The 288,358-nt window shown below is 38.2% G+C and overlaps 4 protein-coding genes across 7 annotated transcripts in view; 3 read left to right on the top strand and 1 right to left on the bottom strand.

Moving 5' to 3' along the window:
- The window catches only part of LOC146370404 (C-X-C chemokine receptor type 4-like), a 2,155-nt gene extending 1,126 nt beyond the window's left edge, over positions 1 to 1,029 (bottom strand). Inside the window, exons 1-2 of the mRNA XM_084908538.1 lie at positions 924 to 1,029; positions 1 to 548 (exon numbers count right to left, since the gene is read on the bottom strand). The exon at positions 1 to 548 is cut by the window's left edge and continues 1,126 nt beyond it. Of these exons, the coding sequence (XP_084764664.1) occupies positions 1 to 548; positions 924 to 941 (566 nt within the window). The 5' untranslated portion in view covers positions 942 to 1,029. The remainder of the gene's footprint in view (positions 549 to 923) is intronic.
- A 69,691-nt stretch (positions 1,030 to 70,720) lies between these two features.
- thsd7ba (thrombospondin, type I, domain containing 7Ba) lies at positions 70,721 to 256,590 on the top strand. 2 transcript variants are annotated; one of them, XM_084954740.1, is made up of 29 exons: positions 70,724 to 70,990; positions 110,578 to 110,913; positions 114,178 to 114,354; positions 146,763 to 147,621; positions 151,579 to 151,827; positions 152,813 to 152,982; positions 159,737 to 159,895; positions 167,858 to 168,058; positions 180,849 to 181,040; positions 183,327 to 183,558; positions 187,429 to 187,544; positions 189,409 to 189,541; positions 191,360 to 191,463; positions 198,352 to 198,543; positions 211,374 to 211,640; positions 212,388 to 212,566; positions 232,832 to 232,965; positions 233,871 to 234,030; positions 238,486 to 238,630; positions 240,284 to 240,399; positions 241,100 to 241,217; positions 242,786 to 242,931; positions 243,241 to 243,409; positions 247,575 to 247,748; positions 251,318 to 251,413; positions 252,554 to 252,636; positions 253,276 to 253,471; positions 253,769 to 253,856; positions 254,146 to 256,590. In XM_084954740.1, exons 3-29 carry the CDS (start codon positions 114,195 to 114,197, stop codon positions 254,225 to 254,227), a joined length of 4,920 nt encoding a protein of 1,639 aa, XP_084810866.1. In that variant the 5' UTR covers positions 70,724 to 70,990; positions 110,578 to 110,913; positions 114,178 to 114,194; the 3' UTR covers positions 254,228 to 256,590. The 2 variants fall into 2 exon arrangements, with proteins under 2 accessions (XP_084810867.1, XP_084810866.1); XM_084954741.1 differs by lacking the exons at positions 251,318 to 251,413; positions 252,554 to 252,636; positions 253,276 to 253,471; positions 253,769 to 253,856; positions 254,146 to 256,590 and having other exon boundaries at positions 70,721 to 70,990; positions 247,425 to 247,672.
- A 5,199-nt stretch (positions 256,591 to 261,789) lies between these two features.
- On the top strand, positions 261,790 to 270,848 carry LOC146370402 (histamine N-methyltransferase-like). 3 transcript variants are annotated; one of them, XM_084908296.1, is made up of 8 exons: positions 261,832 to 261,888; positions 263,084 to 263,187; positions 264,405 to 264,551; positions 266,539 to 266,591; positions 267,442 to 267,549; positions 268,995 to 269,125; positions 269,292 to 269,385; positions 270,337 to 270,848. In XM_084908296.1, the coding sequence occupies exons 3-8, from the start codon at positions 264,415 to 264,417 to the stop codon at positions 270,696 to 270,698; spliced, it is 885 nt and encodes a 294-aa protein (XP_084764422.1). In that variant the 5' UTR covers positions 261,832 to 261,888; positions 263,084 to 263,187; positions 264,405 to 264,414; the 3' UTR covers positions 270,699 to 270,848. The 3 variants fall into 3 exon arrangements, with proteins under 3 accessions (XP_084764421.1, XP_084764422.1, XP_084764423.1); XM_084908295.1 differs by lacking the exon at positions 263,084 to 263,187 and having other exon boundaries at positions 261,790 to 261,888; XM_084908297.1 differs by lacking the exons at positions 261,832 to 261,888; positions 263,084 to 263,187 and adding an exon at positions 263,925 to 264,243.
- Positions 270,849 to 271,370: 522 nt separating this feature from the next.
- LOC146370401 (histamine N-methyltransferase-like) lies at positions 271,371 to 282,842 on the top strand. The gene is made up of 7 exons (XM_084908294.1): positions 271,371 to 272,490; positions 272,581 to 272,723; positions 274,082 to 274,134; positions 275,449 to 275,556; positions 276,160 to 276,290; positions 276,705 to 276,798; positions 277,325 to 282,842. The coding sequence occupies exons 1-7, from the start codon at positions 272,425 to 272,427 to the stop codon at positions 277,675 to 277,677; spliced, it is 948 nt and encodes a 315-aa protein (XP_084764420.1). The 5' UTR covers positions 271,371 to 272,424; the 3' UTR covers positions 277,678 to 282,842.
- Positions 282,843 to 288,358: the final 5,516 nt, after the last annotated feature.

The raw sequence follows: 288,358 nt of genomic DNA, 5'->3' as shown, positions 1-288,358 counted from the left end.
CTCTGCACTCTTGCAAAGACCATGTCAGGTATGGTTAGAATGGTTGCCGGCAGCCACACACCCACGTAGATCACTCTATTTGCAAGAAGCTTCCTCGTGGCTTGGCTGTTGGTAGCCCGTACAACTGCCAAGTATCTGTCCAGACTGATGAAGGCCAGAATCAGCACGCTACTGTACAGGTTGATGGTGTAGATCATGTGCACAGACACGCAGAGGAAACCTCCAAAGTACCAGTTTTTGGCTACATCCACAGCCCAAAAGGGCAGAGTGAGGACAAACAGGAGGTCAGCGACAGACAGATGGAGCCGGTACTTGTCTGTCATTGTTTTGACCTTTTTCTGGTAACCCATGACTAGTACAACTAATCCATTACCAACTATCCCAAGAATGGATATTATTCCGTACACTGTAGGTAGGAAGATTTTGTTGAAATCATTGCTGAATGTCTGGCCACAGATCTCCGGTAAATTCAGGTCTGCAAAATCAAATCCAGACCCTTCTGATATGTTGTCAGAAGTGTTGCTGGTAAAACTATAATCATAGTTGAACTGGAAAAGAGAAAAAAAGATTCAAAAGTTAGAAAACAGAAGAGATCTAAGAGGATCATTTAATTACTTAAGAGCGGCAGATTACCTAAAAATGTATTATACATCTCCTATAAATACATTATAATATTTTATGATAACTTTTGTCTTAAGTTGGAAGTGAAATGAGAAAGTCCTCTTCTTCAAATTACTTTCTATCTTCAAATTACTTTGTATGGAAGGAGACACTAAGTTTAAGACCAGTGAATTACTCGACTGCAAACACGTGGAAAACATAAACTTTATTCACGCAAAAAAAGAAAGAAAGAAAAAAGTCACACATACAACAAGAAAAACCATCCCACACACAGGTTGGGGGAACAACAGAAAAACACTCACCTCCACGCTTTCATCCATGGTGATAACAATCCAACTCTGGGACTAGTGAGTAAAGGTTGGCGTGAGACGCACGATGATAAGTTGTTTGTTTCAGCGCCTGCCAATAAATACTATTCCGTGCCATTAACTCCTCCCCCGAAAGGGAGGGAGGGGCAGCAGCAGGATGCACGCAAAGTCTCCAAAAAGGTTCGCTATAAATCAAACTTCTGTGCTTGTGGTAAGGGCGTTTGTGAAAGTATGTGTTTGAAAAACGTTTGGTTTTACCTGCTACATGAAAAAAAAACAAAAAAAAAAAACGCGAGGAGCTGAAGTACGCGTCTGGAAACGGTGTATAAAACCAATTTGGCAACTGTGAAAAATGTGTAATTAATGAAATCTCGGATTAGGTTCAAGCATAAACGTTTTTGTTGATGTTTTGTCTCCTTTTCATTAAATCTCGATAGATTTCTGTTTTTTAAATGTAAAAAGTTAAGAGCGCTGCAGTGAAATGTGCTCACTCAATGACGTTTTGGAGAACATATAAATACCATCACACGCGATTACAGACACTAAAAGAGGAAAAAGGGTCCCTACAAAAGTCCCAACAGTTGAGTTATATGGAAATTAGGGCAATTTTAGGATTACACGGGTTTTTTCACGTTACACGTAATCTGGCTCACATTTAGCGCTTCACTCCTCAGGCTGCGTAAAGTGAGGTCTGACATTTAAGCTGGTCATTAAGCTCCCACACCCTCGCTGTCTTATATTTCTCCTAACAAATCACTTAATAACCGTTTCCAATGACAGATTTCATCAGCAGAGGACTGAGTTTCTCCTCACCTTTATACACAACCTGTCACTTTTCAAGCGCTGTTATGTCTGCGCTCTTAAGTGCTAAATGACCCCCGGCGGATCTAAAAAAGAACCACACACCCTATAACTTTTTTTTTCCAAACGGCTTTCAAGCCTCAGTGTGCAAAGCATTCATTCTCCCACGGCTCCACCAAACCACTCTGATTTCAGTTGGGTAATGACAGCGCGACCGGGCCACACAAAACTCCCCGCCCTCCTCTGAGACGGAACTGACGGTAGTTTGAAACTGAATATGCTCCATGTGGCACGCAAATACCACTTCTTGTCTTTGATATATGAGAGCAGTGATAGATTTTGTGAGTCCCATCTTCATCACCGATCTCCTCCTTATGATAAGGGCTGATCTTGGCTTTCTAGACGCATTCGTTTTGAATTATGGGAGACACGTGTTTCCCCCCCTTGTCTATATCAACTCTGAGCACATTTATAAAGCGGTATATCAAAAGTAGGCATCATTATAGTTTAAAAGCTGAAAGCACTCTGTTAGAGACACATACCGTTTAAAAACATTAACAGCCTTGAAAAAGTCTCCACAGTTCACAATTTAATTAAATAAAATCGGCAGTGAGATCTAACAAAGGTTTAAGAGAACATCATGGTGCTCAAAATGAGGAAGTTTTTTTGGAAAATACCATAGTCATGCCTTACTCATAAAATTCCTGCTAATATAAGAAGATGGACCGAAACTGCCATTTATTTGTTTTGTGGCTGTGGCATTATGTTTCCTCTACAATAAAATGTCCAATGTAAAAAACGAATATAGGTGACCTAAGGAGAGTCAGTCCTGCTTGTCACTCAAACTGATGTAACGAATTGATATTAGCCGTTCAGTCAAGGCGTGTGCATCTTTCTGTCCTTGGTGTATTTGTAAAATCCCCGGCAGTGCGTCAGAGACAGAGATGTGCATTTTACGTTTTCACTTTCTGTAGTTGTGGCGTGTGCAGCTTGCTGTACGTGTAAAAGTAAAAATGAAACAACTGTAGTAAATAGCACAGATAGCTCAGAGATATTAATCACACATCACTGGATATGAATTAAACCGATTGAAACGGTTACGCGTTGAAACTCTGCTGTAGATTAATCCTGTTTGTTGTTCTCAGATCCCCATGCAGCTGGACTCCTGAGGGGAGGAAACAAGGGGAACCTGCAGCTCAGAGAAAGGCCACTGTATTGGTATGATGCTGTTATCGATGCCGTTCAGACGGAGACAGTTGTTCTGTTATCAGTCCACGAGCAGAACTGCTGGATTTCATCTCAGTGCTGAATAACACAGAGCATTTAATTTTCTACATTCCATAAATCATTTTGGCCACAGAGGGGAATTCTAATGACTCACTTTTTGAAGATATTTTCAGAACAATTTTTCTTTCTCAAGCTTTTGTAGGTTGAAAACCAAACATTTTGCTTATATTCCCAAGGCCTGTTTTCAATTCCAAGGTTTTGTGTTGTGGATTTAAAGGTTTTTGAAATTACACAGCTGAGAAACATACAGCTGCAGCAGTCTAAACTATGCTTTTTGAGGGACACTTTAAAAAAAAGACTTAGCAGGCTACTGGATAAAGCATCAATCTATTATAATCTATTACGGGCTATTTTCAGTCAGGTCAGTGGAGGGAGCAAGTTGGCAAATCCGATTATTAATGAAACCAGCTGAAAGTTGAGCAAAAATTAAGAAATACTTGTGTTGTAGTAGCTCATACAGCGTCTGATGTAAGTCTTGCCCATGCTGGTTTCAAATGTCACCCCACACTTGAAAGGTCTTTATAAATGGTAATCACTCTTATAGGCTTGGCCTTGTAGTCCAGAAAGTGCCTTATTATGTTCTAATAGGTGATAAGCAGAAAACAACCCAGATCATGTAGGAGACCTAGAGTGGCATTCCTTGTAAACTCTCACCACTAAGTAGTTTTTGGTGCCTAAATATAATCAAATAATGAGTCTTAATCTTCTTTTTTGGTGCTGAAAAATTAAGCCAAAGCAGAAAAAGAAAGAACTGCAGTTCCTCTAATGGCCATGTGAGGTTTTCTCCAACCACCCTAGACGACTATGTTAAAATACCCAATTAGCAGCATTAAAGCCCAAGTTTACAGCCTAGTACCTTTTCAAAAACAACTATACAGTGGGTGGATTTCAAACTTGACATTGAAGTTAAAGACGTAGTTGCTTTGATTGCAAAATGTCCTTACACAAGGAGTGTAGCAGATAGCTTTCTGTTTGCCCTCACTTCTGCTAATTTGACACATTGAACTGTCCGACTTTATCATGTTTGTGGTCTTTGCATTTTTGTAGATTTATCTGACTAGTACAAACCAAATGCGATGGAGGCCAAGATGCTAAGAATGAGGCTTCAAAATGTGGAGCCTAAAAACAATGAGCAACACCACAGTCAAAATCCCTGTGTTTTATATCTGTTGTCTCAAACTGAAGTCTCGCATGTAAGTGTCATTAATTATGGCACACCCACCCCTCCTCCACCCTCATGAAGAGTTTAGTTTTAAGCACCATACTGCTTGAAAGTGGCAATACCCAACCCGTTATTGTTGTGCAGCAAGGCAGAACAACCGCCATCAAATTAGGTGATACCTGCCTATTGAGCCTGCTAGGTGGCTCAATAGGCAGGTACTAATGACATCTACAGGAGTTCTTTCAACTGATAACAACCATTCAATGATGAAACGGGTGATGAGTGCTGACTGGCATAAACCATTGTGGTGTGGTCATGAGGGAAGCCAGGTGACGTAGCTTCTCTCATAACTCTCACGTTTTGCAAATCTTGCTGAAAAAGTGAGGCTTCTGGAAATGCATACATTTGTTTTTCTAATGACCAATGTGGGAAGTGTGACTCCTTGAATTCCAAAAATAAGTCACATTGTTTAGAAGGGAATAGAAAATGTTCCCTTGATCTGTGACCTCATTAAAAGGTTTACGTCTCAGTTTCTATTTTCAAATCCTCTTAGCTCAATTAAACAGTGTGGCCCTGTCAAAATAAAAGATAAGTGTTAAATCAGAACGGGCACAAAGGCATGGCAATGTTTTAAATTAAGTTGCTAATTTAACGGCCCTTTTCTATAGGAATTGGTTGCCTTTTTGCTCATTTTCAGTCGAGTCCTTTTGACTGACCATCTTCAGAGGAATTTTTTTTAGTCTAGCCACCCAACAGTGACCTATAAATCATTCACGCAAAAGAAAAATAACCTAAATCAAGACATGAACCAGTGTTATTTCTACATGTAATAGTCAACTTAACAAGAAGAAAAACAAAAAACCCCAAACATTATTGTATCTTCAGGCACTTCGTTGCTAGCAGCCTGTGACGAAACACATAATCTGTGTGTATTTCTTTTGTATTATCTATGAAAATGCCAAAGATGACTCAGTTTGATGTTAAAAAGTGTTTATGCAGCAGTAGGTGATTCCCGAAAATGTATTAACTTGGCAGTCCTGTACAAATAGAGGAAACTGAAAAAGCACTGTAGAAAATAAATGAAGAAGTCAAAGGCCTAAAAAATATCTCCAGCAGATAAACAGTATGTGGAAGTTGTGTTCTTAAGAAATATAAAGAAAATCCAGCAAGGACCTGACACAGAACCTGAGAGATGCATGAGGTTACCACCTGGTGGCTGTGAAGAAGCCATTTATAAGCAAGGGAAACAGGAAGAAAAGGGTCTCACCAAATGTTAATTTTCAAGCCTGTTAAAATAGTCCAAACTTTGGCTTATATCGAGTATTTGCACCTATTTCCCATTTACCTAGGAAAATATAAAGAAACAAGTGGTGGCTCAAAACATCTGCACAGGTCTGTGGAGCAGGCACCTATTTTCTATTAGCTTCCCAATTAATATGACCAATGTCACAGTTAATAACAGATGCGTCTTCTAGCTAAGCTGAGGAGGTAATGCGAGCTGATGTTGGCTTACCTTCTCGTCCTCATCCATCTTTTATATTCGATGGACGACACAAAACTTTTTGCTTGTCTTCTTTGTTAGTTGGCATTTAGTTGGGTGCTTTAATTTTATTCATATCTCTTTTATGAAATGTAAATAAGAAAATTAAATTCCTAGGCATTAACCATTCAGAGCAATCTATCCTGTTTTAGAGCTCACCCTTCTCATCATTTTTAGAATGTGTGCACACAGTGCTTGCCATTTTTTATTTTTTTTTTAGGATTTAAACAAAACAGATCTCACTACTCAAAATAAATAAGACCCTTTCTGGCTCCAGGAGGATATCTCCAGCCTCCCATGTCAGCATGAGGATTCAGATTGCTATCGGCCCAGAATACAAAAGATCTCTGAGCTACTTAGAATACAAATCACTAGAAGTGTGAACAGCAGCAAAGGGGGCTCTTCAGTAAAGAATGGCTATTGAAATGAGGCAGAAGAATGCCAGTGAGATAAAGAAAAGAATGAGCGGTGCGATTCAGTCAACGCCAGCCCTCCAGTTCCAACTCATCCCGGCCCCCCTCGGCAAGTCGGCATGGGATAATTTTTCATAATGATAGCTCTGCTCAAATATCTCCCGCACGTTTTTTAAAATCACCACATAGAAAATAACATCCACCCTTTGTTATTGAAGCTGACTTTGGGTGTTGCCCGTAAATATACCAAAGGTTTTGGTAACTCAAATACCTTTAATCTCTTGTCTGAGGAATTAAATGTGGTCTCTGTGTAGAGTCTCCCTGTACATGCAAAGAACTGTGTGTGCTTACAAATGAACTAGCAGGGTTTCACTGGCAGTTGAATTTGGTGCTTCAGAAACATCCTTGAGTTATTACAGTGCTTTTGCAGGATCAGATATTTTACCCTGACCTTATTCACACTGTCAGAGCCATATGAATCATGTATAGTAAGTATTACATCTGTTTTGTGGAAAGCATGTCATGGGGGGCTCTGTAATGTACAAGGACTGAAGCTTTGTGTTTTCAAATGACTTAATATCATCTGAATTCATTCCCACATGTTTGCACATATTTCAATGCATTATGTACCCTGGAATGCAAAACGTCTTTATCTGTCTATCAGTCAGTGCTCCGTAAGGGTACGCTTTGTTTTCTTAATCGTGAAGGTTTGTACAAGGGACAAGGTTGCTTGTGGGGGTTGGGTGGTTGGAGGCTCTCGTCCAACGCCAGAGACTCATCCTTCTTTCTCTCTGCGCCTTTGTTTGGGTTTTGTCTTGTGTCGAGACAAGACGCATCGAGCCTCAGTGTGTAAAACATGACAGCGGGGAACTGATACTCTTAAAACTTATCACATGACTTTAATTATAAAAGCGGGTATTTTACAGAAACGACCATAACCCCACTCCTTTTTTTCTCCGTTATTTGAATGGTACGCAGTGGCTGTCATTGTCAGAGGAATATAGTTTGGTTGGCACAAAGACTTATTAATGATTATATTTCCTCAAAAATGTTGTAAAAGTATCCGGCTTGCTTGGTATCTGTGTTTGTATTTGAGGAAAGGGATCGAGTTTCAACAATAGAGCCACTTTAAAGACAAAGCTTGCTCCTTATCTTTGGAAAGCACCCTCTTAAACTTCCTACTTTGCTGTTGGGTTGCATGTGTTGCCGACCCTTTTAAAGAACTCGACTCAGTCAAGGTCACGATAACTTGGTGAAATCAGTGTTAAATGCAAGGCTGTGCAGGGAGTCTTTACACTGCAAATTCATGTCCATGTTGATTAATTGGAAGGAAGCGTGAGTTTGATACGCTGGAGAGAAATTAACTTCTAATCTGCGGTCTTTTGACTTCTGTCTTTTTCATCGCTTTGTGCCCCCTAAATCTTATCTGCACAATGATGTGTTTGAGTGTCTGTGTGCAATTAGAGAAAGAGTTTGCAACATTTAGCCCAGTGGGTTTGAAACGAACCTTTAAGTATCCGGTTCTGTGGGGTTAAAGTGAGTTTAAAATGTGTTAATCATTCTGACTGCAGCGATGAAGTCAATTTGGGGTCACAGTAGGACAGCAACACACACGCGTTATGCCTTCAACACGAGGCCCAAGTGATTTATTTTCGTATTTCCTACATGATACTAACAAGCTTACTCCTCAGCCACTGGTCTGACAACGTTGGTGGGCGACAACTGGAAGCAGGCAATTTTTACTCCAGCACATTTTCACGCTGATTACCCCGAATCCTGCTGCTGCCTGTCCTGACATGGAGTCCCTGCAGAATTAGACACAAGGGCATGAACCAATAAAAAGTGAAATGGTTGACACTGCCCTCAAGCAGTTAGGAGAGAAATTTATCCACACATGGCGCAGATCCAAGGCAAGTTACAGCCGCTTGAGAAATGCAGCCAGTTTTTACATAGGAAGGGTGTTTTCTATGAGTCCATGATAAATGCAACCAGGGTTCCTTTTCCTTTTTCAGCAACGTCTCCACTGTGGTTTTGCCTTGCAACAGTGTTAAAATACTATCAAAACAGCCTCCAGTGCCTAGTGGAGTTTATCAGTCAGGAGTGGAAGTGCGTTATGGAAAAAAACCCCAAAAAACAAGCACACATTTGCTTACGTGGATGATTAAACCGGGTTCATTTGCATGGCAGTTTAGATGTTCATTTGAAAATCTTTTCTGTTCAAGTTTTCTCAAAGAAACAAGGTTATATAACTTCTACTGCCTCTGCACATCAGAGACCTGCCGTAGAAGGAATGTAAATCATTTTCTGAAAGAGTTCCCTGAGTTACTTTTTTTCCCAGACACTGAGGGAGATCCCTCTCCTGCATTTGTATACGACAGAAGATCACAGCGAGTGTTCTTTCAGGGTCCCCGCAGGTGAAGGTCCTCCATCTGGCCCGTGTGGATGTGGAAGGAGGGGGGGGGGGACACGGACTCAAATGTGAACAGAGGCTCAGCTCAGCACTGATCACCTCAGATAGCAGAAACAATAGACCAGATGACAGTAGATAAGCTTTCCAGGGTCGAGTAACCACAGAAGGGAAAGAGGGAATAAACCTGATGCCATGCCAGACTGTCTTTTCAACCGCTGCTCCTAACTTCAAAAGTTTTGCAAGGTTTTTTTTAGCAGCAGTTTTTCTCAGAAAAAACTAACCAGCACACAAATGCATTTTTAAACTGTTGCAATTTATTTTAATTTGCAACTAATTAGGCCACACAACATAACAAATTTTCTAATTTATAGTTTTAAACCAAATTTGTAGCTGTAAAAAACAAACAAATACTTGATGGCATATTTTTCTGGGAATTGCTGGCTTTTAGTCAACATGCTGAAATATTTCAGAAAAAAACTGGAGCACAAAAAGTGCATTTGCAAAATGAAGCGTAAGTGATGTTATTTTATTTTGCCGGTCAGCACCAAACCAAACATAGCGAGGTATAAGCATTACCAAGCGTCAGATTATTCTGCAAAAACATAGCATTTCAAGCTTTCCATAGAGGGAGTGTGCGTGTGTTTGTAAAACCTATTGTATTGCCTTGGGCAGTTTGCTTTTAGTGCTGATTTATAGCTCCACTCAGCACAAGGAGACGGGCTTCATTCATTATTTAAACCCACTGATGGAAAACTGACAAGGTGGATTTGTGCATCGATGGACAGAGGTTCCTGTGATGAGTGACATTACTCTCCGATCCAGAGCGAGTGTCCGGCACCAGACCAGAACAAAGCACCACGGGAGGAATATATATATATCAGCCTCGGCCAGAGAGATGCTTCACCGCCCACGTGGTGCCGCCCTGTCTTAAAAATGACACTGTCTACACTAACTGCCTGAAGCGAACACAAAGCAAATAATTGTTTTATGTTCTTTTTCCTACTGTCTCCAGGAAAGGGCAGCGGGTTGTAAAACAACAAAATTTTTGTTTTTCTGCTATGGTTCTCACTTTATGAGTCACATGAGTTAATCATCGTCTACCGATTACACTGGAGCCTCTTGTGAAGCAATTCCAACCATGTGCCAATTTTAAATTTCACCTGGAATAAACACAGGTGAACTATCTGAGTGTTTTCTTCGCTCTGGCAATGTCAAAGCTTTTTCGTCTGATACTGAAGATATGGAAACAAAGGAAGCACTTATACTGAAATGTGCATTATTTAAGAAAGAAGCATCCTAATGCTACTGGAGGGAGTCACAACACTGTTTCTACTCATGTTTGTATCAGGGCAGACCAGGAGCGCCCCTTGTGAATAAAAAATAGCAGGATTTAGAGCTAAACAAAGTACTCCCTCGGCCTTATGATAGAGTTTCCCCCTCAAACCACCTCTTTGGTTGATTCCTGAAGGTGCTCGCTTGGGAGTCAAGGCCCTTTGTACTCAGCTGCCTTTGGGTTTATTTTCTCAGCACAATTGAATTCTTTTCTTTTCTAAAAACTGCAAAGACCATAGATCCCGCCGCTGATACTGGGCCTTCCCTACCCCCTAGTGCCCCAAATCTGTGAGGATTATTGTGTTTTTGTGTAAACAAAAGTAAGGAGTAAATAATACATGTGGGTTTGCTGTGCCTAGATCAGCATCTGGTCTTCAGATTTTGATTATTTAGCTGGAGCATGCTTCAGACTTGTTTATGACAGGATATAGGATGGGCACTGGTCACTCTATCAGCGTACCAATAGCACAGCATTCCCACAGGAAGGGCATTGATCAGGATACGACAGATGCTGTTTGTTTTAGCGCTTGTTCTCTGTTCTTCTGAAAATTATAATCCGGTATCCCCTCAGCATTCGAGGGTTCATTTGCTCAAAGTACATTCCCTTCTGACAAACCTAGCGGCAGGTCAACAGCGCACATGAGTTTGAAGAGCAGGGTGTGATAAAATGTTGCTTTTCTGGAGACAGACAGAGGTTTTTCAGGCCACAGGTGGAAGCAAGTTCCTCTGAACTCATATTGTTTAGACTGATTATTATCTGTCAAGCAGCGAGACACTTAGATATTTGCTTTGAGCTGTGGTGGCCAGAAAGGACTGCCCCTAGGCAGGTGGCAGAATGTGTCATTATCAGGAGTGTCAACAAAGCTTCTGGGTTATCATCAATAACATCTGTATGACAGTAAGAGCAGGATGTGTGTTTCGGCTGGTATCATGTCTTGCTGTGATTCACTGTTTACTTTGGTCTTGTATCTTAGATAAACCTTGTGTGTTTTGAAGTGTTTATTGGACACTACTGGCAACCTTCACACTCGACCATGTGCTAGTCTATTAGATTAGACTGCTAAAGAAACTGTATGGAAAGTACTGACAATTTTTTTGTTTTGTTTTCTTCTAGCGCTTGTTTTATTTTCTGTTTGTTTTAGACACGTTGCAGCTGCAAATCACATCAGTTCCTGTGTATCACAGGGGTTTTCCTGACGTGTATCACACAGTAAAGGCTTTTACAAGCGGTAGAAACGAGAGTAACAACACAGTGATTTTCAGAAATGAAACGCATACAAACAGCCAGCGGTAAAATGAAAATATGCTCAGCTTCGATAATGTCTCATACATTTCTAAGGAACTACATCATTTCCATTTCCATCATTTCCACTGACGTTTTGCTGTATACGTCTACGTCACTACAAAGAGAGAGGGAATTTTTGTGCTTTGTAGTCACCACATTTCTTTACTTTTAGGATTTTAAATTCTGTTATGCCAACAGAACTGTAGTCAAGGCTGGCAAGCGTATCTGTACCTGTAGTACTCATGAGTTATAGATAATCGTACTGAAACGCCAACATGTATTGTTCCTATAGCATTAAAGCATTAAATTGCTCATTTTACAGTCACATAAACACATAATGCCTGCACAAACTCTGCAAACCTTCCCATATTTACAGCATTTGTTAATTTGGCACACTGTTATAACCAGTGTATTAATATCAAATAATATGTTAAGTGTTTAAGTGAATTATTTGAATTCTTCTTCCAACAGTGTAAACAACACATCTTATCTATTTTATACAAAAAATAAATAAATAAATAAAATAAATAAAAAAGAACAAAAAAACATCTCTCTGTGTGGCGGGTACTTTCTTTTTGCTCCTCAGTGCTGATAAGGACTCCGATTTGGATTTCAAAGCCATGATTCACCACTGTGTGTAGGTGGGGAAGACGTGAGACAAGTAACCTAGCCGGCACCAGAATTATTATTATGTGTAAACAGAAGAATCTCAGGTAAGGCTTGGGCACGTTCATTGCATGCATATTTAATGACTGCCAATTGAAAAAAATCAAATAATTTCTGTGTTTGTCTCCAAGACGTGACAGCTCAGACATGGTGTGGTGAAATAGCTTGCAGCTGGAATTCTCTTATTGTTCCACTCTGTGAATCAACAATTCATTTCCAGCTGATTTGTACAAAAGGTGATTGTTAGCAGCAGGTCCAGCCTGTCCACTTACAGTTTCCTGAGTGAACCCTCTGGACAGCCATTGCTCAATCACGGTTCACCTCTCTGGCAGAGGGCATGGACGTCGGCTTTCACCCTCACTTTAAATCAAATCAATGCGTGATCCATCATGGGCCTCTTTCCTTCAGGGCAGCTTTGGATCTGTAAGAACTACTCTCTGTGGTATCAACAAGCTGCTTATGTCTTAGGCTGATGCATGTGTGTGTGTGTGTGTGTGTGTACACAGCAAAATAGAATTAATGAGGGCCCCTCTCCCTCTAGGGAGCCTTCCATCTGTTTCTATATGTTATCTGACAAAATTAGGTGACTTTGACACATATATTAGCAGATGTTGAGACAGCGTGCTGGAGAAAAGAAGGTGCTTTTGAGTATAGCTGTGAGGTTTCACACTGAGGAGTTACTTCTAAACCAGAGATGAGTATATCATTTATTTGAAATATGCCTCATGTATATGACTCTGGGTTTTCGGCTTAAATTTATTGGGAAAAAAACAAAAAACAAAACTGCAGAAGTGACATTTCAATTTCACCCAAGTCCTCAAGCATTTGATGTGGATAAACAAAAACATCACTTCCCTTTTCTTTAAAAAAAACTTTTCCATGTCCAATTTCGGAAAATGTCACAAGATAAGATTACATGTGACAGTCATTACAAAAAAATATGAAAGACGTTCTATCAAGAACCATAAATTTGGAATTTTAAACCTACCACACAAGACATGGAAATTTTAAAGAAACACATTTTGTTTAAACAATTTATAGGTTTACACATGAGAGTGACACAAAACTCATTTGACAAAGCTTATGATGTACCATCAAATTTTGGGAGGGCAATATCCTTCCATTTCTCACCTTAAAGGATGTTTTATGTTGTCTGGTTAAAGGAGATAGAAAGAAAGGGCACATTTATTTGGGACTTCTCCTTTTGACTAGCAGCACAGCTCACACGACTGACAATCACCCAGTCACAAAGCAGACAGAAATATTTTCTGTCTGCTTTCACATACTCAAGTGGTTAAAATAGATATTGTTTTTTGTGGCAACCATGTGTCAAATGGGTACATATGACAGCGTGACGACAATGGGACTTTTTTAATAATATTTTCTTGCTTTGTGGACCAAACCCTGAAAGCTGAAGTTCATAAATGTGTCTGATTTGGAAGCCAGAATCATGTTTTTCTGAAGTGCTTCCTTCCATGGCGATGGCATAAAAGTGTAATAAAGCTTGGCTTTTAATAAACAAGACAGTGAGTTTTATGTCCTGTGGCTCAAGATAAAAGTATCACATTAAAATGATGCAAAACAAACACACTAACAGAAGTAATTACAGAGTAAAAGACAAATACAAAAGCAGGTGGGGGGACAGGGAGCTGCTCTTTTATACCAAAATGCCAAGAAATGGGGTTAAACCACCGACATGACAGCTTTAAATTTGTTCGCAGAGCAAAAGCAAAATCTTGACAAATCCCTGAAGCGTTAAGTATTGGTGCACGCATTTTAAATATACAGCTGGAAGTAAGAACTGAATGCAAGCCATGTGAAAAGGATTGCTCTTAGTGACCTATAGAGAATAATCACCTCAATCTTCAGCCCCCCTCAGCTAACTGACCTTTATAACGAGCTGCCTGCCCCACAGTTGTTTAACTCTAACGGTGTTTGATGTGTCAGTGATTCAGCTTTAATGGTAGTGGTAGGTTTTTATTTATTCTAATCACTGGACAGAGCCTGGCTAGACTTTTCCCACTGCCTCCAGTAGTCAGGCTAACCTAAGCTAATTGCCCTTTAGGTGCAGCTATGTAATTAACCCAGCAAACATTTTCAGGTTGAATAACCGTCAGCTGCCTGAAAAAGCTGCCTGAAAGATAGTAAGTTGTGCCGACATCGGACATGTGTTAACTGACACCGCTGAGTTATCTGACAACACAATAAAGAGCTCACATCACAGGTTTCATGCAGCAAATGACACAGAGTTTACATTTAGACTGACACGACTTCAAAGTGTTGTTGATATTAAGAAAACCAGACTGATATTACACTGATCTATGAATTCGGAGTGGGTGTTGTGTGGATGTCTATTTACGGCTGTTTGGTAACCAAATGACTTCTTCATTTCTTGCAGTAATCGTATCAGTAGTTCCGTCTTTACTGCTATCATATGTGGAAACAACCTTAACATTCGTCTGTCCGTCCTGTCGTTCTACCATGGCAAGTTTTGACATCACTGTTTCAGACGTTTTACAAAGAAGGCACTGACACAAGAGTGTTAGTGATTCATTTATTAATGTATTAGTTTATATTTTTGCAGAAAGAATATATATTTACCCATGTGTCAACCCAACCATCCATTTAGTTCCTTAATCGCTTATCAAGTTCATGGTGGAAGTAGTGATGGAGCTCGTTCTAGCTGTCATTGTGTGGGTCACCGGCTGTCGCAGGGCCAACCTAGACTGACAGACAGACCATCACAAAATCATATCCACCCCAGTAAACCTAACATGCATGTTTGTGGACAGACCCAGCCTGTCCACAGACATGCACAAGACAAGGGAGGACGCTACAACCCATGCAGGTAAAGGGAGAAGATGCAAACACCACACAGAGGGTTTGAACCCTCTTTTTGTGGAGTTAGCATGTCCCCAATATATAACGCTGATATATTTGCTATTTCACTGTTATTAAGCTGGTGTTTTGGTTACATCTGAGTTGGCTATAAAGATTATTAGCTGGCTTTATTCAGGTCAGCATTGGAATTTAATCCAACGTTATCATGTAACCCAGCGGTCCCCAACCCCCGGGCCTCGGACCGGTACCGGTCCGTGAGTCGTTTGGTACCGGGCCGCGAGAGTTGAGGCTCAGGTGTGAAATGTATGGTTGTCAGGGTTTTTATCGGTTTTCAGCGTCATTTTGTTATCGTTTTTATGATTAACTCGGTTTTCCTGGGTCTTTTCACGTGTGTTATGAATAAATCTTCTTTTTTCCGTACCGGTACTAGTTTTATTTTGTTGTATTTATCCGCGACACCTTAAAGGCCGGTCCATGAAAATACTGTCGGGCATAAACCGGTCCGTGGCGCAAAAAAGGTTGGGGACCGTTGATGTAACCCATTGATCTCTTAAAGGGCCTTATGTTGTGTTATAATCCCTGCCTCTGATGGTGTGAAATGCAAAGGTAAACAGACTTTCTCTTGCACCTGTAAGTTGATCTTACTCACCTTTCCCTTGTTCAGACTTATTATTAGTCTTACTCACCATGTATGAGGCCTCCAACAGCGCTCCAGTAATGGTGACTCATGCAACACCTACTGGTTTTTTTTTGTTTTTTTTTTACCTTTTTTCCCTTCCTGGCATGCCGAGCACACCAACTTTTTCTTATTTCTCATTCCCCATGATTCATAACATTTACTGCGTTTTAAAGCCCGGCGGCAAGCTGCCATCATAATACACTAAGAAAGATCTTTTCTTTTTTTTTTCCATCATCAGGCTTCTAAATCCTCTGCAGGGCTTTTCTATTTCTCCTACATAGATAATGATAGTACATCAGCTTTGTAACACTTCAGGCAACAAGTTGTCATAAATCAAGTTTTTTAAAGAATCTATTTTATGTTTGCTTATGTAATGCATAATTCTCACGGCTCCTCTGATCCATCTTCGACTTGTCTCTCTTCTGTCCTGTGAAATTGTATATCTAACCCAAACTCATCCACAGAGGAAACTTATCGAACTGATGTGTGGTGAGAAAGTCAGTATCGCAGTTTACTCATGTTGCTTTTTCTTCTGCAACAGATTATCTTGAAGCTTCAAGCAAACGTCTGGATAAAATGTTTTTGCCAGCCAGCAGCTTAGCTTGCAAAAGAATTTGAAGCTAGTTTTCTCAGCATCATTTATTATTTGTGGCCAGTGCATGGCCATTTTTCACTGCCTTGATAATTAAATGATAGCTACAGATGCACAGCTTATCTCTTTTGCTGCTTTTTCTTCTTTTTTTTTCAGAGCACCTCGTGCGTAAGTAAACCCTTTAACTTTCAGTGTTCTGTGCAGCGAGTGGGAGGAAGCAAGGCAGGGCTCCATAGGGAGAGAAAGAGAAATAAACAGAAAGAGGACCAAGCGAAACAAAAACAAGTTGCTTATGTGAGACATGCAGAGAAACAGGGTGAACTTTTAGTGAACCTGTTTGTCTTGCTATTGTTTGTCTGCCTGCTGTATCACACGTACACACATAAAACCACTCCACTGTGCCCTCACTTCCTCTCTCTCACACTGACAGTTCTCCTGATAGATGCCACAGATGTCCACAGAGAGATCAATAACCTCCCTGCACCTCCCACCCCTACACCGCCACAGATCATGAGACACTGCAGTAGCCCCAGTCTGCTAGAGTCGCACTTCCCTCATCTCAGATTGCGTGAGAGGTTTGAAAATATGAGTGAATCTTGTTTTCGCCTCTTCGCTCTGCTACTCTGGCGTCAGACTGTGTCAAAACACCAGCTCCGTCTTGTTGACACGGGTGCAGAGCATTGTGCCATGAATTTTTACGCAATAAACGGTTTTATATCTTAGTCAGAGAAAAGTCAAACTTTTGGATGTGTTGCTCAAAAACAACCAAAAAAAACCCCCGCCACAGGTGATTAAGTCATCAGCACTAAAGCAACTGAGCTGCTGCTTTGGAAACAGGCAGAGCAGCCTCCTCAGATGAACTCTGGCTTCTGGTTGTAGAGCCTGTTGGCTGTTTGACAGCAAGAGGCAGTGAATGAATTTTTAACAGCAGAAAAGGCTTGCTCATTAGTGGACTCCACTGATCTGGTCATTGTGTTGCTGCTGCTGGGGGCAGATGGCCGATCCTTCTGCAGTAATGGGGCAGTGTGTGTGTGTTAGTATTTATGTTTCTTTGTGTGCCTGTCTATGAACGTGCCCTTGGGCGTGTCGTGTCTGTGTGTATATGGTGTGTTCACGTTTCTCTGGGTGTATGTTAGTATGTGGAACATGTCTCAATTCATTCTTGCTATTTCTGGGTGGGTAATTGCATTTCACAGCAAAAATGAAACCAGTGTAGAGGGCTCTTTCTACCAGTTCATGTACAAATTAACTTATCTGAGAAAATTAAAAGTAATTTTCTAGATTCTCATGCAGCCTTTTGCTGAATTCTGTCGAGGCTGTTACACCATTTTCTTATAAATTTCTCAAATGAGGGGAAGTGTACGAGAAAAAGCTTTTTTTTTTTTTTTAGAAAAATACATCTTAAATACTGAATATGAGAACAAACGGCACTGTTATATTGCTCAGCGTGGGCAGGCAGGCGCAAGCAGCATAAATGTAAATGGCAGCACATCTCACTCTGAATGTGAATACCCTACGACCATTGAGCCTGGTGTGTGCTTTGTTGCTGCTGACAATACAGACCTGACAGCACATCTGGCAGCAGAGCCATAGTGTTTGTCTCCCCCACCGGGATATGCTCTCCGCACCATTAGATGCTCGCAAGGCAGGAAAAGACCAGCTACATGTGCTCTACTACTGTCACTCATTCACGATGCATTCACTTAACACACTCATCCCATGCTCACACTAGAGCTGTGCCCATCCTTCAGCATTCATGTATCCAGAGTTAGCATTTCATTCTCGCAGCTGATAGTAGTGAAAATGTCAAAACCACAGAAATTCCCACTCTGCCTCCTGAAGCAGCTGCATGTTCCACCTGTTCTTCAAGAGCACTTCTATTTTAGTTCAGTTTTATTTAGACCAAAAACCCTGAGATCAGAGATCAAATTGTGCATGCATACAGAAGCTCGAGCTGAGGCAGTCACGTGAAACAGTTATCGCCTAAACGGAAACTGCAATTAGATAATCACAACCCCAGAGAGCAGAGAAGAGTGATATGCAGCCCAAATTCAACAACAACAACAACAACAAAATGCTTCTTTTACCATCCAGACTGCAACCAACTCTAATGTCTCCCTGCCTCACTTCAGATACTTTCATTAGTGTCCTTCCAGTACACCACATTCGATAATACTGAACAGAGTCACGTTGTCTCGAATCAAACATGCTGCACATTTGGCTAGCTGGTGCATTTGCAAACATTTACTATATGTCGAATAAATTTGAATGCACTTTCAGTAAGATGCATAACCCTCAAACTAAGTTAAAACACCTTTAATGAACAGATTAGTGTTAAAAGCAATACATTTATATAGTTCTGCACAGACACACTGCTATTGATCACATTCTGTAAGCTGGTTTTTGTATTAACTGTTCCACTTTTTTCCAAAACACAGTTGACAATAGAGACTTTCGAAGCTTTAAAAGTAATAGCAATACATTTTGGGGCCTTTGGGTTAATTGAGACCCCTAAATTAGAATTAGGCTGCTGTGTCAAATTTTGTGTTAAGGACCCTTCAAACAAACAAAGAAAACTGACCCCGCGGTGAAAGACGGAAAGGAGAGCTCTTCCCAGTGTTTGTTCAGGGAATTCCAACTAATCAAAGCCCTAACAAGCACAGAGCCACGAAGACCTCAGAGTATGCAGTTAAAGTGACCCGCACCTAATGGCTGAAAGGGGAAAGCCTTTGTAAATGACTTTGTTTGGTGCTGAGTATTTCACACAATAATTGCAACAAAGCTATTTCCAAATTGTTACTTGGCTTAGAGCTAAAGTCTAGATGATTAGGATTCAATCCACAGACTTATTGAGTACACTTATTCCTCTGTAATTTTGAGCTGATGCATAACACCTTGTGGCAGTTGCACTGGGAAAATACAAAGCAATTTGGAAAGGTGATACGAACAACAGCTCCGCAGCTACAGCCCTATTTAAATTATTAAGGCGTCCCGAGGTTGATATCGCACATTATTACTGAAATAGCTGCAAAAATGCAATTATATCAGCTATGAAACATCGGGAAATGTGTTTTTATGGTTGCAACCTCCTAACCTTTGCAGCAGTTTTACTCTCCCAGCGCACAGATTTTATGGCATAAAACGTAACACGGTGCTGCCACTATACTCTCCAAAGCAGCAGAATTTATTGCCCAGTAAATTTTGTTATATGCTTCGCCCCCAGAAGCTTCCTGGTTTCAACGTGTGACATTAGCAACATGAGTGAGTGCTGGTGTGACCCCTGTCAGGCTATTATATCTCTTATTGGTTAACTAAGACAGATCACGGCCACAGACGCCTGTTTGGACCACAAGTGATAAAATTATAGGCCTTTAAAGGTGGCTGCCTCACTTTTCCCTCAAAGGGTCATGCTCAAAGACACACACATAGAGCAGCTGGAGAGAAATGTCACAATTTCAGTGAGTTTTGTTTGTTAATTCATCCATTTTCTTCTCTTTTTCTATAAATAGAGCATAAACAGCTCTAAAGACATAAAGTCGACAGACTGCCCTGGGTGGTAATTTACAGCCAAACATTATGTTGTAAAAGAGAATCCTGCCTCAGCAGTTAGTGACCTCTGTGCACCTACTTTCCCCTGCTGCAACAGAGCCTTATTACAAATAGAAAGTCCACAAGTTGTTAGGTGTTTTCCTCATCACACGCAGAGTGAATTAAGAGCAGCCAGGGCCATCAAAACAAAATCCACCAGATGGTGCTCACTACTTCCTCATTTGACTTTTTCCTCAATTTTCATCTAATCCTTTATGAATTTTAATGCAAACATCAGGCTCACCTTCCAATCCCCATCCGTGCGCACTCACACTCGAGTCGGAGACGACTGTGATTGTCAGTGTTCTTTTTTTATGGGTGTACATGTCTGCTTTAATGACTTATTGATGGACGACTGCCTTTCATCTGAGCGGGGCTTTCTTGCCCACTTGAGTGTCCAGCCGTTCCCATGTCTAAGGTTTCACTTCGGACTTTCTCCTTTTTGATCATCCCCCAGTCTTTTTCAATCTATTTCAAGTCAAATAGGCCCACATACCAGCTCCCTGCTGCAGTGCCTCTTTGAATTCTCCATGAGGATAAATGTGTTGAAAAGAAAGGGGCTAGAGGAGGCCTGACAAGCTTGTGTTACCGCAGAGAGATTTACATGGGGCCATAAAAGCCAGGGTGAAAGGAGAGGAGATACAGCCCATATTAAAGGGTCAGCGTGTGGGGACTGAGAGGTAAACTGACCCAGCAAAGATGAAGGCCGGACAGCCTACACATACCACCTGCAGACACTCCCGTTCCCACCCTGCCCTCTGGTCAGTGACTTTTTGGCTTTGGACAAATTACCCCCACCCAACTATCCTCCTCCTCTCAGTCACTGAGCTGTCTACTGTTTCCTTTAGAAGAGTATTCAGCCTTTATCTTATTTTTTTGTTATGTTTTTCATTGTTTCTGGACCATAAATCACTAAGAGAAATGGTACCAGCTCTACCAGTGCTGCTTAGCTTGTGCCTTGAAGCCATGTCAAGGCTGAGCAGTCCTCTGACACCCAGTATCCCCTTGTGGGCCAGTGTGGAAGAATCTCAGAGTACCATGCTTCCAGAAGAAAGGAAAGAAACCTTGTAATATCGTGAGCAGGAGCTGGGGTGTCATGCGAGGTGGAAAAAAAGGCATTTAGCTCTGAGATGTTTATGAAAGGCCTTGGGAGGGGAATCCATCATTGCAGAGAGAACAGTTTCTATCCAGCACAAGAAAGGGACTGACATCTCCCATCACGCACAGTTCTTCTTAGATTTTGGTGCGTCAAATTCGTTGTCCACTGCACAAGCCAACGTTCATTCGGGCAGAAAACTACAGCAGTTTGTTTTGCTTCACGTTGCTAAGCAAAATGATTTCAATATAGAATTGCGTGTGACACAGTCTGGTGAGCAAACCACTTCCTCAAATGAGGAGAACACACTGTACTCTGCATATCACTTGTTGTTTTCAGTGAGGGAGGCTATTTTTGACTTACTACGTCTTTGTGGTGTTTATGGGGGCACATTTTGAACTTTTTTTCCCCCTCCAAACATTTTACTCGTGCATAATTTTACATAAATTAAATAATTTAAACTGAATAATTAATCAATGCCTTTGAAGGGACAATCCAATGAGTATACAAGTATAAGAACATGACAGTGCACACAAGTCATGAAAAAACACTGCAGAAGAAAAAAATCCAATAAATTAATGTTCACAAAACTAACAATTGGGCTCTAAGTTCTGGGGTTTGTAATTAATTTTCTAATTAATTTTCTAATTGGCCATCAGCCTTTGAGTTCAAATATGAACTCTGTGGAAACATTGCATGTTAGTGGCTGTTGCTTTCCTTCACTGAGGCAAGAATTGAGCAGTAATGAGATCAAGCGCTAATGAACAGGAATCCTAAAGAGGCAGCACAGCTGGGTGCAAGGGCCATCTAGTGGAAACATATATGCCATTACACAGATGGATTGTCCCACAGATTACTGATCACAGTCAAAGTGTTTCAAATTTATATGCACAGATCCACGTGGATAGCATTCAAATGTAGTCATTTATTATGGCACGCCATTTGTAAAGCAGTTATTATGATCATCTGTCACTATCACTGAGGATCGTGATAGAGTCCACTGTTTTCTGTTGAGTTCAATAATTTCCACTCCTTTGTAGGAATGCAACTCCAGAACTAGGAGACAGAAATGATGTCAAACTGTTAGTAATAAAATTTGGGAAACTAGTGCAAGCAAGTAAATGAGGAAATCTGGCTGTTCTTGGATGAATCAGTTTGACTGTAACGCGCAGTTGGACAAGGGATCGCAGTCTAAAGCACGCAATCACAGTGCAGTTAAGGATATGTGCCACTTTTAGGAGCTGTGATTCTTTTTAGAAAGGCTAAAACGTCTAAAGACGGTGACGTGCTGTGCAGGCTGCATGGAGAATTGTATCTGATGGGGAAACTGCCTTTCAATAATACAAAAGTGTTCATTGTTTGGACTGCTTGTGGAGGGAGGTATTTTAAAATGAAATGAATTCACTATAAATGATGCAGTGAAGTTCAGTTTTAAAAAAGATTCAGCAGATGAGTCACTCATCCAAGACACAGTGTATTTTAATTTTCCATCATTTCACTTTGAGAAGCATTTTTCACCTTTATTTCCAGCTCAGGTTCAGAAACTCTATTGCCAATTCCAAGTTTATACAGTTATAGTGAAATACTGTTTCTTCAATGTCGGGCTGTACAAAAACGCAGTAAGCATATTCTAACAGTTTCCTCCAAATTATTCACAAAATAGACTCTACTATGAAAATTGTTGACTGTGTGTTCTGTGAATTCTCCAACCTTACCGGGATGCTGGTTCTGCAAAGAAAAGTAACTGTTGAATTATTCAGGAACACCACAAATTAAATTTCATTTACCTCTATTGCCGTAGGGTAAAAACAAATCTCAGAGAGTAATATCTTAGAACCTGAGCAGAATCATATTCATAGCTGGATAGCAGGAGGGAAAGTTCATATATTTTTTATTTTAATATGGCTGAAATTAGCCTTTAGCATAAAAGATCAGAGTACAAGTGGGTTTTAACAAGAGATGATCTCAGGCTCGATGCTACCTGCATCAAAATATTCTTCTCTGCGAGCTACAGCTCTCTCCTGCGGTCTACAGCTGGTTTATGAGAATGACAATGAGTTCATTTTTGCATTATTAGGAAATCATTTTAACTCATTGCTTTTCTGAAAAATTAATAATGTTTTTATCATGATGTATTGATAGAAATTCATGAAGGACGAACACAGCGCTAAATGAAACTCACTTCTTTAAAAACAGAAGTGATTCATGGAGGAAACCTGTGAGCGCCAATGTCGGAGCGCTAACCCCAAATGCTGAAAAATTCAGCATATAAATCTGAGCTCAGGGAACATATTGCCCTCTTGTGATTACCATTAGCTTAAATTGCCAGTGGTAGATGCTCTACATCTCCTAGCAACACTGGCTGCAAGTTTTTACATAGCAAAGTCATTTTGGAAAGCAGATAACATCACAGATAATAGCTGCTTTATCACCTGGGATGGACTTTGATTTGCATAGCATTTTATCTAGTCTGACTGGCCAGTCAAGTCACTTTACCGCTACAAGCCTTTTTCACACATACTCATACAGCACTTAAGCACTTTATCTAACTTGCATGAACACTGATCCCCATTTTTGAATTATCAATGAAGCTACATCGCATGTCTCTGAGCTGTGCGAGGAAGCCAGAGCCCCCAGTGGAAACCTCTGCAGGCGCATGAAGAACATGCAAAGTCCACGCAGAACGGGTGATTTGAAGCAAGAGCCTTCGAGCTGTTAGCTGTAACCAACTGTCTCAAGTCCACAACGCCCTGCACTGTATTATCAAACTCTTTCTTTTGCCATTGACTGTTGCAAAATAACAGCATATTCTTGAAGTGTGAATTTCTGATTTAGTTCTCGTTTCGTCTTTGAATTGTTTCACTCGGCAGGATTAGTTCATCAAACTGTACAGCGTGTTTAGTGAATGTGCAGTGAATTATGAGAGGACTTAAGCTGTGGCTAAATACGCTGACTAAACAACAGTGATGAGAGATTTTGTCTTTTCATCTTTGTTGCAGAAAAACCCTTAAATCCCAAAATTAACACCGCTTGTTACTCTCTGTTCTCGTCTTTTTTTTGTATTTTCCCCTCAGGCTGATCTTTCGGGTTGTTTTTGGCACCCAGCATCAAAACACTTGGTACTTACCAGGCTCAGTTAACCAGCTTAAACAAGAACTGAACGCTGGGTCTCTTACCATCCCCGCCTACACAGTTTGATTGACAAGCCTGTTTAAAAATGGAAATGCAAAGGAAGAGTTTCTTTGTATTTGAATTTTGGCTGGGAAGATGAAAGCCATGCGAAAGTAATCATGTAAATTAGGCTGAATTAGATTATTGAATAGCTTATGAAACAAAGAGCATTCAAATCAGATGTTTTGGACTATTTTAATTCCTATTTCCTTTTCATCACACTAACGCGCAATTAGGATGATAAACTAAAATATTGAGGTATATTGTTGGCTGGGTTGTATTAATGATGACGGGAAAAGGGTTTTCATTTTATATAATGAGATATCACTTAGCGGGCACATGAAAACAAAATGCAATTGTTGATCTTCATTTTTAGATTACTCGTCCTGCAGATCACATCTGTCACTTGGACAATGAAGGCGGTGAGGGGAAATCCTTCTAAGGTATAAAAGCAGACAAGCTTTACAACACATGATGATGAAGTATTACACAACTCCTCTGGAAACATCAACAAACCCTAAGCGGCTACTGTAAATGGTGCTGATGCTTGCTGTAATCCCAGACAGTTTTCCATTTTGATTCATTTAGGTATTTTTTCCTGTTTCCCCAAATAGCTTCGTGCTTATCAGCTGCAATTGAGATAAAATTCTCTCATTTAACTCAGCGTCTACGGGACTGAAGACGCTAAGAACATAATGACCCCCACATTCATGATTATTTACTTGCTTTATTCACTGAGAGGACAAGAGAACAGCTTGCATTAGCTCATTAATCTTTTGGTACAGGCAGTTTGTCCAAAAAATGGCTTTACACAAATCAAGGTAAATGCAGATAGTTTTTTTTCCCCTAATGTCAGCAAAGCTATTGGGGAAGATGTTGTCTTACCAAACTGGTTTGTCAAAGGTTACACAAGCCTTTAAATTACATTGTCAGCATTTATAACAGCTGTTGGTGGTGAAATAGCACTCATTTCTTCTGCTCTAAATGCTGTCTGGGCACTGCCACTATTTGCTAAACCCCCATAAAGTCTCCTAAAGGAGCGTAAAGCAATGAAGACACGGTGTTGGAGGAGCCCCAGCAGCATTTATTTGAATGAAATGGAAAAGTGACAGGTATGCGACTGTGTAGTAAACCACGCATGAACGTTTGCTGTATAATAAAGTCACTCTCTCGCATCTAATAAATGACTCTTACCTGACATCACTGGTACAAGATATGAGGGTTTTAATTTTTATACGCTAATAATTAAAGCTGGACGTCGGGACAGGACATCGCTTTAATAGCTCCTCTCCTTTCTGCACGGATTGAGATTCTCTTGATCGCGTTGAGGATTGAAGTGGGCAGGTCGGGGAGCACTGTGAGGCAGGATATTGGGAACAAATTGACAAGGCCGTCTATTCTGTCTCACTCTTCATTTAGGCCAGAATGATCCAGACCAGCTGGCTGGCAGCCAATTTATCTCGGAGAAGATGAGAGTGTGAGGGAGGTTCCTGTTGAAACGACTCCAGAGGACATCCTGAGATGTAATGAGAAAACTTTCCCTTTTTTTCATGGCTTTACCTTTACCGTTCACCATCGTTCATTTTGTGACTCAGTATCCTATAAATTACAGTTTAATACACGCAAATAAAATAGCATGCTACATTTTGTTAGACAGGGGATGCTTGATTTTGCCTTTTTTATAGCATTCTTTAATTACAGTATCTGCTTCTGACAACTAAATTATAGTTTTTATGTTGCTTTTTATGCAAGACAAAATATTTGTTGACATTTAGTGGAACACAGCTGCTAGAAATCTGAATACAGGATATGTAGACTTGCAAATTGAAATACAAAAATTACTAGATTGTGATATGTTTTTGCCTCTTAGTGCTGCTGCTGTGTGTCAAATCCAGGAGTGAATGACAAGCACTGAGGGAACAATAGATTGCAGAAGTTATGCTGCTTACTGCAGGAAAGTTTTCCACACTAACAGCGTTGTGTAGATTGATTTAGCTCACAGTGAATCATTCTTGCAATGCTTACACTGCCATTATTGGCAGTGTGTGTTTAGGTAATTTACAGGAGCCATTTGTCTCTGCACTAACAGAGAGAGAGAGCGACAGAGAGAGCTATACTTGCTTGTCTGAATAGAAGGAAGGTAGCTGAAAAGAGCTGCTGTGGGACTTGAAGTTAGAGGATGAACTCACTGTAGGCAGAATGAAGCACTGCAGACTTACTGATGGATGATTCTTAAAAATGACTCTTTTGTTTCTGTTGGTTTTTTTTTTTTTTTTTGCTTTTCTTTTCCAGCACTTATAAATATCTGGCAACCGGGGACTCCTTCTGGTCCATGTAGCTTTTCAGTCACATCTAAAATTTATGTAGAAACTCCAGTGCAGCTAAATGAACTCAAACATAGTGAGCCTCATTACCTTTGCCAAATGTGCACCGCATACACAACACCTTGCTAAGTGAAACAAATGTGATGTGTTTAAACAATTTCCAGAAGAGGTAGGAAGACGCAGGGCTCAGGAAAAAAAAAGTTCCTTCAAGATAAAATATTTCTCTTTATTTGTGTGTTACATGGTGAAAGCATTGCAGAAAATGGAGAGGTAAATCCACGCCTTTAATGTCAGCAGTGTTTTGGCTTAAATGTAATTGATTGGCCTGTTAAGAGTCTGAAAGTGGCACACATATAACATTTTAGCTAGGAACTGAAAAGAAAAAGGAAAAGTCAATGGAGTCTCTGTGATCAAATCTATTAGATGGATGGAGAAATGGACTACAACACAAATTAAGCTGCTGACTGACCAATATCTCCATCCCCGGAAGCCGCTGCTTGAAAAAACAAAAAAGCCAAATAACATTCAGTCAGAGTATCATCTAAGTTAAAAAAGCTGAAAGAGCCACAGGTCCAGTCATACAATGTTTCCTGTCATATTACTGTACAGGCAAAAGCCAGACTCACATAAAGTTTATAGCAATGTTGTTACGATGGGGTACGCCGGTGTGTTTTGTTGATTGGACCCAGAAGCAGAGACTGAAGAGAGGAGTTGCTGGTTGAACAAAAAGCAATCCGTTATTTGGATGATAGCAATAACACTAAGTGCAATACTCTTTCTGGCATTGTTGTATTATACTCATATTGTATATAGCATTTGCATTCTATTTTATTCGATTGTATATAGTATTTTATTTCATTTTTATTTTATTTTATTCTATTGTGTACAGTATCTTATAGATATATTATTCCAGTGTTTTTTTCTTCTAATTTTTCTATGCAACTTTGCACTGCCCACTGCAATTTCCAACACGTGGGACTAATTAAGGTTATCTTATCTTATCTTATCTTATCTCAGAGCTTCCCAAAGTGTGGGGCCTGCCCCCTAGGGGAGGGGGGGGGGGGGGGGTGCAGAGCCATTGCGGGGGGGGGGGGGGGGGGGGGTATGAAAAGGGGGGGGGAAACGCTTGGACACTGCTAGCACGGGGCGCCCACACATACGCAAAGCAGGAGATGAAGCATAGCTGAATATGTTTCCAAACCAACTTCATTCTAAGCCAAAGACTAAAAAATATGGTGAAGCATATCTTCCCTTTGGTTTCACCTGCACAGGTGGTTTTCCCTTCGTGGGGAACATGCGCTGGGTTCTCCAAATCACAGATAAACAGTATCCCACATTCTTGATTTTTAGTTCACAAACACTTGTTGTAATGACTAACTACTCCTGACATTTTGGAGATGTTAGCTCTTTATTCAGTAAAGTTACAGTGGGATACAAATAATATCAGGCTGATCCTGCCACAATTTCTTTCCCCGGTTCAAACCACGGACAAACATTGTCCCACAGTTGTTTTTAAACCCATTTTGCACAGAGAGGCATTTTTTGAAAAATGTATTGATAGCAATGTTGAATATTATTACACAGGAAAAAAACAACTACATGTAAAATAATCACACCATGACGCCTCTGCCTTTCTAAATGGAGGGACAGTAACTGCGTGTGTGTATGTAAGCGTTTAAAATTTGAAGATAGTCAGATTAACAGTAACAGTATTTCGTCTCTATCTGCCATTCTGCAATTCATCTCATGTAAACAATAACGTGGCGCACAGCGTGACGTGAATAAAGGCACATACCTTTGACGTTGCATGACGAACTCTGTATTCCTCGTCCACACGTAAACGCAAAAAAGGAGTTTTAAAAAATCTCCATTTTCGGTGATTCGAAACGCCGTTTACGTGTGGACGAAACAGCTGCGTTTTCAAAAATAACCGTGTAGGTGTGGACGTAGCCTAAAAGAATTAGTAGTTTATTTCATTGCTACATGTAATTTATTGCAGATTACTTGTATTTGCTTAATTGTTTACTAAATGTTTGAGGTGTGAAATAAACCGCAGTGGAGCAAAATATGGGTGTGTGTGGTTGGAGGATGTGTTTGTGTGTGTGCGTGCGCGCGGGGGGGCACGAACATTTTTCTTGTAAAACAAAGGGGGGCCTAGCAAAAAAAGTTTGGGAACCACTGTCTTGTCTTATCTTATCTTATGATGGCACAAGTTTAAACATGAAAGACTAAATAAACTAAGAAACACTGTGAAAACTCTATGGCTATGACAAACCACTAAGCCACACTATGACTGTGACTAAAGTGGAGATAACAGACAACCTGATGATGACATACAGAAAACAGAGGACTTAAATACACACAGGAGTGATCAGGGGAAGTGGGAACACATGGGGAAACAGCTGACTGACATGAACCTAGCAACAGGACAGGGGAAGTGAAACTAAATACAGCAAACAAAGAACACGAGACCCCTTCAAAATAAAACAGGAAACATGGAGAACCAGTACAAATGCTGTAAGAATCCTCTTATTAATAGTTCATTAGGTCACTACATCCAAAGTGCAGTGAACAGAGAAAAACATATTTGACAAGATACTTGGCAGGTTATTCCAAGAATACTGGAAAACTTGTTTTTGGGGATTTTTTCCACGTGACTGTGCCCGTTTGTCATTTTGGAATTTGGGACAGACCCACTGCGTCCATCGGGATATTGCATGATATAAGATCTAAATAGCAAAAAAGGTGAACAAAGCAAAATGGAAACCGACAAACCATGAATTAATCCTTCTACCACGATATGACCTACTTCCACACACTACTACAGTTTTAATATGATCATTCTCTGTTTTGTAGCATCAAACCAGAGCGTTAAATTGATCTTAAATCTGTTGCTAACTGCTCCTACACGGTGATATCATTGGTCCCTGGTGACTCCCATCTCAGTGTTTGTTGGCCCGTCTGAGCACTGAGGCTCTTTATGCAAGAGTTGTTTGTTTTCTGAATGTTAACAATGACCTGCCAGTCATCACTGCTGATCAGAGCACTGAATGAGCTTTTCCTTCCTGTCTGCACCCTCGAGTTTGATTTTCAGGTCCCCAGGCAATTACAGTTCATTTGGTTGCATGCAAGGGAAACAGCATTGCCCTACTTCTCAGGCTCTACAGCTTTGTTAAAGGGTAGGCAGGGTAGGCACACTGTACTTAAAAAGGGTCTATTTATTCCTTTTTATTCCATTCTATTCCATATGACTGTGTCCAAGTCTATTCATGTTTTCTATGCCGAATCAAAACCTGAAAAAAATGTATTTCTTCAGCAAATAATCTCACTGAAGCACAAAAGAGACACCAAAAATATCAGCCTTTATGTCTTTGCACACTGTGTTATGAGTTTGTGCTTCAACACCATGCAGCATTAAAATGCCACATTCAAAGATGAAGGAGTTGATATGCAGAGAAGAGAATTCAGCAGAAGCACAGTGGGCTAGACGCTTGTCATGAAGCCGGTGCTATAAACCACAAAGAGTGAAGCTGTTTCTATTTAATCACAAAAGGTTTATGTGCTGTCTTTGTCCCAGTGGCTGTGGTTTGTTCCAGTATGTCTTTTTCAACACTTTGTTCCCCAGTCTTTCTCCATTGTAAGGTTCTGTATTGTTCATCTAACTGTTTTGGTCCTCTTGATGCATGGGAAATCAATGATGCTGTTCAGAATCTATATGAGTTTATCTCCAGGCCATAGTACATATTAGCAACCTCCTGCTCCTGCACCTTTATTGTAACGATCTGTCATTTTTGGAAACCGCTGCCATTTGTAAAAGCTAAGTCAAAATGATCAATGTTGTTTACAAATTCAGCAGGTAGGCTGCAAAAATTTTCCCTGATAAATCATGCAGTCCGCCTGCTCCCTGCGATCCCCAGACAGATATCTACTCACGATGGCACCCCTGTCAGACGAGGGGGAAAGAGAAGCTGGCTGCCAAACTCAGCTTTCTGTAATCTCAGATGTCTCCTAATTAATCTGGACAGCTTCCAACGACGTGAGAGGCCCGCACTGGTTCATCTTTCACCCTGCGAGAGCGAGAGTGAGTGTTGGCCAAACTGTCACTTTTCAGCACAATTCTCTGTGAAGACAGTCACACAATTTACCCTCATCCATGTCAGCTTGGCACACTGCCACACTCTCAAAGTTAAAGTTTAGCGGCAAACCGCATGCCAGCAGAAAGCAACAAGATGTTCAGCACAAGAGGAAAAATCAGAATCTTTTTTTCTTTTTTCTCTTTAGGAGTGTTTACTGGATAAAACAAGTGGGAATGTTTTGATATATTTTCCTACTCTGGTTTCATTGGCTCTCACCTTCTGTCGAACATAATTTCATATCCCCTTTCCTTCTTCCTATATATCCTGTTAAAGGGAATAAAGGAAAAAATTACATTCCATATGAGAATCCCAGCAAATCCCTCTTAGTCGTGCCGCACTAGCAGAGGCACATCTCGAGCAGGATTCTAATTTTGAAGATTGACTTTGTTGAGGTCAAAAGATAGACATGTCAGTGTATATCTCAGATATGAATTGTCAAAGCCTGAAGGGAAAACTCTATAACCAGAATGCCATAAAGTACCTCAGGTTCATGTTGCTTGGCAACAAAGAGTCTCGGAGAAGATTTGAATGCAGCTCAGACACGACTAAATGAAAAGCTGCTTGAGGTAAATATCTGCCTTAGCTGCGTCTTCTCTGTGATGTTCTCTAATTATAAGGCAGCCGGGCTGCTGAGTTTGGAATATGCAGGCTGCATCAAACCAGAAAACTTGGCTAATCTTTCCACCTCACCTCAGCTGTTCGTGGTGTAGCAACTTTGCTTTATCTCAGAGGCTGGAGTTAAGGTAATTAGCTGTTTATGTAGGGAGCTTAATTAGTATTGTTTAATTACCCTCATCAGATGAAACACTCCACTTTCATTAACAAATTTGGCACACTTGCTTTGCAGTTTATAACATTTACCGGAAACGTTTTTCACTGTGCACAGAAATGAAGAGTAGGTGCAGTCTGTAAAGGATTGATTGCTAAACAAACGTTGCATTTAGGTCAAGCAACAACCTCCTGGCTACTAAAGCAAAGTAGTCCCTGTAGATTTTGATGTTAAAATGGCAAAATCCACAGTGGAAATCTGCATATTTATTTAATATAGACTATGCATATTAATAGACTTAAGTGTTAAGGTTCAATGCAGGGGACTCAAACACGGGACTCCTGAATCAGCTGAACACAAGGATTTATTTACAGAGTTCACCAGGTGTATATACAGAGAGTGCCGGGCAGTGCTATATACAACAATGTGAGGGACGGGGCTCCAGGGAAATCCAAGGGGGGAATCACTCGCTCTCCAACTCTCCACATACACGACGGCAGTTCCTTTCATCACACTTGACACACAGATTCACACGGGAAAGGTTATCCAGAGGGTCTGTAGATGAGGAAACAGGAATGAGTACGATATTCACAAAAGACACTTGACTTATCTTGAGCTGTAGCTTGACTCTCACCGACGCGTGGTAGACAACAATCCAACGAAGACCAGCAGTCACCTCCTGGCTTAAATGCCGTTCACCTTGATGGGCATCAGGTGTGTTCTTTTCCGTGGGCGTGGGCCGAGGGCGTGAACCCACAATGAGTTCAAAAGAAAGAAAAAGGCTGATCAGCGTCTCGCCGATCCCCCGGGCCGTGACATTAAGTGCTTAAATTAATCATGTAAATATGCCAGACTTGGGCATACAGGAGAAAAAAACAAACATGCAAAGTCATCTGAACAAAATACCCATATAGGATCTGAAACAAACAAAAAAACATTAAAAAAAATCTTACACTGGCTCTTTCATATTACTACAGTATATTTGATTAAACAATAAACACTGTTTTATAGAGCTGGAGAAAGAAATGAAAGATGGTATGTTCTTTAATTCTGTGCGTAGAGTACAGTATAGATATAAAAGATGGTAGGTGGCTGTTTTTTTCAGTTTGAGCTGGGCCACTAATTTCCTCATAATAAGAATCTATACCAAAGGATGAACCATAGATTTATTTATAGTGTAAATAGACTAGTTAACTAGCTAATTAACAAATGTTTAACTTTTCTTTTGCCTAAAAACAAATATCTGTTATCACAGTATATCATGTCCTGTTTTACCTAAGACGTCAAGGACAAGCATGATGATTTAAATTTTATTGATAATAATGAAACCGGCAACACTGTGGAACTGTTGGGATTCATTATCCTCATACCACCATCTGTAATTATCGACATGATTTATCACTCAAAAACAAAAGATAAAAAAAAAAATGCTGGTTACAAACCGGTCTGTGCATTCAAAACACCTAAGAAACATTGTGTTTGTGGGGCTTGTTTGTGTATTTCCCACTGAATTGGCAACTTTATACTTTCATGACTGCCAGATGAAAAGGTTCCGCTTTAATATTCGTTAGCTCTCAGTTTAATTTCAGTACACTCAGAATAGATCGATAATAATTATTTTTAGATTTTGCTAGATTGCAGGTTGCAAACCTAATGCAATGTACTTGCATTTATGTAGCACCCAAAGCTTTTTTTGTATAAACTTTAAACACTTTATCTGGCCACTTCAACCTGATATGCATTCCTTTGTACTGCCAGAATATCTGTGAGAAACCCATGCAGGCACTGAAAGACGATGCAAACAACCCAAAAAGGGATTTTAACCAGGAACCTTCTCGCTGTGAGGCAACAGTGCTAACCACTCTGACCTCTGAATGGCCCCTGTTCCTTTTGTGCTCCAGATATGATCACTCCTGTGCTGTTTACTAGGAAACTCTTTGGAGATTCCCTGTATAACCATTCAAAGACCAGCAGGTGTCTGTCTCTGTGGGAAACTGAGTAAATGTGGTGGGAACACAAACAATTCTCATGACAATGTCAAGGTCCCCCTGAACTCTGTCACCGCTGTCTCATAAAAAATACACACAGTCATGCAGTTTCACAGTTTCAAGATTCCCTGGAAGATTTCCCTTCATTTGACCCCCTTTTAAAAAGATACAGTTCAAATGGCCAAGAACAGCCACCAATGTATGTATTAGATTGTACCACATGTACAAAAGCATACAGTTTTTTTTTTTAATATATTCATTGTATTTTTGGTAACTTTAGGGAAAATCATCAAATTTTGCAAACTGAAGAAATGACATTTAGGGTGGCTATTTTTACTACTTAAATGTCAAAACGGGTCAAACTGTCATATGCAAGACATATGCAAGGGTGCTTGCCGAGTTATATTATATTCAGGCTTAAAGATATTCAAGTTAGAGGTGTGGTCGCTTTGATTGACAGGTGGTAGCAGCTGGCTCTCTGCTAGGTTTCACCTTTGCGAAATGAAGTCATAGAACACGACCTTCTGGCTGTGACTGCTGTGTTGGTGCCTTTTGGAGCATTTTAATGCAGTTATCTGACTGAACTGTTGTGCAGTTTGTCATACTAATGGGCCATCAAGGCTTGCAATTGGCTGATAATTAACATTCCAGTCTGTTATCTAAATATGCTCACTTTTTGCTCCAAAAATAAAAACCAATAACATGGCTAAAACCAGTGGAAGATGTCACAGTAGTTATCTTTTATGTACAGCAACCTGAATGACATATTTTTTTAAGGATCAATACAGATTTTACTCTTATACAGACTAAGCAACCACCCAAGAAACTTTCATCCTACAATAAAAATGAAACCGATCCTTTGCTTACAAGCAAAAAAAAAAAAAAAAAATCCTAAGGATAATTCGAGATGATGAAATACAGAGAAAATCATCTTCACATCCAGACACACACAGTGGCTGCTCCACCCACTCACTTACATTCCCGCATTCTCAACCACACTGACAAATCACCTACAGCTTCATGCAGACTGAATCACCCCCCCCCCCCCCCCGCCCCCGCTGAGTTGCCCACAGCTTTATTGCACTCAGGGAATCAGTCTCAGTGATCAACTCTGCCGAGCAGGACGCCGCATGCTTTACCTCCCGCCCTGTAGTCAAAGCCGCCACATGCACTACTCCAATTTCTGCTCACTCATGTAATTAGCACAGAATTAACACGGCATAAGCACGGTGTCCTACAGGACACACGGTGCAAAGTTTGGTCTTTATTTGAGAGCCAAAGTGCCTTGTATTCACGCATTGTAATGGAAAAGAGTTGGCACCGAGAGCCTGCCCCCTCTTTGATTACTCTTCTTTCTCCTGTGAAGCAAAAAGGGATGCGCATGTGAATAGCTTCTGCACTGCCAGGGTTTTTATTTGATTCAACCAAATTGGAAGCCATACAAAGCAAGTGGTGTGCTGACAAACGCTATCTACAATCCTCTGAAATTGGGCCAGAGTAATTTATTATTATGTGACATAATTATCTCTCTTCTTGCTCTGTGGGTGAAGGCTGCTGTTAATGCTTGCTCAGCAAAAGAAAGACCAGCCAGCATGTGTCTAAGATAGCATCTTAAGTCTCCTGGTCTCCATCTGCCTGTCCCTTATTATATCCTACCTCCAATTTGTCTCTATAGGATCTTATCTACATTTCCATTAGCCCCAGGCCAGGGCTTTGCCATGATTGCTAATTGGATGCACTGGGCAGGCTGGGTCCTCTGTCTGTTCCTGTGACCCAGGTCTGTCTGCTATTTCCCATTAATGTCTCATGGGATGAAATCTGCTGCGGATATGTGTATTGAAGAAAGATCAGACAGAAAGTGTGCTCTATTATGGTGCTCGGCAGTCAATATCTCCCGCTGCTTTACTTAGGTTTCTGTGCTTCTGTAACTTAGCAAAGAGCATTCCATTTAGTAAGCGAGGATACGTTTCTCTACAGTGCTGGCATGATATGTAATTTCACTCTATGAACTCTGTGAACTGAACAAATTGCCTTTACAACTGATGTGTAGGAGTTTGATTTCATGTGATATGATTTGATTTCATATATACATATAATTGGTTTGCAGAACAGAAAAAAGACTGAAGTATAGTCTCCTACCCAGCTTTATAAACAGTACCAGTTGGGGGTCAGTTGGCTGTGAAGTGGCTCAAAGTGATGGACTGTTGATACCCAATCAAGTATTTCTTTGTGATGAATAAAGCTATTCCTTGGAGACCAGTCCAGTTCTTTCTTCTTTTTCTTCTTTTAAGCTTAGCAATGACAGACAGGTGCAAGTGAATGCTTAAATTAATTTGATTTAAGCGGGACAATTGCATGTTCTACTTTTTGCTTGTGCAATTATCTTCTGCATCCTCGCATCAGTCAGCTGTATCATTTGTTCATGTTTGGAAAGACATCCTTGCTTTAGAGAAGTACCTGATAAGTAAATGCAAAGCTTGGTTGAGCGCACAGCTACTTGTTTACCTCATTATGGCAACGTGAAAAAAAAAGTGTTGTTCCCCAGCCGCCCACTAGATGGCCCACTATCATATAGTTTCCATTGTGCTGCAATAGCAGAGAGGCTGCTCTCAATTTGGTGACAGGAGCTTATATCCACACGAGACACTGCAATCCAATTTTAAACCTTTTGTGTACAGGTAACTTAGTTCTTCCAATCTTACTTGTGGATGATGAATCATTCTGTCACTGTGTGGACTCTATCATAACTAGATCTCCTTTTTAAAAAGATAAATCTTAGTGGCCTCTATTGCAATGGACAACTGATGAGTCAGTTATTTCATGTCAGTCACAGATTGAGATGCTCTGCTTTTGTGCTCCTTTTCTTGAAGACTTCGAGCATGTAGCAGAAAGGGGAAGAGAGTGTCACAGCTGTTGCTTATGAAGCCATAGAGCACCCTGCAGGAGTAATGCAGGTAAAGTCAGGCATTTCACACAGAAAGCCATTTCTGATACACTCTACCCTCTGTTCAGGGTTGAGTGCACTAACAGAATAACATCTGCAAGAGACTGCCTCTTTATTGCCTTTCCCCCCTGACTTTCAAGCTTTAACAAACGATATTATCCTTGTCCCTTATCACTGCGTCAGACACTCACAAAAGCATTAAACTGATCCCGATGCATGAAGGTGTTGGAAGTTTTTACACTACTTTAAAATGCAACTTGGCCTCTAGTCAAGCTGTGCATTGTTCTGCACATTTCTGGTAGCTATTTCTGTACCAGATGTGTTTAACACTCTCTCAAAGACAATGACGGTAGAGCAGATGGTAGCACTGATGAATGCAGTGCCTTGATCCATTTGGTGGACAATCAGGTTTTGGCTGCGGAACAATGAAAATGACAAAATCTAAAAAATAAAATAAAAAATAAGAGAAAAAAGCAGATGTTTATTCAGACACTGAGCTGACTCGCTGGATGTATTTTTCCAGTTCCCATCTGATGACATTCATCACCACCTTCCCATTCTCTTCCTGTTTAAGTGTCTCATTTACTTGTCTCCAAAGCTGCCTGGCATAATTGCTCTGTTCGGATTGTATGCAGCATTTTAACAGGCTTGGCGCTGGAATCTGGGGAGACACACTCGAGTCTGCAGGTGTTTTCCTGCACCAGCTCAGTAAGCCTCCGCTCTATCTCATGTAATTAGGAGATAATGAACCCCCACCCCCCTCAGCTCTGGAATCATCTGCCTCTGTTGAACTGTCAAATGTGATTCCGATAGATCCTCCGCACCTCTTCCCTCAGCTACGACTTCAAACTTGTCAACATGTCTTCTTCTCAGCATTTGCTTAAAGAAGAAAATGCTTTATTATTTGCTCACCGCTTGCAAAATTAAACCTCAATGAAATCTAAGCAAACAACCATAAAAATGAAATATTGTGCTGTTTCTTATTGCCTTTAATGATAAATGATTAATTAGTTTTGTATTATCTAGGGAGATTTGAAAGAAACAACTGAAAGCAGTGCTTCTTATCGCTTCTGCCATGTTGCACTCTGCTGTTTGGTTTCAGAATTTGGTGCAGGCACAGCTGTGGGTTGAATGTGAGGCTTGAAGGCTCAAGGAAATATTTAAGGCATACAACAAGTACAGCAGCTGTCACAGAATTCATCTGCTCAGTAAAGACAGTGCTGGCCCAATTTAGACACAGTTTGTGTTTAACCCTAACTCTGCTCAGCTTCCAGAATAGCCATCAGGAAACTTTCCACTGAGATGATGACAAGCAATATGGTGATATCGGTATAAAAGGGTATCAGAAGATGGTCCCCAGTAATGGAGCATATGGCAGGAAGTGGCGTTTGGGATATATTTATTTTTCAAAGGAGCTTCATAAACAGAAACAGTCCTTTGAAATAAAACAAACATGCACTTGTCAAGGAAAGTAAAGGGTGGTGCTTAAAGGCATTCTGGGTTTTTAAAAAAAATTCTGCATGAAATTCACCTGTTTCTTTGTACAGCCCGGGGATGATTTAAGCACACTGTGAAGATCTGATTCTTAACATTTGTAGTTTTGCCATTTGTCTGTCTACGAGACGCCTCCTAGACACGGGAACTCCAGTATTTGTTGTGTTGCAAAAGTGGATCCAGATTAAAACCGCATTAAAGAGTGTTTAGATCCTATTTATTTTAACAAGCTGTCAAGGAAACTTAGAAAAAACAGTGGTTGACAAGTGACAAAGGGTATATCTGAATCCTCATTAATGCAGTCACACCTCACAGTACTGATTAACAAGCAGGTTGTTATGCAACGAACACCAGACGTTCACATCTGCCAGTGGATTAAAGGATGTCTTTTCTCTTAGAAATTATATAGCTTAGATTTAGAGTCATAACTATTAATATGCTATTAAACAAAAGCTGTTCTTATTGCCAAATTTGAAAGTCTCATCAATGACTATAAGAAAGACTGCTTAATGAGGTAGTCAAAACTCACAATGTGCACAAATACAGCATGAATTTTGAGCCTTCACTAGTGTTGCTGTGAGTCTAAAAAAGCAATATCGCTACACTTTACTGCAGAAGCCAGAGTTCATGGTGGACTTTTTGATAGACCTCATGCAGTTTAGGGTTTTCATCAGGCACTCACAGAGAGACAGATACAACAACTTTAAAGAGGTGATGGATACTGTGACCTTCCTGGTACGGGATGGCATTGCTAACCAATGGAGAAAGCTGCACACTGATTTCATTGACCAATTATATTATATACAGAGTGCAAAGCTTTGTTTGAACTTATTTGCACACCGTTTGGCAAAATTATTATTCCACAACGACTTTTGACGCTCCTTCTGTAAATTTTCCCCCTTTTTCTAGAGGTCAAAATGCTGCTGTGTGTGCCATATGTGAGTGAAAATCGTAATAGGAAAGCAAAGTAATAAAGTAATGCAAATAATTTGACTTCAAGCTGAATATTTGAAAAGCAGCCAGGATTGTTCTGAATCTACTTAACATTGCTCTATGTGTAGATAGGCTCTGTATTCATCATTAGACTTTGTCAAAACTAGGTATCCCTGCTGTTGGTCTGAGATTGGTCTGAGTAAATCTTGGATTTACTTCAGCTTGCCAACACAAGGTTTGTCAAAACCACATTTTTCAGCATTTCACATAGGAGCAGAATTAGATACAACTGAGGTGTAAAACGTTATCATTTATTTGAAACTTACCTTTTTTTCCTCTTAACATTTAGGAGTTCCCTTGAGTCTGAGGCTGTTAGTGAACAAATGAAGAATGGATATCCATTTGCAAATTTAAAATTTTACATAAAGAGAAATACTGAAGGAACAATAGATTGCCTTTAGCTTTAACAGTTTTGAAATACACTTTTTACTTTGAGCAAATAAAGAATCCAACCACTTCTCCTAGAAGTTCAGTTGAAAACTGAGTTTTTACAGTTTTACAAGCATTAAAGTTAATATTTGATATTACCACCTTTATTCATCAACACACACAGCCTAATCCAGACTAACCATGACCAACAGTGTTCAAATATATGTTTTTCTATTCAGATGTGCTTTTACTGGCAGTGTCTTTGGGATCAGTGAAAATTAAGCCATTGCCAATCAGATGCTTTGCTGATAGTATTACATGGTATATTAAAGTCTGATGGTACTTTTTTGTAATCCCATCAGTTTTGATAATGCAGCCCCAAACCATGACAAAGCCGCGGCTGTGTTTTACAGTTGGCAGAAGACACACACTGTTGTATCTCTCTTATGAGTGAGGACAAATTTTGATGTCAAGAAACGAGTCTAAAAGAAGGGAAGCAGGGAGAAAGGGTTAACGCATACCAAGTTACTCAAAAACTGAATTGAAAATCAGTGGCAACAGGTCTGATGGAGCGATGAATCTAACTTCCACTGAGAACATTTTTGATGGAGGTCAAGATCCGCATTGGTGCTATGGAGGGCCATAGGGGGGCAGGCCTGTGCAATATATTAGTGTGTCCTCTGACAAAAGAAAAGTGAAATACATTTACAGCTATAGAGCTAACACTTCTTTAGCCAATTAAAATCAACTACCATATTCACGTTGTTTGATCATCACCTTGTAGGTAGAAGTGTCAAGTGTGCGGTACTAATGTGGAGATTTTCTTTGCGGTAAGGAAGGGTAGCTCAGATGCTATATGTCAGAAGCTATTTGTACAAAGTGCATCGCTCGGTAAATAAAAATGGATATCAGAAAGCGGTTTGGAGCATCCACATCAGGAATATGTCACAGCAGTGACTGGGTTAATGATTCGCCTGGGTTAATGATTCGCCTAACTATAACCCTGCAATTACAACACCTGACCCAGAGACCCAGCTAAGCTACAGCAATGGAAGTAGCATTAGCATCCAGGATTACACAAGTGCTGCTGGGATTAAGCAGCTAGTGGCCGTTTTTTAAGTTCAGCTTGTGCAGTTAGAGTTTAAACAAGATCTAACACGAAAACTGTGAAATGAGTAGAAGGATGTTATGTTGAGGAGATTTAGCAGCTGTACCCAGCATCTCCATCTCTTCTGATGGTGAGTTCATTAATCCACCTGTTCAAGATACTAACCCCAACTTACTCTCCGATCCATCCATTGGCGTATGAATGCGTGTCCATTCCAAACGCACTAGCGCCAACCCTGGTCCAGATGCATCTCTCAGGTCACGTATCAACTCTTTGCTGGACTTTTTCATGCTTGAATAAATGTCTATTTTATGCCTTTTTATTCTTGAATGATTAATTGTCATTTTTCAGAGTCTGGTGACTCCATGTTAATGTTTTGTGTTCATCAATTTTTTGAATTTTTCTTGTTTTTTGTTATTATTTTTCCAGTGTTTAGGCGTTCTCTGTGCTCCCCTTGTGTTCATGTTATTTTACTTTGACGGTCTCTTGTTTCATGTCTGTGTCTCTAGCCTTGTCTCCCCCTAGTCTCGTCAAGTGTGATCAGTCCCAGCTGTGCTCTCCTCCTGTGTCCGATTCCCTCGTTATCCCTCAGTGTATTTTAGCCCTGTGTTTCTCTCTATCACGTCGTCCCCTCATGCCGGGTTACTCCTGTTGTGCTCCCTGAGATCGCCATCTCTAGTTTCCCATTGTTTTGTTTTTAATTCCCAGTTTCTAGGTTTTTGTTTGGTTTTGTAAGTGTTTTTTTGTGCAGGTTTTGCCACTGCAATAAAGCAGCCTCCTTCAGTTCATCCCCGTGTTTTGAGTTCTACATTTGGGTCCTTTCTCCTGCCTGCCTCAGCTGTTTCATGACATTAATAGATCAGTGTTAACAGCAACAAAAATATGTCAGGTGCAAAAAGTGGACTGTAAATGAGTCGAAAAGCAGTCAAAGAAATTTTTTGAAATACCTTCAGAAAGCCTGGTGATCTATGCCTCAGTCCACTTAGAAAAAAATAGAAAATAAAGTCTGGGTCATCAGGACTCAAATATAAAGAAATGAAGGGTTGGCTGAAGCCTTGCACAGTTCTTTGTATCGAGAAACATGAGCAACATGAATTTCTCTTTTGGGGATCAGCAGAGTTACCCTGGGGACCTACCTTCTGGCATGAGAACCCAGATCTAGGCAACTGAATCCTAATAATCCTAATAAACTGTCAATTTATGATTCATATTCTTCAGCCATGCAACTCCTTTACCTTATATGGGACACAGACCAGACCTGTTAACATGGTGCAACATAAAGAAAAAGGAAAAAAAAAAGGTTTAGCTCTTTTAACAAAAGCATTAACAGTAAACAGAAAGCAGGAGGAGCAATAATTGCATTAGTGGGTCGAAAAAGATTACAGGTCTACAGAGCGATATTCAAAATGTCATACCACGTGAACACAGGTGGGGATAAAAAGATTAGCTTATCGCTCCATCTTTTTTTATCTCAATAAGGGAATGTCCTTGTGTCCCTCACACAAAATGCACCATACAATGTGACAACTGAATAGATTATTTGTATCCTTATCATTTGGGTATTTTAGAAAACAACTGCGTTGGCATTAGGGAATCCACCTTTTAAAGGTTGTGGTAAAGGGCAGCAGCCACAAGGGTGGGCAGAGCCCCAGCTGATATTGGCAGCATCTCTAAGTGATGTCTCCAGATCCTTCATACATTATTCAAACATCGACTGGGGGGGACGACTTTCCCCAACTAGACTTCCCTCAGAGATTTCACACTAGCCTCTGTCTATGTCATCTTTGTTTAGGTTAAAGAGCATACCTGGAAGGAAAATACACTATATTTATCTTTTACATATTTATTGGGTGTTAGCACTCAGAATAAACCATGTATCAGAATCTAGTAATGGGAACAAAGCTGCATATATTCAGTAAAAAAGTAGTCTGCAGTATTCAAAGAAACTATCATAAAGTTTCAAGCACTTGTCTACAGTTGTAACAATATTATAAATGCATGGGTCACCCTTAAGTTAATTAATATAGATAAATGAATAAAGATTCTGCATTTAATAATCACAGACACCTGGTAATTACGTGTAATAGTTTCGAATCGCATTCATTTATTATGCTAATTAAAGGCTTAGAATTTACAGCTGTGCCTTAGAGGCTAATTTTGTTAAAGAAACAACTAGTTTTGAGGCAGTTACAAGCTGGCCTTTTTTCCTTTAGATCAATGTTAGTCTTTCATCAATTGATGATCTTTTAGCTACCACAGAAATGTTCATTTATCTCCACAAGGGTGATGGATACAATTGACCTTCTCCATCTAATGAAATGGCATTTGTACTGCCAAGCTGCGGACAAAACATTGTTGCTCTAAGAACTGTGCTTGTTAGCTGCATTAATTCCCTTCCTTATTTTTTTCCAACTCTGCCATGAAAGGCTGATGAAAAAATGGACACCTTTACAATACAATCAACATCATGCAAAATTTCCAATTGCAATGCTAAAACATCCTCTTCACACTCTGCAGTGTTAAATAGACTATTCAAGATCATTTATCACTTCCTTCACTTACTGTAGAGTTGAACATTTGCAATCAGTAACAACTGTTAATTCTACATATGAGTGCTGCACTAAATAGATCAATATCTAAAGTTTCACATCTGCACATGAAAAGGGAAAAACAGATGGAGGTTAACTGGTGAAATGAGCTCTATTATACTTCAAGGTTATTTTCGTCCCTTTTTCTCTCTTACTTAGATGAATGTCAAGTGAAACAGGTGTGTGCTGATGCAGGAAATGCATTCTCTATGATGCAGTCCTCTTTTCAGGTTAATACATTTAACGTGCTGTGGGAGATGACAGTAGGGAAGTGGTGGGAGCAAAAGAGTGCAAAGTGATGACTCGCTGTTCCTTCAAAGGGCCGAAAATCAGGGCTGCAGTGAAGTGTGCGCTTTGCCATCTGTTGTGAATGCGGTAGTGAATGTAGGTTGCTAATATTCATTATGAATGCACCTCTAATCATTTTCTGTTACAGTAGTTACGATAGTACTTTTGTCGATGAAGGTCACATAATTTTCCCTGATAGCCAGTAGCACAACAACATTTCAAGGAAAGACCAGGTACTTAAAGTTCAGCGAGGAACTACAATTAGATAAATGATACTGTTGCCATGTTCAGATACACTATGTCGCCCACACTGTGTGCTGATCTGTCTTCACATGCATATGAACTTCAGTGATATCCCTTTCTTCATACAGAGGGTTAATGAGGTCGGCACATCATTTGCAGCTATAACAGCTTCAACTCTTCTGGGAAGGCTTTCCACAAGGTTTATGACTGGATTTATGGGAATTTTTGACAATTTTTCCAGAAGCGCATTTGTGAGGTCAGACACTGATGCTGGACAAGAAGGCCTGGCTCACAGTTTCCTGTCTAATTCATTCCAAAGGTGTTCTAATTTGAAGGCTACATAAAGTTTGGAGGTCTTTAGTAACTGACTCTGCAGAAAGTTGGTAACCTCTGCAGATTATCCGTGGCCTATTATAATGCCACTAAAAGTTGACTGTAGAACATTTGGTAGCAAGGAAATTTCTGAACTCGACTTTTTGCACAGGTAGAATCCTATCACGGTACCATGCTGGAATTCAGTGGGCTCCTGAGAGCGAACATTTGTAGAACCAGTCTACATACCAAGGTTCTTGATTTTACACACCTGGGGCCACAGGGTTGATCCAGTGATTTGGATAGCGAATACTTTTGGCAATATAGCGTATTGATATTGGTATTGGTAATATACCAGTGTTTAATATCAGATCCTGTTTAATATCAACTAGATGTCCCTTCGATGCCATCGGAGGGACATCTGGTTGTATACTAACATTTGCTAATGACTGCTAAACATTAAGTATATTTGACACTTCAGGTCCTTCCTGTTTTTCTTGTGGATGTTGTTACACACATTTCTATACATTCCAGTATTTATGATAATGTTCTTTTAAGTGTGGTTTAAAAAAGAGAGCTCACAATTTATTTTGTTTTGATTCAGTTTATTAAATAGAAATTGTTAACTGTTGTTAAATTGTAAATAATTAATATATTAAAATATTAAGATGTGTCACCTGCTTTGGATTAATAGGTAATCATGAAAAACCTGTTATTCATCAGCAGTCTGAAATGCTGTTGTCACACTAGGAAAAGCAGAATGGCACAACCAAAATTATCACGACTGTGTGCAATGAACGTGCAGTTTTGTTGACTTTGAAATGGTCACTTCGAAGATGGGGACCAGGTCTGAGACTAGCAGCAGTCAGCTACCATTTTTAAAGGGACTCTGGTGTTTTAAGACAGCAGTAAAATGGCATTTGAACAGAGTCTGACTCCCATCGGTTTGTACTCCACCACAGTTGGTTACATAGATTCACTCCTGGAATTCTATCTTTATATACTTACATCTGCTTATATCTTGTGGTATTCAGCTGGTTAAACGCACAAAGAAAACTGAATCTCAGAGCAATACTGGAACATACAATAATTTTTTTACATGACTTACTTGTAAGTAATTTCTTTCATCATAGTGTTTTGCTACACCTAATCTTAAGATTCATTCATCCGCCAAATCCCACATTTAACCTATAATGAAATATTTTCTGTTTTGAAGCTGCGTGCAGGGATACATATCAGTATACCAGACACTAATAACTGAAGTGTAAACAGCAAATGACAGTACTGACTGTAATGAGGAAAACTATTTTTCTTGTCTTTTGTTCAAAAAGATTCATTACTTTTTTCAAAGATCTGTGCTTAGAAATACATAAATGTCACCAATAAAAAAAGTGCAATTCGAATGATGTCTACTGTTATCGTGGGGTTTTATTTATTTATTTATTTTCAATTAGTCACATTAAAATAGTTTTTCTGTTTTTTTTTTTCTCCTAGGAATCAAATATAATACCTTTTACACATTTAAATCCAATATCACCTCTCAGAATCTGTGCCAGTCTATTTCTGAACAAGAAATATTTTGGCTGACAGGATATAAAGTCATACAAATCAAGAGCCACATATACTGCAAGCAATATGTTGAAAAAGACTGCATGAATAATCAGTTCATTTGTCCGTTCATTCATCACTTTGCCCTGAACATTTCCCACCTGGAACGTATAAATTTACAGGTGCCATTGAAATCTGTTTCTGTAACAATAGCGTACAGGGCTCTGCTCAGAGAACCGAGGACTTCAGATTAAATCTTTTTCTTGTTCTTTTTTTCTGTTGGTGTGAAATCACAAACAGACAAGTGTGATTAAAATAAGACTGTGCTATGATTTAGCTAAAAAAAAGTGTTTCTTTCCTCTTGATGCATATTTTTCACATGTATTGAGGGCTTTTTTTTCTTGCAAAAGCTTCAGAATAAGTACAGCTCTACACCCAAACTCTCTGAATTTGAAGTCTTACTAGGCTGAGTGAATCCTGTTTCATTGTGATAGTGGACACTGTGTCTTTGTCAAAGTGATGAGGTGCAGAGCTGACATTAAACCAGTCCTTCTCTGTCCTAGGGGAAAGGCTGGTGTTTCTCTGCATCAGATTTTCTCTCTAATCTGTTTCTTCCCTCAATTCTCTGTGGGACCTGCACTTATCTGTGCCGTTGATAGAGGGAAAGAACCTCAGACAGAAAGAATGGAGCCCTCACTGCACTGAAGGTTGAGAACAAAAGGCCTGCCATTGTCACGGTCCCCTTGTATCTTGCCACAACTCTTAAATAGCTCTTCTGGTGGCTATAGGCTGTTATCTTCCGTTCACTCATTTACCCCCTTTAGCAGCTGCATGGGCTATTATCAGATTCAGCTGTTTTCATTTCCCTTTATTGAAAAAACATGAGCAAAGTTAGTGTTGAAATGCTTACTAGGCACAATTGCAAATGTCTCTTAATGCTGGGAGGTGCTGTAAGGTTACTGTGAAAATGAGAATTGACTCATTGTTTCCAAACCATTTGAAAAGCCCAGTAACTGAAGATTGCTTATTTATTGTTGAGAGGTGCTTTTACTTGCCTGTCTGACAGGCAAGTAAAAGCACCTGCCCTCGGTCAGCTAACGTTAACCAAGCAATGTGCTTTGTAAAGAAATGCTCATGAGAAAATGGATGCAGGCATCACATAGCAGCAATCTTTCAGAGACAGGCTAGTTTAAAACGATGTCCACCATAGATAATCTGCACTTTCTTCTTACTCTAATATACACGAGAAAACCTTGAACATGAGTTTTCAGTTTGCAGTCAGGGTCATTGTCTTTAGAAGTTATTCAAAATTCTTCTGCACAGATCTACTCCAGCTTTCCGTATTTTCAAGTGTGGTTGAAATGCCTCATTTCACTCATGTCACCTCATGTCTTTCAACATCTTGCATAGCTCTGTCACAGAAAACATTTAAAATTGCATTTAGCTTCTTGTATCTGGGAGAAAATGTTTGAATCCAGACCGTGGCTTTTATGATGAAACAGTGTGAAATGACAATAGTTTAATGGACTCACTGAATCTACATTAGGCATATGCCAGCTTGCATTTCCTTAGTTTGATGAGCCATTAATACAATGTCTCAGAACTTAAATTGCATCATCTTTAAGCTTCACTAGGCTGTAATTTGTGCAATTGCACTCTTTCCAGTGAGTTATTTATGAATAATGAAAAGCTGGACAAGTTGAGAGCTGCAAGTGCCGGAGAGAATTCATACTTGTGCAGCATGGGTGACCTATGTCAAATGCCCTCTGTCTCTTGTCACAGAGCAGCATGGGTCCTTGTTCCAGAGAACTCATTTGACCAGAAGTCGATGGAGTCGCACCATAGTGAGCACAGCTAGGGTTAGCTTAGCCTTCTCCCTGCACAGTCTTATTTGAAGCCATGTCCAAGATCCAGGACTGATTTATAATTTTACTGGCACCTTAAAAAATTAAATTAAAAATTGTGACAGTACCACAAGAACAAACATGAATAGATCATTCTAGTTTATTTCAACTTCAACTACAAAAAACACATTTATGAAAAATAAATGTGTTTTTTGTAATACTAACTTTGTACTCTCCAGCTGAGCAGTTGTAATTAGTTGTTGCATTTTGAGAATGGTACTGACATACACGCACGCGCGCACACGCACGCACGCACAGAAGTTAAAAAACAGGCCCCAGCACATTGTTGTCAGATACTGTAGGCTTTTCAGAGATAGGACAGGCTCCTCTGGTGTCCATCCTTTTATGCAAAATTGGCTGCTGAGAGATAACGTTCCCCTTTTAATGAGCGACATAGTAAACATTTGGAGGTTAGAACATTTGTGGTGGAGTGATTAAACATTTTTCAGCTAGGAAAATTCAGTTTGTCTTATTTGTTAGCTGTGTGTTTTGGGAGCTTTTTATCATTTTGCTTTTGCTGGCTGATTAGCTCATTTGTACCTGCTTTTTGCTTTTTCTTTTACACACTGGTTTACTTTCGATACCAAAAACTACTTCTCTGGTTTAGGCACTAAACAGTGTTGAGGTTTATAGGAAAATATAATGAGTTGGGTAACTATGTCTGTCATGAACTGGGAGAAGAGGAGCCAAATACAGACTTGGTGGCAGTCAAAAATAAACGCAGATCACAACTTTATTTAGGCTGATTTCAAAATCCAAAATCACAAAGTCCACAGAAATGTTCAGAGAGACATACAGGGAAAGTAACAGATGCTGGAACAAAGGCTGAAGGGAAGATGGCCCTATGTGTCACACACGAGGGTCATTAGAAGGACACAGTTGGGAAATGACACACAGGTGAAGAGAATCAAAGAAATTGATCATTCTAACAGTAACTAAAGACTCCAAACTAATCAAGAAAACATAAAGCTGAGTAAACAAAACTATGAACATCAAACAAAAAATTCAACGTAAAAAGATCAAAACCCCCAGTCAACCCTGGGCTCTTCACAATGCCAAGGGGGTCCTGAAGAAGTCCAAATGTGATGAGTTAGGAAATCTAGATCCATCTCGTTGTTTCCATAAACCAATCCCAAAGAACACATTGTGCTTTTCTGTGAGAATTTGCCAGCAAGAATAAGAATAGACTGCTCATGAACAAACAGCTGATCAGATCACCTTAGTTGCCCCTGATGGAGATCCCTAACGCAGCTGGCAAAGTGGTTATTTTCAGGTAGCATTTTTCTGTGTTTACTTTTAGTGAGACTTAATCAGAAATATTAAAAATGACAGATGGAAAGTCGGATAGTTGTGTACCGTTTTGTGCGAGTGTCCTTCTTTTACTGAATCTTTAGATGACAGTGGGTGAGTGGAAATTGAGAATGATCCACAGTGGTATAATAGCCACATTAAAGGGAAATATGCCAGCTTGAAATAAACTGGATTTATCCTTTAACTGTACCACAGTGTTCATTTAATGGTCTCTTCAGTAATATTTCACCAGACACCAGCACAAAATAACCTCAATAACCCCAAAAGAGCTTTCCAGCTTTGCTGATCAATGCCAGTCATCCCACGTCTCTTTTTCTAGGCTGCTGAGATTTCAGATACTCCAGAAATACTGCAATCTTCCAATCTCCTCTACCCTAAACACCAGAAATATCAAAGGTTTTTTTTTCTAATTTATTGTTATTCATTTTCATTTTGATTTTTAGTTTTCAAAACCTAAAACTTCAATTCCAGTTCAATTTATGTTAGTTTCTAGTTAGTATCTAACTTCTAGTTTTCCTGATTATAGTTTCATGATATAAGAATACATATTACAAAACAAACCCAGTGCTATTTTTCACTTTTTAAGACATCTGACTAACAGCTGTGTAGACATCCCAAGTCTTAATAAAGATTGTAATAAACTTTGACACTGATAAAGAGTAAAACTAAAGACATGTCTTGCATGTTTTGATTTAATTTCAGTTAGGTTGTATGAGCAGCATCATTTTCCATTTCTTGTTTTTCACATCTATGTCCTTTTTTTCAGCATTTCTTTCAAGCGCACAGTTTTACTTTTTAGTATAGAGTAGTTAATTATAGTAACAACTGCGTAACATTTAAAAGCTAAAGGAAATGACTGAGTCAGCCTGGAATGTTTTTCTTATGTATTACTTAACATGAGTTTGTTTATGCTTATGGAATTACAGTAAATTCTTCTATAAAAGGCGAGTTACTTTACACAGAAATGAAGGAAAGACAATTTGAATGTCAGGAAAATAAATAAAGATGAGGAATTTCTTTTAACACTCTCACATTTCTTGTGACACCGGGGCCCCTTCTCTCTATGCCACTTATGAGATCTACCGGGTCATCAAACATCATCTAATCCTGTTTATTTAGTTCTTTAAAGCCGCAAGAGAATTGGATTATCTAAGATGGATTCATCAATCGAGATGATTGTGTGCTCTTGTGATCACTGACTTGGCAAATCCCATAATTACCGGAAACCATGATTAGCAACTCTAATAAGAGGAATGACGAATGGGAGATTTCTTGTTTTACTGTAACAAGAGATTCTATTTGAGGGCTGTGCACTAAAGGTCAAATCACAAAGGCAGTAATAACAAAAAGTGGTAACAAAATAAAAACATGCAATCCTAAGCACACACTTCTAAAACATTTTTCTAATTTCTAATTTTTCTTTGGACTATTAATTAATTAACTATAATTAAAATGGAAAAGCGAATCAAAAACTCTATTTCATCAACTCTCAGATAACATAGCCCAATACTTTATTATAGTTAGTCAAAAAATCAAAGTGAAGGTCAATACACACTGAAGAAGACAAGACAAACAGCGTAGGAGAATAAAATCTCAAAAGCAGAAAGCTAGATAAATGTGTGTCCCTTTTAAGTTAGCTCTAGTACTCTTTGTTTGTCCACTGCAATAATGATCTTATTATTTATACAGTCTTATCATGTATTCTTTAATATTCAAACCGAGTAGCAGCACACCAAGGACATCAGAACAAAAAAGGGAAAATACACAAATAGTTGTCAAATGCAGGTAGGATTTTTCTATTAGACCTATTTAATAGGCTCCAAAGCAATTAATGTTGTCTGCCATTTAAAAGCAAATAGAAAGAGGACAGATTTTGGGGAAAAAACTACTAAAATATTACTTTATATGCAATGAAAATATTAATTAGCTGCTTTTAGAGGGTGTGAAAGAAGAGCGCTCTTGTGGCAGAGGTGACTTCTTGTCGGGTAAAGTTAACTCAGGCAGCATTCCCACCTGTCATATCACAGATCTTGTGGTGTCATTTCTTTATTTTAAGTCTTGGCGCAAGTGTTATAAGGTGTTGTAAGGAGTAAGGAGTCAGATTTTCTTGCATTTTTTAAAATTTGTTACACAAGTTTTTCTACCTGATCACTTTTAGATGAATAGTTTTTGTTTTTTTTAAGCTGTTTAACACGGATTTATCAGCACTGTTGGATGTAATGTGTTCCATCCTAATGTGTTACTATAATCACCTGAGAGATGCATCTGGCCCTTCGGTTGATCCATCTACTGTTCACTGAAGCCTCATTAGAAATGGTCTCAGTGGAAGGGTGGCTGTCAAGAAATCATTCTTAAGGAAGGGGAACAGCAAGAAACATCAAGAAAAGGCTGAGGTAGACCAAGTTACACATGACCTGGACTGAAACTCTGTGGAAACAGGACTTACGGGTGATCCAAATTTGACATATTTGTCATGGACAAGGTCAGGAGAGAGCTACAACAGTGAGTGTCTGCTGCTATCTGTAAAACACATTGAAGACTGTCATGGTATGGTGCTGCATGTTGGTTGTTCCTTGTTATATCTAATGGAAATATTTAATGTAGAAAAGCATGATCTAATTTTAATACACCACAAAATGCCATCTTGAAAACAATCGTAATGGCAATGCCTTCATTTTGCCTTCAGCAATGATTCCAAACACACTATCAATGCAGTAAAACATACTGATAGAAAAACACACACTGGAAAACTACCAGCCATGGATTGGCCTCCCTAGAGCTTTTAAGAAGCCTCAAAAAATATATTCCTGAAGAAAGCTAAAATTGTACAAGGCCTTGTATTTTTGCATATGTTTCAATAAATCACTGCATCTATTTCTCACTTTTCCAGAAAAAATATAAAAATGAGTGCTGGTTTAAGACTTTTAGACAGTACTGTCTATCTAATATCTAAATGATTTACTCCTGATATCTCTATGAAAGTAAGGTTACGATATACTACAGGTCCATGATATTCGTACAGTTTCCTCTCCAATTGAAATGCTGTTATTACATCTCATAAACTCACCAAATGCAACTGGTTGCTCCAACAAGAAACCATCAGCCATGGCTGGACAACACTTAAGTAATGATGTTATCTTATTTACATTAATTAAACCAGCTCCATGGTTCAACTTCATAGCTATGCGCCTTTGAAGAACTGAAATATCCTGGATAGCTGAAGCTTTAATCCATATACGTAGAATGAGCCCATAGTCATATATTCAGTAAAAACCAAATATACTGTACAACAGCAATCTTTGAACTTCTTGTTGTTGTAGAAATATATTTTAGAAAATATTGCTCCTTATAGACTTGTAAGGCCTGGCTTAATGAGGACATCTGCTCAAAGAAAAGTGGAAAAGTACAAAGTAGAAAATAATGGAGGGGACCGCACATTCTTAGTATTTCTTTGATCTTATAAACAGAATTACAGACATCCCTTCAATATTATTCTGCATGGTAGCATTCAAATCAGCCATCTAACCAATAATTGCTATAATTAGTTAATCCTTTTCCTGTTCACTGGTCAATGTTTTAGCTCACGTCTTCAAAAATGTATTTCATTCAATTTGTCCATTTATTATAGCTATTATCAGTTCTTCACACATAGCACATCTGTTCAAGTACCTGGACATGGATATTATTTGGAGTTTGACGACTTTTCTAAAAGCCACTTCATCCACTGGTTTTAAATAGCTCCAAACTTCTCCTCTTGGCTACAGTCTTGGAAAAAAAAATAGTCACTGAGCAGTTCATATAATTAGACGAGCAGCAACACTATCTGATAGATTTCTGTCCAGTTATAGAAAAGGCAATAGCACTGAGACAGCAGTTCTTCCTAATGAAATTCTTCTTCAAGCCAGCAGTGGTCAAACATCAGTTTTTTTTACTCTCTGGTCTTAAAGTTGCTTTAGATTCATTTTACGACTTGATTTCAACTGAATGTCACGGACTTGGTTAGGTATTCTGATATTGTGGCATATCAAGTATCATTTATTTATTTCATTTATCATTTAGGTCGTGTCTCAAAAATTCTCACAGTGTCTCAAACAGGGAAGCTGTGAGGTTCATTTTATTTTCATGTGGTAGTTTTACAAACACACAAATTCTGACAAAAAGTTGTGACACTGTGTAAAATGTAAATAAATAAAGTCTGAAATTAAACTTAGAAGGTCATTACTCATAAGCGCCTTAAGGATACCATTAATACTGGCACTGAAATACATTAAAGGCATGTCTTGGGCTTGTGATTATTGTAAGTTGAAGCCTTGATGTGTGCAAACTTCTTTAATATGACTGCCATATTAAGGCAGATTGTATGAAGGCAGCTGAACTAATAAATATAAAACTAAAGCCTGCTCTGGTTTGGTAAAAACAGTATATACATAATCATATTCACAGGCTCAGTCATAGAATCATATTTGACTGATTGTAATAAATTAGTCAAATGTGATGAAAAGCTTAAACGTTTCATGGTTTTACCTAAAAATAAGGTTTAAGATAATTTTTCATGCAAAATATTGTAATATGCATGAAAAAAGGACAGTTCAGTTTCAGCTCGGCTCAGTGGTTTTGGTTAAATTTTGGCACTGGGATTGGCAACAAGTAACATCGGGTGTCAAGAGAGAGCATAATGCCATCAAAAGCTTCAAGAAACATGAAGAAATCTCTGTGTGTAAAACACAAGGCTCAAAATTAATCTTAGATGCCATGTAATCTTTGGGCCCTCGGCAATGCATTAGAAATATTTATGATTCAAGATTCTGTCATGGAAATCATTCCATAAGGTCAGGAATACTTTAAGAAGTCATTGTCTATTAACAAGCTCTACCATGGAAAGGAGAAGCGATATGTGAACATCCTCCAGATTGTCTGGGCCGAAGCTCAATTAAAATGGACTGAGGTGCAGTGGAAATCTGTTCTGTGGAAATTCTTTTTGATAACTATGAATGCTGTATCCTGTGGACTAAGGAGGAGAGGGAACATCAGCGCTCAGTTTAAAAGCCTGCAGCTTGGATGGCATAGGATTTGACAGCCTGCACATCTGGAAAGGCACCATCAACACTCAAAGGTATTTACTAGTTTTAGAGCAACATATGCGCTCATCCAGATGATTTCTTTTCAGGGAAGATCTCAGCCAAAAGTCCATACTGCATCAATGACAACAGCATTACTTCACAGTAGAAGGGTACAGTCCAGACTGTTCATCAACTGAAAGCATTTGGTACATTTTCTCAGTCTTTGTTGGTTTACAAGGTTTGTAAATGATTGTATTCACTTTTAATTCACACTTCAGACACAGTTCCAACTTTGTCAGAATTGGGTTTGCAGAAAAAAGTTGAAGTTTCTGAATTATTGACTGTCTTTGTCATGTAGGAGTGTATTTCAGACTATAGATAGGATAAAGGGGACCAAGTTTTCAACCCTAAAATGCTGGAATCCCCAGTCTTCTGCAGTTCACCCTTTTTCCCTCTCCAGAGAGAGCAGTTGGAAAAACAGCTGCTGTAGGAAAGATGTTATTCTCAGCTCAGAATACTATTCTTGTGGTCCCTGATCATCTAAAATAATTGTGGCGGTCTCAAGGCAGTTATGGAAAATTCTGCAGAACAGTATTATATTATTAGATATTGATAGAGTTCATGGGTGAGTTGCTCTATTCAGCCAGTGCAGTGTGCATGTAAATCAAATATGTCAGATAAAGAGAAATCCATCTAAATTATGTCAAACTCTATAGCATCCTTCTTGCTCAGCATGGTAAATGTTAAATTAGGAATGTCTTGCATAGGGGTAGTCTGCATGCATCCTTGGGCAAGATACGATATGAACGTGCATGAGTGGTAGTTAGAAAGAACTTCAAAAGATAGAAACAGTGCTTGTGTAAATGGGTGAATGTGGCATGTTGTTTAGAGCGCTTTGGGTACTCCAGGAGAGTAGAGAGCGCTATATAAGAATCAGTCCATTTACCATTTGCATAGCACTCTATGAAAGTACATAAAGATCAGCTACATTAAAATCATAAAATCACAATTATATCAGTATAATGTTCCGCTGGGAAACCTTGGGTGTTCATGTGAATGTCTGGAAATGTACTATCCACGCAAACACTGATGCAGAACAACCACACCCAACAAACTGCAAAAATGGTAAATGGACTGGTTCTTATATAGTGCTTTTCTACTCTACCTGACTACTGAAAGAGCTTTTTACAACATATCTCACTCACCCTTTCACATCGATCCATACAAGCAGTGCTTTCTAAAACTAACTTACAGACATTCACACTCTAATGGATTCGTCGGACAGCATCTTGGATCTTGTAGACAACCTGCTCCACCTTCTGAGCTTCTACAGCCACCGCAACAGAATACACAGAATATCTGTGTCAAAACAATTTTAGTGTGTACATATAGACATGCTTTTCATCTTCTGGGACTGTTATGTTCCTCACTACTTCGTGCTCAACTCTCAACACAACATGTTGAGTCGTTAATATTCAAACACCACCCTTCTCACCAAATAGCATGTCATAGAGAACAAGTCTTGATGATAAAGCCAAATTCTCATTGGGAAGAAGTGAATACACTGTAGTGTGCAGCAAATCAAGATGCCTTAAATGACCTAAATTAGTCAAAAAGCACTTGAAAACTCAAAAAGTCATCAAAGCGTAGCTGCTCCCCTTCCTCAGAAAGCAAGATTTGGTGATGTTCAGATATTGTGAACATTTTTTAATGTGTTATAGTGTTTGATAGAATTACAAGGCATTTTAAAATGATGTACAGACATGTCTTATTTTTCTTAATTTCAGGCTTGATGCCCTTATTTATTTATTTTTTCTGGGGAGGGATTCAGCACTTATACCCCCGGGTGGTCCTCTTGTGGGTAATCCTATCCAAGCCTAGTTTTACAATTCAGGATTTCATGTCCCAATTGTGTGAAGAATCACGCCAATATCTCATGTCTTGTTTAATGGCATGTTGGTGTAACACTGCTGCCTCAGCACATTAACTATATTTACTACCACTCTTTTCCTCAGGAAATTGCCTTGGCAGGGTGAAGAAGCACAAGCAGGGCATTTCCAAAATTTAAGTCTCCGCAATTTATAAATGAGTATTTCCAGAATCACATTTTTCACATCTCTCAGTTCCAGTCTTGTGCTGCCTTGCTTATGCTGTAGCTATTGATGAGACCCATTGTAATCTATAGATGCTAATTGTAAAGGTTACCAAGGGAAAAACAAGAAGTGTGACACAAACAATACTATAAACCATCTGTCATGGAAGGGTTAAAGGGAGATGGGAAGCAAATTTCCATCCTAGCTTAACGTTGCATCATAGGTAGCTGCATGATAATAGTTTTGCAAGGAAGAGAGAATATATTTATGAATGTGCAGGTGTGCACAGTGCACAGCAGCTGGCCCATGGAAATGAACAAGCTATAAAAATATCCAGCTAGCGATTCTTCTGTCCATCTCATGTAACTGTGCAGTGACCTGTCATATCTATTTCCATCAGCTACTTTCCATTTGAATTTAAGCTCTTATATAAGAAATGATGTTATCCCCGAGTGTGTGTTTACAGGATGCTTGCTTCTAGCTAACCTTTTGTCATGTTATCTCATCTCATGACCTGAGATTCTTTTCTCCTTCACTTGTCAATCTCTCACAGCCCACATGAATTCCCAACCTAATGCAGGGTCGTAACAAAGGTGAAATTGTGAATGTTGCTGTGGACCAAACTGACACGGGAAGAGCTATCAGAAATAAAATAATGGGACAAACAGTCACCTAGATACTGTCAAGGGAGATGAGGTTGAGGTGGATGAGCTGATATGACCAAAGTTCTTTTGGGACATTGATTAAACAGTATTTTTTCTCAGAGCGCTTTAAGAGATAAACCTTACACAGAATGGAGAGTCTTGGGGAGTGAGCTGATGGTTATGAAGATGATAGTGGTATGATTTTACTGTGTGCTGCACAGAAGCATAACAGTTTGTACAATAAAATTATGTTTTTTATCTTAAAATAACATTCATTGTGACATGCAAAAATAAATTATATATATATATATATATATATATATTTGTTAAAATATGTATGTAAACGGTAAAACGGTAAAAAGATTAATATGCTACCTTCAGCATATTGCTTTTAATATTGTAAAGAAGCTGGTACTATAAATTCACTACAACAAGATGGCTCTATGTTCAGATTTACTAGCCTTTCGGTGGGGAGTTTCTGCTATGTTTTCTCCAACTACTTCAAGTGTGTCTCAAAAACAATGCAACAACATTCATGTTTAATTTGTAATTCTAAATTGCCTGTGTGTGTGTGTCGTCACCTCAGAATGTACTGGCAACAAGTCCAAAGTCCAGCTTCTTCCAATCCCTAAGAGGACAAAGATAACTGATAGACAACACAATTAATGAGAAATTATGTTCATGTCCCTGAGTTAATTAATTTAAAGTAAATAAAGTAAATATACAAATGTATTACAAGTACAATCGTGTGAAAAAGTGTTTGCTCCTTTCTGATTTTGTATTTTTTGTATGTTTGTCACACTTAAATGTTTCAGACCATCAAACAAATTTAAATATTAGACAAAGATAACACAAGTAAATGCAAAATGCAGTTTCTAAATGACAGTTTTTATTAATTAAGCGGAAAGAAAATCCAAACCTACATGGCCCTATGTGAAAAAGTGATTCCCCCATCCTCCATCACATCTTTGGAAACCTGAGTTCAATTTCTCTAGCCAAACCCAGGTCTGATTACTGCCATACCTGTTCTCAATCAAGAAATCACTTAAACAGGACCTGAGTAAACCAAAAGATCCTCCAAAGTCAGGCATCATGCTGGGATCAAAGGAAGTTTAGGAGCAATAAGAAACAAAGTAATTGAGATCTCTCAGCCTTGAAAAGGTTATAAATTAATTACTAAAGTTGTGGGACTCCAGCAAACCGCAGTGAGAACTGTTATCCACAAATGGCGAAAACATGGAACCATGGCAAACCTTCTGGGGAGTGTCCAGTCGACCAAAATTACCCCAAGAGCGCAGTGATGGCTCATCCAAGATGTCAAAAAAAACCCAGAACAATGTCCAAAGACCTCCAGGCCTCACTCGCCTCAGTTAAGGTCAGTGTTCATGTCTCCACAATAAGAACAAGACTGGGCAAAAACGGCCTGCGTGGCAAAGTTGCAAGATGAAAACCATTGCTGAGCAAAAGGAACATAAAGGGTCGTCTCAGTTTTACCAGAAACATCTTGATGATCCCCAAGAATTTTGATGTAAAAGTAACACAGCATTTTAGGAAAGTAACATCATACCAACAGTAAAACATAATGGTGGTAGTTTGATGGTCTGGGGCTGTTTTGCTTCCTCAGGACCTGAAAAATGTCCTGTGGTAAATGGAACCAGATGTCCTGCCATCTGTTTGTGACCTCAAGCTGAAGGACACTTGGGTTCTGCAGCAGGACGATGATCTGAAACACACCAGCAAGTCCACCTCTGACTGGCTTAAGAGAAACAAAATGAAGAGTTTGGAGTGGCCTAGTCAAAGTCCTGCCCTGACTCCCATTGAGATGCTGTGGCATGAACTTAAAAAGGCGGTTAATGCTCAAACACTCTCCAATGTGGCTGCAATTCTGCAAAGATGAGTAGGCACAAATTCCTCCACAGTCTGTAAAAGACTCATTGCCACTTATCGCTTTTTCACACAGGGCCATGTAAGTTTGGATTTTTTTCACACCTTCATTTAGAAGCTCAATTTTGTATTTACGTGTGTCATCTCTGTATAATATTTAAATTTTATTGATTTGATTGATCTGAAACATTTAAGCGTGACAATATTACACCTTCCATAGCAAATATGGTTATCTTTGTCTCCGTGTTAGCTCTGTGATAGGCTGGTGCCCTATCCAGAATTTCACAACCCTGAATTGTATAAGGCTCTGGTCACATCTAGTCAGTGACTATCTTGAAACCATCAGTTGTTTGGTGGAAGTTACTGGCAGATGCTGTGAAAATTGCTAAACCCTGATCACTTAGAGGCCAGTTATTGAATGTGTATTACATGACCAGCTGGCAAGTTGGTGCTGATTAGTTGCTGGAAGTTCCCATAGTGAAATTAATTGCAAAGCGGTATATAGTTCTACACGGGAAATTTCTTTGCAAATGTTCTGGTCACTAACAGGTTGCCATGGTCACAAGTAATTTGCATGAAAGACACAGACTCGACAGCAAACACTCAAAGTCCTCACCAGGAAGTAGCTTGAAGCAAACTGGAAATGGAGAATGTTGAAGGGTGCTGGTTACAGCAGCAGGGCACAACTTTTACTTTGTGTTTTTCTTCAACCTTTTTCGAGTTTCACTGCAGCTCAGAGAGTAAATTTGCAGACAAGTCTTTCATGCATCTTTCGGGCAACTACATCATTCTTCTAGTGACCATTAATCATAATTATTTTTGCTTAATTATTGTAAGCAATTGTTTTTTTGCAGCACCCTCTTCCGGCTTCCTCCAATCTCAAATTACTTGCCAACCAGTTGGGGGAAAAAATATTTTTCCCTGGTGGAGGCAGGTTGCCAGGTGGGAGCTTGCCAAGTGGTGGCTGAGCGATATTTAGGCCTGTGTGACTGAAGCCCAAGGGGTTAAGAGGATGGATGAATGAATGGACGGATGAAACGTATAAACAGCTTTCATGTTTAAGATTCTGTGGAGTTTACAGTATGTTTCTGTTTTTAAACATGATACCTTTAGACTGAACACATTATTCTTTAAGTCTTTTGTACCTCATTCCTCACTATGACTTCTATGTTTCCAAGAGGAAGAACAATCCTCCACTGAACAAAAGGGGGGAAATTTAGACCCAGAGGCACCCATGCAAGTAAGACAGAGCAGTTATTTAATATAAGTTATTTTCTGGTACATTGGATTAATTGGAATGGCTACAGTACTTCCCCTGTAAACACATTTGTAATTGTTCTCACTCTGGGAATAGATGTCTGTGTTTTACAAATTGTAGCTCACTGGTGCTGCGCTTAAATACCGCATCCAGCTGTTCAGCAAATACTTTTTGTTAGATCTCAATCTTGCAAATGCTGCATCTGTGACAGCATTCACCAAGGACATATATTGCAAAATTTGCAGAAGTTATGTATGCTATGCAGGAGCCTGTATAAGTGTGGGCCATCATAGGAAACGTGAAAAGGAAATTTGAAAGCATCTATTAGAGCTCCCTTTTTATTAAAGGTAATTAGCTTTCCCATCTTTGCTGTATTTATGCTTTTCACATGTCATGTTGTATAACATGGTTGACCCTTTTAGTATATGACTATAAATGTCCATACTGCATGCTACTTGCATTGCTGAAAATATTAAATACTGTTATTGTTACTGTTTATTTGATAAAGATTTGTGTAAGTTAGAGCTGATAAGTAATGGCTGGCACATTTACACTTGTGAGCATTCAGATATTGCTTCCAAATCACAAAAGATAACATGGATTTATAAAGTAGCATAAAGTAATATTCCTCATAGAGGAAAGCTGAAGTCATTGTTCTCTGCCCTTTTAGCTCTGCTTTTGATCCCTTTTGTAACTCTTCATGGCCCTTTAACCATTAAATGCTCATCAGCTAATTACTATGTATGTCTGCTGGTTAATGCTGGACAGGTAGTGTTTAATGATACAGTAGTCTAATAACCCTACTTGATTACTGACAATAAAATAGGCAGTGAAGCTTTGGTAATGCCCAAACAGAAAGCTAAAAGACCATAAAACTCTGCAGAGCTTAGAAAAACTGCAGTGGTTGAATTTTTTTTCACTCTCTTGTAATTGCAAAAAACATTCAGACCAAAGTGTCGCCACGGTGATGTGTACTGGTCATGGAGTTCTCAACATACTGCATGCTGCTGTGGGGGCATAAAGAATCCAGTACCTTTTAGATAAACATATACTGTACTAGTCATTAAATTACAGAAAAAGCATAATTTGGACAACTACTGGACAGAAAATATTTAAATAGATGAAGGAAAATCAGTTCTTCTATGCAATATCAAATATATTGTGGGAGGATTTAGGCCGCCTGGAGAAATGGTGGAAAAGATCAGAGCTTTAACTGCTTGCACTAGAGCATAGACATAAAAAGCCCTGAAGATAATCATGCAATAGAAAAGACTAAGGACAGGGGCAATATGAGTTATAAAAGATACAGGAGAAGGAAGGTGGCACTAATTTTGTAGTACCTTGGAGTCAGGAAAAGTAATTTTTAAGCTTTTGTAAACTTTTGTAAGTATTATTAGCTGCCTACATCTCAGGTTGAAGAGGTTTTTCTTTTTCTTTGAAGTCCCTGTAAAAGCATATCCAGTTTAAGTTTCTTCTATCACAGGGCTGACACAGAGACAGACAACCATTCACACTCACATTCACACCTATGGGCAAATTAGAATCACCAATCAGACTAACCTGTATGTCTTTGGACTGTAGGAGGTGGCTAGAGCACCTGAAGAAAACCCAAAAGATGTGCCTCTTAGGCTAATTGACGATTCTAAATTGGTAAGTTGGGTGTGAATGTGAGAGTGAATGGTTGTCTGTCTCTGTGCTAGCCCTCTGATAAACTGGAAACCTGTCCAGGGAGTAGCCCGTCTTTCGACCTATGACAGCTAGGATAGGCTCTATCCATTTTCTTGCAAAGTGGAAGCAAATAGATGGAATGGCAGAAAACGCATGAAGGACTGAGAACTATGTTGTTTTAAATTGTAGATTTAGGCCACTGAACTGTTTTCATCACTCCCGTGTTCAATTTTTTTTTTGTCCAATCTAAAATAAACTCTCAGTTGAAACATTACTTGGCTAACAATAATATTTTAAGTGAAATTAAGTCTGGCTTTAGCTTGGGTCATGGTACCATAACAACTGCAATGTTGGTATCAAATGGTGTTATTCATGCTTGAGTCCCAGTTGCTTTGTGTGTTTAGAGGATTAACTTTGAGTCATAGCTTCCTTACCCTACTAATTTTACAAAACACTGTATGAGGTACAACCCTCTAATGTAGACTTAAAAGGTGTTGCCAGCAGCTGCTTTTTGTTTTTTAAAAGGTTTTAATGTACCTTTTTTTTGTACATTTTTTTGGTCCATGAACTCAAAAGTCATTTCATACTGCTTTACATGGAATTTGAGCATCATCTTGGAAGTGACTGCTAGTGTAGCTGATCATTTTGACTTTACAAATATAATTGTAAATATAATTATTATCTTCATGTCTTCCCCTCTCTCTTTCCATCATCTTTCCTGTCAGTCTTCACTGCACCTATCCAATAAAGCCAGAAGAAAGGCCAAAAGAAAATACAAGGAAACATGATGTTAATATTCTTACCCTAGGAGGAGACTTTATCAAACATATTGATCCTATACATATTTTGGTATCTGGATGAATGATAGACTTTCTCCTTGAGTACATAGAGCACTTGGTGAAATTTTTATTTTATTATCAAAACAGAGCCAGTATTAATTTATCAGTTAGGGAAATATTTTCATCATAGTTGTTTGTTTTATATAAAAGTCACTGTATGGCACATATCATGATGTCATTTAAATTTGGCTCTTTGGTCTTCATTAGCCTAAGAAAACAACAGCACTGCTATATTTTCTTTATGTAAAAAAAACATATTGGGTAAACTTTCTTGTTATCTGTCTAAAACCTTCAAACAAATGCTGTGATTTGTGCTCTTTTTTTTTGGCTGTTTTTTGTTTTGTACCGAGACTTTTTTCTGGATGTGCTCGAACAGCATTCTCCAATTTTGCACCTTGGCTGTGGAATGACCTTTAGAGTAAACTAAAGTTGAATGCTTTTGTCTGCCTCCGAGAGTTCAGAGCTCTACAGTCTTCTGTCTTCTGGACTTTTTATTTTGTATTAGGTTACTTGTTGACTTGTTGTGTTTTGTTTTATGTGTATTTACGTTGTAGTTTATTTATTTTCTCAGTTGTAGTTTTGTTGACATGACTTTTTGTCCACATCTTACTAGAAAAAGTGACTTGTCCCTTGTCAGAAGGGATCACCACAGTGGACAGGTCCACATGTTTGATTTGGCACAGTTATATACCATTCCTGATACAGCCACAAAAGGGATTTGTGCCTCCATCTGTTAAAAACATATTTTTGTTCTCTTTTAAATAAAGGTTAAATCATAAATAAATACATTTGGAGAAAAGCATTTTATTTAAATATCCTACGTACGATGATTTATAAAACGGTGGTTTGATTCGGTGTGGTAAGAGCAACACTGATGATCACCACTAACACTCACCTGTGCTGTTACACTGTAGTTCACAAGTATAACACTGGGATTCATGGACAATCTGCTATTACTGTTGAGGGGGATTTACCAACTACTGCTTTTACTTGCCTGATTGACAGCCAGTCCTATTATTGGCACTAGTTCCCAACAATGAGTCCCAGTTGCTTTGTGTGTTTAGAGGACTATAACTTGAGTCATACCTTCCTAGGTTAAGCTAATTCTACAAAATGTTGAATTAGGTACAACCCCCTAATGTAGTTTTAAAAGTTGTTGCCAGCATCTACTTATTCTTTAACTATTTTGAAACATAAACTTATATTCTTGATTTTCAAAAGACATTTAATACTGCTTTCCATGGAATTTGATGATCATATTTGAATTGATTGTTAGTGTAACTGGTAATATAATGTAACTGGTAAATACATTTTTTTAAAATAAAAAATAATAAATGTCATGCCACATTTTCCAGTCAGGTGTGTCAGTTGTGATGGAGTTGATGACAGTTGATGATGCTCTTCAGCTGGTAATGAAAAGTCGGAACAAAAACTTTAGACACGCTGGTGAAAAAACACGTTGCTGCATGAATGATTTTAAATTTGACGTTATTGCATCTGCTATGATTATGGATGAGCTTATAAATCGTAGCTGGAAAAATGTAAAACTAGTTATTTATAATGATGGATTGCACTTATCAGCATGGCAGTTTCTGCCAAATGTTTTCTGTGAAAACAATGAGAGCCTGTGGGAAAACCTAAATTATACATTAAACTTGCATCGCTTTTACACACACCACTGCCACCTTGTAGACTGTCCCGGACCTTGGCTTTATCAATCATGTGACTCTGCCCATCAGCAGCAGATTAAAAGACTGTTAACCCTGTCATGAGGGAGAGAGAGCAGGGTTGGCATCAGAGAAAGGCTTGTCTAAATGTAAATAGGAACTGCATTTCTGGGTGAGCTTACCCTCCTCCTGGTACTCTCAGCTATAATGGATAACACTGCCAAGCCTGCAATTACTCACTGTCTCTTGCCAGCACTGTTTCATTACACCTTTTAGAATGAGTCCCATAAAAATAAATTAACTAACCTTAAATAAAATAAAGCTATCTACATTGATGTTCTGATGACATCTCTGAAACTCTGTAGCCGCTGCCTTGGCTCTCACATTGCCTGAGATTGCTATTTGTGCACGCACAATCTTTAATTTATAGATTAAAAACAGACATTTAAAAGAAAAAAACAATGCTAAAAAAGCTAATACTAATTCTAAGGCACATCAAAAAATACAAAAGACAGCATATATAAAATCACACAAATCCAGGCAAAAAGTAACCTTTTCATCTTTTAAGATTAAATATTTAAGCATAATTCTCACTTGTCACATTTAATGGTAACTTTATTATTATTTCATTAAGCCTCAGTAAGTCTCAGTGCCGGCATGAACAATTCTTTTTCTCCACAGCAGACATTGGAGCTTGTAAAGGAAAAGCACACCGATGGAGGTGAAAATGCTATATACCTTGTCATTCTGGGGTGATAGTAGCGGGCATGTTGATTCACTGTCATGGCTTATTGGGACACTTAATGGAAGAGAGCTGTTGCTAATAAAATTTGTACATGTGCGTTTCCTGGTCTGCCATGAAAGAGGTTGATATCAGGATACTGAAATGAAACAGCTAAATTGAATTCTCTTATTTACATGTGTGCTTTCTCCTGTGATATATCTTCCATGAAAAACAGCTGCTGGTCTCAGGTATGTGTGTGTGTAACACACAAACTGCTGGATTGTCCTGGTGTGTAGTCATTATTTTTATGTTTAACCATAGATTTTCTCAAAATCACTAGCAGTTAAACACAGTTCTCCTAGCTTGCGGTGTCTAATTTTCATCTGCTGATTTAAATTATTGGTACACTGCTCATTGGTTCACTGTATTCTTAGTTTTGAAAACATAGTTCAACACAATTGTGATACAGTCTGCTAACTGACAGTATCACCACTGAGTGATAAGAAGACCCTCTGTATTAAAGCCTGATTAACTGAACATCAAATTTAATGATGTAAACTGCAGCTGGGTTTTAGTTTTATACTAATTAACTTCACATTAATCAGCAAGGTGTACAGTCTGTAAGCTAACATTAACCTCAGCTTCACCACATCATTCCTAAATTGGGTGGTACTCCGAGTCTATGTATGCTTACAAGCGGTACTCACAAAATACATAAAGCAATATGCAGGGAATACTTGCTGACATAAAAAAGTAGGGGATTTTGGTTACAGAAATAATTCAGAAATGGCCTACAAACTGAAGACAGTATTTATTACTGCTATCATTGATCTCATGTTTCCTCAGACACAGGGGATCCAGTCAAACTTAATGGTACAAACACTTTAATTTGAAATAATTTGAAATAATTTAAACAATTTAAAAAATTTTTTTAAATTTTAAATTCAGCCAGTTTAAAATATAATAAACAAATATTCTGATACAATAGATTTCTATATACAAACTTAAAGCTTAAAAACCAAAGTCTAAGAGCATCATCTGCAGTATGTTCCCCTACTCCATACAGAGCTTTGAAATCTGTTCATTTACTGAGATCAAATGCAAAAGTCAGTAAATATGTGAAACCGACCCGACTCTGTAATGTGTTTTATAGTTATGTACTGCTGGTTGTAATCTGTGAATGATGTCACGAATGATTGTTAGGTTAGGATTTATCTTTTCACACAGAAGTGGCTGCCCTGTCAGTTGCAAAGCCAACAAACTGTGCACATAACATTTCTTCATGAATCCTTCATAGCAAGAGTTCATAACTGCAGTTTGTCAGAAACAGCAGTTTTGGTGCAGAACTGCTGTTGAACACGTTAAAATGAGAAACTCAGATGTTGGGAATTCTGATGTGAATAATCAGGTGTGTTTTTGATGCTGTGTAGGAATGTTTCTAGGACTATTTTGTGAGGTCCTGTAAAATCTATTGCTTTGAATCCATTTCATTTCTCTTTTGTTTAGTTAACGGTAATTTTCCTTCAGAAACAGTTGGTGATTAGTAGCATAATGAAAAATTGGAATGGATGGACTGGATCATCTCACTGTCACACGATTGAGTGCTGAAAGTGAAAGTCAGTTTCTGATTTGATTGCTTTTTGTGCTGTAAAATGTTCCGAGATGGAATGCTAAAAATCAGAGGGGTGAGGGATTTTTTAAATATGTTTATATCCCAATAGCTATAAAACTAATTTAACACAGGCATGGACGTATAGACCATCCTCCAATCCTCCTTTTTTTCCACAGGTTTCAGTTGTAGTTCAATACTATTTTCTAAGTGTTACAGCATCAGAAGTCCCTTTACAGGATTTGCCTTTTTGATTTCTCACATCAAGCGAGCACAGAATTTCTAACAGCAGCTGCTTCACATCTCTCACAATAGACCACCAGCTGCTTCATATACCCCCATATAAGTTTCTGTTTTGATTTCGCTTTGTCTTTTATAGTTGATATTTGAAAATGGGTGCCATCAAGAGAGTGAGTAGAATCTGCATATATTAGCCGAAAATGCAAAAAATGTATCCGTTGCTTTAAGCAAATATAACGATTTTATTTCTTACACATATTTATGGTGTACTACATTTAAAATAAATAAATTTTCAAATTTGGTGTAATTATTTTTGCCATTAAGCTCCATGCACTCCTGTTCACTGAGGAATATCTCATGAGTGCTCTCTAGGTGAATTGCACCCAATTTCCACACAATGGCATTAATTGTAAGGGAACAGACTCTGCACATTGAAAAGGGCTATGCATTTAGCTCATGCTAAATAATAGCTTGAACTGAACCCCTTAACAATTTGACCACTATCATGACAACGAGAGAGATGTTTATTATGTTTATTTTGAGATATGTTTAAGAGTTTTGTCAAAAGAAACGTCCAGGGTAAAAAAAGGGAAAACTGTGAAAAAAATACAGGATATTCTTTTGTTAAATACAAAAAAAAAAGAAGTGTTTTAATATTTAATGAACCAATTTCAACACAAGTTTGACTTTTGCTGTTTCTTGCTGTAAATACATTTTTCTATGTAATTTCTCGTATTTCTTAAACAGCATTCACATTTAATGTTCTTTTAAAATCTTCCATTTGAGTAAACTGATCACAGCTTTGAATATCTTTTCACTTCCTATCACTTAATAACATAATGGAAACTTAATAATCACTGAAGAAGCATAAAGAGAAATCATAAATCTGAAATAGTTTAATGTATCTCAGTTTTATACTATGTTTAATGACCTAATGTCTTCTTGAACAGTGCACCTTCTAAAATACTTTAAAGTGCGTGAATTACAATCTCTGTTATGAATGCTCTTGATTAGATATGAATTTCTCATTATCTTTTTCTTTTAGCAAACTTTGTTTCCTATTTACAAAATGCTTGGTTTGATCACTCCAGTAATTATGTGATATATTATATTTTAAAAACTGATGATAAGATGGTTTATAATTAAGAAGTTATTTTATTTCTTGAGGACTCTGATAGCAATGAGTTCCAGTAGTACCTAATATGATAAGCGAATTTAACCACAGCCATTTTATGATAGAGATCTAGGAGCTTGCTAGTGGCTGACACTGACATTTCAGGTTAATTCTTCAAAGGCAAACAGACAGGCAACCCGATGGGAAGCCTGATTGGTACTTGGAAAGAACAGCTTTAAATAAAATGCATAATCAGATAGCAAACCGCAGGCAGCCAGCCATAGTACTTCATGTGATTCTATGGATAGGAAAGAGCATCCAGAGGCTGAGATGCAGTGAGTCAGCTATCAGCCCCACAGCACCGGGTGATTTGAATTTACTGTCAGGATTAATGCCATCCCTAGATTTCGATTTGGTATGTGGCTGTTTCGTTTGTTAGCGACTAGACTGAAAGTGTCTGTGTAGCTAGGCAGAATACTGCTGGAGTTTTCTCCATGTATCTTTTTGTGATGGAAGAACCTTAAAAAAGGAATATGTTCAACTTGCACAAAAGCTTCTTACAGCCTTGTCACATGTGAAGCTCAAAGTGAAATTCTTAATGATAACAAATGAAGAGAGGATGACACTGGAAGACATCTCAGATTTTTTTTTAGTCACTGCTTGAGGACGAATGCTTTCTCAGATGTTTCTTTCCACTTCATAAATTAGCAAACGTTTCCCCTTTTGGTCCTCTGAAGCAAAAAGGAATGACTGTCTCTCTTTGCTGTCAAATTAATTAGAATTATCCTGTTTTTAATAATTCTGTTAGATCCTGTTGTGGGTCAGCTGTTAGCTGGCTCTTGTCACATGGAAGTTTCTTGTTTCTGAAGAGCGGGGTTAGTTGTTAGGGAGGGAAGGGAAAAAAATCCCAATTATCTTAGGTTATATTTCTCTTTGGTTACAGGATATGATGGTATAAATGATGTCAGGGCAGAATGACAGGAACTCAAAAGAGGTTATCTGTAGCACAGCCAATTACTCCACAGTGGGCCAGAGACAAAAGTATGGGTCAAACAAAAGGAGTCCATCAAAAATGCAATTATAGAGCAAAACTGCCAACAGATAGGGTTGTGTCCCAACAGGGAGGTAGTCCAACAGTTCCACTAAATACACTAGTTATATTTTAACAGATGTGCTCATTAATTAGAAATGATGAATGAAAACACAATAAACAGAAAAAGCTTTGGGAATAAAAATACACTAAAGACAATTGCAGCATACAAAGTAGTGATATATATGCCATCCATAATTTGACAGCTCCATTGTTAATATTTAATTACAGGGACCTTTTACATTCAGCGGCTGTAAAAAGTTGTACAGTATGTGGAAAAATAGGCTAACTGCTTATGGTGTCACTAATGTCATTAGAGTTTCTGAGCTTGGGTCTAAACATCATAGTAGACAAGGATGATCTTGGTTTGCAAAAAACAAACCAAAAAACCAAAAAATATTCAACATTATTATTTTCACTAACTAGTACAGAACACTAGATCTGCTAGAGACAATGGCAGTGACAAAAAGACAGGAGCCATAGCTGGAGATGTTATGGTTTTCATTGGGACTGGCCAGGTTGGACACGATTAGAAATGAGTGTATCATAGAGACAGCTCAGGTTGAGTGGTTTGGAAATAAAGCTAGAGAGGCAAAGCCGAAATGGGCACGTGCAGAGGATGGGTAGTGGATTTATTGGGCAAAGGATGTTGAAGATGGAGCTGCCAGGCAGGAGAAAAAGAGGAAAATCACACAAAAGGTTCATGGATGTGGTGAAGGATGACATGCAGAGGTCAGCATGAAAGGAGAAGATGCAAATGACAGGGTGAGATGGAGGCATATGATATGCTATGGTGACCCATAAAGGGAGTAGCAGAAGAAGAAAAAAGGCAGCTAGATAACTCCATATTTGGCAAGGTGTTACAGCATTAAAGTCAGTCCTACGCATGCCAGTGAGCGCTAACGAGATAAGCTGATGATTTCACTTTGAGTTTATTTTAGATTAAGCTGTAGAACTGATGGAAAATGAAAAATGGGTGATAATTGTTTGTAAATTTGACACTATTAGCAGAGATCACCCCATTACTGCCCTGGCTGATTATCAGACCAGATATTTGTTGTTTTCAGAATCCATACTTAATCCAATTGCTGCTTAAATAACAAATGTCTCTGTTTTGCTGTAATGGCTCTTTTTGAACAGTTACTGCTTGCAGGCTCATAGACGAATGGAAAGAGTAAATTATTACTGAGATTATTTTGTTTTAAAGATCATCTGCGACATGTCTCAAGATTTGCAGTTGAATGGCTGCGATGTGCACCAGATCTCCTTCACAGTGTTAAAATTGTGATTTTATTTTGGGAAAGAGGGAACACTTGCAATGACAATAAGGGTGAGAAGGACAGTGAATGAAGATGCTGGATGGGAAACACAATGGTGGAGGCTACTTTCGTGAAATTCTCTCCATCAAATTCATGGTGCGCACTTCTATGTTAATGATGAGACTGAAGAAACAACCACCATTCCAAGTTTCAGTGTGGATCACTGGCCAGATTAAAATCTTTCAAAGTTTTGTTTTTTGTAGACTTTTTTTAATTGCAGTGCATTTAATGTTGCACCGTGGATGTTAGGAAGTAAAAATGGCAATAAAAGCACAATCCCAGCATATATTGAGTGTGCAAAATATTGTAATAAACAGTACACTGCTGTTTTCATGTGTTATTTTATTTATCCAGCTGTTAAATAATTGCATATCTGGAAAGTTTTTCTTATGAAAATGCATTAAGTCATATTTTTTTATGCCAGCAAACCTTCCAAAAATTGCTTTGTGAATGTATGATGGTACTCACAGTTAGTCATTTTATTCAGTAACACCACTTGAAAACTCTAATAATGTTATGTATTCATATTAAGAATTTCATATTTTTTTATAACTCCCACACATTTGAGAAAGTGGGATTGCTGTAACAAATTTAAAAAGTTAGAATAAATCAATAAACTTGAAGTAATGTATATAACTCTGTGGTTTTCTGCTCAAGACCTGACCACCTTAATCATGTTTAAAAAAAAAACCCTGCCACAATCTGGATAAATCGATTAAAACAATGAAAAAGCAAAACAAATTTGCATACCAGCATTTGAAACTTCCAAAAGTTAGTAACGCTTATTAAAAGTGAAAGCAGTGAATGAGTTATTTTTTTCTTACAAGCTAAAAGAGCTAAAGAGCCATTCTCTCCATAATGGCCAAAAAAACCAACATAGGTAAAAAGGGTAAGTCTTTACAATATATAGATCACAAAGCGCCACTTATAGTGTCTAAGTTTTTGAAAGCTATTGGAAAAGGCAAAGAGTATCCTGCAAAAAAAAAAGACAGTTGAAAGAGGAAGCAATTTTGAATTGAAAGACAAAAACACTTTCTGCAACAATTGTGATAAATGACAATGCGTGTGTAGCGGGGGACCTCAGAGAATAAAGAAACAGGAAAGTGCCTAGGAGGAGGAAAAATAGGGCAAATGAAGTGGCAAAGACAATCTTTGCAGACTGCACGGAAAAAAAGAATATTGGTCTGTGTCTTTGTGCATGTGTAGGTGTGTATGCGTGTCTATGTGTGTGTTAGAGTGGGTGGGTGTGCATACATCTGCGTATGCATATGCAGTGGGAAAGAAGGAGGGGGTGTGTTCACTTGGAGACAGCAGGGATGGCTTATTAGGAAATCATTCCTTTTAGCCAATGGTTTTTAAGAGAGAGGCAGATGTCATTTGGCTGAGAAGTACCACCTCCTAGAGCCAGCACATCCCCTTCAGTGTAACGCCGCGCTGTGTGAGAGCACCACTATCCCTGCTGTCTCCTCTCTGGCTATTTCTCCCGTTTGGTCCACAGACACTTTCTCGCCTTCTCCCTGATTCCTCCTGCTCCCTCTCTTTCTCTGCGCTCTGCTTGCCCCTCCTCTCTCCTTGCCTTTCCCCCCTTCTCTCTCTCCTTCTTTCTCTGTGATTCTGAACCATAGACACAGATAGGATCTGTTACAGCATCAGCATCAGCAAGAGCTCAGGTAAGACCCTTTTTTCTTTTTGGTTTGTTTTTTCTTCGCTTTGCAATGAGGGTTCATAAAATTTAAAGCATAAAGCCTGATTGCTTGCTTCCCGTAGTGGACAAATTGATTTTTCCACATTTCTAGTTTCTCCTTGCTCTGTTTGCTGTGATGAATTTGAAGTGGAGGTCTGATTATTTTAAGAGAGACAGTCTGAGCAAAGTTGAGGAACTCAAATGTCATTTTGTAAGTGCTTTTATTGCAAATAAGTTGTGACAATAACAACTTCAGGAATTTTACTTCAGGCAGAGGAGTGTACCTGATAGGTAGGACTGAATATACCCTTAGATAAAAAGGAAAACACAGATATTATGCATTAAACAAAGATGAGCAATGAGGCTGAAAGAATGAGAAATAAAGCCTGCAGCATGGGACAAAACAGAGAAGCAAATGGGCTTTCGCTGGTCGAAGCTGGTGGTACAAAGTGAGTTAAGAGTTAGGGAAGCTCAAGTGTTCACAGATCGGCAGGTGCCCAGCGGACGCAGTTTATCAGGACCTGTCATCCTTCCTGAACAAAGATATTTTTCTCTTTGGTATATTTATAGAGTGATCACATGTGACTTTGTGTACAACAAAGAAAAACACGATAGTAAAGCTATTAGTGTTCTATGCAAGAACAGTTTTTCTCATCTTCAGAGTCTGTGAGAACATCTGAGGCTATACAGTATGACTGACTAGATTTTTTTTTTAATGTATTCTTTTAATCTTGGCTTAAGATGGTTACATTGCAAATCTATGCCTACTGAAATGAGCAAGTGAGAGAATCAGTAGGTTTTTCTACAACTGCGTGTTACAAGAGAAGGTTAGGTCATAGTGTTAACTATATAGTAATTGCTGGTCATGGATATAGCATTTGTGAAAACAGTTCCCTTTCAAAGTGTAATCTTTATAAATGCAAATGACTATATAAATTTGCATAAATTACAGAAGCAGACCTTGCTTTTTGCCTCCCTCATTTCGGAGATGTTAAAATGAGTTTAAGACTGCCCCATGAGCAACGCTTAGCCTTTGAAGTTTAAATAAACAATAGGACCATGCAATTGTACTTGTGCAATGCAACAGTGAAGCACATTAGTGTCACTTAAATCATGTCTCATGGTGAGTTTGTCTGCTTTGGAGCACCTTTGCAAGAGAGCCTTTGCTGTAATGATGAATGTTGAAAGGTGGTCTTTGCTGATAAGTAATCTTTCAAGTTCATCTTTAGCTAATATTTTCTCGAGGACCGGTGCCCTATTGGTCGTTTCTGGGGTGTAAGAATATTCATCATACTGATGAATTTAAATGAAATCTGAAAATAGCTCTGAGCAAAGTTGCGTCGGGTCTCATAAGTAATACAGCGGTGTGCTTATATTTCATTCATGACATAGTTTGCAGTGCTCTCTTGGACTGTGGAGAGAAATGAGAGAAATAGCTTTGTGATGTGAAAAGACACTGGTTGTTGAGGTGAGAGAACAACCAGATACACTGCAGTGGAAACACTAACAGCTGGAGCTGAAACTGCATTTTAATTTATGGACACACAAAGAAAACTTGCTCATTTTAACCAGACTTGCCATATTCCACAACAGTTCTGAGGCATTTATGCTGTTTGCTTGGCAATGCAACCCACACTGCACACAGCAACGAGGAAAGGCATGGTATGGGCTTTTTTGACATCTGTTAATGATACAAAATCAGTGACAGAACTACAAACCAAGAGATGTAAACGTCTTTTGTGCAGTATGTGCTGTATGTTGGCCATATAGGTTACCAGATGTGTTAATGTTTTCTAGAGCAAAAAGAAGCTGCCTCAGCTTGCCTGACACAGCCTCTTTCATTAACCCAGCATTCAGCTGGAGACCCAGAAAAATATCCGCGTTTTGAGGAAATGAGAGACAGAGAAATGGGGAAGCTGGTGCCTTTTCAGTCCGCTGAGGGTTCTGTGCTGACAGCTACACTCCGTCTTTTTTTCTGGTTGGTTGTGAGCTGCCCCAGGTGTGACAGGCAGCCGGAGTAATGGGGGACATTTGACAGATGCATATTTCCAGCCTTGAAAGCTTCATATAAAGAAGATAGACGGCATGGATTCAGGCTGAGCGTGGGACAAACTGTTGGGCTGTGAATCACCTCAATGAGTGCGCCGCCTCTCTGCTCGATTGATCCGTCACGTGACTCTCACAAGCCTTCCAAGTTACTAATTGTATCCCCACCTGATTATTGATTGAAATATGAGGGTGGTATATTGGACTCAAGGAGGCAGGCAGCGTGTTGCGCCCACTTAGACTGGTGGAGGTGGCTGAATTACAGACGGAGGGACTCCACAGATTTCACTGGTTTGATTTCAAAAAAGAAATATTTGGAATGAAAAGTCTGACTTCTGTGTAGGTTGAGTGCGCATGTGTCTGCATGTGCATGGGGTTGAGGTATCACTTGTGTGCTGAATCCATTTTTGCAGCATCGCAGGATGCTACTAATAATGGTGGCTTTATGCGATAATTAATCTTTTACAAGGCTATAAGGGCACATAACTAGGAGTCAAGGTAGGAGGATTAGATTACAGTTTGTAAAGTAGATGGAAGTGTTTCTTGGCAATCAGACTTCATCTGGCAGTCAGTCAGCCCAGGGAAACGCTAACTGAGCAATGAATTCTCCAATTTAAGGTATATTTGTCTCCAGTGTGCCCCTATGTCATTTAAAGTCCCTGTATAATTTAAATTTACAGATTGGCCCATTTTTACTTGTTAAAGAACACATGTTAGGTGCTTTGCGCTAATATGCTCACAGGGATACTGACATGTTTGGCTATTAAAGCAGATGTCATGTTTGCCATGTTCACCATCTGGGTTTAACATTATAGCATACTAGCGTTTGTGCTACTCAAGCACAATAAAGCTTCTTCTTATTACTATTCTGAATGTCTGTACAGGGCAATCCATACAATAGTTGCTGTCTGACTGATCACCAGATTGAGATGAGCTGAAGGTACATTTCCACTCATGCGTGGGTCTAGAAGATAGATGCAGCCAACATAAAGTCACCCATTGGTTTTAGACTGCACATTTTCACTCAGCACCTTGTTAAGTTTTCAAAGGCAGATGTTGCTATATTGGGATAAGATTTAGTGATAAGCTATCAGCTTGATTTTAAAGCTGCATGGGTGGACATGAAGGTACAGACATCTAATAAGCACAAAGTAAGAGGTTAAAATACTAGAACTTCACTTAGCAAACCTTTGTGGATGGTCTGTACCACAGCAGGCAGTGATTTTGTCAGATAGGTCCATTAAAAAGCTCCAAAGGCCACCAAAGCGGCAAACATGGTGGAAAGGTCTACCAGTGTCTCCCATTAGTGGACGTTGAGTGCATCAGATACCTGTAGCTACAGCAAACTGATTGGCAGGTTTCCCAAAACAAAGGAGCCATGCCCATAGCCCACAAAAGTACAGTGCAGTTATATTACAGTTATTATGAAGGAAGCTATCCAGAGAGATGCCCAGTTTTGTGGACCATGTAAGTCATATATGAAGCATGTAAAGTTTCTTAACCTTGTAAAGATGTCATTTTAACAAAGGAGTCTATGGCAATGAACTGTATTTAGGAGCCAGACTGAACTAGATTTCAATGGATACTGCACTTATCCATTTTATCAATGTATTTTACATTGGCTTCCTTTTTCAGTCTTGGGAGTTGACCTACAAAATCATGCACAGACCAGCCACAACATTATAACTACTGACCAGTGAAACAAACGGCACCGATTATCTCATTATAATGCAATGTTCTCCATGTGTGCTGGTATTCATGTGGCTGACCACCCACTTAAGGATTGTTCCAGATCAATCACACTCCCACAGCATTGACATTGACCCAGCCTTCAAACTCCCTCGATCCCAATCTGATCAATTATCTGCAAGATGTAAGCCAGATCCACAGAGGCCCCATACTGCAACCAGGAACCGAAGGATATGCAGCCAAAAGCCTGGTGCCACACACACCACAGGATATCGCAGACCCACTGTATCCATGCTCTGATGGGTCAGAGCTGGCATAAGAAAGATGTGAAAAAGATAGCAGGTGGTTTTACCATGGTCGATGATTGACGATTACACACAAACTAGAAAGATCACGTGTAATAAAATACAGCTACAAATATAATTTAAGAAATGTTCTCTAAAGTTTTTGTGTCACAGCCCCACATTCTGATCAGACAGACTGTTTTAAGTAACTCTATAGAGAAAAACAGCAGTCAGTGATTGCAACTTAACTGAGTGCAACTTCTCCACTGTGTAGGTGTATGCTGTATTTGAAAATGCCTATGGTGTTTCAAATAATATAGCTAATCAAAGTGATATTTATGAACAAATTTGCATTAAAATATTTCTTTTGACTAAATCACAGTGATCACAGTTTCTCCGTCTGTATAGCAAGCACATGTGGCCACTTCCATTTTTATTAAATAATAAACACAAGTTCTGTTTTGAAGTCATGAACTGTGAGCAAGTGTTGTGGGCTGCAGGTAAAATGTTACACAACTGTTTTCTTTATGTGAAAGCGTTGGCATTATAAAACGATAAAGGACAGATGGCTTAGTGCATACTTCTTTATCGCTAAGGGCTCTTCATATTACAGTTTATTCTGCCGTAATATGATGCAATGAGAGTGCTGAGCAAGTACAAAGTTATTTGTCAATTACACCTCCCTGTTAATAGGATTAGATGCATCTGAAAAGCTCTCAAAAGGGTTGTTTGCAGTGAATATGCTGTTCACAACTGTGACAGAGAGGCACGGCACATGCTGAGGCTATGAGCAATAAATTGTGACAATGTTTTGGAGGAAAGTTGATTATTGGTTGTAAAGAGTCCATCAGTCTGTATATGTGGGGTTTTTTGTACTATTTTAATTTAAATACTCAGACAAAAATGATGACGTAATTTCACAGTTGGTAAATTAGGAATACTTTCCCAGGATGGATACACTGTTGTGTGCTCAAATTATATATATGCATAATCACTTTAATCAGTCAGTTGATAGTCAAGGCATGCATTTAACTGGATAACCTCTCTGTTATTTTTCATTTTGGTTTATTAAAATTAGTGAACAACAAGACAAACATGTGCACATATGTTCCCAACATAATACTGGATGGTTGTATTGACCATCTCAACAGATTGTTAGAGATTCTATAAAATAGTAGAAATTCCCTCAAAGAAATCTTTTTCTTAGAGAAGGCTGTCATCGGTGAAACCAAATTGGCCTTTTGAAAGTATGTCCATTAGTTTGTTTGTTTGAAGTGAAGAAAGTCCTGTTTTTTTCCTGATTGAAATGCAACTGTGATACATATTTTTAAAAAAAATAGCAGACATGTTTTTGATTTTATTTTCCCCTCTTAATGCATTCACAAACCAAAGCAAAAAAGGCATCCCCTTGAATTTTTTAAAAGCTATTTACTATATATGACAGATCTGCATTAAGAAAATATAACGTATCTCCTTTGATGGTTTAATTTGAATACTTTGTGGAGAGGACTGCCAGGATGTGTTTTGACAATGTCTTCATCTCGAGAAATATCAAATCACGGAAGTTCAAAAGCAGTTTGTAACCAACAGGAACACTTTAGGGGTTTGGTATGCCTGCAAAATGTTTCTGGGCTGTAATATATTTCCCCCTTCACTCACTTTACTGCTTTACACCCTTTTCACATGAAAAGCGACACCCGCTACTATTCAATTCATTTTTAATGAGAAGCATGCGGGCAGTGAGGGACTTGTGTGCACGCACCGTGGAAGCATGGGATTTATCACAATTGTCAGAGATCACATTTTATGTTGAGGTCACGAGAAGGAGGAAAATTTAATTTTGGCCGGGTTGGACTGCCCGGAGCTGTAATGTACATATTTAAATTTACAGGGATATAAACTAAAAGGCACATGTCAGTAAAGGGAGGCTCAGCGAGCTGTTTGTTCTGAGACGAGAAGAATGTACTCTTGTGACCGTGTCCTCTGGTAATGTTTTGTGTAAAGGCAGAGTACTATCAAAGCAGCTCTTATTGTGTCAACAGCTAGCAATATTGTAAATGTGTGTGTCAGTGAAAAATGGTGCAGCAATAAAGTAGAAATGTGATATCCTGATTGTACAAACTAAATATTGCAAACGGTTAGCTTGAGTGTTGATGCTAGCCAAAGTTAGCTATCTTTATCAAATTAGCTGGTGGCAGAATTGAGCATGATGTCTTTTATATATTGTTATGGACTGCTCTAGTAAAGTGAGTGGGGAATACATTGTTGTTGATTGAAAACATCCCTTCATGATGGTTTGATTACTCTGCTGTTCCCATGGTTACTTCATTGCGCACATGTACTGTATCGATACCCCAGATGGTGTGTTTGTTTCTCACATGCGGCAGGGTGTGGACCTCAGATTGGAGACTGCTTCCATCTGAAAGCACCTTTCTCATGACACATGCAGTTATATCATTAAGCTAGCTGCCATTTATTTTAATTTGAGCATGTGTGGGCCATTCATGGAAAAGTAATTCATATTCCACCCTGCTTTGCAGCTTCCCTGTGATGTTTCCAGGATATGTTTTCAATTCCAATTCTGAGTATGGCCTTTAAAGAGTTACATAACTTTAAAAAACTCTTTCCTCCTAGGTATGTACTTACACCCTGCTGTCTTCAGGTGGTTTTAAAGGAATGCTTGTTTGCTGTGTGAGTTTAAATTCTTCTTTTTCTACATTATCACATGGGATTGTATATAAATATCATGCTATTTTAGGCGCATCTGGTGCTTCTTTAAACCTTTTCCTGCCATTTTATGTTGGCATCCGAAATATTTTGGGTTAGGTCATGTTTGGGTTGAGAATTTAATGCCATAACATGGCACATTAAAAGCAAAAACATTGTGATAACACAAGAAATATCTTGCTGTTACAGTTAGGTGCCATTTTAAGGTACAAGTTTGGGGAAAAAACATATTGCATGTCTCTCCTTTATGTTAGAGAGCTGCAATTTTCAGCTTTTTCAAAGCAATTGCTATTTTAGCTCATGATTAGGGTTCAGCATTTTTTTAAATGTCTATGGAGAGAATGGAAACCTATACTTAACAACTGAACCAAGTCGTGGTTCCATATTTCAGCTCCACAAAAAGAATATTCTCACATCTAGTGCAAACATGCTGTATGCACAGAGTATAAATTACAGTTACAGCTACTACATTCATCTGGGGTAACCTGCATTACGGCATAAACTGTTCGGGAAGAGTAATAGAGAAAGAAATGTGTTCATTTACTGCAGTTTATATAGGCAACTATTTGTCTGATTGCTATATTCGTGAGCTCTTGTGATATTAAAATTTAATTTTTTTACACTTCTGGCACAGTGGTTAGTACTGTCTCCTCAGAGGAAGACGATTTGAATTTGCTGCCGAGGACTTTCTGTGTGGAGTTTGTGTGTTCTTCCTGTGCCACCAAAGACATTTATGATGGGTCAATTGGCAGTGAGTGTGAGTGATTGCCTGCTTCTCTGTGTGATGAACTAGTGACGCCTTTTGCGAAATGTCAGTTCAGATGGGACATCGGCATTGGCTTCACAACCCTGCGACCTTAGTTAGATAATCACCTAAGAAAATCCACAGATGGATTTTCATAAATAAGGAGCTTAACAAACTGCTTTGATAGTTATCCCTGAAAAATGGAGATATGAGTTTGGTTTCATTTTAGGGTGAATTCTAGATTACTTAAAAACCTTGCAAGCATTTGGCTATATATATATGCAGGTTATCCTCAAAGATTACTTTTAAAATATGCACTCAGATACCTCAGTTTCAAAACTGTGGCTGCTAGAATCTTGTTTTTTTTTAGAGCCAGACGTGAGCGCATTCTAGCAAAGGTAGAATGCCAAGTTACAACTAATGCTAGAGAGCCTAAAAGGTGCATCCATAGCCTGTATGTTAGACAGAAAACCAGTTTGAACCAGGTTGTAAACATGCTTATTCCTGCTGCAAAGTTAGCCATTTTTACATGGAATTCTGTGGGGACAGACCTGCTTTTAGAGCCAGCGTGATATGGCCACTCGTGACAACTAAAGTTTTTGGCACTTCCACATTGTCTTCATTTCTAACCCCTGAGAGGTTGGTGCTGTGTTTACTTGCTGAGTAACTGGAGCTTCCAGTGAGTCATTTATCTTGCTACATTAGCTGACATACCGTAGATATGTATACAGACTTGCATCATGGTGGAACTTTTATGAGGTACAATACTGTAAAAGGTGACTTTAAAAATGTAATTTCCCCCCCAAATGGTTTATTTTGTTGCTGCTCCTTTAATTTTCTATAAAAATTATGTGGTTGAATTAGGATCCCATTCACAAATAAACTACCAAAGTGTGGCTCTTGGAAACAATTGTTACCTCTTTTGACCTCAACTTAAAAAATGTACCCTTTTTCACCTAAGCTTAAAAACACCTGACTCCATTAAAATAAAGAAATCCTTCTTAGAGGAAACCACTTAGAAAATGTTACCCTTGACATGGTTAGTGGTGATGATTTCATGCTCCTATTCCTCTTCACATCAAACTGATAGAGTGTAGGATGGAAGCTATTATTTGGACAGAAGAATCATAATTCTCTGCAGGGCTGTTGCTACTTCACATTGCTACCCAAAACACAAACACTTTTTTTTTTTCCCAGAGTCTATTGAATTTGCTGACCCCCAACACCCCAACAGTTTTCAATTACATTAGCCCCCACCCTGCAATCCACTTGGAATACAAATGCAGAAGCTTGAACAAGCCTTCTCTTAAAAGTCTTTGTCAAGTAGCCGGCTTATTTGTCTATAGTTCTTTCCATCTGGCCACACAGGACATTCGTTGGCTGTTTTGTAGTTGTCAGGCAGCTGAAGGAGTCTGTCACAAAACCCAGTCAGCTCACTGGCCTTTAGCTTAGATCTCCTGCTTTTCTCACCCCAATTAACTTTGGATCACTGGCTATATTCACTAAATCTTCCTTGCGCGTAATAGAATTAGTGCAGCAATACAATTCGTTCTTAATGGTCAAATGTGTCTTTTTCTTGGCCTTCTGTACAGACATTCTGTCTCAATTGGCGTTTTTTTCTTTGGTTATTCTGCTGCTGTCTTTGAGGTGTCAGCGGTAATTACATTTAATGAGAAAGGAATGGAGTTGTTCACCTGAACAGAACGCACGACCTCTGATGAAAGAATGCCGTTTCTGCTTATGAAAATGTGCAGTCAGTTAGTCAGTTGCGATGCTACTCTGATATTCGGGGTCCGAATCGGTTTTGAACAGTCTTTTGTGAGATGTGGATTCAGAAAGAGGCGATGTCACAACTAATGACTGGCAACTAAAGGGAGCGTGTACTTTAAGACTTAGTAATGTAGACTGAAGAGGTGAGAGTGAGCTGCTTAAGATCAACGTTCTTTTGATTTGCTGAGGCTCTTTTAAATGCTGCTGTTGCATCTTGTCTGATTTAGCATGATAAGAAGCTGTCTTCAAGCTGAAATTACTAATGAGATGGGAATATGTTTTAAAAAGTGTATTAAGAAAAATCCGGTGTTGCTCACTTGGTGTTACCACAGCCAAATATGATTTCCCTTGCAATGCATTTACTCTCTATCTCATCCAGTGACTTAGTATTTGCAGTGATCTGTGGTGTGAGTGGAAACATCATCTGACGTGAAACTGAAAGATAAAGAAATCCTAAGGCAGATATATTTCATCATATTTCTGAATTTTTACATTTTAATTATTTAATGCTTATTATAAATGCTAATTATACTGATGTTACATAGACTACTGTGTACTTTATATCTCACTTAAAAAAAAAGTCAGAATTTCTTGTAATTTTTAAAGTGGTCTTGAGCAATATTTCTTTGGACCTGATAATTTTCACAGAAATGTTTTTCTACTTTGTTAAGCCACTTATCACTCTTTTAACACATCAATCTGCACCTGAGGGATGAATGAGTGTTGTGTCTACACATAATAGACAATCTAGCGAACCACCAATTTTAGATTTAGATTTAGGAGCTCAGCTTGGTGTGCAGTGTGTCTTTAAAAAAAAAATGAGGAAACTAGAGGAGAGGAGGAGAAAAAAATCTATCAAAGACCTGACACAGAAGCATCTGGCCTTTCAGTCAATCCATCCACTTCATTGAATTGTCAAGAAGTCATGCTGAAGGGTAACAGTGAGGCCAAGATATGCCAAATCATAAATAGAAGAAAAGAAAATAAGCAGCAACAGGTCTCATGGACTGATGAATCCAAATGTGAAAATATTTGTTCAAATGAATTTTTAGTTCAAATCACTGTTAGTATGTATGGAAGAGGTTATAAAAGAGGTACAACAGTTATTGTCTACAGCCATCCATTGGTATGGTCTGTTTTTGATTAGTTTTTTTGTTTTTAGTCGGGAGTTATTTTGTCTTACTGCTTCCTGTTTTATTTTGATAGTAGTTTGTCTAGTGTGCCTTGTATTTAGTTTTACTTTCCTGCCTTGTTCTAATTAGTTTCAGCTGTGTCTTGTCATCCTCCCGTGTCCACTTTCCTTGACAACCTCACGTGGGAGTATTTCAGCCAACCTTTCCCTTTCCTAGTTTTCAGAGAGTCTGTTAATCCTCCTTGTGTGTTACTGGTTTGTGTTTTGAATTTGTTTTTTTTATCACTTTTCCCCAGTTCTTATTCTAAACTATGTATAAGGTCCTCAATATGTGTATTTACATGAGCAAGAGTAAATAGTTCATTTGCTGTAGTTTAGAGGGAAACTGTGCATCTATGTATTTGTCATTATTGATAAATAAAGTAGGACAAGCTCTAAATTAACAGTAGAAAGGGAGCGTTTCCTCAGCATACAATAGAGTGGCTCATGGATGTGCGTGCTTTTTCTTAACACTATCATTGTAGCTTTGGCTACACAGGTAGTATGTATTTAGTACTGGAGCTGCAAATTGCCATTCCAAAAAAAAATATTTTGCTTAATGTATAGCTGTACGTTAGTGCTTTATGCAAGCACAGATGTATATGGTTATATTGGTCAAATCCGCATAGTCCATATAATCCTATTTCTTCATTTACTTAATTGCCATCCACATTGCTAGTACGGCGTCATTATGCATAAACAGACAAAAACACCCACACACAGATGTACATTCCATTAAACAACCCTCATTTTTGTCTGTCTTTGAATATTACATTTTATATAACATGAGTATAATGACAACGACATTTGTGCATTTTTCTTGGTCGCTTGAGTTTCTGGTCTTTCCATCTGGTTGTCTACTGATGTAGTGTTGTCCTTATCTTCCTGGACTCCTTCTCTGTGTAGATACACTCTGTCTTCATTCTTTCTACATGTAATTAACGGTAGATAAGCTAACATTTTAAAAACATCTACTGATTCACTTATTGCTGTTTGGGTCTTGTGTAGACATGTGGATGAGATGCTGCGAGGATGCGTTTTTAGCGATCGTATTTCACCCTTTTGCCCTGACACCTGAGGTGCAAGAATCAGTGTTGCATTGTCACGATGCTGCATTGGCCCTTTGCTCTCCACAGCAGCTGCCTGCTTCAAAAGGCCGCCTGTTGATGTACTCTGCTCTCTACAGAAGAAGCTCCTGTGATAGTTCATTATTTTATTACACTTCAACCTGCAGCAACAGGCTGTGAGACATGTTTCTCTCTCCTCATTTGTAGTGCTAGATACAGTTTCTCTGCTCTTTTGCATCTAATTAGGACAAGCTGTGTGCCTCCAAACAATGGGATAATGGCTGGCACTCACTGGCTGTGCTGGTGCTGAGTGCCTTCTGGCCAAGCACCAGAACCTTGGAGTGGAAATCTCTCCTTACACAAATGTGGCACAGTTACGAGTGCCAGGGTATGCTGGTGCTTATTGGTATCCACATCACATCCACCTCATGAACTCTGGAGGGGCTTTAGACTGCCTGGTCTTTTAATTGTTAAATATTTTACTCAGTTTATAGCTCATGAAGATTTGAGAAGAAGAATATTTGTTGTGGCACAGTTATCTCACAGAAACAAGGTCCTGGTTTGCAGCTTTTGGTTGGCTGCAACCTTTTTGTGTGCACTTAGCACGTTTTCCCTGTACCTGGATGAGTTGTTTTCAGATTCCTTCCACAGTCCAAACATAGCTTGTTAGGCTAATTGGTGATTCTAAATAGGCTGTAGGTATAGATCTGAGAATGTATCCCTATCTGCCTGAGTTCACCCTGTGATGACCTTACTTCCTCTCCAGGGTGTACCCCGCCTTTCACCTAAGGGTCAACAGCAGGTGACCCCCCTCCACCCCCTCCTTGACCCTGAACTAAAGAAAGAAAGTAAAGAAAATCAAAACATGATTATTTTGTTGATTTATATTTCCACGTGAAACCAATTTTTTTTTAAATCCCGTTGTTTCTAAAAACCTGATTGACATTTGCCTTTTAGTATCACAAAATAATAAAAAATGTCCTCAATTCATATCATGCTGCTGTATAATTGCCTACAGTAATTTTGTTTAATCAAAGGCAATTTAGATTTTTAAGAGCTGGACTATTCATCAATGGTCCACGTGCGGGACCCTTTGTTGTGTTGATGAATGTTTAGCAATGAATTGCCTTCATCAAAGAGACGTAACATTTAAAATTTTAAAAAAAGAGCTATGCCATTCTGTCATCTATCTGCAATACGTCATCCTCGGCCTCAGTAAATAATACAACGGCGCAAGGATTAGACCACTTAACGTTTCAATGTGCCGCCCTGTGGATTTTCTTCTCAAATAGCTTTTACTTTCCTGGAGCAAACCCTTTCTCGTGCTCATAAATTGTTATTTTTTCATAGTTTTTCATTTGCCTATTGATGTTATTCTGAAATGGATTGAAAAAGACATTTAAAAATGAGAGATTAAATATGTCTGGATCATTCTTATTTATTATCTTAAATAAGGTATATGAGGCCATATATTATAAATTGTATAATTTGCAACCCAGCGTTTTCGGGTTCTTTTCTTGTTCATAAATTATATCTTTTGTAATTTATAAACAAGCTATATGCCTTGGACCCCTTAAATGAAGAAGCAGGTTGTAATAGCATGTTAGGGTGCAGAAACTGTAATGTTTGATGGTGTGGCAACATGTGAATTGCTTAGTGCCACTGAAAAGAGTTTTAGCTGAGAAAGGTGTTCTAGAGGACTGGAGGCTTCTACACTGGTGTTTTGTTCTCCCCTGCTTAACATAGTTTTCCCAATGGCAGGTCTCCATACATTGCCTTGTCATGCACAAGTGTCTTCATTAGAGCAGCATCGGTGCAGTTGTCTCTGTTGTGACAGCTCTAGTATCACAACAAACTGAAGAAAATACTGTCTTGGACTCTTAACCCTGTAAGACCCAACCCATCAAAAAAATTCTGATTTATTTGGAATTGAGATGTTTTTTAACCCTTATAACAAAATACACTTCTTTTTTTTTTTTTTTTTTGCTATATCTTGTTGCGTACGATATATTTTTATTATACATTTATTATATTTTTTGTTACATGTTTTTGGCAACTTTTCTGTTAACAACAACAATGTTAATTTTAGACAAAAAAAGAGTTTTTTCCATAACATTTTGAAATTATAGCAAGTATTGATCATGCCGATGAGATAGAGGTCTCAGAAACTCATGTTTCAAATATCAACTCATGTAAACTCATGTATCATCTATCAAGGGCATTATAGGCTTAAATTCTCAGGGAAGAAGACCATTAGTTTAGCAACATAACGTAGTAACAACCATGTAAAGAGTCAGAGTAAAAAAGAAATCAGTAGTGATGCACTTGGCCAGTTGCTGACAACTCATCCTAGTCTTTACCTGATTTCGGAGAGATAATCAGATGCATTTTGACCCCTGAGCATTGCTATTCTAATGTTAATACTCTCATAAATGCTCTGATCCATGAATGGCTAAACAACTAACTTCTCCTGTATTATAACTTAATCTTAATCTTGAATCTGTTTTTCTTAAAATGCTTTAATGCCAAGTAAAATCCTGCTTCGAGCAAAACTTGTGACTCAGCTGTAGGACTGTCTACCCATAAGGCACCACTTGCATCATGAGGCCAATCTGGAAAACGAAACCTAATTTTAATCTTTCAATTATTACATTTCTCTGCATTATTTAGATAGAAATATTACTAAAAACTGGTATTTTTTTTAGTCATTGTTGAATTAATTAATCAATTGGGCTTTTAACGATCTAATGTATGCATATAAAGGTTACAATGTTAAATTGCTTGTTTTTAAAGGGAGGCTGTACATTAACTTTATACTTTAACTTTTTAATTTTTGGTTTCGCAGAGAAAAGCTGCAATTAGGTTTGCAAATCCTAGCTTAATGGACAGATACAGAAAGAGCTATAGATGAAAGCGTACACTGCTGAACACATTGGAATGTATTTTGCAACAGCAAAATTAGTTTTACAAATGCTAAGAACATGCACTCTGTATTCTTATCAAACCCAGGAGGGCTCTTCAATATAAGGCTGGTAACCTTGATGAGTAATGCCTCCTCCAAGTCATGGTCACACTGCATGTTCTATAAGATATAACTGCTCTTTGCTCTCGTTAACAATAACCACATCTGCCATTTTTAGCAATGACACTGGAAAAGATCAAAAATATATACGTGATATATGTTGTGTGTGTTAACAAACCCAGTAATTCACAATCAAATATGAAGTAGATATCCTTGTAGGTACATATGCATGAAAATTCTGGTTTCTTGGATACAAACACTGAGCGTGAACTTATTAAGAAACCACATGTTTGTTCTTTCTTGGAAACATCATCTGCATCAACTTTAGTCATGGCAATTAAAACGTGTCATTGTAATAGCTCTCACAAAGATATACATAGTTTACTAACATTATGTAAAATATAATACAAGTTTGTCTATTCTGTCGTGTCAAGAAAAATATGTAAAGGGTTATCAGCACATTGCTGGTGCTACAGTTGAATAATTATTTAGAGTAAATAATAACAGCTGAATAAGATTCCAGTGGGCACAACCTAAATAGAAGGAAAAATGCTTTATTGCTGCTGTTGACAACACTTGCAGCTTTTTGGTCAATGGCTCACACCGGACTTCAAGGTGTTGTTTCTAACGCAAACCATATATTGACAGATGATGTCATCACAGTCATGGCCTATTGGGAAATCTAAAAAAAAAAAAAAATTTAAATCTAAAAAAACCCGTAACAGTCCCTTTGGAGACTGTCCAAAGTTCCAAATGATGCTGATGGAAAACCAAAGGTACACTGATTGGCATACAAGTGCCACATGGCAGTTCTAGTTGATTTATTCATGATTCTATAAAAATAAGATATGTTCACATTAGCATACTACTTGACAGAGTCACGGCTTAATCCACAGTGCCAGTTCCAAGTTTTCAACTCCAAAAACAAGATGCAGCAACCCCTGCAGCCAGCTTACAGTCTGCCTTTTCTTACCATCTATTTGACATTTTACATATAAAACTGTGCATTATTAAGTCAAAAAAAAAAAAAAATTTAAATGTGAATTTATAATCCATCAGCTTTCTTATCTTATCATTTCTTTCAACTATGGGAAGAAGCTGGAGTACTCAGAGGAAACCTACGCAGGCACAAGGAGAACTTGCAAACTCAACACAGAAAGGCCCATGAGGTTTGAATCAGGATCAGTCTTGCTGTGAAGTGAGAGTACTAACGATTGTGTCACACCTCTTATCACATGTTATTTGACATGGAATTCATTTCATTTTTTTGTATTTCAAAGACCTTCACTCTGTGTGGAAATGAAAGCTTGGCTCACCATTGATAAAACAAGTTACACAAGATAAGTCAGTTCCTTACATTTTATTACACAGAGAGAATTATTGTGTTTAAGCTCTTCCAAGTCCTCTTTTTGAAATTGCAGCATTAGAAAGGAAGGGGCATAGCAAGAAATCATTAGAGTTCTTTGTGACACTGTCTGAGAGTATAAGCTGATTTAATCACTGTGCTAGGAATGTTGGGGAAAATTCAGGTGGTCATGTTGAAGCCACAGATGGTATGTGAATCTACATTAGTGTGCTCATTGACTTTACGTCGTGTTTTCTTTAACTGGCAGATGGAGCATCAGCATTTAATCTCACGAATAAACTCTGCCATCACGGTCATTTATTACTTGTAATTAGTTGTATCATTTACAACCTCGGCATAAAAGCGGAATGTATCCGCTCTTCTGCGTTGCTACATCTTAGAAATGACTAGAAAAGCAAGAAGATTGTAATAATTACTGGCTTTAAATTCCAATCACTCACCACAAATTGACAGTCAGAAAGCATGGTGTGATTGATAAACTGATTAAATAATGAGATTATATTGTTATGATTACGCATTAACTCCCCTGTTAAAAATAATCATTAGGGTATTAATTGTTAAGAGATTAACTTCACTGCACACTGATTAAAATAAGTCACCTGCAGTGTTATATTTTTTTTCTCTTTTTTTTTTTTTTTTTTACAAATGAAGACTTTTGGTCAATTACTTGACCTGTTATTGTAGTTTTTAAAAGAGTGCAGTTACACATGCATGCACATGCACAACTGTACTTTATTCAGTCCATTTCCTTTCACAATACAGTGAAATATGAACTGCAAAAAATCATGCAGCATATGAAAAAGATAATCTTCTTACCATAATGGTTGCAAAACAGCTTCTGAATATAACTTTTTTCCCCTTTGGTGGACTAATGGAATTGTTCAAATTCTTACAACTAATTAATAAAGAGAATAATATTGGAAAAGTTCGAGAAATATTTAGTTTTATCTCCTGCCTTGCCTTGTAATTTTTCACCAGCATTGTTTGGCTTCTGCATCTGTGAATATCTTCCACCTGGAGCTTATCTCCAAAACTGAAGGTGGGCAAAAACCAGCCACTGACAGATTGGGCCTGTCAGCCCTCGAAACATTTGATTGGATTTGGTGGCCACTGTGAGGTCTCTGCTTTCACAAAGTGAACCTGCGCAGGGTTTTCCACAGAGACAGAATGTTCAATAAAGTCCTACTTTCAGCCTTCCCTTGCTCCCTCCTCCCTTATCTGGGAAGCACAACCAGATAAGTGCCTCACCCAACAAAGGCGATAGAGCACTCACACTGTGAATCCATATGTCATGCTGTGTCTTCCACCCCAGAGTTGATAGAGCATCAATTAGACTTCTAGTGTGGGGGGGTTAAATTTTCCTGTAATTGTTATCAATGTGTAATATAGTCCTGAGGGGTTCCTATCAAAGTACCATATTTAATTATGCTGCAATTACAGTGTCGCTGTATCGTCTTTGTTTCATCCCAACTACAATATTACAAACTATAGGTGCCATTTTTTGCACAGCATGTCATTGATAAACTTTTCTAAGCATTAACTGCATATAGCTGCAAATGTATTCTATATATGCATGTATAAGAGGTGTAGTATTTAGTAAACTCAATGCAAACTGAAAGGTTAACTTACTATTTAGATTGGGTCAGTGAATGGGACAGCAGGCATCTGCTTAGATCAGTCAAGGAAAACTTCAAACAGTTTAGGCCTTATTAAATAAATAATTTTGTTCCCTTTTAGTATTTCCTTCCCAAAAAAGCATCTCAAAGACGTCACTCACAAAGTGGTAAACAACTAATCCAGGCTAATCCAGGCGTATATCACAGAGTTATTCTCAGAGAGGCTCATGCTTAATGAATGTCAGCTGCTCTCGGTTTAATTGCATGTTTATTCAGCACTGTCATTTCCATAACATCACGCACCGATTTTGTTGCTTTGCTTGGTGCACAAAAGCTGCACATTTTTTTAGTCAGTACTATATTCCCGTGCAATGCAGAATATAAAATGTTAATGAAATGAAACTCTAACTAAGAGCATCAAGAAAAATCTTCTAATTTGTTTTGTAAAAAAATATGGAGGAAAACAAAAGTGTTTACATGGTACCAGGCGATGGAATCTGGGCCACAATAATGAACCAATATATTAATTCAGACAGGCCACTTTTTTAAAGTCTGCTCTAAAACGATTAATTATGATGGAACAGTGGGGGAAAATTCAACTTTTGCACCTCTGAATTTATCGTTTGCCACTTTGACAAAACTTGTTTGTAGCCATTTCAGATTAAATGCAGCCACGGTTAAGAATGCATTGTTTTGTCTTGGTTTCTGGTTGCAGCATGAGGTCTGCTGATCTCGTATTGTCATCGGTGCTATGCTGGAGACAGAAGGTAAGTTTTTATATAGCATCCTGCTGGAGATAAGAAAAACTGTAAATTGTATTGTTCTTATCATAGACTTGGTGGATAAAATTAATAGCTATTTTGCTTTCATTTCATTTTATTTCATACTTCTATTTTATACGTCTTTATCTACTCTGATAGTCTAATGTCTAGTGATTAGCTGCATTTAAATGCATGCGTGTAACAGTTAATATTCTAAACTAGTACATGGCGTTATGACTTTGTGCCTCTGACAGGCATGGCCAAAGACATTGTTTTGGGGCTGTCAGTCCATACAACAGGTTTCCTTACATAAAACATTTATTGAAAAAACCCAATGCAACATTAACATCAAAAGGTTCGATGCCAGAATGGAAGAAAGAGCCTAAATAGTTCATCTGGGTCCGTTTTTGTAGCCTTGAAGACCAAGGAGAGCTGCATCAGCTGACCCTCCCTTGTAAGGCAATTATTGAAAACTTCCTTGGAGACAGTGGGAGTGGCCTGAGAGACTGAAAGATGAACTCATTAGATGATTTTGATGATTAAAATGCAAAAACACAACTAAAGAAATGTGGTGCATGCCAATTAAATCGCAATCTTCACTATGGTTATATATCCTGTGAGTCTGGAGAGCCCGTGCAGTCTATAACTTCACTGGTTGTCAGAGGCATACAACTGCAAGGCCCTAATTATGGTTGTTGTTTGTAAACAATTTACAGTGTGTGTATTTCAGAAATGTTCCTGGGATATTGAGAGGAATGTTACTTGTCAAAATTTCAATTACCATCTAACTCACAGCAGGCACTGCCCTCCTCTACTCTCTCTCATATGTCTCTATGGCACATTGTTGTTATGAGGAATGCATTATTCAGTGCAGCAGTTGGTTACTGAGTGTTGATCCAAGACTCCATTTCCTGTTCTAGATTTGTTTATTCAAATGTGACAGTTGTGAAAAAGCTGTCTTAACGCTCTGCAACTGAAGGTCTGAGTAGATTACAAGATTAGACGATATAGAGATGTTCCTGTCTCTGTACTGTCAGCTCCTATAAGACAGATTAGTCACATACTGTTATGTTGTGAAAGCTTCATAGACCACAGTGACCTTTCCTTATTTCTTTAGCAATTACACAAACCACAGATATGTAACAACTACTTTTATTTTAAATGAATATAGGCCTCGATCTTTAATACCATATGTGTACACATATTAGTGAATGAGGCCAAAGAAATGAGCAGAAAATGAGAATACATTCAAATTTACAATTAGACAATTTGTCTAGCCTTGCTGGAATATATTGCATGTGTTAAATACATGGTTTTTTTTTAAATCTAACATTTTAAAACATGTTCAAGGCCTAATTTTGTTCTTAGCATATGTTAGTGATTCATAATAATTACAATTCAATACAGAATCCTTCTTTGGAAGAAAAAAAACAGCAGGCTGTTTGCAGACAGCAGGAATAGGCTATGTGCACATTTCTCTAAATAGAAAAATATGGTTGTCTTGAGGTGTATGGAGTAAGCAGTAAAGTTGGAGAAAACCATGACTGAGGTGGATGCTGCAAGGCACACTTCTCTAAAGTGCTGCAATAATTGATGCGCTGAATGTAAGTCATCAGTCATCATTATTTGTCTTCTGAGACTGAACTGGGGCTTAGGTAAAAAAAAAAGAATTTGGATTGAAATAAAACAAACAACAACAAAAAACCAAAACAGAGAAACAGGATAATGGACCAGAAGATAAAAACATTTATATGTAGGAGAGTGGCCTGACATGTGGTGGAAAGGAATCAGTTCCAGCAAGGACTTTCAACAACATGTAATTTCTTAAACACAGTCCAATCGGTGTAACGTTTATATTTTGTTGAAGAAGAACAAAAGGCGATGCAAACAAACTTTTTCCCAGCTATTTTAAACTGTAGGCCAGTGTGATGCTGGGATGGAGTGGCCACTAGCCATATATTCCACTGTCCAAGACATGCAAGAATGTGATCGACATGCCCACTTATTGACTTGCTAGGTTGTCTACAACCAGCTGCAGTGAAGCATTTATATATATGTATATATATATATATATATATATAGTATAGGATTTTATCAAAAATGTCATTTTAACATTAGGCATTCAGCTGACTATCAGTTCAGTTCAAAGACACTGAACTAAGTCTCGATGAGCCTGAATTGCTGCCCCACCAGTTCCATCATTGGTTGTGTGTCATGTAGATCAGTGGTCCCCAACCTAATATTTTCACGGACCGGCCTTTAAGGTGTCGTGGATAAATACAACAAAATAAAACTAGTACCGGTACCGAAAAAAAGAAGATTTATTCATAACACACGTGAAAAGACCCAGGAAGACCGAGTTAAAGATAAAAACGATAACAAAATAACGCTGAAAACCGATAAAACCCCTGAAAACCATACATTTCACACCTGAGCCTCTACTCTCGCGGCCCGGTACCAAACGACTCACGGACCGGTACCGGTCCGAGGCCCGGGGGTTGGGGACCGCTGATGTAGCTGGCAGACAAGTTGCTGCTCTGTTCCAGATGGTAAAGGAATGTCATGTGCTATTGCAATGTTGTGAAGGACACAGCATGCCAGAATGATCATGCACACCTTTTCAGGGCTGTAAAGTAACCCCAGCTGCGTCCAAACACCTCCAATGACCCTTGAGCTGCCTAAAGTGTGCTGCGTTATGGTGCAAGGAAGTGTTTGTAGCAGAATCTCTCGAGTAGTTATAGGTTTAGCAAATCAGGTCAGGCCAGGTTTATCAGATAAAAATATGGCAAAGAGAATCCAGTGTTTAGAATTAGTAAATTACATACTGCAAAAGACCTTCTGTGTTTGGTTTCCACCTTCTCAAAACCATTGTAGGTTCTCTCTGTGTGCTGTGGCCTGTCCATCAGTCCAAAGACATGATTGTTGGATTCATCTGTGATTCTAAATTGGCCGTAGGTAAAGATGTGAGCGTTTGCTTGTCAGTCTGTTTGTGTTAGCCCCATGATAGACGGGGTTGACCTGTGCAGGCTGTACACTGTTTTATGACAGCTTGGCTCCAGGCCAGATCACCCATGAACCTAAGGTGAATAAGTGCTTTAGAAAATGTATTCATATATTTTATCAAGTAGGCAGATGGAGCACAAACACATGGGTGCAGTACATTTCTCCAATAATTTTTGGCACTCGAGCAATGTCATGGAATTCCCCCTTAATGTTGCTCATCACAAGGAAATTAAATATGCTTGGACAATGTCCTGATGATGATTTTAAAACCTTTGGAATTGAATAGTTCAGGGAATACTACAAGATCTGCGCTTTCCCTCTGGAAAAAAGCTATTGGGTTAGCGTGGACTGTCTGAAGACTTGAATGTTGTTCCAAGGAGTTGTGTAGCTGCTGCAAAACTTCTCTTGGCAGTCAGGGATTTCTGACAAGCCATTTGTTACACTTCAAAATTTGTTATGTTGGTCTCTGAAGATAGCCTCTCTCCTGAAGGCGTGGGCTGCAATATATTCCAGCAAGGCTAGATCTGCCTTCATAACACCTGCTTAGAGAGTTGGAATCATTTATACACCCTCTCTGCCTAGACTATAAAGTAACCAGTTGGTTACCAACTGCATATATTTAATTTTATGACACTACAAATTAGCAAGAGTTCCTAAGAGTAGACTGGAACGCTCCTATATTAACATTAAATATTTTAATAGGAAGAAAACTGCAAATATATATTGGATATTTAATAGGATGCACTTGGGCAATTAATCCAAATAATTTTGTAAATTACGAGCTATTCTATGTATTCATTATTTGCTTTTCTTTTGTTACAGCTAGTATGTGACTAATTTATATGCATTAAAACTATAATAGATTACTTAGATATGGTTGGGTAAAATTGGATCCCGTGGCAGACGTCAGTCTAGGAAAATGAAAGGAATTTAACTCAATAAAGGAATTTAGAGATTTTCGCAGTTGCCATTTTGTGTTTAAAATGTATATTCAGAAACAAAAATGTTTTTCTTAGTTGACCAGACAGCTGTGAGCAACACAGACAAGATTTGCAAACCTAAAGTTTGATATCTGCATCTGTCTGTCCACTGAACAAGTTCTGCTGACTCTGCATCCAAAAGAAGTTGCTCATTAAGAGTCCCACCCCTCGTGAAAGATACTGGCTCTATGCTACACTACATCCTCAGCAATAGTAAAACTGCCAGCACAGAGTGGAGAGTTATTTCCAGAGCTAATGGGATCCAGACACTTTTATCTAGAGGTTTTATCAGTTGATTAACTAATGCATTGTTCTTCGTCAAGATGTAGCGAGTTGGTTCAGTCACCCTGGGATGAAGAGGTCAAGCCAAGGTGAGATCCAATCAGGCCAACAGCACTGTCCCAGGCTGGAGGGTCCTGGTGTAATTACACTCTCCAAGACGCCTGGTGAAGTTACAGATAAGGTGTGGACATTGTTAGGGGACGTTGGGAAGCCTTGTCTACACAAACACATTGTTTCACATTTTTCATGTTAATTGCATTGTCAGGATTTGGTGTTGCTTTGCATCATAAGCTTAAAGTTTCAAGGTGACTTTTTGTGCTTTAAGATTGTGGTGTGGAAAGCCTAGGTTGATAAATCCAAGCCTCTTGTGATCATTGTTAAGGCGCTTGTACGTGTATTTTAACTTTCTGAGGTCTAAGACATCACCATTGATGACCAACAACCCAAGCCATGAACTCTAACCCTGAATTTTGGATAACCGCAAAAAGAAATTTTGATTTAAAAAAAGCAAGCAAACTTTTTTTGTTTGAAAAAGGGTAAATAGTTTATTTTCTTTCTTTGTATCCTGAATGCCAATAGAGAGCATTTACAAAAATGAACTTAGAGTTAAGAAATATTTATCTTTAACAGGAACTTTTTTTCTTTTTTTCTTTTTCTTTTCAATTTCTTTGGTTGTCAAGTTGTTTTTATAGCTGTTATTGTTTTGGAAAACGTTTTATGCATTTTGTCCTATGTTTGATTTCTCTGTTAAGTGTTCATGTTACGCTTTGATTTTGGTATTATACAAAAAGAAGTTACGAAACAAAGTTCCTCTCTGAAAAATCGATGTTTGAGTGTGCATATATATTTAACACAAGATAGAAATATGAAGTATGATATAGCTTGGGATGCTTACAAGAACGCTTTCCACCATTTGTGTTTTCACTGCACGCCTGCAGATTGCTTCATTGTCTTGTACTAGTTCTAGAGCCTTGTATGGAATAGACAACAGCAAGGTTTCTGTTTGTCCTGCGTCTCGTTGCAAATAAAACATCCATTAAAAAGAAGACAATAATTGCACAAAAATAATTTCTGTTGGTCCGTTATGAAACAAGAGTGGTTTTTGATCAATTATTTAAAAAAGTAAACACGTATTATTGAATGGTACCTCCTATTATTCTATCAACATGCTGTCTCTGTCCTTTATTTCCATTAAGTTGTATTGTGTGCGTCTGAGCCATTGGATGTTGAATTAAAACATTTCTGAATTTTGGTAACCCTTTTTTTGTGTGACTAAAAGTAGAGACAGGAGCAGTCAGCCCATTAAAAAGACAAAACCATAACCGTCCATTAAAACTATTATAAAAAATATAATTGAAAAGAATCTCTGCGGTCAACATGAACTTTGAATATCCATTAACCGAAAGCATATCACTAATCAAATTTCTGATGCATGTGAAATTGAATTACACATATGCCGAAGATCAGCATTATTTCCGACGAGTGAGAGGCTCATAGTGTCCAGGTCATCCTTCTCACTCCCCCCATCTCAAGGCCCAATACAGCAGAGTAAATTTGTATCCTCTTGTGCATTGGCGTGTCTGATTGGTAGATCAAGTTTTATGTCCCCCTGTCTGTGACTCTCATTGAATTACCGCCATGTGGGCTGAGCAGCTGTTCCTGCTGGTCGCAGCAGGCTGCTGTCGTTAATTGAAGCGTAATGGGCTCAACAGCAGGGAAGGTCAGACAGAGCGCTCTGCTGATGCACAGCCCCTGTCTGATCATATATACAGTATACCAAGAAACTTTTTAACTCCCCTCCCGTGTTACACCTCCGTCAACCAGACATGTGAGTCAGCTGTTATCTTGATGCATAAGTAATACTAAAATTGCATTTTTTTCTTTGCAAAGCAGGTTTACCTTAAGCATGTTAACTTAATAATACTCAATGAAAAGAAAATAGTGGACAGGATTTTCTTTTTGCTGTGATAACCTTTTGTTCAGCAAGCAGATTTGATTTAAATGCGGAACAATTTGGTCTGCAATTTAACATTTCTTTGTTTTCTCTCCTCTTAGTCTGGTTTTCTTGCAGTTCGTGTAGAACTCTTTAACACAATACTACCTCAAGATACGTTCACACTGCAGGTCTTAATGCTCAATCCCGATTTTTTGATCAAATCCGATTTTTTTGTCTGCTTGTTCACACTACAAATAAAATGCGACAGCAAACGCGCTCTAGTGTGAACGCTCAAAGCGGCCCGCATGCGCAAAAGAAGACGTCACACACAACGCGTTCTGTTTAGACCCAGACCAAACAATATTGTTTGACTGATGGCCCTTAATATAAAGACTTCGGACTTTACGCTTCCCAATTTTTGCTTTAAGTTATTTGTAAATAACCTAATAATTATCCTTATTTTCTGTTTTAGAGAGGAGCGGTGCTTCAAAGGATAGTTGTAGATTTCTGTCAGAATCTGCAGATTATACAGTACAAATAAAATGTTCACGTTGTTTTCCCAACAGTTTCACTAACATCTACACTGGATGGCCAGGAAGCGTTCACAATGTCTTCTCAGGCCCTTCTCCGGCGCCGATAATTGGCGTCTGTCTTGTGTCAGTGACGTAAAAGACGGATTTAATGCGACATGACCGTTCAAACAGCAGTCGCTTTCTAAAACATCGGATATGTATCGGATTCAGTACCACATACGAAAGTGACCCAGCTCGGATTTGAAAATATCGGATTTGTGCCGTTCACACTGTCATAGCATGATCGGATATGGGTCGCATGGGGTCAAAAAAATCGGATTTGATGTGCTTTCGCCTGCAGTGTGAACGTAGCCACATTAGTCACATTATATTTTTAGTCACCTGTTAATAACTGTTATATATTTATATAAATCTTTGCGTATACTAACCTTGATTTGCTTGATCTTTATGTTGGGTGTCCAATCTCAGAAGACAGTTTGCTCCAGCAATAGCATAGCAATTCATCTCAGTGCTCACACCTCAGAGCTCCATGAATTATCCTCCGAGCTCTATTTATGTTTGAGGATTCAAAAAAGATTTCATGGATCACTGGCAGGAGATCAGAGAGGCAGTTTTATGAATCACAGAACCACAATCCTATTGAACACAGTGCAGTTATTGCAGGCATTGTTTGGCTACTTGAAACTGATTCTGTATTGTGCCGCTGACATTCTGAGCTTCTCCTTACAACAATACTTGCTTTGATGAAAGATCCTACGAAATCTTGATTGTATTGCAAACCAGGATTTGTGACGTTGTGGGGCATCCTGGTTTAAGTTGAACTGGAGATGTAGATTTGGTGTGTTTATGGGTATGGATGAGTCCCATATCCCACTGTGCTGCTGGAAGTCGAGGTTGTCATTTTCAAGTCTGACGTGGGAATATTTTAATCCTTTTTTTTTTCTTTCAGCCTGCTTCCTTAGTGAGATTCTTAGATGCTTGATGATGACCTAGTTTAAAAGTGTATGTCAACTGAAGAAAACTATAAGCTGTGTTTCTGATTGACCTTATGTCTCTAGCTCAAGTTGAATCTTCCTGACTGAGACCAAGAAATGTTACATTTCGTCAGGTAAAAATCTTTCTGTTTCTCCTCTTTCTGATTTGAGGTTATGTTGAAAACATTTCTCTGTTGCCAAAAGTTATAAGGCTATAGGGTAGAAAGGTCTACTTTTCCCTAAAGTAATCAGATAGTGGATGTGGTCAAGAGATATGTAACTGCACATTGTTTAATGCTTAAAATAATAATGACACATCTGAAAGATTTTGACTAAACCTGATTAACTTTTTAAATTATTTTTGGCACATTCTATCATATTAAACAAATCCACAAGGCTGTAATAACAAGGAGGGGGGGAAAAAAAAGCTCAGCTAAATGATCTTCCCTTTGTGTTTTAAACTCTCCGTTCCTGTTCAATTTGTACATCTGCTTTTACATTTTGTCAACAATATCTATCCATTTCATAGCTGGATAGTGTAGGGATATTCACAGTAATTACACGTACATGCAATTTCACGGCAGAAGCCAACTACAAATCAGTTTGAACTCCTCTGGGTTGTTCAGTAAAGTGGTGCAACATGCTTGGCCTTTTGTAGAGGAATGTATTTCCATTATTTGGCAAGAAATTCGGCAAATTTAAAGATGATGCGACTTAGCAATTCATAATATCTTTTACAAAGGTTACGCTCTTATTAACGCATTTTGACTTATTAAATTCTTTCATCAGATAATGAATGCAAGCACAAATCGATACAAGCTTCCATCCTTCTTCCATCTTAACATCTTGTTAAACCATTGCAGACGTATTCATTAAATGAAATGAAAAAGTAAAGGTCATTTTGAAGTTGCGTTGCCAATCATAATACAATGATCTTTATAAAACAACTTGGGTATTTTCATTCTTCTGGTATAGTATCAAAGCAATGCTGTACTGATGTGTCATTTTCGCTTGTTGTTACACTGAAAATGCTTTATTTTGCTTAGTATTCTGTTTCTGTCCCTTATGCTCTCAAAATTGAGGGAAAAAACAACTTGCCTTTCATAGAGTAGAATTGGTGTACCACTTCCTAAATCCTAATCCCGATCAGGTTGAGTGGAGTTTCTTTTGATTTCTTTTGATTGTGTGTGTGTGTGTGTGTGTGTATATATATATATATATATATATATATATATACTGGTTGCAGCTGCTTCCACATAACCAAAACATAAAACCATGCATTGAAGGTAGTAATAAAGTATTGTACAGCTTTCAGCTATGTGGTTATGTTGTATACTTTCAACATTTGACATTTTTTCTAGTTAAAAAATAATCAAATTTAATATGCATCTTTAAAATAATGTTTTATACCAACACTTTCAAGACTGTGATTGCACAGATCTTACTTTGCAATACCACAATACCCTGAGTTCAGCATGGCACCATTTATGAAGATGTCACTTGTTCTTTTCTGCCCTTAAAATGCACACTAGTGCTGATGTAAGGCCTCCTTATTGTTTGCTTGGCTCAACAAGCTGCTAGGTTTAGCAGTTTTATTCACTGTCATTTTCCCTAAGCTAGACCTAAGCCATCATTTCTCTGTGTCAAAGCACTTTTGAATTGAATTACAGAAATTCTTTATCCCTTACCCAGTTTTACACACAGAATAAAAGGCTGACAGCTGCCTGTCAAACCAAGTGCTTTGCACATTGTGACTAGTACAAGATCGAAGAGGTCTGGAATACAGAAAGCCACTTTTGAACTCTATCCATGTTTTTTTTGTTAGGTTTTTTTTTTTTTGTCATGAATCTTTCTGAAAAGATAAGACGCAACACTGCACTTCTAGCTCTGGTCTGTACATTGACTTATTTCAATATATTTTTCGAAGATAGAGAGAGGCAAAACTGTTCATATTAAAATAGCTGGATGTTGCATTATATAGGCCGCTACCTCTGCAAAATCAAGGCAGTCCATTTCTTCTCACTCTGCGCTCAAACCTTTCCCCTCTCTACCTCTGCAAGAAAGCTTGGTCATATTTGCTCACAAGTTCTTCTCATCATTGCCAAGTCTGAAACTTTAGTACTAGGTTTAGTAACTTTACAGACCCCCAGTGGCTTCCTGGATCAACCTTAACCATGCTTTCTGTAAAAGATTGCACAACCCCACGAAACTCCAGCTGCTGGCACTCTTCTCTGCTCCTACTCTGCTTTTTGACCGGTAGCAGCACATTCAGCTGAACTGTGAATAACCTTTCTCTTTAGGCATCATTGTATATTCAAATATACTCAAAATCACAACACAACATCTTTAATTATTTGCGAACTGATTTTGTCAAACAATATCAGGTTAGGAAAAAAAACAGTGACCACCTGGTAGGAAATTGACTGGATCTGATGGGCGAGAAATATATTAGACTGGAAACATCATCTGTTTTCCAAAAATAGACACCTCAATAAGGAAAAATGAGAACAGCTTTACGGGACTTCTTGGAAAATATATGTACATGAGCACAGAGAGTAAAAGAGGCGAACACAAGGCTGACACCAGCTGACACTAGGCAAAATGCAAGTATGATGCAATAGCGTCATGGACATGCTAATTAGTGCCTGATGCCATTCAAGCATGCTTTTGCAGTTTTTTATTTAACTTCTAAAACATGGAGTGAGGGTGTGCATTTTTAAATAGGGAGGGAACTAGATGATAATGTCCCGCTTGGTTGTGATTTGAGTCATTTGGAATACATGCGCCTCACATGCCAAATAAGCCCAAGCTGAACTCAATTTAAGAAAGAAACAAAAAAAAACTTTATAACTGTTAATTTGTGAAAATTTAAAGAGCCTCAGCTGTGGGAAAGTACAAATGAGAACTGCACGAGGCCATTTGGAGATTACATCTTCTGTCACTTCTTGCAGTGTTTCTTCATCAGATCATGGAGTAAACATAACAGAAAAATCAGTCAGACTTTATCATGGTAGCTGTGTGTCAGACTTAATTAGATCACTGTGTTTTAAGCCTTAAAGCTATTTTGCTAATGACAATATCAAAAAACAGTGTCATGGTAACAGTCGATGAGGTCAGTTACAGAGCAGATGTAGTTTGTGGGTACACCGTGTTCTGTCAGGACAAGCTAAGAGTTATTAATATACATAAATTTAAATCATATTACAGAAAGAGTGTTGTCTTCTGTGCAATATTATTTTGAGTGTTTCTAGAAATGTCATTATTCCTGAAAGACTGTATTTTTCTACATTACAGCTCACATTTGGCAAATTGTAAAAATAAACTGTTAGACTGGAACAAAAGGCTGGAGTCGCTCTGCAGCTGCAGCGGCAAAGAAACTGCAGGAGGCCACAGCTCTATGTTGGTCATAAACTGAATACTGCCTTCAAAGTTGCGCAACTCCTTCATACACCAAAAAAAGCATGTGCACATTTGCCTTTGGGCACTTTCTTTAGCTCAGCATGCATATCTAAGACGTTTGCTAACCAAGCCAGATGACTTCCTGTAGCCTCTGCGCACACTTGAGAATGATAAGACTGAAGAAACATATGGTTCCTTTAGAAAGCTTGTGTATCCATAGTTTAAACTGTTTTTCTCTATGAGTAGTTAACTGTGGGATGTTTTTTGGAAAAGTGTGACAAAAAGGAAATTGTATTAGTTTGTACTAGAATTAATAGCGGTATAAATGCTTTATTAAAGCTTTTTTGTATGCACCATTGACTTAAAAAAATGAATAATTGTGTTCAGTTTGATAAGTGTGTTTGTGGCTGCAGACATGAAAGTTTTGTTTATGCGACTTCAATTCATCTGGCTTTAATTACTATTTATTTCCGTGGTTTAAGTGAGGGTATGATAAGTGTGGTCATCTTATTTGTTGTCTAGTTAATCAGCTACAATCGTGAAGAAGAACGTTTTCATGGATGATGCATGGACTGTATTTTCTACTGCTGCAAAATACTTAACTATATAAAACATGATTTATAGCTGAGTTAGACTTAAAAGCTTGATGCAGTTCATCCAGGATGATGTAATGATGTTGCATTAAAAGATAAACTGATATTTCAACACAGTAGAAGTAATATTATGTTATATTTTACTTTTATCTTTTATATAATTAAATTTTTACAAAGGTAATTTACTTTTGCTTGACTGCAATTTTCCAGCACATTTTGTGGACCAATTAGTCAGTTACATTTTGTGGTTGTTTGTATCAGTTGTATTAGAATTCCACAAGTCCTAATGCCAGTTCTAATTCTAAAATTGATTTAATCACCTTTTAAAGTAGTTTTTTTCAATTACATTGATTTATTTAATCATGATCTTTTATTTCTACATGCCCAGTGTTAACAAAGACACAAAATCTTGTGTTTTCACAGACTGAATGATAAAAAACTGTTAAAAGTATGAGCAGTATCTAGCTACCTTATATGAAATCGCCTAAAAAAACAGTTGAAACAGCAAATGCAAATGTTATTTTTGCAACAGGTCATAGAGTGTGCATGCATTCACAGTCACAGATATGCACAATCTGTGTTGTATGCATTGTTTTGTGCTTTCAAGTGCTGGAACAAAGTTTGGCCTGGTTTTCTGTTTCACTTTCACGTTGACGTTATCTCTGAAATTGTACACGGCGCTGTTCAAAATAGTCATAATAAAATTATTTATAAACATAATCCAGAACGAGAATAGATGCATGAGATAACTGACACTAATCACAAACATAAACAATTTAAACATTTGTGTGTGAAAGTATATTTTAAAATGTGTAAATTGTAACGTCTATTGATTTTGAAGAATGCTTAAAGTCTTGAAGCAACAACTGCAAAAAACATGATCACAATCACAATCCACTTACTCTTGCAAATGAGATTCGGCTATAGCGAACGCTAAAGTGTGCTTAGGGAGCACAGTAGCCAATCATGTACGAGGGAGAGTTGAATTATTCAATGTACACTTTGCAGCCATTACAATCATCCCTGATTATTGTGCATCCTTTGAAAGTCTACAGCGGGTGAATACAACTCTATCGAACAGCCTCCCACTCGGCAAAGAGCTTCATTGTTATTGCCAAAACAAAGTAGGCACTTATTTCGTTTCATGCTATACCCAACATAAACACCCAAGGAGTGAGTGACAAATTGCCTCTCGAGTCTATGCTGATCAGCCTTGTGTGGCACTAACACTTGCGAGCGACATCAGTTATCCTAATGGTGAGCTGATAGCACTGGCTTTTTTCCAGTGGACATGGCTGCCTGTCAGATCTGAGTCAAACATGTGAAAATAATAGCTTTCTTTTGTTCAGCTACCTGACATTGTGCATGTGGCACCACATTTTACACATCTATTCCTTTCTAGGATTTCTCTTTATTACTTTGAATCTTTTCTTTGTTGGCCTGTAGATAAAAATCAGATGTGTAGGTGCTTAAGCTGAATTTTATGTAGCAATTAAAATTAAGAAATCAGTGAGGGGAAATACAGCAGCTGTCTCATGACCAGAGTTCTTCCCTTATATCCAGACTCACAAAGAAAACTGGATCAATATAAGGTTAAGGTTTAATCCCTGGAACACCCGCCAATCAATACAGGAAGTCAGCCATTTGAGTGCCTTTCTTCTGTGTGGAACCATAATTCCCAGTAAGAGACACTGGGCCAGCCTCCCCATCTTCTGCCCTCCTCTTTTCCATCCATGGCTGCGCTTTGATAATCCATACAGCTACAGGCTCAGCATGCTGTCTCTCAAGCAGTCTTTATCTATTGTCCTGAGCCCTTATCTCTTGGCACAGTACTGGTGCCACCTTAAAGCACAAAATGTCAACTTGTTCCCCCTCACATCCCTAAATGTGAACTTTGAGTTCTGACGCAGTGGAGCTTATAGAGGACACTTCAAAAACTGTGAGTGTTTGAGTGGTTGTGTCTGCGTGCGTGGAACTGCGCTCTCCTAACGACTTTCTGTTGTTGAAGATTTACTTTACTTGTGTTTGATGGCAGGGAAATTTGAATATGTTGTGCTCTTGGGCAGGTGCTTTAATGTTTTTTAAAAAACATGAGAAATTAGCTCTGAACGTTTCTAAATGGCAAACCCCATATAATGTGTGTTTTTATTAAGTGTGAAATCATCGTCTTTGTTTCAGTCCCACCTGCAGTTTTGGAGTGATGCACATGACGGCATTAATAAACACAATAATTCATTGCATAAAAATGATCACATTGTTTCAAATATGTAAATGGCACAGTGTGAGGAAAAAAAACATAGTGGTGTGTGACTGGGTTATTAGCGCTGTCGTCAGTGTTGATGGGTTTGGAAAGGTCAGTGAACAAAGTGAACATAATGTTCTGACATTTAGATCTGAGAGGGGGGGAGATAATAATAATGTTTTTGATGACTCAAAATACAAAAATTATCCCTTTATACAGGAGCTAAATCCTTGTCTTAGGCTCTGTTTAGGTACTGATACTAATTCCTATTTTTTGTAGTCTTACAGATCTTATTTTGAGCATTTGTAACCTATTTGTCCTTGTTCCCAATGACTTATTATGACATTATAAAAATCTTTGCAACATCTTGACTCTGAAAATATTAAATTCAAAGATGAATTTAAAAGCAAAGTTCACCTGCAGTGGAGCAGCTTTCTTCTTTAGCTGATATTGGCCAATTGCAGGATGTACTGAGCATATGACAGAGTATTGTTTGATATATTTATGGACACTAAAACCAACTGTTAACTGTTAACACTGATTTAATTTTTGCAAAGAAAATCAAGTCCCGTGTCAAACTAGAATGCTACATTTTCGGTTTCCTCTTTCACACAGCGTGCAACCTCTTCTTTCCTCAACACGCTGGAACATTTTGACATTTTTTTACACCACCCCAGATTACCACTTACAAAAAAGAACAGACTTCCCATCGTCACCACTTATCACAAGAAGCAGGCTTTTAATTTCACCCATGGTTCCCCTCTTCTCCACGTTTTTCCCCTCTGTATAATTGACTTTTTACAGGTTTCAACCATCTCTGGACATCTTCTGCAGGCTAGGCAGGTATCAGCTCCTCCTCTACCTTTACTACATACATACACTTGGACACACACAAACACACACTTGGACACACGCAGATAAATGCACACAGCTCTCAGTACATTAACAGTTATTTTCCAGGGTAACATTCGTGGCTTCAGGGTCCAGGTGTCTCTGCAGCTGCTGACCCACGTTATCAGCCAACCTCAGCAACCAGGCCTCCTCGAAATTAATCCTGACGCCGTCACGCTACTTCTCTTGCTCACACTGATGGCTCCCTTTCTGTGCGACAATCCCCTCCGGATCCTAAGCAGTCGGGACTCAGACACGCTCACCTGCATACCCTAGTCCCACGAGATGTGTCTATCAATTGAAAAGGGGAGATGGAGTGACCAGGATTACAGCCACGGCTGAGATAATTATAAGCTTTTTTAATGAAGGGGCGGTGGAGGCTGGGAGGCCAGGTGGAACAGCTGCACAAAACAAATCCGATTATCCAGGAACCGTTTTTTTCCTCTTTCAGCTTCAGCATCTATCGCTGCCTTTTGTAGAATATTTTCCTGATCTGCTTCAAACATTTCACACATTGGCTTTTAGAGTTTCTGTTTCTGCACCAAATCCTTATTTATTTGTGCATTTTTTTGCTCTGTTTTGCACATACTGTCAGCACCTTTAATTTGATTGAGAATGACCTACCTGTAACATGAACCAAATCATAGTTACCATGCATGAGCGATACCCTCTCAGTAAAGTGTAAATGAACCTTGACAAAAAATCTCATGCAGCCTTATTCACTTAAAAAAAAGAAGCAAGTGTTACTTGTGTTATTCAAGTGCGTCAGAAATCCACAGAGGAAGAATAACAAAAACGAGCCTTCTTCCAAAAATAAACGCATAAAGACAGACACGTATTTTATTTCTCTCCTTTCTAAAACAAGTGACACTGCTCATCTGAAAATGTAATTTACACAAGTGGAGGTATCAGTAGTCAGTATGAAAGTTATGTGTGACACTTTTTATGGCAATATCATTTGTAGGAGAGGTGCGAAATGCAGAAAACGGGTTTAATTTATTTAGACATAAAAGTGCACAAAACCTGATGTAGTTTCACATGTAATGGTTTAAAACCACTTCAGGAGTCCACATGGCCTCCTGAAGTGGGAAAGTACAGTGACCAAGCTTGTAATTTAAAACATGTGTTGGTAGGAGTCTCTTCCAAGTGTCATTTGAATGAATGAGTCTTTAGGTTAGTCCTAGCAAAAAGCACTAAAATCCCAAACAAGAGGCAAACTACTTGAGGCAGCTTCTTGAAAACATCCATTAATATATCTCTTATAGAAAGACCCTTGATCAAGGTGAAAATGATTTGGAGAGATGAGCAAAGCTTCATCAGTGACGGGCTGCACCTGCAACAGACCCCAGGCGTCCTCACTCTCAGAAGCCTGCTTCATAGCAAATAAATGCAATTATTAGACAACTGTTCATAGTAACATGTGAAGAAACGACAGCTTGAGAAATCTGTTTTTTCACATGTTTATTTGTTACCCAATTAAATTAAATTTATATAGCACCAATTCACTGCAACAGTCACCTCAGTCCATCCACCAGGGTGGTATCACCGTTGTATATGAATGAAGTCAGCTGTAATTTGGTGCTTCCTCTTTTTTCTTCTCCCCTGCGGTGTCCCCCTCACGGAAACCCTGAAGTAAAACCCTGAAGTGCTTCACAAAGATACTAAAATAAAAAACAAACCTTCATACTGTACATACATACTTCACACCTGTACAATTAGTATTAACTTCTAGCTCTTGGTAAAACTTGCAAATTCCAAACAAATTTCACTGCAACTCTGTTCGCTCTTTTAAAATGCAACTATAAAAACTTATCAGTGTTGTAGATGTTATGAAGATCATCACAACGTAGTACAGGGAGGCCTTGCAGTACAATGGCGCACTTGTCTGTGAAATCTGGCTTGCAGAACTAAACAATGAACAAATGGATTACAACATCATGAAACATTCAATAGCACAAAAAACTTCCAAAAACAGTAAAAGCACCATCTTGTTTGAGCTAACAACTACTGCCTGGAGAAAGGAAAACTCATAGGTTTATTGTAATCAGCAGTAACAAACAAAACCGCTCATAAAATAATGTAAATTTTCAACAATTTAAAATAGCAATTTAAGTTTTACATGAGTTTATACTCACAATCTGCAGGATTTAGGCTCTTAACTTAAATGTTGTTATTGGGCCATTTCATCCACATCCTAATTTACTTACAATATATAATAACACAGAAATAGTTTCAGCCATGCAAGTTCAATATAATAATGGGAGAACAATCTATGGAGTGAAGTCACGCTCTTATAGAAACAGTCATGTTCTATACAAATTATACTTAAAATAATTGTCAGATATGATCCTAATCTCTTGACTCGTCTGTGGAGAATTTACATTACAATGCACTACGAATGCGCTTTAGGTGGCGAACTTCAAACAGGCCATTGGGTTTCTAGCTCTCCACATCTGTCCACAATACACAATTTAGATTTGAAGTTAATGAAGCAATCCCAAATTTGCTGCTCTTCTTCTTCTTCTCCATCTATTTGGCAGATTCAGCACAGTTTAATGCAGTTTCCTTTCTCCCCATGAAGCAATGTCATTGTTTCCTTTGATTTTCACTCAATTTGTTTAACATTGCTCCACAACAATGAGTAAACTGCAACTCAATACAAGCTAGTATATTCTTCATTTCCAAAAAAAGGTAAGCAATGTATGTAAGCCACGGAAGCTACTGGAATTAACAGTGTACAGTGAGGCAACTTAAGCTCTTTACAGTGTTTTTGAGGGAGACTTATCTTATTCTTATCAAAAATGTTCGCATCAGTAAAAGGGAAAAAGCTCATTATTTTGCAGCTTTGTTCTGGTTGTGCTAATTTGACATTCTCGAGGTCCTTTTTCATGTCTGCGATGAAATATTTATGGTGTGAAGAAAATATTCTGTGAGAATTATCTGGCTATCAACACAATGCTCTGTGGCTTTGTGTTAGGCATTACATCAATTGGAATAAATCTTTTTCTAAAGGCCATTGATTCACTTTGAACAAGGAAATCTGTGAACAATTAAAAGGTGCATGAATATCTACCAGTGAAATTTAACAGCTTTTACATGCCTAAAACCACTTTGATGCCCAAAGGTGTCCTTTTACCTTCAGCAGTAGAATACATCAGACAGTCTTCCAAATTAATTTCTGTCAATTTTTTTGGATGAACATTAGAGGCACAGTAATTATTATTTTCTGTCAGAGGTTTGATTTTGATCAGTATAGCAGAGGAGCTTGTATGTTCAGACAGCTGTGGGCTACAGCTTTGCCTAGTTTAATTGTTCCTTTCAGCAGATACAGAAATATGGAAACATTGATGAACTAAAATCTTCACATTAAGGCATAATTTAAAAATAGACTTCACCAAACACCAAAAATCCCCCTAAAATACTTCCCCAAACAAAACAAGACTGGCAAAAAGATTTCCTCTCTGCATGAGAGTATGTCTGATGTCCTATTACATGTGACATAACTCATTTGATTAAGAGATTCTCTGCAGCTTGTGCATATTTAAATATCATATGGAGCATTTTTTGTCTGATCACATTTACTTTGTCATTTATCTTCCAGGCATTCACTGAATTTCCAGCCCAGCTCAAAGTTATTTTTTTAAATAACCATACAGAAACTGAGAAAAACAATCAACACATTGTGATAAAAAAGACCCGAAAAATCAACGAATAGATCAGAATTAAGATGGGTGGTATTGTTTAGCTCATCTTTATTTGGTGACACTTATGGGCGTGGCTTATTTATATATGTATTTTTTCTCCTGTTATCAGTACTGTGACCCCCGTTGGCTGGCTTAACTGGCCATACCACTGCATCTATAGCTCACGGAGGCAGGGAAAAAGAGCCATAGTAAGTTTGGTGCCACAATGATAAACATGCAGCTGATTGAGTTCACAACCCTGGCTTCAGGAGCAGCTGCTTGGGCTGCCAGACTGTTTGAGGTGCTGGCAGAATTGAGATACCTCTCTCTTTCAGATACTGCCACATACAACATCTTAACAGTCTGGGACTGAATTCATGTACGCATTGCATAATATACTGTCTGTTTTAGTGAGGTGATTAGTGACTTTGCAGTGCAGCTGTCTCTGATGTTTGTCTGCCAAGGTACCGAGCTGGGAACTGGTTTATGATATGGTGAAAAGCTTGGGTCTGTGGATGCTGCCAAGCCTGTTCATTAAATGCGGAGCTTCTTTTGAGATGCAGAATTTAATTTATTCAATGTTTGGATTAAAGTCTTAACTCTAAAATGTAACAGCAACTAGAAATCATTTAGCAGATGGCAATACACAAGGAATGGCCAAGTTCAGTGTATCAGCTGATGTTTTTGGAGCACACATTAGACATTTATTTTGTTTTATATATATCTGTCCTAAGTTTATATTGGCAAAATATCAAGGTCTTGACTTCCAGCAGTGAGGCAGGTAGCTGAGGATGGATTAGCAAATTCCACTTTTACAGTTTTTATAGTAATAGTACATGTATAGCATTAATAGTACTTATTAGCAGTTTTTGGAAAAGCTATGAAAGACTGTAGAAATCATTCCTTTTTTTTTCTATTCTCTTTTTTATTGAGTTTTTGTGAACCTCTGCAAACGACAAAACCACCAGAATACTGTACAAGGGATGGACAACCTTAATGTCATTTACAGACCTCAATAATTTCAAGAAACACACTTGCACACATTGCAGAGCAAACACTCTGCCTTGTCAAGAGAGCTTTTAGCTGTGGGACTGGAGTATAGTGCCAAGCCAGGCGAGGTAAGCTCCTGAAGGGAGGTGAAAAGCATAAGGCAGGTTTAAGGTTGGAGGCAATTGTTGTCAGGAGAGAGGATGGCAAACACTTCTGCCTTTGAGCTTAACTTAAAGGCAGAAGATGTTAAGCAGAGAAAGCTGAAGAGACTGCACTGACCCAGTGTCAAATAGATGTGGTGGCTTAGGGTAATACATAACCTAGAATTTGAACTACTACACTTATTTAAGCTAAAGCAGATACTAATTTATTTTAATCACCCAGTTTAATTACTCTTTGTAATTGCTAAATGTGAAATGAGGTAATCAGAATTCATTCATGTGTGATGTAAATGTGTATATTAAATTAGATGCCATTCTGTCAAAATGTTGATGAGACATTTCAATGAAACACTAAATTTTCACCCCACTGTGGTGCTAGATAAGAAGTCGGCAAGATTAATCACCTGAGGACTCTACATCAAGTTTGTGGGATGTGTTTGAGCAGACTAATTGTTATTTTTCAGTCTGGAATCACTGGTTAACAGACTGGCAGTGACATCCCTTAAGCTGCATTGGCAAAAACAAAAGTGGTCGATTTAAAGCTCCCAGGATTGTACGAAGTGCCGTATTGTCCATCTTAAGGTTACTGTTGTGATTTAAAGCACACAAAAATACTTATTTCATTATTAACTAAAGTCAGACAAGCGGTAAGAAAATGATACGTCGCACATGCACCTTGACTCTAATAAACAACAGACTGAATAAAAAATGAATGAACTGTGTGTACATACTTGAAATTGAAATGTTTGCAATTGATTTTTCTCCGTCTACCAGGAGTACCTTTCTTCCACCCTATTTGTTGGCTTTTATTAACTTAGTTGCCCGCTGGAGGAGGAGGAGTGCAGCTGCAGAGACAAGCTCATTTGAGCCACAATGGAATGGCAGGGCAAAGCACTTAAAGGCCTTGGGAAATCAGGTCATTATGAGCCGTGGTTTTCAGGAGTATGACCAGAAAGGTCAATAAGAGAGCATGGAAGCACTGAGACAAAGTCAGAAGGCGTCAATAGGACTCAATTTCCATCTGGGTGAGCTCTCAGAAAGATCTTGGCTAGAGGGTTGACAGGTTGTCATTGAATATTATGGGAAGCAACTTCAACTCCTCAATTGTCATTGTCTTACATGCCCCCTGGAGACTGAGGGATAGACAAATAATCACTGCAAACCTTGCAGATTTATGCAAAATCTGTCAACAGCAAACTCACCTGCTGCTATGATGCACAACTTGCCCTTCGCCTTTTTAACAGCAGTACGTCTGAAAACTGGAAACATGATAATCCTTTTTTCTTATGCACAGAAACTTTCTCGGGGATCTTTGCACTGAGATGAAGAGTAGAGCGAATAAGAGAGAAGAGATGAGTGGATTATAAATCACAGCAAAGTCCTACCTCTGGACCAGTATTTGCTGATCGTGTGTAAAAAAGGACATTGCATTCATGTCATGCATCTCTGTAGAGCTTCCCTGCATTTTCACACTGTTATTCATTACTCCTTGCCTTTTGCAGCTCACTAGCTATCAACTGTGTATCATGTGAAACATAAATAATAAAATGTCATTGCATGAGGCGTCAGATTTTTGCACTGTAGTTGAAAGATGTGAACATCATTGCCTCTTTTTTTCCTTGTCTGTTTTTGTCTTCCTCAGATTCCTTACAGTAGCTCGGGCTGCCTTGTGCCAACCAGAGTAGGAACATCAGTGGGTGGGTGCTTGACAGAGCCAGCACCGGGGAGTTAATACCAGTCACTGCTGGAGGTGTGACACAGTCCCAGCCCACAACACATTGATTCACACAGGATTAAGCCACTGCATGATGCTTCAGGTTGAAGGCCTGGTGCAGGTGATTTACTCTCCCCGTCAAACTTAACATTTTTGGACCCTCCTCTGCCCTGTTCCTGCTTTCGGTGGGACTACTAAAAAAAAGCATCTGCTACTGTAACAACCAGATCACCGAAAGGGATGACTGGCAGTCATCTTGCTCAGGTACATTTTACATCATGTGCATGGTGTCCAATTAAGAGTGCAGCTGTTTATGAATTTAGTTATCCAAATGTGCGTTGTCTTTATTTTAAGGGTGGAAAAAATATTTTTTTCAGAATTTATGATCAGATTGAGACTAATGCTCAACTGTCAAGATGCTGACTCCCAAGATTCCATCAAAATTGAACTGAATTCCACTCATTTTGAGCTATATATCTGTGCTCTTTTGTTTTACAGCTGCAATGAAAATTCAAAAGAAGCTAAACATTCTGGAAATGACAAACACGTTTTATATAATGAGCTGTCACCATCCATTCGGGCAACATAATAGTGGCACTGTCTTTGTTACAGTTCTGAATAGAATAAAACTCCTGGTGTCAAAGGAATTAAAGAATCAAATGTAGTGCAATACTCTTTAAATGCCAATCTATACAGAAACAGAAGAAACCGACTGCTAAAATAAGCCTCGGATCAAAGGAATACAAAAAAATGTGTTGTGCATTTGTGATTCTTTCAATGCTGTCATGGTCATTCCTGCCAAGGAAAACATCTGCAAAAATCAGCTCCTTTGGATGTAGATGGATTTCTGTTTTCATATTGCCAAACCCAATCAAAAACAATTACATGCGCTACAACGTGGAAAAAATACTTGCAGCTGTGTTAACCTGAATCCACTTGATGCAACACACAAAGAATGGCGCAGCGATATAGATGGGAGTTTAAGCTTCGAATCTGAAGCGGGAATGAGCTGGTTGGCTACATAATTATGTGGAAATCCAGAGAAGAGGGTGGCATCTCTGGTAAACAGACTGGGATCAAATGCCTTTGTTTTCACTCCAGACAGAACAGGGTGTTTGGCTTATTTAAAGAGAGGCTGGAGGATCGCATGGTGATTGTTCAGAGCCTTGGCATACCAAATTAGCTTTTGCCATTCATTTGGAAACATCTAATCAAACATTAATTATTGTGACCACCTGTGAAAGGGAGGGGTGTAGAGTGTTGCTCATCTGCTCCCTTATGCTAGCTGCAGGGTTTTTCTCGCTGAATTCAATGAGTGAGCCCCAAACAAGGACCACAGGAGACAGAGGAGCAGATTGCATTCCATCAGATCGTGGAGTATCTAATAAGACTCACACCAGCATCTATGCTGCTGTTTGCCAGGTTTTCTACGGCCACTGAGAGCCTAGCATGATTCCTTTGACCCAGATATTTAGCAGCTTAAGAGCTTTTCTTTTTTAAGATTTTCAGGATAGCCTGTATTACTCCCCCATTCTGAGATGCGCTGGCTGGATGAGCACATTTGCTGCTGAATCTCGCAAAGATATCTTACAGTAGAGTAATCTCGATTGTCTACCTTTTTGTACTTTGAAAAACAAAACTGGCATGCCTTGGGGTCATGCTTGTTTCCATTGCTTGTTTGTGTTCAAGACCATGTTTTCCAATCAGTTGTGACATGGTCTGTCAGCCCAAGAAGAGTGCTGCTTGTCCTGTGCATAGTCAAATTAGAGTGGCTGGAGGGTGGGTGTAATATAGGTGCAGTCAGGTATGGCTTCCAGAGCAGTGCAGCCCAAGAGAATGGCTTGTAATCAGCAACCAGAGGTATCTAATTGGCATATGGCTGTGTGAGTGCCAGACTGGTCTGCTCACTCATCCAAGTAGAATACATCTTCTAGCCATCAAAAAATGTGAGACAAAGGCAGTTCTAATAAAAATTGTGAATACATTATCTTCAGAGTGGATGAGTTATTTAGAGGAGAAAGTGGAAGAGATGGAGAGGGAGACAGAGCAGGAGCGAAAAAGAGCACTCGCTGTTCTTTGCCTGACAGAACCCCATGAGGCAAATTGGTATTGAGAATAGATACAAACAATAGTTATGTGTTGAATTGCCAAACCCTTGGGCCTGAAGCCCTCCAACACACACAAAAACGAGCAAACCATTTTGACTATAGAATAACACATCAAAGCCAGAGGAGAATTGGACAGTCCATCAAAAACTGTGCATCTGGCAGCCCACTTCTGGGCACCAAGCCCTCTCCATCCAAGCATTTCTTTCTCATTAAACAAATTTTACCCCCACCAAAACATAGCTAAAGCAGCAAAGTCAAAATCTAATTTCCCTGAATGAAATCAAGCAAAAATAATTCAGCTGCCAGCGCTTTCACAGGCACGCCATGTGTAAATAATCTTAAATCTCAAATGGCTGCTGCCTCTCAGAAGTTAATCTACCATTAGATACTCTCTATGATACTTACTATCGTATATTATCGGGACAAAATGTAGAAAAGCCTCTCTGTTGTATTGATGTGGAATGTCAAAAGAAAAATTAAAAACTTGTCCTGTACAGAATCAGTAGATTAGAAAATGCTTACCACAGTCGCACAGATTACATCTAATTCATGACAGATGTGACTTTGAAATAAAATAAACTCTCAGTAATGTTAGTATTGGATGTGTGGATCACCAGCTTAATACCTCGGCTTGCATAAACATAAAATGTTTTGCTATTCTTTATGTGCTGCAAATTCCCACGGTGCCTAAATCAGCTGTATTTGATATTAAGACCAATTTTTTGCTAAACCTATGCAGCAGAAATTGCTTTTGTCTCATGTTTTATGATTACAGAATGTCAAAAAACTGCAGGGGAGCTCAGTGGGACAACAAGTCAATAATAACAAATCTCTCAATACCCAAGTGCTACAGTGTAGCAAAAATTGTTTTTGGAAAATGAATCACTGCAGTCATGAACACCAGTCTTTCAAAGCATCAGGTGTTACAGATTTAATTTCATATTCATTAATTTTGCTGTTGGTGCAACACAATTAGAGGCCTAGTGAATCCAGGACTAATCCTTAACACTCCTAGGACACGAATCACAGTACCAGGAGATAGGAATAAATGAGCTGCAATAAAAAGGTACTAATACCCTGTATTACTCCAAGCTTAGAGTCTCGCCTTCCATCAGTGCTTGTTTCCACACCTCCTTTGGGACGCTGAGATACTCTTGCCACTCTGTCTAATTATTTTTGATCTATGTAGGTGGAGAAGAAGCCATAGTATCCCACAACTATCAACTACAACAGCAAAGCTGTTTTACAAGTCAAATCTTATCCATCCAGCACTATGATCCATGTGTGAAAAAGTCTGATGGACTTGGAAAGTGACACCTAATATTACATTTCTGGGCTGGAGGATTCAGTGGGAAGGTGGCCAAGGTTTCTGATCATATTTATGAATGAGCTGATGATGAATTTCATTTTCCTCCCACAGGAGTAAGAGAGGAAGCAATGGGCTGGACTATGACTCTAAAAGATGACTTTGGGGTCATTGCCTGGACACGGCAAGCTGGGAGCTACCTCAGCCTCTTCCTCCTCTTGTCTCTCTTTTCCATATCTGTCCGTTTAGACAACGTGTATCCTAGAGACCACCATTTTTCATGGAAAGCAGGTAAAATATTTATTCTACCTTATTACAAGTGCATTAATAAAGGTCCTGTTTTGACTTATATTTAAATTAAGATATGCAATCCACCTGCTTGCATGTAAAATAACATAATTTTGTTCTTAATGGTAATTTAAAAAGTCAAATCTCTTTGAACCTGTTGAGGATCATGGAGATAAGATACGCAGCACGTGGAAGCACACATTTGCACACATGCATTTTCAGTGAAACCAGTTTTGTGGGGAAAATATTCCTTCTTTTTTTGACACACATTGGACTGCAATTGGACATCATCAAGCCTTCAGGCTCAAGTGCCTGGGGTGAAGAGAATAATAATGCTTTTTTTTTTTTTTTCTTGTAGAGTATTCACTCACAGCCCCAAAATGACAAGGACAGCTACAGTTGTTACAGTAGAGTGGCATGGTTATTAAGATATTGAGGCATATGAAATAGTCTTCCTGGCATGCTTAGTGAATGTATGGCCCCAGTTATATATAGTACACATTGTTGTAATGGAAAACATGCTGCGTATTGAGCTGTACAAATCCCTTATTCACACACATTCACACGCACTCACACCTAAAATGTGTTTTACATCTCCTGTGTGTTATTTATGCATCCATTTGGTCATTTCCATGCAAATTATTAACATTTTTGTAAATTAATCACCTTTTGGAAACCTGTACTGTAAGCTGATGTCATTCTATTTTAACAAGAATTTTGAGGCAAACTCAGAATTCATCCTTTGTTCGCTTCACCAATTCAATTGAAAATGCATTTGCAAAGCAGCTTGAGGAGGAAAATTTGGCCTTCCCACACAAAAGCCCCACTTGCTGTGCGATTAGCACTTTCATTTCTCACTCTGTGGTTGGGTAATGACACTGCCCAAGTGATAAAGAGATTGATTAATTTCACTTGAAAGAGCTTATGTTCAAAACGGATGTAACCGGAACACCAAGTGTGAGGATTTGACATCCTTTCAGAGCTAAGATGGCTTATAAGTTGTTTCTTAAATGGAAATGAAAATCAATTTACAAAGAAGAAAGGGAATCTCAAACTTAACATACCTCACCTCTGAATAAATCCTCCTAATGTCTGTTTGACTGCAGGAAAGCTGTTCGTCTCAAACTGCTGTTATCACAATGCTTTGATTTGAACTGCGGAACGACACAAACTCGAGTCGCACAAACACAGATTGAACACTTACTGTATTCGCATTGTATTGTGCTGATGAATGTCATTGATGTGAGCCACATATTTGTCTTAATGTCGGCAGCGGCTCCAAGCTTAATGTCTTAACTCAGGCTATTAGGTTCATGTTGGCAAATATTGACAGGAACAATTTGAATACTTAATTTAGCTGACAGGCAAATCTTTTTCTTTAGGAATTGTCATTGTAGCAAAGATCTGTTCTTAATTAGCACAGCCACCCTTTTGTATGTCTGGCGTGTCTATCTAGGCCAGCAGCATTGTGGGGTAAGTCTTTTGTGTGAGCCAGTTCCCAGAGCTGTGGCTAAGCTGCGAGTCTCAGGCTGAAACAGGGAGCTGGAGCTATTTAAGCTTGACCTTCATCAGTGTCTTGAAGAACAAAATAGAACAGTGAGACACTGCTGCTAATGGCATTATTATTTCACCCTTAAAATAAATTGCTAAAAGAAATTCCCTTTAACATCTATAGATAACTTTCCTGGCAGTCAGTGCCACATTTCCAGGGTCATAGTCCTGTTTGCATCAGAATGCAGATATCGTGAGTGGAGCATTTTAAGTAGGATTTATTTAAGCATCTGCTTTTAAACATGCCACTGTGCTCATCCGGTGTCAGCTTTAGTCTACTGAAGTAAGTAACGGCTTCTTTTCCAAGTTTTCAGTTGTCATCACTGAGATTAACGTAACTGTTCCAAAGAGGGTCTAAGGTGTTGGGATTTAGCTCTCAAAATGTATTTGTCTTTTTTTATAGTAAAGAAACAAGAAAACTGTCTTCCTGGGTACGTGTTAGCGTTCATCCCAAATGATTTCTATTATACATCAAAGCTTGTTTATTTTCTTTCTAAAAAACAAAAATAAAACGACACCCTCATTTAAGTTTTCGTTTTCCTTCTTTGACTTGAGGACCAAGCTAGTTCAGGAAATTGATATATCTTTAAATCCCAGAAGAAGAAGACAACATTGGTATTCCAACGTATTTTAACAGTACACTGGAGACTGCACTTTCTATTTTTTAACTAATATTATTTCCCTATTTAGACCTCTTAGTTCTTCCTCCTTTTTTTATTATACAAAATATTATTTTATTGTATTGTTGGCTGGAGTCTGCTGAAAAACTCCAGGATGTAATCTACTCTTCATCTAAATTATGTGGGAACCTTCAGCAGGAAGATTCAGCTGAAGGGCAATGATTTTCAAAAGATTGAGAAATCAATAAAGGTTTTCCTTAATGAGAGATATCTCAGCCGCTCCTGGATTATTTAAAGGACTTACGGGGCTGAAGCCCCAGGATCCAGTCTGTAAATCATCTTAAATTGGTTCAGCTTAAAAGTGTAAGAGTCCCTGCTGCTTTAAAAATGTGACTTAATTGAACTTGGGTAGAATAATTTTTTTAAAAAACAATGTGAGCTAATGGAACTTGGAGAATCAAGTTAAAGAAACCTAAGAGATTCAGTTGGCATTGTTTTCAAATGTCTGTTTTCTTCAAGCTCCCAAAAAACAAAGGATGATGGGGAGACTTTCAGGTGCACATTGTTTTAAAGTCAAAAGACTTTAAAAGAAGAAAAGTTCTAAAGTTGTGTAAGAATAACAAAACCAAACTCCTCCAAAAACAGCACAGATGTATTTAAAATTCAACTTGAAATCAACAGTACATAATCACCTTAGTTGATCCCACTTAATTCCCGTATAAATATAGGGACCCAATGGATTTGCTGACGAGCTATGGTTAAAACAATCATTACAGCGCTGCATATGTGAGATGTTTGACTGTAAGAAAAAATAAACTCATATGTGCTTTGATACAGTCAGGCAACATTTACATTTCATTTCAGGGTCTGAGTGTATTTATTTGCAATTTCACCACACTGTTGCACCATCAAAGCTGAAATCAAACATCACTGCTGCACAGAGCTTCTGTTGTTTCTCAAAAATAAGCTCAAAGGAGGCAGTGTGCAAGGATCAAATCTTTGGGGATTCACTTTTAACCAAATGGCACTGAATAATTTACAGAGGTCTTTTTTTTGATTTACCGTGGCAAAGAAAAAAAAAACACACACACATTAGGCAAATGTATTTTGAAGCAGTTAACATCAGTTGATAAGATGTTGCAATTCAACAGTATCAGGTTACACTCGGTTGCAGTAGTTTTCTTTTGCAGACACAAACAAATCAACCTGTTAGTTATTACTTCTATAGTCAGTCCTATGGCGTGTAGGTAGTTAAATTGTTTTCCTTTTTTTTACTGGGCATCAAAAGTTGGCCTGACAAGGGGGACATTCAGGAGTGCATCATAAATATGCACAGTAATTATTATGCACAGTACTAGCTAGAGATGTGCTCATTTGAAGTTTTGTAAGTAGCAACAGGGAATAACACAAACAGTAGATACTCTGGTGTGACCAGTAGCACTGATTCAAAAGGGCCTTCACAAAGAAGATAAGTTGAAAATGACAAATTACGTGCTCAAAAGGAAAAAAGAAAAGCTTTTTGGAAATCAGAGAATCTATTTGCAAGCACCCACTGTAACCTGATTACTCACAGAAGATGAATCCAAATAGTCCACAACCCATTTGGAGTGCATGAATTCAGCCATTCCACCTTGAACACACAGTTATTTATACTTCAAAATATCTAGATACATCTATGAAAGACGTTATTGTATTTCATCTAGGTATGCTGCTAGGCTCCAGTATTCTGTGACTGTTTTGGGGTTGTAGCCTCGCTAAGTAGCTCAAAAAGATGTTTTTCAAAAATGGGATCAAAACTGGAAATGTCACTCTCACATTAAACATTAATAAACACACAATAGCACAGACTAACCATCCTAAGAAAAGGCAGGATGCTTCTTTTAGCATAAGGCAATGTAACCCCCTTCAAATGAATATTAGAGAGACTGATAACAACATGAAAAAAAAACTCACTTCTAAGTAATATTGATCTTTTTCTACCACACTAATTTGTTTTAGGGTGGAAAAAGCATTATAGGATGCTGCTGAACTGAAAGCTCCAACAGGAGGTCGAGTGTAGTAGCCAACACCAGGCAATCTTATATGTTTGCAAACAACAAAGCAAAACCACTCACCCATTAGCGCATTATCCATGCTACATAAATATCATGTTGCGCTTATTACTCACAAATGATCAGCTTCACTACCAGAGCTGATAGGGATGTAATTAGATTTTATGTATTTCTAATCAGCATTAGAAATAATAATGGTCATTTGTTCCCTAAAACCTAAAATCGTGGCGCAACTGGAGGAGGTCAAGTCTCTTTTCCAAACACAGCTTCCTAATCCAATAAAACAGATCGTTTCCCCGCGAGTCAAGTGATAACATGAGTTAGTAATGCTGTTAAATTACACTTGTTTTTTCAGCTAAACAATAAGAGTTGAAGGACTGCTCTCAAACAAAATTACATGAAGTTGAAAATATACAATGCATACTTTTACCAACACCATGTTATACAAACTTTTATTTTACGTTGGCTCATTTGTTGTTTAATACTGTTGTTAATTATGTCACAAATGACCAGCAGCCAATCCACAGTACACTGAACTCCTGTGGGTGGATGGCAGACCCATTAGCACTTTTAGGTTATGCCTGACTGGGTCCAATGTGTTAAAGCTACCAGACCTGGATCTAGAGTGACAACCTGGTAACCCTGTCCCAGGCCCATGCCACTTGATCGCTTGATCTACATGTCGGCATAGAGGTTTTCTCAATCAATCTTATTCTGTTTCCTCACCCAAGACCACTTAACCCCACCAGTGGCAAACATAAACATACAACCCACCCCATCATGACAAGTTGTCAATTTCTGGAGAAGAGTTAAGTTGGTTTGGGCATCTGAAGAGTATGCCTCCGTGATGCCTCCTAGGTAAGGTGTTTCAGGCGTGTGGTACTGGGAGAAGGCCCTGGGGCAGACCCAGGACACACTCTGGAGATTATATTTCTTGGCTGGCTTGGAAATGCCTCATTGACCTCCCAGATGAACAGGGGGGGGTAGAGGGAGTGATTTTCTGCTAAGAGAATTCTCTGCTGCCTCGATGACCCAAATCTGGATAAGTGTCAGAACATGGATGGATGGATGGATGAGGTCACCCAGCACTCCCAGTACTGGCACCAAGCCTGGATTAATGGCCTGTGGCAAACCCTTGGAAAATAAGGGAGCAGTCTCACTTGCAGAAAACTGCTCGTCAATTAACTGACTTGAACAAAACAATCAAAAATGAACAAGTGGCAGAATTTACAATAAAAAAAATATTGTCAACAACACTGTAAGTGACAGCTCAATTATTTATGAATTATGAATTCAAACCATGAAGAAGGTGATTTTTGTAGTGCTGTAGAGCTCAAAAACAGCTCCCTGTAGAGACAGACCCTTATCAATACACAATTAGAAACAGATTGGTGTTTGAAGAGTGTTAACTCCTAAATTCATGTGCCGATCACGTTTCTTAATAAATAGACTAAATGACTGAAGTAAACTCTGAGCATAATTTTAAATCAAGAGATTTCATGTCAGAAGTCGTGTTTATGCACTTCCAAACTGAAAACCCAAAATGACAGTTATTGCAAGTTATATATTTTTATTATGTTGATGACAAACAGTTAAATTTGCTCCACTATATTTCAATACAAAGTCTCAAAGTGTACACGCAGATCTTTCTCCTTAATCCAGCCGACATCATTCCCATAAAAGCCAAATCAGTAAAATGGGGAAGAGGTAACTTTTAATTCAGTGAGTGAATTCAGAGACAATCCTGGTAGTCTAGTCTCTTTATGATAAACTGAATGGATTCACTTCATTATATTTATTTATTATTTTATTAACCTTTATTTAACCAGGAAGATCCCACTGAGATTAAAAACCTCGTTTTCACGGGCAGCAAGTGTCTCACAGTTACAGAAATTACTCAATTAAACAAAGGCAGCAACAACACACATGCAAAAATTAATTAAAAAATAAAAAAATAAAATAAAATTCAGTAAAATTCAATAAAGTTCAAATAAAAAAAAAAAAAATCAGTCTGATAGCATCAAACTGAGGAAAAACCATTTTCATCATTTTTCACCATGAATTTTAACAGGATTTAACAAAGCTACTTGTCCACACTCTGTTATTTAATGGCTTCCTCCTCGCTCGATGTATAATGCACTAGTTTGTGTCATAGCAGTAAATATGTGTGAATCAATGGTTTCTTTTGACTCATTAAGTTGTTTAAAAATAATTATTATGTGTTTTCATTTTAAGTAATACGGTATCTGTAGAGTGTTGTGATATAGAGACTAAGCACAGTCCTTTTACAAATCCCACAGTTATTTCTCAGATCCAGCAGGGATAGGATTTTGTGCTTTTGTTTATGGATTACATACAGATATTCATTATTTACTCTCATTTTGTTTGTTCTAAACAATCTAAAGGGAAGATACAAATGTGTCGGAGATGGCAGGTTTCCTAAAAGTTTAATATGTTTTTAGAAAATATGCTCACAGAACTCATTTATTTTAATGCAATCATAACAAACACCACTGCCAGGTGATTTGTCCTGCGGGCTCTGGCGTTGTCAGCAGTTTGACAACAGCTGTGGATCCTTGTCACAGTGGGATTTCTTCTGCCGCAAATGAAGAGCTTTAAAAGTAAATAAGCTGTGATTCACACAGGGAAGAAAGCGGCTGGTGTGCAGCTCTGTGACAATGCAGTGATTTAACAAACTATTTTATTTAAGTTTTAGATTACTCTTCTTTAGCGGCAAGCCACAGCGGTTATTTTTTGTTTTGTTTTACTGCACAACAAGATCACCCTGTTATTAAATGGGTCCCTCTCGAACTTAAAATTCCATCCATACAATTTTGCAGAAGAATAAAAATAGGGCGTTTGTGTTTGAATATTGTGTTGTCAGAAGTGTCTGTTATGCGCAAGATGTCCTTTGGTGGTGGTGCGTGATGTGCCTAGTTATAGCATTAGTTAGATGCAGCTGTCACTACCAACTTGTCATTTTCCCCCACAAAGTAACATTGGTATGAAAAGATCTTTTTCTTTATCTTAACCAAACAGCAATTAAATTGCCTAATTTAGTAAACGCCTTTACCTTCCAAAGCCTAGCCAACAACCTTTTAGAGCCTAAACCTAACAAAGCAGATTTTAGGAGAACTTCAAAAAAAACTAGACAGAGATGTGGGGTGGGGGGCAAAAACAAATGCAACACAGAAACAGGCCTGAACTATGGGTTGTGGTAAATCAATTTCCTCTTATAAAACTATTTCAGTGAGAAAATGCAGGAAATAAGCTAAATCTTCTCGACCCTGATGAGAGGCAAAGTCATGCAGCACAGTCCTAGATAAAGACAATGTTAGCACCCCCAGAGATACTGACGGAGGTGGAGCAGAGTGAGCAAAACCAGGAGAAGTGAAAGAGGAATGCTCATTAGACGTACTAAAAGGTAGTGTGGCAGACAATAATGAATACAAAAAACATGGACTGTGGTCTGATGGCCTTGGAGAACAGAGACAAACCCATCATTAGCCAAGACACTGAAACTGACAATGAGGAGATATTTACAGCATGGGGAAAATGGAAGTGACAACAAAATAGACCAGCACGAATAGCTCTTATGACATTGAGGAATGGAGGGAAAATATAAGAGAACATGCAGACCTTCCTTGCTAAATTTATGCATGAACTTAATTTCCTGTGGAAGGTACTTAATCTGAGTGTTTTCTCTGTTTGCCTTTGATAAAAACTCTCAAACTTTTAAAGTATTTCTCGTATTTTATTTGTGTGCTATTAATTATGCAGGTTGCCAGAACAATTCAGCAAATTGCTACAAGTATGTGCAGATGTTATTCCATTAAAAATTGAATTTTTTTTTTCTGCTTTCACACATATCCCTTGGGTTGTGTAAGCCTAGTACACAAAGTCAGCCTGATTAGGACGAAGGTGAATAAAATGTAGCATTGACTATTGATCTGAACACACCTATTTTTTTCTTCTTCTTGTTTTTTTTGTTAAACCACTCATTGCATTTTTAAACATTGCCTTGGGTGTGTCTTTGACAGAAAACGCCAAGAACAAAGTTAATAGGAAACAAATTATTTCCTTGAAGTATTTCAATTAGATCACCATAAAAAATGATATTTATTAATGGCAAGCTGTATTATTTAAGCTATCAAACAACCTTGACAAAATCAGTTTTGTATGTTGATTGTTGACGTGAGATCTCGTTTGAACTTGCGTCCTTCCTTTTGACTGGAATGGAACAGACTGGGGTTATCATAAAAGCCGGTGGCTAGTCTCATGAGAGCTACAAGGCAGTACAATCCAAGCACAGTCAGATCCTTAATCCTATGAGAATATTCTCACAGAACAGTTAGCTTTCAGAGCAGCTCTCCTCTCTGAAGTCTCTTTCAAACGAAGCGAAGGCCTTCCACATCACTCTTATACAAAATGTTCCAATTCTGAACAAATCTTCCCCAGTTTAAATTTTCCATAAGAGGATTGAAGGAGGAATTGGCAGTGACACACAGCCATAACTAGTTTGTAACAGGAGACAGAAGAAATTATAAAGAGCTCCTGTGGCTACTGGATATATCCAGCCTGGAGTGTCACTGTAGAAAAGATGGGAATCAAATTTGGAAGGTCATTACTGAATAGCTCTTGCGGCTTCAATTAATACTGATATTGAAATACATAAAAGGCATGCCTTGGTCTTCTGATTTTTGTCAGATGAAGCCCCATGTGTGCAAACTTCCTTAAGACATGACTCCCATATAAATGAAGGCAGTGTGAGGGCTGTTGAAACTTTGCTTCATTTTGGTCTCTATATAACTCTATATAATCATTGAATCATTCATAGAATATAATCATATATTCAAATTTGACTGATTGTAATCAGTTAGCCAGATTCCATTTAAACCATTATAACAGGCATGCACAAAATACAGTTCAATTTCCAGAGAGCTGAAATGAGTGTCTGTGAGATCATATGCCATGCAAATGAATGCTTTAGAAATAGTATGATGACCAATAAAATGAACTAAGAAGTAATAGATTACATAAGATACATTTCTACTACAGTAATGCAACAATGCAGAGCACCGCTTTCACGATTTGCAGCTGTGCTCTTGCATCTCTGGAACATCACATATGGATTACACAACATATTTTCCAGCTCAGTCATTCATTGGTTCTTTGGTAGCAGGGTGTTATACAAATTTCACATAAATCCTCGTACATCATACAAACACAAGTAGAAAAAGCTGGGATGCTGTGTAGAATGCAGATACAATCAGAATGCAATTAGCTTGTTAGAAACACAGTAATCAGTTTATTTGATGGGACCAACAAGTCTCAAAATAGTGGGGTCCTCATGCACTAGCTCACGCTCCTTCCCAACCAGAGAGGTGACATTCCAAGACCCAGTTGCTAGTTTAAAGAGCCAGGAATCGGTCCACTAGGATCTCTGACCCTGGCCACCGCCCAGCGGCCGCTATGGTAACTCCTGCAGATGGTTGGCCTACAGTAGGGTGGGCCCATGTCCCTTCTTTGGGCTGTGCCCGGACGGGCCCCATGTACTAGGGCCTAGCCTTAGTCCATGGGGCCCTTTCCCCGGCAGTGTTCCCTAAATCTTTTACTCATGGCTTAATAGTAGAATAGTCCAAGTGCTGAACTGACCTGCCTGCAGTCCATTAATTGTGTAATGCCACTTGATAGCTTGATGAAATGTACTTTCTGAAATGAATTTTTAAGACATTTTTAGTACAGCATCCACTTTCCAAAGCATGTATACAGCCCTTCATCATATACACTTTAAGGACTTTGTCGCCTTTTGAATTACCAGTTAATCTAACACGAATGTCTTTAAACAGCAGGGGAAAGCCATTGTATCCAGAAAAAAACATGCAGAAACAGGGAGAACATGCACACAGAAAGACCAGACGAGTCAACCTCACTAAACTTTCTTGCTGTTAGGAGAAATTACTAACCACTGCACTTCTGTGCCGCCCAAGGAGTTATTTTTGCTGATACTTGTGACTGAAATAAAAGCAGAGCTAAATTAGTCATTTAGAATGAAATTTGAGAATGCAGCTATACCCCAGAAGCATTAAGTCACAATAGTGAAATTTGGTTAGTCAACATCTTCAGATTCTTGAATGCAAATGAAGTAAACCTGCTGACAGGATGTTCTCCTGTTCTGCTGCTGCAAACTGGCTCAAGTGCAAAGATTTCAGTAAATCAGCAGTGAGGGGAGTCAGGCAGGAGCAAGCCCTTCTCTTTGATGTCTTACTGGAAGTTGGAAGTATTGAGTTTTGCGGCTGATGTTAGTGACCTTGTACTTTGTGTTTTATGCATGTCTGTGTAAAGGTTAGGCACAAAAAGAGACCATAAAAGTAATTTGTCACTGCATGGAATGATGGGACAAAGCATCTGATATCCTTGGTTGCACACTGCAAAATGAATTAAGCCTCGGTGTCACAGAGTATTATTACTCTATCATTCTGTCCCTCATTTTTTGTTGGGTTTCTTAATATGCTCTATAAATGCTCTCTAGTGAGGAAGCTTCATTGTAATTCCAGATTAAAAAAAAATAGAAGGCCATTTGCTGCTTTAACAAAACATGACATGCCTGTTGTAATTACACTAGCTTTAATGAGATTAACTCTTTGCTCTGCAAAAAAATAGCCTGAAAGTCTCAACCAGACTGAGGCAGGATGAATACAGAGAGAAGCAGAATATAGCAGGGGAGCAAAAACCTAAACGCTGTAAAAAAAAACAACCCTTTTGTGTTCGTCTTCCTCATAGTGCATTTTCCTTGACAAGCTGCTCTCCATACTAGAGTGCTGTATCTTTGTCAGCACAATTGTTTATACCCCCTACTGCAGACAGAGCTAGAAGTAAATAGGTTACCAACTGATAAGATTTCCCATTTCCCTGGCAAGTTACACTTATTTCTATCACTGTATCCCCAACTGTTTGATAATTAATGATGCGGTATTTGTTTCCTGAGCTGGTGGTTTCACTCCACAAAAATGATCCTTTCTGTATTATAAAGGAGGGGAACTCCTTTGTAATGCATTACGCATAGCAAGAAGAAAAAAAAAAGAAACTGCTAAAAATGTTCTTTGTGTTTAAAAAGCAGCCTCTACTGAGACCTGTTAAAATAGCCCCGTCTGTTTACTGTGTATTTGACCCGGTGGGGAACGCACTAGAGAGACAGCGAGGTAAAACCAAATGGATTTCATTCTTACCTGAGAAACACTCCCATATGAGTCATTTTCTGATTGCAGGTGCTGTCTATCAGGGCCGCTTGTTTTATTTTACCCTTTGATCAACTGCTGTGCTGAAAAAGACAAGTAAAAACAGAAGGTAAACAAGAGGGGAGTGGAAAAGTGTGAAGACAGGCTGAGAGCCAGGGGTTTGTAGACTGGCTATACTGCCAGCAATAGTAGCCAATGAAAATGACACAGTTTTAATTATGGAACATGTCACGTTAAACAGAAAATGGAAAATCATGCTTACAGCTATAAGATGTGGATTCAGCTTCTAAAAACTTTGCTCGCAGTATCTATATAGAGCACATCGTGTAGATTGTACACACAAGCATGTATATCATAAAATAATGTAATTATATTATTATTAATAATAATACAAAAACAGAAAATAGCAAAAAGAAGAAAGTCTGAGACACTACAAACCATTGTTATACTCTTAAATGCAAGGCTTTTTTTTTCTTTTATCTGTATCTTGTTTTTAATAATTGTGCTTTATGCAGTTGTTTAAAAATTATTTTTCTTTTCATACTTTCCATACTGAGGTGAGTTACTCTTGAGTGATTGAGAGTCCCACCTGTGACTTTCTACACCCACTGTTTCTGTTTCTACTTCTGTTTACATTTCCGTTTCTCTTTTTCACAGCAATAATGTAAAAGAATTTCCCTGAAGATTCCGACAATTAAACGCATCCAAAATCTTCTGAAGAACGATTCACGAGATAAATAAAACTACTGTGATGATAATGTGTGTTTGGGAAGGAATACAACTTCCAATCTTCCTGTAAAATGTAAAACGAAATGGTAGAAGTGAATGAACTAGGACCAAAATCCTTCCTTAATTCACTTTAGTTAATTTCAGTCATAATGTCTCTGCTAATTTCTTTAAAAATCAATGATCTCACAAGTTTCAGACTCTTAAGTGTCAACAGTCAAGAAACTAATATTAGGGTTTTCTAGAAATATATGGAACATTATATAAGCCACAACTTTTAAACGATTTTCCACTTACTTTTCTGCTGCATGTAATTTGTTTTCATTCAGCGTTATCATTTTGTTCATTCTCAATTGTCCTGTCCTGGGAAGAGCAGCTGAATAATTCTTTGTTGTTGAGAGCAGTGGGAGAGCTGAATCAACCTATTGGACTCAATAGTCACAACAACCCAATTTAATTAATTCTGTTAATTCTTGGCTTTCATTCTCTGCCGGATTTTTCTTTTTTGTACGAGTGACTTCTTAATCACATTGTAGACAGTTTTCAATTTTGTGTTGTACTTATGAGGTGAAAGAGGGCTTTTTCATAAATGAGAAAAAATTAAATCCAGGAGACATCACTGGTCTCACATTCTAAACATATATTAATTTTCAGGAAATTCGGGGCAGCGGTATGATTGCTGTGTTTTTATGATCTTTCTAAACTATACACTGCATTGATGTACATATGTGGTTAATGTGACCAGCTCTGGCTGCTGAATCATATTAACTTTGTCCTGCATTCATGATAGGTGCTAGAAATCTGTATTGGGTAGGTGGAACCTGGCAAGCAGGAAACTAAGAGAATACAGCTGTTTAGTATGTGTGTAATGATGAAAATTGATGTATTTTTCCAAAACACTGGGTTAGTTAGGCAAAAGTAAAAGTAGTGTAGTGCCTGTGTGTAATATGACCCTGTATTTCAGGTATACACTAGACAAACTAACATCATTCATGGTTTCATGCTCTCGACAGTGATTATGTTACATAAATCACAAACCAATTTATCAATCAATTTATGCTAATATTTAAAAGCTAATTTTCTAGCTGCCTCTTTGTGTTTTCTGGGCTCTGATTAGTTTCACATGTATTCAGGAGCTGGACAATTAAAGGCCTAGAACATAACTGTCTGGGCTCAAATCTAGTTATATTTGCTTAAAAAAATAAGTTGAAGTACATAAAATGTTCATTTTTAAAAGCAATAAGACAATCAGTTCAGTAGGGTTGGTGCTTGTAATCCTTTCATTGCTGACACTTCACCCAACCCACTGAAGTAATGGGAGGGACAGAAGAAATGCATCAGAAAAGGCTGATATGGTAAATGGCCTGTATTTGTATAGAGCTTTACTAGTCCCTAAGGACCCCAAAGCGCTTTACACATCCAGTCATCCACCCATTCACACACTGGTGATGGCAAGCTACATTGTAGCCACAGCCACCCTGGGGCTGTGTTACATATTTACAGTGTTTTTGGTCACTAAATTATGTAAGAAAGAATTCAACTGCACTGACAGAGGCGAGGCTGCCGGACACTGGCGCCACCGGGCCCTCTGACCACCACCAGTAGGCAACGGGTGAAGTGTCTTGCCCAAGGACACAACGATCGAGACTGTCGGAGCTGGGGCTCGAACCGGCAACCTTCCGATTACAAGGCGAACTCCCAACTCTTGAGCCACGATCACCCCACGTTATGGGTTATATTGAAAGAGCAGGGTGATGTGTGTGTGTCATATATATATACATATATATATATATATATACATATATATATATATACATATATATATATACATATATATACATATATATACATATATATACATATACATACATATACATATATATATATATATATATATATATATATATATATATATATATATATATATATATATATATATACATATATACATATTTACAGTGGTTTTGGTCACTAAATTATGCAAGAAAGAATTCAGCTGCCTGGGCAAAACTGGCCTATATTTAGTGAGCAACGATCAGGGCTATATGAGGGCAAGATCAAAGATATGTTATATTCTATCTACTTCTCAGAGGGGAGCATGAATGTTTTAACCATATTTCACAGTAGTGATATTTAAGAGAAACTGAAAGTAAATTAAAAAAAGAGATCAGTGCTAAATTAAAAACGAGGTAACTGACAGGGTCATCAGTCCACTCCAGCTGAAGATGAAAGTATTTCTAACTGGTTTTGAGATGTTTTAATATGAGACCAAATAGTCATACAGCCCATGAACTGCACAGATCTTATGCCTCAAAACGAGCCACTGTGACAGTGTTATTGGTAATCGATTACCTTTGAATGTACCTACTATATATTTGAGTGTTTGTAAAAGAAAATTTAACCAATAATTTGTAACATTTACCATGTTGTTGATCTTTGAAGTCTCAAAATCTCTCTACGGTAGTATGTACAACTCGTTTTATAATTATTCATCTCAACAAAGTTGATCCACCTCAGGATTACATCTCCTCAGCCTCCACCTCAGAGTTGTGTTAAAAAATATTATTGAATTTCATAAACCTGAAGTTGTAATGTTGAACTTGTGTAGAAGTCAAGTGGGAGCACAGTTCACAGAGATTTAAATGAGGCCCTTACAAAGTTGCATTTCAATAAGATGTAACTAGGGGAGAGAACACTAGTGTAATGATAAACAGACAGTGGTGGGAAAAGGGTGCTGGTGGGTTTTGCTGTAGGGATGCTTGGGGGGCTTCCCTTGATCAGGGATCATGCTCTCTCTCAAACTGGCTTTTTGGCAGCATGAGGCCCGAGCCACTGAATGGCAGAAGCAGCTCAATGACAAAGTTAGATTATTCAAAGATGTTCCTCATCACAAATGAACTTCTAGTTTGAGCGGAAACTGTAAAGTTGGTAAAGTTATATATATAGATATATATATATATATATATATATATATATATATATATATATATATATGATGATCCCTGGCAAATTTAACAATAGAAGATCAGTCCAATTACATTTTGGATCAGAGCATGAGCATAATTGCATTTACTTCAGGTTATTCTCTTATTAAGAGAGACAAAAAGAACTGCACAGTGTTCATGATTAGAACAAGACCATTAGGCTTATATCTGGCGGCAATAAAATCATCCTCGTCATTAGTGGACCACAGGTGCTACAGGAAGTGCCACTCTCACAAGCTGAACTCATTATAGACATGAAAACAGACTATAGCCTGCACACACTATTGAATTTCAGCTAAGTTTTGTTTTAAACATCAGATGAACTAAAGCAGCAGACACAGACGAGACTCAATAAAGTCAAGAGTGAATACACTGCTTTATTTGTCGTGAACTAGAACACAAGTAATGCTTCAGTTTATCAAGGTTGGAAATGTTCTCCTCTATAGCTGTGAAAGTACAAACAGTAACACTATATTGATATTAGCTCTGGAGAAATGGCTCCAGAAGCCACTGTTGTGATCTTTAAGCAAAAATGAGCACATCTTCTTTGGCAGATTTTATAAAGTCATGTGTGGGGTTTTGTTTTTAATGGAAAGTGCCAAAAAGGACACTTAAGTTAAGGTTTTGCAGGAGAAACTTATTGCACATAATTAATATATATTAATAAGTTTGACATGCTATGCATCATTTTCTACCCCAGACGCCCAGCACTTAATCATGAGGAAAGAAGCCAGTTGAACTCTTAATTAGTATTTGTGGAGTGATGTTTGATCTGTTATTACCTTCACTATGAAAGCAACAGGACTCTGTCTTTGTGCGTATTAGATAATAGCTGCAAATCTTATCCCAGTTAACAGTTGATAGTTAACCAAAAATGTCTTTTCTAATGTATTAATGATCCACTTTTAATATGAGTGTAGACAACAAGGATGAAGAAACCAGTAACACTCTAACAGTGATTTGGTCATTTTTAGTTGTGCACTTATTCGTGTTTTTTGTTTTTTAGTGTGTCGCCCACAAAAAACATCTTGACTGTGTTTTTTGCAATAGTAACTACTCATCTTTCCGGTTGTGTAATGGATGAGCTTAGTAATTATATTAGGGAAAAATTGAAAATGGTTATGACCGGGCATGTTCCTTCCAGGGTAACCCATCATCAAAGAAGCTGTTACCTTCAAAACGGAAACGTATATATTTTAATTATTGAGCTGTCTTTGAATCTGTGTGACTTATTATGATTATGATGACTGCAGGTGGAGGACAGGTGGGATCTGCGGAAGGTTTCAATGGATAAGCCTTTAAAAAACTAATCTGCATGAGAAAATTGGTCAGGGGATTATTTCTTAATAGAAGTAGAAATATCCTTGATTAATGTTCAGTGAGCTGTAAAATGCCAGTAAGAAAGAATCTCTTTCTGACTGTTTAAATGAGTTTTAGCTTTGCAGCTGGAAGGTGTTTGTTTCTATGATCCGAAGAACTGGCACCACACTGACTCAAAGGTTTGCATCCTGGAACTGTTTACACCCTCCACTAAGAATAAGGCTGGATGTTAAGTTGAAAATTTTGATTGGTAATGGTACCATACATTCTAAGTGCAAGAACCGAAACAGTGCATTTCTTGTGCTAAATAACATATGTATGTTTATACATGACACCGACATGGGTTATATGGAAAGGCTTTTAGATTATTTCTATTTTAAAACACGGCACTGCTTAGTATTCATGATTAAAACACGACCATCAGGCAAAGAAATCTGGTGGCAGTCAGATCATCCTTATGCTACAACGAGGGACTGTGTGCTGATATAATGAGCTGAACTCATTATTGAAACAGAAATGAACTACAGTCTTAACATTAGCGTAACAAGGTCTCTCTCTCACTATATATATACACACACACACATATATGTATATTTGTGTGTATTTGTGTGGATGTAAATTTAACTGTGAATACAGGCAATTCAACTTTTTTAGAAGAGAAAAGGGTTATAATAATAAAAGGAATGTCTAGCAGGAAAATGAATGTTAAAGGGAAACCCAAGCAGTGGCCATTATGAGAATCCTTTTAGCCTAGAACCTGTTGATAATTTGACTACACACTTACAAAAATTCATTTCTTCTTTTATTGAACCAAAGCACATTTTGTTTTCATCTGGAGACTGTTTACCACTAAATACTTAGCAGATGATCCGAAATTGTCCAAAATTAGGAGATGATCACAGTACTTATCAGTTTATACTGTTTAGTCTAAGAAGCTGTATTTCATTCTTGCCTGTAATGAAGTATGAAGTACACTTTAGCATTAATTTTATTCATAGCATTGTTTTGATCTTGATTTTATATTTTTGATCAAATCAACATTGTATTGATAGAATATTGGCAGAATATTTTGAAAATTAACTTGTGTTGTTTATAATTTGGAAATCAGATTTATTTATTTTGGTAGAAAAAGCCATTTTGCACGGTGGTGAATACTCAGTTCACACCAAGAGCTCTGAATGCCAATGGCTGTGGAAGTTTTAATTGTTGCTTTAAATGAGAGTTGGGTGTAGTTATGGGCCACAAAATCCATGCCACACACTCATACCAGTTGAGTTGCACCAGGTTTTATGATATTTAAAATCTATGCATTACACCCACATTTCCCTCCCTGATGTTTGCTTACATAACTGCCCTTCTTATTTTATATGCATTCAAAAATGGAGATGGCAATGACACAAGTGTTGAATATATCGTTTACACAGTCAGCGCACACTTAACAGTTTTTTTTTTTTTGGTTTTGTTTCCACACAGTGTGGGGGGAGAAAAAGAAAAAAAGAAGCAGCCCTGTTTCCAGTGAGAGCTACAGCAATGAGTGAAGGACTCAAAATATAGTGTTGCATTACAGTACTGCGGATGAAAGAATGTGTTTGATAGCTAAGCCAAGCCTTTTTAACATTTTGACTTTTTTTTCTGAGCTGCTGACTGACTGCTCTTTTGTGATTCCGTCATCAATTTTGTCAGGATCACTTGAAGCTACGGTTGCTCTGTGGAGCAAGTGGACTTGCCAGAATAAGCACTGCTATAAGTCCAAGGATTTCCATTTTCATTTTTCAGCTCTCCTTCTTATGTGGATTTCACACAGCACACAGGCATCTTGTTTTTAACCTTTACAATCATCTACATAATCTTTGTAACAGCATGCATTTTACCTACCACAATTGCTCTTTTTGCTGTGTTCTGTGTCTGAAATAACAATATTTGTTAGGTTCTGCTTCCAGTCTATAGTGTTTGAATGTATCATATATACATGCGGACGAAGGATGTGGACTTCTGCTGCTAGTAATATATTGTTTTCACCACAGCTTAGGTGTGCTTAGTTTTTGACAATGTCAGGAGACTCAAGTCTAAGCATCATCGGAAGTTGCCCTTTTAAACTACAGGACAAAATCTAAACTGTCACTACAGGAAATCCACTGTTAGGTTTAGATGAGGAAGCTGCCTGGGTAGAGCATGCAGTAGGCAGGACGCAGGATGCTCAGTGCCTTGGTGTTGATATTTTAGACTATTACTTGTGCTTTTCTTATATAGTAATCAGACATCACTGCTGGAAGGCTGAAAGCTGTTAAAGGTCCAATCTCAGTGCAGTGGATATTCACATTCTCACATCCATTGGTGATGTATTGAAAAGTTCAGGACTGTGTGAAAATATGTATAGAATAAGCTGAGGTCAAAAGCTGTTTAGTCCCTTTTGGTTGCAGTAATGTAAAAGCTGGCCTCTTGGATATGTCCGTGCTGAATGTTTTCCCAGTGCAGCTCTGACAAAATACCACAAGTTCAAAAGGCATTTGGTGAAGAAAAAAAAAATATTCCTATCCAATAATACCTCTATAGCAAAAATCACTAAAGCTCTTACAGCTAAGTGTTTGTCCAATATTTCACAGCAATCCATACAGCAGACTCAACCAAAACACTTCAGCCTACTTGTGGTATTCACTGAAAAAAACAGAGGATAACAAAGCAAAATGAGAATCAATGGAAACAATTACCGTCTGCACAAAATTCTATGACAGTTAATCCAATTACGTGTGGACATATTTCAGTCGAGACCAAATTGATAGGTATCACAGAGTAACAGACTTACTTTACCATCCCAACAGTGCTTCGCCTCTACCAGTTTTTGCCTTGTTTGCAAGATGCAGTCACAGTGTTGTTCTTGTTATCAGAGAAAGATTAAGGCACTAGCAGCCATCAGAACTCTCAAACTATCCATTAGTCTTTCACCCATTCCTGTGAGCGGGTCCAGGAAAGAAATATGAAGTGTCTGCATATCTCTAATAGACACGCTGATAACAACCACCTTGCACAGTGGTTGATGGTTTTGTTGGGAAGTCCAATAAAGAAAGCCCAGAAACTCTTAGGTTTTGTGTTTTGGGTAAAGTGACTGTGTGGGTCCAACAGCAAATGTGAGCTTTGTGAGAGTATAGTGAAAGCATACTGTATTTTTAACTTTATTTTACTTTCACTATTAGGTGTGATTTAAAAAAATAATCCAGTCATACTGAAATTGGTAAGGTTTAGATGAGCAGTGTTAGGGAGGTTGGCAAATTATAATTTTCTCCAGTAATTATTTATTTAGCCTCCCACAGATAGTCATAAAACAAGGGAGCATCTGATTAATAACTGAGGGACAAAGGGGATGCAAATGAAAGATGGAGAATAGGTGAAGTGTTTAGCCTCCACAGGTTACACTCTGCAGGCTACCTGACTCGGGTAATCTGCACTTCTGTCTGTGGAAATTTTGGGTCCTTACAGAATTGGTCCATTCACTATTTTTCCTCTATTAAAGGAACAAACAAAGTACTCCAAAATAATTTTGTAAAGTAAAATGACTCTAGAACACTGTCGAGAAGGAAGCTCTCAAAAACAACAGCAAATTCACGAGTTCCTATTACGTTTAGTGCCAGTCAGTATTTTTAGAAAGGGATGGAAGGGGTGGTGGTGGTGTGGAGGATTCTTGTCTTTCTGAATTAAATGTTGCAGACATTTTTTCCTTTTATAGCAGTCACTTTTCTTTAGTTCAAGTGCAAAAATAAAATAAAGAGAAGCTAATAATAATGTGAGTCAGAAACATTTGCTCCCTTTTATCTATTCAAGGCTCATATTTTGAGACACAAAGAAAAGCAATGGCAATTACTGCGAATATAGGTTCCTGAACTGGCCTGCTTTGACTTAAAAAACAGATACACTTATATAATTCCATATATTTTTGAATGCACTTAATGGTATTGAAAAGTTTGCAGTTGTGATCAGCTAGACCTAGTATATGTAATTTTTTAAACCTTTTCTGTACTGTCAGTCCACTTTAATTAAGAAATTTAGAAATACAGTCATGTTATGCTATGCTGGTCTTTGCATAGAGGTTTTCTAGATTTATTGATGACTCTGACCACTTTTGCACATGGATCACATGGATATGTTGCTCAAGAACACTTTGACATGCTCACTGAAGGAACTGGGGATCTAATTGAATAGTGGACAACTCAATCTATCTTGTGAGTCACAGCCTGCCCAAGGTGGTATACTTGACAGTTCAAGGAAAATGTTCTTTTTCAAGCATATATATTTTTTAAATGAAATATTCTTATGTGTAAAAGCATGTCCTTGCTGTCAGCAGCTGGTATTGTCACTTGTAGTAGAAATAACTTGTTACAGGACTTTTGCATAACTGGCCACCAGTTTCCAACATTGGCTTACTGAAAATTTTGACCATTCTGCCATGCAAAATCTCTTCAGTTGCAATATGTTTCAGGAGTTTCTTGAATATACTACCTATTGCAAACAGGTTCATTTTAAATCCCACCTCACTGGGATTTGATATAGGATTCAGGTCTTGGCTTAGACATGGCCATATTGCTTTATTTCTTAGTTTTGTTCCTCTTTTGGTAGATTTGCCAGTGTGCATAGGATCATTATCCTGCTGAAACTTTAACTTCAACCCTTTGAGAGACAGCCTTACATAGCTTTAAAACACTAATTGATATGATATAGAATAAATAGTCTTGTCAGTGACCACTAAGTACCGAGTCTTAGGGATGCCAGCAAACAAAACAAAACCAAAAACAAAACCCCAAATGGTTGCTTTTTCATCGGAAAAAGTGTTTTGTATAGCTAAAGGGTTTTTATTGGCACCCATTCCATGGAGATTTGATTTTTCACGCCAAGAGTGACCTTCAGATTCTTGAATGAACTTTTAGAGCTCTTGTGTTCAACTCTTGGGAGATATTTGCTGGGGCTATGAGATCCGATCTATATCATGTGCCGCAAGATTGATAAAACATAGTCATAAGCAAATAGTGTTATTTTGCAGGTGCCGATATTCACTGCCACTCATACTTGTTTGCGAATTCGAAAAGACCTTTCATATACAACTAAAATAGAATAGAATAGAATAGCCCTTTATTGTCATTGTGCATGTACAACAAAGTGTACAAATTAGCTACTATGCATGTGACAGTGTCTGCTCTACAATTACTGCACGACTCAGCTCTAACCTCAAAGCTGAATTCAGCCTGTGCAAAACAGTCTGACGTGACAGTTTTCAAAATATTTGAACATAAAGTTTGCAAATCTTGTCTTTTTGCCCCGGACACATGTTAAATACACCTACTTGCCTTAGAATTCTTTGGTTATTCAATCTTTTCTGTCATCAAAGTAAATCGGTGAGAGTTGTCAGAACATCCAAAGATACACGGTTTAATGTGTGCAAGTAAAATTCAGCCTACCAGTCACACACTCATGTCCATGGTGGCTGCTTTGTTCACTTGGCTGCTTATTTCTACTTGAGTGTGTTATTGAATTTGCAAGTGATGACTTCATATTTTGCAACTGGTAGTGAACTTAAAATAATATGTTTTAATAATGGCTAAATTCCACTTGACTAAGGTCCTGCACTAACATTGGTTTACTCCTAAAGCTTATAGGAATACTTAAGGGAACCGAGCGCTAGTAGTTTCACCTATGCTTGCCCTGCTACAAAGCAAATCTTTCATCAAAAAGGTCTGTTACTATATAAAACTGTTATGGTGAATGTGTTCACAAGAGTTCCCTATTTGTACATCTAGCCACATGAAGGAATATTAGTGTTGATTTGAAGTAACTGTGGCAACCCGTAAGTCCACAGCTCACTCTGCTCTTACCTCTGTTTTGCTTTCCATCAACTCTTGTAACTTTGTCTGATTGCTATTTGGTACATGGCAGGTAGTGTGCAGTGGGCATCAAAGCTTTTCCCTGAAAAGGAAGCTGTCTGCTGCAAATGGAAAATGGTTGAGTTGATAAGATTGGTTGATAAAAGTGGTGAGACTGAAGCAAACAGTAAAGCTGCAACTATAAAAAGAATAAAGCCAGAGGTTAAAAACGCTGTATAGCTAACGAAAGCTACTACATGTTACAAGAATCGGTTGAAAATATTCTAGTATGAATAATGTTTTACCAAATTAATTAGCTTTTATTTTGTTGACAATTACCTGGTAATTTAGTCGTCTAAACCTCAACTTAAACCAATGATTTGGAGTGCATTCTCCTCAGACAAAATCGCAGAGAAGCACTTCAGGAATTGCTGCTTGCTTCTCAGTCTAAGAGCACCTCAAGGAAAGCCACTCGGGTACATCATTAATCAGCTCTCAAATTAAGTTACAGCAGATGTTTTTAGCCATGAAGGCAACCTTGTCATGGCCCCCTTCAACCAATTAAGATTAGTATTTATTCATAGTCTTAAATCCAGTTTATCCCCAGTTTCCCCTGCTGGTATTCCAGTTTTATCAAATGGATTTTCTTTTGATGTTGGGCAGAGAATTAAATCTTGTACGATATACACAAATTCCCCCAGGGACTGCATCATAACAGTTGCCATGGGTGCAATTTTAAATTTGTCAGCGATACAATTGTCACTTTATCTCTGTTCTTTCATGTCCTGGTCACCTGCATTATCTAAACACCAGGGTCTTTCCTCAGGTTGCTGTCTGTAGATACGGCCATTAGTTCTGCTCCTGTGCTTAAGAGAGAAATCCCAGGTCAGCGGAAGGCAGTGAGACAGAGGAGTGAATGACATCCTATCCAATTACTTGTCACCTCTACATAGGCTGGCACAGGGACTTGAGAAGACCACATGAGACAAGCAATTACACGGAAAAAGATTCTGATCACTGCAGAGGCATAGCACACCTCACATCCCCCACTGTTGTTTTCACATTTTAAAGTGATACTGACTAAAGTACTGTGGCATTTATAAGTGTAAACACATTGATTTCAGCAGGAGCACCCCTCTGGGGATCTCACAAACAATCAAAGTGGGATCTATGTATATAAATGAGATCTTAGAGGAAATACAATATCCGCTTGGTAGATGAACTACCATGTCTCTCAAGGCTAGTTAATAGAATGACCAAGCATTGATTCTGTGGGGAGAAGAAGTTCTTTCTGAGTCTAAACATTGGCATATTTTTAGTATGACAGCATGACATGCCAACGCTGCTAAAAGGAAATGTCACTGGATTAATCGCTCAAACTGAGGAAAGAAAAATGAGTTCCCTGTTGTGTTGTTTTGACATCATATGACACATGACCGAATACCCTCTGGTCACCTGAACAGTTTTCTTTTTTTTTTTTTTTTCATTTTTGGACCTTTTGGTTTTCAAAAAAATTTTAAGGAAGAAAACTTACAGGAATCTGTCTTCTTTCTCTGACTTTTAAATCCTTTAACGGCCCTAGTTCCACAGTATTTTATGCTACTTATTTAAGTATAAAAGCCATGTCTCACAGTGTCATCATATATGCAAAGATATCAGCAATTATATTTGAAAGTTAATTGTTATCATCCCAAGGAGGAATGGGCCTATCTACAAAATGATCGTATCTATAGAAATACACTAAGACTCAAATATAAAGAAACTATCTTCATACAACTCAGTCAGTAGGCAACCTGTAATAAGTCAGTCCAGGATCTCTATTAGGAAGCTATAGAAAGCCAGGAAAAAAAGGTTTCTGTGTGTGCTATTTCAAATATGTCTGCCACCCACAGCTTGTTTGCTTTCTTGACTTAACAAACAGAAAACTGTGTTTTCAGCAGCAACCATTTAAAATTCTCTGAGAGCTCTCACCCGTGGGCAGGTTAAATATACAGACAAGCAACTCAACAATTGGCAAGGAAAAATGACTGTTAGAAGGGAAAATAAGGTGATCACAACTGAAAAATAATATTTGATTTCATCACACAGATACATCTATATAAGGGAAAAACAACAGAAAGAATAATGCATAACTATTTAAATCACCGGCCACTTTTTTAGGTACGCCTATTCAACTCTTTGTTACCACAAATATTGAATCACCCAATGACAGGACAGGAAATTACTGCATTTAGACATGTAGACATTATGAAGACGACGACCTGGTAAAGATCATACTGAGCATCAGACAGGGGAACAAAGGTTATTTAGTGACTTAACCTCCTAAGACCCGAACTCTTTCATGGCATGCATTTTTAATTTCTCTTTGATATTTGGGCTGATTGGGACCCGATGAATGTAAAAACAAAGAATCAATAGAAAAGGGATAGTATAATGTCCTCGTAAGTGGACATCAGGCCCCTTTGAGCAAAATTCAGTATTTTGCTCTAAATAACCCAAAATGTGATGTCCACATATGTGGACGCCAGGTCCTAGGAGGGTAAATGCATCATGGTTGTTGGTACCACATGGGCTGGTTTGCTTGGGTTTTCCCACACAAGCATGTCTAGGGTTTACAGAGAATGGTCTAAAAAAGATGGTGACAGGAAGTAAATCAATTGACCGCTTGTTACAACCAAGATATGTGCAACTCTGAATGCACATCATGCTAAAGACCACAACATTTGCCCCTTCTGCCAGGTTCACCAAAATTGCATAAGAGACTACTGGAAAAATGTTTTCTGGTCTTATGAGTTTGATGCAAATTTGGTTAAAAAAACATGGATCCATCTAACCTTGTATCAATGGCTGGAGTTGCAGATAGTGTAATGGTGTGGGGACATTGTCTTGGCATGGTTTAGGGTTCTTATTACCAATTGACCTTCATTTTAACACCACAGCTTACCTGATCATTATTGCTGACTACAGTGTGCACATCACCAGATCTTAATCCAATAGAGTTCCTTTGGGATGTAAACAGGTGTAACAGGAGAGAATCTTGGGGTTTGTGTCTGACCGAAAGATATTTGGGAGGCAGACTGGAGCAGCCAGGAATCGAACCACTAACCTTCCAATATTGATAGATAGATAAATAGTCAGAAAACAAAAGTTTGTACGTGCTTCTAAACAGAAAAAAGAAAGAAAATTAAAAAATGATTTGAACATAAGCTGGTCATACTGTAGATTCCTGTTATTTATTTTTGTAGCCTTATACCTATAACTGATGTGCAGTTATTTTCCGTAGTGCACAAAGTACTATTATTTCTGGAGCCTGAAACACCACTAAGTAGTTTATTTTGCTTTAGTTAAAAAATGAAAATATCTGGGAAATAGAAATAAAATATATCAGAAGGAGCATAGCTTTGTTATGATGGTTATTATTTCTCAGGGGTGAACCATACTTTGCTGTTTGCCTGCCATGCATTTTGGAAAATCTCCTCACTCCACTGTGTGATAACTCTGAAGAAGTCATGATTGATCATCCACTTAGAAATCTTCATCATCAAGATTTATCGGAGCTTGGATTTAAAAAAACATAAATCAGAACAGAGGACAGTGGTTTTCCTACTTTAGGGTTTTTATTGTATCTTTTTTCAGTGTCATGCAGGGATGTTTGTTTTTCCTCTTTGCTAAACATTATATTTTATTTTAAAAGCATATTCTTTGGTCAAAAACTGGATAGTCTTACAGTGTTTATTTATTTATTTACTTTTATGGATTGGCCCAAGTGGGCATTACATCACTCAGTGGGCACAACATGTGTTAGTGTTGTCTAGTGTTTATACTGTTGGCCATTTAAAAAGTGATTAGCTATTCAAGTATAGGTCTGGCATGGATGCTGTGGGCCTGAATACTAAATTATAACAAAAGCTTAGTGGGGCAGTGTGTATAGTACTGCAGCCCCAAGGAACATAATTCATTAGTTTGGGATGTTAAAGCTGCATTTGATGCTTTTTCCCTGCAGATAATCCAAGCACATTAAGTATCTCATTGTCAATCCAAAACAAAAGTGCTATAATACATTCACTTATTGAGCATTTATGGAAATATATGATTTATATTCAAGCGCGAAGGTCAAACATCTCTCAGAAGTGGCTCATTTTTTATCATAACATAAAGTTTTTATTTTTAGCTCAGGGTCATCAGTGTTATTGTCACTTAATTTGCCTGATGATGATATTTTGCACATATTTTTCTCCGGATGTCCTTCTAACCTGCTACATAAACACTGCGCATTCGTGTTTGTGTAGCATGTAAGGAGAAATGAGCTGATTCAGGCCTTCGGGAGATGGATCGAGTGGCTGATGATAATTTGATGAATTTCTGCATATATTAATGTTGTAAGTGAATATGAACCACAGTGCTCATAAATTACAACTGATGGAAGTGTGTCACTGGGGATAGCTTTGCGCATAATTAGGCTCGGTGGCATAGGTATTTAATTAAAAGTGTTGTGACAAAGGACGCATGTGTACAAACAGTGAAGCTTAACTGAGGGAGATAAGTTGAAGATGGATGGCAAGTAAATTCACTACATCCTTGTGAGGAAATGTACGAAAAGCTGCAGCATGATAAGAGAATGACCGATAATCAAATATTACCAACAGTGAAATAGTTTAATTAAGAAGCTTGCCTAAAACTGGCATTATTGCTAAGTTTTATATACTATTATTTACACAAATGTTTGAAAAAGTACAGAAGATAGACTATATAATCAGTCATAGGCCAACAAAAATACTCTTAGACTTTAAAGGCAGTATAGGAAGGAAAACATACCACCCTGTCTTTACAGAATAGTGTTTGGTTGTCTAAAATAATATAAATAATAAAAATATATGCATTTGGGGTGCCAGTTTAGCTCAGTTGGCTGAGCAGGCGACCATAGCAGGTGGCCGCCCCGGGTTCAAGTCTGACCCCCAGCCTTTTGCTGCATGTCTCCCCCTCTCTTTCCCTCTGCTTTCCTGTCAGTCTACACTGCATCTATCTAATCAAGCTGAAAAAAGCCAATAATATTTCTAAATAATGTATATATATATGTGTATAGGTAGATAGATTGATAGATAGATCAATATACATATATGCATTTCTGTAGGTTATACATTAACAAACCTAAAATAGCAGAAATAAGTTCGTACAGCAAGTACACCAGCCTGTGATCCTACAGGGTTTTTTTTTTCACTGACCTGAATCAGTGATGCTTTTACCAAATGTAATTAAATGGATAAGAGAGCCAAGCATTTCAACAGTAGCGAGTGCGGTTGCTGTTTAGGAGACAGTTTATTGCTCTTTTCTTTGCTGCTTCTTTCCCTCATCTGTCTGGTTTCGGGGCAGAGTGGAAATTGCTTTTGTTGTGTTACTTGCTATTATCGTACAGCTTTAGCATCATTTGTCTAACTTAAGGGTTGAACTGAACGCTGCTGAGGAAGATAATACGTGTTCAGTCACACTACACTGGCTAAGTTTAATTTCTGCATTTTCCCATAATGTAGTGATGTCTGCTCATCTGCTTTTGCTTCACTCAATTTCAGTTTTCAAACTGAATGGTAAATATAGCAGGAGCTCAATGGGTGCCAGAGCCCCCAGAGGTGCGAGCAAGGCGACTAAGTGCGACGGGAATGAAGGAGCTGTGGGCAACTGGTTCCTCCTGAGGGGCTGACAGATGCTGATGCTGACAGATCGAGAGAGTGATTATTCAGAGCTTAGAAGATGAACTAGTGCTTGTGTTAGCTGGCTCCCCTTGCAGCAGAATCACTCCCAATCACACCTCCATAAATCAGGCACTCACACCCTGGCACAGTTTGAAAACAGCACTACTGAGCAAAGGTGGTCATGCCGATGAAAGGGTGTTTATCATGAAAGAGTGCCACTAGTGACCACAAAGGCTGTATGCTTACTTGGAAGAAACATGGGTGCTTGTGACCCTGAACATCTGTAAACTTAATTTTGACTAACTATTCAAATTTTATTTCTGTAACTTCTGGACTCTTGGCAGCTTTGACTGAAGTGTAAAGGTCCCAAAGTGTAAGTAGTGAGTAAAGTAAGTAGTGCTGTAACAGAAACAACCACAGCCCCTCTCCAATAAACCTCTGCTTAATCCCAAATCATTCTGGTATCTCCAATGAGACTGGTATAAAAAGGCAAATAAACAAGCCAAACTGCATGTCTAAAGAAGCACAGACGGTGCAAACTTTTTTCACTTTGAAATATGCAGAAAACATTCACATTACATTTAACAACCTCTATGTGTTTACTGAACCAGACACAAACGGTAAGGTAATTGCACATCTTTACATGGAAATGTATATACAACTCCATATGTTTATTTCCATCTAAAATGCTGCAATTAGCTCTTTTTTTTTTTTGAGTTTTTAGCCAAATCAGGAATTCATTTATTCATCCTTGCAGTGTCAAAATCTCACTGTAAATTAAAGTTGCATAATATGTTAAGTTTAAATGCTCTGTGTGACTTGCAGTGGCCGATACGTGATGTGGTTCTGGGAGTGGGTCTGTTGGAAGATTAAAACACTCGGTCATTCTTTTTTTTAATCAAATTCTGAAGCAATTACTGGGTCTGTCTTTGTTTCTCAATATGCCCCCATGCGTTTTTTCACCGTTTAACGGCAAAGAGAAAGAAACTTTATTTTGAAGAGTTCCGTGAAAACATAAGTGAGCAAATAGCCAAAGAGAGCCTATAGGACACTCAAGTCCAACATACCAATGAAATAAAACATCTCATTTGTTTTCATGTTTATTTTTGTGTTTATGTTTTGATTTTTTGGAAACAAGTGAAAAGAAATGCCCTTGTGTTTGATTTTTTATCTTAACAAAAAGAACAAAAATAAAGTGTTAGAAGAAACAAGCAAACAACAAAAAGAAACATGGTATCACAGTCAACTGTATTTCTACCTTTAGAGCTTCAGCAGCAGCAGCAGCAGCATTTTCAGTTTGATACATTGTACTTTTGATGCAAATATGATCTATGCTCTTTGATCATAATAATATATTAGTGACAGTCTCATTAGCATCACAGTGCCAGGACAAATAAACTCAACATTGTGCTTCAATGAACTGTGAATAAAAATGTGTACTTTAGACTATTCCTCCTTTAAGCAAACAAACAAAGGAGCCTTAAAATGCTAGCTATAGGCCAGGAAGCAAAGTGTTAACAACAGATTTCTCTGGCATGAAAAGACATAAAACAGTTTGAACAGGTTGTCATTCGAAAGCAATTTGGGAAGCAGTAGGATCACATTATTACATCAATTTAATTCCAATTAGAAGAAATGAATCAAATTATCTTTTTCATAGCATGTGGCAAAATAACTAAGAACGTGACTGACGAAGATAATCACATCATATCAGGAAATTGATTTATGTCTACTTCTTTTAATGATGAGGACAAAAAGGTTAAAAATGTATTTAAGATTTGTTGGGCTTGGTATTCAAAACTTAACATTTTATAAAAACTGACAATCAACTACTGTTTTTGTTGACACATAATCTATATATTTGTCACATTTAAATACAAATATCACTGCATTGTTTGTAACTAAAACCCCAGATGAAGAAAATAACCCCAGCATCTGATACAATTCTTTTTGGTAATATTCATCAATATATTTGTCACATATTTAACTACAAATATGATTGGCTCATTAATTAAAAAAAAAAAAAAAGTCCTATTTGAATAAAATGATGAGGGTCTGATGCGGCTCTAGCAAAATTAATAGCCTTAATATCCAAAAGGAAATCTCCATGTATGATTGCGTGAAATATGTTCCTCTGAAACAGTGCAGTAGTCTATAAATGAATAGATGCCTTTGAAGCTAACCAACATCAAGATCACTTAAAATATCATGCTTTCATATATAAATAAATAAATAAATAAGTTAATAACTAAAATGTTACAGAGTTCATGTCACTTTCATAACTGCCATCTGTCCTGTATAATCTGTTCTTTTTTTTTTTGTTCCAACACATAAACCTGGCCTTAGATGAAGGTTTGTACTTCTCATCAAAACAGAAGTAGTCTGACGTCAATTGAGAGGAGAATTTAAGCTACAATTTGAAGCTGAGTGATTTTTTAACAATGGAAAAAGGTATCTACAATTTTGCTCCCTCTCTGACCTCAAAGTGTTTTCCACCATTTATTGAAAAGGGAAATGACTTAGTGACGTAGTGACTGTCGATTGCAGTTTCGCTTTAGGTCCCAGAAGTGAACCACATCACTACAAATAGGATGAATGTCTATAAATAAAGTTTCTATTCTATGTCCTAATTTAATTTACAGGAATGAGCATTTTTATGCGTATTAATTTACGGTTCTTCTCAGTTACCTTAGCCTCCAAACACATGACTAAGCAAAACATTCAAATCATTTTTGCTCACGATGTATATTTCAAAGTTTGCAATGTAAATTGAATTAAAGAGCACTGTTATACTTGAGTGAATGTGAGTGCAAAGGTCTCTGTGTTGGTCCTGTGACAGACCCGCCACCTGACCAGGGTGTACCCTGCCTCTCTCCCTGTGGTAGCTGGGATGGACTCCAGCACCCCTGCAACCCTGAATTGGATAAGGGAAAGAAAATGGATGGGTTAGATTGCAGAATACCAAACAGTTTTATAATATATAAGCTGTGACAAAAAAAAAAGAACCCCCCCCCCAAAAAAATTCACCTCTTGTTTGAAGTTTTTGGAAACACATCTTTGAGGCCAATTTCATCAACAGACAGAAATTTTTGAAATGACCGTAATGTAACAGAGCATGCAAAAGGTTAAAATGATGTAGAAATGCATTTTAAAAAAAAGAAAAATTCAAATCAAGAGCCAATTTTGGATATTATTTTGATGAGCCATTATGTTTTAAGGTGAATACGTGGCAATAAAGACTTCATAGGTGAATTGTGAAGTGGAGTTGTAGAGGGTTCAGTCAAATACGGCACTGTCCCCAAGGAGAGAGTCGGTTAACTCTCTTTTGGCATTTCTAAAATGATTGGGGATTTAAGATACACTTATTCCTTAGCTAATTAACGAGAAACTGAAAAAGTCCCGACACAGGTTAGACACCCTAGTCCTCTGGATTAAAGTCTTAGCTTTGAGCCACTCCCCTAACACACCCATCTCTTTCTAACTTTTTGGGTTATAGTTACCTGATGTGAACCAAAGAATTTCTGTGTTCACAACAACAAGGGTCTTCAAAGACTTTTCTTTGATATTATTTATATTTATTTGTGTGCCTCTGAATTTACACCCATTATTTGCCACCATCCCTTAATGTGAGTAAAGAGGTCATTGCCATTTCACATAGTTCTTTGAAAGTAGGTGACTCAGAACTTCTGAGACAAAAATATCTGACTGGGTGTTTGTGAGCTGACCCTTTTGAGTGATCAATATTACATTTCCTTAATTATTAAGCAGAAATTTCTTTCCTAAATGTTGCTAGCACTGGTTAATTGATTGACATATTAAGACAATTCAACCTTATGGTTTGTTAAACAAGTTCAAAAGCATCTAATTTATCATTTTTGTTTGAAAGATCTCTTAAAATCACCATTGTACACCATTTCACCTTTGCAGACATTACATTTAAGCATTTGCATGCTTTTACTGTTAAAGGAGAAGCTTTGTTGTAATGAAGTAATAATACAAATTATAATAATGATAATAACGGCCCACAGAATTCAAGTTAATAGCATATTTTATCATAATACCCAAGTGAACTCCTAACCATACTATACATGACCAAAAATATTGATCAGTTTGAGCTCAAGAACCTAAAAATTAATTTAATCCCTTGTGACCAAGAAACTGATCTTGTATTTTCTTTATATTGATGTCCGCCACTGGTTTGATTACTTTGTGTTCCTTTGTTCCTTTTTTCCTCAGTTCATGAATAAAGCAATCATGGAGGTTAAGTGAATGGCCTTGAATTTTGCTTGATTGCAAGCTGCCAGATTGCTGCAATTTAAATCATTTTTCCCCTAAAGCTTCAGTTTTTAATGAAAATGCCCTCTCTGTGTGTTTTTTCTTTGCTGCAGGCCAGTGGGGTCAGTGTACCGGTGAGGAGTGTGGCTCTGGTGGGGTTCAGACAAGGACAATATGGTGCATCCACATGGAGGGCTGGACCACCCATCACTCCCACTGCCATCACATGGAGAAACCAGAAAGCCAGAGACAGTGTTTTAAAGTCTGCGACTGGCACCAGGATCTCTTCGAGTGGGAGGCGTCAGAGTGGGGGAGCTGTGTTCTTGTTCCTTTCTTTTCCAATGAGCTCAAGTTGAGGGCAACTGACTGCATTACAGCACAGCATGGGATCCAGAGGCGCAAAGTCTACTGCGTACGCACCTCAAATCGAACCACAGTCAGTTCGAGGATATGTGAATTATTTTCCCAAAAACCACCTGTGGAGCAGGCATGCCTTGTCCCCTGCCCCCAGGACTGTGTGGTTTCAGACTTCAACTCTTGGTCAAGTTGCAGCAAAACCTGCGGTGCTGGCCTGCAGCATCGGACTCGACATGTTCTGGCCACATCAATGTATGGAGGGGCAAACTGCCCCAACTTAACTGAGACCAGGACTTGTTCCAGCCATGTTGACTGCCCGGCTGGGGAGGACGAGTACCAGTACAGCCTTAAAGTAGGGGCCTGGAGTGAGTGCCGAATGCCCCATCACAAGGATGCGCTATTAAGTGGAAGGACCACAGTGGACTTCAGTACTATGTCCAACGAGAACAACACAGCCACGCTGCACACACTAGCTTCTCACCAGCATTTTCATCACACCCACCACCACCTTGCTCATGCGCACATTAAGTACCCCGCGTCGTGGGAACTAGAGGTGGGATACCAGACACGACATGTTCGCTGCACAAGAAGTGATGGCAAAAATGCTATGCTGAGGTAAGCAACATGCTTCAAACCATAAAGAATAGGAAAATCATCTTAATATGGTAATGTGGATTGAAGTTGAGACATATAGATGCATTTTTCACAAAAATTAGGAATACTTGTGCCTTTTTATGTCATTATGCCCCCAAAGTGGCCACCCTACCACTTCGCAACTCTTCAATGCAAAATTCCATCAGTTGCATGATCATTTAAACTTTTCTTGGTAGATTTCTTACTGTACTTTAAATCTTCAGGTCCCCGGCACTGTGCTGCATTAGAATCTATAACATTTTCTTTGCCATCCTTCACAGTTGGTTGAAAAATGCTCTTTTTGAAAGCTGTCTTTGGTCTGCGCCAAACACATCTACTTTAACCACCGTCAAAAAGTTGTATGCTGGATTTGTCTTTCCAGAGTACATTATTTAACCCCCCACTGCAAAAAAAACCTTCTCTCCCCCTATGGTTCATTGGCAAAATAAACCTAAAATGTCTAACACACAGCAAAATACTTTCTCCTGACACATCCCCCATGATTTTCAAATTTCTGAAATATCTATCTGATAGGTCTGTGAAGGTTCTCAGTCATCCAGGTCATCGTAGTCAAAGGAGCTTGCAAAGAAAAGCGTCTGGACTTCTTTAAGTTTACTTTTTTTTAGTACCCAGCCACTGGTACAGATATGTGGACGACACCTGGGTCAAAATCAAGACACAAGAAGTGGAATCCTTCACTGCGCACATTAACGCTGTGGATAAAAACATCAAGTTCACCAGGGAAGACACAAAGGACAACTGTTTGCCTTTCCTGGACTGCGCTGTGCACATTGAAGAGAACGGCAAACTCAACATCGAAGTTTACCGGAAGCCCACACACACGGACCAGTACCTCCTCTTTGACTCCCATCACCCTTTGGAACACAAACTTGGAGTAATTAGGACCCTACACCACCGGGCAGAACATGTTCCCTCTAAGCCTGAAGGAAAAAAGAAGGAACACACACATGTAAAGGAAGCACTCAAAACGTGCGGCTATCCTAAATGGGCGTTCTTAAAGTCAGCAAAGAGGCACAGAAAAGAAGACCAGACACCAACGAGGGAGGATAAGAAGGACAGACGCAACAACATTGTCATCCCCTATGTAGCCGGTGTATCAGAAAAACTTGGGAGAGTTTTCTCCAAGCATGACATCCCGGTGCATTTCAGACCCAGCAACACGCTCAGACAAAAACTGGTTCACCCGAAAGACAAAACTCCAAAACAGAGACTTAACAATGTGGTGTATGCTGTACAGTGCAGCGAGGAATGCCCAGACCTCTACATTGGAGAGACCAAACAGCCACTTCACAAGCGCATGGCACAACACAGAAGAGCCACCTCCACAGGACAAGACTCAGCAGTCCATCTGCATCTTAAGGATAAAGGACACTCTTTCGAGGATGCCAATGTTCACATTTTGGACAGAGAGGACAGATGGTTTGAAAGAGGAGTGAAAGAAGCCATCTATGTCCACTGTGAGCGACCATCTTTGAACAGAGGCGGGGGTTTACGACACCAACTCTCTGCCATCTATAATCCAGTTTTGAGATCCCTTCCCAGACGCCTTAACGCCCACTCACATCCTGGGCCATCTGACCTCAGGAATTCGCATGATAAGGTGGGGCCAGGTTTCACAATGAACACACCCGAAACTCTGGCTGATTGGGACCCACACCCAGTTTCACACCTTGGCTCAGGCGATTAGAAGATCATCAGGGGGTCCTTTTGTCCCTCTGTGGGGGGATACTCCCACTAGGTTTATATCTGGGACTCTCCACCATTTGACCTTAGAACTGAAGAAGCTTCTCGGATGAGAGGTGAAACGTCTTCAAGTAAACTTAAAGAAGTCCAGACGCTTTTCTTTGCAAGCTCCTTTGACTATCTATCTGATAGTATACACTTACAGTTTGACAAAGACAGTTTGTTCATCCTAGAATAAAATGCAGGCTTTACAAGAAACTGTTTTTCAGATGCACTGCTCTAAGGCTGACATTGCTGGGGCAATCAATCCTGGAAAAATTGGCAGTTCTTTGAAATCAACCATACATGTAAAAAATTTTGCTTTTCGTTTCTTTTTCCCACTGGGATCCACAAACCCATTTTTCCCTCTGTCAGACCACATACCTCAATGGTATAGAAAGACTGATTCCACCTGTTACCCCCTAAGGACATTCTAATAATTGGCGCCAAATAGAACCCTGGATTCTAATTTTCTGGATTTCAAGGTGTGATAAATATTGTGGTGCACCTGATTTGTTCTCATATGAAAACAGCAGTGCTGTATAATCTTTCTTTCTTCTTGTGTTTTTTTTTTTTTTTGTACTGTATCCAAGCGGAAATGTTTGCAGGTTTAATAATGAAAGGAAATATCTGTAGTTTGTTTCTCTTTCATCAGTTTACTTTTCCTCTGATGAAGCGTGTGGAGAGTTTTTAAAATTATAGGAGCTGAATGTTGTTGTCTGTCAGGCAAAATAATCCTAATGGACACTATTGTTGATTTTTTTTAATAAAAGAGAGGCATAATTAATGCTCACCACCTCTCATGAGATGTATTCAGTGAAATAAAATGGTTTTTATTGATGGTGGTTACTTATTCAATTATTACTAGATTATATGAGGGCTGATGTTTGACCAGCATTTCAGCAAGGAAGGGAGGCATTATTGTGTTAAATGTCAAGTGTTGCCCCCCTTCCACTCTCTGCTGTTAGAGCTAACCTTGGTATTTGGATTTGATAAGAATGGATTTTTCTGCACGTACTCGCACACAAAGCAAAAAGCAGAGCACACACAAATGCACACCTACACATGCTGTGTCTCTCACACACACAAACACAAATACACAGTAACAAACAACATCCTGTCTTGTGTTTTTTTTGCTTTGTTTTGTTTTTCTCATACAGAAAGAAAATCATTGCATGTATATTACATTGATTAAATGCCACTATACCATTTTCTTGGTGTAAAGTGTTACTATTAGCTGGCTGTTACAATCCATTTCTGACTACCATCATTGTTTCAGAGACCACATTTCAATCATGTTGTTTCAATTGAGGCTTTTTATTGCTCCATATTGCTTTTTTATTTATAATAAGGCATACTGCATTGAAGTTGTACAGCATTTAATTGTCATATCAATTTTCTTGTGATTGCTCTTGCTTGTTGCCATTTTGGACAGAGTATTTTAAAAGTCGTTTATCTTGCCACAGATCTCTTTTCACTGATGTTTATTTGTCCTGTGGTTTGAAAAAAGGATCTTATTTTGCATTGCTCGATTAGCACTTATTTTATCTAAGGAGGTGTGGCGCTTTTGAAATAGATTTCCCACGTGTATTGTGCTTCATTTTACTCTGCTTACAGCCTCATTACAAGGAGAAAGTCTAAAAATTATCTTGTATCTCAATAACCTGACTAATTAAACTTCCAAGATTAGCCAACAAAAACTGTAATTGGATGAGAAAACACATGCTTTTGGTTTGGGATTAGCCTATTAAATGGCCATAGTCTGGTTATCGTGGCTAATGATATGGCTAATTTAGGCTTACCACCACCACCTAGATGGTTGACTGGGTTATGATTAAAATCATGACTAATGACTTGTGCTTGTGCTTGGTTAACATCTCTGAGTGAGCATATCAGCTCTTTGTGGCACTTGTGTAAAAGATTGACTTTGTCTTGAGATCTGTGTTAACAGGATGTACTTTAAATTCTTGAGTGGAAGAAGTAAAGGTCATTTATTCAACAACAAATCAACATAACCACTTGCTCATAGGGTCTCATACCTCTCCATCGGCAAATCCAATTAAATCCCAACGACATCTATTTATAGCTTGCTTTGTGTACAACTGCACTCTCAAACTTTAAAGGGGTCACAAAGATATCATGTTATGAAATACAATTTCCTTGACATGACAGTAATTTACTCTCCTCAATCTGCAGCCTCTGTACGAAGGACAAATCCCCACTGACCTTCCAAACATGCGTGATCCCCAAAGACTGTCAGACATCCGATTGGTCATCGTGGAGTCCCTGCTCTAAGACCTGCCGGTCCACCGACCTATCCCCTGGCTACCGCCTCCGGTCACGGATCATGACTCAGATCCCAGTTGGCGGGGGGAAGCGATGTCCTGCCCTTGAGGAAAAAGAAGCTTGCAATATCATAGGCGATTTACTTCCAAACTGCCCCAGGTAATTTTTTATTTTTTTTAACAGAGATCATCTTTATTGCTTCTTAAGGCCACAATCTTCAAATGAACGTTCTTTTCATTTGCAGTTTCCCCAACGCACGACAAACTCGAGGACCAAATAAGGGTTTTTAATCTGGCTTCTTTGAACAAATTCACCTTAATAATTATGAGAGAAAGCCTAGAGGTTAAAATATTTATGACTTTACTATTGAATTGATTTGTGCACACTGCTTTTTTTTTTTTAGCATCGTTTTAATTATCTTGTGGCAGCCACAATAATCTTGTGTACTGTAGGGAGTTCCTGACCCAAAAGACATGACATGATAAAAAGAGGCCTTGACAGAATGCCATTGTATTGGGGCATTTGGGTTACGATAGGATTTAGCTAATATAACATGCACACAACAAAGTAGTCAATGGAGAATTACTTTCTCTGCTGGTAGATTTTGTTTTATTTGCTGAATCTACACTGAGTGCCTGAGAGCAGAGGATTTACATGATTAGGGAAAACTCATTACGGAAATTAAGCATTTGATAGATTACTACAGGCTGTTGTTCTGGTAAACTCCTCAAATATTATTGCTTTCTGCATCACTGCATTTTTCATAGATGAAACCAAACATTTGTTTAGAAGTTTTGAAATCAAAATAATCACCCCACACACACCCCACACCCCCTTCTTCTGACATACTGTGAGAGATGCTTTTGCCAGAGACTGCTCTCACTAATTTGTCTTTTGCTTTGTGTGACTCTTTGAAAGCAACTGGCACGGCTTTGTGTATACTGAGGCTTTATCCTTCTTAAGTACGATCATTTATCAATTTATTTCTTAATGGATTACAACTTTGTTTTTGAAAATACACAAACAAGTGTTGACTTTTTGTAATACATATCAAACAGTGGCTCCATCACTGATTCAATTTAACAGCTTTTAACTCATTAACATTGCAAATATAACTAATTAGCATCCTTGCATGCTCTGTTAGGTATGTGTGGAGGACCACTGACTGGGGCGAATGTCGGATTCTACCCTTACTGAGCCAGCAGAACCGGAGACTGGCAAACATCAGCCTTTTATGTGGAGGGGGCATCCAGACCAGGAAGACCTACTGTGTTCAAGTCCCTGATGCCTCAGCACCACATCACAGAAAGGAGGGTAAGGGGAAAAATACCTTTATTTCAGTTGACCTTGGGCTTGCTGGAAAAACACAGTGACTCAAGAGATGCACCATAAATAATTTTCCATGGTTTGTTTGTGGTTTACATTATTAAGGTGAATGCTATGAGCAGAAAAATACAAACCTAATTCCCACAATATTTGGATGCTGTTTTAAATGTAAATTAAAAAATGTAAATAAAACCTTTAAACAATATTCTGTAAATATCTGGGAGCCAAGAAAACCTGTTGCTGGACTTTAAGAAGAGGAGTGTTGCCCTTTTCTTGCCTGATAAAAGATTCTAGGTGCTCAACAGTCCTGGGTGTTTGCTGACATATTTTGCACTCCATCATACATCAAGTGTTTTCAGTTGGGGAAAGGTGTGTACTGCAGGCACCAGGAGTCTTCTGCTACAAAGCTATGCTTTTCCAGTAGCTACAAAACATGGTTTAGCATCGTCTTGCTGAAATATGCAAGGGTCATCCTTGAAAAAAGGAGCGTATGTAGCTGTAAAACCAGCGTATGCCTTTAAGCATTGATGTGAAAGGTAGGGGGGGTCGTCTGAATGTACGAAGGTGCACTGATGGACCCCCATACTATCAAAGATGCAGGCTTTTTCAGTGAGCACTGATAACAAGCTCGTCGCTGCCTCTCCTCTTTAGTTCAGAGGGCACGACATCCATATTTTACAGAAAGTACTTCAAATTTCAATTCTGACCACAGAAGAGTTTTCCACTTCCCCTCAGTCCATTTTAAATGAGCTTTGGCCCAGACAGCATGGTGGCATTTATGAATCACGTTCACATATGGCTTCTTCTTTGCATGATAGAGCTTTAGCCTGCATTTGTGGATGGCACGCTGAACTGCACTCACAGACAATGATTTCTGAAGTGTTCTTGAGCCCATGCAGTGATTTCCATGACGCAATTATGACTGCTTTTAGTACAGCGAGGCCTGAGAGCCATAGGATCATGGGCAACCAGTGTGGATCTACAGCCTTCTCTCTTGATTTCTCCAGATTCTCTGAATGTTTTGATGATATTATGTACTGTAAATGATGGGATATCCACAATTTGATGTGTCTTAAATTGTTCCAAAATTTACACAAACAGTTTTTTTGCACATTGTTGAAGCTCTAGTCATCTCTACCTCTGAAAAGCTTTGCCTCTCTAACATGTTCTTTTTATATTCAGTCATGGTACTGACCGGTTGCTAATTAAACTAACTAGTTGCAAAATGTTCCTCCAGCTGTTTCTTTTTAGTACCACTTACTTTTCCAGCCTTTTAAGAGACATGTTGTTGCCATCAAATCCAAAATAGTTTTAGGTACGAAACAAAAAATGATAAACATTCTTCATTGCTGTAACTGATATGTGTTCTAAGTACAACTGGACAGCATCTTACTAAAAGAGTCTTTTACCAAGGCACAATATAATATAAGATCTGGACCAACAGTGGGGCACTGTTCTGCATGTGAAATTGTTATTTGTCTAAAGAGCTTAGAAAGAAAAGTGTCTGGACCTCTTTACCTCTTTAAATTGCTTGAAGACGTTTCACTTCTCATCCGAGAAGCTTCTTTAGTTATTCAGACACCAACTAGGGAGGATCAGAAAGACAAACGCAACAACATTGTCATCCCCCATGTTGCCAGTTTATCAGAAAAACTCAGGAGAGTCTTCTTCAAGCATGACATCCCAGTGTACTTCAGACCCAGCCACACACTCAGACAAAACTGGTTCATCCCAAACTCCTAAACACAAACTTAGCAACGTAGTGTATGCTGTACAGTGTAGCGAGGAATGCTCAAACCTCTACATTGGAGAGACAAAACAGCCACTTCGTAAACGTATTACACGACATAGAAGAGCCACCTCGATGGGACAAGACTCAGCTGTTCATCTGCATCTAAAGGACAAAGGTCACTGTTTTGAGGATGCCAATGTTCACATTTTGGACAGAGAAGACAGATGGTTTAAAAGAGGAGTGAAAGAAGCCATCTATGTCCACTGTGAGCGACCATCTTTGAACAGAGGCGGTGGCTTACGACACCAACTGTCTGCCATCTATAACCCAGTTTTGAGATCCCTTCCCAGACGCCTCAATGCCCACTCACATCCTGGGCCTGTTGACCTCAGGAAATCACATCATAGGGTGGGGCCAGGTTTCACAGCGGGTTCCCCCGAAACTTTTGATTGTGACCTACACCCATTTTCACACCTTGGCTCATGTGATTAGGTAGAGGATCAACAGGACCCCTGTGACCCCCTTGGGGGACACTCCCCTAGGACTTAAATCTGGGACTCTCCACCATTTGACGTTAGAACTGAAGGAGCTTCTCAGATGAGAGGTGGAACGTCTTCAAGCAACTTAAAGAAGTCCAGACACTTTTCTTTCCAAGCTCTTTAGACTACCATGACCTGGATGACTGAGAACCTTCACAGAGAAATTGCTAATTGTACCTCTGAAAGTGTGAAAATGCAATTTTTTAAATGAACCTACAAGCATTGGGCCTCTTTGGTCAGAAAATAATGCAGATTCATTATCAAACTAAGAGACAGCAAATATAAAATGGCACTTAAACCAGGAAAGCTACTAAAGATGCTAATCTCACATCTCACAAATGTTGCTTTTGTTCAGTAAAAAGGTTTTTGAATTTCTGCTTTAAAAAATAAATAAATAAATAATTAAATGAGACTGTTCAAATGAAAAAAAAGTGCTTGCAGAACAGTTTTTGACTGATATTCCTTACTCACAAGCCACTGTATAAGACTGCGGGAAATATTCCTCTTCAGTAAGCACGTCAGTGTGTCTATGGTCATGCCCCATTGTACTGTGGAAATTTACAAGACTAAAAATCTACTTTTAGTCAGGCTATGTCCAGCTAAGGTAAAAAAAAACAAAAATAAACCACCTCTAACGATGCTAAATGAACTGAGCTCTTTTTTCCGCTACAATCCTTATTTTACCCTGTACAGTACATTGGATTGTATATTACAGAGATGATACTGTCTATTATAGAAAACTGTAACTGGGCAAGTCACTTTAGAAGAATAAGATTGTGATTCAGTTTTATTGAGCTTTATCTATTCTTTTAAGTTAAGTTTAAGTTAAACAAACAAGGTCAAAAATATTATATTTATACTGAAATCACACCAAAGCCTTACAATAAAAAGGAATCTTTAGCAGTGAGAGAAGAAACTGGTGAGGCAAGCCAGATTTTCTCAGGCACATCATCCCTAAACGGGCGAGGCCTCACAGCTAACACTCACTGAGGTGAGAACAGTTAACAGGTTCTTGCCTGAGGATCTGAGGCTGCGAACCGGTTGGTACAGGAACAGCAATTTCAGCATGTATTCTGAATGCAGGCCGTGAAGACCTTTAGAAGTGATAAGTAAAATCTTAAAATCGATCCTTAAAGTGATGGGCAGCCAGTGTAGAGTCTTTAAGATTAGTGTAATATAATTTTTTCTTGGTTGTTGTAAGAAGTCTAGTTGCTACATTTTGCACAGTCTGAATTTTTTTATGCTTTCTGATTGATACTAGTTTAAAAGACCGTTACAAAAATCTAACCAAGAGGAAGTAAAACCATGAATGACACTGAGCGTCACTAAAGCCCATGAACAGATAAAGGACTGAGGGAGGACTTCATGGTTGGATGCAGATTGTCTGTACCAGTGATAAGAATTCCTCTTTTATTTGAATTTTATTTAAAAAAAAATGTAACCAGCAATTTCTAATATAAGAATGTCTGCGTGTTATCAACATAGCAGTGGAATGAAATATTCTTTCTCTGTATAATAATCTGTATAATGTGGTCAGGAGGTAGCATGCATACATACCAGCTATTACCAAGCAAACTTTTTCTTTAAGAGAAATAGTTCCTTTTCAGAAAACAAGTAAAACAATTTGAGACCTAAAAGTGTGAGAGACACGAGGAAAGTGTGTTTTCATGGTTTTTTCAAATATGGCATACAAGCTGAAGTAAATGTGAAATATTACTTTAATTCAAACGCTGAGTAGAACTTATCATCCCTCCCACTGTGAACTGTGGCTGCAATATCAGGAAATGTATAACTATTAAAGCCCTGTAATAAAATGTAGACAGACTGCATAAATATCTGAGGTTAGTCAAGGTACAGACTTGAAGAAAATAAGGAACTGCTGTTAGTCAAATAATAAGAACTACTTTTTTATATATAGTTTGTGCGTTTAATGTATCTTGTTTATTGCCGGCGCTATATTGAAGTTCAGTTGAAGGTAGAGACTGAAAATAATGTAAAGTATAGCTTTAAAATATGACCCAAAAACGGATAATCTAGTCAGATTCATTATTTTGGTTCAGGCAGTTGGGGCAACAATTGCATCTGTTTAAAGACTTCTTTGTTGTTTTTTCACACATCCTTAAAAAAAAATGTCTTTACGTGTTGTAGTAATTTTGCAAAGAGATATACTGCCAAATAATACTAGACAACATTGATGATTATTTATTTGTTGGTTAAACCTATTTCAATTTGGTCCCCAATGCAATGGCCCTGGGGGTTCTCCCCTGAACTTAATCAGCTTAGCTGGCTGGGATTCCTTTATTATTGCAGAACATGTTTATTTGCAGCTCACAACAACGGGGAAGGGAATTGCCTCTGTGTTTTCATTGTTCTACATTTGGCATATTGCCCATGTTTAAGTTGATGCAAAAAAAAAGATAAGCAAAGGAACAAAAATCTCTATCAACACTTCAGAAACCCAGTCTAACCCTCCTAAGTCTGTTCAGAACATGTGGCACACACAATATGGCAAGTTGTGGCAGCAGGAAGACATAGACCGTTACTGAATATTTATGAACAGAAAGGCGATACTTTCTAATTAACAAAATTAAAGTTAGGCTTATAAATCACTTTAAGAATAGACTAACACGCATACTAAGTATTTAATTTATCTTTTTAATTAAACACAGTGGGTAGTTTGTAATGGCTGCCAACTGTAAGATTCTCTTTTTGCAAATCGCATCTTTGCCTCCCCTTAAAACACAACAGTTTATTAAATAATAACAAGTTAACTTTGCCTCCATCCATATTTTCATATAGTCCTGACCCAAGTCCTGAGCTGTGTGATGGAGGTGTTGCCTTTGGAAGGAAGTGTTCAGAGAAATGCTTGAAGATCAGAAGTATGTTTGTGAATGTGCTAAGTATAGAGTACGAATGAAAGCAACTCTTTGAACCACTGGATGTGAGAGACAACATCAATACTTCAAGTTCAGTGTTTACCTTGATGTGACTCGTACAGTTTTACATGATAAACAGATGTGGCTGCAAGGCATGTGGATAATATAAAGAGCTCAATCAGGTTTTATTAGATGCCTACAACTGTAACAAAATTGGCAAACATGAAAACACAATTTAGGGAGCAAAGCAGAAAGATCTATACTGCACTTTATCAACGTGTTTAGGCAAGCATCTCATTTTACAAAGGAGATCAAATACCATGTAAATTACTTTTGGTAAAAAGACAAAATGCACAGTGGACATTTAGTGAATATCTCTATGGGCTCTCATTTAAATGGAAATTTGCCTCTCAGTAATGTGCTGAGGTGCATCAAAATGGAATATTAGATTGAATAAATCCCCATGTTGTGGACAGGCAAAAAATAGCCTCTTACTCTACGAGAGAGACTAATGTCAGAGCCCATTACAGGTGGCTGAGCCGACTGTGATCTTCAAATAATGTCAGCCGTGCTTAGCAGTGAATTGGTCGTACCGTGTCTTGACTTAATATCTCCCTGTTGAGCTGCTGTTTATTCCCTTAGCTGGTCGTTGCCCTCTCAGCTGAGTCTCATGGCAAAATGTTTTAAAGCTATATTGTTCCACAACACAAAACATCACAGTTTTTAGAAAAAAAGGCATTAAAATTCTGCCTTTCATAACTTTTTTTTTTTTTGTTTCTTTGGGGGGGTTTTTTAGTCTGTTTTATTTTGTTTTTCATTTTGATAGTTTAGTTGGTTTGTCACGGGAACTACTCTCATTAGACTGAGGTATGATTCTGTGTGTAACAATAACTTTTCTGCTGTTTGTTTTTAGACTTTTTGTCCTTGTTATGGGGCCAATTAGTTTTTCATATATTACTGTCAGACATAGTTTCATATTGTAGTTTTAATTTTGTTTTAGACTAACTATAATTCTAATTTCACTAAAATTATTCTATTAGAGTTACAACATTACCACGTTTTGGACCTTTTCACACCCTTCACCATATATTTTCCTGTTATGCAAGGTTACTGGTTCCTGCCTCTACAATTGGTCACTCTAAAACTCTAGGTATCTCCTGATTTTACAATCTTTATTGCAAAGTACATTTATGCAGTAGACCAACCCAGCTGTTACAGATTTTCCTGTGAGACTGAACTGGCCTTCCACTTTACCTCTTAAGTTAGAAATAAGCATTTTTCTCGACTCGTAACCTATTTCTCACCAGCTGTAGTGAGAAAGTTTAAGTTGTAGACTTTACTTTAAGTAATACATATCTTGCCAATCAAAACTACCTGCTCTGATAACACATATGCTCATTCAATCACTTTCATATCAACTAGCACGTACAGTTTGTTTGTTTCTCTTTCATTCCTAAACATATTACTTGCACGCATGCACACACACACACACACACACACACACACACACACACACACACACACTCTACAACTGCCTGTATGTGTTTTGACTTGTGGTCGGTTTATCCTTCCCTGTGCTTCTTTTGTTTGTTCAGTGTCCAGGCCTGTAAATGCTAGGCTGTGTGATGGTGAAGAGCCTCCTTTGGCAGTCCAGCACTGCTCCATTCCCTGCCAGCATTACTGCTTGCTCACCGAGTGGTCACCCTGGGGTGCATGTCTATATGACAGCTGCGAAGAACCACATGGGAAGAAAGGTATGCTGAAAAATTTATATAAAAATGAACAAGCTTTCGCTTTTGAAATATTTGGATCATTGCATTTTCCATGTATACATGTGTGTACCTGTCACAAGCGTTATATCGCAGCTCAAACTGGATGGAGTGAGGCAACATACAAACAGATATTCTTGGTTTCTGTGAAGATATTTATTGTCAAACAAAAAAAAGAAAGAATGAGAACAAGAAGATGAAATAAATTGCAGAAATGAGACAAACTGCATGAGCTTGTGAGTGATGCCAAATCAAAGAAAGGAACAAAACCAAGCGTAGGCTAACATCGTTTACCGAATAACTTACTACAAAAGAAGATAGAAATCAAATGTAACTAACTCTTTGTCCAAAACAAACTACAGAGCAGCAACATCCTTGCAGCAAATGTGGCTAAAGTGAAAAACAAGTAAGGCATGTGCACTGTTAGTTGAGCGTGTGTGGATATGTGTCTAAACCGGACCCAGCCGCAGGCAGTAACGGTTACTTCAAACACAGAGTTAAGTCTGCCTAGTACCTGTGTTCAACCTTACAGGCTGTATCTGCAAAATATGTCCTCTAAGTGTCTGCTCGTAGTGTTCACAGGCTAAATAAGGGTCTCAAACAAAAGGTACAGAACATGGAGACATCAACATCCGTGCTGAGCTCAAATAAGACATCAACTAATTGGTAAGCTTGATTGTAAGAAGTTCTCCTTACGACCCGGCAGCAAAGGCAGGTGGAAAGCAGTGTGACTGGAATTGTCACAGGACCATTCACAATAGAATCTACGTTAGACCAAATACACTGTCGAGTTAAGCACATGGAGGCGACAGGGCTCATGACCATGACACAAAGCTTGCTTTAAAAAAAAATAACGGGATGCTATTACTAAAAAAGAAGAAGAAAAAGATTACTGTCTAATGTTTATAATTGCTGCAATTAAGTAATTTTACTTCAAAGTCTAAGATGTACAGGATATGCTTGCTGGCCAAAAATATCATGACTATGTGACTCAAGTAGATGGGAGACACATCTTAACACGATGTCTCAAAATGCATCTTCCACCCAGAAAAACACTCTAATCACTCATGACCGACATAAAAAGAAAGGTAAAAGCAGAACAAGGTAACATTTATCTTTGATGACACATGTGCGCTTCAAAGCACAGAGAGCAGGAGTTGTATTTCTTGTGATGCATCACCGAAAATTTTTATGTTTGCAATAATAGCTGTGCAGTATTTCAAAATATAATTTAGTAATGCACTCAGCAATTATATTTCAACAATGAGAAGGTTTGACAATGACTTGTCTTCAATCAAAACCGCAGACCACTCCTAGCCCTAGTGATCACAACAGCCCATGAAACATAATGTAAAGACCACAATAACAGACAAAGTGCATTAGAGAGTCCTTTTAAAATGTAGAAACATTGTTTCAAGGTGCTTTATTCTTCCAGCTGCCTTCAAAAGTAAAGCACTGTTTTCTCAGAATTACTCTGACCGATAATAAAAGGATGGTCACCAAACAGTATAAAAGATATTACGTATATTTAAGTCTATTATATTTAAAATTAATCAACTAACTTTGATGTGGAAGTTTAAATCATAACTATTAAATAAAAGAAAATAAACAGTGTTAACTCTATTACAGGGATGTTCCACATGTAGAGTTAGTTGTGTACTTGTATATAGACATGACTTCTAATTAACCTGAAAGCTGTTACATACATATGCATTTGCTTTTTTTAGCAGTGTGACATGCCTTGTGCTTTGATTGACTCAAGACTGCTTACGCAGTGCTTCAGCAATCCTGAGGAGAAAGAAGTATTGTTCCTGACAGAGGTTAAGTGAGAAAGTGTCAGTGAAAAAGACCAATGTTGTCAGAGCAGTATAGAGAGCAGTATACGTTTGGATCTTAAATTGTTTGTTGATAAGCAGTTGTCTGGGAAGAAATGGGCTTTGGAAGAAGGTGCCACATGCTTAAACCACGGCAGACGAGAGACAGAAGCACCTAGATTTCAGCTCTCAGGCCCCAGGAGGCTGAAAGGAGTATCAGCAGATAAGATGCTTCCTGTCTGCGTGTGTGTTTGCTCATGTGAAGTGTGTGTGACAGTGTGTCTGTGTGCGAGAAAACAGATGTACTAAAGTATTCAACACACTCTTGCTGCCGATGTTCTTGTCTTTTTGCACAGGTGAAAGTGTGTCATATCTGACTGCTTTAGAAAGGCTGTGCGTCGTGAATGTGTGTGTGTGCGCAGTGTCAGTGTTTCAGTCAGTGTGCCAGTAGTGTCGGGGCTGTTAGTGTGTTAGTACTTTGCTAAAAGGGCAGCATGACCTCGTCCCTGCCGTGAGTAAATGCGCATGAAAGCGCCCCAGGGAGTGAGTGAAGTGTGCATTGTTCAGGTCAGTGCCCACACTCTCCAACACTGGATCTCAACGGGATGAGCCGATTCCTCTCACAGACAGTGTCATTAATATATTTCAAGGAGTGGAAAACACAGCATCTGCTGTTTTGCACAGGGTCTCTTGTGGCACACTGTCTTTTGATGGTATTCATAAAGACTACGAGTGCACAGCAAAAAGCGTACGAACCAATACACAACCACTTGCTGAAGCAGTGTTGGCAATGATGCAATAAACACTTATTGAGTAGTAGAGTATTGTTATTATCGGAGTCTTTGACTGTAAGGTTGGGGGGCGGGTTCATTCCACTGCAGGGCAACCTGCCACTGCATGTGCATTTGAACTTGAACTTGAACTTGCACCCTCTGAGCTGCAAAGAATTGGTAGCACACTCTGCCTTTGTGTTTCACAATATTAGAACAACTTGTGATCCAAACTGAAAGGCTTGTGAGATCCCAAATTTCAGGTGGAGGAGCCAAGCTGGTGCTTCCACTGCTTTGCTTTCCAGAAAATTACGAATTTAAATGATCTAAAAGCACTTTATGTGCTTTTCACATTTTTTACGTTATTGTGGTCTGTCACATTTTGCAGCCTTATGGAAAAATGAATTGAACATGGGAGATTATTGGACAGAGTTCTGGTAATGTCTCTGCAAGAAATCACAGAGCTGTGGGGAGGTGTATTTCTGAACAACTATGTGCTAAAAATCACCGGTTGGCCCTTGTTTCCTTGAAATAAACCTGGTATGACCAAGAAACCTTTCAATTATTAATATCCGTGGGGGCATGCCCAGCCAAATTGTTTTTTGTGGTTTAGATGTGAGTAACAGTAAGTGCTCCGGGCAATACTGCAATCGATCCACAGTCTCTTTGCTCTTCGAGAGCACACTTGGGCAGCATCGCTCGGATCTGGCCGCTGAACTGGTGCCTCACACCAATAGATGGTCGGGGATGTAATTTGCAGAGTGGGCATCCAGGGGTTTGACAGGTCCACCTGTGGAGGGAAAGAATGTGAGACCTTTCAGCCATGTGTAAATTGAGTATTGCTCAAAAAGAAAAGCTGCCCCTGCTCACGTTTCGTCTACATTTACTGGAGAAAGTGCCGCAGCTAAAAAATATTATTTTTATCCTTCAACTTTTTATCCACAAATGCATCATCAGGGAACTGGAAGAGCTCGGTAGTCAATAGAAACCATGGATTATAAATGTGGATCACAATGTGTTCGATAGGTAAAGACCTGATTATAAAGAAATGTATATTTTAAGAATAACCCATCTGTGACATAATCAACATTTTAGAACCAAATCAGCCCTAATAGGCAACAAGAATGTAATTTGATGGGTGATTGGGTAACTGGCTGAATAATAATGAGTGTGTCAAAATGTTGATCATTCTGCAATTTGCTAATTACTGTGTAAACCATCTTTAGAGCAGTGTTGTTCATGTCACATGAATCAAGCTGCACCCTCTTTAATGTATCTCTAGTCACTGCCTTTTCACTGCTGTTGTGTCACTTTCGCACCTAGCTCTCGCTTAGATGTTATTTCAATCGATATACATTTTTTTTCTGATAGACAGTGATCGTGCTGTTTTTGATTTCATATCATCTATTTGTTTATGTTCCTTACTGAAAAACAGGGAAAGGATGGCAACCAAAAATACGACATCTTTCCCGATCTTGCTAAAATAAAAGTTCTTCAGAAATATTATTATAGGGGAAAGTATTAATTAGCAGTTAAAGTATATATAAGAGAATTACTAACTAACTAAAAGAAACTTTAGGAACTGTGAGTTGTGTGAATTGCATAAAAATTACTTGTAAATATACAAAGGATGGATCCTTCTATGTAGCTAGCTAGCTATTGGACTATCTATCTATCTAATTTATCTATTGTTCTTTCTTTTACGTTTTGATTTTGTCAGGACAACTTAGTTTTTGGATTATAATTTAAAGAAGCATATGACCAGTTGTTTGCATGGGTTCTTTCCGGGTTCTCCGGCTTCCTACAACAGTCCAAAGACATGCAGTTAGTAGGGTTAGGTTAATTGGTAACTCGAAATTGTGTGAATATGAGTCTAAATGGTTGTCTGTCTCTATGTGTAAGCCCTGCGACAGACTGGTGACCTCTCCAGGATGTACCCTGCCTCTCGCCCTAAGACAGCTATCCCAGCGACTCTGATAAGGATAAGTGGAAGAGAATGCATGGATGGAAATTCTAAACCATGAGTCAAATGTTTGGACTGGATTCTTATGGCGCCAAACATTATAGATGTTTTTCATCAAGCTTGTCCTAAATTATCTTAACGTAGCACGTGCTGTACATCGAAGTTCAGATATTAAAATAAAATCTCACTTCTAATATGTTGAAGGATTGTATTGAATCAAACAAAACAGGTAAATCAATGAAGAAATATCTACTGGGAGTGTTTCTTTATGAAAAGGTCTCTATGTTAGAGTAAATGAGAAGAGGGGCAGAAGCAGAATGTCAGTGTGTCTATATCTGTGGCACAGAGACAGGTGGGGCCAAGCAAGGGAAATACCAAAGATCATCGTGTATTTTAGTTTGGACTTCTTTGTTCTGAAGTGAGGTGTGATCCAGCCTTTAAAATAACATTAAATATTTTCCTTTGAAAAAATATGTTTTTTCTTTGCTTTATTCAGTCTCTCTTGATCCAAAGGTTCAACATATGGTCACAAGTCTATGTGGTTAAATTGCTAACCTTGCCACAGCATGGTGTTATTCTGGGTTTTGAAAGGTTTAGTTGTTTGTTGGACAGCCTCAGTGCTGGTGGGTTTGAAATTAGGTGAGAGGGTGTTGTTACATTGTGTTGTCTTTGAGGGTGTGAGGTAATACATGTTGAACAATATTTATTATTCTTTTTTAGTTTTATGTTGAAAATATAGAAGGTACTTGAGTTCAAATGCTGATATCATGGCAGGGATACAGCTTTCACTTTCTGTTGTGCTTCGATTTACTTGTGATAAGGGGTACCATGATATTCCATCATCCAGCTCTCTGATGTCATCGAATGAAAGCCTTGTTGGTTTGGAAAGTGTTATCCTTTTCAACGGCATGAAGAACATTTTACAATCTTTGTGTATATTTGAATTTTTTCTGGGCTCTGCCAGTCATTTCCTATAACTTTATATTCACCACAAAACTCCTTAGTCAGGATTTTACTATTAAAAGCTCTGCAAACCTAGAGATCCTAACAACTAGGCCAGGGGTCGGCAACCTTTAACACCCAAAGAGCCATTTGGACCCGGGTTCCACGCAAAAGAAAACACTGGGAGCCGCAAATACTTTTTGACATCTAAAATGAAGATAACACTGTATATATTGTTTTTTACGTTTATGCTTTGTGTGAACAACTAAGGTGTGTTGCTTATAAAATCCATGAAGTGCTACAGAGAAAATTACATTTTATTTATGTAATTAACACATTTTGAACTCTTAAAGAAATATAACAAAAGGAAAGACACCCAGCTGAACTAAAATGATCCATGTAGCAAACAAAAACTGTTGTGAGCTGCCACCCTTATATCGCCTTTGGGATTTTGGAGCCTTGGCCTGTCTTTTAGAAAAATAACTGGAAAAAAGCATTATGCTGCTAAAAGATGAAAAATAGATATTTGCAAAAGTCTGCCTAAATATGTATTTTACCTGGTTAATGTGTGTGGTGGGGTGTGGTCTGCAGCGGATGCACCTGAGCGGGACCCGCAATCACACCTCGTCACCTTTACGTCTGTGCTATCTATGCTGTTGTGTTGGTATGTGTCGGGCTGTGAGCTGCAAAGCTACAGCCGGCTGTATGCGTACAGCAACCGTGTGTGAAAAGTGGTCAATAAAGACATGCTGAAAAGCGTGTTCATACAAACATCGTCGGGTCTGCCGTGATATGTTTACAATGGGACTTCTGCTCCTGAACCTCTGCGCACAGCGTCTGCAGATCGGGGCTGTACAAAGTCACTGTCATCTTTACGCAGGACTGTAAGATGTCATCTGCGAGGCGTGAGCAGTGTTTGTTTTTAACATAGTTCACGGTGGAGAATAGCTGCTGACATAATGTGGATCCAAAGATCCATAATTGGCCTACCTGGGGTTGAAAGTCTCGATAAATGCACGGCGTTTCGGCGGGTACACCGGCTTCCGCGAGTGTGACGCTTATTTTGAGCGATGAAAAAAAATAATAGAACATAATTTTATTTTTATATTTCAATATCACAATAATCTTCCTATTTAGAACTACAAGTTAAAAAAGAACTAACATAAATAAAATACACGTCAGCTAAATACTTCTAATTTATTTTCCCAAACCACGCGGAGCCGCATTATAAGGACTAAAGAGCCGCACTAAGTTTGCCGACCCCTGAACTAGGCAATCTAATAATCTAACCAATCAGTAAGTAGTCTAATAATACTAGCTTGGAAACATTATGTCATCATGTGACATCATAGTATCTTGCTCCATTTGGCTTCAGCACCACTGTGGAGTCAGTACAGGTCAAAAAGAAGACTTCAATTTAATGAAGCAAGAGCAATAAAGAGTAGATTACAAAGGTGCTTAAAAGACAATATCCCTCTATACTCAGAGATAAAAAGAAAAAAAGAGATCATAACTATTTACAGGCTCAGATTGGATTTGCAGCCAAAAAAGCCAGGCTCAAAAATTATAGCAAACAAATTCGATCATACTTTGTGATTGCTGTTTACCAGGTCAGAGTGAAACAGAGAATTGATCTAGTGATGTAAAACACTCATTCAAACATGGAATTTTCACTTGTAGAAACTCAGCTTTTCAATTCCAAATTTAAATGTGTTTAATGACATTCTCAAAATAAAAATAATCCTGAGATGGCGATAGGGCAGTAAGATTTGCTTGTCTAGAATCAACAGTAAAACTGGCACATTTTCTCCTTCTTATTTATTATTTACATTTAATTTGTATTATTTTCTTAAGACAATTATAGCTTTTTTTTGTTCTTTTCATGAATTTTATGTGGTATCTATTGTTGGTATATTATCTACTGTAAACGAATGCCTGCAGCCCCCAACCAAGTTTGTTGCAGCAAACACGAGTAACAGCACAAAAACAAAGTAGTGTACTGCTGTGAATGGGGTCAGCAGCAAAACATAGTTTGGCCACTGAAAAGAATGCCCACCTAAAATTAAAACAAAGAAAGAAATCAATATTTGTTTTAGTGTACATCATCTTTGTGAAATTTGCCCCCTTTACTCTGCTGTCAGACAGTCCTTTCCAGTGGGGAATGAAAGCCATAATGGTAATAATAGTACTCTCTTCAAATCTACCAGACTGACAAAAATGCTTATTTTACCTTGCAGAACAATGGTGTTTCTGGTACTCTGTTGCCATGACTGAGCAATTTGCTTGTTCTTGTGATTAGTTCAGCTTTCCATCAGCAAGAAACATCTGATAAGAAGAATAGCAATGTAAATATATAGACATATATTTATACTTTAAGTCTATGAATACTATAGTAACTATATTATCAGGGTTTCTCGGATAACTTCTTCTGTACTTTCTCACCACCTGTTTCCATCAGGTTTCAGACAGAGGAGGAGAGAAGTGCTGTGGGAGTCTAGTGGCACTCTGGGGACATGCCCTCATTTGACGGAGTTCATTCCTTGTGACGATCCTGCCTGCTACCTGTGGCAGGTCCAGCAAGAGGGAAGATGTATTCCCACCAAAAACTCCTGCGGTCCTGGAACTGCGATCCAGAATGTGACCTGTGTCAACGCTAAAGGTAATGTTTCACATATTCTTCATAGATAAACCGTTCCTGTCACATTTTAAATGCATTTCATTGTGACTGAAAATCGGTCATTTAATTCAGTTTGGCCTTCTTCCAAGTAGAAAACCTTACTAAAATGAATACTTTACTTTTTGAATAATCCCCTTCTGCTGTCTTTACATTTTGTTTTAACTCAACTATCTTCTAGAGCATCCCATGCCTGAGGCATTTTAAAAGGCAAGGACATTAGTGACTAGAGTCTTGAATTGCTGAATCCTCAACAAAGACTTCATTCTTGTCCAAGATAACTCTGAAAAGAGGCAAAATAACAAAGGAGTGCCTAAAGGGAGATCAATGACAGCTCAGCTAGGCATTTACCTGTTCTATCTAGAGAAAGGCAGCTCAAAAGTTAAACAAGGATCCAGCCAGCAACACTCACGAAAGCAGTGGCTAGAAAAATGTAACAGAAGTTGAAAGCTGTTTGAACTCTCAGTCACATCCTGGGTGAGCCCCCAAATTATTGCATATCTGAGGAGGGGTGGGGGATGTGGGGAGTAGCAATAAAATGTCCAGGTGAAAGTCAAAAAAGGAAACTGAAATAAAATTAATCTATATTTTATGAAAAGGTTCAGCTTTGAAATGATTTTTAGATGAGAAGACTATGCTGCTTTATCAGTCAAGCATTACCAAATCATTCATTAGCCAGTAAAGAAAAGGCAAATAGTCTAAAGAAAAACGCACTTCTGTTAACAGAAGGCACTGACTACTTTCTAGTAACTCAGCACTATCAAAGCACAATGCATGCATACCACTGACGCTCACCACACTAGCTGGCCCACACTGAGAGAGTAGCTCTTCCCCAGCTTTTATAGCGCAGGGTGGTTAATTGCTGAGTGAAATCAGCTGTGCACTCACTCCACAGGAGAAAGGGGCATCACCAAATTGAGGTTAGAAAGCAACACTACGAACACAGTAGGCCTGCTATAGCCTTGACTGTATCAATACAAGGTGGGGGAGATCCTGGTTTTGAGCAAAACTAGTTAGTGGCTTGAGCTTTACTTCATATTTACTTCCTGTTGCTGGCAAGAAAAAGAATTTGCATATTTATGGCAAAATGCGGATTTAACAGTTTCTGACCATAATAAATTAATTCCTTTTATGGTTTTTATTATTATTGATTGCTATTTAGCTATAGTATGGATTCATTTATTTTTTAGCTTTAACTATAAATCCACTTATATAAATGTAATATTGCTTATATATAGCTATCACTAGAAATTCATCCAAATTCACGGTAAAGCCATTAGTGCTATGGTCTTGACATGCAATCTTATCAGTTATGCAGAAACTATCAAGTATAATGTGATCCGTTGTGATCAGCCATATCCTCATGTTGGGTGATGGGGACATCAGCATTAACGGAGCATGCATTATTCATTAGGGACCATCATCGTTTGTGGGCTCAGAAAACATTGGCCTGATTAAAAGTCAGAATCGTAGCTTCCTACCAAGCATTAATTGATCATCTCCATAGATTATAAATCTAATTGCACCCTTTTTTGCCTGTGTTTTATTATTCTGTCAAAATGGATCATGTGTGTGTTTATCAGGAAGGCAGTGGAAGGTCCAGATAAATTAGCCAACGGGAGAGTCTAATGAGTTTTGACAGGACAGCTAAGAGTGGGAGCTTTGCCAGGTTTTAGGAAAAAGGCTCATGAAATTATCTGTGGTGGATTTCTATGGAAATTATAAAAAGTTGGTGGCTGTTGCTTCCTTAATTGGCTTATCGGACTTAAGATTCTAGCATTTTGAGTTATGTTCACACATAGTGACAGCCTTGTCACTGCTCAGTTCTTAAGTGAGCCCCTTTGTTTAAAAAACTCTCACAGTTGCAACTGCATAGAAGAAAACCAGTTAATATCATAAGAATATTACACTTTGTTTCTCGCAGTTAAATCCAAAAAAAGGTCCTGATACTAACTAAATTGGCTTTTCATATTAGAATAAAACAAATGCATAATAGAAAATAAGTGTTAGAGGAATCAAGTATAAAGGATTTGTAATGAATAGACATGAATGAAAAGTACAATATAATGAAAAATATTTTTGATAGAAAGAAGTATGTGACACTGAAAGGAATCTATATTTACATTATTCAAATCTGCTTTCATGTGTTTATGAGACCACATAATAATCACACCAAGTAATGTTGGTACATTGTTTTTATTATTTGAATGAGTGATGTAAAACAGATGATTATAGATGGAACACGTTTTGTTGCTTTGATTATTTTTATTTCATTATTTATTTTGTGCAAGCATCTTCCCCCTTTCCACAATCACATCCTGGTTTGTCTCCAGAGAGAAAATGTTCTTTGTTTCTGTACTGGTAAAATTTAGCAGACCTTGAAGAAAGTAACTGCTAATTGCCAGTCTGGCTGCACATTCAGATTCATCACATTCAAGCTCTGCGTCTAAGCTATTACACAAGTAATAATGATGGACATTTTGTCTGCTGGAAAGAAAAGGCATAAAGGCAGCTTCTCTCCTTGAAAAATGAAGTGCTAAATAAAGATTCCTATAGTCTCAAAGACTGTCGACTAACTGTCTTTATTAGTTAATAATGTCAGACTAAATTTAAATCTTCCTCTAGTCAACGCTTGGCCAACTCCAGGCCTCGAGGGCTGTTGTCCTGCAGGTTTTAGATCTCACCCTGGGTCAGCACACCTGAATCAAATGATTAGTAGGGTTGGGTTTTGATTATCGATTTATTGATTAAAATCGATTCTCGCTTGGATAACGTGATAGCGATTCATTAAAATCCTGAATTGATTTTTTAATATAAATTTATTTTGCCCAAAATGCCAGAATCTCAGGTTAAACCTCACAAAATTTCAACAACCACCAAACAGCTAAAACAGTAAATGAGAGCAGGTACACATTCTGCACAAAGACGTAAACACAAAGAGTAGACCCGCCGACGAATCAGGATCAGTGAGATGTCGCCTTTCTCACCCAACGGCACGGACACGAGCTGAAAGCCGACAGCTCGCTGATTCTGATGTTTCGGCGCGTCCGCGCTTTGTGTTTGCGCCATTTTTGCCCTGATTCTGAAGCTGCAGGTTTTATCTCTCTCCAAACAATATTGACTGAACCAGCAGCAAAAGAAGCAGCAAACTACGCTTCACATAAACATCGTCATGAATTCCCCTACATGCACAGCTCTCACTCTCTCTCTCTGGACTTCAAGATCAGTTTCCCATCTAACAATCTTTTTTCTGCATTATTCGCTTGCTTGTTACGCACAAGTCTACCGTTGTTTACAGCGCTGTCGGACACTGTTTTTTTTCCCTTTTCTTTCCGAAAAGAAAGCCTCATTTCTGCCGTTCAATACTGAACAAATTTAAACTTTTTAAAATTATGCAAAATTGCAAAACGCTCAGCTGTGTCTCTAATAAAACCTCTGTAACTTTGCTCTGCTTCACGTCAGCAGCATCAGGTAATGTTCATATGTTCATTAATGGTTTTGTTTCGTTTTTGATGTACTGCAGAATATTTTTATAAAATCCCAGGCCAGGAAAATCACCTTCATGTTTTTGTGTTTTATCCTCAGCTACTTTGACACAAAGGCATCTGCTGTGACGCTCACACCTTTGATTATGTCTCCCAAGTGTCAGATTTCTTTTTATAGATATAAAAATATAGAAATGTACTGATGCATGATCTGAATTATAATATGTCTGACTGTCTGAGGCAAAATTTCCCCGATTCAAATTGAATCGAATTGATTCAAATTGAATCGAATCAAATCGAATTGAATCGAATTGTGGATCGAATCGATTCGGGACCTTGTGAATCGGAATCGAATCGATTCTAGAAATGAGTGACGATACCCAGCCCTAATGATTAGTTCATTACCAGGCTTCTGGAGAACTTCAAGACATATCGAGGAGGTGATTTAGCCATTTGAATGAGCTGGATCAAGGACACATCTAAAACCTGCAGGCCCTCGATGTCTGGGTTTGGATACCACTGATCTAGGTGAACATAAAAAAACAAACAAAAAAACTACTCAAGAATATTAGAAATCATAATAGTGGTTATCAGCTTTAATCAGGCCTTCTGCTTCAGGTTTTGTTCTCATTTGACTCATATTCCTTTCACAGTGTATGTGACAAGAGGGCAGACCATACCACAGGTTCACTTAAATCAGCCTTGGCCAACTCCAGGCCTCGAGGGCTGGTGTCCTGCAGGTTTTAGATATCACTCTGGGTGAACACACCTGAATCAAATGATTAGTTCATTAGCAGGCCTCTGGAGAACTTCAGGACATGTTGAGGAGGTGATTTAGTCATTTAAATCAGCTGTGTTGCATCAAGGACACATCTAAAACCTGCAGGACACCGGACCCTGAGGCCTGGGTTTGGACACCACTGCTGTAGTCGAAGCTTCTGCTGTTATCGCCAACAAATTTATTATATGAAACAAAAAATAAACCTTACACAGCTGTGGTCAGAAGTTTACACACACTCGTCTTGTCATGGTAGTTTTGGACTACACACGTGTCGTCTTTTTAGCAGGGTCTTCTTTCTTGACTGGTACCCTCCCAGTTCATGGCTATGTAAAACTCACTTCACTGTGGACAGTGAGGCTGCTGTACAGTTGTTTGAACTGATGATGTTGGAGTCTACAATTGTTAAGAAACGGCTCCAAGAGACCTTCCTAAATTAAATCTATAGTTTTTTAGAGTTTCTCATCAAGTCTCTGGACTTTCCAATTGTTCTAAGTATTGGTCAGTCCAATGAGTGCTATCAAACAAATACTTTTTATGCTGGCACTCTGTAGGCAGTGTTTTCAGGCGGAGAAACTACCAGTTGTAGTCAATCACGCCAGCTAATGAGAAATTAATAGGCCTTGGCCTTGTCAAGATAAACAACAGTGTAGCACTACTTATTACAAATGTCAGCTGTGTATATGCATATGTTTGACACTGTGCTGATTATAGAATAGCCAAAATAAATTAAAGCTTGTGCACCCAATTCTTGTTTTTTTTTAAAAAAAACATTGAAGAAACCATTAAAAAATTATGAAAATCTTGTAATTATCATGACTTTTATGATGTAAATTTCTGATTGCAACTGTATATAAAAGCAGTTAAAGCTCTTTACCAACTCCTCTTGCATCGATAGTCTCTTAGACTAAATGGTAAAACAATGAAAGAGAAAAAACAAAGAGCATAAATAAAACTCATTCAATTTTTAATGGTTATAGATCAAGCAGTATATTTACATATATTTTCAATCAAAGCACACCAATCAAAGCACATGAAATCCAGCAATGGAGGTGGGTTGTTAATGACATTACCTGCGGCATCTCCGGGTTCCTGTGGTGCGTTATAAAGAAACTTTGCAGTAGAATTTTCCAGTTCTTCTGCAGTCCTGTGGAGAGAGCAATGGGGATCTGGAGTTGAGGAAGTAGGAAGGTTTAGACCGACTGTGGAGAATACCTGCATACGTATTCACTGCTGCCTGGGTTTCAATCATTTTTGTTCTGACAGGCTGAGATAGGCAGTGAAGATGGAGAGGCAGTAGTAACATATCAGCAGAGCTTAAAGGATCGTTTGCTATAATCTGATATGCTGTCAGAAACAGTAACCAGCTGTGATATCTTTAGATGCACATACATTTTTTTTAAATAGTAGCAGCTTATCTTGTAATCACTAAATCATAAATACATTAGCTGACGTAGCTGTCTTTGTCTACAAAGGTGGTGGAGATTTTAAGGAACTCTTCTTTCATCTCTATGTTGGAGCTGGATCTAAGAGTTATTTATGGATAACAAGTGAAAGCTTTCTGGTTTAAAAAAAAAGAGCAAGCCAGAGGAAAAAACAACAGACCGTGTCTACTCTCCATCTTATCTTGACTCACCATATGATTTTAAGTGGAAGGTTGGAGGGAATTCACAAGTCAGTCAGTCAGTGCCCATTACTATGGTCTCAGTGTCCCCATTGTAAGCTGAAGCGTTTCTTTCATTAAATTGATATATACATCATCAGGACATTATATACCACTAAACCTCCTACCTTCTTGCTATGTTTATAGCCATCATTTCTTTTTTGCAATCTCTGCACATCTCAATCAATTACAGGAAAAAATATATAATATAACCTCCGAACACTGTCCTGCTCTTCATTATTTTTTATTCATTTACAGGGTTTTGGTCTGTGTGACCTTTGTCAGCTACAAAGAAACCTTGTTCATGCACATTTGCACATATTGAGTAAGATTCAGCCAATTAGGCATTCCTGGCTATTAGACGTCACATGTGCATGCAATCAATCAGTTAATGAGTCCACTCGAATCCTCAATGACATCATCCAAAACCCAAATAACATTTAAAATCACCACCTGATATTCCAAAATTATCACTTAAATTAAGAAAATTACGACAATTATAAAATAAAAGTTTACAAAAATATTCATACTTTGGACAAATCAGTGTTGTATAACATTTTACCATATACAGTATACAAATCCCAAATCAAAACAAATACACTCATTAAACTGAGTTCATCATTCAGTCCTTTGGGTGACAATATCTGCAAAGTGAATATCCAAAATGCCTCTCTTCTCTTCAATAATAAATCAATATGAGTATGAAACCATACAAAAAAGCACTTCAATTTTTTATCATCAGATTGTGTTTGCCCTGTTTTTAAAAAATCTACAAATAAACTGCTGTCAACTCAAGTAACATTACATGGAGCAATTAAAAAGTTTCAAATGAAGTCTTTCTTACATTTGACCCGAGTTTCACTTTGAAGAAGAGGATAAATCTTGTGAATAGGGTGGCTGGGTTTATTTCTGTTCAGCTAAATAATAAATTGAAGATTATGAAATTCAGTGATGTGCCAGATACCCCTGAGATTTGTAAAAAGAAAATAAAAAAAAATTCTCCCTGATTGAGTGAGCTTTTTGTTCCCGTTTCCCAGCATAAAGCAAATCTGCATTCCAAGTCTGAGGATGCATGAAATTGTGTGAGGAAAGTCTAAGCCTATAGAGAGCATACAAACTGCATTTTTCTGACAAAGTTAATCTGATGGAGATTAAAATGATTATCTAGGCTTGCTCAAGCAATCAAAAGAAAAAAAAAATCCTATATCACCTAAATCGTGTCTTTGCCATGGAATATATTCTATTATGGCAATAATTTTAGGGCAGCAGAAATCATTTTGGTATGACTGAAGTGGAATTAAGTGATACAAGGGTGGTCAAGGACACTTTTGGGACTCAACCAGACAGATGCCCAGAGGGATAACCGTGTGGAAAATAATAAAGCGCTGTTGTTTACTGATGAATCATTTTGGTGCATCACATACTAAGATCATGTATCTAGATATGTTTTATCAATGCGCTTTATCGGATATCTTGTATTTCCCAATTCACTTGAGGTTAAGCAGATAAGAAACAGAGCTGAAAAACCCCCACAGAAAATGTTAGTGGCTGTATAAGTGTTAAGTGCTATTTGAAGTAGCCATGTAATACTGTTATTTTCACAATCAGTATCATATGTAGAAAGTATGTTTTGGTGCTAAATTATACACCACATGCTAACTGTATGCCTTAATATTTCTGTGGCAGGTAGGCAGACAGACAGATATTCCCAGTGTAGGCTGAAAAATTATGCAAACTCCTAGGTTAATTATATTAACAAAAGCTAATTGGAACCAGGGGAATCCAATCAGTGACGCTAGATTAGAAGTGTAGGTTAGGGATACTTTGACTTCTAAAAATACTCAAGAGTTTGACTTTAGTGTTCATGAGATTTTGCTAATAACCCATGCATATAAAATGATTCTGTGTAAGCAAGGATCACTGTTTTTAAATAAAGCTAAAAAAAAAAAAAATGAGAGTCTGAGACTAACTGTATTTATTTGTGGGACCAGCTGCTAAAAGTGTTGAAATGCTATGTTTGTTTGCACATAGCTTATTCCCATTGTGTTTGTTTATGCTTATTTGTGACCTGTCAGTGGAAGCAACCAGTCACACTGGTTTAACACTATTTAATCAAAAATTGTTAATTCTTCATTTTTTCTTTTAAATAGTGCCAAATCTACATGTGAGTGTGTTCATTTATTGTGTTCTACATTTACTATTTCGTGTTTGGCTACAGTTACTACTGTATTTATGTGTTATTTACTGCAAACTACTTCAGCAAAGAGATGTGATAACTTCACCCTCTAGCTTTTTGGCACAGTAAACTTGTTCTGACAGCTCCCACTAATTGCACGGTGACCAGAGTAGTCGGTCCAATTTCTCGATGTAACCATAGACCACAGTGTAATGCAGTGCACCTGTGACTGGCAGTTGACATGACCCACATACAGCAGATCTTTGCTGCGTATACTTAAACCTACAGATGATCTGACATTTCTGACCTAATAACTGAGCAGAGTGGTCAGCGTCATTCTGACTCTGCTTGTTCAAGTGGTCAGCAATATTCAGGAGCTATGTTTAGGAGAAGTGCTGAAAGTGACTAACTTTTGCTGAAATGCTGAAGCTACACGTTTAACAGGCAGGTAAAGCACAGAAAATAATTAGTGACCCAGGGTAGTTTGTTGGATGCTCACAGCTATTTTATCCAATGCACCTTGTTTTTTTCGCCTCTCCCCAGCTCTACTTTAAAAGCTTCCTCCACAGATTGGATATGATTATTAACTTTTAAGCAAAGGCGAGGACTTTTTTTCAGTATCTACTAGAATAATAACAATGAAGAAATTAATTGGTGGGTGGGCGAGCTGAATAGAAATCATGTGGAAATTGCATGCAGGAGCCAGTGATATTATATCTGAGTAAGAGCCCCAACTACAGATTCCTGTATTAATAATGCAAAAGGACCCCTAGGGCAACCATCTATTTGCAGAGCACCCCCACACACACAAGTAGTCTCATACATACACACTCACACATAGATGCAAATACATAAGTTGTGACTTTGGATTCATGTTATCATGTCATTTCTCTTTAGGCAGTATTTTCAGGCAAGGTTTTGTGAGTCTTTTGTTACTTTGTTTGCTAATACATGCATTAAACCCTTTCCAAGCAGAAAGATTGTTGAATTACTGATTTTCCATTGTTTATAAAACCACAGTAAGTAATTCCACCTTTGGCAATAATGCATCTGTTTTAATCAGTTTTTAATAAGCCAGGAGCCAGTGTCATGCTTTCATATTCTTTTTGTTGCATTAGTTTGATTTAAAACCTAAAGTTGGGAATGTAAATGTGTCAAAGCACCCTTGTCAGTGGCCTTTCTGCAAAGTTTTGCCCTTGTAAAAATTAGTAGACTTAAGTGAATGCTGGACCTCTTGGTATTCCAAACACCTTGATTGCACAGACTTGTCTGGTTTTAATCATGCTGCTGTCTGCTATCTACTGACAGATTCATACTCTTGTCCATACTGTTTAACAGAAATTCAACTTCCAAACTATATAAGACTTTGTCCATGCTTACAATAGGCAGATATGATCCTTCTCTACTTGTACGATAAAGCAGTGTAAATTGCATGTAAATTATGTCACTGCCCATAAAGGTAATAGTGGGTGGAAAAACAAACTGTTGTTCTTCTGCTCTTTCTCTAAAAGTAGCAAAAGCAAAAGAACAAACAAAAAATATTTATTTACTTTACTTTAAGCTAAAACTTTTTGCTTTGCATTTTCCATTTAAAGCTTTTTTTTAAGTACCGCTTTATCTCATTGCCCATTTTTGCATTTCTAGTGTGTATTGCTCTAAATGTGGGTCAGTGAGGTTGATTCACTGAAATCTATAGTGCATGCCCTGCTCTATTTTATGCTGTCTTTGCATTTAGCAGGCATACCTGAAATAATTACCTGGGTAGGAGTCACTGCGAACCAAAACAGTGACAATGGATTCCCACACAGCTTACTGTCAGTTCAAAACAATCGCGTTAAAGATCATTGTAATTTGTGCTGCAGCCTCCAAAGCTTCTCTGAGTTGTTTACATATATATACCATTGTGAAACCTATGTTCTCGTTACTTAAAATTTTAATTTTAGTTGAAAATATAATTTTAGTGAACATTACAGTAATAACCATCCACCATCTTTCCACTTGTCAGGTATTATAAATATACGTCTTGCTCTGCAAATGTTTATGCACATTTTTTTCTCTTTTACATTACCATCAGTTGGAAAAATTTGCATCTTATGCCCACTTTGATCTGTGCTAATGAAAGTCGTAATGTATCCCACACTGTAGCCTTTGGGTCATCGTTACATTCAGCTGATTTTTCGTTAACTCCTGCTGTATGCACATCAGCTGCTTTGATGGTTGGAGATCTCTTATGCTTTGACTTTATGGCCACAAAGTTTCCAAACTCCCCGAGGGTGGGTCTTTTACATTTTTCTTATGAGGCAACATCTAAGTTTGCATTCTCTATGTTTACTGCCCTTCTCTGAATAAAGGTTGTTTGCTTGATTCAGATGAAAAAAAGAGACAAATTGATGGCAGATCTGCCCTGGGGTTGTTATTGTTAAACTATATTCCGTGATCTAGTGGCAGGGTTCAACCAAGTTAATGATTCTTCTCTCTGTGAGTGTATATCAGAAAACAATGCTTCAGCAGCTGCTGGCATTGTTTTGACAACAGGATGACATTCCTGTTTCTGAAATTGATCTGTCTCTCTAGGACAGAGACCTTGGAGAAATCTATAGCAAACTCTTTTAAAGCTCCAAAAGGAAATACAACCATATGTCTGGTTATCTATATAGTAATAGCTTATGTGCATAGTGTTTAACAAGAAAGCTATTGTTGTATTATGTTTAATCTACAGGTACCTTTCAAGGTGCTTAAGCACGCTTTAAAAGATGCAGTAAAAGTTCTTCTCGATGGCTATTGTGCAATTTTCATTTGATAAATGACATTCTCAAAACTACTTGTTCAGTCTCCATGTTATCTGGTGACATCTGCATGTCATGCTGTCTCTCTGTCATTGATATTGTCATGCAGACGATGTTGAAGCCACTTGTCATGATGGCTCAAGCAGGTTTTCTTGTTTTTATTTTTCAATCTTTGATCTTATTGAAAACGAGTGAGAACTGATAGACATATGTAAGGTCATGTCTTTTTCACTTTTATTCCCAACTCACCTTTTATGTTTCTTTTTCTTTCTTTGTTTGCTTACTTTTTTTGTGACTGTATCTTTGATACCATTCCCATAACCATGACGTTGCAATACAGGAAAGACTGCACATGCAACAGTGTGTGGCGAATAACAATGCAATCAACAGTCTTTTCTCTATATTTCTCTCCATATAAGTCTATATAAGAATCCTATATTTATTTATTTTTTTTTATTATTAGTCCTTTATTTATCCAGGTAAATAACTCTCGTTGAGATTAAAAATCTCATTTCCAAGAGAGACCTGGCAGATATTTGGTAGATATCTTGAACTGAGGCATTGTATATGAGTCAAAAAAGTGGAGCCTTTTGCATTTTGTCTGCCAAACCTTGCAAGAGTATGCAAGAGTATACATAGGCAGAGTACACCATTATACTGACAACATGCCAGTCTAGTGACCAGTATTTTGACCATCTTGTTTGCAAAGAATGACTCAAGCCAATGACAGTTTCAGAGAGTTGAATATTTGCTTTTGCAGGTAATTATTTTTGTGGCTTAATAAAATTGCACTTACTGTACTGTAATGATGGTTCAAGACGTATTAAAGCAACCCAGATAAACTGTAAAAAAATGGAGTAAAGATATAACAAAGTAAAAAGAAATTGCTCTTTGTTTCCTGTGGTTGTTTCATTCGTAAAAGAAGAGTTAACTAGCAGCTGCGATACATATTTCATAACACGAAGATGAAGGCTGAAGGCTGAAGGATAGCTTTTAAAACTAGCTCAGAATACCAATGGAGTGACCTTACAATTTCTTTTGATGAAATGAAATTTGTGTTTGACAGAACACTTAGGAGGGATGCCCGCTTACTTGCTTTTACCATCTGTAACATGCTCTTGGCAAACTTTATCAATAGCACAAAAAAAGAATTTTAGGGATTAATTTTGAAGAATGAAAACAGTCTAAGTGCTCCAAATTGCAATAAACACATCATCCTCCCCTATACGTGCATTACCATGTGTTCACATTCAGAGCTGATGTAGACATGACTTGAATTTGTCACAGGGTGAATGTAATGGTATCAACATGTGTCAATTGTGTCAGCTAGATCCAGCAGGATCCACTTATTATCTTGTCCAGTGTCACAAGTGCACGTCTGTGTGTTCTTCAGAGATAATTCAGGCCTAACAAAAATGGTAAAACTGAGACGAGCACAGAATATAAAGTAGCTGACCAAATATCACACTATGTGTTGTATTCCTGTGTTGTACTTCATGTGAATTGCATTTACACTTTCATTCAGCATGATGAAAGATCTGGTATCCTCTGGAGGGGGCTGATGTATTAGGAGCGCAGTATGTTGTGGGTTCATTTACCTCTGCATTTAATGTGAGCAAGACCAGGCTTTAAGGTTTTAATCTGATCAACCCAGAGTCATAGGGCCTTGGGTTATACCACTTTCTGCTTCCAATATACATTTGTTATTTGATGTATACTTCAGCTGGGATTTCATTCTAGCGCCAGTGTGTTTTGGTTTAGTTTGCACAAGGTTATTTCCCTATCTGATAGCTGTTAGATCAAGATGAGATACTAAGTGTAGCGAGTGTCAACTGGATTATTTGAGCCTTTAGGCTGATTTCAGTTATCTTATCTTGCCTTTTTCAGGAGAAGATGTGCCCGATGCCTACTGTGTGGAAGGCCCTCCACTTGCAGAAGAAGCCTGCGAGGTGCCCTGTTCTGCAGACTGTGTGGTTGGCCCCTGGTCCTCCTGGTCCACCTGCTCACACAGCTGTGCCAGTAAGACGGCAGAGGGTAGACAGAGCCGCACTCGCACTGTTTTAGCCATCCCACAAAAAGGTAATCCAAAATTCCCTTTGATCTCTTTGACTCTTTCTCATCTGATACTAATAAAGAACTTCTTTGCTTTGTTTACTGGAGTTATTTTTAACTTGGTTTTACTTTTAATGAAGCTAGATTTTTAAAGTTGATATTAATATATGGCAAATAGGTAGAAAAAGTTTGGATTATAACTGTCGTTAACACGTCATCTCATTGGAAATACTGCAGAAAAAAGGGCAGAAGTAACAAGAAGATGTATTATTACTGTAGTTGTTGAAAATAATGTATACCTTTTGGTATCTATGAGGTTCAGTACTACACTGACTGGATGACAGAAAGCGTGAAAACACTGATCTTTGGAGATTTTAAGAAGTAGCTTGTAAATACAGATATAAAAGAAAAAATCCAGTAACATTTTCATTAGCAGGGAGCTCAGTGTCTTTGGGATATATTACTATTGTTAGAGGGACTCAAACTGAGGAATGCCACGGCTAACACAAAACTAGACTCGGCAAATAAGAAGAGTAAAGATTGATTGAGCTCGAATCTTTATCTGGGTTTTTTTTGTGTGCGAGTCTCATTTAGTTGTTTTTCATCTCACAAACATTTGAAGTTTGAGTTGACCATTCATTATCAGAGACTCTTTTCTTCCCAACAGTGCTTTTCTTACTTTGTGTTGTGTTTTCAAGTCAGTCAGCAAAGCCTTGGCAGCCAGCTAGCAGCCATTAATCCCTGTAACTAAACGCATATCTGCAACAACAGCTGATGAAAGAATCTCACAGCTTAAGCCAGGTTCCAAACTATGTTGCTTATTACATTGTTACTGGCTATCAGCTTGCTGACGGAGCTGATGTGTGTGTGGGTATGTGTACGTGGGTATTAATGCTGCATTTGTGTTTATAAGGATACATTTTTGTAACAGCGTCTGACAGAATACTGTAGAAGCCCTCAGAAATACAAATTGGACTGGAAGGTATAAGTATATACAATATTTGGTTGTGGTTCAGCTCATCCTTACTTTTCTATAAGTCACAGCACACTACAGTTCCCTCTCCAGATATCACATCTATCATACTTAATCAACTGAGCTGTCCATTTTTTCCCTCCATTTCGACCAGAGAGTCCCTGCCCTGACTACTGTAGGCCCTAAACAAAAGTAAATTACCACTGTGAACACCACTGTAAACAATCCTTTAGCCAGAAAGCAATGATACATACATAGAACTCAGGTATTTTACATAAACTGTAAATGAAGAAATGATTACTTTGGAGGTTTTATTAGATTAGATTAGATGAAACTTTATTAATCCCTCGGGTGGGTTCCTCCGGGAAATTCAGTTTCCAGTAGCAAAGCACTGAAAGAAGTTGCATGTTACAGATACATTAAGGGGAATGAGAGTAAGGATATAAGCATAAATACACCATATATACACATATACACATATATAGATACAGAATATACAATATGGATAAATAGGATTGCTCATTTGAGTGAGTATATTGCACAGTGGTTATTGCACAGTCAAATATAAGAAAAAAGACAAAACAAAAAACAAATATTGCAAATATTGCAAATATTGCACAGTGTAGAAAAGCACCTACAACTCAGTTGTTCCCGCCCTCCCTTGTCCCCCTGTTTCTCCTCCCTCTCCCCTCCAGTGAGGAGTTAAACAGTCTGATGGTGTGTGGGACAAAGGAGTTTTTAAGTCTGTTGGTTTTTGACTTGGGGAGAAGCAGCCTGTCGCTGAATAGGCTCCTCTGATTGTTTACGACCGTGTGCAGAGGATGCCCGGCATTGTTCATAATGTCCATCAGTTTCTTTAAGGTCCTCTTCTCTGCCACTGTCACCAGACAGTGGCATATATGTATATATACATATATATATGTATATATACACATACACTAACCAGGACACGGAGCATAAACATTGTTGTGCTTTGGCAGTCAATGAATTACCAAAGGAAGACTTTCACATTGGCCTTGCTGTGACTGAGTTTGTAATTCGAACTTCTAGAAGTTGAAACTTGAAAAGTGCTTGCTCAGCTAACCCAAAAAACAAATATTTGCTACAGTATGTCAATAAGCAGCTCATGGTAGAGTGATAATATTGGCACTTTTTTTACTTCCATCGATCAAATACATCTTGTACTTTAAGAGAATCCATTAGATTTGTTTTGGTCAAATCACATGTACTCTGCATAATAATGAAACTGTGTTGGAGTGATTTAGTGCAGCTTTTTCTGAATGCCATGTTGTACATTCTGTGTATTTCACAGTTTTCTACTCTTATGTGTTGATATACAGATGGAAAAGCTTGTCCAGCGGGTCCAGCTCTGGAGCAATGGAGAGTCTGCAATGACCATCCTTGTGTGGTATTTCACTGGGAAGCTTCAGCATGGGGTCCATGTATTGAGGATACCTCTATGGCTCTCAATGGAACCAGCCTCCAGAATGGGACCATAACCTGTGCTGTCGGGGTTCAGATCCGCAAAGTCATCTGTGTGAAGATGAATGCTGGTCCAGTCGTAAATAAAAGGTGGAGTCTATGCAAATGATTTGATATATGGACTTTTTTGAATTTTATGTACTCTGATTCAGTATTTTTCTTTGTAATGTCAGTTTATTTTTTATATAGAATTATATATCCAGTCATTTGAAAAAGTAAGTACAGTGATGTGAAGATGCAAAAAAAAAAAAAAAAAGGAAATCAGGAAGGGGGCAAACACTTTTCCACGCCATTGCACATCAAATAGACGATTTTGACCCTTTTTTTAAAATTTTGTTTAATTTTAATTAGCAAACACTTAACTCACTTATACATAGTGACTATATATTCTCCATAAACAGATATCTTTATATAGATTTTCATAGGACAGCTACAAAATTTGGTTTCTCTTGTAGTCTGAGTTCCATTGGCCCATCACATTTGAGCACTTGAGTTATATGTACTTAATATGCAATCTTGAAACTAGCAGAAATTGCCTGTTTATTATGTCTGCATTTATGAATATTGAAAACAGGAAGTCCACTCTTTAATGAAAAAAAATATTTAAAAATATATATAATAATTTTTATATTATTATATTTTTTTATATATTTTTTATATTATTATATATTTATATTATATTATATTTTATATATATTTTTTTATATTATATAATGTCAATGCCTTTCGTTGTCTTCCTTCCATGTTGTATCAAATCCTAACACAGCATTTCAATCGGATTTAAATCTGGACATTGACTGGGCTTTTTTATCCTTTGTGTATTTGTTATTATGCTTAGGATCATAATCCTTTTGAAAGATGTACTTCTAAGTTCAGCTTAAGCTTGTAGTGCGGTGACCTCAGATTATCCTTAAGCACTCGTATAAGGTGCAGAATGCATAGTTGAATCAATGGCTGCAAAATACAAAGTCTCTGAGGCCGTGAAGCCAACTTAAACTGTAACATTTCTGTCCCTATGTTTCACATTGGGTATAAGGTTCTCCTCCTGAGAAGCTGTTTTTTGGTCTTTGCCAAATAATAGGGTGCTGATGAGTAATTAACTGTGTCATCAGCATATTGATGGATATTCACGAGATTTGTTATGAGTCACAATTTGACCTCCGTGCATTTGCTCTTGAACAAATGAGGTGAATATGTGGTCTCAGCCCCCCACCTGATGTTTATGGTAATTAAAATTAAAACTTGAAGGGCACTCGTTAAGGCCACTACCCATGCTACCCCTCTCCACTAAGTTACATGAGATATTTTTCAACTTATACAACGTATATTCTTCAGTTCTGGGAGATGACTTATTTTGTCAGTATGAAAATTGCACTTCTGTATCAGAGTATCTTTTTACTGTGCTGCTCTGCTTATTTTTAGAAGCTGAAAATAGGCCCTGAGAGAAATGAATGCTAAATTATAGGTGAGGAGAAAAGGAGCTTTGTAAAATCAAGGGGAAGATGGGATGTTTCTCTTACAAAAAAAAAATCACTTAAGAACACAGTCTCCATTTTCCAAAACCACCTTACTTGTAGATATCTAGCGTATGCTTTTAGTTACTAACAGATGACCCAGAGGACTTGCTTCACTGTGAAATAATATCCCAGAGTTTTGTGTATTGAGGTCTGGTTTTATCCTTTTTCCTTCTGTGTGTTTAGTGTTTCTTTTCATTTGTTTTTGTGAACCAGAGATTCATTTTGCTTCTGCTCCACCATTATCTACTCCTCTTTCAGCAATACAATATCAAACTCTGCTAAGGGCTTTTGTGCTGTCACTATAATGATGTTATAGTGATCTTCACAGCAGGAAGACAGATTTATAAATAATTCACAAAGATTGCTCTTCTTTAGCTTGATATGCTATTGACAGGGCTGTAGAATAGATTATGAAGAGGCTTTTTTTCTAATGCTTGTCCTATCTGCCGCCACAGAGGCTTTAATGAAAGCTGTCATTTCTGCTCCACCAGGAGCTCTCGCCTGTACAGTATCCTGTGAACCATGTCTTTGATATTCATATACCACCAGAGTGTTGAATGGAACAGCACCTAGTGAATAGATATGCATGTTGTTCTTCATCATAGATGATTTTGATTGTCAGTAAGAGTCAGTTTTTTAATGTATTTGTGCACCAAAGTCGGGTCTTTCTGCCATCTTTCCAAATTATGCTGTGACTGTCTGACTCTATCGAAAAACGCAGATTTGACATAAATTATATTTATACCCAAGAAACATCCTATACGTTCTAACAGATTATGTTCTGGATTTAAAAAAGCAAGAAAAACTGAGTAGGTAGGCGAGCTGCAATTCTGCGTTAACCCCTGTTTATCTCAAACTGTGATTTCTGAATTGTTAAGCTTTGAGTTGGAAAATGTTTCAGAATACAGCTGTTGCTGTTCTGTTTGAAGGGTCACTTCAGTCAGCAAACATCTTAGCATTTCATGCTGAGCAGTAATCTCCGCAGTGAGCAGTGGCTCAACAAAAATATTAGTTGTTTTTTTTTTTGTTGGTATCAATACAGAGCCCCCAGAAAAACAGATTGATTTTCAGTGTGTAAATAATAAAATTGACAGTGATGAAACTTCATACAGTACACACACATACTATTAATATTATTAATAATGATGAATAATGAATAATGATGCTGAACACTGTGGCCTTGACAGTGGATCTAACTCCCTCATTTTGGGAAAATCACACAATATACCCCAGCTGCTCTGTTGCGTTGTCATGCCCTCTGGCATACATCACTGCAAAGGGAGAGAGAGAGAAGAGTAGGGATAAAGCTGGGGAATGATGGGTTTTATGTATCTTTCCTCCTTATGCTTTGGCATACTTTGATCTCATTGCTGTGCGTGCTGGCTTTTTGCAGTCAGTAGGATGTGGCGCCATGCTGGGTCTCTAGTGAGACCTGGATCTGGTTGTTGGGCAAAGGAAGTCACTGGCTCTGAAACGAAATGTGAAATTTCATGTGTGTTTGTGCATTGAGGACAGGAGTTGGCTGCTGGTTGATGAAGACATCAAAGCTTATGAATTACTTGATTTTACATAGCTGCATTAATCCGCACCAATTCAAGGTTGCATGACACACAAAACACAACACAGCCAGAGGGCTGTTACAGATATGTTACACAAGAGATGTGCCAGCATGAATTAAGACAAGGAAATTGTTAAAAGTCAGTCAGATGCTCATTAAAACCTGGTAATGATGTGTTTGGTGTAGCAGGAATGATCTATTGGTAAACAGTTTGCATATCCTTGTTTCTCAGGTTAATTAGCAGCCGTGTTTGATTGGTTTTTTTCCGCTGGAGCACTCTTTCGCTTGTCTTGTTGGTAACAAAAAATGGCCCTGGCTGCTCTGTATATGTAAAATAAATCCACTCACTGGGACATTTAAATTGATCATAAATTTGTTTCCACTATTTATAGATACATTGCCATTGCTGATATTTTGTTTAGGTAACAGAAAACGGAGATTTTTAGTTACAAAAATATCACCTACATACAGCCACTAGTTGATGCCACTGTGGGCTACAAATCTAGCATAAAGAAATATTGATTAGTCTAGTTTTAGTGAAACTGGGATTTAAAAGTGAAAATGCACTGTGAAGCATGCAGGCACTTTGTAGGCTTGAATAATTAATAATTGGGAGAGGATTTGATTTTTTTTTTTTTTATGAGTAATATTTGTAGACTGAATGTGTGAGAACACTGTAAATTTCTATATTTGTGTAGCGTTTGCTTGAGCATGCAGGCAGAGGCACATGTAATCAATCATGTTTTCTGTGGGGAGATGTGTGATGTCAAGGACAGGGCAGTTGTTTTACTGTGCTATCCTCTTACTAGTGAGACCCAGGATGTTTATCATTCATAACCTGGGGGCTGAAGAGAATTTAAGACCACTGTTTGTTTGTATGTTTAGATGTTCAGATTCTTCCCGTCCGGAAACCGTCCGTCCTTGTTTGCTACCCTGCAAGAGAGACTGCATTGTGACGCCTTTCAGTGAATGGACAACTTGCCCATCAACCTGCCTTCCAGGTAGCTCACTGACAGGATTTTCTAGAAATTTATTTTACAATTGCCTCTCTAATAGCTTAACAGTCTTTTTAAAATTAATCAGTATCCAGAGTAAAATCTTTTAAAATTGGTAAATTATCAATATATTGGGGTTGAATATATAAATTCCTTGTTTCAGGAGCACAAATAACCTATTCAAATAAACACACATTTCATACTTTCACAATAGATAGATAGATTATAGATTAGATTATAAGTAATCAGTTGATTACTTATAATCTATCTAGAAACTGATTTTAATTTGACATCAATGTAATCCCAAAAGGTTGATTCTGTTCATCTGGACGTAGCGTTTTCTGTGGGAGAAACGTTTCGTTATTCATCAAAGTGACTTCTTCAGTCTCAGCTGACTGCAGGTTTCCCCAACCTTTTACACAATAACTGAACCTAGCCCACTGAATGAGCAATGGGCTGTGAGGTCAGCTCCTTGATCATTAATATGCAAATTGTCATGACCATTGATCACCAACTACTGATCAAAGACTATTGATCAATGACCATGAGTACCATTCACAGAGAGTTGGGGAATGGCTGCAATCACCGCATTGTAAAATGGCGAAAGATGTACCCTTAGGCCCCCTCCTCGATTCAGAGATGGTCTTTCCCTTTTCACGTAAATAGCCTCCTTGAATCCCCGCTGAAACCAGCGTTCCTCCCTGTCCAGGATGTGTACATCCTCATCACTGAAATAGTGACCACTGGCCTGTAGGTGTAAATAGACTGCGGAGCCTGACGACGTTGCTCTTCTGCAGTTGTTCTGGATTAAAAACAACCGCAGAAGGTTGTTTGGTTTGGTTTGGTCTGAAAACGCTACGTCCAGATGAACAGAATCATTCTTTTGGGATTTACTTACCTGGATGATTGAGCATGCATCAAGACACATCAGTAGATTGTATAAGGTAAACTTCAAGAAGGTATACATCACTGTATATGTTATCCCTTTAAGCCTGACCTATAAAATAATTGCCAGAAAATTCAAAATTAAATATACATTTTCATACATGGGTTTTACTTTGTATCAAAGTTGCTACATACAGATTTTTTTTTTTCCTTTTTGCAATGAATTGCTTGAAAATGTAATGTACGATATATTCAGATTTTTCATTGAAAAAAATGATGGTGCAAAAATCTCAAGAATTCAAATATGATGCACTTGGCTTCACATGCTTACAATGATGGCAAGAGGCTTCTTAGAAAAATGGACAGTGCAATACACGCAAAGTGTTGTCAAGAATTACATTTAATTGTAAACAACAGTTTTAACTGTCCATTACATTAACCTAGCACATAGAGAGAAAAGAATGGATATTTAATGGGTTTCAATATGTGTACTGTAATGTCTCGGAAATCAAAAAGTATGTAATTGTTTTTAGAAGAATTGAGCAGGCATCTCATCTGTGTAAATATGCTGTAGTCCATTGGGTCTGTTGATGATGTAATCTCTTTCTTAATTGCACCATTTTCAATGTTTAGTAATTAGTGCTGTGTAATGAGCCTTGGAGCCTGAGCCAAATGAAGCCATTACAGTGCGGTGTGTCCGAAAACAGACTGCAGTGAAGTGGAGGACATCGCTGCTACAAGGGCATGCTAATCAGCATCGGAACAATTTTGAGACCACTTGTTTTTTTCCCCTCTTTGAGATATTAGAGCACAGTGGTGATATTGATGCATCATTTATTTTGCGTCCAAGACATTTGTCAGGCACTTGTCTCGGTATCATTTTACGTCCTATTCCTCCTTGGAAATGTTCACTTAAATTCAGCTGTGCAAATAATCTGTCATTGAACGCAGCCTTTTTGTGAAGATTATCTTTCATGTTTAACAGAAAATGCAACCGCCGCCACACAGTCTCGATACAGGACCATCATTCAGAGGGCTGCTAATGGAGGTCAAGAGTGTCCCGACACACTTTACGAAGAGAGAGAGTGTGAATCACTTCGTGTATGTCCAGTGTATAGGTAAAAGCACTATTTATAATGAACTGCTTTCTTTTTTAATCCAAGGACAAGTTAACTCAGCTTATCTGCCATATAAGTGCACACGGTAAGAAGTGAGTGAGCTATTTTTGAAATCATGACTAGGGTGCATTATTAGAGTTAAATGATGAGGTTTAAATGGCACAAGATGGAAGAATAAACAGGTAAGTAAATACAAATTCTGGTTTATATTCAGATGTTACGATACATGGTTAAAAACACATACAAATATAAAATTGCAATTTTGAATGATAATATAATACTAACACAGGTTGATAAAAAAAATTTCAGCTGCATGGGATAGTTTTGGTAAATTTTATGTTTTTTACGGTGATGAATGCAAAAATGATCTCCATTTCCCTTCATCATGTACAGTTATTTGCAAAATATGTGGAGTTTAAATTTAAAAAAGCAATGAAATGCATAATTTTTCTGAGATTCTTTACCTTTCGCTATGAACAAAATAAACCTGTTGGCACACGATCATCTGAGCTCCTCACACCGCCAAACCACCATAACCCCCACCCACCAACCCACCCTCAATTCCTCACATTTTCTGTTTGTATTTCTCTTCAGTCTCGCTCTTAGAAATATTAAATTAACATAAGAAATCATTACTGGTTATGGTTTTTTTGACTCAATTATAGGATCACAGATTTCAGTTTAAAAAGGGAAATTGTACATTTAATTACACTAAAAACATAAGTTTTGCAAGAAAACAGGATGGAATTTTTAAAATAAGTAAAAATCTACAAGAAACAGTCAAAAAAACCCTATGCAGCTTTTCGGTTGCAGACCTGTGTAATTACCTGGGAATGAGCTTCAGCTATGTAACATAGCCACAAGCTTTAACATCAGAAACTTGATATTTGACATTCACTAGAGGAGTATGACTGGTAAAATATGTGTTCATCTTCATTTGCTCTGCTTGATATGCTATATTCCTTAAAAAATCTAACTATTCATCTGTGTTTTGAATACAAGGTCAACCTGTTTTCGTCATAAATTCTCAAACTACTACCATGTCCCAAGGTTAGAAAAAATAAATAAATAAATAAATAAAAATACTGTTTATAGAATCGCAGGACAAATACCTTAAAAAACAAATGACATTACAAATGTAAAACAGCTTTAGAGAAACATTTACAGCTGCTGGCTTCATGGTCTTACTTTTAAGTAATAGTCTCATTTGGAGATACTTCCCAACAATGGCTGGATGTCTCAGCTCAGTGTGATGCTTTCAGATTTGTTGCCAGTTTGGTTTCCTCCAAAATCTGCTCAGATTTAAACTCCTTCAAACACCTATATCTTCATGTCTTCAGCATACTGCTCCGTCTCAAACACCACTAGCAATAGATATGCTGGAAAGTTGTTGGCAGTTGGCCTGGTCAGGTACATGCACTTCACACTAACCATTCATGTGCAAGAATGAGCGTTTAACCATAAGACACAGTTAAGCGTTTAACTGAGTTTAACCCCCCCCCCCCCAAAAAAAAAAAAAACCCAACAACAACAAAAAACACCAAGAATTCAAGCAGAAGTGTTTTCAATAAAATACCAATAGAGCAATGTGACCTTCACAAACTGGGCAAATTCAATGCCATATTTTTATTTTCATTGTAAAATCAAGAATGGCCCTCACTTCCATTTTTCCACATTCAGTGCTTCCTGTGGTCCAGTTCACGGCTACAAACTCGCACTTCTGAGAAGAATATAATGACACCTTTAGCGTTTCTGTACTTAAAACTGTAACAAGCCGCTGCCAGCCTAAAGTTCTTCTTCCTTCGCGTTTCGGTCTAGGTGGAGGACGCACAAATGGAGCAGCTGTTCTCTAGTTCCTGAATCTGTGAGACGTGGACTGTCGGGACCAGGAGAAACCTGTGGAAAAGGTTTAGAAACAAGAGGCAAGTTGTAGCCCTAAATCAGTGCATTCTCTTCACTTTATATTTCCCAGCTGCTACCATTTCACCTATTTTCAGCGTTGCTCTTCCATCTATATACCGTCTTTACTTAATGAGACCTAATAGTCCTTTCTGAACTGCTCCTCTAACAAGCAAATGGCAGAAACGTTAAGGAAGACAGCAATTTGTTCAGTGAATATCATTAGATGAACCTTTCTGTGCTTTCTTGACAATTTCATCATGTCACTAGTCTCTTATTAATGTATGTAGCAAGTCCAGCCATCACGGGCTACTTAGTATTTGCTTTAATAGAAATGAAAAGCCAGAGCTAGCACCATGCAGACCCTACATGCACTCATATGTTCTGACTCACAACTTCAAAGTAGACTCACAACTGAGTGCATTTTATGTTGGATGAGATTTTGAAGGTTTCATAGCTTCCTCTGCTTTTCTAAAGTCAGAACCTATATTGATGCAGTGCATCAGGTTTTTTCTTCACCTTTTTGCTCACCTTTAAACTAAAAAAGATGGACATTAAAACGAGGAAATTATTGTGTAGTTTATTTTTCCTTGTCATTATGTCACCCTCTAGCTTACACTGATTTTGCTGAATGCATTCCTATTCTGTTTGCTGTTTTTCTTTTATTTGCAGCCAATCAAATCTTTTAGAACATTATATTTTGTAATATCTGCAAAATATCGCATGCAAGGTAGAAAATCTCAAAGTCACAGACTAATAATAATAACTCATAATTATTTTTTTAAATATGTCCTTCGTTGTTTCTATACTCGAGCTATGGCTCTATTGCCAATTACTTTGCTCCAGTTATGCCACAATTTGACATTCATGTGCCCTCTCATTGACTTGGTTAAGCCTAAGCTGAGTGAACGTAGCCTCTGAAATCTTTGTTGTTTAAATCCTACATTTAAATTCAGTGTTTTTACCAATTGCAAATTTCACTCTCACACTACAGTTTTTGAAATGTCACAGGTATTTAACTTGGCTATCAACTAATCATATTCAAATAGGAAGCTCTAAAGGTCAATGAGGCTTGCTCTTAACCTAGGAACACTACAAACACTTTTCCCATCTTCATCGAAAAGTCATAGAAACTCACTTGAGAAATGTCAGTTGTAATTATACTGCTACGTAGAAATCAGCGATACCGAGAGCAGAAATGCTATAAAGTTCTCAAGGCAGTAAAATAATGCACTGAAAACTTCTCTTGAGCCATATAAGTAAATTAGAACAGCTGGTTTCGGGAATGCATCAGGAAGCTGCTTGCCTTTAAATGAGTGCAAAATGATCCAATTAACACCTATGGCTTTTTAATAATTTGAGCCTGTAGCAGTCATTTCCACAGATCCTCTGAGAAGGAGGATGTTCATCAAGGATATGACACAGGAATCTACACAGTCCAAAAATCACACAACAAGCTAAGAAGTGAGTTTTTCAGCCCTCGGGCTGTATTTAGTAAGATTTGTGGCAGGCAGTTTTCCTATGGAGAGCAGAATTACTTCTACAACATTATTAACATTATACAGACTCAGATTTTGGTTGCAATAAAATGAAGAATATGGGAAATATTAGTTTTTAATTACAGCATTTTTGGGGTGTAAAAATATATGTTTTTATTAACTTATTTATTAAGTAGAGGTTTAAAACCTTTGAAGGTCCATTAAACTTGAATTGTTCATATACATTTTTTCAACATAATCCATGACTGGAGCTAGAACAGGGGTGGGCAATTCCAGGCCTCGAGGGCCGGTGTCCTGCAGGTTTTAGATCTCACCTTGGGTCAACACACCTGAATCACATGATTAGTTCATTACCAGGCCTCTGGAGAACTTCAGGACATGTTGAGGAGCTAATTTAGCCATTTAAATCAACTGTGTTGGTTCAAGGACACATATAAAACCTGCAGGGACACCGGCCCTCGAGGCCTGGAGTTGCCCACCCCTGAGCTAGAAGGTTGAGATGAATTGGTAAGGCATGACCCTAATACAGTATTCAACTTTGAATTATTTCCCCCAGACATGCTATTAATTATAGTTGCTCACATCCTGTTGTAAGGGTGTGAGAGATGAGATGATAGCTACTTCAAACGCTTCTCTTCATTGAAAAATTGAATATGAAAAGTTGCAACATTAGTATGTCAGACCTTGATCCTCCTTCAGTGCAAAATCTAGGCTGGCTTTTAGCTGCTTGTCTTTGACTTTCTTCAGCAGCTTGAAGTGAATCACGTTTCCGAATACACTGTATGGACAAAGGTATCAAAGTCATCTTTGAATTGAGCTGTTTTCAGATGCAGTGCCACACGTGCTTAAGATCAGCTGCCTAGCCACTCAGTCTGCTTTTACAAGCATTTTTAAAGGAATGGATTGTACTAAAGATCTCACTGAGCTCATTTGAACATGGAATTGTAATAGGATGGAACCAGAAGTCAGTTTGTGAAATTCCTTCACTCCTAGATATTCCATGATCAACTTTAAGTGGTATGATCACAATGCGGAAGCATTTAGGAACCATAGCAACTCACTATGCTTCTCAGTACTGAGTGCTGAGATGCGTAGCGCATATGTGCACTGCATGCTAAGGTGAATGGTGCATATCAGGCTGCATTTTTGCATGATGGTAGTTAAGCAGATTACATTTAAGAGTAACTGTCGTTTTTTTAACCTGTTTACCAGGTTGGTCAACAACTATGAATGTAATCCTTTCTTCTTGACAACATATGTACTGTTTAAATGATCAGCATAAAATATTAACATTGCATTGTGGTTCTACCAACTAGCAATGCACTATGAAATTTGTCCTCTGTTCTCTGGTCACGAACAGTCCATAGTGTTTTTTTCTAATCTGACACGTCAGCTTTCATATTTCTTGTGATAGTGAGCAGCAGATCACAGCACAGTAAGGCATAGATTTTTTTAAATCACCAGAATTCAACTCTGCTTCTATTGTGTTACCCATTAACATGTTTCCTTTTAACTTTATATCTGTACATCAATGAAATATATTTGCTTTAAGGTAGATGTAAGTGTATTAAACAGTCAATTATGCACTTAACCTTGGGTTTATCTCATATTTCTTTGACTTAATTTCTAACACTGAAAAGTAAAAACAGACACGCAATCTGTCAGTGCGCCCCAGGGCAGCTGTGGCTACAATGTAGCTTGCTATCGCCAGTGTGTGAATGTGTGTGTGAATGGGTGAATGACTGAATGTAGTGTAAAGCGCTTTGGGGTCCTTAATGACTAGAAAAGCGCTATACAAATGCAGGCCATTTACCATTTACCATCTATGTAGAAACCACTATTACTTTCCTTGAGGTAAGCAGCATTTTAGTTGCAGTTGCCTCTACTGGGAGAAAGAAATGTTTTAATACAAATACTGTGCAGCCTCTGGAAACTGACTAGTGATGATAAATGTCACTATGAATAGTTTAAAGATAGTAGAAGAACAACTTAAAGAGCAACCAGGGCTTTTCTGCCTAGTCAAAACCAGTCAAAATGTTGTGAACCTCAGGCTCAGAGCTTTACTATGAGATTAAAATAATAGTCAGAATTTGCAACATATTGGCTCTGTAAACCTCAAATCCAATCACAAATATTTCCTTGCCTTGGGTAAATACTTCCATGTCCGTGTGAATCTGGCCTCATGCCAGATTCAAGGCATGTTGCATGAATGCTAATGTCTAATAATGTGCAGAACGAGGAGAGGTTTGTGTTATTCAACTAACACGCTGAGGTGCTCGCAGATAAGAGGCATTACTAAATGAAAGATCTGACAAGATGAATTAGAACCTTTCCAAATAAAATAAAAACACTAAACTGAAGAGAACACTTGACTGCAGATTACCTGTGTGAATTTGTAGCTGATAACCACTAGAGTGATCAGTTCGTCAGTGCATATTGCACTACATACTGAGTCTAAATTCAGCCAAATTTCGTATCATAACCAGCTGGATATGTTATATTCCTCCCTGAGTAGAACTGGAACCGTTGTGAGTAATTATTCAGTAGAAAGTGAGTCATGCTGATGATCTTTTGCTCCAGGAAAGATGTGACTTAATGGCTATGATGAATCCAGTCCACATTACTCTTCACAATGCATTATACTGAAGAACATTATACAAGCAGTATGACTGAATTAAAATGAAGATGATGTTTGATGGCGGATGTGTGGGCTGGATATATAATGCATTAAAAACTTTGTATTAAGTAAAGATGTAAAATATAAAATCTTCTGGATTGGACTGAATAAAAGAGAAAGAAATTTGATGTTTTTAAAGAATCTCTTTTACCTTCAAGCTCTTTGGGATTTTAAAAAGGCAGAATATGACAAGCCTCTTGAAAGCATACCCTCTATAAATGGCACTCCAAGATACCTTTCTAAGTATCTATATAATCAGAGATGATCCTTGTCATTTGCTGGGATGCCTTGACAAAAAGTAACCATTTGTAAGAGGAGATGATGAGATGATGTAGGCAACCAGAGCCTGAAAGAAACATGGATAGACTAGATGGCCCCCAGTCAAAACAAGATGACAACGAGATAGTATTCTTAATAAGAAGCTTCTGGGGATCACATAGTTAGGTTTTCAGTGAGACTAGCTAAAAGACAAGACATAAAAAAAAATTATTTTTCAATATATTCTCACGTCTTAAGTGTTTGATGGCTTACAGAATTAACCTATAGACAAACATGCAGACTTTTGTATAGCTATGCATTTGACCATTACATAAATGCACTTTGACAACAGCTGCCATCCTCCTTGTGCTGCCTGTGCAGAAGCCTCGTATGTAAATGACCATCCCACGCCTTTTCAGCAGACATGTAGAAACCAAACAGTTTTTGTCAGAGGGCAAAATTTAAAAGTCAAATACAAATCAATACAATGGATTAAACGCATGTTTGTAGATCAGTGAATCCTCAAAGACTCGGAGGTCTTGCGGGAGGAGAAGTTCCCCTCACTGGCAACAATAATTTATTTAAATCCCAGAGTGACAGTGCAAAGTATTTGAACATTATAATGCCCTGTGCAGTTTGTTTGTTTATCTACAAGGATTCCTTTTTCAAGGCGTCAAAGTCCATTCAACAGTTAACAGAACCTGGCGAAGCTAAAAATGTTCCTCTGCCTTCCATCAGCCAGCAAACTCGAGCCAATATGTCCACAGGCATTGTTTTGTTTTTTTAACTTCATTTTTTTTATTATTTAAAACTCTACACATAGTACTATTTTTATGCAGCTACTTTGTGTGCAGTGTCTGAAAATGTGTTTCATGAATCTGGGAGGGACAAATCATTCCTTTTATCAGCCAGCAGATGTGTTGATTATTGTAATTCAGATGTTTTATTTACTTTGTTTTATTGTTTTGTTTTGTTTTTAAATCTGGGTAGTGTTTAAATTATTATGCTATTTGATTTGCAAAAGCACTTATCACACAATCTATTTCTTTTACTTTATTTAAATGTCATGCATGCATTTCTAACAAATGGATGTGCTTTCTTCCATAATATGTTCCCTTTGTAGATTAGATAATTAGGTGTATAACTAACTGTCTATAAAATATCAATATTCCTGCAACATTTGTCTAAACATATTTATTGATACACCATTTAACTCAAACTTCATTACCATCATTGCTTGTGCTTAATGTGTGGTTTGCCATGCTAGGATATTAAGTTACACAAATGCTAATTATCAATGATTGAGGGTGCTAAAAGCCATCCTGTCAAGTAAGCTCCAATTTTACTGTCTCAGACTCCAGTCTTATTTTGTCATAATTGTAATTACGATCTTTCCCTGTCTGTCAGCAAATCATAAACAGTTCTTCAAAGGAGTTTTTGAAAGCATCTTTAACCCATTTTATTTCAGCAAAGTGTGATATTGTTAGGTTTCTGTTTATTTTTTCTTTGGGCATGATAACATGCTAACTTGGCCTTTACCCAAAGGAATGGAAACTATTATTTTTGGTGAGCCATTAACCTGCCTGCGGGTTAGGATTGGGCATTTTCAGTGAAAAGTACTTGATTTATTACTATGTAATACTGATATGCTAAAGCATTGCTAATATTAAACCTGTTAAGCATCAAAATATTAACCTTACTGTTAATTGAGCATGTTGAAACATGTTTGTTTAAAGTAAAATACAGTCTCACAGTACAGCTTTTAAAAACTCATTCTGATCTATCCCTTATATTGATTGTTCCTTTTGCTCTTGACCTTTGATGATGCCAGCTGTTGCATTTTCTGAAAAAGACACCTCTTACATCTTCCATTTATTTGCATTCGTTTATTTATGTCTAAAGGAAAGTAACAGGCTAGACTGTGAAATGTTTCTTCTATTCAACTGAGCGCTAGACCCACTATCAGTAAAAGAAAAAAAACACGTCTGCTTTTGTTATGCAGCTAATGTAATAATTCATGGCACACCCTGGCACATATTGTTGCTTCATTGCTGAATTGTAATGTCTCTATCCCTGTTTGATCAGGCTCCAATAATTTCATTTTAAAACATGTAGATCATTCTGTCAAAGCTATTAACCTTTCATGTTAAGCTTTTATTATGAATGTCCTGTTTTTATACAATAAATTATAGTTATCTAAAGAAGTCTGATAATGGTGTTGAGCTTGAAGGTTGAATTACCATTTCACTTGATGCTAACATGAAAGCTGCACCAGAATATTCTAACTATGGCTGCACTGTGGAGGCATTTTCTTTCTTCAGTCCAAGCAACCTCACATAAAACTGTGAACCTTTTCTGAGGCATAGTAGGAATTTTCGAAGACTATTTTACAGTAGCGACGACTGAATTTCGACTTGATGAAGAATGGCTTGTCATTTGTGCAATGTATAACTGAAATGGCATTCTTGTAATTGCAGGAGTCAGTTGTGTTGGGCAGAGTGGAGAGTCTGCCAATATGACAGAGTGCCTACAATGGGCTGGTCCCTTGCCCCCTCAGATCAGAGAGTGTCGGGTGGCTTGCAAGGATGACTGCACTCTAACTGCATGGTCCAAGTTCTCTGAATGTGCTGGATGTGGCAGCTCTCGAATACGAAAGCGCTCACTTGCAGGTAAAGACTCGTTATTCACGGATTGTGAGACACGCAATTTCAAGGCAACTGTTTCATCTTTGCTGGTAGAACAATTGGATTGTGTTCTCAGGTCAAGCATTCTCACATTGTTGTTTTATATTTTTATTGATATGGCTGGTAGTCAATTTGGAAGTAAATAAAAGCAGAGAGGATAAAAGCTTTTGTAATGTCTGAGCGTGTGGCAGTTTTCTTAAGTCAGAATATACCAGTTCAGACCTAATGCATATTAGTGAAAGATAAAAAAAACTTATATTGTTTCACTTTTACATTAAATTACAATATTAATGAACATTTTTCATGTCCTTCTGCATTTACTTCAAACTAATGAGTCTTGTTTATTTATTCATATTCTATTACTGTAAATTCTTTTGTAAAATTTGAGTAGAACACTGCCAACTTTTGACCAACTTCTACAGCTTTTTATTGTTTTGTTTTTACTTTAACTAATTGTTAATTACAAAATTATAGTTTAAAAGAGTAGAACAACTTTGAAATCTGAAAAAAAAAATGAAAACAAATGAACTGTGGCAAGATCTCAGCTTGTGTGGCAAATTTTCTGCCTTTAATATAAGTATGAATGATGTCCTGAAGTCTTTATTTGCTACAGGTGTGTTGTTTGTGCTTAAAATCTCATTACAACATTGACAGCAATCAAAATATATGTAGCTTGCCAGTGTACACCTACACGCACACTATACTGCCAAAAACATTCCAAAAAACTCATCCATTCAAATTCAGATGTCCCAATCACTTCCATGGCCACAGGTGTATAACATCCAAGCATCTAGGCACACAGACTGTTTCTACAAACATTTGCAACAGCTGACATTTGCTCTCAGGAGCTCAGTAAATTCCAGCATGGTACCATGACAGGATGCCACCTGTGGAACTGGAAAGTCCGGTTGTGCAATTTTCTCACTACTAATTATTCCACCATCCATTATTACTGTTATTATAACAAAGTGGAAGTGAATGGGAATGACAGCAACTCAGTTATGAAGTGATACACCAAGTAAAATCACAGAGTGGGGTTAAGAGACACTGATGTGCAGAGATGTCGCAAACTTTCTGCACAATGAGTCACTACAGACCTCCAAACTTCATGTGGCCATCATATTACCTCAAGAAACAGTGTGTAAAAAGCTTCATGTAATGACTTTCCACGGCAGAGCAGCTGCATCCAAGACTTACATCACCAAACACAATGCAAAGTGTCAGATAGTGTAAAGCACGCCGACACTGGAATATAGAGCAGTAGACATGTGTTCTCTGGAGTGACAAATGCTTCTCCATCTGCCAATCCGATGGATGAGTCTGAGCTTGGTGGTTGCCAGGAGAATGGTACTTGTCTGACTTTATTGTGCCAGTTGCAAAGTTTGGTGGACGGGGTTGTTGGGCTGACCTTTTAGCTCCAGTTAAAGGAACTATTAATGCTTCAGCATATCAAGACATTTTGGACAATTTTATGCTCCCAACTTTATGTGAACAGTTTGGGGATGGCCTCTTCCTGTTCCAACATTGCTGTGCGCCAGTGCACAAAGCAAGGACCGTAAAGACATGGATGAATGAGTTTGGTGTAGAAGAATCTGACTGGCCTGCACAGAATCCTGACTTCAGCACCTTTGAGATGTGTTAAAGGCCCTAAGAGACTGTCACCCAGGTTTTCTCATCCAACATCAGGGCTCACAAATGCACTTCTGGGTGAATGGTCAAAAATTCCCATAAACACACTCCTAAACCTTGTGGAAAGCCTTCCGAGAAGAGTTGAAGCTGTTATAGCTGCAAAGGGTGGGCCAACATCAAATTAAACCCTATGGATTAATTTGATGTCAATTGTGTTAAGGCTGACTAGTGAGTACTTTGGGCAGTACAGTGTATTACTCAGTGACACTAAAATTTACTAAACAAATATAGCATTTTAAATGTATTTATGAAGAAATGTACAATACTGTAAAAACTCAAATGTGTTTTTCCAGCACTTTGTTACAGCGTGACTTCACACAGTTCCTGTAGTTTAATGTCACGTCTAAATTTGATCCCTCACAGCTTGTAGTCTCTTATTTTAGTACAGATGGCAAAATCTGAATTACATGCTGTGGTTTCAGACCAGGCAGGATACTATTTGTCTACATTAATATTTTATCTGTTGCTGGAGGGGTTGCAGTAAACATGTCCTGTCTCCTTCTATATTGCTCTTATAATCCACCACATGAAATCAAGCTTAGCTCATGGGGAAGTGTGTTAGCATATTTGTCTGTTCATAGCAGTCAGAACATGTGAATATTTCAATTCATTTGTGTCTTTATCACTTTTTATCACCAAATTTATCTGGACATTTGATTGGAAATGATCCTACTTTCTTTACCAAGTGTAAGGATAAGGAAGTTTGTAAACTACAGCATACAGTCATTGCAGCCGGTGTTATCCTTTTTAACGTTGGTATTAGATTGGTCAGTCATCCAATAGCAAAGGTGTCTGTGTGCCTATAGGTACCAGGGCAGAAGAATTTGGATGGTTTTCAGTTGTTGAGTCTGTCTGTTTGTGTGTCTCATCATGGCAAAATCTGATCTTTGAGACAGCTACTCTAGTGGGAACTATTAGAAAGGCAGCTTTGAGAGCACTGGAAGAATTTTATATGTCTGCTTGTCTGGATGACAGTGAAATAATTTTCTCAGAATGATTGCAGCATTTGAAGATATTTGACAGGATACAGGTGGATAAAGGACATTAAAATCAAGGTCGAATTTGGAAATGAGTACTAAGCAACCAGTGCTTTCAGTGTTCTCAGTGTTCTCTGTTCCCATCTAGTCAACTTTTTAAATTTTTAATGTATTTTTACTATTGTATTTTGAATTACCTTTATCTGGTGAAGCATATACCAGCCTCATATACCAGTGGCAAGCATTATACTTGTCTGTAAACTGAACAGAGGGATCGCACATGTAGAGCTCTGCACAAAGACTCAGTGAGTGGCAGGAGACAGGGAGGAACTTTAAAATGTATTTTTTCAAGTTTAAAAATGAAACGCCAGCACTATCCCAATTCTCACCTATCTGGGGCAATAGGGCCTTTAAACCCGGTTGGAAAGATTTGGGCTTTAAAATGTGGGCCGACAGAGGCCTGTGCAAAGTTGCAGACCTATTTGACAAGGACACCTTACTATACTTCAATGGCTTGACACAGAAATTTGGCATCCCAACAAAACATTTTTTCAAATTTCTTCAAATCAGAAGCTTCATTTCAAAAACCCAAAAATCCCTAACATTGCCCACTCTAAACTCATTAGAGGACATAGCAATAAACCATCAGCTAAAGAAGGGTTTAATATCTCGCTTCTACAGTAACCTCAGAGATGGCTCTCAAACATCCTCAGAAAAAGAAAGACTTGCATGGTGTCAAGACTTAGAGTGTAGAATAACTACAGAGGAATGGCAAAAAGCTTGCTTGAAAGCCCAAACACAATCTATAAACACCCAATTTAAACTAATCCAGTACAAATGGTTAATGAGAACATATATCACCCCAACATTATTAAACAAATTTGACCCCAAAACTCCGGACATGTGTGTTAAATGTGGGGAAAAAGGCACACTGATGCACTGCCTGTGGGAATGCTCAGAAATCCAAAAGTTTTGGAAAGAAGTTTTAGAAGTAATTGCACATATTACAAGTGTCAAATTGAATCTATGTCCTAAACTATGCATCATAGGAATCTTCCCCGCTGAAATCCAGCTGAGCAAAGTTAACCAAAAAACCACAATCTTCTGCCTGTTACAGGCAAAATACAGCATAGCCAAATCATGGAGATCCACTAGTAGACCACACTCGAGAACTTGGTTATCGACATTGTCAAAATCCCTTGCTTTGGAGAAACTTACGTCTGTGATAAAGGGTAAACATGCTTCCTTTAAAAAAATGTGGGGAAATTTTTTGTTATTTTTGGAAAGTGAGGAAATGATTGATAGTGAACAGAAATGATTCTATCCATTTAACCTGTATGGGAGAAGTAGTGTTGCAGCTTAAAGAGAACCTGGGGAGCCTGCGAGTGCTGGACTGCTAAATAGAAGGACAGGAGAAGGGATGTGAAATTAAATGGACTGGAACTGAAGAGGACGCAGCTTATCATTGCAACCACTAATTTGGATGCCTCTCTAACTAACTTGACACCCCTGGACTAAACTTCAGCCCGAAGCCCTGGAACAATGCACTTAAACCTAATGTCTCACTATGTTATACCTGTTTGTTTTTTTCTCTGGAGCACTATCTGTTAACCTTTGTTTTTGTTTGTTGTTGTTGTTGTTGTTGTTTGTTTTGTTTTTTTTTTGTTTTTCCTCTCTTTGTTTTTTTCTTTTGTTTTGTTTGGGGGGGTTATTTTGGTTTGTTTTGTTTTATTTATATATATATGTATATATATGTGTATATATATATATATATATATGTGTATATATATATGTGTGCGTATGTGTATGTGTATATGTGTATGTATGCGTATGTATGTGTGTATGTATATGTATGTATGCATGTATTTATGTGTATATATGGGTATACATGCATACATTTTCTTCTGTAATAATATCTGAATGATTTACATGGGAGAGTATATATAACTATATCTATATGTTCTCCTAACATTATTCATTTACGATGTACATGCATTACTATTATACACTTAAATTTTTTTTGTTGATGGAAAGGCAATAAATAAATCTTTATAAAAAAAAAAAAAAAGTATTTTATGTACTTTACGCCATGAAGCACCAAACGGTTAACCACATATTGGTATCTATGATCTAGATCACCGTAAACTATATTTAGTGGACTTAAGTGGACAAATATCATCAGAGAACTAAAATTCGTATCTTTATCCCTACATTTCTTTCTAGGTTTGCTTTTACAAGGTTTTAATATTGCATATTATTAAAAGTAAACTAATAAAATGCATTAGCTACCTTAACAACTGCAACATTTATATTTAAACACACAAAGAAACACAGACAATCATGTTTGGGCGGCTTCAACTTAGGCCTGCCAGGACACTAGGCTTGTAATACACTGATGGAGATCCAAGTGACAAAAGGCAATGTAAAAACTAACCTCTAATCATTACAGATTAAACAGGGTGGAAAACTTGCAAAAGCAAATATACATTCAATGGCCACTTTATTGATTTCTAATGTAAATATGCATTTAGGCACATTGACATTGTCAAAACGACCTGCTGAAGTTTAAACATCACATTGGGGAATAAAGGTCATTGAAGTGACTTTGAATGGCGCATAGTTGTTGTTGCCACACGGGGAATTCTGACTATTATCCAGTGAGTGGCAGTTCCTTTGCTATTGCAGAGATCAGAGGAGAATGGCCAGACTGCTTTGGACTGACAGAAAGACAACAGTAAGCAGAAAATCATCTTTTAATGCACAACCTTCAAGCCTTGAAGGTGATGCACTACAGAAACAGAAGACGACACCAGGTCCCTTTCCTGTCAGCTGCAATAGTAAAATAAGACTACAATCTCATGTTATACTGTAGCTGACAAGTTTGCACAGTAGAAGATTGGACGCATGTTGCCTGGTCTAATGAGTTCTGCTGCAACATTTTTATAGGTAGCATCAGAATTTGGCATAAGCAACATGAAAGCATGGGTCCATTCTGGCTTGTATAAACAGTTCAGGCTGGTGGTGTAATGGTGTAAAGGTCTGGGGTATATTTTCCCAACATCCTTTGGGCCTCAGGTAACAACTGAGCATCATTTAAAAGCCACAGCCTACCTTGGTATTGTTGCTGACCATGTCCATCCCTTTAAGACCGATGCCTCCTCTATAAGGATAACACTCCATTTCACAAAGCTCAAATCATCTCAAAGTGAATTCTTGAACATGGCAGTAAGTTTCCTGTACTCCACTGGCCTCCACATTCTCCAGATATCGATCTGATAGAGCATGTTTGGGATGTAATGGAATGGGAGATTCCCATCAGGGATGTGCAGCTGACAAATCTAAAGCAACTGTGTGACACTGTCATTATGGACCAAAATCTCTGAGTAACATCTCCAGCATCTTGTTGAATCTGTGCCACATAGAACTAAGGTAGGTGTGAAGTCACAATGGGAGATCAAACCAGTAGTAGCAAGATCTATCTATGAATGAAGTGGCTGGTGGGTATAATTCTCTATTTAGAATAAAAGCTGTTTGTAAAGCTCTGTATACATTATTTTTCATATTTTAGTTCGTACCATTCCACTTATGTTCACAAACAGGCTGTGCTTGAAAGGAGAAAGACATAAAACGAACCGTAAACAGCCATACCCACTGTTTACAGTTCTGTCAGCTTCTGAACACTTACCCTGCCCTCTGTCTTATATACTAAAGGACACAAACATGTTGTTTTAAGTAGCAGATTTAATTTATTACACCTCTGACTTTATATATCACATGCTTCAAAAATAGCAATCCATTTCAGTTAGATGGGAGTGTATATGACACTCCACATTAAGGCAGCATCGGCTCAGTTGTTAGAACTGTTACTTTAAACACCCTGAAACTGTCCATAGGGAGGCTGATGCCTCTCTGTGAGGAATTTGCATGTTCACCCAGTATAGGTTTCTTGCAGGTGCTGTAATTCCCAAACGTCTAAACACATGCTGATTAGGCGCACTATAGATATTTACATTTCATAGATATTTACAATTCATAGGTGTGAATGTCTGTTTCTATCACTATGATGGTATACGATCCACCAGTATACTGCATACTGAACACCACCATCATCTTTTGCTGAGTGTTTTTGGGACATCTCACATTATCATTTTACTCATTTCCATTTGGCTGCCTGGTTGTGAATAGATGTGCATCAGATTTGTTTAGTGTTTATCGTTAGCAGCATTGGATTACCGCGTGTTGTTGAAAACATTCTGAACATATCATCTTTAACTCATGTGTCTATGAATAAATAACACCTTAATAGTAAATGCTGAAGGTCTGTTTCATACATCAGTAAAATACTGAAAAATTGGACCCGTTATAAAAAATAACTCTAGGGAATGATAATATTCTAGTTTTATAAATACACCAATGTCTTAATAATATAAATGTTAATAAATAATAAATAATTATTGTTATGCCGCTGTAAACTGAATCAGTATCTTGTCAGAATTTAACTTGGGTGAAAATTTTTTTTTAGAAAATCATCATTTTTTTCAGCACTTTCCTTTTAAGTGCTCAGTAGTAGCTGGTGCTATATTTTCCAGGAGAATGTTGAGTGTTGAATGAGTATTCAAACATTACCTTCTGTGAATTATTTCCCCCACTTATCCGAGAGCAGTGTTTGTGCGAGTATCCTGAAGACCTTAACTGCATTTCAATGATTTAGCCGGCATTGTTAGTGTGCATTTCACAACCGCTCTGACTCTGAGCCTTCTAAGTAGCTCCTGTGTGTCATTTTAGACAGGCGCTTATTGAAATATGCTCGCTCTGATGGTCAATGGCTATCTAGAAGCTGATTTCATTTCATAATTTTTCTTTTGTATTTTTTCTTCTTTGTGAGTTTTTATGATTTTAATGTTCAAGATCTTTTGTTTTTACTCATTCTGAAGTAGTTTCTTTGCAAAGCTGACCTGACTTTTTATGTTTAATGGGTAAAATTTTTGCTAAGAAGTGTGTTGGTAAAATGTTTTAATGAAGTGGGCTGGAATTCAAAAGGACAAAATTTGTAGGATTTATTACACACTCTGGGATAACATAACAAAAGTTTTAATATTATGCTGCTAGAGAGCCAGACAACAAACTGAACAGTCAGACTTTTTCATTCATGACAACTGTTACTCAGCCACTGTAGGACTGATGACATGAATAATTCACTTTAAGTGTTGCAACTTGAGGAAGTTAATATTATATGTAAGAATATAAAGTCTATCAGTCAAGCTATATAGCAGCTTTAACACATATTGAATTTTTTTATTACAAAAACATTGTAATGCACTCTTATTGTATTGTACAAACACTTTATTTCTTAGGTTTGCTTTGAAAAAATATCAAGAATAAAGAGTCAGAGCATTTTAGTCAAAATCAGTGTGAAAAAATATAATATATTCCCAGTGTTTATGGTGACATTTAAAAAACAAACATACGTAAGCCATGAATCAATTCAACCTTTTCAAATATGCATAAACCAATCAGTAAATATTAAGGAAATACTTTATCTCACAAGCCAAATTCATGTATTTTTTAAAGACAGGTGCAAATGAAATAGGGGGGCATGGCTCAGCATCAACAATGGAACAGCCATCATTATTTAACAGTTGGGTGTCAGAACATACAAAGGTGTGCTTTCACATCCAAATGCTTGGCAGTGTTGTTCGATAATGCTGCATAATATTATGGCTTTAAAGAAGCATCAGGTTATGACACATTATATATGGAAGATTTAGAGGAAAAATCTCTATACAAAATGCATAATATTAAAATAAGCTAGATATCACACTCTTTGTGTTGCCTGCAGATCTTTAACTAGTAATTTGCCTGCAAAGTCAAGTTGCCAGTGAAGTGATATTGCACTGGCACTTTTCAATCAACCACCAGCAGTGGTATAGATCAGAACAGATTGTTGGTGAATTGCACTGTGACGGCAGTGGGTTCACACTCGATAAGGAATGTTTGCAATCAAATCATGTTACGAAACAGATGGACTGCTCACTGACTGGGCACACGGGGAGCTAAAGACACCCAGGATCCACAAAATAAACAGAGGTGCACAAGCATAGCAGGATTAGTACAACCACAGTGCAACTCTTGTACCAGGTTGTGAGTGTTTGTGAGCTCTCCATTTGGCTCGGGTCAAGGAGTTCTGTTATAGTGCTTTCATCAGTGCACGAGGTGTTTACTTTAATTGTAACAATAACATAGCAATTTGCTTATTCTTGGGGGAATGCAATTCATTAAAGTGTTGAATGGTTCTATTCATGTGGGACTAACAGGATTTATTTTAACCAAACAACAAGAAAATAACCACCTCAAAAGCAGTACTGCATAAACCTACAAATAATATAATGCCATCTGTTCTTTGTACAGCAGGTTACATTGAATTTTCTTCCTTTTAAAGCAAGACTTTTAAATTAGGTTTCTTTTTTCCATGACTCTGAATTGAATGAGTGAAGGAAAATTGATGTATAAATGTATAAAGAAAAAAACCTCATCATGTTAATCACTAAAAAGTCTCCTGATAGTTTTTGAGGAATCCTTTTTTGCTTGGAGGTGCTGTTACAGTACATTTCTGTGTGTAACAGACAACAGCACATAAGGTAAATATGTCATACTACACCAGGAAACTGAAGTAATCTCAGTACACTTTGTAGGTTATTAGACTTAAGTGGCTATTAGAAAAAAGTACAGAGGGTCTCTGCTTTCTGAATCCACACTTAGAGGCAGCTCTTTGGGGCAGGCTCTAATTTTAAAAACTAGCAGTCTCAAGTAAATTTGCACTTTGACAGAGATTTATTCTCTTCAGATAGTCTTTAAGGTACAGTGGAGCCTGTTCATCTTTATATATATAACCAGAATTATTTTGGGTCAGTCTCTTCAAGTCTATTTACTGTAAAGCATTAAAATCACCTAGAAAGGAAAGCAGTGATAGACATTACACACCTTAGCAACATGTCTTCAGATATCATCATACTGTCACAGCACACACATTGTTTTGCTAAATACACTGTCAATGTTGCTATAGTAATGTATCTGTCTCTACATAATACAAACACTCAGTGGCTTGCGTAGCAGCCAATTTGTTCTTTTATTAGTTTGTTCCTTTATTCTGTATTTCTGTGGAGCACTTTATAATGCTAATTTCGTGCTATAAATGGTAAAAGGTCTGTATTTGTATAGCGCTTTACTTGGTCCTAAGGACCCCAAAGCGCTTCACACTATACACAATCATCCACCCATTCACACACTGGTGATGGCAAGCTACAGTGTAGCCACAGCCGCCCTGGGGAACACTGACAGAGGCGAGGCTGTCGGACACTGGCGCCACCGGGCCCTCTGACCACCACCAGTAGGCAATGGGTGAAGTGTCTTGCCCAAGGACACAACGACCGAGACTGTCGGAGCCGGGGCTCGAACTGGCAACCTTCCGATTACAAGACGAACTCCCAACTCTTGAGCCACGATCGCCCCTTATACAGAAATCATTGTTATTATTGTCATTATTACTTTAACATGGAGGTAAACATGATTGCAATATAGTGTTTTTTCCATTTCAGCATAGTCAATTTAACAGTGCATTTAAGCTGGCAGAAGGGATTCACATTTGCAGATCTGATGTATTATTAAACAGAGTTTGGAGATTCTCTGGTAAAAACAGCAACCCCTAAACACATTAATTTTACACACAGTATACCCCAAACCTAAGGGACACACAAAATGATATTAATATTAATGTAATAAGCAACACACAAAACAATGTCAGGGACTCATTATGACCTAAATTGCATTTTTATTTTCATTTTGAATGGCAAGAAGATGAAATATAAAGATATGTAACCGTTTTGTCTTCCATTTGCTTGAATTGTCCCTTTATAGTCTTTGAGCTGTGTGGGTGGGGGGCAGTGGGCTTGTCAAATTAAATTTTTCTCTAGTACTGACGAGTACATGAAGAGGTGATAACAGATGGGACTGTTTAATCTTTTTCTCTATTTTAACTGATGCATCACTGAAAGCAGGATATTTATAGGTGTTATGTTATCATATGACACAGCAGACAATCTATCATAAGGTAGACTTCTGAGGGTTGGATCTGTTCAGCCTGTCCAGATATTGAAAGTGGCATTTCCAGCCACTGTATTACTACTGTTGTTATAAATAACATTAAATAACTGTGAAAATACTCGTGCTCAATCCACTGTATATCGCTTAACCCATGTACTAATACCCAGTGATAAAGACAGATGATAGTGTAAAATGTTTTCAGTTAAATCCTCTTTCATTTCTTAGACTCATTTTGGTGCCACAGTCTCTATTAAAAGAAGCCGTACCAGAACTTGGCAACCCATAAGATGCGCTGTGTTCTGTGGATTGTAAGGAAGCATGCTGTAAAAAAGGAAAAAATAAATAAATAAATTGTTGGAGTACAATTAAAAAAGCTTGCCAAAAGGCAAATTTATAAAAATGATTATGTGATATAAAACAAGAAGAGACAGGCTGAAGGAAGGTAGGCATTCCAAACACAATTACAGCACTTAATTGCAATGTAACAGCTGAGCAGAACATTACAGATTAATGATATAACAATGTGTCTGTGCAGCTTTGTCCACCCATTTCTCCACTATTGTCAACCCTTTGAATCAAAGACTCTGCTCTTTTGATCATTATTAATAATAAACAGCAACCACTAAGTGCTGGTGAGAAATCATGGTTGTAAAAGAATTACCAGAACACATTCAAGAGATTTTTAAATGACAGATCTTTCTGTGTTCCCTGCTCGGTGGGAGAACACTGCAATGCTGCAGCACTTTTTATCCTTCCTGCTCCTCACGGTAGCACACAGTGCACGAATGTGCTATATTCAACTATGGTGCATTTACATACAAATGAGCTGCAACAGGTTATAAATATAGAAATTATGTTTTAGCTGAATGGAACACTAATCTTATTTGTATTGTCCATTTTAATATTGTCTAAGTAGTATGGTAAAGCAATTCTAGTCAAGTCTAACCTTCGCTGTAGCTGTAGTGTCATAACACAGACACTAAGCATGCACCATTTCCCCAAGGGGGTTTAAAATAAATGGAGAAATTAAGCAATAATACATTTGCGAACAGCACCAATTATACAATGAGGTTTTTTGGGCGTCACACGACAAAAGGAACAAATAAGTGTTTTTCGTTGGTTATGATTTTATTTGTTTTTTGTTTTTTTACTGCCTCTGGGTTTTTTTTTACTGCCTCGGCTGTGTTTCTTCTAAAGGAACACAACAAACTTAGACCAGAATCGCAAAAGATGACCTACTGAGTAAATTGGTTTACATCCAGCCTTGCAGCAGTTTGTGGTATATAATGGGAAAAGCCTGCCATTTGACTGCAGTGTTTTGTGGTGGAATCACTCGTAAGAGGAAAGAAATGTAGTATTATACAAATATATTTAAATAAATACTACATAATAGCGTTTGATAACTATACAATAAAACACAGCTACTGTCACTCCATGTTAACGCCTTATGCTCTATTATTGTATGATGGCAGATTTAACAGTTGGTTACATTGTCTTAGTTCATCTTTAGAGAATATACTGTATTTCTGCACATAACTATGATTTGGGCTTAAATGTGAGTGAGAATAATGAAACTTTAAGCCAGCTTCTAAAGCAATTCACTGCCTTGTGGAGTCAGCAGTGAAAGGGAGGCAATGATTCCCACAAGAACTGAAACAGTGATCTTACTAGCTAAGGCTCAAATACAAGTCTGTTAAGAGTAGAGATGGTGGATTTAAGAGAGCAAGCGGACTTGCAATGTGCCTGTAAGTAGCCTCACAGTTATAATGGTGCAAATTAATTCACGCTCAGCGAATAGCTACACTGGTTATTTAGTTTTCTCACCTGCTGACTTTGTAAATTTATTAACATAAATACATTCTGTTACATTTAATGAACACTTTTTAATTACTGTAACTGCTGTTTATGTTAAACAATACACCTTATTATACATTCATCTCTCAAGACTCTTATCTAATGTGGAAAAAAGCTGTCCTCGTGTCCTATTACAAAACATGTTCTGCCCATCCAGTTCAGTAATTTTGCATTGTTTGTCCATCTTCTGCTTAGGTCGTAGCAAAAAAAAGGAAACCTGCTTGAATAAGGAGTTGCACCCGCTGGAGGAGACAGAGACATGTCCTTGTGATGAGTTTTTGTCCCAGCCCTGTGGGAACTGGTCTGCTTGCATACTCCCTGATCCTTCGGTCTTGGGATCATCACAGGGCTGGATGAGCCATCGAGAGGTGAAGGAGTGTGGCCAAGGTCTGCGCTACAGGGCTGTTGCCTGCATTAACCAGCAGGAGAACCTGGTTAGCCCTGCACTCTGTACAGAGTCAGGTAGGACTAATTGAGATATGCCTACAAATTACACATTTTAGCTAAAAATAATGAGGATCCTTCATAAACATACTACATTATATTAGATACATGCAACAAAGATTATATCTCTAATTTATTTCACTGTATATAGTAAATTGATGATGAAATTTGATGAGAGTATGAGCAATTTAACTTTTAATGTGAAAGAAAAGTGTCAGTGACTAAAACACAACTGTAAGTCTTTGTCCTATATCAGGGGTAGGCAACTCCAGGCCTCGAGTGCTGGTGTCCTGCAGGTTTTAGATGTGTCCTTGATCCAACACAGCTGATTCAAATGGCTAAATTACCTCCTCAACATGTCTTGAAGTTCTCCAGGGGGCTGGTAATGAACTAATCATTTGATTCAGGTGTGTTGACCCAGGGTGAGATCTAAAACCTGCAGGACACCGGCACTCGAGGCCTGGAGTTGCCTACCCCTGTCCTATATGGTCGTTTCCTTGTGAAGCCTTGCTGTGTAAGTCTAGCTAAAAACCAAACGCAGAGAACAACATTTTTTTAACACACTGTAAAAAGCTTATACAGCATAGGAATAAAATGCTCATTAGTCAGTTTATTAGCCCTCGGTCTCACGGTGGGTAAGTCCAGGGTCTGGGGTAACACTTGCCAGTAGCGTGACTGTCTGACACAATTAATGTGATCTGCACTGCAGCTGCAGACCAAGTCTGAATCATCCCTGCCCATTCTGTCTGCCAATTTAAATTCCAGGCTACATTGTGGAGGTTTGCCACATCCCTTGCCCCATAGACTGCAAGCTCAGTGACTGGTCAGCTTGGTCCCCCTGCAGTGCATCCTGTGGCAGCGGGTTAAAGATCAGGTCTAAGTGGCTGAGAGAGAAAGCTTTCAATGGAGGACGACCATGTCCCAAACTGGATTTAAAGAACCAGGTAAGGCTAGCACCAATGTAGTGTATAGAATCCAATACAAGAGGAAAAAGCAAATATTGAAAGGTAACTGTTTGTTATGAATCTGTCCTCAAAGTGGAATTCGTATTCACTTGTTGCTTGATCTTTATTAATATTTATTAATAACAATTATGGACGTTCAACTATTACAATAAAATTTACACAAGGAGACACAGTAAAACCACACAGAAATGAGCTCATCAGCTCTTTTGCTGCTTATTTAAGTTCCTTTTTCTCAGACTTGGTCATTTTCAGGGATAATACAGTTTTCAATTCTGTTTTATTTATGTAGGTCCAAATCATAACAACAGTCATCTCAGGCACTTTATAAGGTAAAAACACTACAATAATAGAAAAAAAACACCAACAATTAAACAACCCCCTTTGAGCAAGCATGTGGCAACAGTGGGAAGGAAAACCTCTTTTTTAACAGGAAGAAACTTCCGACACAACTAGGCTCAGGGAGGAGCAGCCATCTACTTGACTGGTTGGAGGCGATGGGAAGAAGACAGAAGAAAAGACAGACCGTGAAAGAGAGCCAGAGATTAATAATAACAAATAATGGAAGTCACGTGTACTTCTGCAGTACATGCAACACAGAATTATGCTAAATGTGGAAACAAATACTTTCTTAGTGCTAATAGTGTTCTCCTTGCTGTACGCAGGCACACACTATCTTATACAGGAAACATTTGTACGGTGCATGCTGCAGTTTCCATGTGAGTGTTTGACACATCTCATTTAGGCTTTTAGGATACCTTTGATGAATTCTGCTCACATTTCAATGACAAGGTTTATTACCCTTTAGGCAGAGGGACTCTGGGGTGATCAGTTCATTGTCTGGTGTTTTGAGTCGCCAAATCAATGGCCTTGCAAGACATGCCCTTTCCTTGACGTAAAAATGGAAGAAAATTAAGTAACAAAAAAAAGAGAGAATAGAGAGGAGGGAAGTGGACAGATGGGAGCTTTTGATATTCCATAGTCAGGTTTTTTTGCACAGCCCTGAATATTTTGTGACAGCACATCTCTCGTGGGGTCACGGTTTAAAGAGGGGAAGTGTTTTATGAATGCTGCCTCTATGCTTGAATGGGCTTGAAAGGACACTTTAGTTTGTAGAGGTCAGTATGGAGATGAGGCATGGCTGTGTGAAAAATATTCTAATGTGTTCTAGTGGAGATTTGTGTACAGATGGTTAAGTGCCCACTAACAAGGTCTATATGGCCCCTGTTGTAATGCCCTGTAATAACCCTCAACACTTAAATTGGAGCTCACTGTTGCCCATGTTCTCATGGATTTATCCAGACTGTGGAGTGGGGCTCATTGTTAACATTGCTAAATTGGCCATTTAAAGTGAAGTACATCTGTCCAAAGTGTGGGTGGAGAGATACTCTAACCTTTGTGCTAGTTCTGTAGGCATAGAGCTGTGAGGGTGCTTCCTCCTGTTATGTCAAATGAGGAAACTTCTAAATGGTCTCAACAAGATGTCAAAGAAAGATTTATCCTCTGGTTTATCCTTGCTTTGTCCTAAAGTAACTATCGTCCATTGCTCTCTATTTTTACATTTGTAAAAATTTAGTTAATGTCTGTTAGGAGTATTTCACGACAACAAAAATTCTCAATCCTAATTGGTCTCTCTTCTTTCACAAACACTTGCTCTCCTGTCGCTGACTCTGAACTGTGAATCGCTGTAGCCAAAGTCTAGCCTCACACCTACCAGCAGATGTTTCCCCTTGAGCCCCAGCCAGAAGTGATTGGCTCGACAGTTATAAAATTTACAGCATGCCACAAATCATCTTCTTGTCACACGGCTGAGTGAGAGCAAAAGATAGGGGGAGAGATAGAGATAGGAAGAGTCAGAGCAAGAAGGAAAACGAAAGCGAGAGAGAGAGAGAGAGCCATGATGGAAATAATGAGCAATAATGGCTACAATGTCAAAAAGGCTGTGCAGAAGCTGCTCTGTAAAGTAAACTCAAAAGTGTGCTGTTAATGAGAAAGTCCATATGTATGTATATATTTTCTTTTTTTTTTTTTGTACTGATAAATGAATGACCATGAACAAGTTAATCATGATGAATAATGCATGCATCACCCTCACTGAAAAAAGTCCCCAAGCTGTGGTGTACAAGTGGGAAATGAGTAAGTAAAGAATTAACTTCATGTTGAAGAATACTAAAAACTCGGTACTCTTGTTTGCACTTTGATAAACGCCACCCCTAAACAGCAGTTGTTCAGTCACAACTAGCCAATGTTTTTGATTTTATCCATGTATGGATCCAGCTGTAACACTGACTGTATATAAATCATAGCAAAACTATGTTTAGATTAATTAGAGATAGACCAAAATGTGAACATGCATGGGCGCATATCTATCTTTCTATCATTAGTATGTACCTAACATCCAAGGTCAAGCTGAGTATAATTTCAGTTACAGGTTACCAAAAAAAGCGAGTACATCTGTATGAAACTCATTAACTGAAATAATGCAAGTTAGTCCTCATCCAGCACAATGGGACACATTCCATCTCCCAAATCGACCCACCTATTCCAAAGTGAGTTGTGGTGGGTCATTTGCTCGGACAGTCCCAGTGGATAAGACCTAGGCCACTCCTGTCAGCTACCAGCTATCAACAGGATATTGAGTCTACAATTCACCACTGATAAGAAGATCTTCTAAAAGAAAACTGGAAAGATCTTGTCTGGTCTAATGAGTCTTAATTTTTGCTGCAGCATTTGGACGGTAAAACAGGGATCCACCTCAGACTGCTGGTGGTGGTGTAATGATGTGGGGGATATTTTCTTGACAAACCATAGGCTATGGATCATGTCTTTGTGTTCACTGTATTCAATTGACCTCCAGAGTCACCAGATGTCAATCCAATAGAGCGCCTCTGGGATGTGGTGGAATATTCAAATTCAAATTCAAATTTTATTTGTCACATACACAGTCATACACAGTATGATATGCAGTGAAATGCTTACACAACTGCTCGTGACCTACAGAAACAGAAAAAAAAGGATAAGATAGGAAATAAATATGAAAATTAAAAAGGGTCAATTTAACTAGGAAGGAATAAAATAAAATATAAAAATTAAAGTTAAAAATGAAATAACTGTACAACAACAAATTAGAATGAAGGGTAAATTTAACTGGGAAAGAATAAGATAAAATATATAAATTAAAGTTGAAAATAAAATAACTGTACAACAAAATACACAATACACAAATACACAGTATAGAAATATATAAGAATGTATGAAGAAATATAAATATAAATATATATTTATAGCTCCTCCTCAGTCTCTCTGTGTTGGTCTTCAGGGAGCGGAATCGCTTTCCTGACCTCAACAGAGAGAACAGTCCATTGTTGGGATGGCTGAGGTCCTTCACGATCTTCCTGGCCTTGGTCCAGCACCGCCTGCTGTAGATTGAGTGCAAGTCAGGGAGCTCGGAGCGGATGGTGCGCTCAGCTGATCGCACAACCCTCTGTAGAGCTCGTCTGTCCTGCATGGTGCTGTTCCCGAACCAGGTTGAGATGTTTCCCGTCAGGATGCTCTCTATGGTGCACGAGTAAAAGTTCCTGAGCACCTTGGAGGGCAGTCGGAAGTCTCTCAAGCGTCTGAGGTGGTAGAGACGCTGTTGGGCCTTTTTCACCACGGTGTTGATGTGACAGGACCATGACAGGTCCTGCGTGATGTGAACTCCGAGGTATTTGAAGCTGTCCACTCTCTCCACTGGGCACTCGTTGATGACGGGGGTCCGGTAGTTCCTCTCCTGCTTAGTGCTGAAGTCCACTATCAACTCCTTTGTCTTACTGACGTTTAGAAGGAGGTTGTTCCTCTGGCACCAGTTCTCGAGATTCCTAATCTCCTTCAGGTAGGCCGTCTCGTTGTTGTCAGAGATCAGGCCCACCACGACGGTGTCATCAGCAAACTTAATGATGATGGTGGAGCTGGTAGTGGCCACACTAGGAGAATAGGAGAATAGGAGAATCACATCATAAATGTGCAACCAGCAAATCTGTAGCAACTGCAAGATGCTGTCAATATCTGCCAAAATTTAACTACCTTGCCAAATCTATGCCAAAAGGCCTCCAACCAAATATCATGTTTACTGTCATGAAGTACATATCTAAAATCTTTTGTTGACGTTATTGTTTTAAACCATAGCCAACCTTAATTTTTGATAACAGTTATCATGAACCGGTGTTTTAGAAATGACCACAAACACGAAAAAATTTGTTTTTACATTGTCAACATAGCTTGTGTAACTTTTAGCCATGAAAAATATGGTATTTTATATATATATATATAATGTCTCCTTGAAATACACTATGTGTTTGTCACTTCCCTCAGAGAACGTGGAGTTATAAATACAAAACTGACAGTATTTTTTTTTAAACATTGCATCAGGAAACACGTGACTTCTGTCAAGGGTGCCTGGCCATAGACTGAAGTGAAGACACCACTGGCAATACATGGCTGTCTCTCTCATTTTCTTGAAATAAGTTCCATCTTGAAGCCTCGACATATTGTCAGCTATGAAAATAGGAGAAACAAGAGGGAGAGCTTTAAATTAGGAGAGATTTTAAAGTTGCATACATATGATGTTTATTGGTTCATTTTCATTACAGTTAGTATGGGTTCCCCAGCATGATAAGTGTCTCATATATATACACTTATTTTTAATTGTGGAGTACAGGTATATACAGTGGTGTGAAAAAGTGTTTGCCCCCTTCCTGATTTCTTATTTCTTTGTATGTTTGTCAGAATTAAATCTTTCAGATCATCAAACAAATTTAAATATTAGACAAAGATAAAACAGGTAAACACAAAATGCAGATTCTAAATGGTGTTTATTAAGGGGAAAGAAAATCCTGACCTACATGGCCCTATGTGAAAATGTGATCACCCGCACGTTGTTAAATCATGAATTAACGGTGATTGACCACATTTTTATAAACCTGACATCAGTTTCATTGCCACACCAAGGACTGATTACTTACTGCCACACCTGCTGAATGAAGAAGTCAGTTAAATAGAAGTTATCTGAAAAACTGATGCAGGTTAAAAAATCTCAAAAAGCAACACTACATGCCACAATCCAAAGAAACAGCTGAGAAACAAAGTCATTGACATCTATCAGTCTGGAAAGGGTTAAAAAAAGCCGTTCCTAGGGGATTGGGACTCCAATGAACAATGGTGAGAGCCATTATCCACACATGGAGAAACCAGGAAAAGTGATGAACTTTCCCAGGAGTGGCCAACTAAAATTACTCCAAAAGTGCATCAATGACTTATTTAGAAGGTCACAGAAGAACAGAACAACATCTAAAGAACTGCAGACGTCACTTGTCTCAGTTAGGGTCAGTGTTCATGACTCCAACATAAGAAAGAGACTGGGCAAAAAATGACCTGCATGGCAGAGTTTCAAGACCAAAACCACTGCTGAGCAAAAGGAACATAAAGAAAACATCTTGATGATCCCCAAGACTTTTGAGAAAATACTCTGTGGACTGATGAAACAAAAGCTGAATAAGCGTGCCCCATTACATCTGGTGTTATGAGTAACACAGCATTTCAGAAAAGGAACATCATACAAACACTAAAATATGGTGGTGGTAGTGTGATGGTCCGGGGCTGTTTTGCTGCCTCAGAATCTGGAAGACTTGCTGTGGTAAATGGAAACATGAATTCTGCTTTCTACCCAAACATCCTGAAGGAGAATGTCCGCCCATTAATATGCAAACTGTCATGACCATTGATCAACAACCACTGATCAAAGCTCATTGATCAGTTACAATTGATCAATGGCCATGAGTACCATTCCAAACAGTTGGGGAATGGCTGCAATCACAGCATTGTAAGATGGCAAAAGATGAAAGAGTGGGCACTGGCCTCTAGGTGTAAATAGACTGGGGGCTTAGCAATTCGAAACAACAACATTGCAGATGTGGAAGCAGAGCAGCTGCAGATGAAAGTTTCAGCCTGTCTCAGCAATGCAGTTTCTGTGGCTGTGATCAGTTCTACTAGCGGGATTTTTCTCTGTGTCACAGCAACCCTTTTGCAAGGATGTTTTTCTTTGCTTGGATGAGTTGTCTGTCAGACAAATTTTTTACCCACTTGTCCACATCCTCGGTGCGGCATCCTTCTCTCGTCTGGACGCTTAGAATTTCCGTATTTTGCTGGTGCTTCCAACACACAACAAGCGGGTCAAACTTCCTTTGTTGCCTGGTCTTAGACTTTCATTCTGTGCTAGACGAGCCTTCTTAGTGAAGTCAAACACCTTTTGAAGAGTATTCTCATCTGGAAACATTGTAAGTCTCTGTCAGATCCGCGCCTCTTTTGATTTTAGCACATCGATGGTAAAAAAAAAAATGTTGTCTCACCCGTTCATTGAGCAGCTGACTCTGTGCCTTCTGCAGGAAGGCACCACTGAAGATCTTGTCAGTGATGCTGGTTTCAGTCATTATACAAAAGAATTGTTTATAAGGTTGGGGAAACCTGCATTCAACTGAGACTGGAGAAGTCACTTGGATGAGTGATGAAATGTTTCTCTCACTGAAAACTGAAAACCAGATGAACAGAATCAACTTTTGGGGATCTTTTTCTAATATTTGAATTAGTTTGGTGATCTGAAACATTTAAGTGTGACAATCATACAGAAAAAGTAAGAAATCGTGAAGGGGGCAAACACTTTTTCACACCACTGTATATCCCACATTTTTAAACATAATTATAAATTCACCCAAAAACCTTTCTAATGAAATGATGAACCCCTTCTCATTGATGTAGGAGTACCACTATTTGTAGCATACTGCTAAACACAAGATGCCCTGAGAGATAGCCACTGAGAGCTCACAGATGTCAAAGCTGAGCCCAAGGCAAACACAAATTGGATCTATAATTACTAGAGATATCTGAATTTCATCAAAACTCCAACTGTTTACCACCAAATGCTGAGACATCAAGTACTATATTCACTTTCCATATAACACATGTCTTAATTCTGTTAAGGCCTTGGGGTCTACACTGTATGCACTATGTGTGCTAAGCAGTTTGTCTGTGGATGCTGTTTTAAGAATTTTTTGGTGAACAACAAGCAAGATGCAAAATTAATAAAATTGCCTTCCCTGCTGCGCACCTTGTGGACTTTGAAACAAAACAACAAAAATCCTCATACTGTGAAATATGTTACATTAAATTAGAAAGTTGAACAGTTTCACTGACTTGATTGTTGACTTCTGCATTTTTTTCCATTTCTCAAAGGATGATGCTTCATCTATCCCATCTATAAGAATGAATAATTATATTTAATTTATACGTTTTTACAAACAGTGTTGTTTTTGTAGTGAATTGGAAACAGTTCAATAGTGGTCAGCGGTTCAGTCTTGGGCTTATTCTGTCACCAGACTGCACCGATGCATCAATCCATGTGGGTGACTGTGTCTATTAGAGAGAAAGCCTTGTATGTATGCAGTAGGTGCTGTATGAATGTCAGTGTGAAGGATAGGGGAATAGGGCTTGTTGCATGCATCAAACATCAGTTGTTTAAAAGTCCCAAAAGAAATTCCTTAATTATTTAAAAAAAGGATGCCACTTTTTTAAAAGGTAAGACAGAATTTTAATTATAAGTATATGTATATGTAAATGATACGTAGATGTAAATGATTAAGATTTTACCCAGTCAACAGTTATTTCCCAGACTCTCTGTTTTGTTTTGACAGAGTCAAAAGAAGGTATGTTGTGCTTTCTTGGTCATTGCTTGATCTCTTGGCTCCGTTCACATGGGTGTTTATGTATTTGTCAGTAAGCTACGGGGCTGCTGATCCTACTGGGTAACAGTGTCTTGCTTTAGAGAAAAGAAAATGAAAATGGTGACACACGGTTTTAAATAGGCCTTAATTTACTGACAATTTGTTTTTTATCTCAACCACACATTTACTGATGAGAAATGTCATGGTGTCTGCTGGTATTGCTGCCAAGCTAAGCTCTAATGGTGCTGCTGTTTATGATACCCAAGCTCACTCTGTTTTTTCAGTAACACATGTAAATGTTTGATGCTGTTGGTTAAAACAGGATTAAATTTCTACTAGTCTTGTCAGCACTTGTTTTTGATATTTATCTAGTCTTTCCTCATGGCTTAGCTCTTGTTGATAAATCTTTAATACATTTGGTGTAATTGGCTTCAAGTGTTTTAGTTTATCAGATTTTCTCTACAGATTTTAAATCTTATTTTGAAAGGATAATTAACGCCGTTCACTTAGTAAATGATTAAAAGATGTGTCTGTTGTTCATGCATTATACAATTCGACCTAAACCAAGGTCCCGTTAAAGTTGTGAGGTATTAGCTAATCACACTTCATGAACATGTGACCGTTATTAATGTCTCTATGCCAAAACTGAAGTTATAAACAAGTTTAAAAAATAATTGAGTCTGCATATGTTTGCTGGGAAATTGGAGTTCTGGGAGTTTTACCTACCTTAGAGCCTGTGTTGTGTGCTGTTCTTCTACCAGCCAGACTAAATAAAATACTGTTCAACCTACACATTGAATCTAACATTCTTACCAACACACATTGTCTGCTGAAGCTAGCTAAATATGTTGATAAGGTGTCCTGTTTCTTTGCTTTTAGAAACTGTTGGGTTGTTTGGCTGTGTTTTGTTTTTTTGAGTCGTTACCCATTTACATTGTAAAGAACCTTCAATTCACTGAATCTGAATGAATGGCCTTGTACACATAAGAATTCATCCTGCTACTTCTTTATGCAGTCACATTATCAAGAATACTACTGGTCCAGTTCCACTAGCAGACACACATGCTCATACTATAACACTGTCTCCACTATGTTTGCCAGATGATGGAATATATTTCAGCTCATAAGGTGTTCCTTCTCTTCTGCAAACATTCTCATTCCCATCATTCTGGTACAAGTTTATCTTGGTTTGATCTGTCCAAAGAGTTTTCAAAGATTGTTTTTGTTTTTCCAGGACTTTTCAATGTTTTCTGGGGTTTCAGAAAATTTCTGAAAAAGCCTTGCTTCCTATTCTTTAGTGTAACCAGTGGTCTGCATTTTGCCATCTCTACATTGTAGACTAATATACCTACTTCCTCTGGAGTGTTCTTAAGTTATAAACAAGACTTGGAAACGATACATTTTAGAATTCCATGTTTCTGGAGTCCTTTTGATGTTGTTAAGCTAGCCAGTGCATTCCCTGTTTTTAAGAATGCACCAGATTATCGATTTACCCCACACCTAAACCTGGTCATTTCAGTTCATTGTCAAGATACTTTTGAGCCTTTGAAAATGAGGGCCTATGTATAAAAGTGGCTGTAATTCCTACAACTTAACTGCGGTGGTGTACTGAGGCAAAATATGAAAAAAATTATATTTCTTAGCACAGATTTTATGGACCTAATTGTAGGATTCTGCCCAAGGAATAAAACCAACACGTGGTCTTTAGCTATAGATATATACACATATAGTTGAATACAATTAATATGAATTCCATCTATCCATCCATCGTTTATTTTTTTAATAAATTATGTTTTAAAATTAATAATAATATATTACTGTTATTTATCTTACAGTTATGGAGTAACCAATAGAAAAATGCAAGCTTTTTAACGTGAGGCAGTTGTTGCATACTGATGTGTGAAGGGAGCAGAACCCACGGGGGTTACTACACTGACAGACAGTTGCTTTCATATATCCCAGAGATGAGAGAGCCACATCATGTTCATATGACGTTGGGAATGCACAACTCTGTGAGCAGTGTTGGATATACATCTTCCACAAGCAGCCAAAACTTGCCCATAATGCCTTTAGCCATTTTAGCTGGGTTTGTCAGGTCAGATTCAGTCATCTCAGAATGTCATTTTTTTTTCCTGAAAAATTCTCAAGCCAGAAAGCCTTTCATGTTACTGTGACAGCCAGCAGCTATGAGTCATCATGTCCTTTGCTTCAGGATAACCGCATAACGAAAAATGTTTTTAATATGACGAATAGGAAATGTTATATAACTTATAGTCTAACATATTTTTGTTTTATTTTATAAAACAAGTCTGTCTTCATTTGCGCATCAAATAAGGTTGCACAACAAATATAATGAGCAAAACAGTTTACACAGCATGTAAGATGTAGTGGTGCAATGTACTGAGCAGAAGGCAAATTGAAGCCATAAGCAAATATTTAATTATTTTTGTGCAGACTGTGTGCATATGCTCATCCGGTGCATGGAACTTTGAAAACAAAGGTTATACCTGCTTTTGGCAGTAATATGTCACCACTTTGTACTGTTGTGAAAAGTACCATGAATCAACATTGATATGATAAATCTTGAAGGAACCTTGGCTTGTACTCAAGACACACAACTGGGCCGTGGCACTGCCCCAGAGTAAATAGGGGTGCAGTGGTGAAAGACACTGTATCAGCCATTATGTGCAATATTTTCTACGTACTGTGTCGACCTATAAGTGCTTTTGAGAGCTCTTTGTATGCCAGATCGTATGACCTACCGTAACAGAGGCACCCCTGTCTTGTTGTTTCGAAAATCTTCAATAATGACTGTTCACAGTGCAGCAAAAATAAAGCCCAAAGTACACAATTATTGTGACATTATTCAGTAATATAAGCTGCTTTGCTTACCTTATTCAAGTGCAAATTTGAGATTTGGCAAGTACAGCATCGGCTATGCTTACCGTAAAAGCACTTGATTGTTCGTACTTTCAGGCATTTCACTTCTCGGCTCTGTGAATAAATTGATAGCTGCTGCTTTGATGTTACTAGCTGTTCTGCTTTGTTGTAAATGTTCTTAGGGACTCTCTTCATCGCCGTGACAGGTGTTATGTCATAGTTATGAGTGTGTCATGTTGGTAATTTCCATACCTCTTTAAATAATTTGTTGAAAGTGTTTATATTATTGTGGCATATACTGTGTGCATCTATCCTTGCCAGTATGGTGGTGTTAACTCACTTTCATCTTATCACTGCATGAAGTTTATTTAGAATATTATTATATTATAACATTCACACACAGCGATTCTCTTGCACCAAAGATTTAATATAGACTATGAAATGAAAATAGAACATGCTTGATTTCAGCATTTACAGAAAGCTATTGTCTTTTTTTTTTTAATTCTATGTATGATGAACTGAGGCACACTGCATGATGACATTGTAGTGACCCATCAGTCGCAAATTATTCTGGCCTAAAGCATACCCTGCTGTATTATCCTTTTGATTACAGTTGACAAAATGAATGTCCTGTATTGAATAAAATTTCAAACTAGTGGTTGAGATCATAAGCAAATCAAGAATGTTTGTAAAAGGTTAAAGAGAACCAAAGTTTCACAGTGTGACTCTAAAACCTGTAAAACCTACATTCATTTTTATATGCAGTGTATGGGTACACCCCGTTCTGTTGGGATCATTAGTGTATACAGTTAATTTTCCTCAGTCAAGTCTCGTTCATCCTTCTGTTGAAAATCAAACACAGCCCATAGCAACTCAAGGGAATGGATGGATCCCAAATTGCAGGATTAATGTTAGACGTCTTGCGCTTACCTGGCTGCAGCCAGATGGTGAACTCATCATTGGCTTCATTAGAAAGACAGACTTTTGTAGTCATATTCTGATGGAGCTTCTGATGACCATTGAGGTGTAATTAACTAAGGGCATTGCTTGGGTAAATTATATTCTCCCCCTGTAAGCCAGACCCTGCGTATTTGTTAAGAAAGTTTGAAGTGCTGCCATTATTCTCAAACAGGCTACATTTTAAAGCCCTTCGAAAGTCTCTAGCCAACCAGATGATCAAAAGCAAATAGAAACCCAGTTCCAGAAAAGTTGGGACACTGTGTGAAATGTAAATTGAAATAAAAATACAATGACTTGCAAATCTCATAAACCCCTATATCAATTCTTTAGCTGATACAATTCATGAAAAATCTGAAGAAAAAAAATAATTTTTAATTTGATTGCAGCAACACATCTCTAAAAAGTTGGGACGGGCAACAAAAGGCTGGGAAAGTAAGTGGAACTAAAGAGGAAGTAGTTAGTAGTAAGTAGTTAGGTTCATTTGCAACAGGTCAATAAAAGTTCACTGTGCCACAAATGCAGGTGAAAGTGCTATCATACAAAGGAGCATTATGTGAGCATGATGGAGAAATGTTGCTGTCTTCCATGGCCTAAGCGCCTTAAAAATGGACTGAGGAAAAGTTAAATGTTGTTGTCACACAAATTGAAATTTTAAATTATTTTTGTAAAACATGGATGGACACTATGTCCTTCGGACTACCCTCCTGAGACCCAGCCTATTCATTCTGTAATGGACATTTCTTTTTGGTCTATATCTTTTGAATTATTTGAGTTTCCCCACTAAGTCCTGATGTGCTAAATAGTCCCCTATTTAACACATCACGACTGTGGCCTTTCCAATGATATTTCATGTGTTTGGGTGACCTTGTTTGGCTAAAAAAAAGAAATCACAAAAAAATTAATCTGAAGCCAGTTTGGGGTGATGGTTTGGGGTGCACAAGTGCCTGAGGAGCTCATACCCAGAACATCCGAACAAGCACCATCAATGCTGTACACATCTTTTTTTAGAAGACCTTGCGAGACAATGCCAGACAACATACTGGATCTTTTTTTTCCCAAGTGGTACATTTTGTTTGAACTCTTGATATGGGTGGCTGTAGCTCAGGAGGTAGAGCAGGTCACCTACTGATCGGAAGGTCGGTGGTTTGATCCCTGGCTCCTCCAGTCTGCATGTCAAGTATCCTTGGGCAAGATACTAACCCCAACTTGCTCTCCGATGCATCCATCGGAGTATGAATGTTGTTAGAAAGCACTAAGTGTAGATAAAGTGCTTGTGAGAATGTGGTGTGATTGGGTGAATGAGGCATGTTGTATAGAGCGCTTTGAGTACTCCGTGAGAGTAGAAAAGCGCTATATAAGAATCATTTACCATATGTTAAAATGTTCTACTGTGGATAAAATATGGATCTATAAGATATGTAGACCATTGCATTCTGTTTTTGTTTTGTTTTGTAATTTTACACAATATTTACACACCTTTTCAGAAATGGGGTTATAAAAAAGGTTAGCTGTACCAATTAAATAACCTAACAACTGTTAGTATCCAGAGACAACCAGGCAAAGGCTGTGAAGTGACAGTGCTAAGCACTGCACTACTGTGCTACCCATTTAGCAGTAGCTTGATAATATGTGATTTTCACTTCTCATCTTTTATATTGAAGTGTTCTAAGAGATAGTCTATTTTCCATTTAGATTCAAAACAGTTGGCAAAATAGCTAAATTAATTAATTACAAATGAGATAAACAGGTGTGTTTGCTGATAAATCAGAAACGCGTGTCGATGGCCAATGTAAAAAGATGTTTCTGTCAACAAATAGAATTGTTCCAGAAGTTAAATGTTGTGGGTAAAATGATGGCACCTCTTTAATTAAATATGTCTTGGATGACACCAAATTCTTGACACTTTCAAATAATGAACACTGAATTTATATTCAAAAGTCAGCTTGCAGGTGTTTCTTTCACTCTAGCTTCACAGGGTGTTGCTGTCACATTGTCACACCTCCAGTGTGTTTCTTTGAGCTTCCTAAAGCCATTTTGCACTAATAAACATTTCAAAACTATGAGGAATATGCCCAGTAGTAAGATAAATTATTTTCTTGCACTGTTATTTGATGTAGTATTTTTGTGACTAATGGGTGAAAGTGGAAGAAGAAAAGTTCACATAGAAGGAAATAACAATATTTATGGGAAATACTGCAGAAAGGTCATGTTTTTCAGAAGCCAGCCACTACCTTGACACATCCTGGAATCATCCACGGCATTTCAGCTGCGGGGATGGGTCTTTGTTCTGACATCAGCTGGCCAGACCACAAGTCCTGAAAAAAATGGCCATTGCTCCCACATCTGTGGGATCTCTGAGGCTGGTGCTTATGCACATCTGTTTTTGTTACTGTCTGCAAATTATTTGTCAAATTTTCCATATACATACACATATTCTCATATCACGTGAATTTTTAGACATATTCCCAGTTTTGTAAATATGCAGAAGTTATAGATAAGGTTAAACACCACAGTCAGTGTGGACTTGTCCTTTTTAGCTCACTGTATGGCTTCAGAAGTGTTTACAGTTGGACTCTTTTATTTGAAACAGAATTTCTTCACATACACTAGTGATATAAATTGCAAAAGACAAGGGCGGATGCTGAGGCTCTTGTATGTGGAAAAAGATATTTGACCACATCTATTATTATGGTGCAAGGTTAAATACTTGCAAAATGTTTCAGCTAATGTATTCCTGTCTTGGTGAGCTAGGTTCTTGTAATAGATTACAAAATAAATGAGAAAAGGAGATTATTTCAAAGCATGATTGCCAATCAATTTGTGTAATTACAGAAAGTCACGGCGTTGCCCTGCAGTAGAGCCAACACAGCAGTGGGTCCAAAGGGGATGTTAGACAGACTGTAAATCTTGTAAGGGCTTTGGTTCATGAAAGTGTTTGATAGTAAGAAAACTAATTGGAAGACAGTTATAAGAGAGAGAGGGTGAGGATGATAAGAACCAACTCAATGGTCAATGACCAACTGTTAAAATTAAGTGCAGCTACGGTCAGGTCTCTGTTGGCCATGTGCTTTTGTGATGCTCGCAACATAAAACAACTACAGTGGTTTAAACAATGCTTAAACAATGCTCTTCTATTGTGACTACTATACATGGCTATACAGTATAGCGTGTTGAAAGAGTACATTCACAGAATGGCTGTGACTCAGTATAAATTTGGAATTCAGTTTATTAATCTATCTATTAATTTATTAAAGTGTTATAAGTCTGTCTAGTGTAAAAACAGTATAAACAGCATAGTGTCAATGTTGGGGGATCAACATCAGCCACCATAGCTTGTGAAAGTACTGACATCTTGTTGAATTCAGTTGTGTAAATCCACGAAGAGCAGCAGGTCTGCAGATCACATAAGAAGACCTACTGAAGCTCACTTGCTGAACCCCCCGGTATCTCCTGACTCATTTTACTGTTTAGGTGTTGAGGTAATGTAGACAACAGAAACTAGTTATTTATTTAAATAGCACAAGGTTCAGTTGCCTTTGCACAAAAATAGTTAGTAGAATCATACTTCATAGAGTAACTTTTTACTTTCTTTGAGTACATTTAACAGCCCGTACTTTTCTCCTTTAACTTGAGTAAAAAACTTGCTTCAGCACTTCAACTATTACTGGAGTATTTTTAACCAGGTATCTGTACTTCTACTTAAGTACAGGAAGTCTGCACTTTTGCCACCTCTGGTTCTGTTCTTTTCCTATCCCAGCTTCATCTTCTGTCATCTTAAATCAGTTTGTTTGTATTTTCATTCAGCAGTGTTGTGTTTTTCTTCTGAAAAATCCCAAATTGACATCTTCAAAAGCAAGGCTCTATTATACTGTATTTTGACACATTTTAAGTTATCATCTCATGAGTGTATTTTAGAGGTCATCATCACCCCAGAATAGATCCTACTGTGTTTCTCAGTGGTGCCATTGTTTTTTAGCTCATCCATGGGCCTACTGACAATAATTGCAGAGTCTATTTGAAGTTGGAGGCACACAGTGACACTATGAAAGAGATTTATAGAATAGATTGCTCAGCATCAAGGCTTCATGTTCCATTTTCTCTCTGTTTACAATAAAATGCCATCCCTGCAGAAGGGCCTGCTGGTGCTTCAAGTCCTTTTGTGTTGGTCTTTTATCTATCTGATTGTGTATAGGTGTGTTGTCTTTTTATAGGCACTTGCGCATCACTGGGTAAACTTCTAGAGTACAGTAGGTATGTGTGTATTTGTTTTTTGGGCAGGAGCCATGTACAAATTAGCATCTAGCGAAGCCATGGAGTTTTATTTCCATGTCTTGCAAGTAGATTGTTTTTTCCTCTGTAAATATGGGACTTTATATTCACTGCTAAATATTTTTACTTATTCTGATGCAATTCAAGTGGGAAAAAGGCATAAATGAAAGAATGATTCAAAATGACAAGGAAAAACTTGCTGCATTGGCATTAATGCGAATTTATCAGCACAAGAATATACAGTCAAAAGAAATTAAACCTTTTTCAATTCCAAGGTTTTACGTATGATGATATGATAATCGGGGGGGAAAAGAGCCCTTCTGAGCCTTAAGAGTTTCTAAAACACCTCAGGTATAAAATAACACACAACAGTTTCCATCTTTTCTTTACTTATTTACCAAAAGAAAAACAAACTAAGTGCACCCTATGATGCAGTAGCTTTTAGAAGAACCTTTAGCAGCAATAGCATGTAGTCATTTTCTGTGATTTTGTCAATTTCTCACATTTTGGCCCATTCTTCTTTATACCTTTCTTTCAGTTCAATGAGGCTTGTGGGCTTTCATTTTTGCAAATCTCAAGGTTCCACAACAGCATTTCTATGAAGTTGAGGTCTGGACTTTGACTGAGCTACTGCAAGACCTCGATTAATTTGTTTTTCAGTCATTCTGTTGTGGATTTGGTGGTATGCTTGGGATCATTGTCCTGTTACATAACCCAGCCAAGACTTAGCTGTCATACAGATAAGCTCTCATTTGACTGTAGAATAGAATACTTTGGTATAAGAGGAGATCATGGTTGGGTAAATGAATGCAACGTGCTCAGGTTCTGCAAAACATGACCAAATGTCATGCCTTCACCACTGTGCTTGACGGCTAGTATGGGGTGTTTTATGTTGCGATGCTGTGTGCATAATGGCTAAAGACATTATTCCAGAAGTCTTGTGGTTTGTTCTGATGCAACTTTGCAAAGCTAAGCCTTGTTCTTTTTAGAGAAAAGAGGATTTCTCATGACAGCACTCACAAACAAGCCCTACTTTTTCAGTCTTTTTATAATTGTACTGTCATGGACATTTAATGCTGACCGAGGCCTCTACAGTCTGAGATGTAGCGCTTTGGTTTTTTGCGGTTCCTCTCAACATTTCACAGTCTGACCTTTCGGTGAATTTGAGATTCCTGGAAAGATTGTGGCATTGTGTTATGTTGCCCCAGGGCAGCAAATTGCCACAATTTCTGCTTTTATGGCACATAGCCTGACTTGAAGTGGACTTGGTAGGACATCCACTCCTAGGAAGTCTGGCAGCTGTCTTGAATGTTTTCTACTTGTGAGGTGTCTTTGCCACTGTGGGAGGATGGACAAATTGTTTAAATGTCCTCACAACAGTTCTCAAATTGATGGGCAGCAGCAAATGCTTCTTTAAGATTATTGCTGATGTCTTTCCTCCTTAGCACGGTGTTAACACACACCTGAATACTTCAGACCAGCAAAGTGCAAAATGTCCGCTTATATAGACGTGTTTGCGTGGGCTGATGGTCAAGTAATCAAGTGCATTTGATTAACAACATCTGACTACTTCTTACCTTCTTCCAATGGAAGCAGTAAGGGTGTACATCGTTTTTCAAACATTGCATTTTAGTTTTTGTTTAATAAGTAATGACACTGCGTAATATGACATGTGTTGCTCTTCATTTGAGGTTGCTTTTACCAAATTTTAAGACCTTGTCTGATCAACCAACTTCTGTTATTTTTTTTAATATGTAAAGCCATATAACTGAAAGAAGGTACAATATATAATCTTTGTACCATGACTGTGCAGTGGTACATTTGCCATCTCAAGAATCATTTGGCTTAAAAAAGCATTACAAGTCTAGTAAATATTCATTTTGAATGAATATACGATATGTTTAAATCTAAAGCTGTGTATTTTATTCGAATGTTTTAATTAAACTCATTCAGAATTACCCAAACAGAAACTTGTCAGTGAGATAACACTTTATATTCAGTAACCTTGTTTAGATACAGAGCACACAGCCTCTCTGAGCATATGCTTATTCATGCGGACTTCCCGCTCACCATCTCCAGACAAATTAATTCCTTGGAGTTGCCTTCAGCTGCAGGTCTGGCCAGAGCACAGCTGTTACAACCAACTGCAGCATTTTAAAAACTCTCACAGCATTTTTAGTCATTCAATTTGGCAAACTATCCGCGACGCCTAGATTCACTGTAGATGATAAAGTACCTAATCATCCTTTACCCTCATTAATGAAACACAGAGGAGAATGCAGTTTTTCAAATTTACGCAGAACTATACATTTCTGTCACTGCAGGCAAAATCTATACTAATGATCATATCATTGTTCTTCTCTCCCCTGCCCCAACTTCTGGCTTGTCATGCACTGCTAATATGGACATCCACGCAGGCTCAGGTCAGTGCTATTCATTCTGTACGTATACTCTGCTTTAGCTAATGAAGACAGAATGCATGCCGGATCTGTCCAAGTCACATATACTTCTGACCTTTCTAGCCCTTCGGCCGAGAGAAAGAACAATAGTTTGATTGGTGCGAGTGCAAAACGAACTGAAGTAATTTATCCGAAGTGCATTTAGAGGATACATCATCTGCTTTTTAACTGGAGAAATTCACACTGCCAAGATGTCAGGGCTTCATTATATCGTGAACAGTTTTTTAAAGTGTTCTAAAAAGAAATTGAGTCAGATGATATTAATGTATTGTTAATCTTTAAAAAACTGATTTTAGGAGTCTTTTAAAAGGAATAAAAGAGCTGCCTGTTTGTCTTTCGTCTGTAATGAAGTGTGTGTGACAAAAGTTGTACTCGAAAGGTGAGTGGTTTGCATTGGAGCCTCATATCAAGAGTGATTGGTTTGAATCCCACGGTCATCTGGGGCCTGTGTGTGTGGAGTTTACATGTTCTTTCTGTTCCTCTGTGGGTTTCCTATTGGTACTATAGCATCTTCCCACAGTCTAAAGACATACATGTAAAGTTATTGACTGACTCTAAATTAGCCATTGGTGTGAAATCATGTGGGGGGGGGGGGAGTAAAGAACAGAGTGCTGTATGAATGTATATGAATGAGCGATACGCTCTAAAAAGGCGAGGCTGTTCCTATTCTTTGTTGCGCTACACCTGCTTTAAACTGCAATTTACTCCCTGTGTGAACCTGAACTGAGACGCTCCAGCCCGGGTTGAAAAGTTTGGGATCAGTGATGAATAAATAGTGTAGCAATTGAGGAAAATGGCTTAAAAATCACTCTTCGGGTGATAAAAATTAGCCCTTCAGCTGGTGCTGTGTTTCTGCAGTAGTAGTGGAGCATGTGTGAGAAGAACAGTTGCCAGTTTACCAAGCTAGGGGCATCTGCAGGGACAGATGGGAGATGATGACGTGTGTAATAGGCATCTGTGTGGCCCGCAGGGGAGGGAATACTCGAGACTCATTCCCTGTCTCTATCTCAGCACACACACCCTCGCGAGCGCACACACCACGGTGACACCCATTACAGCTTGTCATAGCTTTCTCCACAAATTGTTCTCAAGAGTGCACCTTTAACTGTGGCAGACAGTTACATAGATTGAGAGTAAACATGTGTTTACAGGAGCATTGTGCTGGCTGCTCCCTTGGTTCAACAGACATGCCAGATTCAGTGGCTGAGTAGAGAAAAGTGAATAGCCTCAAAAGCGAGCCAATTACATCATCAGCTGAAGGGCCCGTTGCCATGCTCATTGTCGTTTTACGCACCCCATGCTGTTCTCTCCATTTCACGCACAGGTTTATTTTAGTGTGGAAAAAAGACTTTTCATCTATAGCTGTATATAAATCTTTCAGCACCTCTCTGTAGTACAGCCTTCATTTTCTCTAGCTTCTCTGACTGTCCTCACAATTTGTATTATTTTGTCAACTTTTAATTATGTTTAAGCCTCATTTATGCTCTAAAATATAAAGAACATCGACTGGCATAAAACTCAGGCACAGACTTCAAAACATCTCAAGAATACACAAGTGCTTGATGGTAAAAATAAACAAAACATGAAGGGAAATGCTACCACATGTAAGAAATTAAGCCTGAAAGCTCAAAGCGGTGTGTTTTTCTATCTTTACCAAAGGAAAACCCAGGTGAGATACTGTTTCTGGTACAGAGACACCTCATTAGGTGTGAAAACTAAAAGTATTCCTACATTTGCTGTAATTGTAACAACCAACTCTTCCTTTTGTAGCATGCTTGTGTGTGGAGGGCAGGTGGGGTCACTGTGTGTATGAGTTAATTTGTATGCATGTCTAGTTTTTCAGGTCACATGCTTAGGTGCTTTCCTTCTATTGTTTATTATACGTGTCCTTTTCCTCCTGTGTATGTGTGTGTATGTACATACAGGTGTATGAGGCTCTGCCATGCTACAGTGAATGCAGCCAATACGAGTGGAGGGCCGAGCCCTGGTCCATTTGTACCATCAACACTGTGGACGACCTGCCTGCCTGTGGGGAGGGAGTCCAAAGCCGCAAGATCAGGTCAGTGAGTAGGTTAGGTTTAGAAGACTGCTTGCCTAGCGTTGCAACAATGGAAAGAGCAGACTGGCAACGGTCCTAAATCTGGCAGTCTCACTGGTCCCAGCACTTGCAATGCCAAGGGAAAATAAACAGTCAAAAACAATCCACAGCTTCCTAATGAGTGTCGATAGATTTTTGTGCACTGCCTTTTAGTGCTACTTAAAAAAGCCACAGAGGAAAAGAGTGAAGTATTGACATTGCTGTTGGATTAAGCATCGTCGGAGAGAATAGACACTGATTTGGGCAATTGTGTTATTGTGTCCAAAGAAACTGATCTGGACTTGTTCAGTGTGAGTAACAGAAACTAATTTGCGCTAATCAACCACTCGAAAAGAAGAGTTTTTACAATACCTTATGTACATTCTCTTCTTCTGAGAATAGTCAGCAAAATTTTGTTTGTACTTTATATGTAAGTGTTCTAAATTCCCTTACCTATAATTAGAGTAAAACTAGGTAACAGTCACTCGTTCATCAGTTATCATGAATTCACCCACTTCTGAGAGATACAAATAATGACCTCACACTAGTAAAGACTTGTTTAAGCAGGACATCCGACTGAAGCCAACCATCCAGCTGGGAATCTTTTCTCTCTGCTGCAGGACAACAATTCCATACCATCTCCACAAACAATATGTTACTCTTCCTGAAATGTAATTAATCTGAAGCCGTTTTAGCGAGGAAAAATCTGTAGTTATATTTTGAGTGAAAACAAACTACCTTGAGAATTTTACCTGACCCAAAAAACATATAAACATGTAATCTAGTGTGAGTCATAAACTCAGAAATGGGTTTTAAAACTCAAAAAAAAAGTTGTGCTGCTGGGGCCCTAGAGACTTGTTACACAGCTGCATCTGCTGCGCTCATAGGTGTGTAAAGAAAGGAACAACGGGGAATGGGGACGACAGCACTGTGGAGGATAGTCTGTGTGATCAAGAGGAAATGCCACCCAGAGCCCAGGTCTGCTATCTGGCATGCCCCAATGACTGTGTCATGGCGCCCTGGGGACCTTGGAGCAACTGCCCTGTGGTAAGAAACAGAATTTAGTGGCCGTTTCTGCTGTTATTTGACAAATTGTCAGGGAGTAAGCTGCTTGATTCGTCGTTTTCATTTCAACTGTATCCATAATAACAAACATATATATATATATATATATATATATATATATATATATATATATATATAAGCATTTACAATATAAGCTGCAGGTAAAAATGGACAAATACTCAGCTAATCAAACAACGTATTTCATTATTGCCTTTTATAACTTCTAAAAAGTAAGGGCAAAAAACATGTATGTGCATTAAGTTCTGCATTTAACTATCAACTACCTGCTGTTAACAGGCTCACAAATGCTTAGATGAGCTTTATGGCCTTTCTATAAAATTATTTGTCATTAGAAACCAGGTGTTTTTGTAACATGTCACATTACATGTGTTTATCTAACTTCAGTATAGCTTAATATATATATAAATATATATTCATATTCGCAGTGAAGCACTGTTCTGTACTTGTTCTGTAATATTTTCTGCATAGTTTAAGGTAAAGTGGATAAATTGAATTTTATTAATACGCCTCTGTTCTATAATGAAGGTTAGCCCTCAGGCTGCAACTACGTAACATATGTCCCCGAGTGTTTGTAGCCACAGGCTATTGGTCATATGGCCTCTTAGCTGTGTTATAGGTTTCCTGTCAAACGCAACAGCTCATTGGACTGGAACATTAGAGTCAGAAGAGGTGAAACGAACTAATTAGTCTGAGTCTACTCTACACATTGATTCATTCAGTGTTTCAGTCTACAGTATTTAGTAGCACTTTAGCATTAAAGGGCTGCAGTAATGCTGTAGGTGAAATAATAATGCAAAACACATCAAACTGAGAGCTAATTAAACAGTCCTGTTTTTACAGCTAGGAAAGCTCTGCACATGATGTAGGTGTTTGTTTTTGCATCTGTTGTTTAATCAAATACGGACTCAACTGAAATTTAGCCACTTGAAAGAATATTTCTGGTACGTATCCTATTTTTTCTCTGCATCAGTATATTTATGTATTACTGATGCAGAGAAAAAATAGGATAAAATAAAAATGTTAACATACAGTAAGCTTAACATTTTATCTACACAATTGATCTAAATCATTTTAAATCAAATATGTGAGCCTTACATTATCCTGTCCTACATAAAAGTAGTAATAAAGTAAAGAATTGATGAAGCAAGTCTACTCATACACACCGGGGTATGCAGCTGATTTACAGTCTCTGCTGTCAACCTTAAAATGCCACTGCGCTGCAGTTTGGTCAAATATTTTTGTGCTTCTTGAAGTTAATCTCTAAAATTCAACAACTTGAGATGATGATGAAAATAACGCTTGACACTGATTCTGCATCCTCATGCTGTGAAAGGAAAACCTCCTCTGTAAGTGATAATGTTAGATCAAACAGAGATATTTTATGTAAAGTATGCCCATCCACTGTAATTAGCAGAAGCTTTGTACCCTTAGGTTATTCCTGCTCTCTCAGCTGGAATGAAGGTATTGTGCTGCATGTATGTGACGAGATGTGTGGGGTACAAAGGTAGCATAGTGATAAACGATAGCATACTAGGTAATAACAGTTTGATGCTTCCCTTTTCTCAGCCTTGTTTTATTTTAAGTTAGATTAAACGAATACTTTTATGGAACTGTAGCTCAACGTTTATTTTAAAAAGACATAAATTGCAGAGCAGTGGAAATAAGCCCAGATTGGTTTTACTATTATGACCAAGTTGCTACATCATTTTCACTGCATGGTTTTGAGTAGATTTTGATTACATTTCTTTGAAAGTCTTCAAGGCTCTTTTGAAACTAGGGTTTTATTTCAGCATTACTGGCCAAAGTGGAAATTTTGCTTCTCCAAGGCAATGTTTTGTGCGTCATAAATTACTGGGGGTAAAAATACAGAAAATTGTGTGTACTAGTACTGTTAATCAGAATGCCTTCCAGATACAAAGTTAACGTTATTGTTACTGTTGTTAATGTAATGTTGCACATTACTGTATTATGTCATGCTATAATACATATAGTGCAGTATTTGTAATACACTACAGTTTTCATTTTCAGGTAAATCAGACTCAAGTATTATTTTGCTGTTTAATATGGTCAAAAGTACTGGACCACCTACACGGTACACCAACAGGAGCTGCTCAGCAGGGAAACACCTGCCATGAAGCTCCTGGCACACAGTTTCTGTGCTGATGTTAATGCCAGAGCAGGTGTGCTGGTGACTTGTAAGCACTATATGCCTCATTATTGAACCCTACTCTCACATAGATGTGATCATGAAATATCTACTGTAGAAGGGAAGAAATTTCACAGACTATCGAGTGGTTGTTGGTCCTAGACGGGCTGTGCTTTAGCTTATTTCACTTATTTTCCCACACTGTCATCTGTACGGTTCAAAAAGAATGGTCCAAAAGAAGAGAAAATTACTCGTGAGCAGCAGTTCACAGGGCCAAAATAATTCATAACAGTTTTAAAGAAGAGCATCTCTGAACATACAGCATGTTGAAACTTGACGTACAGTGGCTACAGCAACAGAAGACCACATTGAGTGGCCAGTAAAATGAGTCTAAAATTTGCACAGGCTCATCACATTTAGATAGTAACGTCTGATCTGATGATTCTTGATTTCTGCTGCTATGGTCAGAATTTGGCTTAAACGACATAAAAGCGGGGCCCCAACCTGCTTCCTGTTTAGTTTAGGCTCAGTTTAGGCTCACAGTGGTGGTGTAATGGCATGGGGGATATTTTCTGGGCAAACTGACAGATTTACATCAACATTATGATGCAATCAAGTCAATATAGATCAGACTGTCTGAGGAATGTTTCCAGGATCTTGTTGTGCCATTAAGACTTAAGGCAAAAAGAGGTTCAACCTGGTACTAGTAAGGTGCACCTAATGAAGTGGACAGTCAGTGTATTTTATAGTAAATGAGATGCTGTAGTAAGAAGGAAAAATCGTAATCTCTGAGTCTCTGTATGAAGCATACAAATGTAAGTATGTGGCTTTGTGATTGTGAGCCTGAACACATTAAAGCTACAATGACTGCAGCTGATTCATGAGATTCACACACCACCACCTTCTCATTAGGAGGTTGCAGTGACTGACGTGTGTGTTGTGGTGCATCAGGTGCAGAGATACAAATGCATCTCAATGCAAAGACCTTTATTAGAAGAATATTTGAACCAAAGACCAAGCTGACAGTTCACATTTAATCCTCTGTTAATGGATTTAGCTTCCTCTGTATTGTGACGCCAATGATTTGCCAACACTCCTTGTTGGTAGAAATTTAGTAAATGTTGTACTTTTGCAGTTCAACTAACAGTTTTTTCAATAATTGTCTTCATTTGCCTTTAACTGTGTGGTGTAGAGGTTGATTATTTAACAGTGTGGTATAAAAGTCGATAAGTTCTCCTAGCTTACTGACTTTGCAGGATTATTTAGATGCCCAGTCTGTATATGTATTATTTATAACAGGGTGAAGGGAGCAGCTGCCATATAGCAAATGTGTTTCATGTGTCAATTACTGCTGACGAGTGTTGCTGTTCAGTCTAGTTGGATGTTGGGTAAGAAAAACATTTATATTTATACTGATAAAAAAACACACAGAGAAAACAGAGAATGATACAGAAATCAGGATTTGATATCAAAAATTTTACCTGTATTAGCATCTGCATCAGCTTTTTAGAGGTTTTCATTATCTGTAAACCACAACACAAATGAATGGTTATTTATGAAGTAAATTTCCAGGTATTTTGTTTGTTTGTTTTTTTCCATTTGCAAAATAGTTTCTATTATTTATAAGACTGATGTTTTCACAGCAATTAACCATAATCATGTCAATAGAAATGATCTATTGAAGAGGAACAATTGCAGCTTTCATTCTCATAAACCTTTTATTAGGTAGCTTATGCCCAAGGTTAACACATTGTGCTGAAAATCAGGCCGCTAAACGCTCTGTGCTGTGTAATTTGATAACACTCATGTCAAGAGAAAACGAGGGTTTCACCTTGAGCTGGCTCATTCAGGTTGCTTTTCTTTCATTAAATGTGTTTATCATAGCATGTTATGAACAAAAATATGTTCTTTTTATGAGAATAAATTATTGGATTATTTGCTACTGATTATAATTAAAAAAAAAAACAAGTTTGTCCTTGAGAATAACTACAAAAAGTACGCACTTTGGATTCATTAGGGAGATGTACAGCTGTCGGCTGATATCGAATGGTATTATGTTAAACTTTGAAATCTACTGGAAATCTACATAAAATTAGTGCCGTAAAGGTCACTTCTAATAACAATGTATTTCATAACTTCTAGCTATTAGTATGTTTAACTTGGTAGATCATAACACTAAAGACAGCGGATGCTGTAGGATGCTTTGTTTCTGCCTGATCATCCCATCACTCTTTTTTCTTTTTGTTGCTTTTGTTGTTGTTATTCTGCAGCAATGTGACCAAGATACATCAAGAAACAGAAGCAGACATATCCTGCGCCCCGCAGCTTCAGATAACTCACCCTGTCCAGAGATGGTCCAGTCAGAGTCCTGTGTTCTTAATAGTACATGTTTCACCTACCAGTACAAAGTCTCAGGTAGGACAATCTGCACATCATTTCTGATCTAATTCACGTTACATGATTGCAACCTGTTGTTGAAGAATGCATCCATTATCGTGGTATACTGCAAGGGACAAGATTAAGTCATTTTTAGTTATTTTGTAACACAGTGATACACAACAAAGTCCCTTTATCCAACAACTATAAAGCCTATATTACAGCTAAATAATATATTAATAAAAAATGTTATTATTTATTATAAAACTGCTTTAAAAATAAAGCTTTTATAATAATGAAAAAACCCATTTATAAAGGTGTTTTATTAAGGAGATCGCAAGATGCTTCATCAGGGATGAAAAAAGAGCAATAAAACACATTTCTCAACATTTGCATAAAGACAGAAGACAGATATATTGTAATTTAGTGTTAGTCATTCTCACATAAGGAGCAGGTAAACACCTGTGCATTCAGCCTAAAGGTAAGGCTACGCACTGGTTGGAGTAAAGTAGGCTAGCTATTTTTACATACTTTCTGCAAGTGTGGTAGCATGCTCATTTTTAAGCCGTAGAACGATCTACTTTTTCACAGAGACTGTGGATTACTGTCAGATGATAACCAGCCAGATCTAGAATCTACCCACATAACATAAAGTCGTGAAACCTCCCTAACTCTTCTTTATTCAGTGCACCGAGCGAGTCTAAAGACAGTTTCCATACTAGAAAGCTAGATTTAGACCTTTTGACACAGATTTCTCCTGTATTGAAGTAGCAGTAATGCATTGCAATAGCAATATAGAATATTTATCAAACTTTACAAAAGTATTATCAGAAAAATAGCTGTGATTCCTTTTGGAACAGCTGTTTTCTCCTTTTTTCATTTTTAGTGATTTTTTTTTTACATTTTTTCCAATATGGATGGTGCATAACACACTCAAATGTTTTAGTTAACTGAAATATAATAAACAAAAAGACAGTTGCAGATTCATTTTATGTTGGTTTTGAGCTTTATAGGCACACACATGCCTGTATGCAAGAAGTTATCAGTAAGACTCGCCAGAATGGAATCCAGGATTGAAATAAAGTGAATTAATTATTAATTATTTCATTTAATTATTCATTAATAGTGAATAATTAATACAACTATTAATTATTAATTATTCCCAGTATAGCCAGAATCTTTTGCCTTTGGTACCTAAATTGCCAGAGCTGGCTTTGCAGTGGGTATGCTGTCTACCAGCAAATCCTTTGGTTTCAATACACCAGACTGCCATCATACCCCATCCTCATCATCGCTGAATATGGTTACACTGGTTCCCAGTTCTGTGCACCTCATTACCACTACTTCTGAAATAAACGTTAGCTCAGCTTTGAGTTAGAGACGCTCATCCCCATGAGAGACTACTGAGTACAATATTTGTTACTGCTTCATTTGGTCTGGTTGTTTGGGTGATTGGGATAGTTGTTCTGAGTGAATCATTTTCATTATTGTGGTCTTGTGGTTGTGCAATGGTCTCAAGTCTCTCTTGACAAAGAAATCTTGATTTCATGGAGTTTCCTAAACAAAGAAACAGCCGAGTGTGAGCTTGTTGGGATTTGTGCAGAATGTTGCTGTTGTTGTAGACCAGTAGCGTTGACATAAAAGACGGTTTGACAGTGAGACTAATGAAGATATGTTGCTGTGTGCGTCTAGACTGGAGTACATGCCAGCTGAGTGAAAATGCCATCTGCGGTCAGGGATCACGTTTTCGTCTCCTGGACTGTATTCGCAGCGATGGCAAGGTTATGGAGGTGCAGAAGTGTGAGCAGGTAATCACTGTGTAGACAATTAAAGATGTTTAATGTAAAAATGAAAAGTTTCATCACATATATATACATATTTTGGGTGCAAGTCAAATTCCAAAGCCATACAAGTTTTAAAAAATGCACAAAATTAACTTATAGTTTGCAAAATCTGAAATATTGACAGCTATTGCAGTGCAGCAGCTTTGCTTCTGTTCTCATTACCTATTTATTATTGAAAGCTCAGTTGCCCAATTTGATTAAGTGAAAATGTTGTATCTGATTTCATACCAACTTTGCCACTAAGCCAAACAGAACTTAATGTTATTGACTTTATTTGTGCAAAGACAAATGGCGCTCTTATGTTACTGTAATCGAATAACAGTAGACGTAAAAAGATTTCTCATTTTTGTGAAGCAAACCAAACATTTTCAAAATGTATGGTAACCTCTGGCACATCCAGAATCATATTGCACTATCCACTTAATGCAATTTTAATGGGATGAATGTAGCAATCATGTTGCCTCTGTGTTAAATATAATGTACATTAACAGCTCAATAGCATCTGAAGGTTTTTTGTTAGGGTTTTATTTTCAGCTGCTGCTTTTCCACTGTCTGAAATGAACTGTAGCATATTTAAAATATGGAAATGTGTGCGCTCCCCCTTTTCTTGTTAGTGGAAATAATTAGCTAGCCCTCCTCTCAGATCTGTTCTTGTTTTCTACAGTTTGGCTTGATCAACAAGTGGATTCTAACGGAGAGCTGTGTAGTCAACTGTCCTGTCAGCTGTGTGCTCTCTGAGTGGTCGCCGTGGGCAGAATGCTCGCACAGCTGTGGGAGTCGAGGTAAAAACATCATGAGCTAAAAACCTTAACTTAAATTCATGGGAACAACAACCTGATAAACAGACACACGGTGGACTACATGTGCAGCGCCTCATTATTCCATCTGCTCAGGCATGCACCAAGATGTTGAATAGTGCATGAATACATTTAAATGCATTAAAATATTTACGCGTATGTGTAATCCAATGCCTTATTATGCAGGGAAACTCTGTGCACAGGTTGTGTTTTTTTTTTTCAATAATGTATACATTACTATTTCCTCTTTGTTTTATATTATGCACCAAGTGTATTTATTTATTTATTTATTTTTTAATTAAGACTGGAAACTTCCTTTGTGACATTATGTTTTAACAATAGATGCGTCCATAAGTGTGAGCTAGCTCACACTTATGGATGCCATAAATGATTCAGTGTTCCTAAATAAAATATATAGCTATACCGCTCCGTGAGTGCAAACATGCAGCTGATAATCCCCAACCAGTGACACGCTTAGTATCACTTTGTGCAAGTCATGTTATAACCTCATGCAATATACAAAAGTTAATGATTTAACCTGAATGCATACGTTGTTGCTTGAGCTTCCCAAAGTCAATCTCCCAAAGAGAACGCGTGTTATTCTGCTAATTAGAGAGTCGGCACTGTCTTCTTCTTATGTTTATTAATTTTAATTTGTCACTCGCTGACTTTCTACTTGCAGTTAACCCCTTATCCCAATGAGCTCACACTAGCCCAGGCTTTCATCTGGGGATTTAAACTCAAAACCCTTTCTTTCACAGCTCAGTCACTATTGCTGTGACTCTTTCTGCTACTATCACTTCATTCTCACACATTGTGAAACGCATTTCTCTGCCTCGATGAGGGATTTGTGTCGTATTTGTGTCGTATCTGTGTCAGACGACGCAAGGATCTTGTTTTGTCAGGATGCCATGGGAGCGTTAATGTTTTTGGTTTGATTTTTGAGATGGCAGAGCCGGATGTCCTTTTTGCTGCGTCTTCCTGCGGCTCTCGGAGCTCGGCATCTCTCCTGGCATTACATACACACGCGCGCGCACGCACAACTTCTGCCAACTGGATGGCTCATGGAGGCTTACAGGACCCAGGCACAAGCTGCTTTTTTTCCTGCTGGCATTTAGCAAACTTTTCCTTTCACACATTATTAATGGCTCACTTGAATGAAGCACTTTTGTTGGAAACTGCAAAATCTGAGCATAAAGTGGCACAGTGACACAGATGTATAGTGCTGTTACACTAATTCCTCTTTGTCGTGAGGAAAATATTTTGTGAGCTAAAGATCAGGCACAGCCTATTTTCACTACTAAATGAATCATCATCTCTCATTTCAGCCACTCATTGTATTAACAGTTGTTTTATGGAGCCTTATGTTTGTGTAGTGATCCATTTTTGTCTCTCTCAAAGCAATTGAGAGTGAACTAAGAGGATCAATCCCACTATGTTGTTACTGTGTTTTAGCAATTAATGGAAAAAAGGAAATAAAAGGCAGGCATCCAATGCAAATGCACTCTGCTCGATTTATTGTCACATTTGCATGTTTGCCTTGTGTTGTGTAGGTCAGTCTGTGCGCAGTCGGAGAATCCTTCAGGATGCTCAAGAGGAGGGCCGCCCCTGTCCCAACCAGCTCATCCAGACCAAACCATGCCCCATAAGGCCTTGCTACATGTGGGTGCTGAGTGACTGGTCCCCATGCACAGTAGCGGTATGACAGGTTTTTCTGCCTATATGTTGATGTTCTTTACACTGTACTGCCTAACAGCTTTTTGTGTTTCCTGTGGTCTGCAGACTTTCAGCATCACATTTATCTAATATGTGTAGTTCAAGAATATGCTGCAGTAGCTGTTGCTTCTGTCATAGTTTTAAAGGAGTATCTCACATTCAGCTTTCCAATTTGGACGTGTCGCCAGCCTGCTGCAGTGCTTCAACAGAAAACGATATACAAATAGGTTAAAATAAAATTAAGAAAACCTTTGCAAAAGTTTATTAATGTTGATTTATTGTGTCTCTGCAGGGCGCCGCATGTGGTGAGGGGCTTCGGAGAAGAAACCTATCATGCATTGTCCACTGGGGAAACTGGCATGAGTCTCCTCGTCAGCCAGTGAAGGAGGAACTTTGTGGAGACGTACTTAGGCAACGTATCCAACAAGAGATGGAGCAGCCCTGTTTCGTCCCCTGCCCTGGTAAAGCTGCATTTAAACATAGTGGATATACTGGATTTGATAGTTTTACACAAATATGTCAAAATTACATGACTGAGTGATTTTTTTTAATTACTGTAGTCCTTTTATATTCACCGAACAATTACATAATCATTGAATCCGTCTAACAACATCCGTTATGGAGGTGCAGAAGTGTGAGCAGGTAATCACTGTGTAGACAATTAAAGATGTTTAATGTAAAAATGAAAAGTTTCATCACATATATATACATATTTTGGGTGCAAGTCAAATTCCAAAGCCATACAAGTTTTAAAAAATGCACAAAATTAACTTATAGTTTGCAAAATCTGAAATATTGACAGCTATTTCAGTGCAGCAGCTTTGCTTCTGTTCTCATTACTTATTTATTATTGAAAGCTCAGTTGCCCAATTTGATTAAGTGAAAATGTTGTATCTGATTTCATACCAACTTTGCCACTAAGCCAAACAGAACTTAATGTTATTGACTTTATTTGCGCAAAGACAAATGGCGCTCTTACGTTACTGTAAGAGTCAAAATGACATGACTCAATTACTGTAGTCCTTTTATATTCACCGAACAATTACATAATCATTGAATCCGTCTAACAACACAGTCAATAATCTTGTTTTTAACAGAAATTCATTTGCTAGGATCTGCCAATAAATTGTCCCTTTTTCCAATTGGCTGACATTTTCAGCCACTAAATAATTGCAGAATCAATAAAAGTCATAGCTTTACTAATGACCCTTGTAGCTCTACATTATCTAGTTTCGTCCTGTACAGTAGCAGTATAGGGCCTGAGCTCAGTAACTATGAAAGAGACATATTTTATAATCAATAACCTGAGAACACTTTATTTCTTTGCACTGCATTATGTAACAATACATGACTCCGTAAGGCATGAAAAACCATCATCTGCTAATTGAAGCATTTAGCAGATCACATAGCTGAGAACAATCCCAGAGCTTATCACAGCAGTTTAATGCCTATGGGAATTCTGCGCACAGAAAGCTTGTTCAAATGTGAATGCAATAATTTTCCAATAAAAAAACAATTATTAGGAGAATGAAAGTGCATTTTCAATACATTTAGTGTTTACTGCAAACACAGTGTATGTAAAATATAAGGGAAAAAGTTGTTTTATCCTATTTCCATAACAGTTTGTACACTGAGTCGCTTTGAGTTTAACACAAGCTTCAAATGATGTTGACACATGGGCGACAAAAACCTGAAGAAGTTGTGTGGTTCTAAAAAAAATAACCCATCTAATTTAATCATTTAAGACTATTTTTCCAATGTAAATGGATTTAGGGGGATTTTATTACTTAGCACATCTAAAATCAAGAAAAAGAAAAAACATCTGTATGTACAAGGATTATAAAAAATAATATTTTATGGTACTAGTACTGAATAAAAAAAATCTGTACCAGTTGTAATTCTATAGCATGTAATTCAACAGGTTTGAAATACATACTATAGTGCACATATGCATGGGTCATTTGCACACCTTTGAAGGCCCCTTTGCTCAGGGGCGTAATTTCCAGGGGGCTTAGGGGGGTTATGACCCCCCCCCCCCCCAATAATCAGATCCAGCCAATAGAACCCCCCCCCCAATAAAATTATGAATTACCTTGCATAAATAGCCTGTTGATTTTCTTTACTCATTTCAGTTAACAGCAAAATAGTTAACATAGTTATACAAAATAGCATGTATAATCACCCCCCCCCCCCCCCCCCCCCCCCCCAATGTTCAGCACAAAGTTACGCCCATGTTATTGCTGAATGGTATATACCGATTTCTGAACAACATCTAGCCAACATAATTTTAAGAAAAGCATTGCTTATTTTAGAAAGACTATGCCAAACCCCATTCTACCTCTATAATAGTACCTTAGTATGGCTCTGTAAACCTGTTGTTTATTGAAAAAACAGCATTGTCTCTGACAAAGAAGTCTGCAAACTGTTGAGAACCTGAAATTTATCATTCATCAAGTAAGTATGAGGGGAAAAAAACCTTCTGAAAAGTACAGTAACTGGTCTCCCCCGTTGCTGGCATCAATTCATCATGAGCATATATTTTTCATCTTTTTTCAAATATAACTGCTTTGTGTCTTTATATCATTTCTGACATTATTGTGATGAAATAATTCTGTATCTTGGACTAATGCTAGCCATAGCTTGTGAACCTGTTCAACTGTATCGAGTTATTTTTTTTAAAGTTATGATTTCTGTCCAATCAAAGAGAAGTTTGTCAGCTGACATTTCAGTCTTAGACAAATCCCATTACTGGACTGCATTACTTTAAAAATGAATAGACCTCTGCTTATACCTTGTGTATCTACACTAAAGTGTGAGGTGATGTTTTGGAGACTCCAGACTGCATTGTTCAGTACAGTAAATGTCACTGTGTCAGTGTGCTGTTTGCAGTGCACATCACACCACATGTTGGTCACTTCTGTGATGGATAACGATAGCAGAGCACCAGTGTTGGTAGAGTAACTGTCTGTAGCTGTAATGTAGCAAAAAGAAAAACATAAAAATAAGAAGCGATGGTGAATCTTGGCACTGCTGTGTGCTCTACCTCAGCAGCCTAAAATGCAAAAACTTGTTTTAAACAAAATCAATTTATGCAAATTTTCTGGCAGACTTTTTCGAAATTAAGGCATGCTGCAGCTTTTCAACCTTGTTGTCTGTAGTAAATTAACACTGCATGTATTAATTCAAAAGGAAAATGTAAACAACAATATAGTAGACTTCTTGCACGACATGTTGTTAGTTTGTTATTTTGGTGAGGATATTGGGAACCCCTACAATGAACCTTTGCCATGATTTTTTATTGGGTCTGTGCATAGAAAATGATTAAGCTCATTGTTATAAAAATCACTATAGCAACAGACAGACAGTATGTCATTGTTAACTGACATTCAACTCGTGTTTTTTTTTAATTTTTTTATTTAGGCCACAGTGTGAATGTAGAATTTGCCTTAACCAAGAGAGTTACTGGCCAGCTGACAGTTTTGACCTGCTTCACTTGTCACTGTCTGCTTTTCCACCCTGCGAGTCTATAATGAAGCATTACTGTCTTTAGGCATATGCTAGCTGAACAAACACTATAGAATATATTTGATTTTCTCTCTGTTTTTTCTTTTTAAAGAGAGTCATTATGGTAAAATCACCACCCCTCAAAAAATGACCTCCTTACGCATGGCTACTTCCATGTATGGCTTTTGTTAATTTGTGCTTTGTAGAGAGCGAGCAGTGCTTGCTTTTGTTCATATGCCTCTCACTCTCCTCTGATCCTCTCCTTGATTCATCACTCAAACCGCCTTTGCTCTAGTCTTGGCTCGGGATCAGGAGTGTTTGATGGCAAGAGCAGATGTGTGTGTATGTGTTCATGTAAGTGTTGATGTGATGGTGGCAGACGCAGAGTAGGGGCCAGAGGAGGAGTTGTTGACATGCTTGTGATGGATGTGTGTGTGTGTGTGTGTGTGTGTGTGTGTTTGCTGTATACTGTAGCTATACAGCATGTTTCCAGGGTTCTAGCAGCATGAGTGAAGAGCTGATAGACTGTATCCATATAAAGATGAAAGATAATGAGATGCTCCAATCCACAGACAGTTACTAATGGGTGTTCAGGGCAAAGAATCAGAGGGTTGTTCTGGCTGAGTAGCTGAGGCTGTGGGTGATATTATCACTACAATGTGACCCTATCAAGAAATACAAAAGATATTTGTGTTTGACATTCAAAAACCAAACAGCCTTTATCCTTTAAAAAAATTTTTCCAAACTAAGCCAAATGAATTTTCCATCTCCTTTGAGACACGTTTCAGTATTGGGTTTTACCTTTACAGTCCAGCTTGGAGTTATAGCTTGTATTGTGTAATTTATAACTCTGGTTGGTCTATTACTTCTGAATACCCACTGGGCTGTCTGAGTAATTTGTTTGTGCATTTGTTACATTATCAGCCGCAGATGTGTGCTGAAGTTGTTTTCGATCTCTTTTTAATGTTCCAGGAGCTAGCAGGGGAGCCAATAAAACGATCCCTGAAATAGTGTTGGCAAGCTGAATATAAACCACCCGCAAGTATCTGAAAGGAGAGTCTGACAGTGTTATTGACCAAGTTGTACTATCACTGATGTTTTACTGTCTTTTTTTCCCCTCAGGAGACTGCCATTTGACTGAGTGGTCGTCTTGGAGCTCGTGCCAGTTGACCTGCCTGGAGGGGCGGAGCTTTGAAACCACCGGTCGCCAAGCGCGCTCCAGAGCCGTGATTATTCAAGACATGGAAAATCAGGACAGCTGCCCTCATCAAGTCTTTCAGACCCAGCCCTGTAAAGGTACTCGGGAAGCCATGCATTTTCCATGCAAAGTCATACCAGCATCAGGTCGCCGGTGTCAGGCAAAAGATGACTTTCTTCTTTCTTCCTGACAGTGACTGTTGACCAAAATGCACAATAATTGTTCAGTTAAATGCACCAAATACTAGCAGTTTGGTAACAACTACTTTGTAAAGGATTGAGCTAAGAACATTCAGAACAGCTGCCATATATCACCAATGCTTCCCTCTCCACAGCAGCTCATGTGTGCATAATGGGTCATTTAAATGGACCTTGTTACTACTGCCTCAGAACAACCGAGTCTCTCAAACAGCTGATGAATTTACACTGGTCAGCGAAAATTAATTAATTAATACTGCAGAAATATTTTCTTTCCACTACAACTACTGTTAAAAAATAATATTATGCTATAGTGTCGTATAAAACTCCAACTCCACATTTTGAAGTTTGCTCTCAAATCCTTTTTTCCTTCTTTTCTCAGGGGTGACCTAAATATTTGTGGCTAAATTCTCAGGTTTGTGCAGCAGTTCAGCTGATTGCCTGGTGTTGGTTTGATGTGTTGGAAAAGTGTTGTGCCCTTTAGGACTCCAGCCTCCTCCGTTTAAAGAGCATGTTGCAATCTCTCTTGTCAGGACTAAACAGACAAAGTCAGCATTTGCTCTAGCAATTACAGAGCTCATGATCGCCACACCTAAAAATAGAGTAAATATTCTCAATTAGCATTAGCAAGGTAATAAAGACTGTCCGCCCTGAGAAAATAAGTCATTTGTGCCAGCTTCTGTTACATCCTATTGTTTTATTGTTTTAAAAGTTAGACCTCTAGCAGCTGTGCAAATAAGTGGATGTTTACATTAATATCATAACTTTTAGACCTGGGAAGTCAGATTTTGTAGGGAGTGACACAACTCTCGAGCTAAGGGCGTTCCCCTGGTAAAGTCGGAAAAGCAAACAACAACGGGATTTGTTTTGCTTTAGCAAGGTGGAGCCAGTCATGCAACACTAGCAACACAGTGCAGGGCTTTTAAAAAAAAAAAAAAAAAAATTTAACACCATTGAGATTCTATTCTATCTTCATAGATAGAATCTGATCAATTCTCTGCATATGGCTTATTTAGTAAGTAACAAAGTATCAAACAGTCGCAGCTCAGATTAAAATGTTTTACGGTTTTACTGATCTTTGTGCTCATAGCAGCAATCCTGGATCTTTGAGTCTGGGTTGCCGGGGCTCCTCTGACTTTCCAAGTTGAAAATCTCACCTGAAATGGCTTTCCTGTTTAAAATCTTAACTGGTAACTCAGTTAAACTGATAACTCAGATTCAAATGGAAGGCACTAATAGAATAGTGCCATCTACGCCCAGACCTCTGGATGTGAACACAGGAGCCCCACCCACCTTCTGTCTGTGAGCGGCAGCCAATCACAAGAAGGTTGGCTTCCCGCTTTTGAACCATAAACTCTACAAAGTTACTCTAGAATACTGCAAGGAAATAAATATGGAGCTGGAAATGAGCATATACTGTAGGCTCCTTTTAATTAATGGTCTCCTAGTCAAAAAGTTGTGTGTGTTTGTGCTTCCACCACCACCCTACCTCCCAGCATGTTGCACTATGTCTGTGTTGCTTTAACAGCTGGTGTCTATGGTCCTTAAATAGGCATTAAAAATCAGTTATTGCAGGTTTTAAACTGTAACCGAGAAGCTGAAAAACATGCCCCCGAACCTTTGAACCACTCAAGCTGTTTCTCTTTCACTGGCTTTCAAGTTGACCTTTATTGTCTTCATAAATCTACGGATAAATAAATAAATGTAAGAGAAGATTAACATCATGGCGACATGGAAGGTCATCATTTACTCTGAGAAAAACTGCTTTTTTTCCTTCTGCACACAGTGAATCTGTTACAATTTTCAACACTCGGTATTAAAAACAAAAGCTTCTTATCCCTGAAATGGATCAGTGACATGAATATTGCCTTCTGTTAAACATTCAGTAAACTTTATGTCTTCTCATAAAAGACAGACAGATTTTTATATGATTCTGTATGTGTGACAGAACTCTTATAGGCCTTTCTGTTCAAGGTAAAAGGCTAAAAGGTGATACTACAAATGGTTTCTAAATGGGTATCTGTGCTGTAGATGGCAGTCTGGTGATTGTAATTGCAAAGTTCTCATTGAGACTGTGTCACGGGAGGTTAGCACTTCAAAATTACAAATTGCAACAAAACGGCTGTGATTAAACAGTCAGCATTTGAACCATAGAAGGGTCAGAACTGTTATTCCACTTATCCAATATTTGATGAAACATGGAGGTCAATGCATTTGACTGATTATTGATTCACAAATTGGAGATATGTGTGTTTCACAAGAGACCTTTGTGACTTAGCTCTGAGTTTGAGTTAATGTATATTTATATATACATATATGTGTACATATATATAAAAAATCTGGACAAAGCTGGACTGAAAGATAGCACAGAGGCACTAATCATGGCAGCACACGAACAAGCCCAAAGCACAAGATCCATAAAAGCCAGGCACACCAGGTGCAGGCTGTGTGAAGATGCCTGTGAGATAATCCTGCTCATAGCAGCAGGGTGCAATAGAATAGAATAGAATGTCCCTTTATTGTCATTGTACATGTAAAATGAATTTGTGGGTGCTCCACACCAGCTGTCCCAAAATAAAATATAATTAGCAGACAGCAGGAATTAAATAGCAAACAGGAGAAATATAAACGATCAAGGCGCATATAGACAAAAGAAGAGAAATATATACAAAAACAACAGAAAGGCACACATTAGAGAACAAGATGCTAACAGGCAGAGCATACATGGAATGCTATAACCAAGTGTCTGGCATAGTATTAAGGAACATCTGTGCCAAGTATGACCTGGAAGTCCTGAGGTGAAAACGGGATACGCCCCCTAGGGTGGTTGAGAATGAACAAGCTAGGATCAAGTTTCCAGGCCTGGAATATATAGGATATATATATATATATATATATATATATATATATATATATATATATATATATATATATATATATATATATTGTCCACAAATTATTTTGCCTCTTGATTGTTTTTCTATTAATTAGCTGTTTTTGAAACCATAACAGGGTAACTGTGGGCTACAGCAAATATATAAATTGTTCTAACCTTGTTCTTTATTTCCTTTCCTTTAGTGTTTTTAATTGTTTGTCCCATATTTTAGCACTGCACATTTTCTTTAATACATGAAGCTCAAGTGCCTTTCACTGCTTCTCTCTTTAAATCAATTTTCCCCTGTAGCTTCCTCTGGGAAAATATGAGCTTTCCTGCAAAAAAAACAAAAAAATGGCATTTTTCAGACATTTCCAACCAATTTTGAGATCATTTTCACCACCTTTGTTTCACAGCACACTGCATCAGTTACAAAGGTGCATTTTCTTCCCATACTAAAACCGTAATATGTCTTACCATAATGAAGTTGCAGAAAGGAGTGGTAGTTAACGTCAATCTTGGCCTGACGACAGGTCTGCTTGGCCAACACAAACTGCTAATGAGCGTCGTCTCTGCCTCTCTGCTGTTGCAACAGGAGGAAAATGCCACAGTTACCAGTGGAGGACAGGAGGATGGAGCAACAACGAGAGAACAGTATGGTGTCAGCGCTCAGACGGCGTCAATGTTACAGGTGAACAGTCGTTGGGTCTTCTGGCCACCTTAGATGGGTCAAACAGAATCGCTCCTGGGAAAACGCAGACATGTTCTTGTATAAATATAAATCATATTAATGCAGGCTGCAGCTAAAAGTGCCCCAGTTCTGTTTTTGTTCCCCCATGCTGAACTGAATCATTTTTCAATTCAGTCTGGATCACACGGATATGTGCTACAATATCAGATAATTTGATCGCTCAAAAAGAAATTTGTAAGCGTTGCCATGACAGTAAGTGAATCTGCTTTCATTCATCTAGGAAAGCTATTACACTGGTAATATTAGCAGAGGTGGCTTTAGCAGGTGGTTCAGAAATAAATTTAGATCACGATTTTCTTGTTGGTTCACGAGATAATTGGAAAGGAGACGTTGGAAAAGATCTGAGAAGGCTCGATACAAAATCGGATACGATGTCTTTTTGCCTTTGTTAATCATTTGAGTTTATAATAATAATATACTGTCCATGGGTTACATCCTGTAACAATTATGATTAGTTATTTTACCCCCTCTCAAAAACATTTGATAGTACTTCACAGTCTTCCACTGGAACACATGTTTCTTTCACATGCGTATAAATACACACTCAGAGAAAAAGCATGGCTTTAGTATAGAGTTCTAGTTGAATTTAACACCTTATTTGATCTACCTAGTCTCAGTGGAGCCTCCATTGATTTCTGCCTCTTAACATAAGTAATCAATAAGCCAGACTCTGAGCTGCAAGGCTTTCAATCCATATAAATATAAACGTGCATTTGTGTTTGTGGGAAGTAAAGCAGGCGTAGAGAACGAGAACAAAGGTAATGGTATTGGGGGAATGAAAGCTTTAGGCGAGCTTGATGTGCTGTAAATAGTGGTTGAATGTGATCTTATCACTGCTAGGAAGTGTTTTTGGCAAATATGAGCCCAGAAGGAATAACCTCCCTCTGCAAAGAAGGCAACAACCTAAGGCATTACTCTTTGATATTTTGACATGCAATTTTCCATGTTGGAATTAAAATGTTCACAGACTGATGGGGGGCTCTGATAGGCAACTGAGCCCATTAATCTGGTGTGACAGTACATTAATTTAGCAATCAATAGGTGAAGGAACAGAAATAAGAACACACTGTCTTTCTCCAGGGGGATGTTTCCCACAAAAAAGGCCCACCACGCTAAGACACTGTCATCCTCCGTGCACAAAACCGTTCTCACACTGCACGCCGGTAAGACCATTGCACTTTGATCAGGCAGCTGTGATCTCTGTAATTCTCACTGTGTTTTTTTTTTTTGTTGTTTTATTTTTTATTTTTTGCTGCCCCCACGTTTTCGGTGGGGAGTTAAATGGATTTTGACAGATGACATTTTTAATTTGGCAGAACAGGCCATTAAAGAATAATCAGATTAATACCAATGAACGTGGGCTCCATGTCAGTTAGAGACTACACCTATGAGGTGGGGGGGACTGCACACAAGCAGCATGAAAATGACAAATAATAGATTTAGCTTGAAGTTTTACTGCCCCTTAGAGTAGCCCCGTGTTACTGCACCCACAAATGCAACGCTGTGAAATCACGTGTTGCATTTGTTTCAGGGTGCCTGTTTTTAGCCTGACGGGGCGCATTCTTATCCGTTTCCAGATCCGGGAAGCGGTGTAATCTACCCCCCGACGAGAGCAATTTAGTGCTGGAAAAAGTAAACCTGTGTTTAGAGTGAGAAATATTTTGTTGAGTAAAACAGAACGGTCCAAATGTGTGGCAGCCCATTTGTCAGCAGTGCTTTGCAGGAATTGGAAAGCAACAACTGCAGTCATCGTCAGCTCGCTGTAAATGATGTTCTTCTGGGCTTCTTTCCCCCTCATGCAGAGTGGAGTGTGTGGGTGTGAGAAGGGTTACACTGAGGTGATGACCACTCACGGTTTCTTGGACTACTGCACCAGAACTCCGGGGGTGGACAACAATAAGAAAGCAGATGTGAAAACTAACTCTGGCAGATTAAAACCTGGGCCGTCTAAGGCCAAAGACCTCTACAACGAGTGGACCCTACGACCTGTTGGCCCAGGTACTGAAATGGAAATCATGTGTGCAGACCAACCAGTACTGCTACGACCTTTGAACCTAACTTTGTTGCTCACCGGGACGGGGGAGGAATTTAGGTCCATGTTTTTACACGAATTCATTATATATTACAAGAAAGACAATGTTCAATAGACTTTAAATGCCTAAAACTGTAGTCAGGACTAACCCTACTTATTTATTCTGAGCAGTGAGGAAAAAGTTCTAAAAGATATTCATAAAATAGATGTAGACTTACATATATTTAAAACTTTCTATTAAAAACTGCTTTCTGATTGCACAGATGGAAGAGTAAAGCTGTGGGTTTACGCCGTGACTGCTGTTGGATTCATCTTAATACTCTTCATTATAGCGTTATCGTTCCTGGTCTGGTATGTACCGTTTTCTACTCGGTGTTCAGTCTCAGAAACAAAAGATTCATTGTGGTTTGTGCTCATTCTGTATGAGAATGGAGAACATCAAGAAGGAAAGCAAGTGCCTTTCCTTGGACAGAACCCTGCCAAGTATGAGTTATAGTCTACTCTATACTTTGTCTGCTGTGTTGCTGTTATCAGATAATGGAATTCTTTGTAAGGACTGAAATCAAGTTGGGCTGCCTTGTGCTACTAAGCCACATGAACTCTTAGCTTTTCTTTCTTGTCTGTCCTTTTTTTTTTTCAGTAAGCCATCCAAAACCACTAAGACGTCTCCCCCACCGCAGAAGCCCTTGACCCTGGCCTATGATGGTGACATGGATATGTAACCAGGCTGCTATACCTCACAAGGACACGCTCGGCATCAGACAGCCTGCTGCCTGTGTTCAGATTGTTAGGAAGCACATCCGTCACTTACTGTTTGCTCGGTTTTTGCAATGTCTCAAATAGATCAGCGAATAGCAACGATCACACATGATTTGCTGCTGAAGGGTAACAAATCTCGCTAGAGCCACTCACTTCCTCAAAGAAGAGGAACCAAAGCTGATCAAAGTGAAAAAATGAGACATGGACCTCTAGTTTCTTTTCTTTTTTTAATGCTTGCAACATGAACACACAGTTGAAGCACTATTTAAAACCTGCGAAAGAAGATGAATGCACAGCTGTTGCTCTTGGAGGGTTTTCTTGTTTTCTTTTTTGTGCGTGTCAAGAATCCGAGGGACATCCTGGTTGACTCGGCAGCAGTCACTCGTGATATTCAAAGACCCACAGAGGTGGGAGTATTTGACTTTGTCTCATCAGTGGTGGATCTTTGTGAAAGGAAACGTCTCAAGCCTTTTGAGTAAACTAAACAGCCTTTTTTTTAATTTTCGACAATAAACACGATGGTCTATGCACTACGTTAGTGCTGATTCCGTTTTCCTTTCCGATGACTTTTCTAGTGTTTTAATTGTAATGCAAGTTTTTGCTGTCAGATTGTGTTTTGTTGATGATGCCATATGTTGTGTATATGTGAAAACCAAATGCAGGCTTGCCTTGAGTTTAACGATACAACGATGCAGTAATTTCTCCTCCCTAATTCTCCCTGGATTCTCGACCACTGAGGACAAAATTGAGTAAGTGAGTCAGAGCGGAGTAATTTGTACAAAACCAAAAAACGTCTGAGTATTTTGGTGACGAGTGCAGTATCGCACATAATGCAAATTACAGTATGTAATACCAGTATGATAAAGACCATACCTCATATGCAGTGCTTAAAGGTTATTAGACCACCTGCCATTAAAAGAATAATAAGAATAAATAAGTATTTATTAGGCAAATAAAAACAGAATTCATGTTTTTAGATTTAAACAATCAGAAATTAATGAAGCATAATATTCAACCACTAAAACTAATTTCTCTGTTCAGGAACACAAGGAAATAACTGTAATTTGACATTTTTATCAAAAAAATAACAAGCAGTTTGGGGTCTTTTTTATTGTTTTTTTAAACTAAATGTGAAAATTTGTGGATATCAATGATAATTATTTGTCAGCATATAACAAGTTTGCGCTTACAGGTCGATTGAACTGTTACAGAAACATAAAATATTATTCTGGTAATTACCGTTACTGTTTAATTAAGCCAGTTGTGGTATGCACCTTTCTATGGGTTGTGGTCTAATAAATGTGTTAAGCACTGTACACTTTTTCACTAAATGCAAAGCAAGAAAGGACTAATCATCAAAACATACCGGAGCATAGAGAGGACGAATTATCCACTGGATTACACACAGTGCTTTAACAGAGCAGATGCGCTTTATTTATTTAAAAATTGTCATATTTTAGTGCTTTATTTTACATCCAAATACAAGGTCTTTTTTTGTTGTTGTTGTTTTTGTACCATGAGTACAGGGCTGAAGACATAAAAGATAGCAAATACCAAATATTTATGAGCAGATAATTTAATAATCCGGCAGCTTCTTATCTTATTTTCTTATTCTAGTCTTATTTTCTAGCCCTGTCTTTTTTAAAAAAAATCTATATTTCCACTCATAGCATCTTGGTAGATTCGAGACATTTCACCTTCCTTTTGTGCAATATTCACACAGCCCAGTGGAGAATGAAGTTCCTGGTATTGGCTAATTTTGGCTCTGATCAGAGTTTATGCTGTTTCTCATTCTGCCAAGACTAACTGGAGATTTGGTCTTGTGTTGTCCGACCTCCTCCTGAATGTATTTTGTCGGGAACTCTTTAATTTTAACGGTTGTGCAAATACGGTTGTTACGTGACTGTATTCCAACAGCTGATTGTATGTAGGCATGCTAGATCCATTTTGGCAGAACGTTCTCCAAGTGGCCTTTGCAAAGATACTGTTTTACAATTTACCGAACATTTCAGAATCGTTTAATTTAGATAGTGTTTCTAATATTTGGCCGATAAAGTGACACAAAGGAACGTGTGGAAAATGATGACAAGGATAACGAATAAAAGTAAAGTGAAACCCCTTTCTGAAAACACGACATACTAATTATTTACTATATTTAAAAGAAAAAAACAGCCTGATTTGATGAGACATCTCTCTGGTTATGTCCCAAAAAACTAAAAGTATGTTCACCCATTGTTTACAGCATCATGCTGCTTGTGTTTTTATTGTGTGTACATGGAGAGCTGGACAAAAATACAAATAAATTGTGAAACCATGTGAAATCAAAGCACTGCTTTCTTTCCTCTTTGGTGCACCTTTTTAAATATTTTTTTGAGGGATGCTTTTGTTCTCCTGTGATCTCCATCGGCTCCTTGACTTTCAAGTCCTGATAAATTCTAATTACTGATACAGGCTCAGAGGCAAAGCCTAGAATAGATAAGCTGCTGATAAGATTCATCTTGCCCTCCAGTCAGATTCCCAGTCTGATAGTCCCGCAGGATGCACGCAGGTTGCGAAGGAAACAGTGTTTAAATCTTTTGTCTCATCTAATTCATTTATTTAAGACTGTCACTTTTGTTTAGGAGAAGGTTGAATTCAAATGCTTGTGTCACGGCCATCTGATCTGTAGCAAAGATGTGGGCCGATCTTGTCATGTTCTATTCATCTCATTTTAGTAGCTTTCAAGACATATTTGCAGATTTCAGTGGATGCTTGTGAGCGGAATGAAAATGGCTAGTTTAATTAATTTTATTTGTCTATCATATGAAAGCTGGCTGATTCTAATAAAATGCTGTATCCCGCAGTTTGTCAGGGCAGAGCAGAGCTTAATGAATGTTTAGCATCATCAGTGCTTAATGCTTTAAAATAATAAACATGATAATGCTTATTATCATTTATTACTAATGTATTATGTGAGAATCTGCAGCCCAGAGGAGTGAAGCAGTTCTTAGAGATATCTAGTTTCTGATATGTTCAGCCTCTCTAAAATAAGTCTGTTAATGTTTTTTCCAGGGGAAAAAAAGTCTTTTTAGGATTTTATGAATGTATTAGGAATTGTCGGCCAGCAGACATTGAAACAAGAAGCCAGTTGCATTTAGATCGTGTTCATTACAGGTCTCTTGACCACCAGTATTCTCCATGCCTTTAGGATAATCCCATCAAGGTTTATATCAGGATCAGGATTTAATTGCATGAGACTCCTCTACAGTCAGTTTTAATCACCAGTGCTGCTGAAGCTGATAAATTATGACATTTCTTGAAGACTTAATACAAGGGCAGCTATCTTTGACTTCACTAAGTTATTCAGTTTGTAAGTTTAGGGGTTGGGGATGTTGGAGCTAGTCCAAAACTACTACTGCCTGATTCAGCTGTTTCACTGAAACTAACAATTAGTCTCTTACATTGTATAGATTTGTCTCGAGTGTGTTTTCAACCATGCTTTAATGTAGTGGCAGCAGAAAGTTAATGTTTTCACTTAACCCATGAAGATGTACCACTCCGTGTCCATCTACCTGCTACACTATGCTTTAGAACAAGAGTTATCAACATCACCTATGAACATTATCTGGATGCTCATTGTAAAGTTGCAACTGTGTAATAAACCAACTGTTTATTAATTAGTAAACATCCAGCCATCTATCTGTTTTCTTCCACATATCCAACTCAGGGTGAGTGTTAGGCTGGATCTCAGCTGTTGTGCCTCCCAAATAATTATTAACTGAAGGTAAATTGACAATTGATTAACCATTTATTAACGATGGCTATATTAAAGTTTACCCCTATGTTGTAGTGTGGTGTTTAATGTCAAAGCAAATGATTCAATGAACAACCAAGTAAAAAGTTTCTCTACATTCCCCTAACTCAAAAGTGCATTTTATCCAGTACTTTGACTTATATCTAAGTGAATGGCGAACTAAAGATTTCTTCTTTTTAGAGCCAATATATAAATCCTTGCACGGTAACACATTCAAGTGAAATGGTGAACACAAAAATGTCAGTGTTGTCATTGCGAACATGTTATTGCTGACATTGCTATTTAGCTCAAAGGACTATTAAAAGCTAGATTGAAGAGATGAGCGGCTGAAGCTCTTTTTAACTATGACCTGGCATCGCATGCTTCCGATGGTGTGGTGGTTAACACGTTCACTTGGCGAGTGAAAGGTTGAGTCCTGCCAGAGAAACAAATTCCCTTTGGGGTTGGAAGGGCATCCAGCTTTCAGCGTAAAACCCTGCCAGATCAAAAATGTGGAGCTACCTGCTGTGGTAACCCCCTTGTTGCAAGGGAGCAGCTGAAGGAAGCTTTTATCACAGATCACAAAATGCACAATAGTGTGTCTGTGTGTATTGCTGGGGCTTCTAGGGATAGAAAGGCAGAGAAAGTGAGACAGACTAATAAATATATGGTGCTGAATTTGACAGTTAGGCAGGCTGGATATCTAATTAATCAAGAAGGAGAAGAGAACAACTTCATGCCAGTCCACCCACTAATTTTCTGACTTTCATTTTTGGTGATTACATGAGCCAGCACACTGAGATCTTAGAGTGCAGAGTTGGAACACGGAGAACTGTGAGGTCAAAAAGATGAGCTGGTGCAAGCTTATGTAATTAATAAAAATCCTGGTTTCCACATGGAGTCTATGAAATAAGGACAAATTGTTGTTATAAGGTCAGTGCTTTTCATTTTCGTCTAACAGCATTATTTAGTTCAAGATGAAATTTTAATCTTCCACAATGTTTTAAAAAATAAAAACAGCATGCAAGACTTTCTTTTATGCTGCACTGGAAAAATTATGAAGTACTGATTTAAATTCACCTCAGTCAGTGTTTAGATGTAAATGATGTCAAGTAAACCCAGTGAAATGCAATGATTTCTTGGGACATTTGCAAACTGAGACACACAAACCAACAAAGTGATTAGGCTATGTGTGTCTGTAGGTGACAGCACGATGCTCGCTGAGGAGCCAAGGTTGTAAAATATCACTGCTAAAATTAAACAATTACGTCATAAATGTCGCACTTTCTATCCTAGATCTCATTCATCTCACTACTGCAGCAGCACAAGAAGAAAAATCAACAAACTGACAATAAACACGCTTCTAATCTCACAGTTATTATACTTGTGCTGAAGATGTGCCATTTATCCAACCTGAATTCATAAACAAGCCTTTTAAACTTCCACTAATTGATCCCAACTAATACAAGACGATAAAAGAACCGAGGATATTAGCTGTGTTAGCGAGTGCACTTACACAACGCTTGCTTACACAACGCCTATCCTTGTGTTGTGTAAGTGACACAATGACGTAAGTGACTCAACTGACACAATAAAGAAGGGCTTCTTTATTATTTTCTAATAAAAGGATTTCTTTTATTAGAAATCAAGTCAGTGCTTCAATCTTTCTTGACAAGGTGTTGATCTTAGCCTTGTTAAACTCATTTGTCTTGTTTTCCTATTTAAACACTCTTCATTTGAAGCCAGAGATGAAAAGGCATTTTTGTTGTCTTGTGACAGAGCTACAGTTTACAGGTGCTTTTTAAGGCCTAAAATAAAGATTTTTCCAAAGACTATGTGGCAGGTGAAGTGCTGCTTTCATCATCCATTTAATAATGACAGTAATAATATGGTCTGCAAATGTTGGGATGGGTTGGGAGGATCCTAGCAACAGAACCTGCTGGGAAAGACTGTTCCACCATTTTTTTAATTTTTATTTTATTTTTTTACATTTTACAAAAACTTTAATAAGAAATAATCAGACTGATTGAATCATCCAACAGAGTCAAATTACTCTGATAAATTGTAGATTTTCTGCAACACAATGTGCAATAAACTACACCACAAAAACATGTTCTTCTTTGTCATATCAATCTGTACTTGAGCATATTCCCAATCAGCTTCATCAATATCTGCATAACTATAAATCTGTCCAAGGCCAAATATTTTTCATCAGTTTCATTTCAAAGTATATTCTTTCCCAGCTATAGCGTGAGTCTCATGACCAGGAGTTCAAGTGAGATTTTGCATGTGGGGAAAATGATATATGGCTGATTCCAAACCCCAGCTTGTACAAAAGGTAGAATTCAGTGAGTGAATCTAATGAGCACCATCACCTTAAAGATAAATTGATGTAACCTAGTAACAGTACTCTAGATGTAACCAGAAAACCACAAGGCATCACTGTAAACTTTTAACTAATCAGTATAACCCACACTAAACAACCTGATGTTTTCATCCAACCTGTTCATGTAACACAAAACCAGCCCATTCATCCAGTCTCTTCTGCTTATCCCTATCCCAGCCACCATAGGGTGATAGGCAGAGTACATAGCAGAAAGTAGAAAGAAACTTCAATTTGTGTTGCAAGACAAACACATAATTTAGCATAATTCAGCATATAGCTCCAATATCTAATTTTCTTATTCCTGAGCTGTTATCTCCATGGCATCACTGGAAGCAACGACAGGCTGCAGCACACAAAAAATTAAGTCATTCAACAGTGATATGCACTAGCCTGCCTATCAGATTTAATTACTCTTTAACTGGAAGTGCCAGAAAACTGTTCTGATTGTTCCGAACCGCTTTAACCCCTGCTAATCACTACACCTTCTCAGACCAAAGACCAAACCAAAGAATGATCTTGTTCAGCTCAATTTAGCTCAGTCAGTTATGCAGTTGTTATTAATTGCCTAGATGGTGCCATTCCAGACATTTCTTTTTCATTTTGAACCCATGTAATACATCAGCCTCTTTGAGGCCTCACAGCATTGCACTTAAGGATACACTTGTGCATAAATTACCATTATTATTAGAATATTATATTTTATAGGACAAATACGTGGTTATACAATACATGCTTTAAACACCTTTCTGACTAATAACATGCTGATCTCCCCCCCCCCAAAAAAAAAAAAAAACACAAAAAAACAAATGTGAGTCCTTGCAATGAAATGAATATTGTTCTAGCTGTATGTCTGACCACCGGACCTATATTTATTAGCTATAGACCACTAAGACCAGCAGCACTCCCCTCCTCCCCTGTACGCCCTTTTAAAGCACATTAAAAGGGATCTGTGGCATAACAACAGTCTAATTTGAGTTCTAGTCCTGATTCCGGTGTCTGGCAATTCTTAATCACAAACAAGACTTGACATTTACTTAATTCCCTTTCCTTCAAATTAAATGATATATCCTCATTTTCATGCTAAACGGAACCCCCTTCTGGTTTACATCATGTCCTACATAACAACTCAGACAAAACTTACTAAAGTATTTGTTTAAAAAAAACACAATTATTGACACGGAAGTGCATGGTTATACAACTGTCATGAAATTAGAATAAATGTAAAAATTTCTCTTGTGGTTTAAAAAAAAAAAGCATTTTAGTGTCCAGGTTTCATACCAAACACATTAAACACTATTTTTTCTTGAATGTAAAATAACGACACTGTATTTCTTTTATAACGTAATCTGACAAACAGCACTGTCGCCCTGTGTCCTTTGCACCTCGCTCTGCATAAAGCCAAGCGGAGACACTGGTGGGAGGGTTTATTCCAGCCGGGCAGACATCCGGACAGCAGGTCTGCACATGTAAGTGAAAACTGCCGTGTTTTAGCTCAATCTTCCTGCTGTTTAACAAATCATAAACAAATATGGCAAAGCTGGCTCTGCGACACATGTTCAGCGAGCAACAGCTGGCTTTCAATTGTTTTAGCAGCTGCCTACGCGTCGATGGACGCAGCAGACTCCCGTGTTTGTGTGGCGTTGTTGTGTTTCCGCCGCAAAGACGCCGAGAGCCAAAAGCCGCCGATGATGTACCCGTCCTCACTTCTCTTGCACTTTCTTATGGTCTGCACTTTGTCTATTTCCACGACACAGTTATTCACTTCCCCGCCTGATACTCGGTGGCCACTCTTGGCTGCTGATCAGACTGTCCTTCTAACATCACCCGTTTACGTGGTTTAATTTGAAACCGATGGCCAAGCCTTATATTGTGAACGTTGTTTTAATTCACCCATGAAAAGGAAGGTTTCCTGGTTATTCCTGGAACTTAGTTATATGCTTTGAAAACTTGTCATTGGCAACAGGTGCACGTTTGAACATGCCTCAGGTGACGCAGAGGTAATCCCAGCCCACATTTATCTGGATTTGCGGATCAGTCATTGAATATTTGGTCCTTTAGAAGCGCAAGAAGACACTGAAGAAATACTGACTTTTCATCTGAAACGTGGCTGTGGTCGAGAGTCAAATCTGAATGTTAATTTAATGTTGGATCAGCATTAAGATATCAGTGAAGCCAAACAGTGTGTCGACACTGGAATAAGACTGATTCATAGGGTTTTTTTTGTAGTTGACCAGTGAGGCTGAAAAGTCAACAATTTATAGTTGGTCAAGAAATTAAAGATGGTTTCACCTCTGCCACATTATTATGTTGAAAAGTCAGTGATTAATGTTGCTGATCCTGTGGTAGACAACATTTGAGAACCCCAGAGATGTCTTCTGTAAATGCATCAGGTAAGCATTCAGTTATTTGTCTAATATTTGTGTAAAATGTATTTTTTACCAGTTATGTGTTATGTTCATTGTTACTGTGACAAAGATTTGTGACCGTCACAGTGATCAGATACTGAAGTCAGCCTGTTACTGTACCTGGTAGAATAATGCTAGCTAGGGTGAATTAGGAGAAAGTTAAGCCCAAATCAGAACAAAGTGTGTTCCTTTCATATTTTTATCATATTTTTATTCATTTTTTATAAATATTTTGCTTTGGTGTTTTCTTTTCCAGATGGTCTAACTCATCAGTTGGTCAATGTGGCAGTGTGAAGTCTGCTTTACCCAGGCAGTTCACAGCTACGGTCAAGACGGTGTGAAGGGAGTCTGGATGAAAATGTAGGAGTAAATTGACAAACCAAATTTTAAACCAACCCTGATGATAATAAAGTAAATAAACTGCTTTAACTGATGTGAAGTTGTCTGTTATTTACATGTTAGATAGAGCCTAATGTTAAATTGTACGGTTTAATATATTTATCCTTTATCTACAGCCAGGATAAATGTTATAATTGTGCTAATATTTTGAAGTATTCCTTGTAGTGTGCTGTATTAAATATTAGCTGAAATACCACTAAGGTCCTGTGGACCTTTGGTAGTGATGTTACTGCTGCTCTAATATTGATCAGTGGTGCAAAAGGGAGTAGGACTCAACAGCAGTGTTCAACATTGATTCAGTTACATGTAAGTTGACAACAGACTGTTGTTAAAACATGATTTCGGCTATTGTTGGCTGTCTGTTTCAATACTTGTGTTGTTTCAGGGTTGATTAAAGACCCTTGACCAGTTATTGATCAAACAGTGTAGGTAGACTGGATTAACTATTGCTATGTTAGCTGAGCTCAGTGTAAATGTCAGCATCTGCTGCATTTAAGAAAGTAGATAAATGGACATATGAAAGTGATTCATGATTTCAAATGTTATTGTTAAACCTAAGTACTAGAAACATATCATGGTCTGGTATTTTTAGGACGGTCTCTCAAAAAATGAATAAATTAGAAAATTCACATTTATAGTAGGTGGCATGTCATATATTTAGGTTTTTCTTTTCTTTGTCTTAGTTCCTGGATTGGTCATTGGTTTCAGATTTACATAAGTGTCTGATCACAAGCCAATAGTGGGCACCCAACATCAAGCAGCTCTTGCTGCTGGAAAGTGGGATGTGTTGGGAAAATAAAAGAAACATATCCGTTGGAGAGCAGTGGCTCAGAATCTGTGTTCTCACTTTTAAGCCATTTCTCTAAATACACAGGCTGCTCTGTAATGACTGCTAAGATCTGGTAGTCATGGATGCATGCTCAGCTTTAGTATTCCTATAGATAAGTACAATGGGAGCTGAAGTGAAGAATAAATACAGGAAAGCTTTTGGAGATGTTGACTTAGGTGAAGTTCAATGTAAGAAAACTTATTTTTCAGGAATAAAAAGCAAAAATGGTCCAGATGTGTCATTGTTAACAGTGTTTGAGTAACACGTCATGGCAGGTCATTGCTTGTATATGACAGCAAGCATGTTAATGCTCACTTGAAATAATACTTTTTTTTTTCTTTTTTGGCAGATTGTGAGCCATGGCATCTTCCCTCAAGAGTTTGGTTAATGATGATGACCGATACCAGAAATCCTTCCAGCTTTTTTTGGAGCGCTCGTCTGAACACCAGTGTATGCGGGACTTCATCCGCAATAAACTGCCAGATATACTGGCCAGGTAATCTACCACACACAGCTTTGAGCAACTCTGCACGACCATACCATTCAACATGGAATGCATTATACTACAGCTGAATCTGAGAATCAAAGCAGTATTTAAAGCTAAGCAATCCTTTACTGTCAAAACTCTGAAACTTTGGTGCAAGCCTTAAAAACCTGATACAGTAAGGTTTAACTGTATTAAACATATGATTTAAAAATGAAGCTGATAAACTAGAGTACCATAAGTCAGGAGGCGTTAATAACCTTTAACCTCAGCTCCTTTTAATATGGTAATTTGAGATGTAGATTAGGGCAGATTGGGTAAAATAATTGAATAAAAAGTTAACTCATGTCTGGTGTTGTGGTGGTTAGCATCATCTCCTGACAGCAAGAAAGTCCTGGGTTCAAATCCACCAGCCGGTTGTGTAGATTGTGTATATTCTCCCTGTATCCTCATGGGTGCTCTCTGGGTGATCTGGATTTAGCCCAAAACTGCAATCCCAAATTGGATAAGTAAAAGGAAATGGACCGATGGATGGAAAACCCTTAAGAACAGCTAATTAACTTTAACACTTGATATGTCTGTGTAGGTTCTCAGTCATCTAGGTCATGGTAGACTTCATCTAAGCCACGGTAGTCTGGACTTCTTTAAGTTTCTTTTGAAGAAAATTGCTTTCTTTCCAAGCTCCTTAGACTAGATGCATGGTAGTGTCAACATTAGTCAGGGTTAAAAGTAAGTGGGAATTGGGTGGCAACCATTTATTGTAATCTTATTAGACGTGAGTCAATTGAAAAAAATACAATCAGGCATTATAAAGTTTATATTTTGTGTGTCGTTTCTTATTTTACTTAATTATGCAAAGTCTATGAAGTCATTTTGAAACCTTTCAAATATCATTAAGAATGAGCCACAACACTAAAACCATCGAACTACAATATTGTGTAGTAACCCGTGTGTCAAAGACACATTTCTACACACATCTCTGTGCATGGATCTCTATGATTGCCCTATGAGCAATTGCGCTCAATTACAATTAATTAGCAATTACAGCTAATCTGTGGAGCCTTCTTGGACTGGATTCTTCTGTTGCACCTTATGGATTATGCAAATAGGGAGTTTGAAGGCTGGGCAACCACTTTAGGGTCTCTGTTATGTTCTGTATGGCATTCCTGACCAGTTGAGCAATGTTTAGATCGGTGATATAGGTTTAAAAAACATACACATAAATGCCTGGACCCTAGATAATTACAGTTTAACGAGATGATCAATATTATTCATTTCACCCGTGGTTAGTTTAAATGTTGGGCCTCTTGTATAAACATCAGCCACTCATACCATCAGACCGATTTGGAATATGTCGAGAGGTGACAAAATACAGTGTGAAAAGGAAGATCTGAAGCACAGAGACCATTTAGCGACTAAGCTGTGTCAATCAGTCAACATGTGCTCTGCTTAATACTGCTGAAAGCAGTCAGAATTGCTGAGTGATTAGGACTACACTACAGCCCAAAGCGGAATATGTAAGTACCGTTTCACTCACAGAATCAAATAACTGCCTACACAAGTGTACATGCTAGATTAATCAGCCAAACAATATGTGCATGATTGTAAAAGACAATAACTGATTACTGTGGAAATTCCATCTCTTCCTGTGTTATTTTCTGTTGATATAAGCTGTAGGAGGCAATTGACATGCAGCAGAAAAACAGACCCTCTCCTCTTCTGTGCAGGTCTAAAAAACAGATCAGAGAGGAATCTGGAAAGATGTGACTCATGAGTAAATTAAAAAGGTGTTATTAAAAATCATACAGTGAGTGACAGAACATGCCACAGCAATAATCAAAGCCTGGGTATCTGTAGATTCTTCAGTCGCTACTTCAGAACATCTCACATGCCCAAGTGTCAGGGAGAACTGACAGTTACAAGCCCAAAAATGTGACCCACATGTCACAGGTTGGAGGATGTGAACCTTTCTGAAGTGTTTTATCTGCTCTCTCCTCAGCATTGGAGATGGAAAGTCACATCTGAATGTCATTGGAGTTGGAAGTGGAGCTGGTAAGAAAATTCTTTTACCACTGGTCTAAATGCGACGCGTTAAAAAGCAGCACGACCTGCGCAGCATCGAAAGTGACAAGACATTGCGTAAGCCGTCTGTTACTGCTGTTGCTGCAGTTTTTTCATTTATGGTTGCAACAGGAAAAAAACAACAAAACTTTGCCCTTATTATCACTGCCAGCAGTTTGTAGACATCTGTCCAGTTTGTGAGATTAATCTTCAACCCAGGCCAGATAGCATGACCTCGCTGTTCTGTAGCTTTACTGCACATTGTTTTCAGTGCCCGTGATACCGCAAGGTTAATATTTTTCCTGAGCAAACCCAGTACATGCCCCCAGAGAGCTGTTACCCTTTGGTTATGTCTCCGCCAATCCTTTTAATTTACTGAGCTGTCATGTCAGAATCATATTGGAGCATTACGGATTCTCTTTTCGGCTGCAAAATACATTAGAATGACTGGAAACTCCCCTGAAAGATATAATTCAATCTAAAAGATTTAACACGTGTCCAGATGAGCTCCTTTGTACATGGCAACCTGTCACCTTCAGTTAGAATTAGAGCCAAATCCCTGGTTACGTGATACTGAAAAGGTATCGCTGTGATAACTATCTCTCATGGTATTGAATTACATTTTTTTTTCACTTCTGTAATTACTGCAACAGAAAATGTATGATTTTCTGCAAAACTGAAACATGCTGTTAGCTGCTTCCTGCACCATTTCAACTGATGTTGATCTGTTTGGCTAAAAGTGGAAATTTTATTTTCAGTTATTTTTAGCAGTTTGGGAACTGGGGTCAAATTTGTGTTTGCAACTTTGTCTTCCAAATAAAAAGTGTGCCTGTGCCTTTAGGTGAGATTGACCTAGAGATGCTCTCTGAGCTCCATAAGAAGCACCCAGGGGTGACGGTGGATAACGAGGTGGTGGAGCCTAGCCGCCAGCAGCTATATAACTACAAAGGTACAGTCTTTGCAGGCACACACTTCTCTCACACAACACAAAATGAATCATTGTATTCTCAGCTGTCCAAAATGGGGTTCAGTATTTATTTACAAGCAAAAAAGGATATTATTATATTTTTATTGGTGAAAAACAGCATCTTAAGCATCTTCACCGGTTCATATATTAGCAGGAAATAGTCCTTTAACCACCAGTGGCACTGTAGAGTTTAGCCTTAATGTCTGTAAGAATGAACCCGACTAAAGCATCTTTGAGTAAAACACTGAATCGTTACGAGTTTCAAGTCTGCTGCTGTCTGGCCAGGATCCTTGCATACATTAAAGCTACAACCAGTTACTCACACAAAACTCCTATAGACACGATATCTGATTAAAAATAATGCATAAAGCAGGGACTCGCTGGTTCCTCATTGTTGATTTTTGTTGCTGGTTCTTTCCATTGTTCAACTTACTATCTAATGAGAGACACCTTTGCTGTTTAAAAAAATGTTTTAAAGCATGTTGAAATCTTTTGTTATTTGTGGAACTGATCATAATTGTCACCTTAGAGCTGCAGTTCAAAGGAAAAAAGGTGTTTAAGTATCCCCAAGATAGCAGACACATGCTGCGTTTTTACAAATGATACGACATGAAGTGTAAGCCTCTACAGGAAGGGATGGGCGATCTTATCATGTTATAGGCTGGATGGTCTAATTTGCCGAATGATCTGCTTTGCAGAGGATTTCCAGACTTTCTTATTGACTATGAATTTGGTGGAATGTGATTGGTAATTGGTTTTGAAACAATTAGGACTATTCTCCTGGAGGTGTACTTCATGGCCTTTACCCCTCAGATGACTGGGTGTGTAAGAAATAGCAATATGATATGTAAGAAAAAAAAAAACTCTTTGAATGATTGAAAGGTTAATTTCAAGGGGATTGCAATGTCGACGTAGAGAAATAAAATAAAATGTATGACATTTAAACTTTGCTCAGAGACATATTGATAGAGTAAATGAACCTCCTATTTTCTGTTGGAGAAGCAGCATTCCACCCACAAAAGACCTACCAGCCTACAACTGCAGATGCAATTAGCTCATGTAAATGAATCCATGAACTTACTATAAGTTGAATACCTGTTATGCTGGAAGTCAGTGGTGGATGCACGAACAGCAAAGAGTTTCAAACACACTGTAACATTTTAATTTCAATGCGTTGTGATCATTCTCAAAGGTCTTTGTGTGGTTGTGCCAAGTGGTCTCCATTGTTTTTAATGAAGTGTGATGCAAAACAAGTGCGTTGTTTTTAGAGGGGGGGTGCAAATTACCCAAATGTTCTTATCATTGTGACAAGTGTCAGCTCCGTTGTGGCCTGAAAAAAAATCAGCCACTCTAAGCTGTAAAATTTCATGCCAGCTTTATTTCGGTGTTAACTTGTAATAAATAACTAAGTAATTATCTGTCTGCAGTTTTAGTGTCACAGAAACCAGATTTAGATTACATCAAGTTCAACTGGAACACGATGACTGCCTCTGAGTTTGAGGAACACTGGAAAGCCGAAAAGGCCACCAAGAAGGTGGACTTCATTCACATGATACAGGTCGGTGTTGATGAGCATACCCTGTGTTTTTTTACACAGCTGGGTTACATTCATTTCTGGCAAATGGCAGCAATAAATCCAATTAGAACAACTGGCTGGCACAGCGTTATAATTAGGCATTCTGTGAATGCAGTTAGTAGCTCATTATCTGTGGTGAAATCGACAGATGCTATACTACGTGAAGGATCCCGAAGCAACTGTCAGATTCTTCCAGAGTCTTCTTGGTAAAAATGGGAAGCTTCTCATAATTCTAGTGTCTGGTAAGTGGATATTTTCTTTCTCTCATGTGGGCGATTTAATTATGGTGCAAATAGCTAACGAACATACTGCTTATACATGCAATACATTTGGAGATGAAAGGTTTAAAACAGCATCTTACAGAAACAACCAAACCTTTTCCAGCATTCAGTTGATATATAGTACACGCACATCACTTCAGAATATAGAGCAGTAGTTATACTGCTGTTTTAACTTATTTATTTTCACTTAATTCAGTAAAAATGTTCAAATTTATTGCTGCGAAAACCAAGAGTGGCCAAAACTCAATTTACTAAGACACCTGCTCTCAGACATCTCATGCTGCCATGCTGCCCAAAACCAGTCTCAACCCAAATGAGATTCTTCACAGCCAGTCCTTCATTTAAAAAAAAAATATGCCTTGATATTAGTCTGACCTTTTTCCCCATGTCAGCACTAATGAGTCCATAAATATTACAGACAACAAAAGAGACAGTTTGCTAGCACACACCGATCTCCCCGAAATCTCCTCGACATCTTCAGTGTATGCTGAGGTTCGTGTCATCTGCTTTGCTCCTGGTATGTGAATCCGTGAATGTGTAGATGCATAAAAATGCAGCTTTTAACTTCAAGACAAAAACCTTAAACAGGGAAAGTAAACAAGGCTCTGAGTGTAATCCTGAAGGAGCTAAAGCTTTTTCTTCTTCCCTCTGAATTTATTAAATAGCTGAGCTGCGATATAGCAACGTGATCCATGTAAGCATCTCCATGGTGAAAAAATTGCTCTGATGCATATGAGGATGAATTCTCCCCGCATTGTACCACCAGCAAGTCATTATTCATTTATACTTATTCAGTCAAGTATGATTCAGTTTCTGGCCAATTCTAGACAGAAATTAGGATGGTGACCGTGCTAAACACCTGCTTGTCAAATTGTCATTGTTGTAATATAGCCTCTTTTTCATCTGTTCCAGGCAAGAGTGGTTGGGGGAAGCTATGGCGGACCTACAGAGCACAGCTGTGTCAACCCGACATAAGTCAGTGTGTGACCACTGGAGACATCAAAAGCTTCCTGGACTCCAACGGAGTGCGTTACCAGAGCTATGAGCTGCCATCTCAGATGGATATCACCGAGTGTTTCACTGAAGGGGATGAGAAGGGAGAGCTGCTTCTTGATTTTCTCACTGAGGTGCTGGATTTCAGTAACACAGCTTCACCTGAGCTCAGAGCTGGTGTCCTGGAGATGCTTCGGCACCCAGACTGTAGTGTAGAGTCCAACGGTAAAGTTATCTTCAACAACAACCTTGAAGCAATAGTACTAGACCAGCTATCCTAAACATGTACTGTCAGTATAGTAAATGTAGGTGGATCACATTGTTTGATTTATTTTGCACTTGATGTATATAATAAGCTGGGTAGAGGATATCTACACACCTGCTTCCATGTATATATTTTGTCTACTTACTAATAAAATAATGACTCCATAGACTGCTGTTGTTAGAGCATTTCTTAACAGTTCTATAAAATCAAAGTTTATGCTTGTGTATATATAACTGAATTGTTTATAACTACTGTTTGTTATGAGTCTCACAAATAAGTCGTAAACTGCTTCGGACATTAGCTTTAGATTTCACCCTCGTATCATTTTTAATGAGCTGTATTTGGCAGGCTTCGGTGCTCCACTGCCAACCCCATTATGTTGTTTTCATTGGAACATGTATTAATCAAAATCTAAAAGTAAACAGAACATTAAGCAGTTCAGTTTTCCATAAAGGCTGATCTATTTTAGATAAGCTGAAAGGTTGTAAGCTGTTTGTTATACAGAAAAACTTGAAGATGATATTTATTTTAATGTGAGAAGTGGATGAATTAAAGACGCCTCTTATACTGGACGTGTATAAAGCTGAAGTAAGTTACTTATACAACTGATTCTAAGATGAAGCTGTCACAATAGCATTTTGAAATTAAGATGGTTTATACATTAAAAATAAATTGTTTTCCTAGATGAGTGGCTGTAGCTCAGGTGGCAGAGCAGGTCAGCCACTAATCAGAAGGTCGGTGGTTCGATCCCAGGCTGCCTCCTGGCTGCATGCCAAATATCCTTGGGCAAGATACTAACCCCATGTTTGCCTACTGGTGGTGGTCAGAGGGCCCGGTGGCGCCCGTGTCCGGCAGCCTCGCCTCTGTCAGTGCGCCCCAGGGCAGCTGTGGCTACAATGTAGCTTGCTATCGCCAGTGTGTGAATGTGTGTGTGAATGGGTGAATGACTGAATGTAGTGTAAAGCGCTTTGGGGTCCTATGGACTAGAAAAGCGCTATACAAATGCAGGCCATTTACCATGAGTAGATTCATCGTAATCATGGCGTTGTAACTGATTTGGGGATTGTTTACAATAACTGTTACAACCTTTTGCAGCTTAAATATATTTATGCTCCAGAATGTCTTTTCAGCTCAACAGCTTGTGCTGTTAATATTTATAAAATGGTAAAGATGATGTATGCTGTGGCAGCAGATGTTCTGCAGACACTACGATATAGCTGAACTTTTGGCACCATCTTGAGGACAACTTTACTTACTGATCTGCAAACACAACCATGTAACCATGACATGTAATGTATGAAATCATCTAAAGCAGTGTCTGTGAAGGTTCTCAGTCATCCAGGTCATCGTAGTCTAAAGAGCTTAGAAAGAAAAGCATCTGGACTTCTTTAAGTTGCTTCAAGATGCTGCAACCCTCATTCAAGAAGCTTCTTCAGTTCTAAATCTAGGACCAGAATCTTAGACCATCTAAAGCGGTGCATACTTTGCATATGTTTGGTTAGTGTTAAGGGCAGGTGAGGCCAATTGAACAGGTTGAGGAAAGCCCACTATTTCTGTTCTACAGAGAAAATGTTGAAGCCCAGCCCATTTATGGGAGAGAAGAGAAACACCACAACTTAAAAGAAGGGGGAGAGCAGTTGGGTCTCTGCTCTCATTCACCACAACCAGTCCAACAGTTCGGGACGCCCACTATTTGTGCTTTAGAGAGACTTCTTTGAAGCCAGCCCACTTTGTGCGAGGGAATGTCAAGTGTGCAACTCAAAAGAAGGGGAAGAACTCGATTTCCACAGAGGCTACAGCTATTTAAGGTATTTTTTTATTCTTATGATGTAACTATATAATTAAAGTGTGGTGAGCAACTTGATTATGTTGTTGTTTTTGATTTCTGTGCATTGCAGGAATCAGTCATGGCTGCAGAAGCACAGCACACTTGTTATGAGGGTGACAATGTCCACATTTTCCAGTTCTATCTGGAACACTCAGGAGAGCACAAGGCCATTGTGCAGTGTGTTAACAATCTCCTAGCAAGAGAATTTAAAAGGTACAGCAGGAAATGAAATGCTTGAAGTAATAACCCATAGTCCAAGCTAAGAGTAGGGGACAGACTGCTCATGCAGCACTACAGTAATGACTGTACTCAAGGGTTGGAATGTGAAAACTTTGACGTAAGTTGCATCTGAGTCCTCCACTTGTCGACAGTAGATGCTTTATACTGTCTGAAGTTCCACCACAGTATGGTCTCTGCTAGTTTATGGAAAGTCGTTTGAGCATTTATCCATTTAGTTAGCCAGGCTTAAATTGTTGCCTTCCTTATGTTACGTGCTGTTTTAGGGAATGGGGTAATTTAGCCCACCAGGGTCTGTGCAGATAACTTCAAAATGTCTTTTTAAAGGCAGAAGAAATTGCCTACAATTTCATGCGAGCTGCAGTGCACGCACACAATCTGAATTTTCATTCAAAAACTCAATTTCTTTCAGATTGTCCCTACTATGTCAAAACAACCCATTTGGTGCTAAATTGGATCAGCCTGATGGATGATGCTATGCTGTGATTGGTTATTACATTTTTATCCGTATTTGTCACACAGCTATTTAAAACAGACGGGAAGACTAGAAGAAGGGTTTCTTGTCTCTTTCACTGCCGCACAGCCCTTTTATAAAAAGTTTCTTTTCACCATGATCTCCTGAATATCCACAATTTGTCTGTTGAAATAATGTTAACTTGTGCTCAGCAAGACTGGTCATTTTTTAATAAACCCCCTGAAAGAATTCAACAGTACACTTGCAGTTTATCCTTTACACTTGTCTTTATTCACTTGATAGCACAAACATCTACTGTTTACTTAACTAAATGTACCTCACCAACTTATTTATTAAATGAAAAATGCTTTGAGATATTCTGTAGTCTGATAGTTTGCAATAGATTAAATTCCATATTGTAAGTAGAGGTGAAATGCTTAATAACAAAAAATGTATGGCTTTCAGCTTTTACATTTTCATATTTTCCTTTTAGATTTTGTGTTCGTTTAGAGGTTTGGGCTGATCGTTTTGAAAAGCAGCTGTCATAATGCTCTTGCTTTGAGCTCTGTAATTAGTTTTCACAAAAGAAAGCATCCATGCTTTCAAACAGTCACTTCCTAGATGCTCTTTTTAGACCACCATTCAGGAGTGAAGCTGTTTTAAAAATTAAGCAAGCAGCTGAGCCGTGTATGACCCACTGAACTGCCAACCCATCTATTCAATGATCCAGTCTAGCACCAGCCATAATAAATTAGACAGCTATAACACAGAGGCTCCATAGTGCAATTTTGTAAGACCGTAATTTTCCAGCATACATCTTGTGACATACATACTGTACACTTTCTTTAACGGTTTATTAACGTTCTTATTTTCGATGCAGGATTGGAGAGGGTAAAAGCAGCCTGGGCGTTCTTGGTGTTGGAAGTGGTGGAGGTATGTGATCAAATATAACAATAAGTGTAATATTAATTGTAGTAGCATTACTGACCATTGTATATGTGTGCTGTGGTAGTTCTGGCTTATTTTGTCATATGGCAGTGTGAAGTGGGCAGGAAAACTGCCCAAAATGCAGACTCTCAAACAGGACTGAACTCAAAACTCTTTAAGCTTTATTACTGGAAATACAGAGGATATGAAACCAAACTGGGGAAAACTAGGAAACTAACAAACAGGCAGAGTATGAGGGAGATGCAGACATAAATGCACACAAGGGGAAATGAGGGAACAGAACACAGGTGGGAACACAGCTGAATGTAATCTAACTAATGAGACAAGGAAGCAAAACTGAACATAACGCACACAGCACAGGAGGCTATCTAAGTAACAAAGGAATTATGAGAAACACACACTGAGACACAGACTGACTAAATACAGGCAACAGGGGGAGCGAGAGAACTTAACATGCATAACCAGACATGATGGACTACACAAGGAGGCACAAATAACTTACACAGGAGACGTTGGAGAAGACACAGAAGCAAGACCGAGAGACTGGACATGAGAGGGATCTAAATGATTAAACAAGGGCTAGGAACTAGAACTTAACAAAACTCAGAGGCACTCTAAACTGAATATCAGCATCTTAATATTCTGCAAAAACAAAATAACAAACTCAAAAATGGGTCAAAGACTCAAGACCATCACATATTTACTTGTTTTAAACCAGTGGTTCTCTGTGGCAGTCCCCACAGATTAAAGTGGAGCAGCTGAACGAACAGGGTTTTTTGAAGAAAAGAGTTTTCTGATGTTGTCATGCTGACCTTTATTTCACTAAAATGTAATCCTGGATACTTTTTTTTTTTGGGTTTCTGAAGTGGGGCATGCCAGAAAAAGTTTGAGAATCGCTGTTATAAAGCTCCAATTAAACTGATTACCATGCCCTTCAAAGGCGTGCAACAAAGAGAATTCATAATAACAGTGTCTGTGGGGGCATTAATACATTAAAGTAAGTCACTGTCAAAGCTATTGCAGATTGCACTTGGCTCCACATATGATCAATAAAGGTCATAGATCACTGCGGTTATTGCACAATGACATCAAACAACAAACTGTTAATGATTCTGTTAATCAGAATGATAAGAAGTATTACACACATCTGCGTTATATATATTTGACTTTTCTAAATAAATTTCAGGGTTTTTTTTATGTGTTCTATACAATATGTTTTGGAGCATTTTCATTTTAAAGCGTTATGTGGAGCCACAGGTGTTCAAAATCTTCTTACTTCCTGATTTTTTTTTTTCCCAGGTGAGGTGGATGCTCAGATCCTCACACTGCTGCAGTCTGTATTCCCTGCTGTTCCTATTACTGCTGACATTGTGGAGGGCAGCTCTGAACTCTCAGACAACTTCAAAGGTATTTACCATTCACATTCACACCACATGTTGAAATATTTTTACTCTATTTTCAGATGGGTTTCCTCTTCAGGCTCTTCTTTACCTTTCTGAAAAACCGATGTATTAGTGCCAGTAGTGAAAGTACTAACATTATCAGCTGACATTTAGAGCTTTCTCAAAATGCCAAAAGAAGTCAGTAGTTACTTTGTGTGTTGTTAAAATTCATCATGCACTCATTTGTGTTGCAGTACCTGAAAATTGTGTAAAACGTGCATACATCGTCATCTGAAATCATTTGTATCACTTGTATTGTCTGTTGTTATGCATAGGAACAAACCCCAAACTACTGATACGTCTGCTGATGTTACTTTCATGTGAATGCATCAGATGTTTTTTGGTTCTTTGTTTTGTGGTCTTCTCATGTACACCAACGAAGAAGACTACAATCGCATCTCCCAATATTTATTTTTACTTTTCTTTATATGTTCTTAAAGTAGTTCATTCTCTTAAATGATGTCTGCCAGCGTTTTATCTCAGTGTAATCAGTGTTTTGATGTATCGCATATACATAAGCATAGATCTCAATGTTATTGATGGCTATTTGGTTTTGTTCATCTTAAAGCTTTGGTAGCAAACACTGCCAGTCTTCAGAAGATCCCATTTGGCTGGAACATCATGAGCAGCGAGGACTATGTAAAGCAAGTGAAAACGAAGGGCGGGATGAAGAAATTTGATTTCATACACATGATTCAGGTATTACGAGTTTTCCTTCTGCAGATTCATGGCAAAAGAATAGCGGGAACACATTGCTGAATTCTAGAATTTGCTTTGTCACTCTATGGTGTCTTGTCTTCTCGCCTAAGGTGGGATTGTGGTGAGCTAAAATCTACTGCAAACTATAAAGTATAAGTATTGTAAAGTGTAATATCCTTGTCTGACTCTGTTAACAATGAGATATATTTGGGTCCTCACTAAATCCTGCACTACTGCTTGAATTCAGTGGGGACCACAGTGGGAGTAGAGTGTATTCTGACAGATAAATGTGTAATTAGTGTGATAAATTGTCAAGCAACTTCTGACAAAATGTCCTGGCAGATTTATTGTAAATGATAACACTTAATTCATTCAAGCTTTAGAAAGTTCTCCCCATAATGTTCCCCCGTACAGATGATCTATTATGTGGAAAACCTTTGTGAAACTATCAGCTTTTACCACAGCCTTCTAAAACCTAACGGCAGACTTATGATCATCGTCGAAGCAGGTAAGCCGAACTTGATTTTAATTATCCTTAATTAATTAGTCCGCAGTATAACAGTTTAAAGGTGTCACATTCAGATTGTGTGAATGTAAAGAAAGTATACTATAAATTTTTGAGACCATATTCAGCATTACTCAGAAGCAAACAGTTATATGTTTGTTTTATGCTCCTGTTTTTACCAGAGATGAGCCTTGTTTCAAACATATTTTTTCTCTTTGCGCTGGAAGAATGGTGCCCTCTTGGGGTTATATTTTGTATATAAAATCCATATCTGAGCATGTTTGTTTTGTATTTAATGCATTTGAAGGGGAAACTTAAAAACAGCTACTTTAGGTTTAAATTTAAGTTGAATTAAAGTTTATATTCCATTAATAATATTGAGTTATTATATTTATAATGAAGTTCTGTTAGCTTTGCACATAGCTGGCCTTCAAGGAGCTACTTTTTACTTTTATATTTTGAGTAAATTCTCTTTTGTTTGAAGTATTTTTTTATTCAGAAATGTGATTTTCAATATCACACTATCCAGCCAACAGTGGATGGGACACCTTGTGGAAGACTTACAGCAAGGAGCTGTGTGTAGGTGTCATTAAAGAGTACCGTTCATCAGCCGAGGTCATTGCCTGTCTGGAGAGCCTGGGTCTGAAATACGATGAGCATTCAGCTCCCAACGCCTTCGACATTACCGAGTGCTTCAATCCAGGCAGCTGCCATGGAGAACGCCTGCTGAGTTTCATGACAGGAAGCGACAAATTCCACGAGTCCTTCACCCCAGAGATCAGAGCGGGCATGTTAGATCTTCTAAGGAGAAAGTGCAGCACAGAGAAGGATGGCAAAGTGTTGTTCAACAGCGATCTGAGCTGCATTCTTGTTCATGCTTAAATATATGCTGTGGAGAAGTGTCCATCTATTCCGCTGGATCTTTATTCTGCAAGTTTGTCAGAAAGAATGAATAAAATCAATATAGCTCAGTTTATCTCGAGTGAGTAAAAGTTGTGGCTGTACAAGAAGACACATACGTTTAGCTACTAAGTCGCTTTGATCAAACGTTGGCCTTTTTCTAATCTGTAAGGAAGTTTAGTATTGGTATGACCTTTCATGATAAAGTCTCTATAATCTATATCTTTACAGTTAGAACAGCGCTAATGTGTGGAAAAGGTCAGCTCTTGTGATAGAGCCACAGAAAATAATCACCCGGCTTTACAAAGTTTTCCAGTTATTGCTCTATATTTACAATTTTTTTTATTTTTTTCAGCCACCAAGGTTGTTTTGTTCTCAGTTGAATCTTAAACCTAAAGAAACATTGGATGCCAGTGTTGTTTCACATATGCAGCATCTGTAGCCTAATTAGGCAGCTATTCCGTTTTTAATTAAGTGTTAATATGACATTATGGTTTGCAGCAGATTTAACCTTTTTCATTTTTATCTTACAGTATAAAAAAATAACAAAGCACTTTATTTATCAGCAAAATGAAGACAACTTTTGGTATAGTCTTTGTTGACACAATGTATTTTCAAATGGGATTAAAAAAAAACATTCCAAAAGATACTAAATACAAAAAAAGAATATTTATTTTATAACATTAATTATCACTGATAGATCATACATATTGAGTTATGCTGAGCTGGCAGGTCTTTGCTGAACTCTGATTAAGGATTTGATTAGCTGATCAATATTTATCATTGTGCACAATCTGATATCCATGAGGTGTCACATGATTAGCTAGTTCAAACATGAGTTCAAAGAGGGTATCTTTTTTTTAATTTAAATAAACTGCTGTTCACAATAAAGCCTGCAGATGGTGCTGCAACTCTCAAAATGCAGGTGAACCTGCATTATGCTATGTTGCACTAACTCCACTTGGTGGCATGCTATCCCTACATTCAGTAAGGCCATGACAGCAAACGGTGGAAACTTTTATTAGCCATATCAGTGTGCTTAATATTAAGTATTTAATTCCCGAGCTACCAGTGGTTATTTGACTGTTACATTTTCAGCCCCCACTCGCCCAGTTATTTCATTTCTACACTGGCGTTATGCCATCTGCTGTGGCCACATACGCACAAAATCCAGTGGAACGGCTGAGGTCTTGTCTCAAGCTATCTGGCAAATGTATTCTGGCTGTTCATTTACCTCATTAGCTTTAATAGATCAGTAATTGAAATTCATCAGAAATTCTTGTCAGTGCACTCCCCCCTGATGTCAATGGGCTTTCAGCACCTGCTCAGGCTCCATTACTGGGGGTCCTCGCTGGGCCCTCTCATACCACAGAGTGACAGAGCATTAGTCACAGAGATAATCAACCTCAATACACTGCTTGCCACTAATGTTCTTCAAGAACTATTTACTTCATGTGGCAGTTGGTGTCTTATCAGGGTAGAAGTTCTCCACTAGATAAATGTGATGAAATTTTTATAGATCACCTTGTTGTCCAGGTGATTGATTATACTCAGAAGTGCCGAACAGCTGGGTATTGTCATATTATTAGCTGGATATTGTTTTTATTTACTTCCTGCCACCTGCTTATTAGCTGATGTCATAATGACAAGCCACGTCTTTGAAGGGTGCGTGATGCAGATTTCTATTTGCTTATGAAACTCACTGGCTTTTTATTATGCAGACGATGCAGAGAAAGCTGTGGGTTCCATAACTACTTTCTTCCCATATTGGCCATGCAGCACGCTGGTCAGATGTCAGATGCTGCAGTAAAATTTTAACATGATTGAGGAAGCCTCCAGGTGAAAGTCTTTCTCAGAAAAGTGATCTCTCCGGTATGGCCATCTGGCGGGCAATCAGAGCTGTGTCTTCAATCTTTAGGGGCAATGAGGAAACAGGCCATGTGTTCAAAGTGTGACTACTGTTATGCCTTAAATTATGTGCTAGTCATGTCCCACTAGTAGGGCTGTTTTTAAAATTATTTTCTTGGCTCAGCAAACGTCTTTGGCACGTGTTGTTAGGCAGAGATATGCTTCATTCACAGCTGCTTTAATTCTCCTGTAATTAATGAATTTAATATATCACTGCTAAAAAGTATCACATGTAAAATTTAAAAGCTAAACCAGAGTAAAACAGAAAAACGATTTTAAAAAACAGCATTGTTTTTGCTCACTAGGAGATACCATCGTCACACCTACTGCACCTAACGCGTATAAAGAAAGTACCTTGTTATTTTGTTGACCATAACTTCACACCATTTGTTTTCACGTGTAATAGGTGCTGGTAGTGCACATACAGAAGCAGTGTTAACCCATAAATATAGCAACTGCGGAGGTCAAGTAATGTGCATTGTTTTCCATATGCGTACCTTTATTCTGCTGTAAAATGGTTTCCAACAGTCTTGCTGATACTAGTGTATCCTAGAATACTAAAGCTGGTAGGGATAAACCTAATCCCAGCCACTAAATGCACATTTATGATACCAGTGCTTACATTTATTTGTAAAGGCAAATAAAAACGAAAGCAGCAGTGACATTTTTGGTATTTCTCTAATCTGAATTCACACGGTTTGGCCAAATTGACTCTTCAGATGTCTATCTTCTTTAATAATATAGCCTCTGCTCTGGTTTACTCTGTATGGAGAGCCACTGCTGGCCCAGAAGCATCTTCTATCAGCCATTATGTCAGTGTGTAGCCCTCTTTGAGAAAAGAGCAGGACATAAACCGGCCCTAAAATACATCACACACACTTTAATGGGCAGAGGCTGCGGCTGGGCCTTGAAATATAGCTCTGATACCGGTCCTGTAAATGGCCGTCCTCTGCAGCATATTTCATTCTAGAGAATTAGTCCTGTTTAGCAGCCGTTGTTATATAGCAGCTGTCCTCCATAGGTCTGAGTACAGCAGAATATGGCTATTTGATTGATGATTCCCGGGACTTTTCTTAGTTTTTAATTTTATCTAACATCAATTAGCAGTCGATAGAAAACAAGGTGGAAATTCCTGCTGCAAAATTTCTCTTCTCTTCAAGTCGGTGCAAATTCTGCTGCGCAGAAGTGATCTTATAGAATCAAAGGTTTAAATCAATCCAAGGCGATTAACTACAAATCAGAAAGGGTGGAATGGGGTAAGTCTACTCTAATCAAGTTTACCTTTGTCTGTCTCATTAATCTAGCGATTCAAGGCCTTATAGCCTGATGTACAGGACCGTTCCTGTGGGTGTGAATATGGAGAATTGCCACAGATAAGATATGGCACCATATTTATTCCAGAAATACCATCAGTGGGACAGATAAAGCAGTACAAACACGCCACTAATTGACCGCTTCTGTTCATATTTTTGATCAATTACAGATAACACACATTTGATGATTTCATAAATCATACTAGTTTAGACCTTTTTTTTTCTAGCACAGTCGTTTAACTTGTGTCGAGAGGAAAAAAGTTGAAATGAAAAACGGGCCACTTTAGAAGAATTCTATATGTGTCTGACAAACAGTGATAACAATTTTGTGAAACAACTTGATATTTCTCTAAGCCATGCTCTTTTAAGTCAATATTTGCTGGTTTGATGGAAAAAAGAAAAAACAGACACTGTCACTTACTCGCTTTGTCAACTGGGAGAGTTCCTGAGGGCAAGCTCCTCTTTAATTACACTCTGTGACGTTTACCCCCACTAAATGCCCCTCACAAGGTTCAGGGTTTGGGGCTGTGCTTGTCATTGTGTGGGAAGTGGAAGAAGAGTTTTTTTTAAAAAGGAAACCTAATGCAGAATAAGAGATTTTTCTCTTGAAGTTGTTGCTCAAATAGGGTTTGTTTGATATGCAAGCTGTGCTTTTATTAACTAATAGGTTTCTCTGACATGATTAGAACAGAACTATTTTTTATTTATATTAAAAAAAACATTTGCATACTTTTAATGTTCATAATACTATAACTATGGATTGTGTACACTCATATGTTTAACTTTAGTATATCCCGGGCCCTATAGCCACACTGGTGATGTGGGTCAGTCTGCCTGAAAGAGCTGTTCACCCTGCAAGAATTTAATTAGTCTAGGATTCAATGGAAAATAAATAAGTAATGTTTAGAGGTTTAGCGATGCTGTTGCAAAGGATAAGAAAGGAAATATGCAGGAAACACTGAGAAATCATTGAGTCGTGGCTTGGAAAATGCCAAAATAAAGATACTGAATGTTGCCATCCTAACTATCAGTGACTTCAGTGTATCGACAGAGGCCTTTCAACACCCTTATCGTTTGAACCCTATAGATGATATCAGCTATGTTTTATTACTGAAGATGATGTCTTTCTCTCTCTCCCTCTTTTGCAGCTATATTAGTGAAGAGATACAGGACTTGGAGTAAAAACTGATCATGAAACAGAGCAATCCTGCCAGAAGTTAATACCAGTAGCAGGGATATTTGTACTTAATCCCTGTCAAGAGAAAAAGAAAATAAGACCTTACATTTCCCCGCAGATCTGCTATGGCTTTATTATTCCTCATTGCATTAATCAACTTGTATCTCGTCTTTTGCTTTTATTAAATGCCGTTTCTGGCTCACATCCATTCATCGGACCTTAAATATCCTCCATCTCTTGGGTCTGAGCTTGATTGTGCATAGGAAATGAAGTTGGAAACTTTGGAGCTCTATTTAAAGCGCGAGTCCCTGATGCGACCCCTCCCTGCCTTAATAACTTATGAACAGGATCCTCTGGTCCTTATTTGGCCTCATAGTGTTTCTGGCAAAATCAGTTATAAAGAAATGTGAAACTGTTGTTTCTTTGTATCTATAAACAGGTGTTTATAGCCCCGGTAAGAACCTGAACACAATAAAGATGGTCGCTGATCTTGATATATTGTAGTGCAGGTGTGCTGGGGTATATTTGTCATCTGATGTTTGTTTCTTTAAGAGAGGAAATGATTAAATTCTATAGAAAAATGTGATTAGATTTTTTCTGAATTACACATAAGCAGAGAACCAACTGGAGAATATATGCACAAGGTCAGTGTTGTTACAAAAACATGAAGAGATTTAGATTTAAAAGATTGCTGACTTTGGTATATTAAACAATCAAACACTTAGCATTAGGGAACAGAGAAAATCATTAACGGATGTCACTCTACCTCAGTGCATTTGTTGCAATAGTACTTTGATATTTTTGTGCCAAATTTGTATTTTTTTTTTTTTTTTTTCACTCAGTCCTTACAAGATTCGATCCTACTTGCAAATCAATAGAGGTATTGATGGGTGTCAGATAAAAACCATTACGGCAACCAGCTCTAATTCTTCAGCTGAATTGATTTCATTTTAAATGATCCATGTACATCCAGTGGAGCACACCACCACTGTGAGTGTGTTTTACCTTGACTTCATGCGAGAGAGACGTTATTCATCACCAAGAGAATGTCCCTTCTTCACACCCCAATAAAAAGCAGAGAAATGAAGCTTCTGTGGGTGCTGTCAACCCAACACTGCTTTATAAAGGATGACACAATTATATTTTACCAGCTCACCAAAAATGCTGACAAGCCCTGGTTCAATAAAACACAATTCTGCACCTAGAGAAGCATGCTGGTTTCTGTGCTATGGAGTCATAGCTCATGAACTACAGAATGTCATAACACTGAAATGCTCATCGAAGACATCAAACACATTTATTACAATTAAACCAGAGGAAGTGGGCATGGCAATGTTAGGAACCCAAAGTAATATAGTGTGTACAGATCTAGTTTAAGGGTTTCAGTGTTGCAATGCTCCAGACTCTTTGCATGACGGTCTCTTTTGCTGGGAAAAAGCTGCTCTGCTCATAGACAAACTTGAACCCCATATTTTCTTTCTCAGAAATAAACAGATGACATTTGCCTGTGAGCAAACTGAAGTTAATGCTGCATTACCATCTATCAGTCAACTTGAAAAACACTTGTCTAAAGTATGATGGAGGATGTGTCGACAACATTAAAAGACGACTGCTTCCTAAACCTGAAATCTTGCAAATTCAAAGACAGCCGGCACGATGCTCCAGACAGCCGACCGTCAACGCCCTGCTGTTTGACGCTTACTAGTGGCAGGATATTGCTGCTTCTTAGCGGACTGCGTGTTTTTTCCTTGGAGAGAGACACATCTGGCTCTGGATAATCTCTCCTTAGTCTTCTCTGTGTAATGCATGCAAAGCTGTGCTCCATGTAATTCCCCAACTGCTCCTTTTTTCTCTTCCTTGACAAGTGTAAAAAGGCCAGTAGTATAAAGTATATCGCATACAGTGTTAGTAACCTGGTCTTACTTTTAGCCATGTTGCTATATATCCACACAGATATATAAGTGCAAGTAAAGACTGGTAAGAAGTTTTATCCATTTGCATGCATCTTTTGGGGTTTTTTTTTTTTTTCCATTCCAATTTCTGTTGCTTAAAAGGACAAGCCCAATAAAAACAAATTTGCTCAGGAGAGAAGACTACAATACTCAATGACAAAGTGAAGGCGGCTCAAGATGTGGTGGTATTATTATTCTTGACACAAGTAATATATAAACATGCCATAATTATGCTTTGTAACAGGAAATCAGGACAAATTGAAATTGAACATCATGCAATGTTAATGTTAATGAAATGTGCGGTGCGTAGTTGGATGCCTCCAGCCTGGAATATTATACGTACTTGCACCCTCACTTGTTTATTTATTAACAGAGGAATTGTCTGCTTCACTTGCTATCACTGAGGCTTGACAGCTGCACAGTCCAGGTGATGCATGAGCCAATATGTGGACTGGAGAGGGTTCAACGTCGCACATCAATATGAAAATCAGTTTCTGGCAGAAATAGCCCAAGGCAGTACATCCAGCACCAAAAAGTGACTAATCTTAGGGTCATAAACCCTGCACAAGACGCCCAGGGTCTTTTTTAGAGAGACAGAATTCAGAAATGCCATCATTTTCCATTCCACAAGCCAAGGACCTCATTCCTTGCATTAGCAGATTTCTTTTAATAGTGTGTGAAATGGCAGGGTTGCCAGAACTAAGCAAGAGCAAATAAAAGAGAGAGAGGGGGGGATAGTGAAAGGTGACCTTAGTCTCTGGAGCGCCAGATTAAAACTTCAAATGCTCAGCCAGTGGCTCTCCTAAAGAAGCAAAAAGACCATAGGCACAATGTTACAGTAGATGGAGGTGGCTGCCAAATATCATCTTCTTACAGAAAGGGATTATGTATTTCACAAGGCAGTGGTGGTCCCATTGGTGGGAATATTAGTTCGTGTATTGTTCTCCAGATCTGCATATATTTCTGTTTATTTTTTTTTTCTTTTCATGACTTTCAGAACTTCTTAGCAGTAGTCTGGTTTTAAAAAGGAGGCTTTTTTACTTTTTCATTTTTGGATACAGTAAATTTACATACATGTGTATTTGGCTCAGTGTACTGTAAATAAAAAATACCATTAAGTTATTGGTAGTGCAACACATTTAATGGTAGGCCTACTAACAATAGAAGTCTGATATAAGGATAATATAGAAATTAAAATCACAAGGGACTGTTTTTTACTGCTACTTACTGTATTTGTCACAATGTAAAATGTACATTTCTGGAAAATGGATTTCTCATATGCTGATCAGCCAGCCCCCAAATTGTTTTCAACTTACTGCCACCCCTTTGAATGACTGGGCATCACATTACATAGGTGATCAGGCAGAATTCTCGATTCACTCCAGTGGCTCGATAATAACTCTGCTCACTTAATTACTCAGTTTCCCTGACAAAAAAAAAAGAATGAAGTAATTTTACTCATGAGGAGAGTGAAACAAAAGCTTTCCAAATCCTTGAATGGATTTCTATCTCAAAGCTCATGGTGGAGACATTTTGAACTGTAGCATCAGCGGGTGCTTTAATTACTGTTCAATGACTTTACTCTGAGTCCTTGACCTAGTTTAGATTCCTTATCAGAAACAGCCATGCTCTGAGAAAAGATTACTTTTTAAACTTTATAAAGAGGGCAGGCAGAAAACAAGCTAATGCTATTGCACAAATACATGGAAAGGGACACAGCCCAGAGCAATTTGGAAAGCAATAGCCCATTCCAAGATGTGGCATCGGGCTGGCATCCACACAGCTCTTAAATTCCTTTCTCGAGCCAGATGGCTATGGAATTACACATTTTTTAATCTAAAGCATGAACGTCTGGAGGCTTGGGGAAATCTTCTTGGGATGGCCATTTTGGATTTATTTGCAGAGGAGGCAGTCTCTTGCCCTGGGGGCAACATTTGATGGTTAATATAAAGTTTGACACTGAATGTCCTGGGTCCACTTGGTGTTACTCTGACAGATAACTTAAACTTCCACAGCATGCTGCGAAGAGAGTCCAGTAATGAACAATGTCTTCTTTTTTATTTGTTTTTGTTTGGTCTGAATAGTCTATAAAGCATTTATAATTATGATAAGCACCTTAAATCCTAATAACAGTCGTGTGATATTTTGGCATCTTTAAACACTGTTTCCAGCTTATTTGTTAGCTTAATCTTAGGTTAGCATAAAGGAAAGAAAACTAGCCAGTGTAGCATTTAATACTCTTTGTTGAAAAAACGACAACACAAATAAGTAATTTTTTTTATATCACAGAAGAAATAAACATGAGTGAGAAATATGAATTTGACCTATTAATATTGTGACCTCAGGCGGTCCAGGTTGTGGATTTTGGTTGAAGCTACAGTGTCTCGAGGCTGGAAGGGAATAATCTCAGGATGCCCATTTTGGATTTATTTGCAAAGGAGGAAATCTCTTGGCCTGGGGACAACATTTGACTGTTAACTTCAAGTTTGAAATTGAATTTCCAGGTTATACTCTAAGAGTTAAGTCAAACTTTAATGGTACACTGTATTCGGATGATTTCAGAAAATAAACACCATTTTTTGTTAGTCTGATCAGTCTGTGGATGATATGAACATTAGCCTTACACCTGTAAACCAATAGTTGGATATTTAAGTAAACCAATACAGTTGCTGTTGATCATGAAATTAAAAATGATGCAGTGCTTTTCTATGATGTTATAGGTACACAAATGCAAAAAAAAAAAAAAAAATGGGTCAATTTAGCCCATTGTTAAGCAGTCGCTAGGCAACAGGGTGAACCTATAATGTATAATTCAGCTTTTGTGGCTACAAATCTGCCTTGAAATTAAAATGACAGGATTTTTTTTTTCAAATGACAGGTCATTTTAGCCCATTGCTAGGTGGTTGCCAGGCAACCAGGGAGTGTATAATGTAAAATTTTGTGAATGTTACCGTAACTAGATGTTACAGTGAGGGAATAAATGCTTAAAGAGGGTCACTTTAGCGCAATGCTCGCTTGTTGCTAGGCAGCATCGTAACATCATGATATGTCAAATTAGATAACCTTCAAAGGCCTAATATGTACCTGTGTCACAAGTTTGAATGCTTGACACAAAGGAATCGGAATACTTTATTAATCCGTCAGGAAATTATGTGGTTACAGTTGTTCCAAGACAATAACAGTAACAAACTGAACTAAATTAAATAATACAATATATTACAAAAAGTTTGCAAAATAAGAAGTCAATAAGAAATTGCTCTTACATAAACAAATAGCTCAGTTATAAATATCTAGAATATTACAGAGGTGAAATATATATGATATATATACATTTTGACATTGTGACCTTCTACTTTTGGTCACAAAAGTACTGAACAAACTAAACTACATACATGAAGAGTATTGATACTCTGATACTGATGGGCATGAGAATGGAATCTGTTTTCTCTTCCAGCTCACAGAAAGTGCAGAAAGCAAATTGTACTTGTCAAAAGTACGACAACACAATCCCCTTTTTTTCTCAAGATTTCTTTGGGAAGAGTACAGAGATTTTAGTGTATTGTGGTGTAGTCAAAATGGGAACAATACATTATTTTACTGTAGTTAACTCTCCATAGTTTCATGTCTTAAGTCCACACACAGTACCCGCCCTTTCTCCACAGGCAAGAAAAACAACAGAACCATCACCAAACTGAACTCTCCGCTAATCACAGGCGTGCTGTCTTACAAAATTGTATGTGATAGGTGACTAGACTCAGAGTGTGAAAGTTTATAATGTATTCAGTTTCATTCAGTGCTACTGCCTCAGTAATACAATATAGATAGACAGATTGTCTGCTTTTTTGTATGGATTTGATTATTAAAAGCATCATTTTGATTAAAGAGCTTGCACACATGTTAATTTATAGCATCTGTGGCATAAACCTTACACTGGGTAATACATTTGCTAATCAGTGTGTGTGTGTGCATGTATCGGTCGTGACATACAGCTTGGAAAATCATCAGAAATTGAAAAAGCATTTCTTATTTTCCTAATACCAAAGAATATAAGAAAAGTTGACAGGTACTCAGCAGTCTTTTTTCATGCTGAATACAACACTGAGCAATCCACTTAAAGGTTAATTAGAAAAATTATCTGTTGAGCTGAAAACAAATGGTACCATGGAGTCCCCCTGCTGGCAGACGAGTTAATCTATGGCAGGTCTCCTCGCTTCTCCACCTGCGATCTGTCTCCGTCACTCTGCTGACAGTCCCTGTGAGCCACTGAGAGGATACGCTCCATCGCACCACTGTGACTAGCCTGCTAATGAATA

The sequence above is a fragment of the Perissodus microlepis genome, chromosome 16, assembly GCF_051167445.1.
Source record: "Perissodus microlepis isolate ML-2025 ecotype Zambia chromosome 16, ASM5116744v1, whole genome shotgun sequence".
Classification (NCBI taxonomy): Eukaryota; Metazoa; Chordata; class Actinopteri; order Cichliformes; family Cichlidae; genus Perissodus; species Perissodus microlepis.
This window is presented reverse-complemented; position numbering and strand designations above follow the sequence as displayed.

What these genes read in the sequence shown, in the direction of transcription:
- thsd7ba (XM_084954740.1), top strand. Translation starts at nt 114,195, where the DNA reads ATGGGCTGGACTATGACTCTAAAAGATGACTTTGGGGTCATTGCCTGG. An exon ending in GGTCCAGTCGTAAATAAAAG is followed by an intron (nt 183,559 to 187,428) that starts GTGGAGTCTATG and finishes TTGTATGTTTAG; the next exon opens with ATGTTCAGATTCTTCCCGTC. An exon ending in AGACGGCGTCAATGTTACAG is followed by an intron (nt 251,414 to 252,553) that starts GTGAACAGTCGT and finishes GTCTTTCTCCAG; the next exon opens with GGGGATGTTTCCCACAAAAA.
- LOC146370402 (XM_084908295.1), top strand. Translation starts at nt 264,415, where the DNA reads ATGGCATCTTCCCTCAAGAGTTTGGTTAATGATGATGACCGATACCAG. An exon ending in CTGCCAGATATACTGGCCAG is followed by an intron (nt 264,552 to 266,538) that starts GTAATCTACCAC and finishes CTCTCTCCTCAG; the next exon opens with CATTGGAGATGGAAAGTCAC. An exon ending in GCAGCTATATAACTACAAAG is followed by an intron (nt 267,550 to 268,994) that starts GTACAGTCTTTG and finishes ATCTGTCTGCAG; the next exon opens with TTTTAGTGTCACAGAAACCA.
- LOC146370401 (XM_084908294.1), top strand. Translation starts at nt 272,425, where the DNA reads ATGTCAAGTGTGCAACTCAAAAGAAGGGGAAGAACTCGATTTCCACAG. An exon ending in ACTCTCAGACAACTTCAAAG is followed by an intron (nt 275,557 to 276,159) that starts GTATTTACCATT and finishes TTCATCTTAAAG; the next exon opens with CTTTGGTAGCAAACACTGCC. An exon ending in ATTTCATACACATGATTCAG is followed by an intron (nt 276,291 to 276,704) that starts GTATTACGAGTT and finishes TCCCCCGTACAG; the next exon opens with ATGATCTATTATGTGGAAAA.